Consider the following 288358-nt stretch of genomic DNA (forward strand, 5'->3'; position numbering starts at 1 on the left):
TGAACGACTCCATTCCATGGAGCCAATTGCGCTAAATAACCCCCATTTTTGCCAAGCACGCCGAGATCTGTTAACCACCAACTCCATTCCATGGAGCCAATTGCGTTAAATAACCACCACTTTTGCCAAGCACCCTGAGATCTGTAAACCATCTCCCTCTACACTCATTTTCTAGAGTTCCCTGTCCCCAATACTCACTCCACAGGAGGACATCCTCGTTAACATCCAGGTCAAAAAAACCCTACTGTTCCATTTGGCTCATAGGGGTTCAGTGATAGATGTAGTTTATTAGTCTTTGTTTTGAAATTTTACCTCCCAACTGGCTTGTTACCAGGCTTTAAATACTTGTAACATTCCCCCCCTAATGCCCATGGTTAAATATTATCATTATCCCTTTTTGTGTAGGCGGCTTATACATGGCGCCTTTTACTGTCACCAAAGCGATCTCAGCTCGTCTCCTTATAACACACGAGGTTTCTATGTTAAATCAATTCGAATACAGGCAATTATACCATCTCCGCGCATGCGCGAGGCGGCAGACACTGAATCCGGGCCGTCACCGGTTTCGCGCATGCGCGAAGCGACTCAGTGTTGTCACTGACGAGTAGAGCAGGGGCGCATGCGCACCACTTCAACACTACTCCTCCGCACATGCGCATTCACACGGGAAAACCCTACCCGGTGCGCGCAGATGCGGAATGCAAACTAGGGGTCCGGACCAGTTATGGGCTTTTTCCGCTTTCAATTAGGGGCTAATTGAAGTCTTCTGAGACTATTTAAACTCGCTCCTTAGTTCACAGCCTCACTCGTCGGAGCCGCGTGGAGGGGGAGCAAGCCAGACAGCCCTGTGAATAACCGTGAGTGTGTATGGATGTATGAACAAGCCTAATGGTGTGTGATCTTTTATTATCGAGGGATTACAACCTTTTGATCCATTCCCTTAAATACCTCACAGGTTGCCATATCGGGTAGAACGGACCCCCCTACACGCTGTGGCACATGAGGCCATTGGACCTCTCTTAATAAGTAAGCTACACATTTGGGTCGAAAACCTTACCCTCTAAGACCTATCTGATACTTTGAATGTGTATGTGTCTCAGTCTATATGTTGTTCGTTTTTTTCCTTTTTTAGGGTTCCTGGACCTTCACTTTTGTTCCTTGTTACCCTTCTGTGTATTTACACAGTAGTAATACGAGAACATGTATTATCCTGTTTAGTAATAATTTTTAGGGTTCCTGGACCTTCACTTTTGTTCCTTATTACCCTTCTGTGTGTTTGCACAGTATGGACACAACAATCTGTGTCATCGTGTTTTACATGACTTTTCTGTTTACAGGTATCCTGAACCGCCAACTGGGCGTAACGGACCGTACATCCAACATAGATAGGTACATTATTCACCATATCAATTTTTGTAGAGCACACTTTTAAAATCTACACACATGTGAGTAAGGTGGGGATAAGTAGTGCATATTCCCGTCCTGAAGAAGGAGTTCCATAACTCCGAAACATGTCGACGCACTAACTTGGTTGGGTTACCCTAATTAGTAAACCACAACCACTCTAGCACTCTTTTTAACAATACCAGCCGGAGACTCAATAAAAAAATTTTCAGCACTCACGTGCCAGGTATTTTTTAATCCCTCACTTTCACCTCACCACTCACATTTTGGTACCCTCACACACACCAAACACATAGTTCACTCATAAAGTGCTCCTGCGTAGTCGTGAAGTCGTAGCACGCCGCATTCCGTAGAGGTTTGCGAAGACCCCGATGATGAAGCATGACACCAAGGGGCCTGTTGGTGTGTGAGGGGTATTTTAACAACACTGGTTGCTCCCCACCATTGTGGTAACAACCGCCGTCCACCTAGTGGATTCCTTTTTGTTTATGATAGGTTCAGAATCAAACCACAGATGGGCATACCACTCTCTCTTTACTCAAGAGAATTTCCCTTTTGTGAAGTAGACTGACTGCTAAATTTCCCCTCAAATTGCCCTTTGACAGTTGAATAGTGATCAGGATGTGGCTCACTCTTCACCAAACGCCTCAGTACCAATACAGACTGCTTGTCTTTCTCGTACTTCCTCTGAACATTACAACATGTTGCTTCTCCCATTATCTCCCACCTGCAAGGTCACATGAACGCCAAACTTCCACTCCTTTCCTACCACTTCTCAGTCCATGGAACTGGCCTCATTGTATGTTCATGGAGCGTGACTGGTCCAAGTTCAAAAGCCGCTTCCCCAGACTGGAATGCATACATAGATTCAAAAGAGATCTGACTACTACAGGAAACTTGGGCCTTGGAGCCCATCTTTAAGTTAGGCTATCTTAACTTCTCGGTCCCTGCTATGCGTGGATCTGTAGTACAACCAACTGGTGGTTTAACAACATGGATTAGATTGAATTTAGACCTTATTGTTAAACAGTTGCGAAAAGATTGTGCCAATATCCTTGCAGTTTGCATTAGATTAGTCAATTCTATCTGTATCTATATATACAATGTTCATGCCAGAAGGGTTAAGATGGGGGTTAAGGTCACAAACTATTTCCACTTTAGAGGAAATTTTGGAGAAACACAGAGGGGAAGCATATTCAGTCGTAGCAGGTGAATTCAACTTCATCTTTGTACACCTAGATATAGATGAGAGTCATCTGGGGGTGGATGAAAATGTGACTTGGGGAGTAGTGCAGAGTGAGTTGCCCCGATCCACAAATAGATGCAGAAAGACCTTCAATTAAAGTCACTTACATTAGAATACAGACTTAGAACTGCAAATGGAAGAACTGAACCTGATAAGAAGGGAGCTAGTACTTTTCATAATCACCCTTATTTTAGAAGCATTGATTCTAGTCTAATTGATCTACATGTATGGTCACGCCTTAGTGACATGACTGTAAATCAAAGGGATGACAGTGACCACAATCCCCTGTGTCTTACCATAACATCTTTCTTTCTGAGGCTAGTGAATCAACTCCAATTTGCAGCTAGCACAAGAGACACTCTCTCTAATGACACACGTTCCCTTAAATGGTCACAGATAATAGAGACACCATATCGCCTAGCAACAATTGACATTGATCTACAGCAAGCCTTAGTCGAGAGGAATGAAAGCACAGCAAGTGACAGAGAGACCATGGCCATGGTTGATACATACCCAATTATTTTCAAAAGTGTTAACATACTTCACCATTTTGGCTAACAAATTTCGGAAATGCCAAATTAAAAACAAAACCTGCTATAACAGCGAGTGCAGGCACAAGTTAGGTGAGGCACTGAAATCTTTGGACATCTCCTATATCCATTCAGCCAGGAAGGCCTACAAATGGCCCAGGTCTGTGCCAAGAGGGAATGAAAAGATGGTAGATGGCAGGACCTGAAAGAGGCCTGCAATGCAATGGACTTGATCAAATTTTGGGCCCTAGTTAAATGGAGTAGAGAGAGCTATCTGCCTTCCACCTCCAGCTTTGCAGCTCCTGCTGTGTGGGTGGAAAATGTTTCAGCTGTGTACTTACCAACTAAGTCTACTCCTTTAGTAGATAAACAAACAATATAGTAACATCATGGCGACAGGTCCCCCACCCCACAATATAAGCATGCATCCCGCAAATAACACACTAGATACAAGTGTTAGTTTGGGAAAAGCTGCTGCAGGTTTATTACATACAACGTTATGTAATCATAGTGGGTTATCTTACGGGCGATCCAAGCGCAGGCCGCATTCTCGCCACCTGCCCGCCTGATGAGCCAGGCAGCACCGTGGCGAACCACCTACGTGCTGCCCCTTATGGTAATGACTATACTCGCGCCCCTTGCGGGGCGGAGCGTAGCTAGGCAAGCCCCCGGTTGCACAGGCCCACAACCGCCCGAAGGACTACTGGGGCGCTGACACAGGTTCCCAGAACCTCCCCTGAGGCCCCAGGTCTTAGGATCTGGCACCCCTATGTTCCCGCTGAGGTACAGTGCTGCACCTCACTGCTTCCGGATCGCCCTGTAACTCCGCCTGCAACGAAAACTAACAAATTAATAAGTTCAACCTGTCCCCCCAAGCTGACACACAGGGTGAGAGGTCGGGAGGGAAAATGTGTGTCCCCGCTGGCGAGGCCACCACGATGCGTCCGGAGCGGCAAAGAGGCAGAGAAAATGGCGAGGGGGACTTAAGTAACCCTCGCTCTGCCTGCCGCACCGGATGGGATCTCACAGCCCCCTCCCACGCTCCCTTCGGGACTCCTCCTGCCCGGGGGAGGAGTGGGACCAAAGGGGGAGGGCGGGGGGAAGCCCTCTGTGACTAGAGGGCCGCCCTCCTGAGTGGCCACTGGGTGGCCTCGGGCAGCCGTAGTTCTGCCACTAGATGATTCCCCTGCAGGAGCTTACATTTGAATTAGCAGAAGTTTGCCTCACTTTGGATGCGGCAACCAGAGGCAGGGCCTATTGCCCAGATGTCATCCCTGACTTATTCTCACAGGACAGCAAGAACTGTAAGTATGTTTTATTCCTGGCAAATGATATCACTGGGGAAGCCCACATTCCGGAATTCTGGAAGGGAGCTGAAATCATCCCAATACACAAGAAAGATGATAAAGCCTTGCCATGCAGTTATAAGCCCATCAGTTTAATTGATTGTGCGCAGAATCTCTTGCACCATTTATTGGGTAGAATAAAGGGTTAGACATATGACAAAAATATTCTGCCCCCTCTTCCAGGCAGGATTCAGCAAGAGGGTAAGTACTATGGATCAGGTCTTTTTCTTCCTTCTTTTATACTGGAAGATGGTCGTGATCAACGGAGGCAGCTTGTGTGTTGCCTTATTGACCATAAATCGGACTTTTAAAAAAAACATTTTTTTATTTCCAAGTCTTTAATAATACTTGTTCATTTACATACATTTCCTTGTTGGCTTTCCGCCATTTTTTCACACTGTCTTTATCCAGTTTATTTAATGCATTTACTATTTATCATGCAACTATTCTTGGAATACTGAGCCGCCATAACTCCCCCCTCCTGTTTACCCTCTGCAGGTCACTGTTAGTGTCTGTCAATGTGTGCCTATGCTGCTCTTTATCAGTTACTGTGGTCTTGTCCCTCTCTCCCTTTAGTGTTCTCTGTCCTTGAGCACCCTCCGGTCTTTCCGGTTTATCTTAAGATTCCTCCACTGGTGGTGCCTGCTCTATGGCCATTTCTGTTCCGTGTCGGTGTGGACTTTCCTGTTGGGTCTGTGTCCCCAGCGTCATGCTATCAGACTCCAGACCCTCATGTTGCATGCTCTCTACCAGTGCTTGCCATGCCCTGGTCCTCTCAATTTTGCCTAGTCCTGGTTGCGCTTTCCTAACAGAATCCTGCTCTCACAGCCTGCCCATTTCTCCAATTCCCATTTCCACCTGGCTATGCTTGGCCCTCCTGGTGCTTTCCGTGTACTAGTAATTTCTCGCTTGGCTAGAATAAACGCTATGTCCTGAAATTTGTCAGGGACCTTTGTTTTAGCCTTGTGTGGGAACAAGTATAGAAGGCAGTGTGCCGGTGTGAACGGGACCTCTCGGTCGATAATCTGTACTGTTTCATTCGTCACTGCCTGCCAATAAGCAGTCAGGTCCGGGCAGCACCATAACATATGCAGGAGGTCCACTCCCACCTCTCCGCACCTCGGGCATCTTGCATCGTCACTGTGGAAGTAGTGGTTACTACGATATTGCGTGAGGTATGCCCAGTGTAGGATGTAGAAACTGAACAGCCTGAAGCGGGCATTCCTTGAGAATACCATAAATCAGTCTTTCACCTTGTCCCCCACAAGAAACTTTGGCATGTCCTCCTTTGTATGGACATGCATTATCTTTCTTGATTATTCTCATCCTTATGCATGAGGACAGTTATGCGCAGGTCCACAGGGGGCAACAGAGAGAGCTAACAGAGAGTTTCACTATTCTTAAAGGGGTTTACCAAGGCTGTGTGCTGGCCCCCACAATATTTTCTTTATTTTTTTAACCTCATGGCTGCTGGAGCGATTCCCCTGCAGTGCTGGGCCATAATAAAAACGGGTGTGGTCATGACAAGCTGAGCTCGTCATGAGCACCTGAGAGGTATATGCCATGACGAGCTGAGCTCGTCATGAGCACCGAAGGGGTTGATGACATTGTACAGCATCTCTCAAGTCTTCCTTCTGAAACACCTTCTTTGGCTGGCATTGAAACAGCAATTTTATTGTTTGCCGAATATACTCTCTTGATCTCTAAAATAACTAGTGGCCTACAGCAAGTGCTGCTTCTTTTTGAAGATTTTTATAAATTCCGGAGACTTGAGATTAAGTCGGCTAAAAGTAAATTCATGGCCCTTCAGAAACATAAAGATTTTAAGGGCAGGCTAGAGTTAGGGGTACCCAGCTAGAGAGGGTGGATGTTTTTTAAACTTATTTAGGGGTTACCTTGTCCTCAAATCTTGTAAGGAAAACCCAATTTGAGCTTTCATCTCTTAAACACAGAAAAATAGCAGATCTCATAGTAAAAGAGCACGCCTTCTCAAATTCAAAACCAATTGCCTCAGCTTTACATATGTACAATGCCAAAGCAGTAAGCTCTACACTTTATGGCTCTGAACTCTGGGGCTTCTTGGATTTAACTTTGCTGGTAAATTCAGAGAATACATTCATAAGAAGCTTGACTCATCTTCCAGCTAGCACTCCTCTCCTCCCACTGGTGCTTGGGCTTGGCATGGGTAGGAATTCAGTCATAGACAAGACCAGACATCAGCCTCTACTGATCTGGAGAAGGCTATGGTCCCAACCTGAACTGTTTCCTTACAGGGGGGCACTAACAGATGTCCCAGAGGCAGATCCATGTAAAAAAAATCTATGGCTTTGTCAGATTAAAAACCACTCATATCAATTGGTCTATTTATGTTATAGGACAATCCTCCATCTGCCATTTCCATCACAGCGGTGTCTTTAAAGAAACACTACTGGATTTGGGTTAGACAATTGGCCATCACTTCAGTTGCCAATTCTTCTCTAACTGCAAAGTTTTTAGACATAAAATCAGAGAGTCTCTTGGAGTTGCATTGGGATGCTATCACAGTCACCCTAGATAAGAAGCTGACTCGGAATTGGGACCATCTGACTTGTGGTCGGTGTTTCTTCCTGCCCGATTTTGATGCGACCGAACACTGTTACATCAGATTCCCATTGTTTCCTATGGGAGGTTGTGTTCCGCCCAACAACTGGCCATAACACAGGCTCCTATGGAGAAATAGAGTGTGTGTGTTAAACCCTGCACCCTGTCGCAGGCACCCCATGTTGCCTGCCATTTAGTGCAGTGTTTTACATGGTGTCTCTTAAGTACCCCCTCGGCCTCCAACTGGAGGCCATAGGAGGAAGTGGCCCTGCCAGTGGCCCCCAAATTCACATTCTGACAGCCTTTTTGTGTCTTACAGGCTGACGCGGAAAGGCTGATGGAAATCGACATCGTAATTCCGAGGTCAGAAACACTGTCCATAGGGGTTTACGATGCAGTTCCAACTGACGAATAATCTGCGAGCCGTTCAGAACCAATTCGGAATGACCATACGGTTTACCTTCTAACAGTGAACATCGTAATCGGTCGGGTGGGTTGTAAACCGACCAACTCTGTCGAAATAGTACCCACACGGTCGAGAAATATCCAACTGTCGGGAGGAGGCTTTTCAACCGACATCGTAATCGATCCCTTCGTTTTGGCACCCTTCCCTTAAAAACCCTTACCAGTAAATGGACATTTAATACCGACCCTCTGTGCCCTATCTAGCTTTTTTCCTATCTAGGATATATTGCACCCCGCCAGAGATGGATCAAACCCCTCTGTAAGCTCTTAGGGACTCATAGTAACTGGACTGCATTGAGAATACTGCGATCAGACCCAACCCTAACTTATGTTTCTGCCATTGCAAAGTTCTTGGGGTGGATAGGGGTGATTAGAGTAAGAGCAGCTTGAAAATATGTATTGTCTTAGCTTTGAAATACCCAATATAGGTTGCAACTGTGAATGTAATGAATTATGTTTTAAACAGTCCTATCCCTGAATAACTGGCCCCTTAACAGTATGTATCCACATCTGGTTCTTCCCTTTTTGCTAGGGTTCATTCATTCCATATTTGCCTTTAAAGTTCTATTTTGAAATGCTGTATGTTATTCATTTCATTATCTCAACAGGCTCTGCCCCATGACCTCTACCCGTTCTTCAAATCACATGAAGACCCTCCATGCCTGAGTGTCCATCCCCTGGAAAGTTCCCACTCCCTGCATCTTTGCAGCAAACATTTGACACAATATCAAATATCTTTTTCAAAACAGTTGCTTTATGCCATAGACAATAGGTCTTTAAGTGGCAGCAACATCTGCCTATCCCAATCCATCCCCTGGATCACAGAGACTTCATTCCATGAGATAATGGATTGCATGTGATGCCAGAACTGAAGCAGGTTTGAATTCAAGTTCCTCTAATTCCTATAAGGCTAGATAAAACAGCATGAAGATGCCAATATTCCTATTATCATTCCCTCCTTGGCCTGTTATATACAGTATGATACTGTTGCAATCACTACTCTTATACTGAGGCAGATCCATGCTCCTTGAATGACTGAAGAAACATTTCCACCAACAGTCGTTTTAGTTAGCCCTATTCTTTGCAATACAGTTTACCCACCTCTGAGACGTGCAACACTAAACTTAATCACCCACACCTTAGCAATACTAATAGAAAGTGAACAAAATCTTCTGACATTTATAAGCACTGAGAAAACAGATGTTACTTTACCTAATTCAATTTTAGTAAATTGTTCGAGCTTGGAGGGGTGAACGGTTTAGTTTTCTGTGCTGAAAATTTGTGACCATCAGATTGCTTCAAATACCAGAAGTGAGGCTTTTTCTCAATTAGGCATTTTGTTAGCACTGTTCTCCCCACTAGAGAGGTAACAGAGCATGCTTTTAGCATACATTTGGAAATATTTAAATAAAATGGTTTTAAAGGCACAGGTAACCGTGTGAAGTACTTTAAATAGAATAAATGCCGAATTTAATCACAATCGGTTTATCAAATTTAAATTTCAGATACTTTTGGGCCCACTGCTGTCTATTTTACAGTATATATTTCAATCAGGTTGCTGTCAAACTCGTAGGATTAGTTATGGATGTGTCCATATTGAATGGTAAATGAACGAATACTGCACAAAAGTTGCAGACTCTTAAAAGAGAAGTGTCGTATAAACCACATATTTCCGTGAGATTAACAGAAAAGGAGCACGATTTAGACGGTAATTAACAACGCCAAGTAAAAGTACCGTCTCTTATGAGAAAAAGGAATTAAAACTCATTACTGACCAATTACCGAAATGGATGTACAAGATGAAGTAACATGGCTTCAACATTATTTTTTGATTCTCGATTGTTAGACCTGGCTTTTTCAATGGCTTTATCCCCAGACTTTTTGCTTCTTGCCCTCCTATTTTTGACCCGGTTTCTGTTGGTTTTAGGACTCTGGGCACTTTACTACTGCTATTCAGTGCTGAAGTGCATATATTCTCCGTGCAAATTACGTTTATGGATTGGTGTTTCCATGTTTAGCTTATTTTATTTACTACTAAGTCCCTAATATAGTGCACTGTGTGCACCCAGGGTCTGTAAATCAGATCCTGCTAGGAGGCCTGCAGCACTGATTGTGCCACCCACACAGTCAGCCTTTTAAAGGTGTCACTGCAGTGTCTGCGTGCAGTTTCTACTGCCATGTCGACTTGGCCAGTGCACCCACATGCCAGGCCCTAACCTTCCCTTTTCTCACATATAAGATACCCATACGGTAGACCCAAGGTACCACTGTGGACAGGGTGCAGTGTGTGAGAAAGGTAGGACATGTATTGATGTTTGTGACCTGTCATGATAGTAAAATACTGGGAATTTGGTTTTTCACTATTGAAAGGATTGCTGTCCCATAAGATAGCATGGGAGAAAGTTTGCCAAATCTTACAAATGTAGCTTCCCATGGGGATAAGATAGGAAGATGGAGTTTAGGTTCTCGGAACTCAGAATTTAATAACACATCTTTTTGTAATGATGGTTTTGATAAAATTCGTCGAAAACGTGAGGTTTTCTGGATTTTTACTCTAGACACAGTTACATCTGGATTGAATTCAGAAATACCTTGGGAACAAGCTATCATATAGGGATATGATATATCCTATTACCTCATCTAAAACTTTTTAAGAAAAAATTATTCTTTTTGTTCCCCACATGGTGCTTTATAAACTAAGCATGAAAGTTGTGGCATCCGTATGAACGATGCAGCTATATTAATGTCCTGAGTGATGCAACAAAGCTGCATCATCAATATATGTCATATTGTGTCCCTACACAACCAGAAAAAAACTTTTCTTCCATTGTGAATACCTCTGTGGTTATCCAGTCTTAAATGGCTACATGAAGTGTCTGGGAGCCTATAATTTGACCGCGAACATATAGGGATTGGAATGCGGCCGCACTTAACATACTTTTAAATTGACTTTGTAGAGATATAATTGTGTTATATTGACACATCCCTTTATGTGAATTCGGTCATCGTATCCGATTCTAAGATAGGAACCCAAACCTTAACATATACACTTTGGAGGAGAACGGTTTGCGTTCTATCACAATAGTCCGTTTTCCAGTTTAATGCCCGAATGAGTATATCCACAATATTTTTGTACCCATAGTGCGCCGTCTGAAGTTACACACCTAACCCTAATCTAAATAGTCCATTTTCTAGCTCAATGCCCGAAATGAGTACATCGTCAACATCTTCGTCATCATAGTGCGCCTTTTGAAGTTACACACCTATCCCCAATTAAAAGAACACGGCGGGTGGGGACCGCCCATAAAAATGGAGCTTCGTCAGTTTAGCCACTTTGCATGGAACCTAACGGCGTTGAGGCAGACGATTTACTAGACCCCCATCTGATGAGAGACTACATTTTATCAATAAGGTACGTAAGGGTCTGTTTTGGGCATTTAAATTAAGTAAGTACAGCTTTCTCGGCATCAATACTCCACCTTTAATACTCAAGGTTTTTTAAACCTTTATGCCGTTTCGGATTGTTTTGAAGCTTACCTTTGAGGAACTAGTTGACTTTACACCGGATGAGCCCATACTCTCAGGTAAACATTAGGATTTACTTACATCAGTTTGGTTTGCACTAGTAGTCCAACACGACTGCTCATTTACTGTGTAAGGCTTAAAACACTTATGTTTGTGTCTTTTCAGAAATAAAATAAAACTTTGCATAAGAAATCGGTTGATCCTCTGCCTAAATCTATTTTAATCTCAGGTAATTGTTCAGCTATAGATATATTCTTCCGTTTTGCAGGCTGGTAAAAAATTAAATTTATAATTGACCTCTTCAATTGTTTTTAGAGAATAGCTGTGTAAATAATAACGACGTGCAGTATATGTCAGAAAGCAACCATTATTCATTGTTATCACCCGGATAAATTGCCATGTATGAATAAACATGAAAAAGGTAATACTCTGGACCTTTTTTAATTTAAATTAAATGATACACGATGTCTGTGAGCACTGTGTAGACAAACATAATAATTTTTTGTCTTCTCTTACCCTTTTAAATAAAACAGAACCATGGTTCCTCTCTGTCCTTTAAACAAGTGAAAATTTCGCAAGAATCCGTACAGTAATTAATTGAACTAACGGAAAAGATAAATCTAAAGGTACCTAAGGATTATCTATTTTTCAAGCATCCATTTATTCAGAGAGGTTGTTACTGTTTAGAGGCTAACACCTATGGAATTTACAGCTAGATTCATGAAGCCAAATTGCGATCGCAATAGCTGCGAAATCGCAATTGCGATCGCAATTTGACGGAAAGGAATTCAAGAAACAGAAAATTCCAAAAAAACAAAATCGCTAAATAAAAATTGCGACTTCGCAAATAAATTCGCAGAATCCTGGAGGATGAGCATTTGCGAATCGGAAATTGCGAAAAACCATGGATTCTGCGAATTAATTTGCAAAGTCGCAAAACAGTCGCAATCGCCATTCATGAAAAATCGCTAATTACGAAAAACGAGAAAATCGCAAATAGTGACGCGCAAATTAAGAAGAACTCAAATCAGGTGGTAACCAGTAAGGAAAAAAAAAGTCATAAAAACCCGTTAACTAACTCCCAACTGGTGCAGGGCTGGCCAAACACATTTAAGGACATGCAGCTGGAGCCTGGGGATTCCCACAATGCCTGGACTCTACATGCTGGTGAGGCGGCGAAGGCTGCAGCGAGCTGCACGGAACAGACAGAGGATACAGGAGCAGATATTCCGCCAGCGGGTCACCCTTCTGGGCCAAACCAGGGAGCAAATATACGCTAAGTACCGCCTGAATGGGGCTATGATAATCAAGCTCATCCGGGACCTAGACCCCCTCATGCAGCACCCAACAATGAGGACCAATGCCGTGCCCACACATGTGCAGGTATTGTTCTGCCTGCACCTCCTGGCCTCCGTAAGCTTCCAGGGCATGGCCGCTGTTGCAGGGAGGATATCTCAGCCCACCATGTCTCGCTGCCTAAGGAGTTTCCTGGAGGCTATGCTGACCCGGCTACACCACTATATATCATTCCCCACCAGCCAACAGGACCTCAATGAGACCAAGCTGCAATTTTAGAATGTAGCTCAATTCCCACACGTCATAGGATGTATTGACTGTACGCACATCCACATTTGCCCACCTGCAGAAACGGAGTACATGTACCGCAACCGGAAAAGCTACCACTCCCTCAACATCCAGATGGTGTGCAATGCCAAAACATTCATCACGGACATTGTGGCACAGTACCCGGGGAGCACACATGAGTCCTTCAATTTCAGGCACAGCGGCATCCACACACGACTGGCCAGGGGAGACTTTGGGTAAGGTCACCTACTAGGTAAGTACACATGCCCCAAAATTGTACACTGTGATCATGTAGCTGCGCAGAACAGGCACTCACCCTCTGCTCCTTTCATTCAGGTGACAGCGGCTACGCTCTCCGTGAGTACCAAATCACAATGAACTGTTTCTAGTGCACCCACTCTCCTCACCCAACACTTCACTCATGCATGACTCTGGAAATAATGACATGAGTCTGATGTACTATTATTGAATAAATATTATTGTTGGTTGCACAATAATATGGCATTATTTCAAACAGTAACATTTGAGGAGTATTGCGTCATACTACTCGAGATTTTGTAGTGGGCATGCTTATGTCAGCAGCATGTCCCTGCCCTATGAACATTAATGTCATTGGCGCCTCCAGTGCGCGGCTCCCAGTCGCCTCTCGGGCTCTTCCTCCGGCTGAGCACGTGATGCCGCAGTGGGCCTGCTGCTTCGGCGTGGAACACTAACCTGTGATGAAGACAGGCTGCTGTGACTAGATGTCCCCTCACTTTGTCATCCCCTCCTGCATTGCCATGGCCATTTGGCTGCAGAGCCTGAACAGCAGTGGTTACCTGCTCGAGTGCCCGTGACACGTCCTGACAGCATTGGACCATCTGGAGTTGCATGGCCAGAGACCTACGGGCCAGCTGGGAAGTGGCGTTGCCAATTACATATTTGGAGCGCGTGTACGCCGTGAGGCGTGTGAGGAGCTGGCGGTGGCGGCAGAGGTTTCGCTGCCTAACCATGGCCGCAGTGTTTTCCTCCATAGCTGTCGTCATCCGGTCCATCCGGTCGAACAGATGGGCAACATTCCTGCCTGTATTGTGCAGCTGCAGGTGTATAGCTGCAAGGTGTCGTGCCTGTAATTGGTGCACGTGCAGCATGCGGTACGCTATTGAGAGCCCTGGCACACGCACAGTCATCCCCCTCCTGCCGGTGCGTGATGTATTTTGGCGCCGCTCCCTGACCTGCCTGCTGGGCTGGGTGGGCACAGTAGGTGTGCGTTGTGTCGCTGGTCTTGCAGCTGCTGGTATTGCCGATGCCACTGGCATGGGTCTCACAGCTGACGATGGTGGTGCGCCTGTTGTAGCTGGCGTTGCAGGTAGTGGTATGCCTGCTGGCACTGGTGCTTGGCCAGATGGAGTTGGTTGTGTGGATGTATCTTCCTCACCCTCAGGGTCCTCTTATGTTTCATCAATTTGCAGCCCCTCACTTTCGCTGCTGGTGTTATCAGTGCCACCTGTGATGGAAAGTGGACGTTCATTAATTACATGTATCTTTGACATTAGAGGTTGCTACATGCATGCTGGCTACCATTCCCTGACTGGCTGTTGCATTGAGTATATTAGGACATGTCTGGCTGCATGGGAATTTTTGTACATTGTGATCAGACTACATGTCCCACAATGCTATAGGGATATTCTGGTGTGCATGGGCTGCATGACTGGGGTTTATTATGAGTAGCTATAGGGTCATGGACATTGTTAGGGGACAGGGTCGCAGTCGCATGGCACTTACCTTGGCTGTCTTGGGTGGGTCGGGATGAGTCCAGGCGGGTTACCCCCACGCATGCCTCAGGTTGCAATGTGTCCTCAACACGATCCTCCAATGGGGTGTTGGGATGGACTGTAGGCTCTCCCCCTCCTGTTGCAAGGCGCTCACCCAGCCTCTCAGCCACCCTCTCCTTGGCACGACCTCGGAGGTCGTACCACCTCTTTTTGAGTTCGTCAATTGATCTCTGTGTGACTCCAACAGAGTTCACTTTCGCGCGGATGCGCAACCACAGTCGCTGTTTCTCGGCCACTGGCACCCTCCTGGAGTCCGTGCCGAAAAGTCTATCATGGTCTTTACAGACTCCATCGATGAGATGTTCCAGCTCCTGTTCGGAGAATTTCATTTTGCGCTTTCTCCCTGTGTCACTGGGCCCTGGTACTTCCTGTGACATAGCTGCATCCTGCAGTATCCAAATGCAAAAACTGGAGGTGGTTGGAGTGGAGCTCTGAGCAGTGCTGCTTCCAATTCTGCCTCAGTATTCTGAATGAGGGAGGGAACTGCCTGCTTCCTGGTTGTGATGTCATCACAGTGCTCGAAATGTGACTTCCCGTTTTTGCGATCTCGCTATTAGCCAGATCGCAATTTGCGATCTCGCTAATAGCGAGATCGCAATTTCAACACGGAATTTGACAGTTTCTGCGAATTTTCTGCAATTTCAGGATAATCGCTATCGGCTTTTGCGGCCGAATGCGATTCGCTATATTTTATCACAGATTTACATGAATCCCATTATGTGAATTCTAAATTGCGATTCGGTATTAATCGCAATTTGGAATGCGCAGATTATGGTTTTCATGAATAGTCTTTTTTGACATTCCTGCAAAACCTGTCTACTTATCCCCCACCTTAGGTGTATGCAGTGAGTAGTTACAGCACCTAACCTTGAATACTTGATGAGAACACAGTCCGGCAGTAGTGTTCTGAGGGCATCTCCACCAATGTTGGATACTATCTTTGAAGGTACAACAAGTATGGTGTTTTTTGAGAATAACTATAACTGTGGCAATGGTCAGAACTGGTTTAGTTTTGTTAACCACCGTTGACATAACTTCCAGTCAGGATACGTTTTGCTGAAATTGAATTAAGTAGCAGATCAAATATATGACATGGTAATAGGAGACACTCATTTAGGCATGAGAATGGTGAATACCACTCTTCAACCCTCATAGTCCAGATATAAGTGACCATTATTAATTACCCAATAAGTACTAAATAGATTTTAATATTTTTTCATCACTCCTTTTATCTCTTCTCCCCTTTTTTCTTTTTTCTTTTTTCTTTTATCTTCATTTCGTGCTTGTTTGTGTTTAAGGAACGCATCACACATTGTGACTGTCCCGTTCTCACCAACAAAAGAAAAGTGTCTAAAACTTTTGTGATGTAATGTACAGCTGTACACATCCCCAAGCTTGGGAGATTAGCCAATATAGGAGAGACAGGGAAATTTTTACTGGCTTAGTAAGATATACACAATGAGAAACTGACATAGAAACAACGAATTGTAATTAATATGTTGAAATGTAAAAACTGATAAAATGAATAATAATAATTTTATAAAAAAACTATCCACTGATTGAATGTCTTATATCAGAAATGTCGAGCTGCCTTTTTGTCATGAAACTATATTTAACAACTTGGAACATTGACCCGGTTTGGTTTAGGTATTATTTATGGTTAAATGTATAAATATGTAAGCGACTGATATATATACTTTTATGTTTTCTCTTTAGATTTATGTTTCACGATGGTTTGTTCTGTCAATTGCAAATGACGGTCACCTGACGAAGGCGACAGGCCGAAATGTGCGTAGTTCTATTCCTCCGCTTTTGCCTATCTCAAAAATACATCGACCGAATATTTCATAGTATACCTTTTTCTGTCATTTTTTCGGTTTTCGTGTATATGTTTTGCATATGTCTGTATATTTTTCTGTATGAAATGACTTGTGAAGAATATATCAAAAGATTTTTATAAACAAAAATGAAATGAAAAATAACCTAAAATATTTAAAACAAGAAAAAAGATGATAAAATAAAAACAACAAGGTTTATAAAATTTTGAATTTGTGGTCATATATTGTTTGTGATCAAAAATATGTCGCTGCTTGAGTGTTGAATACCTATAGCCAAAAACAAGGGCCGTAGATATATGTTAGTTTGCTAGAATGTCCTTTTTCCTATTTGCCAGGTTTTTAAATTGTGCCACTTTTAAAAAGAACAACAACTAGAAAGGGTTGGGCCCATAATCAATAAGGCTAGGCCGATTTAACAATCAAACAACTTCACACGTGCCAGTACCAATACTAATTCAGCATCTCACACCAAGTTTATACAGACCGCTTAATATGACCATATATTTTATTTTTTATCAGTTATTACATTTTTTTTTTTCAAGCTTGCCGGATTGTATTATTCATCCATTAAAACATCGATTTATCACCAAACATTACACAACATAGAGACACAACAACATTATTACATTTGATAACATTCTTTAAAACAAAACAAAACATTAGACCATACATTAATATGTAAACCTAATGCAGAGATCTTAGTAGCTCGGGTTCTGTGATTTCTAAGGATAATCTATTGTTTTCTTGTACAAAACACAGCCCTTTAAGCTCATGTTTCAACACCCTGCTTGTATATTCCTTTAATAAAGGTAAGACAAAAAAGTGTACCAGTTCGGCTCCATATACACCATTTCAATTATAACTTTTGTTAATTCACATTATGAGCCTTCATGGTAAATGCTTCTAACAAACACTTATTTGGAATAACAGCAGTCGATGCATTTCAAACCCTATTCTGTTTCTTACGGTGTTCTCCTCAGGACTCAGAACACACAATGAGCTTGTTATATCCAAGCTTAGTATCTTCTGTCGAATAGCCGGTGCGGAGAATTACAGCCCTGTTCGTCGTTCCTTCAAATAAAAGTGGATTGATACATGTTACTAGGAAGTGGTGATTAGTCATCATGGTTGGAAAGGATTTTCCCATTACAATGTTCCAGGAAAATCATAAACCTGGGGCTACTCCCAAAACTTTAAAGAATAATTAAGTGGGAGAGACTAAGCTTCACCTACCCTGCATCACAGTAAGAAACCAACGCCTCACCTCCCCTGTGGTCATGAGTCAACAAAGCATCACCTCCCTGATGCCATGCACCGTCTTTATTTTCATTATTTGCCAAAGTACTGTTCTTTGGGGTCCGTGTGACTCTGGGCCGACGCTGCGCACTTCATTGGCGACGTACTTTGGGATTTTCATCTGTCACGACATTGTAATAGCCCCAGGTGGAGCTATTGGTTGCTACGAACCTTATTTTTGTGACTAACCTATTTTTGATCATATCTTGAACTATGCATGGTGGATTTCTGTAGTTTTGGACTTGTTTTGTAAAGATAAAGATTTCCTTTTTTTCCTAAACTGCTGTGGTGTCCAATTGTAGTGTTTTTCACTGTATTACTGTATATGTGCACAAATGCTTTACACATTGCCTCCGAGAAAAGCCTGTCCGCTCATGCCAAGCTACCAAGGAGGTGAGCAGGGGTTGTCTAAGGGCGTAACTTTCTTACCCTGACTAGAAGCAAGGGTCCCTACTTGGAAAAAGGTGCAAACCATTGCCAACTAGAGACCCCCATTTCTAATACTGATCACTAATCCCCTGGCAGGGGGCTTACCTGGCTCCCGCTGTTCCTTGGGCTCTGCTGTTCTCCCTCCCGCCGCCGCAGCCAGACATCTTGCGGCCGCCGTGCGGAGGGAGACTACACCCCCCAGCCTGCACTGCTTCCAGTCGGAAGCCGACGCCGTTGTTCCTGCGCCCGGAGGCGCTTGAAATTACCGGAAGCCCCGGTGGAGCGGGTGTTTCACTAATCCCCTGACTGTTGTCCCTGGCAGGGGGCTTACCTGGCTCCCGCTGTTCGTTGGGCTCTGATGTTCTCCCTCCCGCCGCCGCAGCCAGACATCTTGCGGCAGCCGTGCGGAGGGAGACTACACTCCCCAGCCTGCACTGCTTCCAGCCGGAAGCCGCCGCCGTTGTTCCCGCGCCTGGAAGCGCTTGAAATTACCGGAAGCCCGCGGGACGCGCGCGGGCGGCGCCGGGTGAATCCTGGGCAAAGGGCGGGCCTTCTTAGGCCCTCAGAGGTCATCAGTGGTTGGGCGGGCCACCACCCTTAGTCATTTAATTAGGTGAGGTCGAACTACTAACCCCCATAATGGTGAAACGAAATATCTACAATGCGGCACAAGTACCTGAGGGATCCTTAGTTCTCCCACCCTCTCTGGAAAGCATGTTGGAAAACGCCTTCAACATGGTAACAAACGAAATTGCGCACACCGAGAGTAGAATGTCAATGGGTCTCGCGAGTACACACCCTGAGACAACTTTAGCAAACCCCAACAATGTGCTCACGCTCTCACCTGTGGTTACAGTTACGAAACTACCTCTACCTTCTAACCCTCTGGAACTGTCGCCAGGGGGCAGTAGTTCCACCACCACTATTGACTCTTTACCAGACCCAGGTGTACAAACTGTAATTGTCCCCCTGACCCGAGTAACAAGTCTGGAGGTGAGAAAAGAAAAAAAGGCGCCTCCAAACCAACGGTTAACAAGAGGAAGCAACCTCCTTGTAACAAGAGCCAGCCAACCCCACAACAGAGTATGTGGACCAAAGGGAACAAAGAACCATCGGGGGGTGGCGCTGACACAAACGAGTCTATACTACATGACGACGTGGTTCTTGTTGCATCCCCAACAATCCCCGCAAATGATGGCCACACCTATGCCTGCACACAGAGTCATTACTCGATAGCATTAACCAACCAAAGACTAATGGATAATCTCATCGAGATTATTGTAGACACTATTTTTAAACAAATGGAAAGTCAAATGATCAAGCAATTTAATACTATTTTTAAAAGACTGGATAAGTTGGAAAATCTTGTAAAAAAAGAAGACGCTAAAAGGAAGGGGGTGATCAGTCTTGATCTAATGAGGGGAGAACGTTTATTGAAAGATCTAGAGTCTGCCTGTAAGGTCAACATGGGTGGAGGGCCCAACACTCCCAGTAGTAGCATACCAACATCTACTGCTGCACCTAGGAATAACACTGTAGGGAAAACCCCAACTACCACGAAACCACAGCACACCTCGGTTATGGCAGCCGGGCCCACCAGTGCCACAAGTACGGTTAGTGGTATGTCAAAGGGTGTCCGCACCCCAGCTATCCCTAAACCAGCGGCATCAATTAACACTGCCCCCGACAAGGGGTTTGCTGTGACAACTAGGCCCATAAAATCCCAGGGACCTGCCTTGCACTTACCACCAGATGCATGCCCTTATGTCTTAATCCTAGCAGGTGCACCACCGCTCAAGGAGAATCGTGGGTCCAGTTAAATAACAAATCTATCGATTGGCTGTGCAAACATAAAGGGGTAGGCCATTACATCTCCAACGAAATCCTGTCAGCACGCCGAGTAAGTTGGGTTGGTCCCTTATTTAAGAATCTTAACGGCGATTGCATTGTGATTAATTTTCGTCACCCTGGTACAGCCAAACACATTCTTAGCAACAACAACATCTACCCTGGCCCAACAACTGTTATAACTACATTTTCATTGGGCTATTTTTATTGGCCCCCCCAGAGACCATTTAATCAAGCCCCACCACCATATCCACTGTTTAATAGATTTAGTGCTCTATCTGAGTTGAGCACTTTTGAATGACCACTACCATCTATCCCCCTTGATACAACACCCCACGACCAGCCGCACATAATTGACTCCGTAGCAGTATCGCCAATTTGCCTTAACGCAATGGTGCCTAATGATTCAGGAGTATTTGTATTACCAATTACACATTCAGCATCTTCCCAGGGCACCAATACCCCTACACCTACCGACGATATGACCATTCTGAGCTGGAATATTGCTGGTCTTAACGCAAAAACACAAATTAAGGAGTGGACAGAGTGGGTTATTAATTTCGATGTCCAGATGTTCCAGGAGACCTGGTGCACCAGCCCCCTGCTTCAAGAAGGGTATAGCTGTTATAACCAGATTGTACCCATCCCGGCCGTCCTAGTGGGGGACTATCTACTTGGGTCAAGATCATTGCAGGAGTTAAAATTGAAACATTACCTGTTCATGATAAGAGTTTTCAGGCGATGAAATACACTAGTAGGATAAAGCTATGCCTAATCAATTTTTATAATAATGACTTCACAACTCATCCCAACGATAATTTTACAAGATTATTTGATTTTATCGATGAAATTTTTGATGGACACAAACATGGCAACTTTGACGGCATTTGTATAGGGGGTGATTTCAATGCTCACATCTACCCAAGAACCCCTAGCTGTAAAAGAGGAGAAGAACTGCTTGATCACTTAGCCTCACGCGATCTAATTAATGCTATGGAGAAGGCAAATACTACTGGGACTGATGAACCCCTGGCCACTTATGTAGGGCGAGGGAGTTCCACCACAATAGACTATGTATTCATATCCTCTTTTTTAGGAGACCTCCTATCAAAGGCTAAAGTTGTCAATGTTCCCTATAGCGACCATTATCCGATTTTAATTAGCCTTAAATCTATCAAAAAACAGGTGAACAAAAGAGAAATTTAGCGGCATCCACAGACAAACTTAGGGTGGTCTGGAGGGGGGTAGATAATAAGGGAGTTTTAACTCGTACCATTCCAAAGCACCCCCAACTAGTGTCAGTCTGTCTATCCACCGACAGTCCCGAACATGTTATTGTCGAAGCCTTTACGGGCCTATGTAAGGCCATAAAAAAGGAGATCTCTAAACCAGCCTTAGCCACCAATCAAATACAACCAAGGTGGTTTTACTCCTTATGCTCTAAAGCTAACCTGGAACTAAGGGCTGCCCTCACAGCGGACCCACGCGATCAGTCTGCTGTGAGGAGATTAAGGGCTAGCTATAAGCGTACTCTTAAAATAAGATCAGAGGAGTTACTAAGAGACCACTGGGACTCTCTCGTGCGTTTTGCGTCATTGAGGGACGTCACTGGGTTCTGGAGCGAAGTAAAGAGTTTAAGATCATTGGGAACAAACATCACTCCCATAAATTGTAATATACCAGGGGATGTGTGGGTGGATCATTTCTCGAAAATCTATGAGGCCCCACTTAACCCCATGGGCATTGCCCCTCCGTTAACTATACTGAACATCCCTTTAATGGAGGTGGAAAATGCCATCTCAGAAAGTGCAGGGAACAAAGCCCCTGGGCCCGATGGTCTATCTATTGACCAAATTAAATCGGAACCAGACTTTTGGGCCCCGTTACTGTGTAACATCTTCAATCATTATCCCACACTTCACCCCCAGTAACTTGGTTAAATAGTACCATTGTGCCTATCTTTAAAAAAGGCAACAGATCGGACCCTGCCTGTTATCGTCCAATATCTTTAATAGACAACACCTTGAAGATCTTAGGTAGGGTCCTCTTTAATAGGATCAGAGTTTGGGCAGAAGACAACTCCATCCTACACCCATGCCAGTTAGGCTTCAGAAGCCACGTGGGTACTGTGGAGCAATGCCTAAATTTAAATGTATTAATGGCAAAGTACACTATTGCAAAAAAATCCCCCTTGTATTTAGGTTTCATGGATTTAAGTTCTGCTTTTGATTTTGTTAATCGTTTTCGGTCCGTTTTGTTGAATTATGGTTTAGATGAATCTTTGGTTTATTTCTTGGCCCACCTTCACAGTGATCTGAGAGCCCGTGTTCGTTTGAATAATGCCGGTGAAGTCTCCAGTGATATTTTTATTGGCAGGGGGGTCAGACAGGGCTGCGTTCTGGCCCCCTTGCTTTTTATTTTGTACATAAATGAAGTTTTGTAACAAGTGATGTCCCGCAAGTAAATGGTAGACCACTTCCCGCCCTCCTTTACGCGGATGACGCGGTCCTTATGGGCCGCACACCCAATGCACTGCGAATTTTAATTTCAGGGTTTGTTACGTATATGGCAGACCTCGGCCTTTGCACAAATTTGAACAAATCATTCATAATGTGTTGCGGCCCAAAAAAACATAAGATTAATCAAATTTTGACAGGGAATAATGTTTTAAAAAGTACAAGCACTTTCCCATATCTAGGCCTGTTGTTCGCTGATTCTGGCTCATGGCAACCTCATGTTGCCCTGGGAAGAAATAAATTGGGCAAAGCTATAAACTCTGTAACCTCTCTTCGCCAACTCCTACATGCTGAGGTTATTATATCATTGTTACAAATTTATAGGACCCAATGCTTACCCACAGGAACCTATGGTGCCGAGGTGTGGGGTTACACGAATTCCACTAACATACAGACGGTGGAGAATAGGTTCTTTAGGAAGATTTTGGGGGGGTTATTTCTGCCCCAACTTTCGTGTGCCACCGAGAATTGGGCCTCAAGCATACAGAGGATTTTATAAGATCTACACCCGCCCTGTTTTGGTTGAAAATATGGACGAATCCAGCTGCATCACTGACCCGTGACATCATTATGGACTGTCTAAAAAGCGAGCGGGCCAGTCACATACCATGGCTTGAGGACGTGGAAATAAGTCTAGTAAGTGTGGAGCAGGGGCATTTATTTACATCCCCCCATACAATAGACTGCACACACAAGAACTTAGTAAAAAAGGCTCTGAACAAACTTTATAATAATGAGAGGGAAAAGAAAGAGCTTGTAAAACCGGCCATTATAAGGTACATAACCCTCTTGGTGCCAAGTGACAGGCCTCATGACTTGCCCCAAGGCTACCTGTGTAGAAAGATGAGTAAATGGAACAGGAGCCTGCTGTTTCGGTTCAGGGATGGGAGCATTAAAAACCTATTATGCTTCCCATTAGGCTTTAACAGAAACTTAGAAAATCTAAACTGCCCCTGTAACCTTGGCGGGAAACAAAGCCTTTCACATTTTATGCTTTTTTGTGGCTTCTATGTAAAATATACTAAACATTTTTTAATCCCATATTTTCGTAAGACTGCCCAGACGGATTTTAACTTAGCCCTCGGAGACTTACTGACGTTATGCTCTGATGAAGTAATTTTTAGAGTCAGTTGCTTTCTCAAAGCTGCTGTCCGCTCAAGAGTGTCATTGAACATGGCTTGAAAAGTTTTGCACTGCCTTTTTGCTGAGTTTGCACATTGCTCATTTTGCACAAGTAGTTGTCTCTGTGCACATATTAGAGCCATTAATTCTGCATTGTTTTTAACTGCTGTGTACCTTATTGTGTGCCTTACAATTTTCTGATATTATCATCTATGCAGTCATTTGCACTTTTTGTAATATATATCATGATCAATTATGTCATTTTTATCAGTTTTTTTAAAAGATTGTGGCATCACGTGTTTTGGATGACTGTTGTGATTTTTTGTACTTTTATGGATATTATCCAAATCCGAATAAAGATCTTTGACTTGACTTGACTGAATACTGATCACATGAACTTTAAAATCAAGAAAAAGGAAATTAGAAAAGTTAACACATTTGAACTGTAGTATCTGTAAACTGGCAACGCACCGAATTTCAACAATTATTAAATAAACAGACACATAAAAAAGTTTTTTTATTTTGCTTAAAAGGTTTGTTTGAATGCGCATATTAGCTTTTTAAGGGCTTCTGTTTCCCGGATCCAAATTTTATTTCCCTCATGATTTGTAGTACATTATCCGATTGTTTTGATTAATAAAATAAAAATACAGAGCATAAAACCAAACGTGACGAAGCACTAGAGGTCTCTTTATCCTTTAACGAGTTAGAATGTTATTTTAAATCTCTACACCTTTATATTTTATTACGCTGTTAGTGAGCTCGTTTTTTTATCTGTGCTTTCCTGAAGACAGAACTGATGTAGTCAGCGGTTGGTAGGTGGTAATTAAATTAATTTATCTACTAATGGAACATGTTATGATTGTGCTTCTGGCTGTGAGGTCGAGTACACGTTTATGGGATTATTCTGCTTGCATTTCGCTTCTTTTAGAACATGTGTGGACTTTGCTATATTTTTCTATCTTAATAAAAAAGCACATTTGAATATAAGTGTTATCCTGAATAACTTTACATTGGTGCCAAGCAATATTCCACCAATATTTGCATTAGATTACGAGTGCAAAAACGGCATGTGGACTAACTGGTTGGTGCAAAAACAAGGGGGCATATTATCAAGGACCGGTGTTAAAATTATCGCTGTTTTATTGGCAGGAAACTGCTGATAAAACGGCGATAATGGGCTTGCTAATACACCCTTGTTAATTCACATAGAAGCCCATGTTAACATCAGAACATGGGCTTCTATGGGAATTAACAAGGGCGTATTATCAAGCCCATTATCGCCGTTTTATCAGCAGTTTCCTGCCAATAAAACAGCGATAATTTTAACACCGGTCCTTGATAATATGCCCCCTTGTTTTTGCACCAACCAGTTAGTCCACATGCCGTTAGTCCCATTATCGCCGTTTTATCGGCAGTTTCCTGCCGGTAAAACTGCGATAATTTTAACACCTGTCCTTGATATTATACCCCAAGATTTTCACCAACCAACTTGTACACAGCACGATTTTGCATCAGCCATTTGGCGTTTTTGTCTTTTTCTCTAGGGGTAGGCAACATTTTATTCACCCCAATCCACCTGGAGAAGTGTGATCTTCCCTGAATTTTACCGACGCAGGCATAGGTTTAACTTTGCGGCACACAGAAGCGGGATGCCCTGTCCAATATGGGTGTGACATTGGCTGCAGGAACAGTGATCACATGTTGTCACTTGAATGGCACCCATCAGATGTGTCATCTCCTTTACCCTCTTCTAGGACTTTTGCCCTACCGTATTCAATGCACTGCTCATGCTCACCACTTTCTCTTTAGGATATTTGACCCCCTTATAGGATGCTACTTCAATTCATTCTTTCTATAATATGATTTCTATCTACTTAGACATTGGATCACATTCTACATATTTCGTTTCATGGGAACACTATTAATTCTTTTGATTAGCTTTAAATTGGTTGTTTGGGCTTTTATATAACATTTTTTATTTATTTATTTATTTATTAAAGTTTTGTATAGCGCTAGCTGGACCCGAGGGTATCAGAGGGCTTCACAACACGTACAAATAGGCATCAGAAAGACAGTGAGGACGGAGAACAGGGCAGGGAGCACATGGGTGAAGTAAAAGTCTTTACAATAACAACAAGAGCGCAAAACAGGGCAGAATCTAAAGCAAGTCATCCGGCTCTGGGAACGCAGAGAAAATGGACTTTCAAAGTCAAACTTGGAGTTCTTAATACTATCCAGAGCGCTCAAGGAAGAGGGCTTTGAGTAACATCTTGAATTTCGGGAAGGAGGCAGTCATTCTGATATGTGGGGGGATGGCGTTCCATATCTTGGGAGCATTACCCGCAAAGGATTAGCTGGATGTTTTGTGTTTCTGGGATTTCAGAGGAATGAGTAGGAGCGTGTTGGAGCTTCTGAGGTTCCTTGACTGACCGGCCTTTTTGAGCTTGTTGGCCAGATATTCTGGTTTGCCTGTATGCAGGGCTTTGTAAGTGAGGCAGGCTGTGCGGAAGCTGGCTCGTTGGTCAATAGGGAGCCACTTCAGATCCTTAAGAGCCGGGGAGATGTGATCGTATTTCTTAGTTCCCGTGACCATTCTTGCTGCGGCGTTAAGGGTAGAGGTCAGAGGACCCAGGTGTGATTTGGCTGTTCCAGTGAGCGTAGCGATGCCATAGTCAATTCTGGAGAGTACCAGAGCCTGGGTGGCCTGTTTCAGGTCTTTCGTGGGGAGGAAGGTTTTCAGTTTTTAGAGGAGTTTCAGGTTCAGGAAAGCACTTTTGGCAGTTTTTGAGATGAGTTCTTTCATTTTTTTAATTTTTTTTTGTAAATATGTTTTTATTGCAGGAATCAAATATAATCACATCATTGGCACCTGGTACGAAAATAAATCAGTATTGGTATTATTGATCCGAACGCTATACACGGCCATTCAGCCCACAACCCGGGGGTCGGGCGGCGTGTGCCAATTTTTTTGCAGTGGTCATGTCCACACTTTCGCCATGTAACATAGGTGGTAAAAGGACGTTTTGTCTGCTTTCTTAAACACCCCCAACAAGTTCCCCACCCTCCCTTCGGTCAATCCCCCGCCCCAGAGGAGTGAAGTGTCATTCAGCACAATGTATGACCCCAACGGTTGGTGGAAACGACTGACATTCTTCTTCCTCTAACCCCCACCCTCCACCCCTCCCGTTATCGGTAGGTCGTCTCGTGGTCGATTAGCATGAAACGTAAGCTGTAATTCCCCAGCCTGGGTACAATCCAGGAACAGTCTGTCAGTGGGGACCAGGCTGTTCCTCATCTGCACTGTCTGAGTCAGTATGTGTAGTATGGTCGCGCAGAGCCTGCACTATCGTCTCCCAAGCCTGCGCCGCCTCTAGGGCCCGCTCATCTTGTCGCCGCCTCGCCTGCTGGAATCTTAATGTGCTCTCACTCCCCGCCCACTTGAGAAGCTCACTGCGCCATTTAGTGCCCGTTGGACCAACCCGCGCCTTCCAATGTCTAGTTAGTTCCCGTTTGGCCAGAAGTAATCCTAAATCTATAAATTTACTGGTGATTTTATTTTTAGAGGTGTGTGGAAACCAATGCAGGATCCCCACACCCGCATCCATCTGCAACGATCTTCCCGTCACTGCAGTCAGCGTTTCATCTACCATCAACCAGTAGGATGTCAGCACAGGGCAGGACCACAGCATGTGGAGAAGGTCCGCTCCGTCCGTTCCACATCTAGGACAGGCTGCCGTCTCCAGGTCGAAATATTTCTGTAGTTTCTCCGGGGTGAGGTAAGCTCTATGTAAGATATAGAAGTGGACCAATTGGAATCGGGCGCTCCGCGTACCCTTCCAGGTCCGCTGCAGTAGCTGGGACCACGTGGACTCAGGGATCTCCTTCCCTATATCAACCTCCCATCGGGCCTTGAGGACCGCCAAGGGGGTCAACCTCTCATCCACCATCCTGGAGTACAAACAGGACACCCCTTTAACGGTCCCTGCGGACATCATGACATATTGGCACGCCATCGACAGCTGTGGTTCCTCGTGTCCAGTTCTCCAGTGTGCCTGGAGTGCTCTAGTGATCGCCGCATGAAGTAAAAAGTCGCCTCGGGGGACGTCATAACGGTCCAGAAGCGCCTGAAAAGGCAGCAATGCTCCATCTTCGTAAAGGTCGCCTACAATCTGCACACCCATTTCCTCCCAAACACCCAGTCGAGACCAGTCTCAGCCATGGGGCAACGCAGTAAGCATCCCCAGGGGGATTTCTGGGGCATAAGGACGCGGTCTGCCCGGACTGCGGTGCAGTCGGTTCCAGCATAACCGTATGGTGCGCTCCTCTTGCGTGAGGTCCTTCAACTCTAGCTTCTGTTGCAGCGCAATATACAATAGGACGTGCCTGTGTATTCCACTGCCTCTTGTTTCCTCCGGACCGCGAAATTCACGCGCCACCTCCTGAGTGTAACATTGCAGCTGGGCAGCCAAATAGTACGCCTCGAAATCAGGCACTGCCAACCCTCCCTCTGCTCTCGGCCTCATCAAGGTCTTAAGCGTCACTCTGCGGCGGCCCGAGCCCCATAGGAATGCCACTATTGTGGAATCCAGGCCCCGAAAGATGGATCTGGGGATCCATACTGGCAGTGTCCTAAAGTAGTACAACAGTCGGGGTAGCGCCACCATCTTCAACAGTGCTATACGTCCCGCCACTGAGAGAGGCAGGGTGGACCAGAAGGACATGCTACCCTTGAGCGCCCGGATGCCCCTGGAGATGTTACCCTCCAATACGTCCACAGGGCGATGGTAAACCTGCACCCCCAGGTATCTAAAACAAGCCGGCTCCCATCTGATCTCCCTGTGTATGTCCGGCTGAGGGCTATCTCTGCAGACCGGAAACAAGCAGGTCTTAGTCCAATTCACCCGGAGCCCCGAAATCTCCCCAAAAGTCGTGAGCACTGAATCTGCCCCAGTCAGGGCTGCTCCAGCGTCCTCGAGAAAAAGCAGCAGGTCGTCAGCATATAGGGAGATATACTGGTGGCCCATCGGAGATTGCAACCCCCTGTAGTGGGCTCCCGTACGTATCGAGATAGCCAGCGGCTCCACCGGAAGGGCAAATAGCAGTGGGGATAATGAACAGCCCTGTCTTGTTCCCCCTTCCACCGGATATTGTTGGGATATCAGTGGGCCCGATTTCACCCTAGCCACCGCAGAGGCGTACAACACTGTGGTCCATTTCAGGAATCCCTCCCCTAGACCGAATCGCTCAAGGACTCCATGGAGATAAATCCACTCTAGGCTGTCGAAGGCTTTCTCCAGGTCCACTGAGAGGATCATAGGATCGGAAGCATCTGTATGATCTCCCTCCAACAATCTAAAGAGTCGACGGATGTTTATCGCGGTGTTGCGCTTGGGGATAAAGCCCGCCTGGTCAGAATGAATTAGTGACCCCATGTGTCCCAGCAGTCGGGCGGCCAGTATGCTGCTCAAAATCTTATAATCGACCGTGAGCATTGAGAGCGGCCTGTAAGATGCAGGTTCCGATCCCTCCCGGTCCGGTTTAAGGTGAGGTATCACCAGGGCCTCTCGCATCGAACCCGGTAGGTGTCCTATAGATTTTGCCTCATTATAGACCCGCAGGAGTTTGTGGGCTAGAATATCTATGTATGTGGAATAAAACTCCACAGGTAGGCCGTCAAGGCCCGGCGTTTTATTACGTGCCATGTTCTTAATCGCGCATCTTATCTCAACCAGTTCCACATCACGTCCTAGATCTTTCGCCTGTTCCGAATCCAGGGTGGGAATCGGCAGATCCTTCAGGAAGGAGTCTGTCGGGGAAGTGTCCGGCGGTAGCCGACTGCAATACAACTTCCTGTAATAACTCCAGAAGCATTTAAGGATCTCAGGTTGAGTGTAAACTTCCTCATTCCCATCAGTCCTCATCGCCACAATGGGCGAGGTACGTCTCGTGGGGTTAGCAAGCCAAGCCAGTAGTGCACTCGACTTGTCACCCTCCGCCAGCGATCTAGTCAAGTACATCTTGTGGTCATAACTGCGCAATCGTTCAACCTCTACAGCCACTGCCTCTTTTGCCGCCAGGATCTGCTGTTGGAGTTCTGGACGGCCAGGACGGGCGATCTCCAAGTCTCGGAGGTCTCGGTCAGCTCTGGCCAAGTCTTCCAGAAGCACGCGGCGAACTCCAACTTTTTGCGTTATGCAATAGCCTCTAACCATTACCTTGAAGGCGTCCCATTCCGTAGCCCTCTCTGTAGTCGTGCCCTCGTTTATCTCGAAATATCCCGAGATCTTGTCCTCTAGGTCCCCGCGAAACACCTGGTCTTCCAGCAGCTCGGGCCTCAATTTCCAGGTGGGCACACAAGGGGCGCACCGAAGCCAGCACAGGGTGATCAACAATGGATTGTGGTCGGAAATTGTTCTCGCCAGATATTCCGACCGCATAGCCGACGAAGCTATCTCGACCGATCCCAATAAACCGTCCAGTCGCACATGCAATTCGTGCATGCCAGAAAAGTGGGAGTAATCTCGAGTGTGTGGGTGGTGCGCTCGCCAAATGTCCGACAGTCCCCACTGCGCCTGCCAGTTTAACCTACCTGTAGCAACCCGATTCGCCGGGGAGTCCGGGAGGGGTGGATGAGATCAATCTAAGTCCACGTCGAGCACCGCGTTGAAGTCACCCCCTAACAGGATGGGTCCCGAGAGGTACCGGGCCAAAGAGCCCGACAACACATTTAGAAAGGCGAGCTCGTCCGTGTTTGGCGCGTAAATGCAGCAAATATTCAACTCCCTTCCCCCTAATTTCCCTGCCAACGCGACGTACCTCCCCTCTGGATCTACAGTGTGGCTATCAACCTGCAGAGGTACCCCCGCCTTTATCCATATGAGCGCGCCTCTTGCGTAAGCTGAATAGGTAGTGCAGTATACCTGCCCACGCCATCTACGCTGCAGCGCAAGTCCCTCAGTTTTGTTGAGATGTGTCTCCTGTAGCAGCGCGATCTGTACTCCCCTACGCACTAGGTAAGCGTGGACCTTGTGTCGTCTGGTCATAGTGTGCAGACCCCTCACATTCCAGGTGATACATTTCAGATTCGACAAGTCAGCCATAGTCCCATGTCTCGTCCACCCGCCATACTGAACACATTACAGCTATGAAGAAGTACCCATTGAAACCCACACCGATGACGAGTCCCCCCCTTAACAACAGTAAATCAACTTGTAAACATGAACCCCCTTCCATCCCCCCCAGAACAGGTACCAAATAGTGCCATCTAGTCCCCATCCAAACTAATCTCTCCAAAACCTCCCTCCCTACTAACCTATCGGTGGTCACCGTAGGTGTGCCTTAAGGGCAATGTGGGGGCCTAGCGTCGACGCGGGGTCCCGCTGCTAGCCGCATTGCGGCCGAGCTCGATAGCATCAGGGCTCATAACAAGAATTCCCGCTACCCCTCTCACCGTCAGCGAGTAATCAGGTCTCCCCCATAAGTCCCATCAGCCACATGTGCCCACTCCCCCCCCCAGCAACCCAATCAGAACCGGCTCATCCTAAGGCATCATTGTTCGTCTAGCAGACCTTCTGCCGTCTCAGGGGTGACCTCTGGGAACTTCACACTGTCCGATTCAGATCCCTCGGTGTCCGAGCGGCCTCCGCTCTCTCCGGGCTCCGAAAGCCCAGCTCCATGGTCGTCCTGAGGGCCAGAAATAGTAGAGACCATCTCCAGCGCTCCCCGCCGCTCCGCCGCAGTCTCCATAGTGGAGGGGCGAGCAGTCCTGCCCCTTCGGTGCCTGAACCTCTTGGGTTTCCTCTGTATCATGTCCTCCATCGTGGGATGAGAGGAAGTTCCGAAGCCATCCTTGCCCGCCCTGTATAATTCAAGCCAACTACACACCTCGTCCGGGGTCTCAAAGAACTTAGTGGAGTCGTCCACAATGATGCGGAGTCATGCCGGGAATAGTAGGGAGTACTGGATGCCCTCGGCGCGCAGTTCTCGCTTGACGGCCAGGAAGGATGAGCGACGCCTCTGCGTCTCGTAGGTATAGTCCGGGAAAATGTTCACTCGGCTGTTGTCCACCTGATAAGGACCCTTCTGTCTGGCAGCCTGCAATAGGAGGTCTCTGTCGCGAAAATGGAGCAGCCGTGCCACCACTGGGAGTGGCGGGCGGCCTTGTTGTGGCGGCCTGGCCGGCACCCTGTGCGCCCGTTCCAGTGTGTAGAAGGGGGACAACCCCTCCTGCGCCACAGCCGTCCGTAGCCAGTTTTCAAGGAACGTCACCATGTCCCCCCCTTCAATTTTTTCCGGAAGGCCAACTATCCGAATGTTATTTCTCCTGTTGCGCCCTTCCGCATCCTCCGCCCGCTTCTCCAGCGCCTCTATACTGGACAGAGCGTCTTTCATTGTTGCGTCCAAAGCTTTTTGCGCTGGTTCCAGGTGTCGCACCGACCCCTCGACCTCCTTCACTCTGTCGGAGAGCTTGCCATGATCCGCTCGGAGTAGGCCCAAGCCCGGTGCCACCCGAGCAATGTCTTCCCGAAGGGCCGATCTGGTCTCCGTGATGGCCAGTAGGATTTTATCGAGTTGTTCCTGGATAAGGGGGCTCCCTGGCCCCTCCGCGTGAAGGCGCTCCTCATTGTCCGGAGGCTCTGCGTCAGACGCGGCCTGAGTGCCTCCCTTGGGCCCTCTTGGTTTCCCCATGATGGGCAGGGTTCACTGCACAGCCTCAACAGGAGCGGCGGCGGTCGAGCCGGGGCCACCCTCGGTGCGTCGCGGCCTTCAGAATCAACGCCACTCAGTTATCCGTTTCCCCGTGTCTCCCCGGCACCCTCCAAGACCAGCAGGGCTCCAAGTGTCGACCAGGTCGGCCGTCCGAGTGCGGGCCAGTTCGGGGCCAAGATGGCGGACAGAGGGTCCTCACACCCAGAAACCCCTGTGCAAAGGTGTGTTTCCAGGTTCCGCAGTAATGGCAGCACTGCCCCAGCTGAGCGTGGCGAAAGTTTCGCGGGCAGCGGGACCCCACCTCGCCTTGCGTCCGTCCTCCGCCACCCGGCTCACCCGAGAGTCCCCACAGCCATATGACGATGAAGCCAGCCCGCAGATCTCAGAAATGTTGGAGCGGCTGGCCCCTCTTCCAGGCACCCCTCCGCAGTGGCCGCGTCGTCCGCCCCCCCCTCCTCCAGCAAGTTTCTTCATGCAGTGGAGAGTCTTAGTGCAGGGTACTCCGTCGCCACCCCTGGTTCTCCCCTGGGCACTCTTCACTCCCTCAACACAGCGCCGGTCCCCTCAGTACAATCACGGTGGGGGGGGCCACATCCTCCGTGCAGCACGCTCACCTCCAGTCCTGGCGACAGGGTCCCCGCCGCGGCCTCCGCCTCACTGTCCGCTCGGCCGCGAGCAGGCTCCCTCGCCCCTCCCCCACTCCGGTCCGATCAGCGTCTCCGGGTCACCGGCTGTCGGCGGCCCCCTCGGGGGTCAGCAGGGGACAGGCCGCCGGGAGCCGCCCCAGCAGGGGATGAATCGCCTGGTTCTCCGGGGGCCTCGGGTCATCCGCCTCTCCTGGGACTCAGTCCGTCTCAGCTCCGGGGCCGTAGAGGAGGAGCAGGCGCCATCTTGGGTTTTTCCTCGGGACCTCGCTGCTCTTCTCTTCTCCGCGGCTTCCTCAGTCGCGAGGGCCCCTCCGGTCTCGACTCGCGGGAGGGGGAACCCAGGGCACCGGGCGATCAATGTCGGGGTGCAGGTGTCCTCAGGACCCCTATTCAAACAGGATTAATGTGAGCTCGGCCGCGGAGCCGAGACGCTAGGCGACCTCCGCCATCGGCGATCAAGCCACGCCCCTTGAGATGTGTTCTTTCATGTCCAGTTTAGGGTCAAGGGTGATCCCTAGGGATTTTAGGGAGTTTGTAGGAGCAAGAGGAACATTCAGGGCGTTTAAGGCTTGGAGCCATTCTAGTATTTGGGGGTTTTCATCTTTGTTCAAGATGAGGAGCACTTCAATTTTTTCTTCATTGAGTTTGAGGTTGTTGGATGAGAGCCAATGTTGAACTTCCGTGAGTGTGCAGTTCAGTCTGTGGATGTCTGCGATCAAAGTGGTTTCCAGGTAGAGTTGTGTGTCATCCGCGTAGAGGTGGAAGGGGATGTTGGACTTCCTTAGAATTGAAGTGAGGGGCTCCATGTAGATGTTGAAAAGTTGAGGCGAGAGTACTGACCCTTGAGGCACTCCTCTACTGATGGGGAGGGTGTCCGATTCGCAGCTTTTAATTTTGATTCTTTGAGTGCGGTTGTTGAGAAAGGAGGAGAACCATTTTAGAACGGTCTTTTCCAGACCCACTCTCTCCTGGAGAACATTGAGTAGCAGGGCATGATCCACTGTGTCAAATGCAGCAGAAAGGTCTAAGAGGATGAGAAGGCTACATTGGTTGGAGTCGAGCGACATGTGTAGATCGTCAAGGACATTTAGGATTGCGGTTTCTGTACTGCAGCCTTTTCTGAACCCTGATTGGTGTGGGTCGAGAAGATTTGTGATTTCTAGGTGATGGGATAGCTGAGACAGCACACATCTTTCCAGAATTTTCGATAAGAGTGGAAGGTTCGAAACTGGTCTGAAGTTGTTCATGTCCTTGTGGTCCTGGCCGGGTTTTTTTTAGGAGTGGCGTGACTTGACCTATTTTAAGGCAGTCAGAGATGGAGCCCTCGCTCAAAGAGCTGTTGATGATCTTGGCCAAAATTGGGGCTAGAGTGAGCTTCAGGTCTTTGGTCACTCTCGGGGGAAGCTGATCAAGGGAGTGGGATGAGGGTTTGGCTGTGGCTATGAGATTGCTTATCACTTCAACCTGGATAGGCTGGAAGGAGGACCAGCGAATGGCTGCGGTTGATGGCCTGATGTGGGTAGTTGCAGAGGGGATGGAGGAGGACATAGCGCAGAATGATCGATCAATTTTGGCAATTTTTTTGTTGAAAAAGCTGGCAAAGTCGTCACATTGGGAATTGGACGCCACCCTGTTGTCTATCACAGGAATGGAGGTTTGGTTCCTGATGATGTTGTAGAGTTCTTTTGGGCGGTTTTTAGCATTGTCTAGAGCAGAGCAGAAGAAGGACGACTTTTTGTTCTTGATATGGTTATAGTAGATTTTGCGAGCTGCCTTGAGTTGGTCCCGGTTGAGGGAGGTGGGGTTGGTCCTCCAGGATCTTTCCATGGATCTTAGGTGTCTTCTTTCTTCATTGATGTCAGTGGAGAACCAAGACCTGGAGGGGATGCTTCTTGGTTTTTTTAGTTTCCGAGGTGCCAGCCGATCTAGGACGAGCTCCAGGTTGGAGTGGTAAAGCGAGGTGAGTTCCGTGGTTGAGAGGAGTTCCGTCGAGTTCGGGAGGAGTGAGCTAAGTCCCTCTTCTAGCTTGTCAGGAGGGATTCTCGATAAGTTTCTGACCCACTTGGGGGAGGTTTGAGTAGGTGGGAGGGAAAGAACCAAATGATTGATATGAAAGAGAATGGCGTGATGGTCGGACCAGTCCCCCGGGATGATGTGGTCGATCGAGATTGTCTTTTTATCCGCGATGATTGCATCAAGGATTGCTCCTCTATGGTGGGTTTCCTCTGTGCAGTGCTGGGTCAAATCGTAGTCTTGTAGAAGGGTGGTGAGAGATTGGATGAGCGGGTTTTTAGTTACATTCCATCTTAGGTTGAGGTCGCCAAGAATTATTCTGAAGTCGTTATTAAGAGCGGTTTGCGTGATCAGATCCGTCAGCTGAGCGCCAAATTCGAAGGAGTTGCCCGGAGGATGGTAAAGGAGAAGGCATTGAAGTGGACAGTGGTGAGGCGAATTGAGGTTGACCGAAAGGCATTCAAAGGAGTTATATATGACGGAGGGAGATTCAGTGATGGAGAGGTCATTTTTGTGGATAATAGCTATTCCGCCCCCTTTGTGTACGGGCCTGTCTTTGTGGATAATTGAGAAACCGTGCGGCACTAGCGTGTCCATGATGGGGAGGGATAGAGTGTTAAGCCATGTTTCAGTGATGAAGGCTACATCCAGGTCATGGGAGAGAATGGTTTCGGCTATTTACGTTGCATGTTTGACGGCGGAACGGCAGTTGATGAGCATACAGTTGATCGGGGGGTCAGCATTTGATTTTGGGTTGCCAGAAGTAGCTCTGGGTAAGGAGGAGAGATAGGATGGTGGTCTGGCTGCTTTTCGGCGGGGCGGGTCTCTCCCCACTCCAGTCATGACTTGAATCGAGGAGAAGGGTGAATGGTATAGTGGTTGAGCTTGGGCTGGCTGAGTAGGAGCGGATTCGTAGGAGGCGACGAGGGAGCTCACTTCTTGGGGCGAAAGGGAGGGAACAATTCTTCAACTTGTGACTCAGTCCTGGGTTTGGTGGGAGGAGGTCGGGAGCCTGGGGTGGCATGGGTCCGAAGGGAGGCAGAGAGTCATTCCTAATGGGAGGCGGCTGGAGGTGGGGTGGTACGACGTGATAGGATAGCAGGAGTTTCTCTAGAGAGGATAGGGTTTCCTTCAGGCCAAAAATCAGAGTGGCGATCTGGGCTTCAAGAAGGTCCAGGCGTTGCGTTAGTTTGAGTGCTGGGGAGGGGGGGGGGGGTGAAGCTGGGCCTAGAGAGGGAGGGGCAATGGGGCAAGACTTTGATGGGGGAGAGAGTAGGGGTTGGGAGGACCGGTTCCGAGTTAGAGTTCGATTGTGAGAGGACTAGAGAGGGAGAGAGGCTTAGGGGCAAGTTATTATTCGGGAGGATAGTCGGGGTGGGAGGATCTGAATCGTGTTTTGAGTTCGGGTGGGCGAGGGATAAGGAGGGAAGAAGGTTGCGTTCCCTTTGGAGGTGGTGGTTGTCTTCACTAAGGAGGACGGTGTGAGCTAGAGGGGTGTGGGTTCGCGCAGGGGGCTGTGACTCAGGGTTGATAGGTAGTCTGGGATCTCTGTGGGTAGGAGACTGAGAGCCTGGAGTGCTTTGGGAGACGTGGGCTGGAGGGAAGGGAGTCGGATGGGTAGGTGGGGGTGGCCGAGTTCTGGGAGTTTGGGTGAAGGGGGGGCCTGGGGATGAGGGGTAGAGGGGGGTGGGGCTTGGGGGGGCGAATGACTGGAGACGTGATTAAGCGTGGGGGGAAGGGATGGTTGAGGTGAAGGAAGCATGCTCTGCGGGTTAGGGGTTTGACGGGAGTCATTAGGGGTGGGGGTGCGCGGCTGTTGAGGGTAGTGAGTCGTAGCCATTTTAAGAGCGGGGAAGAGGGAGTCGAAGAACTCTAGGTTTTCGTCTTTCGCCTGAATTAGAATGGTGCCATTCACAAAGATGGTGATGGAGATGTCTCCGGTCAGGGACTGTTGGTTCAGGGGGGAGATAGTTAGTTTCCGGTTGTGTTCTGTGAAGGTGGTTTTGGAGACAGGGAGGAGTGAGTTAAAGGTGGTGACCCATACGTCTGGCCTGGTGGTGTGGAAAATGAAGTCCGTTTTTCTCAGCCCTCTCGCTGAGCAGTGGTAGGTGTCCACAATTAGTGTTCGGTGTGTTGCCTGATCAAATTTTGTTTGAAGCGTTTTTTAGCTTTGAAGGAGAGACTGCATGGGAAAGTAATGGCGTAGGTGTTCCGTCCAAGCGGAGACAAGTGGTTACGTGACGGGTAGGGATGCCTGTCTAAACGAATGGATGGAGGCATCGTAATAGAACTAGGGGGGAGTGCGGCCGTTAGGTGACTGAGGTGACCGGCCTTGACAGAGGTGGGAGGGCTTTGTTGTAAGCTCGGAAGAGAAGAGTTCAGCCTGCGGCCGCCATTGCACCTTCCTTGGGAAGACTGTTGAAATTGGTCAGAGAGGTTTGTTTAACGAGATTGTGAGATGACTGTGGTGGCGGCCATAAAGTGGCCAGGCAGCCCTAGGCAGGGTCAGAGAGAACTGGAGTTTGCGTGAGGGGCAGAGTATGGTGCCCCTGAAGATTGGCATTTGTCTCCTCTGGTCGTGGCGTCGGGTTAGCGCCGCGGGGTCCCAAATGAAGTTATTAAAGTTGGGAATCTCCTTATTCGCCTAGTACATGATTATGAGATGTCCGAGGTGGCGGCCATATTGGGGCCAGGCAGCCCTAGGCAGGGGCTGAAAGAACTGGAGCTTACGTGGGGTGCAGGGAATGGTGCCCCTAAGGGTCGGCGTTTGTCTCTTCTGGTTGTGGCATCAGGCTAGCGCAGCGGGGTCCCAAATGGAGTAGTTAAAGTTAAAGATAGAAGACTCCTTGTTCACCTTTACAAATTTATTTAAGAGATGTCCGAGGTGGCGGCCATGTTGGGGCCAGGCAGCACTAGGCAGGAACATTTTCAGTTCTGACAAAGACCATATCCAGTCAAACGTTCACATGTTTGAGTCTAAGATTTATTTTTTTAATAATCACTGTATTATCCGTGCTTTAAGTTGGCGGATATCGCCAGGTAATGAGTCCCTGCATTACTTCATTTTGTGAGGGAAAGTACCAACACTTATCAGCAGTGGTGCAGCATTTTAAATGAAGAGTACCAGCACTTCTCAGCAGCCCCCATGTCATCTGGGATAAGGTACCAGCACTTTTATTTTACCGTGTCAAGCACTGTGAATAATTACTGTGTCTTTCTGTTATTTTTACATAATGTTTTTGGAATCATAAATATTTGGCAGACTTCACCTTTGACACTGATGACTGTACCATCCCCTCTGTTTCCATTTGTTGTGCAACCTTGATAATATAATATATACATGAGAATGATCTGAAATACACTGACATGATCAATATTCTCCTAGGCTTTTCTTGATTTTTTTTTTTGGTTCAGGAGTATATAGCTATTTTATTGAGCAGTGACACTGGATTGATGCTGTGCATGGAATCTTATCTTCATTATACAAAACTATGGTAACTCAACAAACCAGGCCTGAGGTGGCGTTGATCTTTTCATTTACTGGGACATATGACAGCAAGAAGGGGGTAAAAACGCAGGACAAAATACAAGCATTTATTGGCAAAAGCCAAGTCTTGCTAAAGCTTTGAGCCTGTCACTATTGAAATTGATTTTAAAATAGCATCGCATTAGCAATGTCCATTATGGGGGCCGACTATTCTGGAAGTGCATTTTCTGTATTTGACATGTGTCCGCACAGAGGTCGGCACCATTACAAAAATACCTCAATGGTGTGCTGGCTCAGAGGAAATACCAAGAGGAGAAGGAGTGGAGGGTTGAAGGTTGTGGGACTCAACTAGGGAACATACCATATGAATGCAACTATAACATTTATATAATGCTATTGACTTACATTAGAGCTGACATCCTTGGCATGATATTCCCCCAACCTCATTGCCTTCACCCCTCCTGTTTGCTGAATTCGTTTTTATTGGCTTTAGTAAATGGTACTACCAGGAACCAGGGCCTGTAAATTAAATGATACAAGTGAGAAGCAGCACTCATTTTGCCACCCACTAATGTAGCATTGTAAAACGTTCCTGATATGCCTCTGCAGCTCTTGTGTGCAGTTTTAAACAGCTATTTCAACCTGGCAAAATAAACCTTTTTCCAGGCCTAAGCTTTCCTTTTTAATACTTAGAAGACACCCCTATGGTAGGCCCTAATGGTTTATAGGGCAGGGTGCACTGTATTTAACCCCTTCCATGCTCATGACGGAACGGTTCCGTCATCAGCGTCGGTGCTCCGGTGCTGATGACGGAACATTTCCGTCATGAATCAATGTGATTTATGACCCTTCAGCACTGCAGCGAAATTCGCGCAGCACTGAAGGGGTTAAAAAGTATGAAATGTGTACATTGGTTTTACATATCCAAGTAGTGAAAAACCCCTAAAGTAGTTTTCACTGTTGTAAGGCTTATCGTCCATTGACTAACACTGGGTTACATTATTACATTCAATAAGTGCTAACTTTAGATAGGGAGCAGATATCATTGATATCAAATGAATTGTTATTTAAAATCCTTTTAATGATAAAGTTGGATTTTAGGTCACAATTTTGAAAATGCCACTTTCTAGAAATTTGGCATTTTCTTCACCCAACTAACTGTGCCATTCTGCCAGTGTTCTGGGTCACATGACTGTGAATGGTTCTGCTGTACAGGTTTGTGTATTGCTTCCAGACAGTGAGACAAAGGTGGCTACGGTGTGGACAGGATGTGCCACGGGGAGGGGCTGTACCGAGTCCAACTTACACTTTAAAGGGCTTTGTCTACATCACACACAAAGGAACCTGGCATAAGGTCTGCCCTGCCTTTTGTCACCCTAGACAAAAGCCTTTTTTTTGTCACCCTAGACAGTCTGTTACTCTGACAGTTTCTTACATTGGTGTTCAGCGGAGGGATCCAGTACTTGTGTTTGTGCAATACCAACTAATGATTTGTGTAAAGCCATAAATCCCATAGAAATAATCTGACATCAGATTCAACCATTTTTTAAATTCTCCTTAATTGGCTACTTTGCCCTTTTCCCCAAATTTAATTTCTACATTGCTTGTGCACCTCTGACATTTACCTGAAAGCACGTAGATTAATCTCAGCAACTTTGACAGCTATACTGTGGCAGAGCTGAAAGGATTTTGCAGGGACACTGGGCTACCATTATCAAGGATTTTAAAGGGGGACATGGCTAGCACATCAAAAATAGCGGACGTGAATTAGAGGAGCTCCAGGGATGCGTCTGCTCTTTTGGCTTCTTCCTCTGCCACCCTTGCATCTTCCCTGTACAATCCCTCTCCATCGGGCAGCAGAGGTGTATCTTACTGGCTTTGGGCCTGCTCCGCTGGCTTCGTACAGCACCTACGTGATCAGCTGGCCTCTTGTATGTAGCCTCATGGGTGAAGCCAGGGACCTTCCTAGTTCCACTGGCCTGACGCCCTCTAAGGATGACCTCCCCAGGTGTGTTTCCTTCACCAGCCTACATCAGCTGACTACTCGTGGGTGCTCATTTCAGTATGAATCTGCCATGACCGCCTTCACATCAGCTACTGGATACCCCTCCTGGCAGCGGCCACTGACACCAAGAGTGATGCTACATCCTGGCCTTCTACCCTCGACTTTCTTTTATTGCCTCACACTTGTGCCACGCAAGGGGGCTCAAGGGCGATGCAAAACCTAAGTGAGATTTATCAAACCATGCAATGCCACCTTGCATGGCTTGATAAATCTAGAGAATGGCAAGGCAGTGCAAATAGCTACCTTGCATTACTCTGACCTGGGAGACATTTCATGGGTAAAGCGATGGTGGTCCAATGCATGCCTGGTGGCTTGCTGCACTGTGCTGTGTGAAAAAATTATAAATATGTGCCCATGGTCTCCCCCTCAGCGTACCTGACCCACCCTACACTGCTGGCTGCCCCACTGAATGGGTGAGTGCCCCCAATTGACCATTTGGGTACTAAGGAGATTGGTGTTCCCGTACACTGCTCTATGTCATTCTGGAGGGTTCCCCCAACCCACCCACTCGCAGACAACGAGGCCCTGCATATATTTTTGGAATGGACGTCCCCAACACGCCTCCTCCTAGGGATGCCAGTGTCACACATACCTGAGGCTATTCAGCAGGAACCCCTAAGACTGTCTAATTAAGCATAGAGCCCCACCTGCCTGGGACCCCGCTACCATGGCAACAACCAGGGCCCTGGTTCCCATACCCATCTGAGGCTTTCCACCATGGGGAAATCCCATACAGCCCGCCCTGACCACCCCTCCTTGGCTTAGGGAACTGCAGACCCTTGGGGGTGCTGCGTAGGGCCTACCCACCATCCTGATGCATTCGATCCATGAGGCAATCAGCACCTCATTACTAACCCTGGAGGCCACGATCCATTGTGGTAGATACTGGACTACTGCATGTCGACTAGGAAAAACATAGGGAGCATGTCACTGTTACAAAGAGATAACTACAGGACCTTCATCTAACTACAGAGGATCATCACTATCAGCTCCTGCACTTGATCAACTGAGTCTAGTTCCTCAAGGGCAGACACAAGGATGCAGAGGACTGCTCGTTCATGAGCAATTTCTGACTGGTTGGACTTCCAGAGGGGCCGAGGGACCCAACGTAGTAGACTTTCTGGTGCAATGGATTAAATCCGTCAGACTATGTCAGAAATTGAACCCTTCTTTTCAATCGAGAAAGTACACAGTTTCCATCTAAGCGACCTCCTCCTGGTGCATCTCTGCAGCCCTTGCTGGGTAGACCGTAGCACTATAAAGACAGAGACAAGACCTTACGAGCTGCCCACCTGGTGGTGGGACACATCGAATATGAGAGCCATAGGATCCAGCATTTCCCAGACTATACCCTGATTGTCAAGCACCAGTGTGCATCCTTTCTATCAGTAAAGAAGACACTTAGCGATATGGGTGTCAAATACTCTCTCCTCTTTCTTGCTTTTACTCAGAATTATGACTGATCTGATCACGGCATCATGTTTTTCATTGACCCTGTGGAGGCATGAGAGTGGGTGAAGTGCAGAGGGCTCCCTCCCAGGTGGACGAATGCCACGATAGACCCTCCAATCGTCTGGCTTGTCACTGCCACTGCCACCTTAAACCTTGATCACTTCCCACCAGGCCTGTTCCTGCTACTCCCACCCCAGAGCAAGCCCAGGATGGCAGTATCCCTAGAACTGGTGGCAGCCTTACATGATTCCATCACAGAAGTGCCCTCAGCTACATCCATCTCCTCAGATGACGAGTACGTTTCTTTACTGTGGTGCCTACTGCACCCTTCTTGGTCACACCCATGACTACATAGACCCTCCCTACAAGCTGCCCAGTTAATAGTGATAGCTGCAGTAACGCTGGTTACCACGCATATCAACATCATAGGTTTTGTTTGTGGTGAGGGAAGCACCAAAATCTTTATTCTATTTGCCAAAAATGTGTTATTGGCTAGTAGTTTTTGCACTTGACAAACTCCAACCAGGCCACTCAAAATAAAGGCCACTGTAGTAAACGTAGGGGGGGCGGAGGGGGGGGCTAGAGGGAGTGGAGGAAAAATTGGGAAAATCTACTACTAAATGGGAGAGGCTCAGGAAGAAATGAGGAGGGATTTAGGAAGGAGTAATGAGAAGTTTGGAGAGGGGTAAGGAGGAGTTCAGGAAGAGATATACCAGCTCCCACTCACAAATGAGTAAGACAATTGATATTCACATTCTACATTTCTAAAGTTACAAAAATTACACATAATTTAAAAGTAAACATAATTTAATTTTAATATAATTTCCTATGGCATGTTATGTTAGGTTTCTGCCTCCATTATTGCCTATTGAAGTGTGTTGCACTACCAGTGAGAAGTTATGGGTAGTGCTAGACTTACTCCAAGGCTGGGCTGCAGTATATTTACTAATGTTTTGTTAACTTTGGGGTAGTTGTAACTTTAGAAATTTGCAAATAGCAACGGTCTTACTGTTTTGTGGGAGTTTGAATCAGCATACCCCTCCCTGAACTCCTCCATACCCCTCCCTTAACCTGAACAACCCCTTAAACTAATTTTTATATATATGTATGTATGTGTATGAATGTATGTATGTGCATGTATGTATGTGTATGTATGTATGTATATATATATATATAGTATGTATATATATATACATATATATATATATATATATACACACACACCAAATTGCCACAAATTTCACGGGCGGGTGAATCCAGCGTGACTGTGGCAGTCACATAATAACATTTTCACCAAAAGGGAGCCCTCATGGTATTCATGCCTTACAATTGATTTCTTTTCAAATTGACAGACACGTTTCGGCAAATCCTGACTTTTTCAATGGCCATTGTTTGCACATATTCATTTCGTACGCATTCAAGGCATCCTCATGGTGAGGGACAACAGACTTGTATATCATTAAGTTTGTTCGCTTTTCATGTCCGCCATTACTGCATGATTGGTATTTTCACCGTCTCTTAGTGAGTGTGCCTTGAATTCCAATCATCAGTCTCCCAATGAGTATAGAAACCACAATTGTTTATAACAGTTCACTCATCAAAGCCTGCGAAAAAATGAAGGCAACTCATCGCCCCGCCGTACTCCTGCCTCCAAGATATGTGACCACAGGGGCCGGTTTTGTAACCGAAATCCTCACATTGTTGTAATGACGACATAGTGTCGATGGGTATCAAATGTTCGAGGGAAGGTGGCGGTTCTGGCTGTCCACAACATTTCTACACCAAATTGCCACACTGGTGACGAACAAACTTCACGGGCGGGTGCATCCGGCATGACTGTGGCAGTCACATAATAACATTATCACCAAAAGGTCCTCACATGGACAACGGAGCACTCACGCTATGTAAATATATATTCCCTGAAAAAAAAATGTTAACCAGATCGATGCTCAGCATATTCCCCTCCTGTGCTGAGATTTGCATATTCCCTTTATTCATGACGAGCTGGGCTCGTCATGAGCGTGCGAGGAGGCTACCTCATGACGAGCCCAGCTCGTCATGAGCGTGGAAGGGGTTAAAGTAACGTTATAGTTAGGTGAATATGGACAACAATAACATTTTGAACTCAAAATACTACAGAAATTCACTGGTTATAGTTAGCAGATCTAACTAACTAACTACAATTTACGCCCCTGTCATGCACTGCTTATGATCTCACATAATACATCCCTCATGGCATGTTCTAGGACATCATTTATGACATCGCTGATGGCATCTCAAATTATATTTAGAGATTTTTTTGTTTTTTCAGTGACATTTTATAACACCTAACTATAAAGTTAATTTAACCTTTGTTTTTTTCTGCAAATTTCTAGGGCCAGGCTCTCTGGCAAACCCCCCACAGCTACTCAACCCCATATTCAGCATGTTCTGTGCCCGTGCACAGCAGCGGGTTGGTAACCCCCCCCCCCTTTGTAGGTAGCCAACCTCAAGATGGGTACGGCCTTTTGTCGTGTGTGGAGTTGGCAGTAGGTAGCTGCAGCTGGCACAGGTAAGCGTGGTGGGGCAGGGTGTGGTGGGGGGAGTTGACAGACAATGGAATGGGTATTATTTATTTATTTAATTATACCTATTCCGTCATCCACCGACTTGCAGCTAGGCCCTATGTCCAACTCCCTGCAGGCAGCCCCCCAGAGGCAGCTAGCCCCATGCCGCACATGGCCTTTGCTCATGAGTGGTGTGTGGTTAGCTGCATGGCCTGTGCTGCATCCAGGTCCTCCTTGCAATGCCCCACAGGCAGCCAACCCCTATCCCTTTGGCTGTGCACCGCAGGGGGTTACACACATGGCTTGGCCTGACAACAGGCCCCGTGGCCAAAACCCCAGCAGACTTCCAACCCCAACCTGTGCACAGCCTTTGGCATTAACAGTCTATGGTTGGCCTTCAGGTCCCCATCCCCTGGGGCCAAAATATTTACAGTAAGGGGCGGGGGCATGCAGCCACCTCCCCTTTCCTTAATTGGCCCCCGGGACTCCATTCTCCAAGGCTAAATTCAATTAAACACGGGAGTAGCCCATGCAGCCCCCCTCCCCCAGCCTTAATAGTCCCAGGGACAATATTCCCCAGGCCAAATGAACATTTTAATATGGAGGGAGTTGTGCAGCTCCCCTCCTTAAGCCTTCCTGGACCCTGGGGGCCTCATGCCCAAAGCTAAATTATAAAGGGAGCGGGTTTGCAGTCCCCTGAGCCTTATTAGGCTCAAGGGTCCCGTCCCTGGGGCCAAATATTATAGAAAAGGGGAGGGAGACCACACAGCCCCACCCTTGCAGAGCGTTATTAGGGCCCAGGGATCCCATCCCTTGGAGCAAAACCAATACAAAAGTGAAGGGGTCCTTGTCATTAGATTTGAATATGCTCCCACCAGACGGGAGCAAACACATTTTCCTTCCTGCACAGGTACAAGCAGGGAAACCACTGTGTACCAGGGTTGGGCTCCCCAGGACACAGAAAGTGAGCTGGCCTGGAGATGGGGTCCCTGGGCCCATTAAAGAATCCCCCATCCCTCTTAAAGTAAGGTGAATGGGTTTCCCAGGGCATTTGTAGAGGATGAAAACAGCTCCGCAAGGGTAGGCTGCAAGCCGCCTCACTCTTAATATACCTTGTCCTTGGTGATGGGATTCCTTCTGCCCTAAATGGGCTTGAGAAGGGGGCACTACTGGTGACGCCTCCCGATATATAATGTGAATAATGACGGCCACCATTGTGTTTCTTTGTTTAGCAAAAATTGTGGAAAAATAGGCCAGTTTTTGTGGATTTTGGCCTTGTGAAGGTTCCTCTTGGTTCCCTTCCGGGGCTTGGGGGACCTACCTCCCCCCTTATATTATTATTTTTGTTTTTAAGTTCAGGACAGGGGACTAAGTCCTTAAGTTCTGTAATGGCTGCCATCAACATTTTTCGCAAGTTGTTGGCAGCCTATCAGAGTGCTCCCTCCGGTAGGAGTCTGACTCCCAACAGAGCACAAGGGAAAAACTGGGCCAATCAAAATGCTCTATTTTCAAATTGGTGCTCCCATGAGTCTCTGGAGACTAGCTTACTGCCAAATTTGGTGTAATTCTGATTGGTAATTTTTACTGCAGCCCTGCCTAAGAAGTCTATTGGAAATGCATGGAACCCCCCTTTTTTCTCAGCCCCAGCTTAAACGGATCACCCTGAATCTTTCCATGCAGAAAAACAGACAAAGTAGAGCACTTTTTTGGAAAGTTTTGTGGAGATTCGTCAAAGGGTGTTGAAGTTATTAGCAACAAAAAAATACATTTGCTATGGAAAAATCAGTCACTACTGCACCACTTGAATGTGTATTAGGCCCATTTAATCGTCTACACAACAGCAAGTCCTAATTACTTGCCCTCAACCTCTAACCCTTAACCCCTAAAAACACAATTCCCACCCTTTGAGCCTAAGACAACATGTAGGGTGCATTCATTAAAATAAGGCCTACTTACTTTGTCAAATTCTAACTGTCAGTGGACAGGAGGCACCATCACATAATTCTAAAGGGTGTAAGCTTTTTATTTTTCTTCAATATTGGCTTCCAACATTTACCAAAATACACTGATATGTATTCATGTGTTTGTATTGTCTCTTCTAACTCATTTCTGGCCTTTACACAGTCCTTGTTTATTCCACTTTCTTCTTCTCTAGGGCGACTGGTACTCAAGAGACCCTGGTTGGTTGTTCCCTTCCAACTCCCAGTGCATACCAGTAATGTGTCTGGGAGAACACATGTGGTAACAAAGTAAATGATGATGCTATTTATCTATATTTCACCTTTATTATTTTACCTCTGCTTCCTGTTTCTTTCTTTCTCTTGTTTACTTTTCCTTGTATTTGATTTATTTAAATCTTATAAAAAATATAAAAGAACTCAACTTTTCTGCATGTTTCTTTCCTTTAGGCATTCATCTTGTTTTCTTCTCTCGATCCTCTCGTTTGGCGTCTTAGAGCACCTTCCCGTGTCTGCCTTTGCATGCTCCCTCTTCCTTCTTTTCAGCCACCTAATATCCTGTTTCTCTTTTCTTGTTTCTTGAGGTTAACTCTGCCCCTTTTCTCCCAGACATGCACTCTTGCAGGACAACCACATGGTTGAAAGACATTGGTTCACAATACGGGAATAATTGTTCCTAGGCAGTCACCATACTAATCAATTGCAAAATATATACTCAAACGCAATGAAAATTGACATTTAAAACCCTTCAAAATGGCACCACGGTCCATGAAACTAAACAAATGTATGCAGTTATTTGCTATTCATAATATATATGTCAATAAAGTCTTCAACACAAATCTGAGCAAATGTCTTTCTTCTTCCTATATTATAGTAGCTAAGCAAATACAGGGCATTACCACACAGATCAGTGCAACTCCAAAGCCTCTAGACAGAAGAGCCAACTACCCAGATGCTTAAAGATGCTTTCTAACTCTCCCCTGGTTTCTCGTCGTTACCTGGGAGATTTAGGGTGTCACTGGTGGAATAATGCGGACAGTGGCGGGGGACTGCTATAACTCGTCGCAGTCTGCAAAGGTCTGTTGTGCTTACAAGTGTGCCTCTACCCCCTGGAGACACTACAAAGCAAATTATACACATTTTGAAAAGGCCTACAATGGCGTTTGGAGCAATCACAATGAGCTGATTTGACCCACGGCTTTGCCATTGATAGAGCAGCAGATCACGTCTGCTCCTGTTGTTAACCAAAATGTTCCAGTTGTATAAATTGGGTGCCCCTGCCCTATGTGAGGGCCACCCGGATGTTTATTTGGGGCTGCAAGGGAGGCCAGCCCCATGCGGCCAGTCTGCTTGCACACTTTAAGTGCCAGTTGAGGAGCAGGCTGTTATCTCTCCCACCTGCCTGCCATAGCACAGGCGGGGGAAAGCAGTTGCATCTGTTCATCCACCTGCCTGCACCAACTCGGGTAGGAAGTGATAGTTGCTGTCTCCTTGTTCCTCCACATACAGGCATTGGGCCTAGATGTAAGGCCTATAGCCACATTTTTGAGGCCTGGCTCTCCTGGGGGCCTCGAAGAGTAAGACTTAAGTGCGCTGGCATGCATAAAACTCTCATCCACTTGGAGTACTGGTCCTTCCTGTGGGTGCAATTTCTGGGCGCTCTGTGGAGCACTGCATGACTGGTTCCACCCTGGGGCACTGGCCTTCCAAGGCGGTTGCAAAGAAACCACTAGTGTGGTACAGACTTCGTTCGCCGAGCCTGAAACATTTTGCCAATGAGCAGCTGAATCACATACTGGTGACTCTGGCCCCATCTTTGCTAGAAAGATTGGGCTTGTGACATTTGGCTCCTGGTGGAATGCTGCCGCCAGGAGTATTGGTGTAAAAGTTTAAATGTTTTTAGAAGTTTCAGGATCTTGTTTTTAATGATACTCCATCTGATTAGGGAAAGCTCAGAGACATAGGGGTAGATTTACACGCCCCTTGTGCCATTTTTGCGTCATTTTTCCCATGTTATAATTGACGCAAAAATAGCGCAAGGGGCTTGTAAATCTGCCCCATAGTTTCCTGCCCACAGCTTAAAGCAGAATCATCCCAGGGCTCTAAAGGTAACCCGCACAGACTATTTTACTTCCCAGATCCCACAGCCTCTCCTCCACTAGTAGTGCATCTGTGTGTCTTGCACTCACCTTGCACACCCCGCCTAGAGCACCTTCAGCTAGAACTGATCCCTGGTAATTGCAAAGCAAGCCCCCCCCTAGAGTGTCCCCAGCAAGTCTATTCTCTACTGTCTTCCAGAGGGAGAGAGGAGATTAGTGCCTCTCACGATGCAGACAAGTGCAACAGAAAGTAAATTCCAGAATGTCTCCTCTATTCAAATAGGGGATCTGTTCTCATCTTTCACCTAAAAAGTGACTACAGTAAAGCACTACACTTACACTGAAGCACTACAGACTGTTAGCAATGCACTACAGACTCACATTATAGTAAAACACAGAAATGAGAATATTTCTTTCTGGGTGCCCAAATAAATTGGCCTGCCTCGCCATAATCAATGTACTCAAGGGCTCCCATCTTCAACAGGGTACGTTTGCGGGGATGCCAGTCCAACTTGCTCAGTTCGCAAAGGTGTGCACCCATGTTCATGGGTAACTAACTCACACACTCTTGCTCTATCTGTTCAGCAGTGAACCTTATGTTAAAAGGCGCACTCTGACAGTAAGTATTGACATCCATTTTAGCAAAACTTATAGTGAATGGGAGGTCAAACCCCACTTCTTCAAAACATCATTCATTAAAGTTTCAGAAGGAACTTACATATTTCTGAAAATTTACTACTGCAACTCAGAATCAGCATTTCATGCTGCATAGTGTGTTTCAGTTGTGCCATAAACAATAATTCCTCACATTTCTTTAGGCTGGCCTTAGACTGTTGCATCTAAAACTCCCTGTGGATAACCTCTTGCTCTAAATCTCATCAGCATTTATGATATTCTGCTGCAAATGTTTTAAGCTTCAATTTATTTTGCCTGCATTGCGTGTTTATAATGTAGGTTTGCCTACAGACGGTTGTCCTTGGTTCTGTACATGGATACCCTGTGTTGAATACAGAGGGAGTAGTGATGTGTTGGATGAGAGTTTTTGAGTCATTTAGACTTCAAAACCAAACCCTTACATCATTTAGGTATTTACATTCAGGATAAATGTAACCTGTGTATATCTCCGTGGAAGTATAGATTATTTCACCTTGCACAAAACCGGTTCCAGCTGTGTCAGATACTGAGCCTTCATGGGTCTTGGTAGATTTTGAACTCTGTGAGATACAATTGTACTTTATTGGGTGTTAGTTGAACGGTTTCTTTAGTGGGTATGTGGGGCCTATTGCACTTGTGAGATTGGCTAGATCGATTCTAATAATGTAAGCTCGGCCAGGGTTGTGACTGATGAGAGGATACACAGACAGACAGACAGACAGACAGACATCCATAAATACATTAAAAAGGCAGACTAAGCAACAACTCTTTCTGTACTTGCTGGAGAATCGCACTATCAGCACTAGAACAATGATGAGACATGGAGATATTTACACCCAGACTTGGTGATAATTAAACTCAGCATCACACATTAACTCATCAAGCACCTCAAAAGAACAAGGAGCGCGTTAAGGACCAATGAACACTAATCCAGCAGCAGAAATAGCCTACTGATCTTGGGCCACATGTTTCAAACAATTTTGTATATGCAAACACTGCGAATCTGTAATGTTGCCCATTTGCGAATGCAAAATTGCCTTTCAAGATGTATGAAAGGCTTTGTAGTCGCAATTTAAGGTAATCGCAAAACTTGTGATTGGCTAAAATTATGACTACAAATAGGGAATCACAATTTGCGATTCCCTTAGCATGTACCAATCATTTTCTAAATGCAAACTGTGCATTTAGGAACAGCTTTTACAATTGACTCCAAGTCAATGGTAAGTCACTTAGATAATCGCTAATGGTAAACCATTCGCACCTATGCCCATAGGAACGAATGAAGTAGTATTACCCAATTGCAATTGCGAATCTTAAGGAACCGCTATTAGGTAGTCGCTATTTTCTTACGTTCCATTTAGCATTCCATAAATAACGATTATCTCAAATTTGCTATTTATGTAATGCAAAATGGATTTTTGCTACATATGGCCCTTTATGAGTCTGCTGTGCAATGCTGACTTTCATCTCTTCTGGACTCCTGGGAGATAATGTGCAGGAGACCAAGAGAACCGCTAGGGTGCGGGTAGGACTCAAGACCCATACCAAAGCTAGAGAAGTAAAAGCACTGGAGACACTGAAGGAGTCATTGGGTATCTTTCTAGTGCAGACTTAAAAATAATCTAAATATCCACAGGATTTTTTTACGATTCTTTTAATGCCACTTACACATGGTATTGACTAATTTACATATAAAGAGCTTTTGTCGAGCACTCAACTCCGAGTCTGACTAGCTGTAAACATAGATCGTATTTCACTTTTTAAAATGGAGGGTGCTACACCACATTTGCTCAGCCCTGAATTGTGTTCACGCCTTACTGGTACCACACAGCCCCTCGTGTCAATAACATGGGTGAGTGAGTTAAACCTTCGCCTCAGACTTCGAGTTAACAAGGCTAACTCGACCTTCCATCTTGTAAGGTCTGCATAGAATGCTACTCACCTGGGAAATAGAAACAGATATTATTTATAATACTTGGAGACAGAAAAATATGGAATAAACTGATAAGTAAAAACATAATATGACTTACTCAATCAGTGCTTCTTATTGATGGATGACTCCTAAATATTTTATACGTTAAGATTTTCTTATAGCGCGGTTAATCTGCTCCTCTACCATAAACACACAACGCATATTAATGCCTGCAAAATATCGCAATGGTGACGTGTGTGCCAAAACCTTATCTAGCATACAATGTCTTTCTGTGAACGCAAGGCTAAAGCGACCCTTGAAGGAAGGGGTTGTGGGTTCCCAGTCGAATTTTTGTAAGAATACATTTTATTTTAATAAAAGATGTGGCCGCTGTATATAACGTTAGTTAGTTTATAAATGACATCTTTAAAGCCTTCATCGACTGCTCGGGAAAATCTGCTGTGGTTTCACAGTTTATTTGGCTGCACTGTAATTGGGACACCAAGATTTAAAGCAGAAGGAATAAAAAAAAAGGCTTTGCCTCTGTGATACCAAAGTACGTGAACCATACACCGTGAGCTGTTTATATAAGCGAATTTGGATTCTGTGACCTGCATGGACTCGCAATGAAAGGGATTATGGAAATGCAAATGAATTTAGAATATATCGGGTGGGATTTTCATCTGCATTTCTAAACTACGTTCTCGTTTCCTAAAAGTACTCCACGCCGAAGAGCTAAGTGGTCATGATTCAAGGATGATTACCCGACCCGGAGAGGACGCGGTGTGAAAATGAAATAGGCTTTCAGAAAAATAAATGCCTATTTGCAGCACTGACTGGGATATAACTATGATTTACCACAGTTCTCCCACACAATAATCGGTTCTTTAAAAACTGCATCACATTCAGTTCGGAGGAATTACTTTAATGTCTCAATTTTTAATATAAAACGCAATGTATTTTTCAAAGAATTCAACAAAGACCAGCAAAATGGTGGACATCTGCAACGAGAGTGAGCTCTAACCAAATACGCTGACAGGAAGTTTGAAATCAAGAAATACTGAGTTATATGTTGAATGTACATTATTATATTGCTCATGGGTGGCCAGAACCCTCCAAAGGTAATTTTCCAATCTGTGATGTCACACAGTTGCAAACCAATTTAGCCTCGTTATGAGTTGCCCTCTAATCAATATTTGAACGCAAACAGAAGTCTTGGCATACATTGTGTTTTGCTCGTACAAATATTGCCCAATAAAACGAGAAATAATTTGAAAGATCGAACATTACATGTTCTGACTGTTGCAGGGATTCTGCTTATGCACAGAACTATGCACAGGAAACCAGGCCCTCAGTAAATTGTGGTGGACCAGAAACTCACCTCAGAACCCAGAACCCCTATGCGACTAGCATCAGTGTCTCATTAGTTCTCCGTCCTAGAGCGAAGGTACCAATGATTAGACAACCCAGAACATACGACTTAGGGTTCTCTCAGGAATGGTGTGAATCAAGAACACTCTTTCTTTTTTATTCTCATACCAGTCCACAAATAACATGAGTAAATAGACACACGGAATAGTATAAAATGTTTATTTTAGCGCCTTGCTCTAAGATGCAGTATTTTTGCTAACATAAGCAGTCATATAATTAGAAATGATACGATCAGCATTGTTACAATTACATAAGACATTATATTATATTATATTATAATGATAGTGTAAACAGGTCCTATGGTGCCTTGTGTACCACCCTCCCCTGCTAGGAACTAGGTTTTATAATAATGATAGAAGGTCTCTTAGGCTTGAATGGGGAACCCCATACATCCAAGATCAGCAGAAGTGAATCACATCACAGGACCAGCAAAGATTTCTCTCTCTGGAAAAGGATTTTCTCCAAGTGTCCTAATCACTCATGCAGTGCAATTTTAAAGGTGCTAGAATTTCAGTTAGCTGCAGCTGTGTGCATGTTGTGTCTAGAGCGTGGGCCGATCAGCCCGAATAACAGCTAACATTGTTATGGTAACCTTGAAGGCTTCTGCACTCACTGTACAGACTAAGGTTGCGATGTAAGTCTAGGGATGTTAAAAACAAGCCGTTCTCATGTGAAGAAATACAAGCAGTCTAACTTACAACAACAGTTACATGCAGTGTTGTGTGCAAAAGACGGAAAAAGGCAAAATGGAGTTTAAACTTCTAATAAGCCTATGCTAACATAGGAATGTATGCAAGTAGTGCCCTGCCTTCACTACACAACTTTCCGCACCTTAGGATGGGGGACATTTTTTACTATTAGTAGAGTAGCCTCAAATTTGAAGTATAAAACCTAGGGATTGTGCACAAAATTCCACATCTGCCAAATACTGCTTCCAATAGTATTGCAGCCATTACTATTGATAATGGCATTACTCCTAGTCATAATCCCTCGCCTTCCTACAGCACAAGTGAGGCCCGCCTCCCACCCAGACCTACGCCAGCCCATAAAAACTCTGCCCGCCCCCACCTCCACCTGTACGTCAACAAGCCGAACTTGCACTCAGATGTACAGCACCGGGAGGGGGAGGGTCCTTGAAGGAAGGCGAGGGAGTAGGACTAGGAGTAATGCCATTATCGATAGTAATGGACGCATTACTTCCTGTCTCTCCCTCGCCTTCCTTCAGCACAAGTAAGGACATAGCAATCAGAAGAAAACAGAGACAGACAACTGAGTGATGAAGAACACCAACATTTAATAACGTGTCCCCAAACACAGCAGATCAACATCCATGGTCCCGCATAAAGGACAAGACCCTGCGGCCCAGAACAGTATCCAAACTCTCCAGACTAGCAATCCGATAGTGACTGACAAACGTAGAGGAAGAAGACCAAGTCGCAGCCCTACAGATCTCCACCACAGAAGTACCCTGCAACTCAGCAGCCGTAGCCACCATATTGTAAGTAGAACGCCCCTGAACCCCCACAGTTGGATCCACCCCCCTAAGCTCAATCAATCAGGCGTTTGTTAAGCTTGACTACTCACCCGGAAGGGTCTCAAGGCGCTGGTGGTAGGGGGGTGCAGGTTCCAGTCAATCAAGGAGTAGGTCGATCAAAGAGCCAGTTTTTTAGGTTTCTTGCGAAGTTGGGAAGCGGTGTGGTCTGTCAGAGGTGGAGCAGAAGGGCGTTCCAGGCTCTGGCCACGAGGAAGGAGAAGGAACGGCCTCGTGATCTAGTCTTTATGGTGCGGGGGACAACGGCATAGGAGAGCTGGGCTGATCGTAGAGTCCTTTGGGGTGTGTGAAAATTGAGTCGGCTGTGTTTAGGTATGCTGGTCCGGTGTTGTGGAGGGCCTTGTGTGCGTGGGTGAGCATCTAGAAGGTCACTTCAGCCTTGACGGGGAGCCAGTGGAGTGTGAGCAGGTGCTGGGAGATGTGGCAGTGTCTTGGCAGGTTGAGGACCAGTCTTGTGGCGGCGTTCTGTATGTTCTGTAGCTTGTGGTTGAGGTTTTGTTAATTTCGGCATAGAGTGCGTTGCCGAGTCTGCTGGTGACCAGGGCGTCAGTGAGGGTCTTTCGGTGTTCGAGGGGGATCCATTTGAAGGTCTTACGTAGGAGGCAGAGGGTGTAGAAGCAGGAGGATGAGACAGAGTTGATCTGGTGGTCCATTTTGAGCTCGGAGTCCAGGGGGATTCCCAGATTGCGTGCCTGCTCAGTGGGTGTGTGCGGGTTTCCGAGGGCAGGGGGCCACCAGGTGTCATTCCAGGCATCGGGGTTTGAGCTCATGATGAGTACTTCTGTCTTGTGGGTGTTTAGTTGTAGGAAGCTGTTTTTCATCCATTTGGTGACGGCTTCCATGCCTTCTCAAAAGTTGTGTTTGGCGGTGTTGGGCTCGTTGGATAGGGAGAGGATGAGTTGGGTGTTGTCTGCGTATGACACGATGTTGAGTCCGTAGGTTCTGACGATGGGGGTGAGTGGAGCAATGTAGACGTTGAAGAGCGGAGGGCTGAGGGAGGACCCCTGTGAGACTCTGCAGATGGTTGGTGTATGGTCTGAGATGAAAGGGGGGAGTTTGACCCACTGCGTTCTGCCAGAGAGGAAGGAGCGGATCCATTCGAGGGCTTTGTCCTGGATGCCTGGGTCAAGGAGTCTGTATATTAGGGTGCGGTGAGAGACTGTGTCGAACGCAGCTGAGAGGCCGAGGAGGATGAGAGCTACTGTTTCTCCTTTGTCCAGTAGGGTGCAGAGGTCATCTGTTGCAGTGAGCAGGGTGGTTTCCGTACTGTGTTTTTTACTGAAGCCAGATTGGGAGGAGTCGAGTAGGTTTTGCACTTCGATGAATGTGGCGAGTTGGCTGTTGATTTCTCGTTTACTTTTGCTGGGAACGGGAGCAGGGAGATGTGTCTGTAGTTTTTGAGGTTGGTAGGGTCCACAGAGGATTTCTTCAGGAGGGGGTTGACCTTGGCGTGTTTCCAGTCGTTGGGTAAAAAGGCGGTCACCAGGGAGCAGTTGATGGTGTGGCGGAGTATGGGTGTGAAGGTGTTGGCAGCTCTGTTGAAGATGTGGTGGGAGCAGGGATCCGTGGGTCCCGGACTGGATTGACTTTATTGTCTTTAGTGTGTCTTCGCTGGTGAGTGATGTCCAGTTGTCGATCCCTGGCTTCAGGGTGTCGGGGTGGTTGGCGGGGGTTCAGTGTGTTGGTTGTCTTCATCGAAGTTGTTGTAGATGCTCCAGATTTTGTGGTGAAAGAAGGTGCTGAGTTTGGTGCAGTGGTCTTGTGAGGGAGGGTTGTCCGTGGACTCGCTGGTGGGTTGGGCGAACTCTTTGATGATGTTGAAAAGTTCTTTGCTGTTGTGTGCGTGTGTGGAGATTCTGTCTTCAATTGTTTTTTTCCTTGTTTTTGTGATGAGTTGGTGGTGGGCATTGGTAGCGGCTCTAAAGTTGTTGTGTGCTTCCGTGGATTTGGTGTTCCTCCAGGCCTTTTCGAGGCAAGTATGCCTTGACTCTCGAATTTTGGTGGTAAACCATCTGGCTTTCTTGGCGTGGGTGTTGCTGTTTTTCTTGAGGGGGGCTATGGTGTTGGTGCTGTTGGAGATCCATCTGTGCAGGGTTTGGGCTACGGTGTTGGGGTTGTCGTTTCCCGTGATGTTTGGGGTGGAGTTGTTGAGTGAGGAGGTGAGCTGGTCATTGGTAATTCTGATCCAGTTTCTTCGTGGGAGCAGGTGCTGGTGTCTGTGGATGGTGGAAAATGACATGAAACTATCAAAAAGGGAAGCCCTGTTGATTGTCAAATTTGACACTGCAGTCTCAGGACTTAACGAACTTTCTGAGTTATATAAATTATGATCTTCTAAATGAGGAAGACTCCCTGCACTCCTGTGAAACGTGCCGTTTTTACAATGACAATTTTGATGCCAGTCTGAAAAAACATGCCTTCCTTAGGAATTGTGATTATTCAACATACAAGCCCCCTCCCTCTAACGATTGTGGCAATGATATAGATGGAAACAGGTTTTTTTAATACACACCACCGTGCAATAACAGGGGTGTGACTACATTTCCCAGCACTAGCAAGTGGAACCACGCCACTGAGAGCTCATGATCGCAATTGATGCACCCCCAAAACAAAAGAAAAAATGCTTCACATTCTTTCCAACAATTCTGGCAATGATATAGATGGAAAAGGGTTGTTAACACATACCACCATGTAATAACATGGGTTCAACTACATTTCCCAGCACTAGCGAGTGGAACTACGTCGCTTCAAATCAGGAAGCGTTACGCTCCGTCACAAGAACTTCCGGTTTTCGAACAGCGGTCTGTAAACGGGAGGAACTGCCGTGGATAGGGAGAGTTACCCATGCTCTCAAGCAGAAATGGTCTGCACGCTGAAGAATTATTTTAAACCAATAATTTACAGAGGACACGGGCGCTTAATACTCTTCACGTTCTGTCTCCTTTGTTCAGCACCAGCGGAGATCTCACGCGAGGAGTCTCTTTATTTACCATTTAAACTTGACACTGGAGGTTAGAATTCCATCCGCCGCGTTGTGAAGGCATATTTTATAACAGATTTTTGGCCAGAGGCAGATAGGGCTTTACAGATACATATATATTTCCTTTATGCAGAGTACTAATGGAGATGTAATTCACGGCACTAGATAACATTAACCACAGGAAGTGACACGAACAAGGGAGCCATTCAGGGTCTTTCAATGTAAGTGCTATAGTTAAAAACATGACGAGAAAGCAACAAGCATATACAGGACAGTGTTTTATATTCATTTTTTTCCTTGGTCCTTTCCTTTATGGTGGTGGTGATCAGATGGCTTCTTTTCATTACACTGAATAAGGAAATAAATGATGTGACGCTTTTTGAAAAAAGGTAAGCTGGTGGAGCGAATATTGGCGGCTCAGAGATGTACAAAGACGTACAAAGGTTGAATTTTGATTGGTTTCTTTTGTCGGTTTTTACAGTGAGGTTGGTCCTGATGAGAACCCGGATTTAAAAGGGGTTTGAAACGCGTATGGACCTACCAAACACTTGCTCTCAACAATTGGTTTTGAAATAATTCTGCTTTGTTGTATTCTAATAAATGTAAATGTTTAACAGGATGGAACAATATGTGAAAATTGTATAGGATATAAAAGGATTTATGATTTACCGCAATGTTGTTTGATATGAGAAGTATGAGTATGAATGGGTAGTTTATAATTTTCTTTAAGAGTGGCTGACGTAAATGTGGGGTGGCAAGAGAATTGTGGATTGCTGAATGAGATTGTATTATATATTTTTGTGTAATGTGTAGACAAAAGATGTATTAGATGTATGTTTAATGTCTAATTGAAAAATCTTTGAAAAAAACTTTTTGATAATTGAATAAAAGCTACTAACGAGCTTGAAAATGGTTGATGATATGTCCATACATTTTTTGGGGTAGAAATAATTGTTGAATAACAAGCAGTACTGGCATCTCTCTCTTGGTTATTTATTGAAGAGAGACCAGGCGCTTGTCGGACCGAGTAACATGGCCGTGCAAAGTCTGAAAATGAGCCCTGATGAACACCATGTTCCTAGAGGGGGCCAAAGAAGATTTTCCCTAGTTCACCAAAAAAAACGTGACTCTGAAGAACCTCCAAGGCCCTCCTGACCTGAACAAGCAAAAGAGACTCCCCGGCAGCATGCAGCAAGAGGTCATCCAGATAAGGATGAATGAAAACCCACTCTGCATGAAGGAGAGCCATGAGGGGTTCCAGGACCTTCGTGAAGACCCTGGGTGAGGAATTGAGGCTGAAGGGAAGGATGTAAAACTGAAAAAGGGCGCCCCCCACAGCGAACCTTAGGAAACACTGAGAAGAAATGGTGACCGGGACATAGAGATAGGCATCCTCAAGATCCACGGAGACCAAAAACTCGCCAGGCCGATCCAGCGGAATCATTGCCTGAAGGGTCAACATACGGAATTGAACTTTTCAAACCCAGGAGTTGACCCACTTGAGATCCAGGATGGGCCAAGAGCCACCGGTCACCTTCTTCACCAAATAGAATGGAGTAGGTCCCTGTCCTGATCTCCTTGACAGGAACCCGGCAGATGGCCTTCTTGGCAAGTAAACAGGACACCTCGTCCAGTAGAGCCACTCTGCGGGGACGGGAGACAGGCACTGGAGTCAGCGGAACCCCAGAATCCGGCAGAACCTGCCAAATGTCGATCACATAACCATGACCCACAGTGCTCAGGACCCAGCCATCCGAAACGTCCTGCTGCCATCGAGGAAGAAAATACCGAAGTCAACCACCCACTGGCAGCGAACCCTCCAGACAGTAGTTGTGAGGGACCCTTCTTGGCAGGGCCCTTAGGCGTGGAGGCAGCGTGCTGGGAGAAAAATGGGGCTGAAACTGCCGCCGGCGAAACGACTGACGAGACTCACGCTTCGGGGAAGATCGAGGGGCCCTATTCCAATGTTTACCAGACTGAGTCAAACCCCCTTTATTGGGCAAAGTATGCTTCTGCTCCTTGAAAGCCTTAAAGATCATAGCCGGCAATTGGTCCCCAAACAGAGCCTGGCCATCAAAAGGCAATTTCAACAAAGCCACCTTCTCCCCAGGATCAGCCTTACAGTTCCGGAACCAAAGAGAATGGCGTGCTGCCATCAAAGCCCCAGTGGACATATTCGAAGATTTAATAACGTCAGACGAAATGCCCGCCAACAGCTTAGCCTGCTGTTCCATAGCAGCCAGAAGGTCAGAGCATTCAAAGTACTCCTGAACAGCGGACCCTAATTTCTCAAAATCCTGCACCAAAGACTGCGTCAAATAAGCAGAGAAAAGACTAGCCCTCAGCGCCAAGTTCCCAGCAGCAAAAGACCTGTTAAGGCCAGAGTCCACCTTTTTATCAGTAGCATCAGCCGGGGTATAATACTCAGGCTGAATTGCCGTCTTGCCAATCAGAGTGTCTAGGATAGAGTCCAGCTTCACATTGAGAGGCAAGGGGACCTCCCCTTCCAAAAGGTAAAGTTTCTGGAGGAAGTGAGGGACCTGCAACTTATCCACTTCACGCCACTCCCTCATCACCATTTCCTTGACTGGGCCCTGAAAGGGCATGCCCAACTGGGAGGGAGTAGTATACTGAGGAAAGAGAGTTCCACCTGCCTCCTCTAGCTGGAACAGAGAGAACCCCAAATTGTCCTGCACATGCGCCAGAACATCCCACCTCCCCGCCCTGGAGACATACTTGCTGCCAGAGGAGGGAGAAGGGCCATTACCATTCGACTGGTATACATCGTCCGCAGGATCCAAACTATGAGGACGAGAAGGACCAGAAGGAACTGGACGAGCCTGAAGAGCCCCAGTCACCGCCGCCTCAATCATGCCCTGCACCTCCTCCTTGGACATGAGAGGCGCGTCACCTCCGGAAAGGCCCTGGCTCCTAGGGCGCTTAGGGCTAACTGAGAACTTTCAGGAGAGAAAGAAGAGGAAGAAGACACCAGGTTGTTACTCGTAATGGCCTACTTGCGACCCATGGCTGCAGAAGAACGGAGAAGCAACTCTCCAGCAACTTATATAGAGGAAAACCCAACAGGCAACACAACCAATGAAATGCACTGGCCGGAAAATAGCCTTAAACAGGAAAGAAACACCAAACAAAACGGCAGCCAAAATAAAAGACCGGGTACAAACCCGTCCTACCAGGTCTCTGACAGAGTGCAGTCCGGGAGGAGAGGCAGCCACGTCAGCCCGACCCACAAACACAGCCCTAGTCACAGGAGGGCCGCCGAACACATTGCGGCTTCCCTAGCAACCAAGGAGAGACAAGGAGAGGAAGCACAGCCGGGAGAACACTAAAGAGGGCTCCACCGTAGCAGAGAACCAGGACAAAGACTCTCCGAGACAGCCACAGGGAGGAACTGAAAGGTAAGTTTCAATAGGGAGACAGAAAAAAACAGGTGGAGGTGAGGGCAGGCAGAGTTTATATGCGCTGGGAGTCGGGGCCTCACTTGCACTGAAGGAAGGCGAGGGAAGGACGGGAGGTAATGGTGTTTAATTTGCAAATTATATTCCAGACACCTAAAAACAGTCTCTAAATCCTTGCCTCAATCGAGACAAAAGAACATTTGCCTGCATGATCATAATTAACACATCTAAGTCTTTGAACTTCAAGGTGAAATGCAAACTAGCAATGTTGTTTTTGACTTCTATGCTCTTTACCTGGAATTTAAATAAAAAACGAAGGTATTCTGGTATTTTCCCCTCAACAAAGTCAACTTGATAGAAAGGTTTGTACAAGGAAAGCCTAGGACTGCCATTTAGCATCCTTGATGGCCATCACTACCCATCCCTGCGACCATGTGAGAGCACACGTGAGCTACAGCAGCACAATGAACAAAGTATAGAGAGAACACTGCCATATTGAATATGGAGGACTACCATCACAAACACACGCATGCACACACACACACACACATATACACACACACTTTGCATAAGAACAGTTTTTTTACCATATAGGAACCGTTTCATTTGATGGTACATTTAGGAGCTAGTGCAAGTTGCATAAATGCCGATCTCAAATCATTTTAACCAAATGATTAGTATTTGTACAGTTTAAAATTATACTTTCCCACCGTTGGATGTTCCCTAAGGCACACTGAAACCTGGACATGCAGTAGGCATAGATTTAGAGATATATTTTTGGGAATGTCACATGACTACTGCCATATTTGATACTCTACATGGGGAATGGAGACTTCAAAACAAATGCACATTTTGTTCTTCACAGGGAAAACAGTTTCCCATGTGGAGAATGCCCTTCTCCTATACTCCCTGCAAGTCTGGGGTGTGATCCATTCTTTTTCCATCCCGAAAATGGAGTTAGTCTAGGCTGCAGTAAATCAACAAATTCCACGGTGGAAAAAGGTCAGTGAAGGATTTTAAGAGCATATACATTTGTGGGAGTGTGTTCCTTGAATATCAAATCTGCAACATTGATGGGACAGAATACTGAGGACAGAATATCGAAAATAAAATATTGTCAGGTAAGTAAGTCTAGATTTTCTTCACCTAAATCTACATCTTTACCTCTACAGTACATAAATGTTTAAGGTACATAGTAAGGAGTTTGGAATAGGAAATCTTTACCTTTTGATATTTTGTCCTTCAATATTCTAGCCTGGAAATTAGTATGCCACAATAGTGTTGATTTTTAGTAGCCTTGGAACACCCACTTTCCATACTTTAAGTAGGATTTACAACTGTAGATTTCTCCATACTCATGGGAGGGAAATCTACATTAATAGATACATTTATGCCTGCCAGAAATCCTTTTTGCGAGTTCCTGAAAGGGTAAAAAAAGATACATTTGATCATAAACCCATGTTTATGACTGAATTTACCTTTGTAAGTTGTCATTATGGTATGCCCCTGGAAATGAAGAGCTACTGCTCAGCAGACAACTGGGCTGCAAAATTAAAAAATTGCTTGACAATAGCTACCATTCTCCGTCATTGGTATCATACGTAGATTGACACGGTCAAAATATTCCTACTCATTAGGTAGGGATCACCAAATGCAAACAGGGTCATGAACCTTATTAACAAAAGTATATGTTTCCTTGAAAATGTGTTTACAGGCTACGAGGACCTAGGTGAAGGAAAGTACAACATAGACAGTGATGGTCTGATTGCTAATCTCCCACTGTCACTGTCTGTGGTTGATCTCCCTGAGCTTCAAAGGGTTCTGAAGACCTGCTGGAGGCTGACAGAAATTATAGACTACATTCACACTCTTGGGCCAGTGGTTTACCTTCTACGGTTAATATGGCGGGTGCACTGGTGTATAATTTGCCAAAACGGCACTCAAAATGCTGAAAAGGATTGCTTTTGTGCCTTCCTGGCCTTGGTGTGAAAGGAGTTATTCTTCAACAGGCCATCACAGTTGAGGGATCCCCAGAAAGATCCTGGAACCCTTGATATCCTCTGTCAAAAGTTTCCCTGAGCTGTCACGCTAAATGTCCATCTCCTCCTGGGTAGTGTTTATTTTACCAATGTGTGCAGGTGCCTCTTTAATAGGAGAGTGTGCATGTGTAAGAGGATTTGCTGTACAATCACAGGTACACTCTTGCAGGCAATTGGACAAAGTATTAATCTGCTGTAAGATTAGGTGCATGTTTATAATCAATGAAGGGGTTATAGGTTATTGGTACATCTGTCAGCCTTAGGTTGGTTTTCCCCTAAACGATTTTGCCTACTCCCCTTCTGTTTGTTGAAATTAGTTTTAATATGTGCTCTCCCTTGGGTAGCTTGGCACAGAGCAGTCAGGTTTATCTACAAAGGCAATGTGTAAAGCATTTTTTACAACACATACACACACACACACACACACAGTAACACAATGAATACACCACAAAAAGATTCCACACAGGTTGAAAAAAATGTAGAATATTTATCTGAGCAAAATGAAACCAAATCAACAAAAATCCAATCAGTAGAAGTCAAGATATGAATTTTTAAAGATCATATCAAAAATTGTGCTTATAAGTCCCTAGCTGTCAAAAGGTTACTTGATGTTGCGAGGGACCGGTGCAAATCCAAAGGCCATGGTGACTACAATCAAGGACAGACTGACTACAAGACTCAGACATGTCCCACTAACAAAGTACATTGGAGGGAGCAAAGTGTCGACGTCGAAGCCTCGGGGTGAGGAGTATAGGAGTTGGGTCATCATCATTGATCCGTGGATGTTGATGACCCGTGGATAGAGGAGAGCGTTGGTGCCAATCCATGCTGTCGATGTGAGCTTTGATGTTGAATCCCTTTGCAATGTAGGTGTTGTGTCTATGTTGAGGAGCACTGTCCGATGGCGTTCAGCTGCATTGGCTGTAGAATTACTGTTGTCAAGCGGCCGCTGCTTCGGCGTTGAAGGCAATGTGTCAGTTCCAGTTGGAGCAAAGTCATGGCTGTATCAATGTCAGTGTGGAAAAAGCTGCAAGAATCAACTTCTAAGGCCCAGAAGTAGGCAAGGGCAGTGCACCTCAGGCAAGGGTAGGACTCACAGAAAGCAGAGCCCAGCAGTAACAGCTAAATTTCAGGAAGGCTGTTGTTGTGTCCCTGAGACTTTAGAAAACAGGAGGCGAGTCAGCAAATCCTTTGAGATCCCTTAGAGAGAAGGCAGAGTCCAGCTCTCTTTCAACAGAGTCAGGGAGTAGCAAGCAGCAGGGCAATAAGCAGAAAAGCAGTCCTTCCAGAAAAGCAGTCCAGTTGAGTACTTGAAGTAGCATAGCAGTTCTTCTGACAGAAGTGCAGTTCACCGTCCAGAAGTGTCTGATTTCAGGAGGTTTAAAATCCAGTACGTATACCCAAAAGTGCCTTTGATGATATATCTATGACTCCTAAAGAACTCTCTGAAGTACACAAGGATGCCTTTCACACAGTCCTGTCTATCATGCTAAGACTGAAGTCAGCTGCGGTCCGTGCAGGTAAAAGCAGTGGGGCAGTGAGCCCGTGAAATGGGGGTTCTGAGGGACAATGCCTAGGGAAAGTTAATTATTTATTTAATATTCCCTCTGCATCTTCCCTCAGAATACCCCCTTACACTGCCCCACTGGTTCTACCTGCACGGACCTCGGCTGAATTGAAGTGTGAGTGTCAGCCCCTCCCATTCCTTCCCTCTCCAGGAAGACACAGCAGAATGCAGATGAATGCAAATGAGTTCTCAGAATACAGATGAGATTCACCTTTCTGTGTTTGTGGCTGTCTAGAGGGAATGCACAAAGTGTGGCTGTCACCTAACTCAGATGTGTATTGGAGACAGGCGTTCAGGCACATACAGCAGTATGTACAGAGCAATGTCCTCTTTCTAAAAGTGACATTTCTACAGCCGTAAGGTTATATCCAACTTCACTAGTAAAGAGGATTTTTGATTACCATTCCAAACATATCAAACATGACAAAACTACTCTCTTAACAGGAATTACAGCATAAAAGTATAATAAGGAATTTCTGGTGCTGGCCAATGAGGCGGTAGGCCTCACAGCAGTAAAAAATGAAATAGCACCACCTGAAGCTCTCTGCCGAGACACATTGCACTGGGAGAACCTTTACATCGCCGTGAGGGCAACGGCCACCACAGCTGACGCCCTGCTCATGTGCCGTGAAGGGAACGGCTTCCTTGGCTCACGTGGACCGGGAACTACGTTCCCCAGAGTACTCTGCTTCGTCGCTTGACTGACGCGCACGGGCGGCGCCCGGGCAAAGTCCGGGCCAAGGTGGGCCCATCCTGCACCCGACAGCGCCAGTAAGAGCAAGGGCAGGGCCACCCCCCTATATCTGCAGTTTACCAGCTTATTGTTGGGCTTTGAAGAGAAGTGTGGACCCAGCCTTGAAAACCCAGAAGGTACTGTTGACTGTAGTGCATGTCGCAAATACCACCTTGAAGGACCTTTTTGATACTTTCTGTGGACTACTATTGTTGCCTGTTGCCTACTATGATTCTCCTTTTAGCGGGGAGGGGCAAACCAGAATGGGCAAGCGTAAGTCAAGGGAAGGGGGAGGAGGGGGCACTGAGGCTGGGAATGCCAGCAGACCCCGCAAAGGAAAGAAAGCGAGAAGGATGACCAAGCATGCTGCTAGTAATTGTGTTCTTGACCAAATTGATAGCCTTGTGGAGGAATGTGAGGCAATTCTAACTTCGGAACCTAGTTCGCAATCAGCGGGGGATTTGGCTTATCAGAATAGAGTTGAGTTGGGGTTGGAGGGTTCATTTAAGGGTCCTGCCTCCCCAGCTATCCCTGCCATGTTTCTCTTAAAACCGAAAGTTGATGAAGCGTTGTGGTTGTTGCTTGAGAGGAATTTTCAACCCCAAAATCAAAAACCCAAATTCTAACAGTTAATATAATCAGGCTCTTTGTTGTGAATGGATCTTTTCATACATTTTCTTTTCTCTTTCATGGGCTTTACAGCCATAACAAAAACAGCAAGATGGCCTAGGGAGTAAAATTTTCCCTTTTGACAGAGGGCATACTGATAACTTATTTGCTGTCTCCCCTATGCAGACACTGATGTGGGCTCACACTTGGTGACAAAAGTAAACCAGCCTAGGGTTCCAAGCACTCAGTACAGATAAATATCATACACTTAGCAGCAAATTAAAATGAGGGTGCCATGGTATTTAACTTTTATCTACACTTCATGCAGGAAGTGAGAGCCTGGCAGCAGGTGGCCAATCTGGCAGAAATGGGAGTATTGTTGTATCCCCTTAGTGAAATACTTGCAATATAGCATTATCCGCAACTAGGAGCCTCTTGGGTGTTTCCCGGAGGAATCACACTTTTGGAATCCCTTTAGCAAGCACTTTCAACTGGCTGATTGATGGTGTGCAGTGCTTGTAAGCATTTTTACCAGTTATGGACTTCCGTGGTAGTTACAACTCAACAGACTGTTACTAGTTCTCTGAAGTCAAGACTGTACACATTTTGAGAGTCATCCTTAAATAACACTTACCTCAACTTTCTCTTGTCATGTGGCAAAGTAATCTCTTCTGATATAGGGAAGGTTCATTGTAGATGTGACTTTGAAATACACAAAGCAATTACAATGCCCCAAAATGGACATTTTTTACTAAATCTTATCTTATGTTATGAATATTTTTATTGGGCACTTATCACCCGAGGGAGTATCTAGGTGCTAGAGCAGATGTGTAGGCCGATCAGAGCTCCTAGTTGAGTTGAACAGCCAGGTCATCAGTTTCTTGTGGAATTCGAGATGAGATAGGAAGGCCCTGATGTGATGGGGAAGGTTGTTCCTGGTTTTATCGGTGATGTTGGATAAAGAGCATCCTCCTGTAGCTTTTGCAGATGTATGGTATCTCTGCAAGGCAGAATGTGGCTGAGTGCAGTTGCATAGTTCAATGGTGGAATTTGAGGTGGTGATTGAGGTAGGCAGATGGTAGGTGTTGTGGATGAGTTGCCAGTGTGGCTCTCTGTGGTGGGGTGTGGTGTGTGCACTGTGGGAGATGTTGCGGATGAGTCTGGTGGCAGCATTCTGGGTAGTCTGGATTCTTTGTATGAGGTTGATTAAGATATCTCCATAGAAAGTGTTGCTGTTGTCCAATCTGCTGGTGACGAGGGCCTGGGTGACCATGCATCTGGTGTTTGCGGGGAGCCATTAAAATATCTTGTGGAGGATATTTAGGATGAAGAAGCAGGAAGAGGTTGCAGCGTTCACCTGTTTGGTCACTGTGAGTTTGTCACCCAATATGATTCAGAGGTTTCCGGCATAGTCTATGGGGGTGGGCATAGTTTCCAGTTCAGTCGGGCCTGCAGTATGGTGCCACTGTGACGTGGCACATAAAGTGGGTGCCACGTCTGTGACTACCGTTTCACTAGATATTAGTCACCCCTAAGGTAGGCCCTAGCTAGACCTATGGGCATGGTGCACTGTAGGTAAAAGGTAGGACATGTGCCTTAACTGTGTAACATGTCCTGGTAGTGACAAACAGACATTTTGGTTTCTTACTACTGTGAGTCTGCCCTCTCTTAGGAATGCATTGGGGATTCCCTGAAATGTGTTTCAGTGGTAATTCCATACAGGAGAGGAGTAGGGTGATTATGTTTAGTATGTTTGGAATAGTGGTAAAAAATACAGCGTAATGATGTTCGCAGACTTATTTTCACTATTTTAGAAATGCCAATTTTAGAAGTGGGCATTTCTGTGTGCTGTGTGTCTTCGTGCCTGCCTGTTGTGTATTGCATGTCTGGCTCTGGAATGACAGGGGCAGGGGAGGTGCAGTGGCTTCAGAGGGGCTCTGTGAGGCAGCGCTAGGCTGAATAGGCCAATCTGCATTTGGAGTAGTGGGAGGAGTAACATTTGGGCTTGGATATGACTGTGCCTGCCTTACAAAATGATGGCTCTACCCCCCTTTGGTGTGTCTGGGGCCAGAGCCTGCACTAACAAGGAGGTTTTTGTGCACTGTAAATAAGATGTGTAAGTACCCCCAGAACTGGTTTGGACCAGGGGGAGAACAAAGACAATTACAGTATAAATATTGGGGCTGTGACCCCTTGACAGTGTGCTTACTGGGATCTGGAAGAGAGGACTACTGGGCACCAGTAGGGACTGCCACAAAGGACTTCCCCTCTACTGGAGGGCCCTATGAGCTGGCCTTCCTGGGCCCAGCTCTGCCCTAGTTGATTCCTGGGATTTAGCCGCAGGCGGATGCTTTCTGACTATCAGAGTCTACAGAAACGTGGGAGGAGCACTTTTGGCTCTGCTCCCTAACCAGCATGAGTGAGGGTGCTGCTGTTGAGTACTTGGAGAAGGGGAGCAGCCGTTGTGTGTGTCGGTGCCCCCCCTTACTCAGGACTGCGTGTGGTGGGCGCTTTGCTGTCCTAATTATAGAGGCAGCTGATCATGCTATTTTGGTGGCAGACTTTAGCATGGCTTCATATCTAGGCAAGTGCAGAAGTATTGTTTGAATATGCATCCTTCAAGGCTGTTTGGCATGACATTCGGCATTGGCCATGCCAGAATGGGGTCTGAAATATTTACACTGCACTGTGGGGCACTACAGTGATTCGTTAGAGGCATGGGTAGTCATGGATGACCCTCCTCGAGACATGGGTAATGAAGTTGATGACCCTAACTATAGCCAGTGTGCATTACGGAGATGTGATCAGTCTAAGAGAGCATGGTTTACTAGGAAAATATGGAACTCATTGAGGCCTAGGAGGGATATACAGGAAGCTGCAGCCTGCTCTAAGATGGTAGGGCCCCCATTTGTCCTAATCTTTAAATGTCTGGCTCATCCACCGTTGCTGCCAATGTTAACATTGAGCAACGAATATATTTGCCCATTAATAGCTTGATTTGTGTAATGGAATAAGGAGGAAATGGTTGTATCCTGTCAGAGGCCAGTTAGTTACTACTAACCTCTGGATCTAAATTGTTCTCCAGGAGTGGAGCCTATCAATCTCCCTGTGCGGTAACAGTTCAGACATTTTCAAAATTGTGCTCAATAATGATTGTGAAGGGGAAGCAGAGGGTAAGGGATATGAGAGTAGATACAAAAGAGATGTTGTTTGGCTGTAGCTATAATAGCTTGTGTCATCAAATGGGGTCTCTCTCAGGTGTTCTTCAGTCTCTCATGAGTGATAGCCCTTTTGTGCTAAACAGAGCACAATACTCTGTGTTACAGCAATTTCAATTGCATGCCATTTTTGCTTTTACACTGTATGCGTGTGAATGGTAACATTCTATAAGAACTGGAAAAACACCTCGGGATAATCTAGCAACAGGTGCATTATGGTAAATGGCCTAGGGAATTGTCATAGAGAGGTCCTGTTGCAATCTACTATTCACAGTTATTTAAGCTCCCCATATTGATCACTGAACAGAAACAAGATTCACTCAGGATTTATAAAAACATCTATGAGGCTCAAGAGAGTTGCTATAAGACAACTTAGAAGGTGAGGCATAGTTCCATCACATAGGTGCAAGAGGCAGTTCAAGAAACCAACAGTAGTTTCAAAATACAAACAAGGAAGTGTAACTCTCCATAGCTAACCGGAGACCTTTGAAAATAGCATTGGAATACTTGGAAGAGTTCCAAGGATGCAAATAAGTTCTTTGAAGTTATGCTGCAGAAGATGTTTAAAGATACTGCACAAGCAGAAAGCTTCTGATAAAATGAGAAAAATAAGACATCTGACTTGAAGATTTTCTCAGCTGGAGAGCCAAGAACATAGGTGAAGAACAGACCCCAATCAGAGACTTATCCTCATCAACAGGTAGGAAAGCCAATCATCAGGTCACTCCCTGGTTGTAGATTTTAACTCAAATCCTGCAATAGATCCACAAATTCAGGGATCCTTGACTCTTGTGGCAGTTCCTCTAATCATGGGGTCCTTGATTCCTGAAATCCCTCCTTGAATCCTGTGAACAATAATGTCTGCTGTCTCCTGCAGGTTTCCTCCATCTATGCATTTTCAGACAATCGCAGGGGGAGAGCCCCAAAATGCAACCTGCTTAACTAACTTTCATTAGGCAGGTTGTGTTGTGACCCCTTGCAAATGCACAATTTGCAATGGAACCTATCAGCACATAGCATAGCTTGCATAGGAAACTGCATTCCATGGGCAAACTAGTCAGTCAATATGGAAATGGCTGATTTGAAAATGGGAATTGCACATCAGGGCATTAGTACTGTTCAGATGGCCTCAGACTCGGCTGGCATCAGACTCTACCAGAGGTCAAAACACTCTGAGAGCACAGTATAGACATTTACAATTTGTGTTACAATAATGATAAATCTTGATGTAAAAAAATAAAAAAAGTTTGTGAAGTTGTGTGACTTGGTAGTACTCATATTAACAGCATTTATAATTGTGGGAATAAATGGTACTGGTTTGCACATTAGGTTCTGTTAAAAGGTACCAATAACCACCATCCTTCCTTACAATCAGTCTGGATGGCAAACACATTTTTGCTGTTATTTGACACAGACTCTGCCCACACATGGACGACAAATCCCTGCTTCACTTCAAGAATACCTGAACTCAACAGAGTCCTTAATATAAAACTCACCTTTTTCTTCCTGCTTAAAAAACGGAGTAAATAAAGTCGAATAACACCATATATTAATAGAGGATATTTTTCAAGAACAGAAGGCAGGACAAAAAGACTTGAACACAGTAAGATGTGCTCGTAAGACTGCTGCTTAACCCATGTCTTCAAAGGATTGCAGTGGCAGCCCTAATCCAGGACAGCAGCACAGCATCTCATTGTTCTTCATGGGAATAAATGGTGCATAATAATGCATGTCATTACTGCTCGTTAAAGAAAGGGGAAGCTGTTGTTGCATTTTAATGAAAGAGCTAAACGTTCAGCATTGCCAACTTTGGTTAAGGAATAATTATCCAAGAAAAAATTATTCTGGCGGTTGCTAATTAACACTCCAAATATTACAAATTGCAGCGAAGGACGCTGTCTTCAATTTACAAGGGCGACAGAAAGTGTTTTGCTTTGAAAAGGACCAATATAGTTGGAAACAGCTCCTGATTCTGAAGATAGGCTTAAAAAGAAGCTACAGAAAGTGATGCTAACAGACTCCAACAAAACAAGATTTGAACATTCTCACAGTCCCATTTGCGGAAAATTTTAGAAAAACAGTATTTGTTAGGCGTTGCTTCATAAATACAGACTAACATAGCAACTTCCTACTGATTTCGAAATTCATTTAAATTACTGAAAGAAAATGTGACCGTGAAAGGTGCTTTGAATTTAAACCACTTTTCTTCTTTTACTCTTAATTTCCAAGCAAGAAAAAGCAAAATACCCAGGGGTAATTTGCGGATGGATATGCATTTGTTAATTAGCGGTTTTGTTGCAAGCCATTAAAACTGAGATGATCAGACAGCAAAGCCAAATTTGTGAGAGCAAAGGGTTACGGATAAGATGTGGATCCAGACAGTGTAAACAGAAATTTTGATACAGATACAAAGTGACACTGTTTCCCTTTGTTACCGAAGCTTTCATGTCTCTTCATGTCCCACTGATTTGCGGTGACACGTTGTTAGCTGGAAATAAACTGTCAGATGCATGGATTCTGTTCAGACGTTTGTCTTTCAATTTCCAATAATATTGCTATGCACTAGAAATGCTAAAACATCTTTTGTAATGAAAAATCACGTAACATTTTTTTAAGGCGTACCATTCGTGTAGTTCCACTGTGTGTGTGTTTTTCTGCCTGGTCAGATTGTAAATACATTTTAAAATATGGACAAAGGAGGCTTGGAGGAGGTGCTCTGTGTCAGTCTTTGCAGTAATCCATATACACTCCGACGCTTAATAGTGTAAACAACCCATCAGGGATACACTAGCACATCAAAATGATTAAAGAAACCATTTAGAACACACCTGGATACCATAATAGTCTAAGCAAATCCTGTGGGACACCCCAGCGTATCACAATTGTATAAAGAAGCCTTATCGCTACCCTAGCACATCATAATGGCCCAAGTAAACCCTTGGGACTCCACATCATAATGGTCTAATGGGACATTCAAGCACATCACAAAGGTCTGAAGAAGCTTTTTGGGACACCCCAGAACATCATAATTGTCTAACCAAGCAAGCCCTTGGACACACCCAAGCAGACCATGATGACCTAAACAAGCCCTCGGGGTCACACAAGCACACTGTAATGACCCAAAAAGCCCATGGGGACACGCCAGCACACTGTAATGATCTAGACATAGCCCTTGGGGACACCCCAGCACACCACAATGATGTAAACAAGTCCTTGGGGTCACACCAGCACATAATAATGGCCTAACAAGTCTTTCGGGCGGTCCCAGCACATTATAATAGTAAAACCATACCCTTTGACAAATGGACTTGATTTAAGCTATCCTGGCTGATGAGGGGTGATGCCCCAAAATCGGTCCCAGGGTGCTAGTTTCCAGTCCAGGAAGGACCTGGTTGGGCAGTTTGTGCTGGACTGTTCCCATGAAGCACAGGGTCAAGGCTGATTTGCATAAGGCTGGGTCCAAACTGGGGTGGCGTGGTGATCAAAGAAAGATAGATTAAACCCAAATCTCTTTACTGGGGGTGAATGCTTGCATTGTTCAGCATTCCATCCATCATTTGTTCCTTTTGCTTTGACAAATGGGGCACATTTCCAACAATTCCTCTCTTTGACATGATTTACCAAGGATTTATTTCTATGAGCTACTGTGCATTACTCCTGGGCTTGCTGTGACTTACTACTTGCTTTCCAGGTGTAAAACACACTAGTGAAAAAAACTTTGTGAATAGGGCCCCTTGGGAGTTGCCCTGGGCTCCACTCTACAGGGAACCTGCAGAAGTCATGGGCTCCACTGCTGACTTTATCATCTTATGACAGTCATCTTTACCAGCATCAAGGGCTCACTCAGTGCAATTGAACACTGGCCGGCTGTTCCCTGAAAGAATATCACTAGATCATAGCTTTATTGATCAATGGGCAGAGCACAAAGTGCAAGAATTGTGTTCAATTTCCCGAGGATAAGAGGTGCAAATTCATTTGGCCAAGCTAACTACAAGCCCACCACTTTCTAACATCTCTGTGAGAGCAAAAGTGAATGTACCTCAGGGCATGACTTAGGTATTTGGTGCTCCCTTGTACAAATGGCACTGTTCCATGTGCATTACACGGAAGGCATTGCATGTGTTCTATAACAAGGAATGCATAGGCACTGGCACAGTGCCCTTCAATCATATTTTTACAAATGAAAAACATTCTTTTGTCATTCTTTAACCACTTTAACTATATATTTTTGCAAGGTACAATTGTTTTGCCCACCAATCTGTCCCACAAGTCAAAATGCCTCAAACTCATAACCTACATGGGCATACATCCTGGGTTGATCATATTTCCAAAATATGGACTGACCACTCTGTTCTGGCCCATATCATGATAAGCGTATTTGGTGTAGTGCAGAGCAGAGTTCTCGCTTTATACACCTGCGGCTGGTAAAGTGAATTTGTTTAACCCAGTATGGCTCAGAGTTAGTGCTTGATTTTCAGAAAAAGACCGATACAAACCTTGCTCATTGTTTCTAAACTGTAATTTCTGAAAATACAGTTGTGACCTTTGAGCAACATTGTAAAATGTTTTACCTTGTCTGTGCCCTTATTGAAGTAAATAATCTATATGAAAAGGAGGTTATGTGTCACGGTAAGAAGTAGATTTGGCTTATAAACCAGATCCCGTTGCTGGAGGTGACTAGCAGTGCTAGGCACATTTGGAAAATTGCCTTGAACTGCCTCAAAACTATTTCACCTTTACTAATTGCCCTATTGAAGTCTTTGATTAGCTGACCATTTCTTTTGCAGGTCATTTGTGTTTTATAAAGTTGAAAGCTTCCTGCGGTGAGATGTGCATGGATCCCCTGATACACTTCTTCATATCAAGATTGGGATACTCTTCGCCACCTTTAATAAGTAGTAGAGTCAATGAAAGCATAAAGGTGCACCATACTAAAAGTTCACCATATCATGCTGTCATAGTCATTCCAAAATAATTAACAATGACAAATTGGTTAACTTTGGCTGCTTTGTGGTAGCATTCACACAAAAGCATGAGAATCTGATTTTAATCAAGTTACCTAAGAGAGTGAGTTGACTCTGAGTTAGATTGAATGCAAATCGACCAAATGTAAAACCTCAAAAGAATCTCTAAATAAGAATATAGATGTTCAACTAACCCACACTCAGTGAAGAAAACAAGTTAGCATATTACCTTGCTTAGACAGAAGGAAATATATAACCAGTGACATAATCCTTGTTTGCATTGATTTTTGGGAGTATATTAAGTGCCTGCCTCTAGTTCTGATAATAACTGCAATGCATTTCTCCAAAACTAGCATGTAACACTGTTGGTCCCTGCTCGCTCTTTATAGCAGTGTAAACTAAAATGAAATGTCATACTTTGCTCCAAACCCTGCCATCACCTCCTTAGATTCTATTTCATCCATTAATGATTCATGGCAGGAATGAGATGTTCAAAATTGTAGGTGGGAATAAGGATAAATTAACACAATGGAAGCGGCAGCTAAGTGCTGGATCATACACGTTTTTAATTTTATTCAGTTCAAACTGTAACTTACAAAGATGGTCTCCAACTCAGCTTCTTGTTCTTCTCCAAGCAAAGGGATCTTTGAAACCATTTTAAAATGGTGCATAAGTCGATAACAACTCAATAAACATTATCAAATATGATGGGTCAATGATGAGAGTTTGGAATTAATTTAAAAACCTTTACTTATCAGTAAATGCTTAGTATATTGCATTTGGTCCCGTTATTTAACTTAGTACATTAGGTAAATCCATTTACAGAAATATCAAGAAATTCATGGTTAGAATCAATCAAGAAAAATTGAGCGTGTACATAAACAAATTCAAGTCCTTATTCTACTTTATTAGATCCTACTGTGCGAGAACCCATAAAGAGTCCTTATGGAAAAAGAGCAAGATAATAAGGAACTCTGAAATTAAAGCAGATTTCAGTTTAACTCCTCATGAAGAGTAGTTCTAGAACATTGTCCTAGTCTTTTTTTGTCAAATTGCATAATCAAACAGTCACAGTAACAACTGTTGAAAGTTAAGCTAAGAAAATATTCACAGCAGTAGCCATAACCATGAAATAAATATGCACCCACAAAGTAGTAGGTGACAGAAATCACTGTCTGCAGTAGCTCACAGCGAATGGGGCGAGAAGTGTTAAATGGGAAAAAGACGGTCGCAGAAGAATAGCCTCCACCGGTTTGGGCAGCTAAAAAGCTCTGAGCACATCTAACTAGGAACACATATATGATAAACACAAAAACATATGTATAAATACGTGCTGGTGTTAGGTCATCATAAGCCAATGCGGAAGGATAATAGGCTGCTTCTTCCTTCATGTCCACGGTAAATATTCGAAGTCAGCAAGGTGCCATGTACATGTTGTCTACATAGATGCTAACATTCATGTGCATCAGATTCACAATGAGTTCCCATGAGAACCATGCAGTCTAACGTATTAGCTAGTCAGCATTTTATGGCAAGACAAGAGGCTAGCATTATGTGCAAATCCTTTTATTTGCCACTTCCAAGAAGCAACCTTTAAAGATCTATATTAGAACCAAATATGACAACATAAACAAAAAGAGTCCATCTAGTCCATAAAACTCCCCTACACTCCAGACTTTTCCTCGTTTGTTTGCTGCTTCTGAGAAGATAAGTATATGTTTAACTTATTAGCATGCATTGTCTGACTTAATGATTGAGAAAGTATGACGATTTGTTAAAATATTTATAGCTTGGAACCTAATTTTGGGGTTCATTAGATATGACAGGTATGTAGGGAAAAATCATACAAGAAATCGATGTTTAAATATAAAGATGTTTTTAGCCATGTTAGATTGAAGACAACACGTATCAGCAATTTGTTATTATTTAATTAAGCAAGACTTACAAGGTGCACTTTGAACCACATGAGTGTCTTTTGAATTCCGGAAGACCTCCGGAAGGCCTTGCGCGGGGCTCAATATCTGTTGATTTGAATGGCTGTAGAGCTCTGCGACGTGTGAGGTTGCGTTGTGCGATGGCTGCTCAGTGGAGTGTCGGACCTCATGAGTGCGGTTCCCAAGAGAATATCAGAGCTGGGGGAAGCCAGGGACAGTGTTCCTGTCCTCCTGCGGGTGGCTCCAGAGTGTAAGAGGCAGCGTAACCTGCCTTTGTGCACAGAGGTTCACGCTTTATTCAGCTGCTAGGAGTGCTCAAGTAAAAAAGAAATAAAGTATAAGGCAGCTTCATTTTAAAAGAAAAACTCAAGTGAGCACAAACATTAGGAATATTTACAAAAAGGGATAAGAGAAATATTTATTTGTTTTTAAAGTGTAAACAAGAGAATAAGAAGCACGTTTACTTCCCCACATGTGGCTTATAGAGCCTATCAACATCATTAGGTGATATTGGGCTGTTTTGAAGGCTGTTACGAATGTGGGTCTGCAACAAGACCACCTTTCACTACCGCCGTGGGATCCTGGATCCTGGTGGAGGAGGTGAAAGGGGCAGAAAATTGTGGCAGTGTTGATGCCGGCACCACCGAGCAGATTTCGACCTCCATTTCAACCGCCCATTTCAACTCCCTCTCTCTCGGGCTAGAGCTCTTTATGTGTTCTGACTAACTCCATTTTTCCCTAATTCTTAGAAAGGGGGATTCTTTCCTTTATAGAATGTACTTTAGAGCATTGATCATATGATTTGGTCAACCAATATTGATTTTAGATTTGTGTCATAAATTGACTATTGAGATTAATCTGAATTCAACTTGTGATTTGCAATAAAGATGATCTACTAAAAGTTTTAATAATGAAACCTTTTAACTCATACCTAAATCTCATTATTGACCAAAAATAGATTAGTTATTGTGATTACTGTTTTATGTGATGTTATACCGTCTTCTCTAAAGTAACGTCTAAGATTAATAATTTCAGAAATAAGCAGCAGTGGTTTGCCCTAATGCTGGTAAATTGTGACTTTCAGTCCCTGTTTCTGCATCAGCAGATGTGACTTGATGAGCTATCTTGGCAGGATCAGAGGGAGGAGTGGGACACAACCTCACCTACACCTGAATAGGTTGTGTCCTGGCCCCACAGCCAGGGCTGCATAACCCCCTGCAGTGAGTCTGGAGCCAGGGCAGGATGGAATGACATCTTTGCACTTCAGAGGTATCTCTAGAAGTCGCCCCCCCACTTCAAAGTCATCACTGAGTGTAAGTACTGGACCTCAGACACCACTACGTCAGTACACTTTTGTAACTATGGGTACTCTGCCAGGAAGAACGACTGCTGTCCTGCTGAAAGAACTGCCACTCTGCTGGACTCTTGCGTTGCTGTGCTACTTACTTCCTGTTGCTCTCTTACATGGGTGAGAAGGACTAAACCTGCATCTCTATAACCAAGACTCCAGGGTAACTGCAAGGGCTAGTTTCCCAGACTACTGTTCTGTAGCCTCATGGACATAACAGTCTTCCAACAACTCTGCATCTGCACTTGCGCTCTGCCATCTGTGAGCCTGCCCTGCCACGTGCTGCCACCCCAGTCCTTGACCCTTGGATGTAAGCCAAAGGTGCTTACCAGCATAACCAATGCATCTTCTCTGCTGAGCGGTGAATCCTCGAGCTGAACCAACTCATCTCCACAGCTGACAGGCCCATCCTTAAGCAGAACTGATGCATCGCTGCTGCTGCGTGGATTGGACCTGGAGCAGAAAGTCTGCATCACCCTCACATTTCTCAGAACCAATGCATTACCAAGGGGTGTGGCGCATCTCTGACAAAGGTCCTCACATCCCTTGTCGACTGCAGGTCTTTGATGATGCCAGACTCCACCTTGCAGCCCACAGCTGTTTGGTGCAGATGCATTGCCAGCTGCAGGCCACATCCTCAATGCCTGGAATTTGCACCGCAAGCCGTGTGTGATGCTTCTTAAACACAGATCCACAACCAGGATGTATGGCCCCAGCGGTCCTAACCTGGTTCCTGTAGCTGGCACATGCCTATTGCAGTCAGCCTGAATCTGTGTCTATTCCCTGGTTCGGTATGACCAGATATCCCTTTTTGGCAATTTTTGAATTTAGGTGCTATTTTACCCTAAAATGTTGAAATTCTATATCTCTGGGTACCCTGGTTGGATTTTTGTCATCCTGATCTTGTGTTATTTATTAAAATATAGCCTATTTGTCTAAATCTGGAGTGGGATATTTTTGTGTAGTGTGTTCACAGTTTTACAATTTGAAGTGTTGGCAAATACTTTACACGTTGCCTTTAAGTCATGCCTGACTGCTCTATGCCAAGCTACCAGAGGGTGAGCACAGGTTAATTTGGGGTTTGCTTGTGCCTTAACCTGAGTAGGATTGTGGTTATTGCTTGACCAGAGTTCACACCCCCGTCAACCAAAAACTACATTTTTAACTGTGGCATTTTCACAATTGTAATTTAAAATCTGACCTCATCACAAAAGAGGATTTTTCATTACAAATCTAAAAACACCAAACACGACCTGGTTACCTACTCTCATTTGGAAAGTAGCACTAACTAAATGTAATAAGGTAACTTTACTGTCATACTATGGGAGAGGCAGACTTTGCAATAGTGAAAACAAATGTAAGAGTTTTTCACTATCAGGACATGTAAAACTTAATGTACATATCTAACATTTTAAATACACTGCTCCCTGCTCTTTGGGATTTTCAGGACCTACCATAGGGGTGACTTGTGTGTATTAAAAAGAAAGGTTTGGGCCTGGCAAACAGGTGTAGTTTGCCAGGTCAAAATGGCAGTTTAAAACTGCACATACAGGCTGCAATGGCAGGAAAAAGACATGTTAAAAGGGCTGCTTAAGTGGGTGTCACAATTGATGCTGCAGGCCTACTAGTAGAATTCAATTTCCTGGCCCTGGGCACAGGGAGTGCCACTTTACTTGGGGGACTTACAAGTAATTTAAATATGACAATTCAGTATTAGCTAAAGTTGTTCCATGTTTAAAGACAGTCACGCTGGTGCAGGTAAGAGCAGTGGGGCAGGGCGGGGGTGGGGCAGGGCCATGGGGAGTCGACAGACACGGAAATTGGGAAAATAAAAAATAAAACCACTCACCTTGCGCTCGCGATGCTGTGAAGTTTGAACTTAAATTCATGTAAACTGTACAGCTGCTCCTTGTGCTTCCGTCAATTGATAATCACTCCTTGGCCCCTGCAATTTCTTCTTGTCTCACGCTGAGTCTACCATCGCAGTCATTGCCACTTCTGTAGTGAACACTCTGTGCAGTACTAGAGCTGAAACTGTAGTATAATCAACGCGGTACAAAAGGGGGTGGTGGTGGACGGAGCATCTGAACCAATCAAACACTCACACCCAGTCAACAGATCTGGGTTTAATCCATCACCGTTCTTTAGCCCACTCTGCCACCCCAGTTCAGACATGATCATATGCAAATCAGTCTGACCCTGTGCCTTATGGGAACATTCCAGCCCAAACTGCCAAGCCATACCTTCCCTGGACCGGAAACAAGCTTCCTAGGACCGGTTTCTGGCATTTCAGCCGTCTTCAGCCCGGCTTGCTTGAATCCAGTGGCAAAGTGAGCAAGGGACTCATGTCTGAGCATACCCTGCCAACCTATGGGGAACAAAGTGGAACAAAAGGGGGTGGTGATGAAACAATCAAACACTCACACCCAGTCAACAGATCTGGGTTTAATCCATCACCGTTCTTTAGCCCACTCTGCCACCCCAGTTCAGACATGGCCATATGCAAATCAGTCTGACCCTGTGCCTCATGAGAACAGTCCAGCCAGAACTGCCAAGCCATGCCTTCCCTGGACCGGAAACAAGCTTCATAGGACCGGTTTCTGGGATTTCAGCCGTATTCAGCCCGGCTTGCTTGAATCCAGTGGCAAAGTGAGCAAGGGACTCACATCTGAGCATCCCCTTCTCCTTATTTACAAAGCGGCATTAACCCACTTAACGTGGTTTAATGCCGCCTTGTATATACGGCCCATTTTCACGCTTCACTTAGTGTGAAAGGGACATGCAATGGGTGTTGCAGTGGGCATTCCACCACAACACCCATTGCTTTTTGATGCTACCCCAGATTAAAAAGGCTGGGTCAGCACCAAAAAATAAAGGCAAGTAAAACCTGGTTTTAGGATGGTGATACAAGGAGAAATTATACGTTTTTCCTTGTATTTAGCTTTTTCTATGGGTGCTGCATAATGCAGCGCACAAAGAAATGGCAAATCACTTCTAAAGATTGTTTATGGGTCGGAATGTGACACTTCCTGCACATAAACAATTGCCCATGCAGTGCAGGCACTCTTGTAACATGGGGCAAGAAGGCCTGCCCTAGTGCTAGGCAGCTTTTTTAGTGCCTGGGCTAGGGGAAATGCAGTAGTGTGCCGTATTTTTGTAAATACGGTGCATCCCTTCATTTAATAAATGTCGGAGCGCAGCATTACCAATTTTGGAGTAACACAGTGCTCCAACATTTTATTGTAAATGTCCCCCATGGTCATTGCTAAGGCTAAAAAATGCTGAGTAACCATTAGTTACCCAATGTATAAATTACCTTCGCAAGCTGAGCTTGTCTATGGGGTTTTGGAAAACAATAGAGTTATATATTTTTTTTTTTGCAGCCTGGAGAGAAACAATTTATGGCGGAATATAGCAGGGATGTAAATATCCATCAATAACTATCCATCACTGCAAACTCAGCCAAAACCAGACAGCAGCTGAAGCTATTGTTTTGCACTCAGTCTTCACAGATAGACAGTGAAAAAGCATAGTCTCCTATGTCTGGCACACACCTTCAGCACTGCAGTGAACAGCAGTGTGTTATTGATAGCCCAACGCTAGCTAGAGAACACTGACTTGGGTGCTTTGATAAAAGGACAAGACAGTGTGAACGTCACTTCAACAACAGCTAGTTGACTATTGTAATAGCAGTGCAAACAAAGTATGTGACGCACTATCAAATCCTCAAAATGGCTATTATACTATACACTAGTGATATTTAAGAACGAGCACTCCTTTGGTCTTGTAAAAGCAAGAATAAATTTGCGCTGCTACACACATTCTGCTGATATTGACATTAGCTACTTGGAAAGCTCAATGATTTCAAGTGGAGGCTCATCCTGGGTTACGTGTGCTGCACCTTCTCTTTGAATAACATGTGTAGCAATTGTTCACTGCCTCCATCCCTTCTCGCACCCCCCATCTTTCCAAGATTTCTTTTCTTTCTTGGCGATTATATATTGTTTCATCAACACTGGATATTGTTGTAGAATCTAACAGAATATTGATTGCGACCATTCCAGATGCATGGGTGTCTTCTCCAGGACTTAGGTTTAGATCCGGGTTCACCTGACTTAGCTTTTCAGCCATTACAGGTCTATGACATGTGATAATAATAAACTCTCTGATTACACTGCAGGGATAACCCGCCCCACCCTTAGAAATCGGTAACAACCTGTTCACGAATAGGGATGTGACACTGCAGCCTTTTAATATGAACCCTGACGCTTCTGCCCCTAGATTCAAATACATAGAAGGGAATTGACTCCAAAGAACACAGGAGGCACACGTTTTATTGTTTTGAACTAATATGATAGAAGATTAAGTTGATCAATAATAAAGGGCACAAAGAACATGATAAAATATTCAACTAATGATACGTTTGCAATAAGCCACCGAAACACAACAGCCCCCTCACACTCTTAGATGCGCAGAATTTATCACCAGCACCCCCCTCCCCGCCCCCCCCCCCCCACCCTTCAGCGCGGTCGCGTACGGCAAAGGCAGGCACCGCCTCGGGTGGCAGAGTGCCTAGCTATGCCACTGATACGCAAGCACATACCAACTCACACCCAAATTGCATTTAAATCTGACTCATCTAAATAAATGAAGGCAGTGATGCTTTGGTAGTAAGCAGCACCTATTAGCTACTCTAATGGAAAACGTAATGATAATTGACAAAAACAACTCTAAACCAATAAAAAAAAACGCAGCCTAGCATTACACAGAGGCCAGAATTTATCGCACTTTCATGCACCACAACACAGCAAGACACCTTGCTGTGCAGCATGAAAGGGAGAGGGTGGGAAGGCATCATATTGGTGTATCCTTGCTCTCTTCGTGCATTGGAGCACTTTTGCCTGCCTAGTGCCAACGCAGGCACCCATGCGCCATGGTGCAATGGTGCCTGCATTGTAGGCAGGATTCTTTATATGCAGAAAGGGGCAACTTCCTGACAGTGCTTAATTTGCAAAAGAATAAGTGCTGGGGTCCAAAGATTTCCTCAAAAGTCTACAGGCCCTGTTATCAAAGCAATGCAACGAATAATTAGTTCACTCAGAGGAAACAAATTAGTACAAATAGGTAAGCACAGGCAACAGAAAATTTAAACTTTTGGTAAAAGTTCAAACAAATAAACATGTAATGTCAAAATAAAAAGAGAGGGTTGGTCTATCAAATAAGTCATAAAGCAGATTGTTATTAATGTTTTATAATAACACTCAGTAAGTGCATTATGTAATGGTGCAGTGCAGTGGAAAGTGGTGAGCGAAAAAGGTCACAAAAAATTGTTTTGAGCAAAATACAAGAAAGCTTATTACACACGCAATAGTTTTCAATAACCTATTATGTCCTATAATTACTGAATTAGAAAAAGACAAAGATGAAAAATATCAAAGCTTGTAAAAACTAATAATAGTCAATACTGCTGTCTATATTGCAAAGCATTCGAAAGTTGAAGTTTCGACCCCAGTGGTTAAAATGACTAGGGTCATCTTCATGACAGTTCTCAAAGAAACGCAACACCAAGTAAACCAAAGGTATACAATCTGAAAATTATAGAAAAATAACCTCTAGCGCCCAAGAAGGACTAGAACATAAACCTGAAAAAAAAACAATTTATAGATGTAGACAAGGCATCACATTTTCAAGGAGTAACCAGTCCAATAGGCAAAAAAACATCCCACTGAAAGGACAGACAGCTTGCAAATGGAAACCTTACGGAACATGTATTAATGCCAAACTAAGTAACAGGACTATTCAGAACCGCAATATGGTAGAAGGCATAGGTTCTTTTTAATGCTGGCTGTAGGTAATAGACCAAGCCGCTCAGAGCAAAACCATGTATAGCTGTTTATATTACCATTAGTACTCCATTAATATTTCTAGTGGATAAATAACTTCGTGTTTATTTCAAGGCATAGCGCTTCTAGCAACTGCTTTCCTGCTTCCTCACCGGACTTTCAGCCACAGCTCGCGGTACCCGCTCCGCGGGTCCCGCTTCGCCCTTGGGGGCTTGCCAGCCAAAGAACAGCACCCGTGGGCCAGTGTTTCATCTGGGAGGTAGGGACAGCGGGGACGCGTGCAGGGCTGCGAGCGAGTGCGGGCGCAGGACTTCAAGTCCCAGGAGCGCCCGCCAGACCCAATTGTAAGCACCTGGGCCGCTCTCCCTGCACGCTCCGCCCCACCATTCCCATTCATCAGCATTTAAGCCTCAACACTGCCTGATACCGCCGTGTCACCACTTCGTGTTTATTTCAAGGCATAGCGCTTCTAGCAACTGCTTTCCTGCTTCCTCACCGGACTTTCAGCCACAGCTCGCGGTACCCGCTCCGCGGGTCCCGCTTCGCCCTTGGGGGCTTGCCAGCCAAAGAACAGCACCCGTGGGCCAGTGTTTCATCTGGGAGGTAGGGACAGCGGGGATGCGTGCAGGGCTGCGAGCGAGTGCGGGCGCAGGACTTCAAGTCCCAGGAGCGCCCGCCAGACCCAATTGTAAGCACCTGGGCAGCTCTCCCTGCACGCTCCGCCCCTCTCACAAGCAACAAACATAAACAAGTGACTCAACCCGCTGCGCGGGAGCACGCGGGAGGGCGCCGGGAGAAGCCCGGGACAAGGGCGGGCCCGTTTTAGCCCGTTCTAGACCGAGAGAGACCGGACCGGGCCATTCCTCTTGGCTGAGTGGCTGATTTATCTGTTTGTATTATCCTTTACTGCCCCATCTACTTGACCAGGGTAACTTTTCGAAAAATGTCTACACGTGTAACTCGTCACACGGCTAAGAATGTTAAAAAAGTCACGGGAACTCTGGATGAATTAATAACAAGGACCAACACAAGCATTGATAATGAGATCTCCAAACTCCAGTACAGAGTTTCCTTGGAGCTGGAGGAAGCAAGGAGACTATCTATTGATTTAGGCTTGGCCAAAAAATCTTCCTTAGGTAGCATTGCCTTAGCTAAGACTCCGGAACGCTCTGCTGCTACTAAATCTCTTGTTATACCGGTCGAAGTTCATCCAGCTCCCGAGGAAATTTTGCCATTTGTTAATGTCTCACCGGATCATTCTGAGAAAACGCACGAGAGGACGTTACCTGTACCATCTCCTAATATGTATATGACACTGAAGGTCAATGAAACCAAAGACACTGAGGGCATCAACAAAGTTTTGTATCCCACTAAGGTAATGCCAACACTAAAGAGAAAATGTAAGTTTGGGTCAGCGTACCTTAGGAAAAAAACTAAAGTGGCAAAAAGCCAGTGTTTAACAGCTTGGTCAAATTCGAAGGGGGGTACGAACAATCTATTTTCTCAGTCATTACCCAGCATAGAGTTGTCTAAAAAAGATAATGTGATGGAAACTAATAGTACAGCCGATGTCGTTATTATTGATGTGCATGATGCCCCAATAGTAGAGAAAACAGGTACATCTCTGCTAGAATTGGAAGGGGGGAAGGAGGATTTTGTTAAAACTGTATGGGAGACTCTAAAAAAGCTATTAAAGCCACTCGAAGTTAGGTTATCTAGTATCGAAAACCAACTATTGGAATTGGAGAAAAGTATTATCACCCTGTCCAGTATTAGCTTAGACACTTGTGGCATAAAACCACAGCCTCCAGATGCTGCCCTTAGCAGCTCTCATGTTTCAACTTGCCCCGTGCCTACTACAACAAATATGGGTGTTAAACAAACTACTATAATAAGTGTTCCCCAAGTAGCTGATCGTGGAGCGACCCAAGTTTATACTTTTTCTGCTACTCCCTTGGTCCCTCCAAAAGGTAATAATGCAATTAACCAGAATGGCAAAGGTCCTGCCTTTGTAGCAAATACAGGATCTGCGGGTACCAAAAATGCGTGCCCTATCAAATTGATTGTTCCCAAACCCCCTGTATGTGTAGCATCTACCCCTAGGGTTGAAAAGACTATACAAAACGACCAGACTTCCCAATCTAGAAAAATTCCCAGGGGGGGATTTATAGATCTTCCACCTGATGCAAGCCCCTTTGTAATTGTACTAACTGGGGTTCCCGAGCTAGATAACCAATATGAGGAAAAATTTTTGTCCCTGAAAAATAAGGTGATATATTGGTTAAATGAGAATAAGCCCATTTCAAATGATACTAAAAGTAAAATCCTCATGGTAAGAAGGGTACTGTGGATCGGTCCTACACATAAAACCATCGTGGGAGACTGTATTGTCGTTTCTTTTGAAGGTTCTCTTACCGCCCAACATATTTGCTCACAAACTGCTTATGCAGGCACATCCCCCATTGAAGTAAGGCCCCTGACATTCTTCTATCCTCCTTTGAGGCATGCGAACAACGGAGGCAACTGGACTACGGTTAATTACCGTTCCACGCCCGAAGTAAGGCCCCTGTCATTCTTTTATCCTTCTTTGAGGCATGCGAACAATGGAGGCAATTGGACTACGGTTAATTACCGTTCCATGCCTGGTACGCGACATGGCAGACATGGCACTGGCATTGGGTGGAATGGTGTTTCTACCTACAATAGGTTCAGTCCCCTGGATGGAGTTGATTGACTCCCTATCCAGAGAATTGGGCCCCCTAGTGGACACGCCAGTGATCGCCTAGTTGATACTGAGGGTATCTCCAGTAAATCTGTCAATTCAAAAACAATGACTCGAGTTGGAGAGGGTGTTAAGGATTGTCAAGCTAAAAAAGGGGCCTTAGATATGCAGCATGGTACTGCGCCAAGTATGAATAATCGAGGGGAAAATCAGATTGGTTCAGTTGATGTTGTACCTAACTGTGTAGTGGACCGGCCATTTGATTTAGTTCCGTACCATGGAGATGAAACAGTCAAAGACCCAACGATAGGACCAGAATTGATTGTAAATTCTATCTGCACTGCAAACGGGGCAAAATCATCTTTGCTTATTATCTCCTGGAATATTGCGGGGGTATGTAAAAATCTGAGGGACCCGGAATGGGCAGAATACATAGATTCCTGTGATTTTTGCTTCTTACAAGAAACTTGGGCAATAGATATACCCCATAGGATGGGATACAAAACCTATGGCACTGAGGCTGTCCAAGCAAATAGGGGAAGACCCTCGGGGGGTCTTATCATATGGGCCAAAGTCACGTTAAAGATTAAGATCAAAATAATTGACACAGGCTCATTGGACATCCTGGCGTTGAGAATTACATCTGTAAAAAATGAAGAATGTTATCTGATCAATATCTATAATAGACCTTCCATGCACTCTAAAAAATCTCCCACTATTGAAGTTTTAGATGACTTTTTAAAAAGGGTGGTTAGTGAGGTCCCAGTAATTATGGTCGGAGATATTAATTGTAATTTCGAACCCGTCCTGGGATTCGCGGACATTCTTGATGAGGAAGACCTTGTAAATAATATCCCCCCACTTGAGAGCACAAAGTTTGTCAACTGCTCTGTATTGGTCGTACAATTGGTAGGATTAACAATCGACCACAATCTTAGAGCATGCAATGGTCGTTTCCCCTCTGATCTCTTAAAATGTCCCACGTTTGTAAGGTCCAATATGACAAGCAATCTGGACTTTATATTTGTTTCATTGTGCATTTGGCAACATATGTTGGATTTCGTGGTGTCTATTAGGGGTGAGAGTGATCATTACCCACTGGAACTATTGGTTGATGGTACTTTGTTCAGTGAAACCCCTTCCCAAGTAACAACTGAGGTTTCAAACCTAAATTCATGTGATGAGCATCATATCAGTAATAATAGGCGTGCGCTGAAATGGTGCCAAGTACTTGAACATGAAAATGCACTGGCAAATGTATACTCAATCTTTGACTCAATCTTTGGGTCCCTAGATGATCACTCTCTTTCACCCGAATGTTATGATAGTTTTATTGAACTCCACCATGTATTCTTTGAATATGTTTGACAAAAATGCCGAAAAAAAAACAACAAAATGTGAGAATGGGGTGTCATGGAAAACTATGGTATGACAAGTCTTGTAGAGCAGCCAAGAGGGATCTATTGATGGCAATAAAAAACAAATCAAAGGAGGATGTTAGAGTGGCTAGGGAATTCTATAAGTCTACCCAAAACAACTCAAGAAGAAGTTGGGAGGAGTCGATTTGGGCAGAGATGCTGACTGCAGCTAAAGCAAAAGATAATGTGGGGTTCTGGAGGTTGGTGGCTAATGGGTCCCATGCAGGTAGAGTTGTGAAGGATGTTTTTTTAGGTGAGCTGACCTGGGTAAATCACTTTACATCTCTCTACAAACAGTATGACAATGGGTCTGATGTCACCCCCTGGTCCTCCCCACCAATCGAGTGCATGAATTTTACAATTAATGAGACAGAAAGAGCCATTGCTGACCTAAAAAGCAGCAAAGCCCCAGGCCCAGACAAAATACCAGGTGATTTGTATAAACATGAGGTCGAAGTTTGGGCTCCTTATATAAATCACCTGTTCAATGCCCTGTCTAGCAATTGCCAATTCCCAGGCAGTTGGCGTGCTGCAGAGGTTGTTCTTATATTTAAAAAGGGCAGTAGGTCGGTTCCGTCGAACTACAGACCGATTAGCTTGATGGACATTTTGCAAAAGCTTTCTTCCAAACACTTACTGTTTCGAATGAATGAGTGGATTGAGGAAAACGCCATACTTACCAAATTACAAGCTGGTTTTAGGGGTAAGATCAGCACCATAGACCAGGTGTTTAGATTTTGCTGTATATATTGGAAGTATGTGCTTATCAGGAAGGGTCGTTTGTACGTCGCCTTCGTGGATTTGAGGGCGGCTTTCGACCTCGTTCCTCGTAATCTGCTCTGGAGGTCACTCAGTGAAGCTGGTCTTCCTGGATGTCTCCTGGCCCAAATAATCCATCTACATGATGGGAATCATGCCAATATTAGGTGGGGACCATGTGGAGAACTGACACGTGATATCCCCATAGAGCGTGGAGTACGCCAAGGATGCGTCCTGGCACCTACTTTATTTTCGCTCTTTGTTAATGATATCCCTGATTATTTGAGCAGTAGTTCCAGCGATTCACCAAAACTTAATGGGGAGTTGGTGCCGGCGTTACTTTTCGCGGATGACACCATTTTGGTATCACAAACAAAGAAGGGTCTGCAAACCCTTCTGAATTCCTTTAGCATATACTGTATGAAGAAGGGCTTAGAGATAAACATTAATAAAACCAAATGTATGGCTCTAAACCCACCTAAGCCTGATAGGGGGACCCTAAGTTTGGATGGCCAAACCTTAGAAATAGTGGATAACTTTTCCTATCTGGGTGTAGTGTTAGATTCGAACCTAACCTGGAAAGACCAAATTGAGAAAAGCAAGATGTCATATGCCCATAATGTTAGACCAATTATCAGCAAACTAAAAAACTGCTCAAGTAAAAGTATTACTCCTGCACTTGAGCTATTCAAATTCAAAACACAGTCTGCTGCCCTTTATGGGGCCGAGATCTGGGGAGCGTGGTCGAAAGATAGTTTTTATGGACCGGATAACAGATTCATGAGATCAATCGTAAGGGTCCCTAAAAGCACCCCCTTGATTCTACTCCAAATGGATTTGAACTTTAAAAGAACTGATAATTATGCAACCTTAAGACCACTAATGTTCTGGGTACGTCTATGGTCCACCCCTGAACTAATTGATTATAGGAAAGGACTCCAGGAGATATTGGGTCTTGATTCTCTACATTCCAGTGTATGGCTCAAACATATAAAAAAATGGTTCTTTATCCTGGGCCTATCACAGTTTTGGGAATGCCCGGAAGGGTTACCATTTAATGCAAAACTCATGGTGAAACACATATTTTGGTCTTTCATCTCAACCCGTCTAGTAACCGGTAACAGTAATGGATCCCTTACCCAAAGCTTCCAAAAGTTTAAGGAAGAGCCTTTTTTCGAGTCTTTTCTGGACGAGATTGAGCCTCCGCTCGCAAAGTCTCTATTCCTGAAGTTTAGGTATGGGAATCTTATGACAAACAGTAATGTTGAACGCTGGTCTAAGAAAAATGGGGACGGGGTTGACTCTATACCGGGGAAGTGTGTAATGTGCCCAGGCTCGTATATGGAAGACGAGAGACATATCCTTTTCTTCTGCTCAGCGTACGACAAAGCAAGAAAAAAATGGGTTAAAGCCTTGTGCAATATCCTAGGAATAAGAACATGCTCTCAGGCGTATAGGATTGCAAAGACAAATACCCTACAAATTGTCGTATTTAGTATTAGCAGATTTCTCCTATCAGTTTATTATTCAAGAAGGAAGGTTGGTCAACCGTTATGAGTAGCTAAACTATGTAAATACTCCGCCAACTAATATGGTGTATGACTTTGCCCTTTGAGGAATAATGCAATTGGTGACATAACTCTTTTATTATGTATTATGTATTTTTATTTTTTTATTGGAAATGATCTTAGTATTTTATAATAAGATGTATTTTAAATTGTATATGCTATATATATGTTGTGTGTTAGGCTGTTCTGTTTTACATGTATCTTTTATGGCTGAAAAAGTCGAAATAAAGATCAATTGAAATTAATAATATAATTGTTTAGGTTTAGAATTTGGAATGCTTTTTGTGCTTTATTCTTTCTGGGGAAAATGTTTTAGCTGCAGAGAATCTCTGTGCCTATCTATATCTTCATTAGATTTGAGTGTTCCATATCCTATTCTGAGATATGAAATACTTCCACATTTAATTACAATACATTTACGGAGATTCTAGGCAGCTAAAACATTGTCCCAGGAAGTGAAAAAAACAAACAAGCACAATAACTCCAAACCTAAACAATTATATTGTCTATCAGTGAGCAATATTAATAGAGTACTATTGGTAATATACAACAGTCATATATTTTCATGACTCATTCAACATATAGGATCCCCTTAGCAACAGCTTACATGCTGTAGCATTTCTCATCAAGGGCATGAAGAAATATGATCATATCACCCTATCCTGATGGAACTCCATTGTTTTCCCTTTCCAGCCTACTCCATCTTCCAAACAAGGTGCATTATTTAAAAAGCCATCACTACCAGCTCCACTGCTTCACTTGCAAAGAAGATCCCCATCTCCGATGGTTCTTGAAACACCCGCAGGCATGACCCCATTTGCCTGCAGATTTAGCAATGTAAATATAGACAAAACAATGAAGCAGGACTTTTGCATCTATGCACCCAGGGTCTGGAACATCCCAGTATCCATCAGGACTGACACTGCTAAAGATACTGGAAAGAATTGAATACTCATCTGTTGAAAATACACCAATTCACAAACCTAGGCCTTAATCCAGAACTCTTTTTCAAAGAGTAAATGTGCTTTACTCATGGACACAGCTGATGATGTTTAGCTCATAATTCGCACCCCAAAAGTAACACACACAGCTATCAGGGAAACGTACTATTATAATAGGACAGTTGGACTGCAAACCTGAGCAAATTATCTCATTGTGAAACATTAGTATTCTTTCTTTTTACATTTGAATTACAAAATAGAACATATCCTTGAAAGTGAAACATGCATTTAGCACAACTGCTTTCCTTTCTGACAACATGAAATATATTTCTATAAGTAATCTTTCAATTGCAAATGAGCTTACCAGTTAACCTTTACATGAAACTTGTTTATTCAGTTGGTCTCACTCTCTACCAAAAGTTTTTAATGGAAGTCCGTAAGGTCCTAACATATATTTTAGGAAATTATACCTAGAAAAATAAATGCATAATGTTTATAACTCAGTTAGATAAACTGTGAAAATATATTAACTAAATACACTTATGTTTTTTTTTTTTGAATGGTTTTATTGGGTTTTAGCATTCTTTACAACATTGTTAGATTCGTGCAGTGGTGCAATGTTACAAAGGGTACATTTAACAACAATTCCCCAGTCTCAAATGCCATGTAGAGGTATTGTACTGTCCAATCATGATTGGGGTAATTGGTCCACGCACACAACTTACATGTCACTGTACCAAACTAAATACACTTATGTTAATGCCTTTCAGAGAAAATATTTTTTTTCACTAAGCAAACATTTCTTAACATGTATATTAACAAGGCCCAAAAGTCTTCTCACTTGACTCTTGCTCACAGTTACATGAATGAGATATTTAGGAAATTGCTCAGCATTAGTGACATCTTTCAGAAATGTGCTGACTATAACATTGTGTTTATCCAGCTCCTCACCCCATGTTAGATCATGTGTTAGAGAACAATGAGCTTATTAGACCCATTTATGTTAAATTATGACTTATGAATGATGTTTCCGAATAACATGGATAGATGCTTTCATATTACTGACTAGTTATTGTTCATGCATCAAGCTCATAGAGCATCCTTTAGCTTAGTAAGAGAGCTCTTATGAGAACCTTCCTTAATGTAAGAAGTATTGAATAATTTGTATTGACTAATGTTAACAAGGGGACAGACTGTGGGAATTGGAAGATGGAGCATCGTGTGACCGAAGACACCATCTCCTGAACTATTCCTATCGGATATTGATAGAGGATGCCTAATGAAATGTTATGAAAGTATGTATCTATATTAATGAGTGTTCCTAGGTAGGTAGACAGACACTTTCAGATTTCTGGGACTTAGACTCAGACTTCTATTTTTATTCCAGTGGTCCTGCTGCTGGATTTCTCCTTATCCTGAAACTCTTCTTTACGGAGTGTGAATTTCTTTAGCTATTCCTATAAGGTGCCAAGACTTGAATCTGGTGATCAGTGCTACTGCAATGATTTCATTCTTATTTACAGTTGCTACTGAAGCTGTACGTAACTTGGCTAAGTTTACAGAACTACTCTTTTTGAGAAGATCATTTCTAGTTTGCTCTTCTCCAGAGGGTTCTATTTAGAATAGGCCCTTCAGTTTACGCCATTTCTTTGTGTGAACACTGTGTATATTTTCTAATGCTGACTCTAGTTTATATTTCTATAAATGTACTAATCTAAACAAAGAGATATAAATATTCTAACCTTAAAATAAATAAGGATTTGAAACTTTTACAAACTTCTCATCATTGACTGATCACAAATTCTAGATGTCAGTGATGTTTGGAATCTATTTGGAAAGCTCTAATTTGCCTACAGTGGAAAAAGGTCCGTCGTCCTCTCCAAAACCACAAGGATTCTCTCCGGCAAGTTTTGGAAGTGGGTGTATATTAAGATAGAACTATCCTGGTGAGTCCTTGGACTCCCACACCAACAGTCATTTATAAGGACTAGAGCTTGCTTTTAATTATCAGACCTTGACCCACAACTTGAGAAAGAAAGGCAGACATAGTACAAGGAAAGAGTAAGTAAAGGTAAGACAATGATAAAAGGACAAAGCATGGATAAAAATGAGTCTACAAGAGTGAGATAAAGAGAGAGGTGAAATAAAGAGGAAGAAGGTGTAATCAAGATTAGGCAGCTTTGGTACTCTGCAAAATCACCATTTGGTATCATTTGGTACCATTTTTCCCGTAACCAGCTCCTAAGAAAAAGATAATGGGCGCCAACATTTATTTTAAATCCATTTTTTTTACAAATTAACCAATGATTTTGTTTCCCTGTATGTACTTTTTGTGTAAACCCTAAAAAGCTGGCATGAATTTGGCTAGCCTGAAATTACAGAAGACATGCCTTCAAGGCTAAAAGATGGGATCAGACATGCATGTGCCAAACATAGCAAGAGACTTATTTTCAAATAGAATGTATAGTATCTAAATGTATCAAAGACTAAATTGTATATTATATGTTGTTTTTAAGGAGCATGGCATTTTCAGACCTTTTCATCACAACATGTTATTTTTTTGCTCCTGCAAGGAACTGGTGCCTACCTTTGTCCTATTGGCCAAAATATTTTGATGGTCTTGTTCGAGCGTGTGAGATGTTTTGTGCTGTAGGGCTGGAGATTTGGAGTAATTACGTTTTTATTCCTTTCGTCTTAATACTTTTTTATAGTGATTAGACAGTGCTAATACATCTAAAGCCCACAATTTGACAACTATCATATATTAATCTTTACTTTACTCCGAGACGTATATTATGTTTTGGTATTTGGAATTTGTATAGCATGTAATTTTACGTAGTGTGGCATCATAGAACACTGTTGAGAGCAATTTCAGGTGGATATTTACTTAGTGTTGGAAGAGGCGTGTGGTGTAGTGTGACGCATATGTAAATAGTCCTGGGAGGTCATTAGATAGGTCCTTACTTGTGGGCTGGTCAACTTGTGACAAATGTGACTCTGCTCGGGTTTGTGATATGCATTATGCAATGCACGTCTTGCAGCTTTATCATCCAGAAATTGTTGAGTTCTCCCCTGAAGGCAGCATTATCCTGCTTTCCAGTTGTGGCTCACTAGTTTTGTGATTGATAGATGTTTTCTTGGGAGCTCCATGAATATAATTTAAAGGGTTGAAAATTCAGATAATTTTTACAGTTTTCTGAATCCAGTTGATTTTCTTGTTTCCTTATCGTATATTGCAGCTATTACAAACTAATATTTGATATGAGCAATTTATAGTGACCCTTCATGCTTGTCATGTCTGATTATGCTTTGCTAGTATTTATATCAAGGTTGTTATTCTCTACAGAATCTATTAAAACAAACTGACAGAAAAAAATAATGTTCTGAGTCTTAGGTTTGGTGTTGTGGCTTTATAAAATATCCCTATGTTTCTGAAAGCTTAATCTTTTTCAATAAACATCAAAGAACATACTTGAACTATTCATCACAGCTGTCTTATGTGATGCCATTCCTCAGTGGTATTCAAATTGTAACCCTTTGAATGATAAATAATAGATGGTAGCATATTTTTTGTTCATGCAATGAGCTCTTTTTCCCACGTATATGTTCTGGTTTCTTTCTTCGTGCCGGTCGGACTCGCTTATAAACATTTAATTTCATAGAATATTTAAATGTGTAAAATATTACATTATTGGAAAACAACAAAAAAATCTATGTGTATACTCTTCAGTACTTTCATTGAAGTATATTATGACAATATTACTCCTGGCTAAATCTACGTAAAAATAATAGTAGACTATAACCTTATAATAAAAAATGGCTTGCACTGAGATGCATAAAAAATGAGCCGTAATATCCATATACGAGGCTCTGAGAGGGGGTGCTGAGCAGATCCCACTGATGAGTTGAGGTTATCAGACCATGATATGCCCCTACTCACTCACCCTCTCTCTCTCTCTCTCTCTCTCTCTCTCTATATATATATATATATATATATATATATATATATATATATATTCACTGAAAAAACCATAGGTTATAGACCATATATAGTTAGGAATTAGCATTTAAAAAACCTTATTTTACTCACACAAAACCATTGAAATTCCATATATAGTTAGTTGTACTAACTATATATCGCGCACCCGCAATCCACTGCTGATCATGTCACATATTACATCATTCATGACATGGTCAGTGACATCACTGATGACATCTCAAATGACATCACTGATGACATCACTGATGACATCTCAAATGACATCACTGATGACATCACTGATGACATCTCAAATGACATCACTGATGACATCACTGATGACTACATCCAGTGACTGTATAATTCTGTAAAGTTAAAATATGTCTTACATATTGAAGAATGAGTGGATGTATAAGTGTCTTGATGAAGGATTTAGTAGGGGCATGACTGACTGTATGAGTGACTGATTAAATGTGTCTCACTGAGTGCATGGGTTAGTGACTAAACTGTCTTAATTTGTGCATCATTATGTATGTTGTTCTGTAAACTGCTGCATGTGTTGATCAGTAGCTATATGATTAACTATATGGGTTATTGATTGGTTGCCCAAGCATTTGTATGGGAGACTGAGTGTGTGTGTGGGTGGCTGGGAGGTGTATGACTCTCTGCATAGATGTGTGAGCAGTTGATTGAGTAGATGTATGGGTTCAAAAGTGCATGTGGAAACAGCTGTATGGGCAGTTGACTGTGTGCATGAGTGTATTGGTGAGTGAATGGATATCTCAGTGCTACATGTCAAAGTAAGTACATATGTAAAATACAGTACATGTGAGAGTTGACATATATAAATAACTGTGCATAAGAGCCAGTGAATGTGTGAGTGGCTGTATGGATCATTGTGAACTTGTATCCAGGATTGTATAAGTGAGTAAATATGTTTTAGTATATGTTTGAATAAGTAAGGTGTGTATAACTGTATAGTTGAGGAAATGGAGGTGTGATTGATTCTTTGCATGACTGACTAAGTGTCTGAGTAACTCCATGGATGAGTGACAGTCTATGAGTGTCTGTTTACACTGAGTGTATCTAAGGTTATATTAGAGTCTGAAGAGGTTCATCGTATTATCACATGAATGATGTCATCAGTGATGTGATCAGTAATGTCAAATGAGATGTCATCAGTGATGTCATCAGTGATGTCATCAGTGATGTCATCAGTGATGTCATTTGAGATGTCATCAGTGATGTCATCAGTGATGTCATTTGAGATGTCATCAGTGATGTCATCAGTGATGTCATTTGAGATGTCATCAGTGATGTCATCAGTGATGTCACTGACCATGTCATGAATGATGTAATATGTGACATGATCAGCAGTGGATTGCGGGTGCGCGATATATAGTTAGTACAACTAACTATATATGGAATTTCAATGGTTTTGTGTGAGTAAAATAAGGTTTTTTAAATGCTAATTCCTAACTATATATGGTCTATAACCTATGGTTTTTTCAGTGAATTTTCAAGGTTTTGTAAATGCTAATTCCTAACTATATATGGTCTATAACCTATGGTTTTTTCAGTGAATTTCATTGGTTTTTTAAAAGCTAATATCTGTAGCTGTAAAATGTATTCTTCTTTAAATCCCAAAAGATATTTTATATGTTTATTAATAATTTTTTTTTTAATACTTTTTTTTTGTTCGCTCCCGGTTCGCGAACCGGGAAGCTTCCCGTTAGCTCATCTTGATGCCGCGACCCAGTCCGCGAACCGGTAAACGTTCCGTTAGCGCAACTGCCGCGTTAGAAAACAACATCGTGACGCGTCGCGTCCGCATGACGTTTCGCGTTGTCGCGTGATACGTCATATGACGTGCTACGTTAGCGTACCCGGAAGCGAACCGGTACGCGAAGCGAGGCGCGAAGCGCAGCTTCCCGGAAGCGAACCGGGACGCGGCGCAAAGCGCGTAACGTAAACACAGCAGGTCATGTGACTTGGTAATAACACTTTTCATTGGTTCATTTCACTTTTGGTTTCCTAATGATGTAAGACTAGGTCATGTGATCTAAAATTAACACTTTTCATTGGTTTAGAACTATTGTTTTTCCCAAATGATGAAAACCCCTCCTTCTTTCCTCACTCTGACTTTCATCTTTGTGAGAGAAAGACCCTTTGTTACCAGTGAGCAATGGCTTCTTTAGTAGCTTCAGCTGGTGCTTCCCCACCACCTCCACCACATCCAAGGAAGAGAGGACCACCTGCTTTTTTTTTTACAGCATGACACATCTGCCTAGATGCATCATTTTATAATTTTGTCGCCTCATAGCAAATCTTTTCAACCGCCACTGCGTCACAAAAGTGACGCACAGTGGCGCAAAAGAGGCATACACCTATCATAAATCTGTCCCTAACATGTTAAATGATTGATTCAGGATGACAATAAGGTGTGGCCTATCCAGAGGTTTGTTTAAGGTGAGGCCTACTCAGGGTTGCAGATCAAAGTTACGCTTGTTGAAGAATACAGAGGAGATAATACATGTAAAGGCCTACCAATGAAGTAAGTGATGTCCACTTCATTGCGCCAGTCATCATAAATCTATCCCTAAGCTTCTTATCTTGTTAGAGATGAACCGCCATATGTATCATCAAACTATTTTGCATTTCCTAAATAGCGAATTTTAAGGAATAAATAGCGATTCTTTACCATTCCTAATTTGCGATGAGCAAATTGCTAATTGCAAATTGCCCATTCATTTCCATGGGCCAGGAGGCCCATAGGAATGAAGGTGCAATTTGCGATTAGCAATTAGCTCATCGCAAATTAGGAATTTTTCCAAGGGTGCAGGGGTGTCTCAAGAACACCCTGCTGCACCCCTGAAAAAGAAATTTGGGGGCATATGGCGCACATAAATTTTAAAAACATTCCTTTACCTCTTAAACGATTTTCAAGTCATAATTTGAAAACACTGCCCACGGGGAAATGACTTAAAATGTCCTTAAGACACATGAAAGTGTTTTTTTAAAGCCTTTGCAACTTTTTTGGGTCACTTTTAACATGGCTATGTAACTCAATCAATCAAAATCTAAATTTACCATGCACAGGTGGGAGCATATTTACAAGGAATTTGCTCCACGAGGAAAGGTCTTTTAATTTAATATGGGAAAAATAACATCAGAGACACTGAAATGCCTTATAAAGAAGCATACACCATTATGTCCTTGTCATAAATTTTAAAACCATTCCTTTTCCTCAAAAACGATTTTCAAGTCATAATTTGAAAACACTCCACATGGGGAAATGACTTAAAATGTCCTTAAGACACATGAAAGCGTTTTTTGATTGCCTTTGCAGCATGTTTGGGTCACTTTTTACATGGCTATGTAATGCAAACAATCAAAATCTAAATTTACCATGCACAGGTGGGAGCATATTTACAAGGAATTTGCTCCACGGGGAAAGGTCTTTTAATTTAATATTGGAAAAATAACATCAGAAACACTGAAATGCCTTATAAAGAAGCATACACCATTATGTCCTTGTCATAAATTTTAAAACCATTCCTTTTCCTCAAAAACGATTTTCAAGTCATAATTTGAAAACACTCCACAGCTCCTATGCACAAAAACACCCTGTCAGTACTAATACTTCACATTTTCTCCAATTACAATTTCTCAAAGAAACAAAATCTATTTGTAAAACACTTGAGGCAAAGCAACATTTTAAAAACACAACTTTCTTCATAATTTTCTCCTTAAAGCACACTAATCTCTATCTAAATTAAATAAATCTTTTCTCACCTTAGCAAATACTTTATGAGTTTCAAAACAGTCTCAGAAACACACCACTTTGTCTTTAGCAGAGCAAAAGGTATGCACTCCAGAGTCTGCAGCTATCAAAAGCACAGAAATGCTGTAATTCTTCACACATATCTCTCATGTCACCCAATCAAAACTCTTCCCTCACTTTTTTCAAATCAAAACCCTTCCCCCCTCTGCCCTCTCTGCCTTTTTTGCATAGCAACCACCTCTTGGAAGACCTCTGGTGTTTGCAAGTTCACACAACAATGTTTCAATTGAACTCTGAACTCTCAGTGCACCTGCATATCCAGTGCAATCTTTCATTTAATGATTTTTTATTGACCACTCAAAATACATCTTTCAAAGAACTCATCCATGCACCCTAACTTTCTGTTTTCAGCAATCAAAATCCACCAATCACTGTTACTGCTTCATTAACACAGAAACTCCACAGTTTTTTTCATTTTAAACTCTTATTTTTTCAACTGCCATTTCATTGCCACACTTCATCTGACTGCAGCAGAACCTTCTCTCACCATGTTTTCTGTCTGGATTGTTGGACATAGTTACATCTACTGGGCTCAGAGGTATGCTTATAACAGAAATTTACCTAACCTCAATTTACAAGATGGGGAAATTAAGTGGTTTGGCCACAGAGGATTAAAATGTCACCAATTGATACCATTGGTGAAAACCTTTATGCATTTGCCAAAACCTGACCTGTTAATTGTGCACTGTGGAGGTAATGACTTGGGCACTTTGACTGGGGTAGGTCTGGAAATGCTTTTAAAGGACACCTTTGAGCAATTAATGGCACTTTTTCCTCAGACTGCCTTGGTATATTCAAATATATGCCAAAGACAGAAATGGAGGTGGTCGAACCAATTTTGTTCACAAATTGAGAAGTCGAGGAAGCATGTAAACAAATCTGTTTCAGCTTACATGAGAGACCATGGAATGGGCTCCGTGTACAACAATAACTTGCGTTACTACATGCAAGATATCTACAGAGGAGATGGAGTTCACTTCTCAGATGAGGGCAACAGAATTTTCATTCTGAATTTAAGACTGTGCATTGGTACCTACTTATAAGTACCTAAATGTACCATAAACCCAAAAGCTCTTCTCAGAGCTACCCTACATCTGATCACTCACAATTATTATTTTACTCTAACTTTTTTCACTAATTTTCAACAAAGTACGCTCCCCGGGGCGCTACCCGGTACGCGAACCGGAAGCTAACCTCGCGATATTTTTTTTTAAAAATGATTTTTTTCGCACATATGGGCCTCCTCAGCCACCCTCACAAAACCTAGGGGGTCAAGAGAAGTCTACCGTGCCCCCTTCTACCCATTCTGAACATTAGTTGCCCTCCATCTTGTATCTTAATTCGACCGAAACACAAAATGGTGGACTCCCGTAACGCTTCAGGTTCGCGTACTGGGGCGCTCGCCAGTTCGCGTACCGGGTCGCTCCCCGGGAAGCGCTCCATCAAAAAAGGTGGGAAAGTAATTTACAGAAAAACGACTGGAGACACTTTCACCAAATATAGATTACCTCATACTACATACCAATCCCTATCATTTTCACAAATTTGATTGAAATTCCATTTAGCCATTTAACCTGTAGACCTCTCTAAATACCGTGAGGTAAATTACTTCACACAACACATCTGAAGTGTTGGAATTGACAACCAATGAAAATGTTACTTTCATTTTCTACTTTTTTTACCTGACATTTGATTGGTTATATACCTGAATATATATAAAGGAAGAGCATGAAACACAGCCATTTTGACTACTACTTCCTGGTGTACATTTCAATTGGATTTTCACTAATCACTTCAACTTCTTTGTAAAGGTAAGTTGTTATTTTAAAAACTGAAGTATATTGTGCACTATCAGTTAATATGGTAAACTTTTTCTGATAGTTATATACTATCCCTCTGTAGTAGTTATAGATTTAGATAGACTTCTCTGTTATAGTTATGGATGGAGTTAGGCTTCTCTTGTATAATTATGAAATTACTTATGTTAAATCACATACACTTTTTTATATTCCTACTTCCACTCTGATACTATACACTGCCCAAAGATAAATTCACTGATAAAAACTGCCTATCTAAAATTAATCCCAACAGTGCCCTATCTCTACTAATATATATATTTTTTTTCCAAATTTCAGGCAAAATGGAAGGCGAACACAAAGTTTCATTTCAAATTGTCCTGCAAGAGAGCAGCCAAGAAATAATTGATTCAAATTATATAGAATTTATGGATGAAACTTGGGACCAAGAACTACTGCAATGTGTGCAAGCAGTAGATGACCTCCTTCAAAATGAGGACATTTTACACCCTCAGAGATTACAAACTATGTTCAATGAAAATAATGACATTTCAGACAGTGAAATGTTAGAAAGTTTATTAAATTTTGAAACACAATCACAATAATAAATAATTGCTTAAAAAATAAAGAAATTAAAAAATAATCAACAAAACCAACAATCAATTAACATACAGTATTTGAAAAGTCTATAATTCTTTTTTCCTTATAGTACGCTCCCCAGAACGCTTCCCGGTTCACGAACCGGGCGCTGCCCACGCAAAAAAACAAATTTTTTTTTTTTTTTTTTTTACCCCTGCGGGGCCCTTTTAAAGCCTCCACATCAAACCTAGGGGGTCAGGGAGGATCTACTATGCCCCCTTATGGTCATTTCCCCCTTTGTTTTGGCCTCCTCTTGTCTCTCGATCCTTACCGAGAGACAAGATGGCGGCCGCTCCGGACTGTTTAGAATGTTGACAGACACCGGAGAGCCAATCAGCTTCGCTTCGCGAAGTTCCGTTACGCGTCAAGTACGCGAACCGGAGCGCTGCCCAGAGCGCGCTTACAGATATATATCTTTTTTTGAACGTTAATTTCTCAAAATCCACTGGAGCACATATATTGAGACCTAGCAAAGGCACATCGGGCTAACAGTCCCTACAATTTTGCCAAGTTTCGTGCAAATCCATTCAGCCGTTCGGGCTAAAAGTGAGGCCAACCGCCCTATGGAAATTAACATTGGAAAAACACGTTTTGGGACCCCCCTTTTTTCTCGGCCCCCCCTTCACAAACCCCCCCTAAATTTTCTGGGGCTGCTCAGAAACAAAATGTTCCATGTTCCTGAAAATTTCAGCCAATTCCGTCCACAAACGCCAAAGTTATTAGACATAGAATTTTCAAAAATCCCATAGGGAAAAAATCCTAACTATATATACCTACTGGCGACCGCCAGTAGGTAATATATATATATATATATCCAAGACAAACAGGCAGCACCAAAAGAGGGAAGCCACTGGAAGCCCAATACGTTCGTTTTTCCTTTATTGCCAAACACCTTGCCAGCATTCACATTCGCCAAGATGAAACATCCCAAATAGCTGCCAGACGCGTTTCAGGATCAAAGTCCTTTCTTCAGTGGCTGGATGTATGAGTGAAATTCATGCTGCAGACCGACAGTTTAAATCATGAGCACCTGCCCCAGTGGGCATGGCACTCCCAAAGCCATCTGGTGTTTGAAGTCCGTCCTAATTAAACCACAGTGGGTGCGTGTCATTTCACTGCAAATGTACAAAAATAAAATCCCCTGTGGGTAGATGCAAGTCTTGGCGCTGTAAGTGCCTTGCTTTGTAGGTGTTTGAACACAAACCTGTGCAAGCTGCAGCCCCTGTACTGGAACAAGCACTTCTTCCACCCCTCTGTTCCAGCTATGAGATTGAGCCAGAACGGGCCTGCCAGGCAGCAGTGGGCTCTCCTCAACGGCCGTGCAAAGCCGTATATATCCAAGACAAACAGGCAGCACCAAAAGAGGGAAGCCACTGAAAGCTCAATACGTTAGTTTTTTCTTTATTGCCAAACACCTTGCCAGCATTCACATTCGCCAAGATGAAACATCCCAAATAGCTGCCAGACGCGTTTCAGGATCAAAGTCCTTTCTTCAGTGGCTGGATGTATGAGTGAAATTCACGCTGCAGACCAACAGTTTAAATCATGAACACCTGCCCCAGTGGGCGTGGCACTCCCAAAGCCTTCTGGTGTTTGAAGTCCGTCCTAATTAAACCACAGTGGGTGCGTGTCATTTCACTGCAAATGTACAAAAATAAAATCCCCTGTGGGTAGATGCAAGTCTTGGCGCTGTAAGTGCCTTGCTTTGTAGGTGTTTGGAGTCGAGGTATATCATTGAACTCCAAACAAAGTCACTGGGAGGCCTCAATGCGGGGCAAGAATTAACATCACATCTGTGATCACTGATATAAGAAAGTAACTGTGAGCTGTGTCGACGCCAGAGTATTTTTTAAGAATGAATTCAAGAAACCAAGGTAGTAAAGAGTCAGGGGACAGTAGGACTTAGAACATACAGCACATCTTTATTAAGAACAGATAGTGATTATAAAATGAACTATGAATATCTAAAAAGTAATGTTGCCATTCTGGGCTCCATGGTTACTGTGTATTCTAACATAAGCAACATTCCCTTTGAAACCCTATGAAATGAAATAATAATTCAGGTTATATCCGCAAATGTTGGACTGTGTAAATGTAGCAATTCAAATGACACCGTATTAATTGTCTCATTATGATTGCCCATCCAGGGCTTTAAACTATGCTGCAAATATTTACCTTGCATGAAGCATCAATAGACATGAATCTTGTGTGTCCGGCAGCAACTCGAACTGATATACCTGAATGAATTTAATTATGATTTGGTTTTGGTTTTGCCATTCCAAGATGGCGCTTATGATTTGGACAATGGTCCGTTTTTTATGTTGTTGTATATGCCGTTGTTAACTTACGCCTCGCTGTCGCCAGATGACACTGACGAAGGCAAGTGCTGAAACGCGTCTGTTTTATTGTTTTCTTTGTGTGCAATAAACCTAACTAGGTTTAACCTACTGTGAGTGCTGCTGTGTCGACTTCTGTCTGGCAGTGGAGCATCTAATATATATATATATATTTATTTTTTTTAAAAGCCGCGAGGCGAAACGCGTCTGTCGATGGGGGGGAGGGGGAGGCTAAGCACCAAATAAAGCATCCTTGCTTTGATAAAAAACTTTGTGTGTGCCTTTCATCTGTGAACAGAAGAGGTGTTTGTTGTGTAAGAAAATATATATATATATATATATCCAACAAATTCGGCGAAAGAGAGACCAGCGCCACTTAATCAAGGCGGGCCCTAGCAGAGTTCGCCAACCCCTATAAATCCAACAACAGTCGTCTTCAGAATAATAGACAACACGCTGAGGCCCAAGATTGCTCCTTAGTGACGTTTATTTAGCACAATCCACCCGATGCATTTCGCAGCGTCTGCTGCTTGTTCACATGTACCTACTTGTGAACCAGCAGCAGACGCAGCGAAATGTGTTGGGTCGAGCTGCTTTCAACTGTCACCAGACCCTCGGTGCTCCAGTGCGCTGTTGAATACGTTCCAGTTCCACTACTTTGGCTAACAGGTGTGCGCTCTTCTCCCTTCTGTCTTTAATGTCTCCGGATGCGATGCCAATGTAGACCCCCTAATAACCGCCTTCTTCGCCTCCCAAAGGGTCGTCATAGAAACGTCTGGAGTATCGTTTAAAGCTAAGTAGTCCGCCATGCTCTCCTCGACCTGCTGCACTTCCGAGGGAGGCTGGAGCATGTTCTCCCGCAAACGCCAAAATCGTCGAGTAAAGCGTCTTGGCGGAAAAGTCAGAGAGAGACGCAGCGCAGAATGGTCGGACAATGGGCAGGGGAGAATCTCAACCTCGCTGGCGCGCTGTGTTAGCAGGTCGGAAGTAAAGAAGTAGTCAATGCGATTGTAAGTTTTGTGCGGGTGTGAATAAAACTTGTATGCCCTGGTGTTAGGGTGTTTATGTCTCCAAATGTCAGTGAGCCCAGCATCAGTCAAAAGGCGTTTCTCCACATTGTACAAGGTCCCCGTCTGACCTCATCGCCGACCTGAACAGTCCATGTCCCCATCTAAGACCAAGTTAATGTCCCCTCCCAACAAAACTGTCCCGTTCGGCAACCCTGCAATGTCCTGAATGACCGTTTGATGAAACCCTCCTGACCACTATTGGGAGCGTAAACTGAGGCTAGCACAAACGTGTAAGTGTCTAATGTAAAGGTATAGGCCAGAAACTTCCCCTTGATTTCAGCTTGTTTGCTACCTACACGGCCCGGAAAGCGGTAGGAAATCAAGAGGGCAACCCCTGCAGTTTTAGAAGTAGCGGATGAAAACATTTGAATCGGAAATGCCCGTGATCGAAGGTGGGTATCTGCTGTAAGGAGGTGTGTCTCTTGAATTAAACATATATGGGCATCAGAACGCTCAAAGTAAAACAGCAGTGCTCTTCGTTTAGTAAGGCTGTTAAGGTCTTTCACATTTAAGGACACAATATGGATATCATTGATCATACGGGCGGGAATGTAAGGCTGCCGCAACTAACCCCGCCCGGCTGAAGAACCTAGGACAGGTACAGGGGCCCAGGTGGAGAACGTGGCTCAACATCAGAAGAGGAGGAGAGAACCCCATAAAAAAAGGAAACATCATTCAAAAAATACCCTGAACCAAGAAACCCTGAAGAACTGTCATGTGTAAAGTTCACAAAAGTCCCAGGCAAACCGCCTGCGGTGAGACGTGGGATGGATAGCAGGAGTACTCGCCGCCCTCTCCCCCAACCCGGATCCAGCCCAAACAGCTAGAGTAGTCCCACCGGAAATCCGGACTAAAGAAGCAAAGGTGGATGACATGCTAATAGAAAGTGGCCATATCAGTCAGCGGAAGTGAGGGTGGAGTCCTCTGATAAGGAGCGGAGAACTGCTTTGGTGTCCGGACGAGAGATCGGCCGCGAGCCCTCCACTCTCCTCCAGCGGCCACCGTCCTCTCGCTGAGTGGGGCTGGCGTGCTTCTCAGGACTGTCATGGGTCGCCCCGGGATGCGAGAGGACGCTTCCTTCACAGTGCGCACCTGGCGGAGCTTACCCTCCCATTTGAAAATGAGCCAGAATGGGTGCCCCCAGGAGTATGCAACGTCCTTGGAGCGAAGAAATGTGGTGATGGGCCGGAAATCGCGCCGCTTCTGAAGAGTGGAGGACGCTAGGTCTTGAAAAAGGAGCGGTTTGCAGGAGCGGAAATCGATAGGATGCTACGAACGTGCCTCTCGCAGGATGCGCTCCTTAAGCTTAAAATCATGAACACATGTCAGGATGTCAGGCGGCGGGGCTGTTGCTGACCTTCTGAGACCTACTTGGTGCGTGCGATCTCGCCAGATCTCCAGGTCAGGGTGGCCTCCCAGAATGTGGCAGAACAGGTCTACCATAAAGGCCTCTATGTCAGGATCTTCCAAACCCTGTGGAACCGCTCGAACCTGGATGTTGTTTTCCAAGTCTTCTGTGTGGGTTTGAAGATCTAAATGTTGCTAAGGTAGACGAAGCACCTCCTGTTGAAGCTGAGACATCTCTTCGTCCCTGGCTGCCGTCTGATTCTCCAAGTCATCTACCCACCCCCCCACAGAGTCAAGATCCCTGCGCATTGCCCGGATCTCAGTTGTAAGGTCTTTTTTCATGGCATGAAATTCCCTTGTAAGATCTGCAAAGAGTGACTCCAGAACAGTGCGTGTGACAGGTCCATCGGTCTACGTCGGGTCATGCCGGTCAGTTACCCCGCTCATCTGCGGCATAGCGTCTGCTGCCTCAGTGCCAGGTTTAAGAAATAAGTCTTTGACGGACCTGTCTTTCCAGCTCTTGGAGGTCGCCATATAGAGGGTCGGGCAGCCAGCTGGAGACAGGGTAGCTCAGGTCGCGCCCCTCCACCGTACCAGCACTTCGTGATATCGTTTCTGAACCAAGGTCACGGAGAGAGCGCCTGTGCCATTACCCACTTTCCAATGTCCAATCTTGTCCCTTTGCTTCGATGGCTGACCCCTGGCAACACAATAAGGGCTCTCCCAACCCTGGCGACCCCCAGAATAGATCAGGGCGGAGGGCCACTCAGCCAGAGTCAACACCTGTGGGCAAGGGCAAAGCTAAGCCTCCAGTCAGGCTCCCGGAGCTCTAAGGCCTTACTCGGGCTCTCGTGAAGAGTGTCAATTTGGCAGCTGTGCCCTAACCAGTTGCGCTGCAGCCTCAATGTCCAGGAGAGCAAAAGGGCACTTAAGGCTCCAGCCGTTATGTTGCTGATCAGTTGTGCTGACTGCGAGGGAGATAGGCAGGCAGGCCCCTGGTGAGGATGCTGGAGCACCGCACCGCCCCTCCAATGCAGCGTATCCCAGGTGTTGGCCCTGCCAGGCACTGCTCGTCCCCAAAGGACACACTAGGTTCGCCTGTGCTGCCCCCGATGGCTGTAGGCCAGTCCAGTCACGCGAGCCTCGCAAAGAGGCCGCCCTCTTCTCCCCGCTGTCCCCAGTGAGGAAGGCTGGTCCCAATCACTGTTGCTATGGCATGCCTCTAGCTGGCAAGAACTGCAGGAACACCCACGGTGTCGCAGAGAAGCCGTCCCAATGGTGCTTTAGCAATTTATCCGCCGCTAGGCTCCTCTCACCTCTCCCACCTCTCCTGGCTCACCCACTCCGTCGTCAACCGCTGCAGACAAACAGGGTCTGTCACCAGTGCTCTGGGATCTCACCGATCCTCAATGTCGCCGCGATGCGCACCGCAGGGGTGTGAGCTTCAGCACTGGCAGTGCAGCGGAAGAACAGCGGGACCCACTCGTCGTCCAGGCTCTCACCAGGCAGTCACTCACTCCAGACAGTCACCGCCATGGCACCTCAGCAGTGGGCTGTGCCGCCATCTTGTTGCGACCAGGGTCTCCTCGCGCGGTCAGCTAGGTCACAGGTATCTCACAGCGCCGGCCCATCGCCCGCCGCCGTGACTCACCAGGACGACCTCCGACCATGGTCGTGATCACCCCCGCCGTCTGCAATCCACATCCATGTTCCCCCAGCCCCATGCGAGCTCAGGTGCGGGTGGGCGCCGCCATCTTGGTGTCGCCTCTGGTGGCTATCAGGCGGCCTGTGGGAGCGGCAGAATCTCGGCCGGGGAATCGCCGCCGTAAGGATCCGGCACCACGACCTCCGCCAGGACCCACCAGGGCAGCCAGGATCCTTCGCGGTACGCTCCGCTCCCGCCCACCACAACAGGCGCTGCCGTCGGAAGCACCTCAGGCAGTCTCAGTATGATCGCCGCCAGGCCCGGGTGTCCAAAACAAGCTTCCACCTTTCGTTCGGTTCTCCAAAGTTGCAGGTAGGGATCACAGACTGCTCCCAAAGCAAAATCTGCCGGTAGGGACACACTGGGCAAGGCTATGCAGGTAAGGCTCCGGCTGTGGGCAGGAGCGGCAAGCAGAAGCGTCCTACTCGTCCGCCATCTTGGACACACCCCAATATAAATATTTTTTTAAAAGCACTAGGGCATTATGGGGCGCTCCGTGCCAAAGCAGTGAATAATAAATGAGCAGCTCTTAATTTTAGGTGGGTGCCCCATTGTCCCATTGTCCACCATGGGCATCCACAATGCAGTTCTCGTTGGGGCCTACAGGGGGAGCCCCAAGGTTCTGATTGCCCCTGCTTGCTCAGCCCCAGCTGACTGACTGACCAGAGCCATACTGGGTATTGGTGGGAGTTGCCACCTTTCCTTTGCTCCCACCCGGTTGGGAGCAGCATTTTTTACTGTTCTCACTGAGTGGGAATACAAGTCTGTTCCCTGCTTGGACCTGGGCATCGAACCACAGAATACCAGGGGTGGGCTCCCCATGACACTACAGAGTGTCAGACTGCAGGGGAAGGGGTCCCCGGGACAAATCTCAACTTGGGGAGTGGGCCAATACGCCCATCCTCAATATTTGCTTAGTAAGGTGGGCTGCGCACCTCCCTCCCCTTAACTGAAGAATCAGTCCTTGCGGATGGTGACCCAGGGGTCTGATGGGGTTTGGAGAGATAAGCCCCCTCCCAATATTATTTCATTCAGTGCTGGGGATGAGGTCCCAAAGACCTCAGAAATTCTTGGGGAGATGGACATCTGGAAACCTTCCACCAGGCCTAGGGGGGTAGCCCCCATTGATCTTGTTTTTTTTCTTTTTTCTAGGATTTGGGACTGAGCTCCAAGTCCTAAAATGGTTGCAGCTACATCATTGTTGATATGGTTGCAGCCAATCAGATCTCATCTTGAGATATGTCAGCTACAAAGATTTTACAAGGAGTGAAACATACAAAGTATTTGTACCTTATTATCTCAAAAACTACTGATCAGTTTTACACTAACTTACAAAAAGCAAATTTTTCAGTCCAAGAGCTACTTTTTTGCCAAATGTGCTGTAAATTCGTTCATCCATTTGGGTTGTAGCTCCGTCTTATTTTTCTATGGAAAAATGAATAATGAAAATGTGTTTTGGCCCCCTTCTTTTTCTCTGTCGCCTGCTTGACCAATCACCCCAAAACTTTCAATTTAGGAGGGGAGATGAGAGAACATTTAGTTTGGAAAGTTGTGTGAGGATTTGTCAAACAGTGTCAAACTTATATGCAAAACAAAACGTGCTTTTCCTATGGTAACACAATCATAACAACAACTACCCAGTGGTGACTATGACATCAACAATCTAGACTCGCCCCTATCTACAGCCTGTAAAGGTATTTCCCGTGCGGTGGGTTGGTCAATTCGAGTGCTTTTATATGCGGATGATGCTGTATTACTAGCACAGACAGCAATTGGGCTTCAGTGTCTCCTATAACCTTTTTCTGATTTCATGAGATCACTAGGCCGAAGTGTCAATTTTTCTAAATCACAAACAATGGTTATGAGCCCAAGATCAAAAATATCTAAAACTCATTTTTAAAGGTAATTAAATCACAAGGGTAACCACTTTTTCCTATCTTGGGGTACTGTATGATAAAAGGGGTACTTGATCACAATAATCACAATAAAAAAATGCAAAAAGAAATGCCATGAAGAGAACAACTACAAAAAGGGGTGGTGATGGACAGAGTATCTGAGTTAATCAGAACACTCCTACCCAGTCAACAGATCAGGGCTTGATCCATCACCGTTTTTTAGCTCACTGCACCATCCCAGTTCAGAACCTGGCTATATGCAAATTAGTCTGGCCCTGGCCCAGTGCATCATGGGAATAGGGCAGACCAAACTACCAAGCCAATTCTTCACTGGAAAGGAAACAAGCTTCCGGGGACCGGTTTCTGGCATTACAGCCGTCTTCGGCCCGGCTTGCTTGAATCCTGATGGTGCAGTGAGCAAGGGACTCATGTCTGAGCATACCCTTCCACACTTATGGTGGCCAAAATAATTACAAAAAGGGGTGGTGATGGACAGAGTATCTGAGTTAATCAGAACACTCCTACCCAGTCAACAGATCAGGGCTTGATCCATCACCGTTTTTTAGCTCACTGCACCATCCCAGTTCAGAACCTGGCTATATGCAAATTAGTCTGTCCCTGGCCCAGTGCATCATGGGAACAGGGCAGACCAAACTACCAAGCCAATTCTTCACTGGAAAGGAAACAAGCTTCCGGGGACCGGTTTCTGGCATTACAGCCGTCTTCGGCCCGGCTTGCTTGAATCCTGATGGTGCAGTGAGCAAGGGACTCATGTCTGAGCATACCCTTCCACACTTATGGTGGCCAAAATAATTACAAAAAGGGGTGGCGATGGACAGAGTATCTGAGTTAATCAGAACACTCCTACCCAGTCAACAGATCAGGGCTTGATCCATCACCGTTTTTTAGCTCACTGCACCATCCCAGTTCAGAACCTGGCTATATGCAAATTAGTCTGTCCCTGGCCCAGTGCATCATGGGAACAGGGCAGACCAAACTACCAAGCCAATTCTTCACTGGAAAGGAAACAAGCTTCCAGGGACCGGTTTCTGGCATTACAGCCGTCTTCGGCCCGGCTTGCTTGAATCCTGATGGTGCAGTGAGCAAGGGACTCATGTCTGAGCATACCCTTCCACACTTATGGTGGCCAAAATAATTACAAAAAGGGGTGGTGATGGACAGAGTATCTGAGTTAATCAGAACACTCCTACCCAGTCAACAGATCAGGGCTTGATCCATCACCATTTTTTAGCTCACTGCACCATCCCAGTTCAGAACCTGGCTATATGCAAATTAGTCTGTCCCTGGCCCAGTGCATCATGGGAACAGGGCAGACCAAACTACCAAGCCAATTCTTCACTGGAAAGGAAACAAGCTTCCGGGGACCGGTTTCTGGCATTACAGCCGTCTTCGGCCCGGCTTGCTTGAATCCTGATGGTGCAGTGAGCAAGGGACTCATGTCTGAGCATACCCTTCCACACTTATGGTGGCCAAAATAATTACAAAAAGGGGTGGTGATGGACAGAGTATCTGAGTTAATCAGAACACTCCTACCCAGTCAACAGATCAGGGCTTGATCCAGCACCGTTTTTTAGCTCACTACACCATCCCAGTTCAGAACCTGGCTATATGCAAATTAGTCTGTCCCTGGCCCAGTGCATCATGGGAACAGGGCAGACCAAACTACCAAGCCAATTCTTCACTGGAAAGTAAACAAGCTTCCGGGGACCGGTTTCTGGCATTACAGCCGTCTTCGGCCCGGCTTGCTTGAATCCTGATGGTGCAGTGAGCAAGGGACTCATGTCTGAGCATACCCTTCCACACTTATGGTGGCCAAAATAATTAAAAAAGGGGTGGTGATGGACAGAGTATCTGAGTTAATCAGAACACTCCTACCCAGTCAACAGATCAGGGCTTGTTCCATCACCGTTTTTTAGCTCACTGCACCATCCCAGTTCAGAACCTGGCTATATGCAAATTAGTCTGTCCCTGGCCCAGTGCATCATGGGAACAGGGCAGACCAAACTACCAAGCCAATTCTTCACTGGAAAGGAAACAAGCTTCCGGGGACCGGTTTCTGGCATTACAGCCGTCTTCGGCCCGGCTTGCTTGAATCCTGATGGTGCAGTGAGCAAGGGACTCATGTCTGAGCATACCCTTCCACACTTATAGTGGCCAAAATAATTACAAAAAGGGGTGGTGATGGACAGAGTATCTGAGTTAATCAGAACACTCCTACCCAGTCAACAGATCAGGGCTTGATCCATCACCGTTTTTTAGCTCACTGCACCATCCCAGTTCAGAACCTGGCTATATGCAAATTAGTCTGTCCCTGGCCCAGTGCATCATGGGAACAGGGCAGACCAAACTACCAAGCCAATTCTTCACTGGAAAGGAAACAAGCTTCCGGGGACCGGTTTCTGGCATTACAGCCGTCTTCGGCCTGGCTTGCTTGAATCCTGATGGTGCAGTGAGCAAGGGACTCATGTCTGAGCATACCCTTCCACACTTATGGTGGCCAAAATAATTACAAAAAGGGGTGGTGATGGACAGAGTATCTGAGTTAATCAGAACACTCCTACCCAGTCAACAGATCAGGGCTTGATCCATCACCGTTTTTTAGCTCACTGCACCATCCCAGTTCAGAACCTGGCTATATGCAAATTAGTCTGTCCCTGGCCCAGTGCATCATGGGAACAGGGCAGACCAAACTACCAAGCCAATTCTTCACTGGAAAGGAAACAAGCTTCCGGGGACCGGTTTCTGGCATTACAGCCGTCTTCGGCCCGGCTTGCTTGAATCCTGATGGTGCAGTGAGCAAGGGACTCATGTCTGAGCATACCCTTCCACACTTATGGTGGCCAAAATAATTACAAAAAGGGGTGGTGATGGACAGAGTATCTGAGTTAATCAGAACACTCCTACCCAGTCAACAGATCAGGGCTTGTTCCATCACCGTTTTTTAGCTCACTGCACCATCCCAGTTCAGAACCTGGCTATATGCAAATTAGTCTGTCCCTGGCCCAGTGCATCATGGGAACAGGGCAGACCAAACTACCAAGCCAATTCTTCACTGGAAAGGAAACAAGCTTCCGGGGACCGGTTTCTGGCATTACAGCCGTCTTCGGCCCGGCTTGCTTGAATCCTGATGGTGCAGTGAGCAAGGGACTCATGTCTGAGCATACCCTTCCACACTTATGGTGGCCAAAATAATTACAAAAAGGGGTGGTGATGGACAGAGTATCTGAGTTAATCAGAACACTCCTACCCAGTCAACAGATCAGGGCTTGATCCATCACCGTTTTTTAGCTCACTGCACCATCCCAGTTCAGAACCTGGCTATATGCAAATTAGTCTGTCCCTGGCCCAGTGCATCATGGGAACAGGGCAGACCAAACTACCAAGCCAATTCTTCACTGGAAAGGAAACAAGCTTCCGGGGACCGGTTTCTGGCATTACAGCCGTCTTCGGCCCGGCTTGCTTGAATCCTGATGGTGCAGTGAGCAAGGGACTCATGTCTGAGCATACCCTTCCACACTTATGGTGGCCAAAATAATTACAAAAAGGGGTGGTGATGGACAGAGTATCTGAGTTAATCAGAACACTCCTACCCAGGCAACAGATCAGGGCTTGATCCATCACCGTTTTTTAGCTCACTGCACCATCCCAGTTCAGAACCTGGCTATATGCAAATGAGTCTGTCCCTGGCCCAGTGCATCATGGGAACAGGGCAGACCAAACTACCAAGCCAATTCTTCACTGGAAAGGAAACAAGCTTCCGGGGACCGGTTTCTGGCATTACAGCCGTCTTCGGCCCAGCTTGCTTGAATCCTGATGGTGCAGTGAGCAAGGGACTCATGTCTGAGCATACCCTTCCACACTTATGGTGGCCAAAATAATTACAAAAAGGGGTGGTGATGGACAGAGTATTTGAGTTAATCAGAACACTCCTACCCAGTCAACAGATCAGGGATTGATCCATCACCGTTTTTTAGCTCACTGCACCATCCCAGTTCAGAACCTGGCTATATGCAAATTAGTCTGTCCCTGGCCCAGTGCATCATGGGAACAGGGCAGACCAAACTACCAAGCCAATTCTTCACTGGAAAGGAAACAAGCTTCCGGGGACCGGTTTCTGGCATTACAGCCGTCTTCGGCCCGGCTTGCTTGAATCCTGATGGTGCAGTGAGCAAGGGACTCATGTCTGAGCATACCCTTCCACACTTATGGTGGCCAAAATAATTACAAAAAGGGGTGGTGATGGACAGAGTATCTGAGTTAATCAGAACACTCCTACATAGTCAACAGATCAGGGCTTGATCCATCACCGTTTTTTAGCTCACTGCACCATCCCAGTTCTGAACCTGGCTATATGCAAATTAGTCTGTCCCTGGCCCAGTGCATCATGGGAACAGGGCAGACCAAACTACCAAGCCAATTCTTCACTGGAAAGGAAACAAGCTTCCGGGGACCGGTTTCTGGCATTACAGCCGTCTTCGGCCCGGCTTGCTTGAATCCTGATGGTGCAGTGAGCAAGGGACTCATGTCTGAGCATACCCTTCCACACTTATGGTGGCCAAAATAATTACAAAAAGGGGTGGTGATGGACAGAGTATCTGAGTTAATCAGAACACTCCTACCCAGTCAACAGATCAGGGCTTGATCCATCACCGTTTTTTAGCTCACTGCACCATCCCAGTTCAGAACCTGGCTATATGCAAATTAGTCTGTCCCTGGCCCAGTGCATCATGGGAACAGGGCAGACCAAACTACCAAGCCAATTCTTCACTGGAAAGGAAACAAGCTTCCGGGGACCGGTTTCTGGCATTACAGCCGTCTTCGGCCCGGCTTGCTTGAATCCTGATGGTGCAGTGAGCAAGGGACTCATGTCTGAGCATACCCTTCCACACTTATGGTGGCCAAAATAATTACAAAAAGGGGTGGTGATGGACAGAGTATCTGAGTTAATCAGAACACTCCTACCCAGTCAACAGATCAGGGCTTGATCCATCACCGTTTTTTAGCTCACTGCACCATTCCAGTTCAGAACCTGGCTATATGCAAATTAGTCTGTCCCTGGCCCAGTGCATCATGGGAACAGGGCAGACCAAACTACCAAGCCAGTTCTTCACTGGAAAGGAAACAAGCTTCCGGGGACAGGTTTCTGGCATTACAGCCGTCTTCGGCCCGGCTTGCTTGAATCCTGATGGTGCAGTGAGCAAGGGACTCATGTCTGAGCATACCCTTCCACACTTATGGTGGCCAAAATAATTACAAAAAGGGGTGGTGATGGACAGAGTATCTGAGTTAATCAGAACACTCCTACCCAGTCAACAGATCAGGGCTTGATCCATCACCGTTTTTTAGCTCACTGCACCATCCCAGTTCAGAACCTGGCTATATGCAAATTAGTCTGTCCCTGGCCCAGTGCATCATGGGAACAGGGCAGACCAAACTACCAAGCCAATTCTTCACTGGAAAGGAAACAAGCTTCCGGGGACCGGTTTCTGGCATTACAGCCGTCTTCGGCCCGGCTTGCTTGAATCCTGATGGTGCAGTGAGCAAGGGACTCATGTCTGAGCATACTCTTCCACACTTATGGTGGCCAAAATAATTACAAAAAGGGGTGGTGATGGACAGAGTATCTGAGTTAATCAGAACACTCCTACCCAGTCAACAGATCAGGGCTTGATCCATCACCGTTTTTTAGCTCATTGCACCATCCCAGTTCAGAACCTGGCTATATGCGAATTAGTCTGTCCCTGGCCCAGTGCATCATGGGAACAGGGCAGACCAAACTACCAAGCCAATTCTTCACTGGAAAGGAAACAAGCTTCCGGGGACCGGTTTCTGGCATTACAGCCGTCTTCGGCCCGGCTTGCTTGAATCCTGATGGTGCAGTGAGCAAGGGACTCATGTCTGAGCATACCCTTCCACACTTATGGTGGCCAAAATAATTACAAAAAGGGGTGGTGATGGACAGAGTATCTGAGTTAATCAGAACACTCCTACATAGTCAACAGATCAGGGCTTGATCCATCACCGTTTTTTAGCTCACTGCACCATCCCAGTTCAGAACCTGGCTATATGCAAATTAGTCTGTCCCTGGCCCAGTGCATCATGGGAACAGGGCAGACCAAACTACCAAGCCAATTCTTCACTGGAAAGGAAACAAGCTTCCGGGGACCGGTTTCTGGCATTACAGCCGTCTTCGGCCCGGCTTGCTTGAATCCTGATGGTGCAGTGAGCAAGGGACTCATGTCTGAGCATGCCCTTCCACACTTATGGTGGCCAAAATAATTACAAAAAGGGGTGGTGATGGACAGAGTATCTGAGTTAATCAGAACACTCCTACCCAGTCAACAGATCAGGGCTTGATCCATCACCGTTTTTTAGCTCACTGCACCATCCCAGTTCAGAACCTGGCTATATGCAAATTAGTCTGTCCCTGGCCCAGTGCATCATGGGAACAGGGCAGACCAAACTACCAAGCCAATTCTTCACTGGAAAGGAAACAAGCTTCCGGGGACCGGTTTCTGGCATTACAGCCGTCTTCGGCCCGGCTTGCTTGAATCCTGATGGTGCAGTGAGCAAGGGACTCATGTCTGAGCATACCCTTCCACACTTATGGTGGCCAAAATAATTACAAAAAGGGGTGGTGATGGACAGAGTATCTGAGTTAATCAGAACACTCCTACCCAGTCAACAGATCAGGGCTTGATCCATCACCGTTTTTTAGCTCACTGCACCATCCCAGTTCAGAACCTGGCTATATGCAAATTAGTCTGTCCCTGGCCCAGTGCATCATGGGAACAGGGCAGACCAAACTACCAAGCCAATTCTTCACTGGAAAGGAAACAAGCTTCCGGGGACCGGTTTCTGGCATTACAGCCGTCTTCGGCCCGGCTTGCTTGAATCCTGATGGTGCAGTGAGCAAGGGACTCATGTCTGAGCATACCCTTCCACACTTATGGTGGCCAAAATAATTACAAAAAGGGGTGGTGATGGACAGAGTATCTGAGTTAATCAGAACACTCCTACCCAGTCAACAGATCAGGGCTTGATCCATCACCGTTTTTTAGCTCACTGCACCATCCCAGTTCAGAACCCGGCTATATGCAAATTAGTCTGTCCCTGGCCCAGTGCATCATGGGAACAGGGCAGACCAAACTACCAAGCCAATTCTTCACTGGAAAGGAAACAAGCTTCCGGGGACCGGTTTCTGGCATTACAGCCGTCTTCGGCCCGGCTTGCTTGAATCCTGATGGTGCAGTGAGCAAGGGACTCATGTCTGAGCATACTCTTCCACACTTATGGTGGCCAAAATAATTACAAAAAGGGGTGGTGATGGACAGAGTATCTGAGTTAATCAGAACACTCCTACCCAGTCAACAGATCAGGGCTTGATCCATCACCGTTTTTTAGCTCACTGCACCATCCCAGTTCAGAACCTGGCTATATGCAAATTAGTCTGTCCCTGGCCCAGTGCATCATGGGAACAGGGCAGACCAAACTACCAAGCCAATTCTTCACTGGAAAGGAAACAAGCTTCCGGGGACCGGTTTCTGGCATTACAGCCGTCTTCGGCCCGGCTTGCTTGAATCCTGATGGTGCAGTGAGCAAGGGACTCATGTCTGAGCATACCCTTCCACACTTATGGTGGCCAAAATAATTACAAAAAGGGGTGGTGATGGACAGAGTATCTGAGTTAATCAGAACACTCCTACCCAGTCAACAGATCAGGGCTTGATCCATCACCGTTTTTTAGCTCACTGCACCATCCCAGTTCAGAACCTGGCTATATGCAAATTAGTCTGTCCCTGGCCCAGTGCATCATGGGAACAGGGCAGACCAAACTACCAAGCCAATTCTTCACTGGAAAGGAAACAAGCTTCCGGGGACCGGTTTCTGGCATTACAGCCGTCTTCGGCCCGGCTTGCTTGAATCCTGATGGTGCAGTGAGCAAGGGACTCATGTCTGAGCATACCCTTCCACACTTATGGTGGCCAAAATAATTACAAAAAGGGGTGGTGATGGACAGAGTATCTGAGTTAATCAGAACACTCCTACCCAGTCAACAGATCAGGGCTTGTTCCATCACCGTTTTTTAGCTCACTGCACCATCCCAGTTCAGAACCTGGCTATATGCAAATTAGTCTGTCCCTGGCCCAGTGCATCATGGGAACAGGGCAGACCAAACTACCAAGCCAATTCTTCACTGGAAAGGAAACAAGCTTCCGGGGACCGGTTTCTGGCATTACAGCCGTCTTCGGCCCGGCTTGCTTGAATCCTGATGGTGCAGTGAGCAAGGGACTCATGTCTGAGCATACCCTTCCACACTTATGGTGGCCAAAATAATTACAAAAAGGGGTGGTGATGGACAGAGTATCTGAGTTAATCAGAACACTCCTACATAGTCAACAGATCAGGGCTTGATCCATCACCGTTTTTTAGCTCACTGCACCATCCCAGTTCAGAACCTGGCTATATGCAAATTAGTCTGTCCCTGGCCCAGTGCATCATGGGAACAGGGCAGACCAAACTACCAAGCCAATTCTTCACTGGAAAGGAAACAAGCTTCCGGGGACCGGTTTCTGGCATTACAGCCGTCTTCGGCCCGGCTTGCTTGAATCCTGATGGTGCAGTGAGCAAGGGACTCATGTCTGAGCATGCCCTTCCACACTTATGGTGGCCAAAATAATTACAAAAAGGGGTGGTGATGGACAGAGTATCTGAGTTAATCAGAACACTCCTACCCAGTCAACAGATCAGGGCTTGATCCATCACCGTTTTTTAGCTCACTGCACCATCCCAGTTCAGAACCTGGCTATATGCAAATTAGTCTGTCCCTGGCCCAGTGCATCATGGGAACAGGGCAGACCAAACTACCAAGCCAATTCTTCACTGGAAAGGAAACAAGCTTCCGGGGACCGGTTTCTGGCATTACAGCCGTCTTCGGCCTGGCTTGCTTGAATCCTGATGGTGCAGTGAGCAAGGGACTCATGTCTGAGCATACCCTTCCACACTTATGGTGGCCAAAATAATTACAAAAAGGGGTGGTGATGGACAGAGTATCTGAGTTAATCAGAACACTCCTACCCAGTCAACAGATCAGGGCTTGATCCATCACCGTTTTTTAGCTCACTGCACCATCCCAGTTCAGAACCTGGCTATATGCAAATTAGTCTGTCCCTGGCCCAGTGCATCATGGGAACAGGGCAGACCAAACTACCAAGCCAATTCTTCACTGGAAAGGAAACAAGCTTCCGGGGACCGGTTTCTGGCATTACAGCCGTCTTCGGCCCGGCTTGCTTGAATCCTGATGGTGCAGTGAGCAAGGGACTCATGTCTGAGCATACCCTTCCACACTTATGGTGGCCAAAATAATTACAAAAAGGGGTGGTGATGGACAGAGTATCTGAGTTAATCAGAACACTCCTACCCAGTCAACAGATCAGGGCTTGATCCATCACCGTTTTTTAGCTCACTGCACCATCCCAGTTCAGAACCTGGCTATATGCAAATTAGTCTGTCCCTGGCCCAGTGCATCATGGGAACAGGGCAGACCAAACTACCAAGCCAATTCTTCACTGGAAAGGAAACAAGCTTCCGGGGACCGGTTTCTGGCATTACATCCGTCTTCGGCCCGGCTTGCTTGAATCCTGATGGTGCAGTGAGCAAGGGACTCATGTCTGAGCATACCCTTCCACACTTATGGTGGCCAAAATAATTACAAAAAGGGGTGGTGATGGACAGAGTATCTGAGTTAATCAGAACACTCCTACCCAGTCAACAGATCAGGGCTTGATCCATCACCGTTTTTTAGCTCACTGCACCATCCCAGTTCAGAACCTGGCTATATGCAAATTAGTCTGTCCCTGGCCCAGTGCATCATGGGAACAGGGCAGACCAAACTACCAAGCCAATTCTTCACTGGAAAGGAAACAAGCTTCCGGGGACCGGTTTCTGGCATTACAGCCGTCTTCGGCCCGGCTTGCTTGAATCCTGATGGTGCAGTGAGCAAGGGACTCATGTCTGAGCATACTCTTCCACACTTATGGTGGCCAAAATAATTACAAAAAGGGGTGGTGATGGACAGAGTATCTGAGTTAATCAGAACACTCCTACCCAGTCAACAGATCAGGGCTTGATCCATCACCGTTTTTTAGCTCACTGCACCATCCCAGTTCAGAACCTGGCTATATGCAAATTAGTCTGTCCCTGGCCCAGTGCATCATGGGAACAGGGCAGACCAAACTACCAAGCCAATTCTTACACTGGGAAGGAAACAAGCTTCCGGGGACCGGTTTCTGGCATTACAGCCGTCTTCGGCCCGGCTTGCTTGAATCCTGATGGTGCAGTGAGCAAGGGACTCATGTCTGAGCATACCCTTCCACACTTATGGTGGCCAAAATAATTACAAAAAGGGGTGGTGATGGACAGAGTATCTGAGTTAATCAGAACACTCCTACCCAGGCAACAGATCAGGGCTTGATCCATCACCGTTTTTTAGCTCACTGCACCATCCCAGTTCAGAACCTGGCTATATGCAAATTAGTCTGTCCCTGGCCCAGTGCATCATGGGAACAGGGCAGACCAAACTACCAAGCCAATTCTTCACTGGAAAGGAAACAAGCTTCCGGGGACCGGTTTCTGGCATTACAGCCGTCTTCGGCCCGGCTTGCTTGAATCCTGATGGTGCAGTGAGCAAGGGACTCATGTCTGAGCATACCCTTCCACACTTATGGTGGCCAAAATAATTACAAAAAGGGGTGGTGATGGACAGAGTATCTGAGTTAATCAGAACACTCCTACCCAGTCAACAGATCAGGGCTTGATCCATCACCGTTTTTTAGCTCACTGCACCATCCCAGTTCAGAACCTGGCTATATGCAAATTAGTCTGTCCCTGGCCCAGTGCATCATGGGAACAGGGCAGACCAAACTACCAAGCCAATTCTTCACTGGAAAGGAAACAAGCTTCCGGGGACCGGTTTCTGGCATTACAGCCGTCTTCGGCCCGGCTTGCTTGAATCCTGATGGTGCAGTGAGCAAGGGACTCATGTCTGAGCATACCCTTCCACACTTATGGTGGCCAAAATAATTACAAAAAGGGGTGGTGATGGACAGAGTATCTGAGTTAATCAGAACACTCCTACCCAGTCAACAGATCAGGGCTTGATCCATCACTGTTTTTTAGCTCACTGCACCATCCCAGTTCAGAACCTGGCTATATGCAAATTAGTCTGTCCCTGGCCCAGTGCATCATGGGAACAGGGCAGACCAAACTACCAAGCCAATTCTTCACTGGAAAGGAAACAAGCTTCCGGGGACCGGTTTCTGGCATTACAGCCGTCTTCGGCCCGGCTTGCTTGAATCCTGATGGTGCAGTGAGCAAGGGACTCATGTCTGAGCATACCCTTTCACACTTATGGTGGCCAAAATAATTACAAAAAGGGGTGGTGATGGACAGAGTATATGAGTTAATCAGAACACTCCTACCCAGTCAACAGATCAGGGCTTGATCCATCACCGTTTTTTAGCTCACTGCACCATCCCAGTTCAGAACCTGGCTATATGCAAATTAGTCTGTCCCTGGCCCAGTGCATCATGGGAACAGGGCAGACCAAACTACCAAGCCAATTCTTCACTGGAAAGGAAACAAGCTTCCGGGGACCGGTTTCTGGCATTACAGCCGTCTTCGGCCCGGCTTGCTTGAATCCTGATGGTGCAGTGAGCAAGGGACTCATGTCTGAGCATACCCTTCCACACTTATGGTGGCCAAAATAATTACAAAAAGGGGTGGTGATGGACAGAGTATCTGAGTTAATCAGAACACTCCTACCCAGTCAACAGATCAGGGCTTGATCCATCACCGTTTTTTAGCTCACTGCACCATCCCAGTTCAGAGTAAGAATTGGCTTTTGTAGTCTGGTCTGCCCTTTTCCCATGATGCACTGGGCCAGGGACAGACTAATTTGCATACAGCCAGGTTCTGAAACTGGGATGGTGCAATGAGCTAAAAAACGGTGTTGGATCTAGCCCTGATCTCTTGACTGGGTGAGAGTATTCTGCTTAATTCAGAGACTCTGTCCATCACCACCCCTTGTTGTAAATATTTTTGTCCACCATAAGCGTGGAAGGGTATACTCAGATGTGAGTCCCTTGCTCATTGCACCATCAGGATTCAAGCAAGCCGGGCCGAAGACGGCTGAAATGCCAGAAACCGGTCCCCGGAAGCTTGTTTCCTTCCCAGTGTAAGAATTGGCTTTTGTAGTCTGGTCTGCCCTGTTCCCATGATGCACTGGGCCAGGGACAGACTAATTTGCATACAGCCAGGTTCTGAAACTGGGATGGTGCAATGAGCTAAAAAACGGTGTTGGATCTAGCCCTGATCTCTTGACTGGGTGAGAGTATTCTGCTTAATTCAGAGACTCTGCCCATCACCACCCCTTGTTGTAAATATTTTTGTCCACCATAAGCGTGGAAGGGTATACTCAGATGTGAGTCCCTTGCTCATTGCACCATCAGGATTCAAGCAAGCCGGGCCGAAGACGGCTGAAATGCCAGAAACCGGTCCCCGGAAGCTTGTTTCCTTCCCAGTGTAAGAATTGGCTTTTGTAGTCTGGTCTGCCCTGTTCCCATGATGCACTGGGCCAGGGACAGACTAATTTGCATACAGCCAGGTTCTGAAACTGGGATGGTGCAATGAGCTAAAAAACGGTGTTGGATCTAGCCCTGATCTCTTGACTGGGTGAGAGTATTCTGCTTAATTCAGAGACTCTGTCCATCACCACCCCTTGTTGTAAATATTTTTGTCCACCATAAGCGTGGAAGGGTATACTCAGATGTGAGTCCCTTGCTCATTGCACCATCAGGATTCAAGCAAGCTGGGCCGAAGACGGCTGAAATGCCAGAAACCGGTCCCCGGAAGCTTGTTTCCTTCCCAGTGTAAGAATTGGCTTTTGTAGTCTGGTCTGCCCTGTTCCCATGATGCACTGGGCCAGGGACAGACTAATTTGCATACAGCCAGGTTCTGAAACTGGGATGGTGCAATGAGCTAAAAAACGGTGTTGGATCTAGCCCTGATCTATTGACTGGGTGAGAGTATTCTGCTTAATTCAGAGACTCTGTCCATCACCACCCCTTGTTGTAAATATTTTTGTCCACCATAAGCGTGGAAGGGTATACTCAGATGTGAGTCCCTTGCTCATTGCACCATCAGGATTCAAGCAAGCCGGGCCGAAGACGGCTGAAATGCCAGAAACCGGTCCCCGGAAGCTTGTTTCCTTCCCAGTGTAAGAATTGGCTTTTGTAGTCTGGTCTGCCCTGTTCCCATGATGCACTGGGCCAGGGACAGACTCATTTGCATACAGCCAGGTTCTGAAACTGGGATGGTGCAATGAGCTAAAAAACGGTGTTGGATCTAGCCCTGATCTCTTGACTGGGTGAGAGTATTCTGCTTAATTCAGAGACTCTGTCCATCACCACCCCTTGTTGTAAATATTTTTGTCCACCATAAGCGTGGAAGGGTATACTCAGATGTGAGTCACTTGCTCATTGCTCCATCAGGATTCAAGCAGGCCGGGCCGAAGACGGCTGAAATGCCAGAAACCGGTCCCCGGAAGCTTGTTTCCTTCCCAGTGTAAGAATTGGCTTTTGTAGTCTGGTCTGCCCTGTTCCCATGATGCACTGGGCCAGGGACAGACTCATTTGCATACAGCCAGGTTCTGAAACTGGGATGGTGCAATGAGCTAAAAAACGGTGTTGGATCTAGCCCTGATCTCTTGACTGGGTGAGAGTATTCTGCTTAATTCAGAGACTCTGTCCATCACCACCCCTTGTTGTAAATATTTTTGTCCACCATAAGCGTGGAAGGGTATACTCAGATGTGAGTCCCTTGCTCATTGCACCATCAGGATTCAAGCAAGCCGGGCCGAAGACGGCTGAAATGCCAGAAACCGGTCCCCGGAAGCTTGTTTCCTTCCCAGTGTAAGAATTGGCTTTTGTAGTCTGGTCTGCCCTGTTCCCATGATGCACTGGGCCAGGGACAGACTAATTTGCATACAGCCAGGTTCTGAAACTGGGATGGTGCAATGAGCTAAACAACGGTGTTGGATCTAGCCCTTATCTCTTGACTGGGTGAGAGTATTCTGCTTAATTCAGAGACTCTGTCCATCACCACCCCTTGTTCTAAATATTTTTGTCCACCATAAGCGTGGAAGGGTATACTCAGATGTGAGTCCCTTGCTCATTGCACCATCAGGATTCAAGCAAGCCGGGCCGAAGACGGCTGAAATGCCAGAAACCGGTCCCCGGAAGCTTGTTTCCTTCCCAGTGTAAGAATTGGCTTTTGTAGTCTGGTCTGCCCTGTTCCCATGATGCACTGGGCCAGGGACAGACTAATTTGCATACAGCCAGGTTCTGAAACTGGGATGGTGCAATGAGCTAAAAAACGGTGTTGGATATAGCCCTGATCTCTTGACTGGGTGAGAGTATTCTGCTTAATTCAGAGACTCTGTCCATCACCACCCCTTGTTGTAAATATTTTTGTCCACCATAAGCGTGGAAGGGTATACTCAGATGTGAGTCCCTTGCTCATTGCACCATCAGGATTCAAGCAAGCCGGGCCGAAGACGGCTGAAATGCCAGAAACCTGTCCCCGGAAGCTTGTTTCCTTCCCAGTGTAAGAATTGGCTTTTGTAGTCTGGTCTGCCCTGTTACCATGATGCACTGGGCCAGGGACAGACTAATTTGCATACAGCCAGGTTCTGAAACTGGGATGGTGCAATGAGCTAAAAAACGGTGTTGGATCTAGCCCTGATCTCTTGACTGGGTGAGAGTATTCTGCTTAATTCAGAGACTCTGTCCATCACCACCCCTTGTTGTAAATATTTTTGTCCACCATAAGCGTGGAAGGGTATACTCAGATGTGAGTCCCTTGCTCATTGCACCATCAGGATTCAAGCAAGCCGGGCCGAAGACGGCTGAAATGCCAGAAACCGGTCCCCGGAAGCTTGTTTCCTTCCCAGTGTAAGAATTGGCTTTTGTAGTCTGGTCTGCCCTGTTCCCATGATGCACTGGGCCAGGGACAGACTAATTTGCATACAGCCAGGTTCTGAAACTGGGATGGTGCAATGAGCTAAAAAACGGTGTTGGATCTAGCCCTGATCTCTTGACTGGGTGAGAGTATTCTGCTTAATTCAGAGACTCTGCCCATCACCACTCCTTGTTGTAAATATTTTTGTCCACCATAAGCGTGGAAGGGTATACTCAGATGTGAGTCCCTTGCTCATTGCACCATCAGGATTCAAGCAAGCCGGGCCGAAGACGGCTGAAATGCCAGAAACCGGTCCCCGGAAGCTTGTTTCCTTCCCAGTGTAAGAATTGGCTTTTGTAGTCTGGTCTGCCCTGTTCCCATGATGCACTGGGCCAGGGACAGACTAATTTGCATACAGCCAGGTTCTGAAACTGGGATGGTGCAATGAGCTAAAAAACGGTGTTGGATCTAGCCCTGATCTCTTGACTGGGTGAGAGTATTCTGCTTAATTCAGAGACTCTGTCCATCACCACCCCTTGTTGTAAATATTTTTGTCCACCATAAGCGTGGAAGGGTATACTCAGATGTGAGTCCCTTGCTCATTGCACCATCAGGATTCAAGCAAGCTGGGCCGAAGACGGCTGAAATGCCAGAAACCGGTCCCCGGAAGCTTGTTTCCTTCCCAGTGTAAGAATTGGCTTTTGTAGTCTGGTCTGCCCTGTTCCCATGATGCACTGGGCCAGGGACAGACTAATTTGCATACAGCCAGGTTCTGAAACTGGGATGGTGCAATGAGCTAAAAAACGGTGTTGGATCTAGCCCTGATCTATTGACTGGGTGAGAGTATTCTGCTTAATTCAGAGACTCTGTCCATCACCACCCCTTGTTGTAAATATTTTTGTCCACCATAAGCGTGGAAGGGTATACTCAGATGTGAGTCCCTTGCTCATTGCACCATCAGGATTCAAGCAAGCCGGGCCGAAGACGGCTGAAATGCCAGAAACCGGTCCCCGGAAGCTTGTTTCCTTCCCAGTGTAAGAATTGGCTTTTGTAGTCTGGTCTGCCCTGTTCCCATGATGCACTGGGCCAGGGACAGACTCATTTGCATACAGCCAGGTTCTGAAACTGGGATGGTGCAATGAGCTAAAAAACGGTGTTGGATCTAGCCCTGATCTCTTGACTGGGTGAGAGTATTCTGCTTAATTCAGAGACTCTGTCCATCACCACCCCTTGTTGTAAATATTTTTGTCTACCATAAGCGTGGAAGGGTATACTCAGATGTGAGTCCCTTGCTCATTGCTCCATCAGGATTCAAGCAGGCCGGGCCGAAGACGGCTGAAATGCCAGAAACCGGTCCCCGGAAGCTTGTTTCCTTCCCAGTGTAAGAATTGGCTTTTGTAGTCTGGTCTGCCCTGTTCCCATGATGCACTGGGCCAGGGACAGACTCATTTGCATACAGCCAGGTTCTGAAACTGGGATGGTGCAATGAGCTAAAAAACGGTGTTGGATCTAGCCCTGATCTCTTGACTGGGTGAGAGTATTCTGCTTAATTCAGAGACTCTGTCCATCACCACCCCTTGTTGTAAATATTTTTGTCCACCATAAGCGTGGAAGGGTATACTCAGATGTGAGTCCCTTGCTCATTGCACCATCAGGATTCAAGCAAGCCGGGCCGAAGACGGCTGAAATGCCAGAAACCGGTCCCCGGAAGCTTGTTTCCTTCCCAGTGTAAGAATTGGCTTTTGTAGTCTGGTCTGCCCTGTTCCCATGATGCACTGGGCCAGGGACAGACTAATTTGCATACAGCCAGGTTCTGAAACTGGGATGGTGCAATGAGCTAAAAAACGGTGTTGGATATAGCCCTGATCTCTTGACTGGGTGAGAGTATTCTGCTTAATTCAGAGACTCTGTCCATCACCACCCCTTGTTGTAAATATTTTTGTCCACCATAAGCGTGGAAGGGTATACTCAGATGTGAGTCCCTTGCTCATTGCACCATCAGGATTCAAGCAAGCCGGGCCGAAGACGGCTGAAATGCCAGAAACCTGTCCCCGGAAGCTTGTTTCCTTCCCAGTGTAAGAATTGGCTTTTGTAGTCTGGTCTGCCCTGTTACCATGATGCACTGGGCCAGGGACAGACTAATTTGCATACAGCCAGGTTCTGAAACTGGGATGGTGCAATGAGCTAAAAAACGGTGTTGGATCTAGCCCTGATCTCTTGACTGGGTGAGAGTATTCTGCTTAATTCAGAGACTCTGTCCATCACCACCCCTTGTTGTAAATATTTTTGTCCACCATAAGCGTGGAAGGGTATACTCAGATGTGAGTCCCTTGCTCATTGCACCATCAGGATTCAAGCAAGCCGGGCCGAAGACGGCTGAAATGCCAGAAACCGGTCCCCGGAAGCTTGTTTCCTTCCCAGTGTAAGAATTGGCTTTTGTAGTCTGGTCTGCCCTGTTCCCATGATGCACTGGGCCAGGGACAGACTAATTTGCATACAGCCAGGTTCTGAAACTGGGATGGTGCAATGAGCTAAAAAACGGTGTTGGATATAGCCCTGATCTCTTGACTGGGTGAGAGTATTCTGCTTAATTCAGAGACTCTGTCCATCACCACCCCTTGTTGTAAATATTTTTGTCCACCATAAGCGTGGAAGGGTATACTCAGATGTGAGTCCCTTGCTCATTGCACCATCAGGATTCAAGCAAGCCGGGCCGAAGACGGCTGAAATGCCAGAAACCTGTCCCCGGAAGCTTGTTTCCTTCCCAGTGTAAGAATTGGCTTTTGTAGTCTGGTCTGCCCTGTTACCATGATGCACTGGGCCAGGGACAGACTAATTTGCATACAGCCAGGTTCTGAAACTGGGATGGTGCAATGAGCTAAAAAACGGTGTTGGATCTAGCCCTGATCTCTTGACTGGGTGAGAGTATTCTGCTTAATTCAGAGACTCTGTCCATCACCACCCCTTGTTGTAAATATTTTTGTCCACCATAAGCGTGGAAGGGTATACTCAGATGTGAGTCCCTTGCTCATTGCACCATCAGGATTCAAGCAAGCCGGGCCGAAGACGGCTGAAATGCCAGAAACCGGTCCCCGGAAGCTTGTTTCCTTCCCAGTGTAAGAATTGGCTTTTGTAGTCTGGTCTGCCCTGTTCCCATGATGCACTGGGCCAGGGACAGACTAATTTGCATACAGCCAGGTTCTGAAACTGGGATGGTGCAATGAGCTAAAAAACGGTGTTGGCGTTTCCGAGCACACTGTCGCCAGTGATTCCCTGGAGCGGCTCTAGTAACTGTCCATCGTTGCACTCCCTTCCCATTCTCTCTAACGAGGAGTTTGCTAAATGGGCCCTGCGAGTCAAGTCTGGCTCGCCTGCAGACCCGGTAAGATCGGCTCTTTTCAGGGATGTCGCTTTTCAGGGACGCACAGTAGTGTGCTCGCTAATCAACCTCTCCCTGACTTCCGGCCTGGTCCCTGCCAAGTGGAAGCAAGCGGTGGTTTCCCCGATCCTAAAAAAACCATCTTTGGATCCGCTGAGACCTGAAAACTACCGCCCTATATCTTTGCTCCCGTGGCCGGCCAAGGTCATGGAGGCCCATGTAAATCAGACCCTCACGGAGCATATGACCCAAGTTAATGTCCTGGATCCCATGCAGAATGGGTTTCGTGCTGGTCACAGCACGGAGACGGCCCTTCTGGCAATGGTTGAGCATTTGCGGAGTGTGCTCGATGCAGGTCAAACGGCAGCGCTTATTTTGTTAGATCTGAGCGCTGCCTTTGACACTGTCTCCCATCGCATCCTGCTACACCGCTTGCAGGACATTGGCATTTGTGGTTCAGCTCTGCAGTGGTTCCGCTCCTTCCTCAGTGATCGCTCCTTCTGCGTTGCCACCCCTCCATTTCAGTCCAAGTACCATCCTTTGGACCTGGGGGTTCCTCAGGGCTCCTCGCTGAGTCCTACGCTTTTCAACCTGTACGTGCAGCCGCTGGCTGAGGTCGCCAGGCAATGGGGCCTAACCATGGTCTCCTATGCCGACGACACTCAGTTGGCGGTCACGATCAGCGGGGATGCCAAGCAGGACGCCCTCAGGTTCCGAAGTGGACTGAGAGAGGTGGCCAGCTGGATGAATAACAACTGTCTCCAGCTGAACGCGACAAAAACGGAGGTGATGATCGTTGGAAGGGAAGCGGATCACTGGGGGGACGGATGGTGGCCTCCGGAGCTGGGATCAGCGCCGGCCCCTGTCCTGGAACTCAGGAATTTGGGAGTATGGCTTGACCACACGCTAAGCTTTGTGACGCACACGAAGAGAGTGGCGGCCTGCTGTTTTGGAGTATTACGCGGGCTTAGACCCCTGCTCAGATTTTTTGATGCTCCTACTAGACAGCTGGTCATTCAAGCAATGATTATCTCTCGGCTGGACTACGCTAGTTCACTCCTTTTAGGAGCGAACCAAGCCGAGATTCTTCGTCTACAGCGAGTCCAGAACGCTGCGGCCAGGGCGGTGGTAGGTTTGCCCCGAACCTGCCCCACCTCTAACACTCTACGGTCCCTGCACTGGCTCCCGATAAGCAAGCGAATCCAATTTAAGGCTCTTTGCCTGGTTTTTAAAATTCTTAGAGAGTCGGCACCCGTGATCCTTAACGAACTGATCTCTCCCTACGTTCCCACCCGCTCACTCCGATCCCTTGGACAAGCCTTGGTGGTGGTCCCCCGTTTTAGACTTAGTCGGATGGGGGGTCGCTCCTTCCGCGTGAAAGCTGCAACTCTCTGGAATGCGCTCCCCTTGGAAATCCGCCTCTTGAATGATTTAATATCCTTTCGTAGGGCTTTGAAAACCTTCCTGTTTTAATTTGCTCCCTGTTTTAATGCTTCTGCTTTTTGTTACTGGATCTAGTGTTGTGTTGTGTCTACCCTTTCCCTGCGCCAGGACGCTCCTTCGCTGGAGCAGCTGTGCGCATTAAAATGCAAATAACATAACATAACATAACAACATCTAGCCCTGATCTCTTGACTGGGTGAGAGTATTCTGCTTAATTCAGAGACTCTGTCCATCACCACCCCTTGTTGTAAATATTTTTGTCCACCATAAGCGTGGCAGGGTATACTCAGATGTGAGTCCCTTGCTCATTGCACCATCAGGATTCAAGCAAGCCGGGCCGAAGACGGCTGAAATGCCAGAAACCGGTCCCCGGAAGCTTGTTTCCTTCCCAGTGTAAGAATTGGCTTTTGTAGTCTGGTCTGCCCTGTTCCCATGATGCACTGGACCAGGGACAGACTAATTTGCATACAGCCAGGTTCTGAAACTGGGATGGTGCAATGAGCTAAAAAACGGTGTTGGATCTAGCCCTGAGCTCTTGACTGGGTGAGAGTATTCTGCTTAATTCAGAGACTCTGTCCATCACCACCCCTTGTTGTAAATATTTTTGTCCACCATAAGCGTGGAAGGGTATACTCAGATGTGAGTCCCTTGCTCATTGCACCATCAGGATTCAAGCAAGCCGGGCCGAAGACGGCTGAAATGCCAGAAACCGGTCCCCGGAAGCTTGTTTCCTTCCCAGTGTAAGAATTGGCTTTTGTAGTCTGGTCTGCCCTGTTCCCATGATGCACTGGACCAGGGACAGACTAATTTGCATACAGCCAGGTTCTGAAACTGGGATGGTGCAATGAGCTAAAAAACGGTGTTGGATCTAGCCCTGAGCTCTTGACTGGGTGAGAGTATTCTGCTTAATTCAGAGACTCTGTCCATCACCACCCCTTGTTGTAAATATTTTTGTCCACCATAAGCGTGGAAGGGTATACTCAGATGTGAGTCCCTTGCTCATTGCACCATCAGGATTCAAGCAAGCCGGGCCGAAGACGGCTGAAATGCCAGAAACCGGTCCCCGGAAGCTTGTTTCCTTCCCAGTGAAGAATTGGCTTGGTAGTTTGGTCTGCCCTGTTCCCATGATGCACTGGGCCAGGGACAGACTAATTTGCATATAGCCAGGTTCTGAACTGGGATGGTGCAGTGAGCTAAAAAACGGTGATGGATCAAGCCCTGATCTGTTGACTGGGTAGGAGTGTTCTGATTAACTCAGATACTCTGTCCATCACCACCCCCTTTTTAAAATATTTTTGTCCACCATAAGCGTGGAAGGGTATACTCAGATGTGAGTCCCTTGCTCATTGCACCATCAGGATTCAAGCAAGCCGGGCCGAAGACGGCTGAAATGCCAGAAACCTGTCCCCGGAAGCTTGTTTCCTTCCCAGTGTAAGAATTGGCTTTTGTAGTCTGGTCTGCCCTGTTACCATGATGCACTGGGCCAGGGACAGACTAATTTGCATACAGCCAGGTTCTGAAACTGGGATGGTGCAATGAGCTAAAAAACGGTGTTGGATCTAGCCCTGATCTCTTGACTGGGTGAGAGTATTCTGCTTAATTCAGAGACTCTGTCCATCACCACCCCTTGTTGTAAATATTTTTGTCCACCATAAGCGTGGAAGGGTATACTCAGATGTGAGTCCCTTGCTCATTGCACCATCAGGATTCAAGCAAGCCGGGCCGAAGACGGCTGAAATGCCAGAAACCGGTCCCCGGAAGCTTGTTTCCTTCCCAGTGTAAGAATTGGCTTTTGTAGTCTGGTCTGCCCTGTTCCCATGATGCACTGGGCCAGGGACAGACTAATTTGCATACAGCCAGGTTCTGAAACTGGGATGGTGCAATGAGCTAAAAAACGGTGTTGGATATAGCCCTGATCTCTTGACTGGGTGAGAGTATTCTGCTTAATTCAGAGACTCTGTCCATCACCACCCCTTGTTGTAAATATTTTTGTCCACCATAAGCGTGGAAGGGTATACTCAGATGTGAGTCCCTTGCTCATTGCACCATCAGGATTCAAGCAAGCCGGGCCGAAGACGGCTGAAATGCCAGAAACCTGTCCCCGGAAGCTTGTTTCCTTCCCAGTGTAAGAATTGGCTTTTGTAGTCTGGTCTGCCCTGTTACCATGATGCACTGGGCCAGGGACAGACTAATTTGCATACAGCCAGGTTCTGAAACTGGGATGGTGCAATGAGCTAAAAAACGGTGTTGGATCTAGCCCTGATCTCTTGACTGGGTGAGAGTATTCTGCTTAATTCAGAGACTCTGTCCATCACCACCCCTTGTTGTAAATATTTTTGTCCACCATAAGCGTGGAAGGGTATACTCAGATGTGAGTCCCTTGCTCATTGCACCATCAGGATTCAAGCAAGCCGGGCCGAAGACGGCTGAAATGCCAGAAACCGGTCCCCGGAAGCTTGTTTCCTTCCCAGTGTAAGAATTGGCTTTTGTAGTCTGGTCTGCCCTGTTCCCATGATGCACTGGGCCAGGGACAGACTAATTTGCATACAGCCAGGTTCTGAAACTGGGATGGTGCAATGAGCTAAAAAACGGTGTTGGATCTAGCCCTGATCTCTTGACTGGGTGAGAGTATTCTGCTTAATTCAGAGACTCTGTCCATCACCACCCCTTGTTGTAAATATTTTTGTCCACCATAAGCGTGGCAGGGTATACTCAGATGTGAGTCCCTTGCTCATTGCACCATCAGGATTCAAGCAAGCCGGGCCGAAGACGGCTGAAATGCCAGAAACCGGTCCCCGGAAGCTTGTTTCCTTCCCAGTGTAAGAATTGGCTTTTGTAGTCTGGTCTGCCCTGTTCCCATGATGCACTGGACCAGGGACAGACTAATTTGCATACAGCCAGGTTCTGAAACTGGGATGGTGCAATGAGCTAAAAAACGGTGTTGGATCTAGCCCTGAGCTCTTGACTGGGTGAGAGTATTCTGCTTAATTCAGAGACTCTGTCCATCACCACCCCTTGTTGTAAATATTTTTGTCCACCATAAGCGTGGAAGGGTATACTCAGATGTGAGTCCCTTGCTCATTGCACCATCAGGATTCAAGCAAGCCGGGCCGAAGACGGCTGAAATGCCAGAAACCGGTCCCCGGAAGCTTGTTTCCTTCCCAGTGTAAGAATTGGCTTTTGTAGTCTGGTCTGCCCTGTTCCCATGATGCACTGGACCAGGGACAGACTAATTTGCATACAGCCAGGTTCTGAAACTGGGATGGTGCAATGAGCTAAAAAACGGTGTTGGATCTAGCCCTGAGCTCTTGACTGGGTGAGAGTATTCTGCTTAATTCAGAGACTCTGTCCATCACCACCCCTTGTTGTAAATATTTTTGTCCACCATAAGCGTGGAAGGGTATACTCAGATGTGAGTCCCTTGCTCATTGCACCATCAGGATTCAAGCAAGCCGGGCCGAAGACGGCTGAAATGCCAGAAACCGGTCCCCGGAAGCTTGTTTCCTTCCCAGTGTAAGAATTGGCTTTTGTAGTCTGGTCTGCCCTGTTCCCATGATGCACTGGGCCAGGGACAGACTAATTTGCATACAGCCAGGTTCTGAAACTGTGATGGTGCAATGAGCTAAAAAACGGTGTTGGATCTAGCCCTGATCTCTTGACTGGGTGAGAGTATTCTGCTTAATTCAGAGACTCTGCCCATCACCACCCCTTGTTGTAAATATTTTTGCCCACCATAAGCGTGGAAGGGTATACTCAGATGTGAGTCCCTTGCTCATTGCACCATCAGGATTCAAGCAAGCCGGGCCGAAGACGGCTGAAATGCCAGAAACCAGTCCCCGGAAGCTTGTTTCCTTCCCAGTGTAAGAATTGGCTTTTGTAGTCTGGTCTGCCCTGTTCCCATGATGCACTGGGCCAGGGACAGACTAATTTGCATACAGCCAGGTTCTGAAACTGGGAAGTGCAATGCGCTAAAAAATGGTGTTGGATCTAGCCCTGATCTCTTGACTGGGTGAGAGTATTCTGCTTAATTCAGAGACTCTGTCCATCACCACCCCTTGTTGTAAATATGAAGAGAACAACAGCAGCGGTCCATGATTTTGCATATAGGCTAAGCCCATTCAAACGATAATAATCATATATAGAGCCAAGTGTACTGCTGTTGCTAAATATAGGGCTGATATTTGGGGCTATAAGGAGGCTGAAGAACTCCAAGTAGGGGAGAATAAGTTTTTTAGAAACTTACTCTCTGTCCCGTAATCAACTCCTTCTTATAACATTCATCAGGAATTGGGTGTTAGTTCTGTATCAGATCTGATTGGTATGGCCCCACTATTGTGGTGGATTATGATTTGGATCAGCTCAGACCTGGAGCTGAATCATAAGATCGCTCGGGATTGCTTATCATTAGATAAAACAAGTAGCATCCCCTGGCTAGGATATATTAAGAGCTTTACAGTGAAATTAGGGCGGCCTGCATTATTTGACTCCCCCCGACAGGCTAGTAAGAGAGGACCCGTTGTGGATGAAAAACCATTTTATATGTATGATGCAAGTAGAGAGGCTAGAGAGCTCCTGAAGCCCACAGTACGAGCACATACTCTACTGAAAACATCTCAAGCATTAGAACCATACCTTCATGAAAAAAACAAAGTCCTACCACCGCTTTTTTTTTGTAAGATTTAGATTTAACCTTTTGCACTTTGTTTTGGCAGGACCACAGTGGTGGTGGTGAAGATGGAAGATTTGAGCCCTTGCTCTTGTGATAACTTGTTCACCCAGAACACTTTGCACTTTATAATGTTTTGTGACCATTATTATCATATTCGCAAATGCTTTTTTAAAGAAATATTGGTAAATAAAGGCTTTATGCAGGCTAGGCCTGCAATAATATATTTACAGATGCTAAATAACCTGTGGGAATGTTTTAATATTGTCAGTTTTTTCGTTTCTGCTGATAGGGAAAGGAAACAAAAGGTGTTTCTGAGGTGGGTTTGAGTTGGTTCTTATACAGTAATGATGGCTAATGTTTTTATTTTGAGGTCTTTGGTATATAGGATCATGTTTTAAATGAAATATGTAGACACATGACCCTTTGTAACAACAGCAAATTATTTTTATTCTGATGTTTTTAGTGCTTAAGACTATGTTCTGAATGAAATATGTATATGTTATTAATGGTTCTCTTATGTTTTTATGTAGTATACTTTTATGGTTTTAATATTAACCAAATAAGGTGATCTTGGCTGATTGACTTACTATGACTATTTGGCAGTCAGAAACATATTGAACAAGCATTGGGACGTCCTTTCGACTGAAACTACTCTGCAGGATTTCATCAATAACAGGCCCAAAATAACATTTAGAAGGGATTTTTCTCTGAAAGACAAACTTAGACACTAGGTGACTGATAATTGTGCCAAACTAGGCGCACGACCCAAGGGTTTTTGCATGTGCACCAAGTCTGTAGATGGAGCCAGAATGTGCAGACATTCCAGTCTCCTTTGGAAGGCATTTAGCAATGCATAAAAAAATTGAATTGTCACTTGGACTTCTGTGTGTATATTTTGATCTGCCCATGTAACAAGATGTACATGGGCAGAACAATCCATCCTGTCACGAAAATAGTGTTGAACCACATGCGGGCTAACAGAAACCTGGATAAACAATATACGGTGGTTCGTTACATTGCCATTTTCCATAAGAGGAATAAGGATGGGCTTAAATTCTTTGCATTCACATTGCCATTTTCCATAAGAGAAATCAGGATGGGCTTCAATTATTTGCCTTGGATAGGGTTCCGGGGGGGGGGGGTGATTGGACATGTCAATTGAGACATTTGGAGTACAGATATATACTGGAGTTGAATACCATAATTCAGAACAGTCTCAATACGAATGATGAGCTTTGTGTTCATCTGCATGAATAAAGTAATGGTCCTAGGGCATGAGGAGTGTTTACTTCCTAGTATTCAAATAAAAAAAACGAAGCGTTATTCGATTTCTGTTTATAGAATCATAAAACCACATGCAATCACAAATGTATTGCACACAACATCACAGCAAAAAAAAACATGAATTAAATAAACATCATACGTAAAGACATACAGTGTTCTTACATTAAAAGTCGCTTGTTTGGAGCCTCTTTACATGTTTGAATTAATGATCAATAAGACAGTCACATTACCCCTCTTTGGGGCTCAGGACGGCCCCTGGCCATCCGGCGTCACGTGGGCATGTGCTAAGGATGACCGGGGGCTGTCTGAATCCCACCCACCTATTAATTCTCCTGCACAGCGGGAGAATTTGCGCAGCGCCGAATGGGTTAAAATTGATTTCCTACATTTTACTACACTTTTTAAAAACATTGATAAAATCCAAACTATATAATCATTTTCTATCAACCACAATGCTAATAGGGCAGGGCGACATTGCCTAAGACCGAGCTTTTAAAAAAAAGGTAAAATCAATTTTTTTCTTTGGACATTATAACATTTACAGAATAGAACCACGTGGAGTGTTGTTTGCTCTGAGCGATCATCAGAGGGGCACAGTTGCATAACTCTTGAATAAACATTTGAATTCGGGAACCCTTTTATTCTGTGTAGTGTCCCAAATCTAAATCTTGTCAATAGTAATCTATCATAGGCACCTCACACAAGAGTGAGATACAGTTGAATGCTATGCATGATTAAGATCGTTTGGTTATACAGTACTGGGGGCTTCGATAATTCTACTGTTAATCCAAGTGATTCAAGTGGAAACACACCTTTTACTTTTAACACTTTTCTTGACCAACTGGTCATTGTGCTCGGCTCAGTGTAAAACTCTGGGTGCTCTAGATCGTGCATAAAGACAGGCATATACTTAGCCGTGCAATTCTTAAAACACCCTCCACTTTAGAAACATCGTTTTTCAAATATCTCTCTTAAGGTTGGTAACTACAGAGGTTCATATCCTGTGCCAAAGCAGGATTGGTTCCACTTTTATAAGATCTGTGATGTATGGGACTCCCAGTTCAGAGTGAAAGACATATGAAGAAGTACTGCCTGGGACTGGCAAAATATATCTTAAAGCATGTTTTCAACAACTTGCAGAGCCTGAAGATCGGAATATCACCAGATCCCTGTGCCATAACTTGGCCGCCGAAATGCACTTGGCCCTATATATCTGTAGTAGCTTGAGCGGGGGCCTCCTGCCCAGTTTTTTCGCATAATTACCTATGGCGGCAGTGGTTTTCATAAAAGCCAGTTTTATGGCTTGCACCGCATGGTTATTAATTCAGGGGTTCTATTTTTTTACCTGATCTGTTCTTTTTGTCTTCACTTTTTTATGCTTCATAGATCTGGGGATTGCTCTGTGCAGGATCCATGTCGCACCTTCTCTGTTTAAATGACCGATATGCTGTCTCCTCTTCTCCTGGTACCCATGGGAATTGATGAGATAAGATGTTCTTATTTCAAGTCTCCCCTTTCTTTCTTCTTTGCTTTTTGTGTTTTTTTTCCTTAGTCGTGTTGTTTGATGTTGTTGATGAACGTGAATTGAACCAGAATCGAAATATTCAGTGCCTATCAGGACATTTACTATGTTTTCTAACTGATGTGATTTGCGTTTGAGGCTGGGCTCCCCAATGTCAGGATGTTCTGTGTTTGAGCTTATGACATGCTTGTCTATGCCAACTGGAAATAAGTATGCCTATTGCACTAAATTTGGTCTTGCAATTTGATGTAATTGCCCACTGGGGCAGAATGTATCCCATTGCCACATCTGCCTGACATATTAATAGATGATACTTTTTTGTAGCATGCATGCTGATGCGATTCAAAGGCCTTAGAGCTGATCACCAGAAGGAGTGTTCTTATCCCCTGGGACTCTATTCTGATCTATGAATATGAAGACTTTGCCCACTTGGGCTAAATGTTGTTTCACCGCCACTCCTGCATGACAAAGTATATGAATTTATATAGGTATATATATAAAAAACTGCCATGTTGTCATGTTGTTAAGTCAGATTCAGTAATAGGCAAGCTTTTACCAAAATATCCTCAGATTACATACAAAGGGGCGCCATTTTAAAGGATGCCCTTGTGCACAAAAGTCGGGAGTTGTTAAAAGAGAAGAGTTGGTTGCAATCTCAGGCAGGCTTTAGAAAGTGTTCACAATGAAGGGCATGCACAATAGGTTAGAACACCATTACCTTTATTACACCATTCAGTACTAAAGCATCAAAGATAAGAGGTACATACAAATGTAAGAAGGAGTATGCTGTGTATGTACTTATGAAAACCTGCAATTTGAAATATGGAGGTAGTACGACACTGTCTGTTCACAAGAGTATACTAAAGCACATGCGTGCCATCACCAATAGGGACCAAACATATGCAGTGGCACGACACTCTGCAACACACTATCAGAACAACCAAAAAAAAATCAGATATGTGATCGATGTGGTACCCACCAATGGGAGAGAGGGAGACTAGGTAAAAATGTTTAGAGAACTTGAGACAAGGTACGTAATCAATCTAGATTGTAAAGTGCCTAATGGCCTCAACTATGATGAAGAATTGCATTCTTGTCTCTAATGTATGGAAGATCATAACTGAATAATTACCGTTACGAGTGAGATTGTGGCTGGTTTTGTCTTTCAGACATCAAATTTAACTTTATCTGTTTCTTGGTCTTTCTTTTATAACTTTGTTTTCCTTATCTTTTCCTTTTTTCTTCATTTACTCACACATTCTTAACTTAAGTGTATCCTTTAAGATAATGAGTGATATTTTAGGATCACCCAGGAAGGGTAATAAGATAATGTGTGATATTATAGGATCACCTAGGAAATGTATAAACATGAAATTACTGTAATTTTGGAATTGAATAATGCTTTTCACAGGATATTGCAACATTGAGGTAGTGCTAATAAGATGTCATTGATGCAGTAATAGCCCACTGGGGCCCAATGTGTAATGCAATGAAATCAAGTGATCAAATGCCTTTAGAATGCATTTGGACTACAGCCATATTCATCAGCAGAGTATGGGTTAGACAGAAATGGTAGTGGTCAGCCACAATGCGTTATGGCAGAAGGCAAATAAATGCATAATTTTATCTGCACATGGTGTCTGCTTCGATCTGTCAGTGATGGATAAAACGATTGTAATATATATTTATATATATGTCCAACTACCAGTAGGTAGTTATAGTTAGGACCTAGTTACCATAGGAAAATCGCAACATTCTATTCCCGATTCGGCAAGCAGGGGCCGAGAAAAATTGGGGGTCCCAAAACGTGTTTTCTCCATGCAATTTTGCATAGGAAACTTTAGACATGGCTACAGCCCAAACTGCTGAACGGAATTACACCACATTTGGCAAAAATGTAGCCCTTGGTTCAGAAAGAGCCCTTTTCATTAAATGGTGTAAATCCATTCAGTAGTTCATGAGAAATTAGAAAAAGAAAACGTTTCAATATCTGGGCGGAGCCTAACCACACTTCTCATTGTGAGATATGATTGGCGGTCAGCACTTCATCCAAGAAGTGTTGGCAGCCATCTTGGAACCAATATACATATAGAACCTCAATAAAAAGCAATTCAGTTAATAGAGGGTTTTAAGAATTTAGGGCCAGATGTAGGTAAATGTCATTTACTGATTCTTAAATACCGAATTTTACCGATTCGGTATAAAAGAATCGGTAAATGAGATGTAGAGAAAAAAATCGGTATTTATTACCGAATCGGTAAAATTTGGTATCGGACTTTCGGAATTTACCGAAACAGTATTTACCGAATCGGTATTTACTGAATCGGTGTTTCCCATTCATTCCTATGAGCCAAAAGGCCCATAGGAATGAATGAGAAATACCGATTCGGTAAATACCGATTCGGTAAATACCGATTCGGTAAATTCCGAATCATAAAGCAAGCAAAAGTGAAACTTAAGAAAACAACCAATCAGGTGCTACCACCTTCCCCCTCCCTACCAGGAAGTGGCTACACAGGCAGCTGCAACTAACTAGAAACTTCTGGAGAGTCAGTTGGAGCAGAGAGATTGGGAGCAGCAGCAGCAGAAAGAGTTTGTGCACTTTAAAACCAGTAAAATGTCAACCAGCAAAGACACAGAGCAGACAGAGAGGAAGAGAAAGCTGAAATTCAGCAGCATGGAGCTACAGGTCCTCGTGGAGGAGGTGGTGAAGGTGCACCACAAACATTTTGGCAGGCAGTCCCTCACTATGGTTGAATCTGCCAAAAGGAAGATTTGGCTAGAAATACTCGACAAAGTCAATGCTGTGGGAGTGACCAGCAGAGTCACAGAGGATTTGAAAAAGAGGTTCTATGACCTGAGGAGCCTGACAAAAAAAAAATTTGCAGACCACCACAAGCAGGCAGCGCAAACTGGTGGAGGAAAGAACACAGCACCCACCCTCACTGACCTGGAGGAGATGGTGGCCACAACCTTAGAGTCCGAAAGCGTCTGCGGACTGGAAGAAGTGGACAGCTCTGCCAAAGCTGCAAGTAGAAAAGGTAAGATGCATGCACAGCAATCCCCCTCAAACCCTCAACCTTCCCTCACCCCTTGAAGCTAAGTGACCCCAGTCCCGGTGTGCCAGCACCAAACAGTAGCAATGCATAATGGTACATGTAGTCAGTTAATGAAAGACCATGTCATACAGCACAGCAACCACCAAGTTAGGCAAATTATTTCAGACATAATGAAGGGCAGGCAACATGTAAATTGTGCAATTTCAAAAGATTTAATTGTAGTGGCTGTGAGACATTTGCGCTTAGGTGATATACGCTCATATGTCCACAAGTCACACATCCAGAAGGCAGTCACAAGAGACTGAAGACACGGCACCCGAGAGGGATGAAAGTCAGGAGCCAGGTCCCAGTGCATCACAGGGCACAGGTGTTCCGAGTAGCCAGCCACCTTCCCAAGAGCCTGAAATCACTCAAGATTTGCAGACATCCCCACGACGTTCACAGTCCCCTCTGTTAATGTCTTCACCTGATATGCCAGCATCACTGGATGTTGAAACACCTGCAGCACAACCAAGCAGGAGGCATATTGTCCCCCCCACTGTTAGAAATGGAGACAGCTGCTGGTGAAATGGAGGTGGAAGACACACACACCTTTGCTGGAGATGATATCTCTGTCACACTGCAGTCCAGTGCAGAGCCTGTCCGTAGTAGCACAAGGTACCGCAGAGTCCAAGGAAGGAGACTAGGTGCACGTGGGGAGGGGTCCAGTGTGTTCCAAGGCCTGGAGGGGAGCATGCTTAAGATTCAGAGAATGCAAGGAAAGGGCATCATGTCCTGTCAACGACAAATGCGCAACCTGAATATCAATATGGAAGAAATTGGAAAGGGCATAAGGGAACTGGTGGAAGTGAACAAGAACATGGCTACAGGGATACATGAAATGACACAATCAGTGCAGCTACTGTGCACCAAACTGGACACAGAAATAGCATCAAGGCGCAGGGAGAAGCAGCGTGCACAGCAAAACAACAAAGCAATTCACCGCCTGGCCACAGCCACATCCCTGCTATGCAGGCGCAGCATAAACAGTCAGGAGGTCTTGATGCAAAATAGCAATCATCTGACAAGGGGCATAGCCGGAATGACCGGTGCTCTTGAGGCACTAATAAACGCTCAAACTGCTGCTATTGATGTGCCAGAGAGTGAAGGGAGCACAAGTAGGAGCAGCATGGCAAGCCCCCTTGTTGTAGAGACAAGGAGGAGCAGCAGGCGACAAGGTGAGGCTACAGCCCAAACGCCCAGCGAACACAGTGAGCCACATACATCTGGCAGTGCTAAGCGTGGACGCAAATGTACAGTTGACATTATGGGGTAGTGACCCTGGACAAACAATTTTGAATTTACAAAGTTTGTGTTGCACATTTGTGCCTTGGATACCTGCGTAGTGACAACATTAAACTACGTTGGGTGCTTAAAAGACATGTCTGTGTCTGTTTACTCACTGTGAGCATTGCAGTTAAATGCTTTCTGGTGCACTTTTGTTATTTTAAATACCAACGTCATTACAAAATTAAACTAGTGTTCTAGCTTTTGACATATGTCTTTGTCTCATTACTTAATCAGAAATAGTTGCGTGTAATCTCCTCACCTCGGTATCTGCCATCACTTGGTGTTGACACTCCAGCAGGTTGTGTTTCAGGCACAGCAATCTCGTCGTCATGATCCTCAAAGTCTGACAACTCAACCTCTGTGCCCTTCTTCACAGCAAGGTTGTGCAACATGGCAGAGGCAGCAAAGATTTTACAGCAGGTGATGGGGGTATAGTGCTGGGCACCCCCACTCTTATGCAGGCACCTAAACCTGCTCTTCCATATACCAAAGGTACGCTCCACAATATTTCTTGTGCTCTTGTGGGCCCTGTTATATCTCCTTTGGCTAGGTGTTGAGGGGTTGAGGTAAGGGGTGAGGATGAAGGGGCGGAGGGCATATGCACTGTCTCCTACAAGGAAATGGAAAGACATTACTCACATGCATCCATGTACTTCTTTCTGCAATAGGTGTTAATGGGGTCGCACACTGTGTCTTACCTAGCAGGTATCCTTCACCAAATTCCCCTGCTGTCAGCCGTGCATAGATAGCGCTATTTTGAAATATGTAGGAGTCGTGGGTACTCCCAGGAAATTTTGCCACAAGGTCAATGATGGCGCACTTGGCATTGCAGATCACCTGCACATTGATGGTGTGGGTGGACTTTCTATTCCTGTATATGTATTCTGTGGCAGCAGGGGGACAAATGGGAATATGGGTGCCATCAATGCAGTCAATGATATTGGGGAAACGCGCCATCAGATAAAAGTCAGATTTTGTTTGGAGCAGTTCAGCATGGGTTGCAGGGAAAGATATATAATGGTCCATCATCTGTAACATGGCGTCAAGAAATTTGTGGAAAAAGCATGACAGGCTGCTCTGGGTCACCCCACCTACCGCAGCAACCACGCTCTGGTAGCTCCCAGATGCAAGCAGGTGTAGGCTGCACAGCACCTGCACGTGGGGTGGAATGGCATGTGCCCTTGGGGTAGTGTGCTCCAAAAGTGGTTGGAGGTCCCTGATGAGGTCCATGATGGTGTCTGGGTCCAACCTGTACCTCTGGAGTATCTCTGCCTCTGTGAGCATGAACAAGGTGATCCTCTGTCTGTAGACCTGCTACTGTCTCTGCCATTCCCTCTCTCCTTCCTCCCATAGCCGTAGCCGTCTCGCAATGACATTGAATGCCGCCATTGTGAAAAAAGAATTGCATTTTGGGTCCTTTTTTATAGGCTGCACCTGGTTACCACCTGATTTCAATCCATGGTAAATACCGACTCTTAAATACTGAATTTCAAGCAAATTCGGTATTTAAGGGCTTACCTACATCTCAATATACAATTTTACCACTTCTTATTTACCGGTTCGGTATTTTACCGATTCGGTAAATTTACCGATTCAGGAAATTTACCGATTCGCAAACCGTTGCGATTCGGTAAAATTACCGATTCGGTAAATGTACCGATTCGGAAACTTTACCGAGTCGGTAACTTTACCGATTCGGACGATTTTCTGTCCCCTACATCCCAAATGACCAATACCGGTCGGTAACGGCCGAAATTCGGTAATTTCGGCCGTTACCGACCGGTATTGGGCCACCTACATCTGGCCCCTGGTTACATTATAAATTATTTGTTGATGGTACCATACTCATTTTAGGAATTGTGGTATGTTCTAAGGTGATTTTACCATGTGAAAAAGCCTTCTGCGGGGATATCATGAATCATGATTGGGAGAAAACTATTTTCTCATGCTTTTCTCACAGAGGTTTGGAAGGTGATCTATAAGCTAAACTGAGAGCATATTTTCTGTAAATTCACATTATCTTTCTCAGTCATGTGAGAATGAAGTCTTACATTCTCAGTAAAACATGTACATCAAAAGGGCAGAGGCTGTCAGTTGATTCCTTTGTGTTCTACTGCAGCTTCCCAGAGTGTTCTAAAGAACAACTAGAGCACTAACAGTCTAACTTAGGACAAAAGTATGGCACATCTGAAGCCATCTTGATTGGAATAAACTGATAAAACTTAAAAACATTTAATTTAAAAAGGAACAAAATGAGGAGATTCATTCTGCCATAGAAAGTATGATTAGTGCTGCAGAAATAAAAATTAGGGCACATGTTGAGTGTCTTCTCAAATCCTCTTCTATTTCATTAAAAAATTCTGACATGCATACTGAAACATGCACTTTCAATACCAGCAGCAGACTTCCCTGGTGAGAAGTAGCTCAACTACAGTGCTAACTTTCAGAATTTATGGCAACTTTGTGACACATCTGAATGCCTTCTTAATGGAATCAAAGTAAAAAACTGAAAGCATTTCCTACTGAGGAGACTGTAGTAAATGAGGAAATTAGGAAACTTCTTAACAAATATGTCTCCCAAGATGGCCACCCGAGACAAAATAGCACAAATGTAGCACAAATATCACCCAGATGTAGCCCAAGTATAGCCCAATGACAGAATGTCCCAGAGTGTTCTAAAGAACAACTAGAGCACTGACAGTCTTACTTATGACAAAAGTATGGCACACCTGAAGCTATCTCGAGGCTGTGGACGGACACTGTCACTGGAGTGCTGGTCTTACCCTGACCCTGGGAGCTGAAGTAACTAGTGTGGACGGCGGCAGGAAGAGCGGGGACTGCGAGTCCCAGGAACGCCAGCGGCTTGGTTGTCTGCCGCACCTGTGAGGACTCTTCCCCCTTGACCCCGCCTTCCCCTGTGAGCTTAAACCCGCGCCTCGCGGCCCCCGCTTCGCGGTAGCCGCTCGAGGCTGTGGACGGACACTGTCACTGGAGTGCTGGTCTTACCCTGACCCTGGGAGTTGAAGTAACTAGTGTGGACGGCGGCAGGAAGAGCGGGGACTGCGAGTCCCAGGAATACCAGCGGCTTGGTTGTCTGCCGCACCTGTGAGGACTCTTCCCCCTTGACCCCGCCTCCCCCTGTGAGCTTAAACCTGCACCTCGCAGCCCCGCTTCGCGGGTGCCGCTCGAGGCTGTGGACGGACACTGTCACTGGAGTGCTGGTCTTACCCTGACCCTGGGAGCTGAAGTAACTAGTGTGGACGGCGGCAGGAAGAGCGGGGACTGCGAGTCCCAGGAACGCCAGCGGCTTGGTTGTCTGCCGCACCTGTGAGGACTCTTCCCCCTTGACCCCGCCTCCCCCTGTGAGCTTAAACCCGCGCCTCGCGGCCCCGCTTCGCGGGTGCCGCTCGAGGCTGTGGACGGACACTGTCACTGGAGTGCTGGTCTTACCTTGACCCTGGGAGCTGAAGTAACTAGTGTGGACGGCGGCAGGAAGAGCGGGGACTGCGAGTCCCAGGAACGCCAGCGGCTTGGTTGTCTGCCGCACCTGTGAGGACTCTTCCCCCTTGACCCCGCCTCCTCCTGGGTTTCCTGCAGGACCATTGGCTACAAGAAGAAGACAGAGCAACGCGCCACGCGGGACGCGCGCGGGCTAGCGCCGGGCTAAGCCCGGGCAAAGGGCGGGCCGTTTGAGGCCGTTAGAGAACGGTAGAGACCGGACCGGGCCACCCCCCTAACGCCCTGTTTCCCTGGTTCTGTTCTGTTCTCTGTCTATTTGGTCGACTATCGGTAAGACGCTCCATCATGGCCAGCAGGGAAACTAGAAGCAAGGCTGCTTCCACTCACTCCGGAACATTGGACAAATTTCTTTTCAAAGCAAATCTTGCATCTAATATGGGTACCTCTGTATCCGAGAAAGGTGTAGATAGTTCCTGCTTATCTTCACCAGGTTTATTAACAAACACTAGTACACTGCTCCCGCTTGATGCGACCCACCTCTCCCTAATGGACAGTATTGACCAAACTATTGAGTCAGTTTTGCAACAACTCAGGACACCGTCATCTGCGCCAAGGGACAGAGGCACATCACGCACTACTAGTGATGTAGAGGTCTCCTCTGTCACAGAGATTGCGCCGTTCGGGGATCAGGGTATGGTTGACAATCTGTCGATGCATACAGGTGATAGTGTGGATCCCGCAACTAAAAGGAAACGAGCCAGTAAGCCCAAAGGTGCTAAAAGGACCAAAACTGATCATGTAATACCCATTGTGGAGGAAAATTTGGGTGCACCTGAGTTTCCAAGCTTGGGAAGGAATGGGGCCTTTTCAAGTGTTTTACCTATTGCATCTACACCTGTGTTCACGCAGCCATTTATATTTGGTGGGGTTGCTCCTAACACCTTAGATTCCCTTATTGTCTCACTCACCGCTGTCTTCAAAAGTCTTTTGAATCCTCTTATTCTCAAATTGGATTCGATAGAATTGAGATTGACATCGATTGAGAGATTCAGTATGGGCATTGGAACACAGCCTGGGATTGGAGCAAATTTCGATGGAACACAAGGGAATGGTATGGGAGTCCCCTGTCCTCCCCTATCAACTATGGTTAATGTTCCTTCAATGTCTATAGCTCCTACTGGGGAAAAGAGTAACAACATTATAGTTCCCGATGCTCAAACTGTACCTGTACCACTCCCCAGGTCAGTGCCCCCGATCCCTACCCCCAGAAGGTCAAAACAACTAGCTTCGGCCAGACCACACACCCAGGAGAGACCAACAAATGTGCTAGCTCACAGCTCTAATCTGCAGCATAGCCCCAAATCTAGGCGTATGGCAGTTAACCTGCCTCCCGAGGCGGTGGGCTATACTGCGATACTGACGGGGGTCCCTGAGCTGGCCAACGGCGTAAAGGAGTCCTATGATTCCTTACGCAACAAGGTAATCAGCTGGCTTAATATCCAAAGGCCACTTCCATCTGATCTGAAGGGAGAAGTTCTTCTGGTTAGAAGGGTCCCGTGGATTGGGTATACTGCCAAGAAAACTGTGGGGGACTGTACAATTGTCAGTTTTAAGAGCCCCCAGGTTGTTACCTATATTTGCAACTGGCTCTGCAACACAGGTAACACATCCATTGATTTGGTCCCTCTCTCGTATTTTTACCCTAATTCTTATAAGCCATCTTCAAGGAGGGACGACGGGTGGAACCGGGTGGGTTTTGCTGTTGACGGGACTAGATATAGGACCAGGCACATCGCCCATCCTACTACACTTAATTTCGCCCATCCAAACAGATTCAACTGCCTTGATGAGGTAGATTGACTTCGAAGGGGTTTTTCCTCGCAACCTTGCCTAGTCAGCGTAGTTGAACCTTTAGGACATGGATGGGTGCTGTAGTGACTGACACTCCAAATAGAGAATTGGAAGATTGTGGTTTGAAATTGCCTGGCCCAAGGGACCCTGCAGTGACCCGCTCCGTAAATCAAATTGGCAATGCTGAAACCCCCCAAGTTATCTGTGTTTCTAATATAGCAACCATTGTCCAACCCACCCAGGAAATAGAAGCACGGCGGCCCGCACTCCCAAATGCGGGCACAACACCCGAAACACTTGATGGGTCCCCTTCTAAATCCTTCTCTGAGACCCTGAAGGTCCTCTCCTGGAATGTGGCAGGTATTGCAAATAAATTACATACACCAGACTGGGAGCTCTTATTAGACTCTACTGATATCTGTCTCTTCCAGGAGATGTGGGCCAGGGACCCACTGACTAGAGTGGGGTTTGCAGTCTTTGAAATTCAAGCTAGGTGGTGTGGAAAGGGGAGACCTTCGGGGGGCCTAGCGATTTGGGTGGCTAGTCACATTGGATGTATTGCAGAAAGCATTCCCACGCTTTCGCACGACATCCAGTGTGTACTTCTCAGGTGGCCCAATGCAGTAAAAATGGCTATTGTAAATGTCTATTCCCGTCCTGTCAGTGTAGCCAAGGAATCCCCCACCCTGGAATACCTTTCTTCTTTTCTGGGGTCACTGCCAAGTGACTACAAAATTGTGATGGGAGGAGATTTCAATTGCCACTTCGAACCTCTGGAAGGTTTAAAGGAAGGCGCCCTGACCTCTGAAGATGACTTCTGGGGTGTTCCACCCTGCTCATCTCCCCATCCCAAATCTTGGTCCCCACTCGCAGTGCAAATCATGTCCCTCACCTTGAATTATGCACTAAGGGCTTGTAATAGTCGCACCCCGCCAGGCAGCCCCTCATTGTGTACCTTCAACAGGAAGGATCATGAATCGAGGTTGGATTACATTTTTGTCGACCTCGGATTGTGGTCCAAGGTCCATGATTTTAGAGTATCCCCAAGAATCGATAGCGACCATAATGCTCTCCTATTGGATCTGAAACATCCCGCTCCTGCCCCTGAGTCACAATCTGCCAAATCTCACGACGACCTAGGTAATCTGGCTCTTAGTTCTAATAGGCGAAGGGTAAAATGGGGTAAAATTATTAATTCAGAGGAAAATATAAGAAATTTTTTTGACATAGCTCTCCCGAAGTTTATAGAAATAGATGATCTAATCGAAGAGCCTAGACCCCAAGATTTTAATAATAAATTGGCAACCATTCATGAAAATCTAGTGGGATCTCTAGCGGAGGTTTTTTACCCACTGGCAGCCCCACGGCGCAAGCTGACCCGAGCTTCATCATGGTATAACCCATCCTGTAAAAAGGTTAAGTCAGAGTTAATTGCCGCCATCAAAGCGGGCGCAGACAGGACCACAGTCGCCAAATTCAGGACTCAGTATAAGGAAGCCATGGCCTTGGCCAAAAAGGAGTGGGATTGGAACCACTGGCATGACCTCTCCTTTGCATTAGAATCCAGGGATTCGAAAAAAATTTGGACCCTGGTGAACAATGGCACGGGAGAGGTCAAAGCGGCAGTGGAATCCAACATCGCACCATCCGCATGGGAAGGCCACTGCGGCAAACTGTATCAAGATATTGAACAGCCCGCCTATGAAGTGGCCCCTAATGACATATCTATCTCCGTAGTTGGCCTAGCATTTACCCTTGGCGAGGTGGTCAGCGCAATAGAGAGATTGCCAATGGGGAAGGCCCCGGGACTAGATAGATTGCCCGGTGACCTTTTCAGACAACATCCTGAGATTTGGGGTCCGTACCTCCTTATTCTTTTTAATGCCACCCTGGGAGGTATGGAGATCCCCTGTACTTGGCTGGGAGCAGAGATAGTGCCAATTTATAAAAAGGGTTCCCCTCTTCTCCCAGCCAACTATAGGCCGATCAGCCTCATAGATGTCCCCCCAAAACTCTTCTCTCGTCTCCTTTTGGACCATCTCAATGATTGGATGGAGGCAAATGAAATCCTGAGTCCCCTCCAGGCTGGCTTCAGAAAAAACATGTCCACCATGGACCAGGTCTTCCGCCTCATCCTCCTGTATTGGAAAACGGTGAGGATTGAGGGGGGGAGGCTATACATGGTGTTCGTGGATCTGAGGTCAGCCTTTGATCTGGTTCCACGAAAAAAACTCTGGCAGGTCCTCAGGAAGTTGGGTGTCCCATCCCAACTGTTGCATGCCATAACTAGGCTCCATGATGGCAATTATGAGCAGGTTAGGTGTGGGAGGGATGGAGCGCTGTCATCAAGGTTTCCTGTTCTCAGAGGGGTAAGGCAGGGTTGCGTCTTGGCGCCAACCCTGTTTTGCCTCTTTGTCAACAGCGTTATATCTCACCTTGATAACGTTAAAGACAACGATGCCCCTTATTTGGCCGGCAGGAGGGTGCCAGCTGTTATGTTTGCTGACGACACCCTCCTGCTTTCCAAAACCCCCATGGGGATACAAAGGATTCTAGATGGATTTGATCTTTTCTGTAGACAACATGGTCTAGAGATCAATACAGAGAAGACCAAATTCATGATCTTCAATCCATCTACAAAAACCAGACCCAATCCCACTCTGGGTTCAGTCAGTCTAGAAAGGGTCACAACCTTCCAATACTTGGGGGTAACATTACACGAGAACCTATCCTGGGACCCCCAAATTGTAAGATCTCGGCTTAAGCTGTCTCAACTTTCCGGTGCAATTTTGAAGGTTGCAAATTCCTCAACCTTCAAACCAATAGGTCCGGCACTGGAATTATATAAATCGCAGGCCAAAGCGGCCGCATCGTATGGCAGTGAGTTATGGGGGCATAGAGCAGGTTCGGTTCTTGCCAGCGTCGAAAACAACTTTCTCAGACATCTTCTGGCCCTCCCCCGGAGTACACCTCTGTTTCCCTTGAGACTGGACATGGGTTTACCATCTATCACTGCTGAGCTGGAGTCTAAGCCAATAAGATTCTGGCATAGGCTTTGGTCCACCAGTGAGCTTGCCCAGTATAGGAGTGATCTTGCCCATGTAATGGACCTGAACCAACGAGATTTAATTCCTTGGCTTACCTTCGTAAAAAAAGAACTGTATCGGTTAAAACTACCTGAACTATGGGAGGCTCCTGAATTGGGTTGCCAAAGGCTCTCCCGTAAACGTTTGGTTCAGATCCACAAGGAGAAAAGCTTGGATCTCCTCCTGACCTTAACTAAATACGGCACCCTAACTGAACGTTTCCTACAATCCAAAAATTCATATGAATTCGAAGGTTTTATGGACATCATTTACCCCATTTTAGCCAGGAAGCTGTTTATACAGTGGAGGCTTGGCACTTTGCCAGTCAAAACCTTCACTTGTAATTGGCTTCATGTGGATGACAAAATTTGCCCAGGCTGCAACTCCCATGATGAAGATGAAACACATTTCCTCTTTTTTTGTCCTGCATACCAGAGACCAAGGAAACATTGGTTGGTCCCCTTATGCAGGAATCTGGGTTCTAGGAGCCACATGCATGCGTACAGAGTATTAAGAACTAGTACCCTGCCCCATATAGTTTTCACAGTGGCGAAATTTATCTTTGCTATGTGGCTGATCAGGAAAAAACTGTTAAACGCACAAACTGTCGTAAATATGTAAATTGTTTCTATACCACGGACTGTGCTTCCTGATCACGTTATGAATTGTTTTCCCTAATTATGAATTGGTTTCTATCCTTATCATGTTTTGAACACCCTGGCAATCAATTTTTATGATGTGTTTTTACAATCGTTCTTCTTTTTAAATGTCTAAATGTATTTGCAATGTATCTTTTATGGTCTAGAGGACCGAAATAAAGAATTTTTGGATTGGATTGGATTGGAATAAAGTGGTAACACTTAAGACATTTAATTTGCAAAGGAACAAAATGAGGGGGTTCATTTTGCCATATAAATTATGATTAGTGCTACAGAAAGAAAAAATAGGGCACATTTTGACTTCTCAAATGCTCTTTTATTTCATTAAAAAATTCTGACATGCAGATTGAAACATGCACTTTGAATACCAGCAGCAGACTTCCCTAATGAGCAACTAGAGTGCTAACATTCAGAATTTGTGGCAACTGTTTGACACATCTGAATGCCCTCTTGATGGAACCTAGTAAAAAACTCAAAGTATTTCCTACTGAGGCGACTGCAGTAAATGAGGAAATTAGGAAACTTCATGACAAATAAGTCTCCCAAGATTGCCACCAGAGACAAAAGGGCCCAAATGTAGCACAAATATCATCCAGATGAATCCCAAGTATAGCCCAATGACAGAATGTCACAGAGTGTTCTAAAAAACAACTAGAGTGCTTACTGGCTTACTTATGACAAAAGTATGGCGCACCTGAAGCCATCTTGACTGGAATAAAGTGGTAACACTTAAAACAATCAATTTGCAAAGGAACACAGGGAGGGGGTTCATTTTGTCATATAAATTATGATTAGTGCTACAGAAAGAAAAATTAGGGCACATTTTGAGTGACTTCTCAAATCCTCTTCTATTTCATTAAAAAATTCTGACATGCAGACTGAAACATGCACCTTTAATACCAGCAGCAGATTTCCGTGGTGAGCAGTAGCTTTACTACAGTGATCTAATGAGCAACTAGAGTGCTAACATTCAGAATTTATGGCAAATGTGTGACATATCTGAATACCTTCCTGATGGAATCAAAGTAATAAACTGAAAGCATTTCCTACTTAGGAAACTTCATAACAAATAAATCTCCCAAGATGGCCACCAGAGACAAAAGAGCCCAAATGTAGCACAAATACCACCCAGATGTAGCCCCCATGTAGCCCAATGACAGAAGTGTGCATAACACTTTTTATTATTTGTGTTTTTTCAGTTTTATATAGTGCAGATTTGTCAGGTTTTGGAGTGCTTTACATGAGCATTGGTTACATCACACAAGAACAAATTCATTTTGGTTTGAGACATGGAGAGATTAAGTGATTTGACCAGAATCACAGAATTTCGAGCTGAAGGAGAAACTCCAACCTGGTTCCCCCATTGCAAAGTCTGCAGCTCTGGAAGTAACACTACACCCTCTCCCCTAAGTGCAACATTTAATCAAGTGATCAACTGGATAAAAAAACCATAAAGATAACAGATCATTTAAAAGTGCTTTGTCGCTATTTGAACACTCAGAAAGTAAGTCCTCATTTTAGTTTTTTAGAGCACTAACTATAATTTTGATGCAAATAAGACCCTCTCCTATATGTAATTTCTAAAAGAAATGCTCTAGGTATTACAGTTTCTATTACATCAAGATGACGTCACACATTTGTAATTAATATAGAATGTTAGCAATATAGTTGTTCATTAGGCTACTGTAGAGAGGTAGAGTCCAGGTGCACAGACTCTGAAAATTGAAGGCAGGTAGGAGGGTGCAGAGGGAACAATTTGACCACACTGGGCAGGCAGGAAGGACAGTGGCAGCACAACAGACTAAATCAATACCCCAGTTTTTTTCAAAATCTCCCTCTTACCAAGTTCAAAATGTTAGCAAGTATGGACATTGGATCATGGAAGGCAGGAAGAATTGTGGGAGGGACATGGACTCGGATAACAGAAGGGAGGGACATGGAGAGGTGCACCAAACTGACCCTACAGGGCAGGCATCAGGGTTTGCAGCAGAACAATACACCACACAGGGCAGGCGGGATGGGAGTGCAGCACAACAATCCATAGAAAGCAATAGGGAGGGGACAGGACGATTCACATGGACAACAGAGAACAGAGGGGAAAGAGGCAATGGTAGCTAGCTGACCATAATGGACAGACAGGAGAGAAAGCTGCAGCATAACAGACTATAAAGGGCAGGAGGGACGGAGCATTACAATGGAACAGGGGCATTACAATGGAACAGACAAGCAAGAAGGGAGGGATTAGGGGTCTGCACATGGACACAGAGGGCTGGGGGCAAGGGGGCAGGGCAGGAGCAGCAAGATGACCATGGAGGTCAGGCAGAATGGGCCATAGAACCAAGACACACCCTGGAGAGCATCAGTGAGACTTTATTGGCATACACACAGATCATGGAGGGAAGGTGGGAGGGGGTCAGAGGGCAGTTAGATGACCACACAGGGAAGGTAGGAGGGGTGGTGGAGGGGTGGTGGCAGCACAGAAGACCATGCATTGCAAGCGTGAGGGTTAGTGGCAGCACAATGGCTATGATGGGCAAGAAGGAGTGTGCAGGGGCATGCACAAAGGACCATGGAGGATGGAAAGGAGGTTCAGGACCTGGCTACAGACAAGAGAGTTCAGGGGATGGGCCTCACAACAGACTACATGGGGCAGGCAGGAGGAGCAGTTGCAGCACAACAGACCAGGGAGGGCAGAATGGTGTGGCAGTAAAATGGACCATGGGGGACAGAAGGAAGGGGATAGGGGCATGGAATGGGCATGGAATATGGAGAGGCAGGGTAGAGGTGGCAGGGACAGGTTACAGTCATCTGACAATGCTAGGCAGGTGGGAGGGGAGTGGCAGCTCAACAGAACACTCAGAGAAGATAGGAGTTGCAGGTCCATGGAAAATGGTGGGCAAAAAGGATGGAGCAGGGGCATGCACACACACATCGGAGGGCAAGGAGAATAGGGGCAGCAAGCTAAGCACAGAGGCTAAGCAGGAGGTCAATTATGCGGCATAGAATTGGGCAATGGAGGGCAGGAGGAGTGGACTGGTACATCATGCTAAATGGAGGGCAGTGGCAGCACATCAGACCATGCATGGCAGGAGGGAAGAGGCTAGTCATAACAAAGAAGGCAGGAATGGTCACACAGGGCTGTAATAAGGGAGCAGGGACATGGACTTGGACAATGGATGGCTAGGAGGAGGGAAGACAGGAGCAGCAAGCTCTGGTGACGGCAGCACAATGCCAGGGCCTGCTTCCAACCCCCACCATTCATTGTGATATGAATCTTACTTAAGGTAAAAAAAACTAGAAATTTGCTGAAAAAAATAAAGATTACAGGGACGGTTTAGTTGACTCAGATTTGACTCACACACAACCAGTGAAATTCAGCAGTTATAGTTACCTGATCTAACTATAACTTACGCTCCCGCAATGTACTGCTAATGACCTCATACATTACATCATTCATGACATGGTCAGTTACATCACTTATGACATCTCAAATGAGCTGTGATTGGAATGGAACTATACTTGCTAGAACTTTATTTAAGGATAGTGTGTGTATATTAACACCCCTTTTTTTCTTTTCTTTCATGTAAGAAGCATAATAATATGCAACGTGCCCAGATTAATATGGCCGATAGCCTTTCACTTTAAAGTAATGTGTAGTCCATTGTTTATGTTGATGTTTGCAATCCTAAGTATGTTTATTATGAATAAGTCACGTTGACGAACATACAGGTATAGCGGTCACGGGGCAAAATATGCTGAAATGAGATTGTGTGCATATTAACACTTCTTTTCTTTTCTTTATTGTATCAATTCCTGATTTTTCACATTGTGACCAGGCCAATATGGCCACCAGCTTTTTGGATTAAAGTAATATGTAGTCCTTTGTTAATGTTGGCAACTTTAGGCATTTGTACAATTAATTAAGGATGCTACAATGATGTCTTGTATCATTATCAAGGTTCCGAGGAGCCAAAACGCGTGGATCACGTCCTTTGCAGATTAAATACTTCCAAACTACACCCTGAGTGCTGATTCCTTCCTTGTAAGATTGAGAGGAGATTAATATACATATATATATATATATATATATATATATACATATATAAAATTCACTGAAAAAAACCACAAGTTTCAGGGACATTATAGTTAGAAATTAGCATTTAAAAAACCTCAGAAATTCACTGAAAAAACCACAGGTTTCATGGACATCATAGTTAGTTGGACATTTCACTCGTACAAAACAAGAGAAATTTGGCTTTTATAGTTAGTTGTGCTAACAATAACTCGCACCCCCGCAATGCACTGCTGATGACGTCACATATTACATCACTCATGACATGGTCAGTGACATCACTGATGACATCATCCACGAGATCATCTGATGCACCTCCCAAAATACAGACTACCATTCTCGAAACCATAGACACACCACTACTAGTACAGCTACAATATTCTGTGCACTATGCATGTAGCCTCTAACCAGCTACATACTATTGATACGCTCTTCAAATACGCAGTTACTACCTATGCAGTTTAGGAATCCTTCTGTCTGTCTTATGCACTTCTCCATTCACCCATCCAGCACTATCTACGCATCCTATCACTCCACCAATACCTAAGCACTTATACATTCACTATACACACTGTTTGTAATACTGTAATTATTCTAGTAACTAGTCATGAATTTATGGAATGGCCTAGCTACTATCACAAGTACAGCTATAATATTTTGTTCACTATCCAAGCAGACCTCTAACTAGCTACATACTATTGATACACTCTTCTAAATACCCAGTTAGTACTCATGCAGTGTAGGAATCGTCCAGTCTGTCCCAAGCACTTCTTTAATCACTTACCTACCACTATCTACTTATCCTATCACTCCACCATAAGGTAAGCACTTATAAATTAAGTGATCACTCTGTTTGCAGCACTGTCATCATTCCAGTTACTAGTGGTATTCTTATAAAATGACCTAGGCACCAACACAAGTACGCATAAAATATTATGTGCATAATCCCTACAAATCTCTAAGTAGATACATACTAATAGTCCACTCCATTAAATACTGAAGTTGTAACCATGCAGCGTAGGATACCTCCTGTCAGTCTCTCAGCACTATGTTCTAATTGTATCAGTCTGCCAATAACTAAGCACTTATGGGGCAGATTTACAAGCACCCTGCGCCACCAGTACGTCACTTTTTGTAACATAGTGATGGCACCAGGCACTCCGTCATATTTACAAGGAGAGGAAAAGCCACCCTGCATGGTTTTTCCTCTCCTTGTAAATAGGACCCCTTCATACACAGAACTTTGCGTTGAAGGGGTGTTCCATAGGTGTTGCTGTGGGTGTTTCCACGCAACACCCATAGAACAAGACACATCTCCAGATTTATGAGAAATCGTAAATCTGGAGATGTGTGTGAATGCTGCGCCATCCTAGAGTTGTTGTAGCAAGACGCAACTAGGAGAATTGTTTTAATTTCTCCTCATTTTTTCCTCTTTCAATGCATCCTGCATTCCACAGCATACATTGAAAGAGGAAAATGCTTTTACTGATTGTTTTTGTGCAGGAAGCTGTCCCTTCCTGCACAAAAACAGACAGTGGTGCAAGGGTGCCTGTGTCACCTCAAGGCTGCAGTTTGTACAACAGTGCAGAGGGAAGCATGTGCATTTGTCACATCCCTGTGATTCTGAAGTGCTGCAGTGCAGCTAAAGAGCTTGCAGTGTCACGCTGCAGTACTTCCTCATAAATCTTCACCTATATATTCACCATACACTACTAATGCATTTTTTCAGTCAATCATGCTGTATACATATATTCAACCAAACCTCACACATTACCTTGCAATTATAGTTATTTCTTTAACCAGATAAGGTAGTTCTGATAAGAACTTTTTTATTCTTCTTTTTTCATTAGTATTTTTTGAAAATTCTTTTGAACAATTTTGTATTTTTTCAGGTGTTTCTTCAAAAAATGAACAAAAAAAAGAAAGAATAAAACAGGAAACTTTTGGAGTTACTTATCATTCCAAAAAAACAACAAAAAATAAAAAAATGATGGTTGCCTTGCGCAGTACAAACTGCATCCACCGACTGCTCACCAAAGTATAAAAGTTTCTTAAACTTCATGCAGTGTTGCTCAAGAAAGGCAAATTCTGGCCTAATGTCCATTGCAGGTGTTCCTGAGGACTCTCCAGACGTACTTGCCACAGTAGATGAGGGGTTCAAAGCAGCTTGCCTCATTTCCTCCCGAGCAAGATTGAGAGGATGTGTGGTCCGGAGATGCTTGTACATAGACGCAGTGCCACAAGAGTATTTTTTCATTGCCTCTTTGTAGAACTCGGTCACAAATTTTGCACGTCACCTTTCTTGCATTTACTTTCTTCTTCTGAAATCTTTTTTTGAGGTCACATGTGATCCGCGCACTCTGCGCTCATGAAGCATGCACCCGACGCGACTTCGCGAAAATATATTTAAAAATAATATAAGTTTATTATGAGTACAAATATATTATTTTAATCAATATCTTAGATAGTCTCTTGCCCTAAAATGTATATTAAAGACACATACATATCATTTTAGAACATACATCTTTTGCGGGAGTCGCACATTCAGCGTGCCCCAGCACGCATATGACCTCACGCAGGACGCGCCACCGTGCAAGCGTCGCGTACCGTAATGCGCATGTGCCGCGAATGTGCGGGAGCAGGAGCCGCGGACTGGTCGCATACCAATCACGCACCTCACGTAATTTTAAATGTATATGATGTAACTGATAAACACGCAGCCGTCGCACACCGTACGCGGATGCCTCACGACTTTTCTAAAATGGCGGCTAGAATCCACACACCCACCGTGATGTGTACACTTTGGGTGCGCGACTCCGAAACATTTTGGGAAAATAATATAAATATATTAAAAGAAAAAAAGAAAACTAAAAAATGAAACAATATTTCAGTTTGAATTTTTTAAATATTTTTTTGCAATTTTTCGGAAAAATATGTTATTTAATGAATAAAATATTTATAAATAAACAGTAAAAAAAACTGTAGAAAATCAGTACAAAAAAAAGGTATAACTACCTAGCATTTAAAAAACCTTTGACATTCACTGAAAAAACCATAGGTTTCATAGATGTTATGGTTAGAAATTAGCATTTAAAAAACCTTAGAAATTCACAGAAAAAAAACATAGGTTTCATGGGTCTTATAGTTAGCTGGACATTTCACTCATACAAAACCATAGAAATTCCTCTGTTATTGTTAGTTCTGCTAACTATAACTCGTGCACCCGTAATGCACTGCTGATGATGTCACATATTACATCATTCATGACATGGTCAGTGACATCACTGAATGAATGAATGAATGAATGAATGAATGAATGAATGAATAAAGGAATAAATGAATTCTTTATTTGTGTGGTTACTTAAAACCATTACAAAAGTACAATTTATATAAAGACAGTATAAAATCAAAAAATATTTAAAAAGCAAGTGTATATACAATACAATGTTAAGATTCTCTTTGCTTTGTTGGGTAAAAACAGCCAAGTGTTGATCAGTCTTTTGTATTAAATCAGTCTTTTGCATTAAATCAGTCTATTTTGAGAAGGGGGCGAACGGCAGTCCCATCAGTCCCGGCAGTGCCTGCATAGCAGCCTAGGGCGAGGTGCCCATCAATTTTAGGCGAGTGAGTTGGACAAATTTGCCAAAGTTGGCCATGTGCTTCACTGTGTCCAACGAGTAAAGGCGAAGGACTGCCTCCTTAACCGTACGATTACCCAGTTGGAGGAGAATTGGTCTGAGGCAGAGTCTGCGGGCTAGACACCAGGCAGCAGAGTAAAATATGGGCCAAAGACTCGCATTTGTAGTTGCAAAGGCGGCACTCCGTAATGGCTGACCTTACTTTCCCGGTTGGATATAGATCTTTAAGAGGGAGGAGATGTAATCTTGCAGCTAGAATTCTATTTAAGGCTTGTCTCCCCACTGCCTGCGTAAGATGTAGTTTGATTACGCGGATGATTGCAGCCTTAAGTGCGGATTTTCCTGCTCCACGACCCTGATTCATGAACTAGGAGTGGTCAGGAGTTCATTTATATTGACAGCTTCATCTCCATTAACCGGACGAGCGTGTGGACATTTGGAGTTTATAGCAGACACCCTCATTTAGCGGAGGGCCCGCCTTGTGCGCACTAGATGAGGAAGCTTTCCCTGTCCCCAGGAGTAGTTATCCTGTGTGGATTATATCATTCTTGCAAGTACCCTTGTCCTGATGAACAACTGGCGGAAACGCGACCGCGACTGCGTCGACACCCTTGTGATAAGGAGTCCCCATATATTTGTATTTTTGTGTTTGATTTCAGGTGCCCTGATTAATATATATTTCTTTGTTAAGGAGAATATACAACTCAGGCGCTGCGAGGACTTCCTCTAAATTAGGAGTGGGTATTGTAAAAATCTAATTTTTTCATTTTTTCTTTGTAGGGTATACTGTTGTATATGTAGTGTATATATTGAATATGTAGGTTGTATATATAGTGGATTTTTTGTAATATTTCGATTACTTTGGCGTTTTGTGCCACCTTGTCCTGTGACATGTATACATGTCCTTATAAATTTGTATAGTTTGATTTAGATACAAATAATTGTAAAAAACAGGATAATTAAATATATCTTGTTGTAAAAATAAATGTTGAACTGATTCCTCAATACCTTCCTTTTCTACTTCCTCATCTTTTTGATGTCCCTTGCCCAGGTATGGGAGGGTAATTTGGGCAGAACCCCTTTATAATTTTCTAGTAAGATGGAGTTTGAGGCTGGGGAATGTGTAGGGGAGACTTTGGGTTTCGTGAAAACCTCTTGCTACTAAGGATTCCATATCCATGGTCTGAGACCGTAGACGTACTTGCATTTTTATTGTTTTTTTAATAGTGGAGTATTTGATTATGCTTGGGTCCCAATTCTGTGTTGCAAGTTGTAGCAGATCTTTAGCAGAGGCGAGACAAGCGGACCAAGGATTGGCAGGTTGTTCAAAGATGCACTTCATGACGGCTTTCATTCAGTTCTCCGGAGCTGCCGTTGTTTGGTAGAAGTATTTACTCAGAGCCGCCATCTCTTCCAGTTTTTGTTGGTTGAGGTTAAACTCAGACAAATTAAGTTGTTCCTGGTGCAGGCTGGTAGGCAAAATAGTTTTTTGTAGGCTGTACAGTGTATTCTTTCTAGATCATTCCCAAATTTCCCTGGAAAGGCCTGTTGGGCATAATTAATAGATGGTAGTAGTTTTGCCCTCAGTACTCTTTGGATGGCCGTTGTTGTTGACTAGGGTGGCGTGTAATTTGCAGAGAGCGTAGGTGAGCCTTTTCCCTTTCTCCTGCAGGTTGTTATGGTGAACCCGTGGGCGTCCCATTTCGCTAAGCCATGCCCCTAGATAGTTGTAATGTTGTGCACGGTCCAAGGTCAACGGACACAGCCTCCACATGGCCCCTTTATTTTGGGATAGTGGCCAAAAATCACTGATTTAGATTTTCTCTGTGACGAACTCACTCGAGAGTTTGACTCTAACCCAAGTTTGTGAATACAGTGATCTAATTGCTTGTAGTAAAGATGGACTGATGTTCCAACGTGCCAATTTCTGCCAGAGGATGGTACGATCTACCCCGTCGAAGGCTGCTGAATAGTCAATGAAGCAGGCAAAAAGAGGCAGGGTTCGATGGGTCACCACTTGTTGGGCTACATCTGACATGGCAATGATGTTATCCACAGTGGAGCCCCCTGGTCTGAACCCGGTCTGAAAGAAGGGCAAAAAGCCTTTGCTGCCAGCTCAGTCTGCCAGTTCCGCTAGGAGAGTGCTTGCATAAGCCTTGTCCTCAATGTCCAACAGGGCAATCATGCGGTAGTGGGCGCTTTTTTAAATAGTGGGTGCAACAATGAACCCCTCCAAGAATCTGGGACGTCCCCCAAGAACCTTAATTCGGGATATAGCTGTGTAAAGTTTTCCATCCAGAAGATTATGTCTTCCCTGAAGAGGGAGACAGGCAGCCCTTTGGGGCCAGGTGCTTCATTGTGTTGAATCTTCTTTAGAATAGTGCAGACTAATCCTTTACTTGGGAAGGTTGAGTCATTGAGCGATAGAGTAGATTCAGAGGTAAAGTTGCCTGTTCCCTCCCCTGGTGTTAGTAGGCTGGTGGAGGGGTTGAGTTGGAATTGTCCGAGTACAAGCTTTTCACTTCGGCTACACAAGTGCCCGCACCAATTAGATTCTCTCTATAAGTGGCTCCATTGGTAAGCTTGTTCCAGTTTTGCCAAAATTCTTGGGATTTACACGGTGCCAACAGCTCAAAGATCTTAAGCCATTTTTCCTCAGTGTATTCATGTTTTGTTTTCCAGACCAATTTTGAGTGGATTTTTGCAGCTGATTTAAATTGTATTTGGGCAGACTCTGATCCGGATTTCTGGTAGGCTCAGCGTTTGGTGTTTAATTGTTTGGCACTTTCCTTGATTGCTGGGACGTATCCTAGGGAGTGTGCTGGGTCTGTGGGAGTACTATGTGTGGTGTTCCCCCGAAGCAATGAGGCTAATTCGTAGGCGAGAGAGTCCCATTCGCCTATGATGCCCCCATTAATTGAGCTGGTTCGCCAGCCTGCCCGCATTTGTTTACAAGAATCAAATTTATTTATTGGCGTTGGCCCCCATTTGATACTTTTATGAAGTTTATGCTGTTCTTCCCCAATGCAACGCAGAGAGTGGCAAATGTCTGCTATGATGGTTAGCTGGACAGTTAAGGCTGCATGGTCACTTTCACTTCGTGGGTGCACACTATAGTTTAACATGAGTTTTTGTATTCTCTCACTTAATAAAATATATTTTGGATTTGATTATTATTAGTGGGTGCAAAAAAGGCCCCAGGGTTATGTTTTATGGATAAAGAGTGCGTTGTTGCCAGATTGTACGCCCGCATAAGGGCGCTGAAGATCCTGGTGCTCCCTGAGCTGTGATTTTGTGATGCAGCGTCCCCTATTTTATGAGTACTGAAATCTCCAAGAATAATGTATTCCATAGATGCAAACTGTATGAGCAAAGCTTCTATCTGAGTTATCAGCTGGTTAAGCTTGTCATTGGGACCAGGCCCGTGAGGGTTGTAATAGACGTTAATCAGAAGAATTGATAGAGGACCGTTGACCGTATTAAGGCCTTTAAGGGTACCAGCCAGAAACATGTCTGAAGGGTTCTTTACCTCTGTGAAATTTACTTTCAATTAGTTATATGGAGATCCCTCCAGAGTGTCTCTCGAATATGTTACTTTTGATGGCCGGTTTGGTATATACTGCATAGCCTCTTATTGGTATGGGTGTAGTTGCCCATGTTTCTTGATTGCAGATAAGATCAGCGCCTTCAAGGAATGTGGATGCCAATGGGCTCTGCAGAACCTTGGTGATGCCTGCGACGTTCCAGGTCATGATTTTTAATGTTTGGATGTTATTGGAAGGGCACCTGTGCTGAGCAGAGCTGTCTCTTAGGGAGTGCCGGGCCTCAGGTGTCGCAAACTCCTTGTTAGCGAGGGACCTGGTGTTAGGGGCAGGGTTTTAGGGCCCGTGGGAGCCAGGACCAGTCTTTGTTAATGTTCTTCATAGTAGAAGAGGAGCGGTTGCCCCCTTCTGCGTGTGTTGTTATTTTAATTGAGCTGTCACTGGTCAAACTTGTTTTTGATCCACCTTTAGTACCACGAAGAATAGAACCAGTAGTTGTTGCTGGACGATTTAAATCCTTTGTAAACCTCCGTTCCTCCTCGTTCAGTTCCTGATTTCCCAGCTGGTCCTTCGGGTCACGACTTTTCAAGATCGCCGGGTATTTTATCACAACCGGGGGTCATGATTTTTATGCCCCAGTTTTCCAGTTGCTTGTTTATTCCTCTCAGGGTCTCGACCATGGCCCAATTAGCGAAAATTATCTCTGTTGTCTCGTTTTCTTCGCATGGTCCAGGGGCGAGGAAGGACACACTGTCAATGTAAGTTGTTTATATTTTTTCTAACTGCCGAATTTTTGCGCACAGCCTCAGCAGATTGCCTCTATTAAGGATGTCCCATTTCCCCTGCGAGATATACACAGGATAAAACAATACTTTTAATTTTGCTTGATCTTTTATTTCGTCGGTGACTGACAGATTTTGATGAGGAGTTTCCTCTGGCATGTCAGGGGCCTCTATGGAGTTACACGTTTCTAGAGCCTGAATATCGAGGTCATCCCTGGGCAGAAATGAAGTTCCTACCATCCCTTGAGCATTACTCCAGAGCTTGTGTTGATGGTCGCTGGCCGAGGGTAGATCATCTCCCTGTGATTAATGGATGTGGTTGTTAGGTGGAGCTTTTTATAGTCTGTGGTAGGAACACTTTAATTTGTTTTGCATGGGTCGAGTTTTCCGTGATTAATGCCATTCGTGCTTGTATAACTAGATGATCCTGGGTCCGCTGTGGTTTCCAGGGCTCTTTTTCCGGTGATTATGGGTATTTTTGGAGAAAGTGGAACTTCTGGTTGAAGTCCTGAGCTCTGGTCTGTGTTTTTGCAATTGTCTCCCAGGGGTCTAACAGTAATTTATGCACGGGGTGTGTGGAGTTCTTAGTCAGATTCCCCAAATTTATCTCCTAAAGTTGTATAGTAGAGATACACTCTTATGTCACTGTTACCTATGGTTTTGGTCGTGGTCTTTCTGATGCTGTTGCTGTTGTCGTTGCCGTTTGTTGTAATATGACTTGCGTATGTGGTCTTTTCCAATGAGATTGCAGTTGTTATTGCGGTTGCTGTTATTGATTCATCCGTCGGCGGACCCTACCTTGGAAATAATCCGGGTTTGAGGCATCCTCTACCTAGGGTATACAGTATCTTGGACTTTTGCCGCCTTGCAGTTTTGTGGGGGTGGTGATTGTCCTGGTGCTGGACCAGGTTTGAGTTTCTGGTCCGCATGATTGATCGTTGCACTGGGCTCTGCGGTGGAGAGCTGATATAGTTCGACCTGTGAGCAACCGCCCCACAGCCTCCCGCAGCCTCCCACTGCCTCAGTTACTGTTGGCCTGATGACCAGACAAGACTGGGCGGGGTGAGTTTCCCTTAAGTTGCGGGCCTGGATCTGGGACTGGGTCTGGGCAGATAAGTGGGATCTCCAAACGTCTTCCCAGTACACTCGAGGAATATTATTTCTCTTCACTCTTCACAGTTCTATTTGCCTTGGGGCCCCTATGAGGCCCTGTTGATCTAATGATCTGGTGGCAGTCTGTAAAGCGGTCAAACTTTCTGGATGTCCAATGGTGTCCAATAGTATTTACAATCACAATCACAATCACCTGCTGCTCTGAGGGTTGCCTAGTGGACTCTGGAGGGGCTCTGGTGGATCCTCTCACCTTCCCACTCGGCCACGCTGCACCCGGCCGCCTCCCAGACCCAAGTTCTGAGTCCCGGCCCACTTCCGATTTTGGAAAAGGGGGGTGGTGATGGACAGAGTTTCTGATTGATGCAGAATACTCTTACCAAGTCAATAGATCATGGTTTTAATCCATCACTGTTTTTTAGCTCACTGCACCATCCCAGCTCAGAACCTGGCTATATGCAAATTAGTCTGTTCCTGTCCCAGTGCATGATGGGAACAGGGCAAACCAAACTACCAAGCCAATTCTTATACTGGGAAGGAAAAAAGCTTCCGGGGACCGGTTTCTGGCATCACAGCCTTCTTCGGCCCGGCTTGCTTGAATCCTGATGGCCCACTTCCCCCACAGCTTCCGGCGCCCTGCTCCCTGCCCCCCGACGCCGAGTTCCAACCGGGGACGGGGAGTGAACAGGGATGTGCCGAAGGAAGCTGGGCAGGCAGGTGATGCGGTGCAGGTTCAAGCAAATACCAGGGAGAGAAGGACGGCAACCGTTGAGCAGGTAGGAGCGGGAGTGATGATAGAAAGTGACTGCGGGGGGCTGTTATGCTATTGTCAGGCCGTTGTCAGGCACTCTCTGGCACACTCAGGCATGGGCTGCTTTTGGGCAGTTTTTCGCGTCCTTCTGCTGCTCGCAGCGCTCCTCCTCGTGCCTCCTGCGTCATGCTGTTTGCTCCGTACTGCAGTCAGAGTGATGACATCACTGATGACATCTCAAATGACATCTCTAATGACATCACTGATTACATCATCAACGTGACCATCTGATACACCTCATCATACAATAGTATAACCTTTCATCACTCACTGTAAAATGCAGAGTACCATATTTGAAACCATTGACACACCAATACCAGTTACTACATACCCACTCACTAATTCCTAAGTCTACACACACAACTACCCATTAAACAACAGAATCACTTTTACGTGCAGTCATTAATTAATAGAACACTATCAAATGCACGTATACACATATATAGACATGTTTGTAATCCAAAATGCTCTGCATTAGAGAAGCACACAACAGCATTGAGGTGATATTCCTCTATTTATCCATGTTGCAGAAAATGGTTTGACCTCCGTCCTTTCCCCTGCTTGCCGACATTGACACATCAGCAGACATCTTAGTCAATTATGCAGTCATCCAACTCACTCATGAAAAAAAATAATCACACTTACATTTACTCACACAATTATACATACAACACCTCATTTATTCAAACACATAGTAGCTCATAGTTAATATGTTAAAAAATCACCATTACAATTAGAGGCTCATTCATATAGTTACTCTCACAATCACTGACTCTTACAAATACTTATTTATATACACCAACCCTCACATACAATGCCTTTTATTTTTATACTTTGTTGAAGATGTACAACTAAAACATATATTTGCTCACCAACACACACGTAAATACACTCAGTCACCCAAACACTTGTTTCCACATGCACTCTTAAACCTATACACCTAGTTAATCAACCATTCACACATCTATGCAAGGAGGTACACACACCCCATCCAACCACACACAAACTCAGTGTCCCATTCAAATACTCACCCAATTAATCAATAACTAATATATACACACACATGTAGTTAGCGACCAACTGATGCAGCATGTTATACAACAACAGAGACAGTGATGCACACATTCACATTGACTAGTTACTAACCCATGCATTAAGTGAGACACTTTTAATTACTCACTTAAACAGACAGTCAGACAGCTACTAAATCCTCCATCCAGACAGTTATATATCCACTCAATCTTCAATACAGATTGGTATATATATAATAATAATAATAATAATAAAATGTATATAGCGCTGGAAGTCAGATTGGACTGGGGACACTTAAACCCTAATAGGGTATCAAGGCGCTAGAAACATGAAATGAAAAGAGCAGATAGACATAGCCAGTTCATAGAGTTAGAGGAGAATGACAGAACCAAATTCCGTGAGAGCTAATACGAGGAGGAAAACAGCCACGTTTTCAGCAGTTTGCGAAAAATTGGCAGTGACGGTTGTCTTGCCAGTTCAAGCGGGAGCGAGTTCCAAAGCCTAGGGACAAGCCAGGAAAAGGCTCTACCGCCCCACCTCGCTCGGAACCTGAATTAAATTTCAAACTAAACCACAGTCACTGGATGATGTCATCAGTGATGTCATTTGAGATGTCATCAGTGATGTCACTGAATGATGTAATATGTGACATCATCAGCAGTGCATTGCTGGTGCACGAGTTATAGTTAGCAGAACTAACCATGACAGAGGAATTTCTATGGTTTTGTACGAGTGAAATGTCCAGCTAACTATAACACCCCTGAAACCTATGGTTTATTTTGTGAATTTCTAAGGTTTTTTAATTGCTAACTTCTAACTACAACGTCTCTGAAACCTATGTTTTTTCAGTGAATATATATATATATATATATATATATATATATATATATATATATATATATATATATATATATATATATAGGTTTACATATATATTCATACAATTTAAGGGTGCGCAGAAGCCTGTGGCTACGGACAGTGGCTGTACGCCAATGCTGTACTGCACTAGGGTCAAATTTATCTGTCATAGGCCCACTTCCACAGCCTCTCATGGCTACAATGCAAATCTACTGCTGACGCACCCTGGGATTTGAAGTCCAATGCTGTCCTCATTGTGTTTGAAATCTAACTGAAAACAGTAAAACTATCCCTTGGTGAATTTACTTCATTTGAATACACTCTATAATCATGGAGAAAATACCCATATGCACAATATGCCCTGCACACTGTTGTATACTCACACACGACTTCTATTCTTAAAAAAGTTTATTTTTTTTATATATATAAAAAAGACCGAAGGTCTTATTCACAGGTTATCACATTAAAAACAACAATAGCACAAAGTGTGCCCACAATTTGGATTTACACAGTTTAAATTACACCAATATATACACAAAATTGATTAAAAATACATAGTTTTACAAAACATTATTCTTCAACACAAGTATCATAAAAGTTATAGCAGTGAACATTTTTAAGAAAAAAGGGGAGAGACATACAAAGACGTAATAATTGGTCTTTCAAAATTGCACATCTGAGAACCTAAACAATACTCAGAATCAAATCCTGGGCCCGTATTAATTTTGTCTACAGGGTAGATTCGTTCTCTTGATTGCGCAGAGGTAGCGTCGACGCGTTTCGATGGCTATTCCCGATGTGCTGCCATCTTTGTCAAGACTAGCTGATCAGTCTCTCCTAATTGCTGGGCACTGGTTGGTTGCCACTGGCAAGATTTTTCCTGGTTACTTGTAAGCTTTTCTATTGGCCGGTGATCGTTCAAGAGTTCGCTTTTGAGAAGATGGCACCTCAAGTTTGATGCATTCCTTAAAAATGTTAAAACCTCTCATTGAGCCCGCCTTCTCTCCTCGCCCCCTCGAAATCTAACTGAAACAGTCGCACACTCTAGAATGTTAGACTTCTCCAGGTACCTTTTGTTTCTTGAGTGTCAAACCTTTATTGGTTAATAGTCTTTTGAATATATTTCTCACCTTGTTGTCATGTGTGCATCTTTCCGCACTTGTGCGAGAGCTAACTATATCACATTGCCCCTTTCCCACTAGTGCACATATGCAGACTGTCATCATTGTCATGGGTGTCTATGCTGAAGATCATAAACTGTAGCATTGTTGCTAATGCTGTGGATAAATGCTGGGTGCAGTTCGCTGAGTCCTCTGTTCGGGTGGCGATGGCAGTCCACAAGGGTATTGTACAGGCACAATGCAAAATCCCCACCTGACAGACACTGGAGAGCCAACCTACTGTTTAATGGGAGCCAGGTCATTTGTAACTATATTTTACTGGAGTCTGAATTTTCTATATTACGTCTAAGGGCTAAGTGATGTTCAGTTTCGAACCGCAGTCAATAGAATCTACCCACCTCAACCCATGGGAGTCCATTTCATATCTGCATGACCTTATTTAGAGGTGGGGTCTTACTTCCTGGCTAACACACCCAGAGATCACATTGAGCCTATCAAGAGACACAGTTTGGTGGGACAGTGGTGGCGAAGGGTTAGGGACAAAACCTCAGATCTCCACAGCTCTGGATTCATGCCTTGCTCATTGCCTTGCTTCTCTGCCTATCATTCTACTCACACAGCTACAGTGGTTCACTGGATTAATACTGCCAACATCCCTTTTCCCCAAGTGATAGCTCATTCCTTCAAGCCTACTTCCAAGGTGCTTCTAGCGGGATGGCAATAAGACACCCAGTCTGGCTTGAGAGGAGGCTCTTTGTCATTAGACACCAGCCAAGGAACTCAGAGATTGTCTCCAGTCTAGTGATGAGGATCTCCAGGACACTTGTCAGTGAGAAACCCTGTCACACAGGGCTTGGGAGTCCGACATATATTAATATCTGCATAGACAACTTGAAATGTATATTACCTCAGCCTGATCTGTTGTGGGTTGTCTGATTTCAGGAGAGAGATGTTCACCTCAACCTTCTTTACTCATTGTCAGGGCAGTGTTCTGTAACTCATCCAGCCCGTAATAAGGAGCTAAGCGCCCCATGACAAGAGCTTGCAAGACCAACAGCACGAAGGGATCTGGACTTTCCTCATCTGGTTGACATGCACATTTTGTCGGTGTACATTTCAGAAAAAGAAAAGCCCAGACAGGAGGCAAAGGATGTCCTTACATTCCAAAGGGGCTCCTGTCTCTCTCCTTCCTTTCACAGCAGCAGGTTCACTGCAAGTTTCCCCAGGTTTCTCAGGGGACAGTAATGTCTCTCGACAAGTGTTTACCTGGTGTGCCTCTCCCGGACCACAGATCCCCTGCACTCATAACATATCACAAGCCTTCACCAAGAAGTAGAACAAGCATTTGTAATGCAATGGGTCCAGCATTTACTAAACTCTCGAAAATGCGAGACCTATTGCATTGCAAATGGTTGTTTGCAAAAGTGCCCATGCAGCGCTTTCACTTTAATGGCGGCCGTGCCCCTTTCCTTAGACACGGCTCGTCTAAAGAAATGGCTATGGTCGCAATTAACGTGAAAGCCCCGCATGGGCCCTTTTACTAACAAAAGTTGAAAACCTAAATGCGACCGCGTTCAACACCGCAAATAAATGAAGGGCGCGGTTAAATGAAGCCCTATGAAAAAGTGTGTCCCCCAAGCAGGCAGGGAAATGTATTAAACAAAATAGTGCTTGAGGGCTGTAATTAAAGCCTACCAGCAACAACACAGGTAACAGGGGGTGTCGCCATGGGAGGTTACAAATGAAGACAAGGCGGTGTTAAGGAGGGACAAACAAGTCTATTAAGGTATCAGAAGCCAGCATTTACCAAGGACAATGACACAAGCCAATGACAAATATGGGATGGGAGTAGGCGGATCTTCACCTCCATACTCTGAATACAGCATGCCTCGCAGAGCAGCACATGTGCTGCCCAGGCTCAACCTAAAAATGGTACAAAAGGCAAAGAAAACTGCTAAGTGGAAATTCGTAAGAGGTAAATGTTCATCTCAGCCATCTATGTGATATTGGTGTGACAGCAAAGTCCATTGTGGTGGTTGTACCAGAAGCATGCAACTATGCCTATATTTATTTGCTGCAAGAACGTAAACACATATTGGACTTTCAAATGTAAACGTCCTGTTAATGCACTGTAAACTATACAGGGATTGTCTGATTTGTAAGACCTGTCGAGTTAAAGGAATAAAGGGACACTGTTCTGTGTATCACTTTGCCTATTACTTTTAGGATATATAGGTTACTCCTTAGCTTAAGCCACATTTCGTGACTAGTTGGATAGATATAATTTCACTTCGCGTTTTTTCTTGCGCTACTCATCATTAATATTTTATTTCCCCATTGGCTACATTACTTTCCTGGCTTCGTATTGATTAATGCTGCCAGCTTCTGCATGTGGGTTCTTTCATTGCTGGGATACATCTGAGATGACCTCACGCACAGTAATTGGCAGAAAGTACGAAAGGGGATTTTTAGGGATCAATCTTAGATACAAAGCAATAGAGTGAGGTAGATGAATGAGGAATGAATAAAGAGGGGCTCAAGAGAGTTGGCGAGTGGTCTCGAAAGCCACCGACATACTGGAGACCATAGAATTTTGAGATAAAGAAAGAACAATCCTGTAGTGCTGTAAAATACTATTGAAAAGTACCAACTTTGAAGATAAGAAAAATCTGGCAAAGATTTAATCAGTCTACAAAGTTACATCATATGCAAAGGCTAATATAATGTACGGTAATAGACCACATTCTAAAATGACTCTTCATGAAGCAAAATGCACAGCAATCCAAATAAATCCCACACTTTAAAATTCCACATTTGTTTAAATGCCTCAAAACCTTACAACTCCGGTCCTCGTGTCATGGAGTATTGATCATGTCTTATATTATTGTTCTGATTTTTGCAAAACTCGATGCCAGGTTTCATGATGGTTTTTTTAACTAAGCAGATTTCAAATTTAAGCACATTTGTCCATCATAACAAATAGCCTCTGTCCTCCACTCTGTCTTCTACTCCACCTCCTCCCGTTCCTTGAAGACTTGGACTGGGTCTCTCCTCCTTTTCCCAGCCCTCTCTTGGAAGCTGAATACATCTGCCATTTCTTGGAATCATGTGGCAGCTAATGACCTTTGGTTAACTTGTGTCTTACAGGTTCTTGTTCCGGTAAGATACGGTAGGCTCTCAGTTAAAACTTGGAAGGGGAAGCCTCCATCTTCCAAGGTACATCTACTCACTTCTAGCTTCCAATTCCAAGGCAGTGCAGAGGGAGTGATGATGCCAACCAGGCCGCGTTTTTCTTCCCCTCAAACCCCCCCACCATTGCCAGCAGCCTAGTAATTCCCCATCATGTTAGGATCGTGTGTTCGTATTTACTTCCCAATTCTGATGTGGCATGGTGTTTCAGAAGGATGATATTGGAGTGGCAATAGCACTAGCTGTTTCAAAGTTGGTGGTATCCTGGAGCGGCCTGAGCAGGTAAGAGCGGTGGGGTGGTGGGGACGGATTTGGGGGAGTATTCGACAGAGGACTACGAAGGAAAATTAAATAAATAATTAATTTTCTCTCATTGTCTTCTCTCCAAATTAACACACCCCTCTCCCCAACCTGGCCCCATGGCCCCACCAATCTTACCTGCAAGGGCAGGGGCTGGTGGGATCTCCTGTATTCCCCCATGTGGAGCTCAGAAAATGCTGAACATTTTCCCCACCAGCCTGCAGCAGCATGGGACAATCATTAATTGCCACAGCTCCAGTTGTAGGAGACAGGTTGTGTCAAACCTACAAATTCAAGTTCAGTTCCCTGGGGATTCGACAGGTCCTAGTTTCTCCAACAGGGCACTATTCCTGTGAGGTGGCCAGTGACAAAGACAGCGGCATGGTGGTGTAAGTCATGCCCTCCACTGCCATGGCTAGTGATGTCCTCCACCACCTGTAATTTCCGAGCCATGGTCTGCTAGCCCCTTTTACCAAGAACTAACACCACCGATAGGCACGATAGGGAGGATAGTGTGCAGGTCGCTGAGAAAAGGTCTGTGCCAAAACCATGCACCCTGCTGTAGTCTCTAGTTGGGAGAGTTTTGTATCCGATCCTTGTAGGGACCACAATCCTAGTCAGGGTAAGTAAGAGAAAGTAAGAGAAACAACCTAAATTAACCTGTGGCTCACCACCCCACACCATTCCTCGACTTGGTGGATTTGAACCAACTAATCAAGACTTCAACGCCAATGCGTGCTCAATCCAAAGTACTTTTTTTGCACGCCCTGTAGGGGTCCTGTAACTGGCCCGTCCTCCATTGCGGATCTTTGGATTTACTCCAGTCCAGCGCTACCTCAATTAACAACTGAGCACTATTGGCTTTTAGGCACTATATTGCAATTTGTTCTTCTTAGAAATGGGTTTTGTTTGGCTCGGGTATGCCCCTAAGCCAGGCAGAGCCCATCACTCTAATCGGGATAAGGGAGTTACACACCCATGATAACACCTGTTCATCCCCTTCGTAGCTTGGCAGAACAGTCAGCCTTATCCCAGAGGTGATGTGTAAAGCATGTGCGCAACACACACACACATACATGTGACACACCAAAAAAGAGACTCCTCACAAGGATATATAAGAATATCTTTTTGACCAAAAATCACATAAACCAATAATCACTTTGCCAACTAGGCAATAATCACGAAATTACATAGAGGATACACCACTTTGCCGTAAGGCAATTGTCATAAACATAACAGTATACTAGGTAAATACTGGTGCACATGTCATGAAAACTGGATGAAATCATTATGCATAACCAAACCTTACACCACCACTGTACATAAACCAACTCACAGCACCACATCAGGGTATAAAGAAAATGCTGCAGTTTTGGTTAGCATCAGATTTCCTAAATTGCCAGATATCACCCTGAATAGGTAGGGTGCATCGTCCTTCTCAAATACAAAACTTTATCTGGCCCTCCCCAACTTTTCAACTATGGCCCCTTGAGACCAGGGAGGCAATTGTGACCCTTTGACACCCCCTCCCAGTATGTTGCCAGGGTAAGGCACACACACTGCAGGGAGGGTGCGAGACCTCACTCAAGCCCCTACATAGGAACACTGTGTGAAGTGCAGCTGCCTGCGACTCGTGGTGAAGCTGCTGCCGGCACTGTGAAGGCAGTGGTGCCCAAGAAATGCCCCCCATGGTATTTGTCCAGCAGGGGGGCAAACATGCTCTACTACAGTCAGTGGGGAGGCCTTGTTGGGTCTTTCACAGGCAGACATACCATTTTCAGCTGCCCGCAAGTGTTGTGCAGTGGTGACGTGTCCCAGGGCTTGGGGGAACAGACCCCCCTCACGCAGCCCCATCCGCTCTCCTCGGAGAGAATCACCACCTCCACTCCGGCACAGCAACGCACTACAATGGTGGCGTGTCTCCTCTTTTCATTCCAGGCGAGAGGCGGCTAATTGGAGCCCGCAATGCTCCGACTCCTTCCTAGGCTTGATTTGGTTCCCAGGCAATGCTAGAGTTTAGAACTGGACATGCTCAGCTGGCGAGCAGCTAAGAATTTTCAAATGGTCTTCTCTCCCCAGGAACCTCATAATACGACCCACCAGAGCCTTTTGGATTGTAAAAAAAATAAAAAAGACGAACCACACGCTCAGGGTAGTTTCCCTCCCAGTGAAACACAGTGGACTTCCAGCCTATAAATCGCTTACCACTCACTCGTTGTGGTTGACTTCTTTAATACTTCCTCAGCGCTCTCCACATGCTGGACTGTCAAATAAAGTGCTCCTCATGCGCTTTGCCTTTTTGTTCCTTGCAAACAGAAAGATACCAGGGTATTCCTCTACCCAAGACAGAAGCAGCAACTGCAGGCCAACATACCCCTCACACAGAAAATCCTTATGTTTAAGGTCCAATACTTATACCCCGTTTCTTCATTATTCTCTTTGTGTCAAGGGTCTCCAAACCAGTTCTGACCACAGCGGGTGGAGACAGCATTGTGCAAAGGAGGCACAGCCTATTCAAGTGCAAGCAAAACTCCTCCCACCATGCTAAATGCAGACCAGGTCTATTCAGCCCAGCGATTAATCATCCAGGCAAGACAGGATACACCTCAACTCCCTTGTGGCTGCCTAGAGTGAATGCACATCCCTAGCTCCTGTCACTATAAACCCATTAAAAAATATATATTTATTTTTTGAACACATCTTTTTCTGATCGTTTATTGAAAATATTTTATTATATTGAAGTAAATTAGTTTGTTTCCAATGTTGCACTGACTGGAGTGGGATAATAAATTGTACCCCTCCAAAACCCAACACGTTCCCTACTGTTGCCCTGACTGGAGTGGAAATAGTACATTGTACCCCTCCGCAATACAGCACTACCCCTACTTTTGCACTGTTTGGTGTGGGAATAGTAAATTCTACCCCTCCACAATCCAACAGTTTCCTAACTGTTGCATTGACTGGCGTGGGAATAGTTAATTTTACATCCCCATAATCCAAGACTTTGCCTAATATTGCACTGACTGGGTGGGAATAGTACATTTTACCCCTACCCTATCCAACACTTACTCTACTGTTGCATTGATTGGAGTGGAAATAGTACATTTTACCCTCCCCACAATCCAACACTTTCCCTATACTCTTGCATAGGCTAAAGTGGGTATAGCAAATTTTAAACCGCAATCCAACACTTTCCCTATTGTTGCACTTAGTGGAGTGGGAATACTACATTTTACTCCGCTTCAATCCAACACTTTCCCTACTGTTACACTGACTGGAGTGGCAATGGTAAATTATACGCTGCCGCAATCCAACACCTTCCCTACTGTTGCAATGACTGGAGTCAGAATAGTAAATCTTACCCCTCCAGAATTCAATACTTTCCCTACTGTTGCACTGACTGGAATGGGAATAGTAAATTGTACCCCTCTGCAATCCAACAATTTCTCTACTGTTGCACCGACTGTAGTGGAAATAGTAAAATATACCCCTCCGCAATTTGCAAATTACTCTACTGTTACACTGAATGGAGTGGGAATATTACATTTTATCCCTATGTAATGTAACAGTTTTCTTACAGTTGGTTGTGTGAACTGGGAGTAGTAAATGTTATCCCTCCTCAGTCCAACACTTTGCCTACTTTTGTATAAATTGTAATGGGAATAGTATATGCATTAAATGTAAAATGTTATGGTTTATTTCATATTGTTATAATTTATATTATGTTTTTGTTTATTTAAAATGATAATATTTATAATGATTGTTCTTAATTTCATCTTTATTAGTAATTAGAACAGCTTTTTAATTGTTTTATGTTATTGGGGTATATATATATATATATATATATATATATATATATATAACCTAGGTAGTTATAGTTAGGACCTAGTTTCCATAGGAAATCCGCAACATTCTATTAGGAATAACTTTGGCGCCGCTTGATGAATCTTGATGAATCTTCGCGAATTTCTCAAAGAAGATGGCCCGCTCCGCTCTGCTCCTTCCCTGAAAGTTTTGGGGGGATTTGTCAAGTGGGGTCTGAGAAAAAAGGGGGTCCCAAAACGTGTTTTCCCTATGTTATTTTCCATAGGACGATTAGACACGGCTACAGCCAGAACCGCTGAACGGAATTACACCAAATTTGGGAAAATGGTAGGGTCTGGTAGGCAGTTCACCCTTTTGGTTAAATGGTGTAAATCCCTCCAGTAGGTCCTGAGAAAATCAAATGTGAAAAAATGTATATATCTGGGCAGAGCCTAACCACACATCTCATCGTGAGATCTGATTGGCTGTCAGCACTTCATCCAAAAAGTGTTGGCAGCCATCTTGGGACCAATATACATGATAGCACCTCATTAAAAAGCATTGCAGTTAATAGAAGGTTTTAGGACTTTAGTTACATTATAAATCATTTGTTGATGGTACCATACTCATTTTAGGAATTGTGGTGTGTTCTAAGGTGATTTTACCATGTGAAAAAGCCTTCAGCTGGGATATCATGAATCATGTTTGAAAGAAAACTATTATCTCATGCTTTTCCCACAGTGGTTTGGAAGGGGATCTATAAGCTAAACTGAAAGCATATTTTCTGTAAATTCACATTATCTTTCTCAGTCATGTGAGAATGAAGTCTGACATTCTCAGTAAAACATGTACATCCAACAAGGACAGAGACTGTCAGGTGATTCCTTTGTTGTCTACTGCAGCTTCCCAGAGTGTTCTAAAGAACAACTAGAGCGCTAACATTCCTACTTATTACAAAGGTATGGCACACCTGAAGCCATCTTAATTGGAATAAAGTGATAACTCTTAAAACATTTCATTTAAAAAGGAACAAAATGAAGGGGTATATTTTGCCATAGAAAGTATGATTAGTGCTGCAGAAAGAAAAATTAGGGCACATTTTGAGTGACTTCTCAAATCCTCTTCTATTTCATAAAAAAATTCTGACATGCAGTCTCCAAAGATGGCCATGGACTTGAGTAATTTATAGCATCCTCAAAGTCAGTCTTTCAAAAATTCCAAAGTGTAGGACATGATAATCCAAATCTAAATGTTGCTCAAGAAAAGTCATTTTCAAGCGTTCTGAATATCAGCGTTTGGGCAGATATGACCAGCGGACACGGTTTATGACTTTTCTTGAGAAACATTTGGATTTGGATTATCATGTCCTATACTTTGGAATTTTTGAAAGACTGACTTTGAGGATGCTATAAATTACTCAAGTCCATGGATGCTGCTGGGAACGCCCCCAGCAACACCCATTGCAGGACACTGCGTTAAAGGGATTGATATTTATCAGGCAGGATTACGTCACAAAAAGTGGCTTAGTCCTGCCTGATAAATATCACTCAGTCTTCTGCGCCACCGGAACGCCACAAAAAGTGACGTTCCGGAGGCGCAAGGGGTCGTAAATAAGGCCCCATAGGTTTCACACTCGTTATAGTTAGGAATTAGCATTTAAAAAACCTTTGAAAATCACTGAAAAAATGATAGGTTTCACACCAGTTATAGTTAGCTGGACATTTTACTCATACTAAACCATTGAAATTCCCCCGTTATAGTTAGTTGTACTCACTATAAATCGCGCGCCCGCAATCCACTGCTGATGATGTCACATATTACATTATTCATGACATGGTCAGTGACATCACTGATGACATCACTGATGACATCTCAAATGACATCACAAATAACAGAAGCGTCACACCTTAACAAAAGGTAACACATTGAGCCCACAGATGGGCAAGACCATACGGGTCCGTTTCCATGTACAATAATCCATATTGAAAAATGTACGCAAAAAATCAAAAATATCTACAATCAAGAAAGGGAAGGAAAAGTTAGTGCAAAACACACAATATAAATCACATCATTCAAAACCAGAGAAATCTCATCCGAGAAATCACATCTGAAAGGTCCCATACTAGAACAAAGAATGCATTGAGCCCAATGGCATTCAAGTGGGGAGATCCCTCCCATGATACAGCCTGGGATATCAAACAGGACGATACTAAAGAAAATGTAGAAAATAATCATTCCCCTAGATGGACTGAAAGTTCTTCATGCATGTTCAAACCTCCAGGCGTCTTGGTCTGCAAGTCAATGATGTATCTTGACTCTAGACGCCTTAATCTAGTGAGCCTGTCGCCTCCTCTAGGATTACTGGAAATACAATCAAGACCAAAGTACCCAAGGAGGTCCCTGTTGCGATGGTGTACTTGGTCAAAATGACGTGCAACAGGGTACCCTTCGTCAAAATTGGCAATCGCACGCATGTGCTCCAGTATCCTGACCTTCATGGGATGGACAGTGCTTCCTATGTATCTAAGTCCACAAGGACAATAGAGACAATAGACACTAAAGGGAGTGGTGCATGTAAGAAATTTATTTATTCTTTTCTGTAATATGCACGTTTAACCATCATGTAAAATAAACTTTACCTGCGGCTGCAGAAGAAGAAAATTTTGGAGTCCGTCTCTCTTTTACCGTGACATTCGGGACGCCGTGCGGGAAGCGGCGTGAAGAGTGGAGTATTGATATATATATATATATATATATATATTCCACCAGTCCCGCCTCTTCCTGGAAGAACGGGTCCGACACATGCATTAAAACTTCTCCAGGTAAGATTTTATTGCCACCATCTGGAAGACACAAAGTATTAAAAACACCTGGCAGACGCGTTTCGGCATTTGCCTTATTCATTGCCAGTATTGTGTTTTTCTTGTGTTGGATTGTGCGTGGGCCATAAACTGCTAGTTGTACTCCCATTGGAGCTTGGTTGTTCCAATTGGAGGCACTGCTCTTGCCACCTCCGTTGCAGTGTTCGCTATGCTTGTTGGTAGTTGTAGTCCTTACGCTAGCATGTCATCCGATATGGTTCCCGCAGCTCCTGCAAGCAGACAGTCTCACCCTGCGGACTCTGGTACAGTGACTGGTCCAGGCATATGATAATGCCCCAGCATAGCCAGCTTGTTAGTCTGCCCGCTCTCCACTGCGGAAATTGTCCAATGGCGGCAATCGTCTCCCAGAGAAGTTTCAACCAGCAAAGATTTGCTGCTCTCTCCCCAATACCACGATAAGGTTCCTGGGCGGGGGGGGCACTGTGTGCATCCATCATGCAGCACCAACAGTAGAATGCTGGCTATCAGTGGAGCACCTGAACGAGAGGCGTGTCGGGAAATGCAGAGCCGACCACTACACTTAACATATACCACCAGTCCCGCCTCTTCCTGAAAGAACGGGTCCGACACATGCATTAAAACTTCTCCAGGTAAGATTTAATTGCCACCATCTGGAAGACACAAAGTATTAAAAACAATTATCAAAGTATATTATAAATCAAAATTACTAATTTAATAATAATTTTCGTTAACTAAATATATGTAAATATGTATATATGTTTTTAAGTGTTTTTTAAATAAGTATAATTGTTAGATTTGTTTAAACATTACATATATTTTATTTTATTCTAGTAATGTTATTATTTAGGTATTTAATATTTACAATGTAAAATTATATATATTTAGAAAGCGATATTTTATGCATTGATATTAGTGACAAAGATATTTTGTTTCTATATTTTTGTACTTACATTTATAAGTATAGGATGACACTATTTTTTACTTTGATATTCATGTCCAGATATGTTAGTAGCATGATAATTTAGGAGGCAATATTTTCTCAGTGAACCGTGGGTAATGACACCAGTGGAGCCCCTTGCTCTGCAAGAACACTAGTCCGGCTCATTTGAGTTAAAAGAGTGAAAAAGTGCTGTCACCTACCTGGTGGAATTGCAGACTTCTAGGAACCCTTTGAGGGTCCTACACTTGAACTGTCTCGAGTCACACTTTGAGAGGTTTGAGTTGTCCATACCCTTGGTCACTGATGATGGGGTGGAAAAGCAGAGTAAACATCCCCAGACCTCCTATCGTCAAAAGAGCAGGATGGGTCGGTAGAGGGTGTGAGCCTCTCCCCTACTTTGACTATAGCGCAGCAGCAAGACTGTCACCTGTTGCTGGGACAGTTTACATCTCTGTTCTCACTCATCTCAGGAGTCACCTATTGGTGCACTCATGATGTGGACACTGGGGATAGCCGGCCTTTTAAGCACAAAATGTATAGGTTGTCTGACAGAGTGAGGGCCAGCATCAAGGAGGAAGTCTACAAGATGTGTTGTTAGGAGGTTTTGAGCACCCCAACAGTCCTTGATCCAGCCTTGTGGATTTGGTACCCAAGCTGCTCTGCCTGGTTTCACCCTGAACTCTGGTTTGGTGTGGACTACCATGGGCTAAAGACCAAGACCGACACACACCTCATCATACCTAACCTCCAGATGCTCATTTAACAACTTGGAGCTATCAAGTTCCTCAGCATGTTTGATTTAACATCTGGGTACTGGCAGATTGCCTTGACTGAGCGGTCACAAGAGAGGTCAGCGTCCTCAATGCCAGAAGGGAAAAACCAGTTCCTTGTCATGCCTTTTGGGTTAAAGAACGCCCCTTCCACCTTCCAGGGATTGGTTAACCAGGTCCTGGCTGGGAACTTCAGTGCTGCATACCTTGACGACATAGCAGTCGTCAGCTCCAGTTGGGAGTACCATTTGCACCACCTCGAAAAGTGTTGCGGGCCCTGCAAGGTGGAGGTCTATATATCAAGACCAGTAAGTGCCAGATTGAGCAGAGTTCTGTGGTTTACTTCAGACAGCAAGTGGGGGTGGCAAAGCGTAGACCCTACAACCAAAGATCAACTCTATTCTGACTTGGACACTCCCCAAGACCCAGACAGAAGTGAGGGCCTTATTTTGCCTCGTATGCTATTACAGGAGATTCATCAAGGGATACAACACCATTGTTGCCCCCTTGACAGAGCTGACTTCCAAAAAGCAGCCACGTCATGTGATCTGGGCAGAGGCGTGCCAGACCGCTTTTGAAACCCCGAAGGAGGCCATGTGCTTGGTGCCCGTGCTCATGGCCCCTGACTACTTCGAAGAATTTGTAGTCCAGACTGGTTCTTCAGAGCTTTGCATGGGGGCCATGTTTTCACAGCTAAAAAAGAGGGCCTAGATAAACATGTAGCCTTCATTAAAGGAGGTTACTTCCCAGGGAACAGAGGTGGAGCGCAATAGAAAGGTGAGCATTTGCTGTGGTCTAGGTGCTAAGGAAGCTAAGACCCTACTTGTTTGGGACTCACTTCCAGATTCAGAAAGACCACAGGCCCCTCATATGGTTAATGCAGGTGAGGGTGGGGCTCATGTTAGACCTGGCATCTTTTTGCATGGTTTCCCCTGACTATTTGCCTTCTGACCTCCTGTTTTTGACTCTGTGCTGAACTTCATTTTTGCTGGCTTTAACACTCTGTGCGATTTTTCATTGCTGACCAGTACTACAGTGTCTATGCTCTGAGTGTAAAAGGTAATGGTGTTTTCTTTCTCCATGATTGCCATATTTGATTTACTGATTAGTCACTAGTATAGTGAATTACGTATGCCTAGGGCCTGTAAATCAAATGCTGTTAGTTGGCCTGCAGCATTGGTTGCACCACCCACATGAGTAACCTTCAAATATGTCTAAGGCCTGCCACTGCAGAGCCTGTGTGTGCAGTTTCAAACTGCCAATTCAACCTGGCAAGTTCACCGACTTGCCAGGCCCAAACATTTACGTTTATTACATACGTCACCCCTGGTCAGGGTGCAGTGTATTTAAAAGGTGGGACATATACTTTTTAGTTGTATTCGTCTTGGTAGTGCAAAACAACTAAATGTCCTTTTCACTACAGCATGGCCTATCTGACCTACAGGTTAGTAATGGAGCTGCTTTGAAACACTTTGCAAGTGTAACCTCCAATTGGGACAAGATAAGAAAAGTTACTTTGGTTTCTCTGGACTCACTTAGTGAAGTTGGTTTTTAAGTTACAAGTATAAAAATACCACTTTTAGAAAGCTGGCCTTTTTTTAATTTAACCATTCTGTGCCTCTGCCTGTCCCTGGAATACACGTTGGGGTTGGGTGACACCTGAACTTGTTTGCATTCCCTCTAGACAGTCACACACAAAGGTAGCTGAGGTGTGCCCTGCATATTCTGATGGCCCATCACCAGGCTGATGGGTCTTCTTCAGCTAGAGTGTGAGGGAGGAACTGACACTTTCACCTGAATAGGGCTGTGGCTGTTCCACACAAATAGTTGAATACATCCCCTTTAGTGTGCTGGACCTCTGATACTTTATACTCAGAACAGAACACTTCTGGAACTGAGGATATTCTATCAACAAAAAGAGCTGACTCTACACCCTGCATCTCTAAAATTTCTCCAATGGCTTGTTGGGCTTGCCTCCTGTTTCTGAAGGCTCAGGGATAGCAAACACTTCACCTGCATCTTGCTACCAGCACCTGGGTTCCTCAGCTGTGAGTCCTGCTCTGCCAAGTGGTTGCCAAGTGGCAAGTGGAATGCCAAATCCAGTCCTGGGCTCTTGGAAGTGAGTGTTTGGTGCTGCAACCTAAGAAACCAATGCACCGACACTGAAGCATTAATCAGAACTGGCACAATTTTCTGCGATATCAAAACATTGCCACTGCCTGCGCCATAGCGGTGGATAAAACTCGTGACTGCACGACACAACAACATTGACTTACACAGCCTTTGCTGATGCAGTGCCTCCAAATCACTGCTGCTGCACAAGTCTCAAGCACTGCTTAGCCAACATCCGCCAAAGCCTCGCCGACATCCCAGCAGTTCGACATCAGTGCACAGGCCTGATGCACACCGCTCTTGACATTGACGCATTAACGGCATTGCCTAACTTCAGAAACAATGCAACGCCTTTGACAGCGATGCATTCCCTCTTTTGCTCAATGCATCGTCTCTGAGCGTTCAATGCATCCAAAGTACTGTCAGTGGGTCTGTGTAACTCCTATATCTGGCCCCAGCTCCTCCACGGTCAAACAGAACTTTTGGATTTGCCCCTCACAAGTGTGACCAGATAGCCCCAGTTGGAGCTATTGATTTTGTAAGAACTGCATTTTGATTTAATCATGCAAAAAATGTATCTTCACTTGTGCATGTTGGACATTTATGGGCTTCATCTTGTTTTACTGAGATAAATATTGGCTATTTTTCTAAACTGGTGTGAAGTACGTTTGTGGTGTCTTCACTTTGCCACTGTGTGTGTGTCTATGTGTGTGCACAAATATTTTACACATTACGTCCTTAGTTTAGCCTGACTGCTCTGTGCTACGTTACCAGAGGGTGAGCACAGGTAAACTTTTAGTGTGTACTACATTACCATGACTAGGATTGTGGTTCCTGCTTGGACAGGGTGTCTACCTCTGCCACGCAGAAAAATAATTTCTAATGGGAAACCACGCCAAGGATGCCAGGTTTAATAAGTATAAATGTTCATTGTAAGAAAAGGCCTCTTTTCACTTGCTTACCCTCATTTTTCTTTGAACTGATGCTGCAGGTTTTCTGACTGTGCACTGGGACTCTCATAACTTAGCCCCAGTGCATGTTCTCTGACCCCTAAAAATTTCAAAATTGGCTATAATCCAGATTGGCACATTTAATTTACCTACACGTTCCTGGTATATGGTGCAAAAAAGTTACCCAGGGCCTGTAAGTTAAATGCCACTAGAGGATTGCAGCACACATTGCCCCAGTACTAAATTGACAATGAAAAACATGACTGCAGGCCCGACATCAGTAACCTGGCTGTGCAGGTTCAAACTGCAAACTTGACCTATCAAAATAACCCTTTTAAATATTAATGTCACCCCTAGGTAGGCCTTAAATGCTCATAAGGCTGGGTGCTTGACATTTAAATTTAAAATTAGGACATGTAAAAGGTTAATAATAAACATGTCCTTACAGTGACAATGCCCACTTAGCTATTTTTACTATAGCGAGGTTAGTTTTTCTATAGGAAAGAACTGGGATACATTATTAAAGTTAATAAAGCTATTTTTGCCTAGGAAGTGGATGAACAGGTTCAGATTTGTTACAAATATTCTGCAAAAAGTGTTTTTTAAACAGTCATTTTAACATGCCTAATATCTATAGGAGCCCATTTGCCTGAGCTTCCAACTGTCACCCAGCAGCTGAATAGCTCCTTCATAAGGTGTGAACTGCCCCCCAGAGATCAGACAAAAGCCTTGGGTATGGGGGTTGTTTTGTTCCTCTAACAGGATGACCATTTGGGCTGGACTTTGCCCAGGAACTTAATTAGCTTCAAATTATTTCTACTTTTTTATTTACTGAGAGATGTAGCTTACACTTGGGCCTGTCTCCTTTTTATCTTCCTAGCCAGCCAGGCTCCAATCTCAGTGGCAGAGGAGCTGTCCCGAAAACTGGCTTTTGAGTGACCACAGAGGATGGCTTGCACATTTCCCTGACCAAAACTCTATATTGGACACAGGAGTCTATATAGGAAAGGTTCTGCCATGTTGGATTTAGGTAGAGAGGGGCACTTTGAGATTATTTGCAGTAGGGAACATAGGGACTGAGCAAAGTGGGTAGGGTTACCTTTGTGCATTTTCTCCCTATTGGTTTGTAATGGGTCATGAGCCACCCACAGGCTTGTGCCAGCATAATTGTGGAACTCTAGCCATCCTCAACAGAACACTGGACCTGTGGAGAACAGACAAAGGCCCACACTTATGGTTGAGATGTGTGAGGAGAACCACAAGGGCTGAACATGCTTCCACTTGTAGCCACGATAGAGAAGTGGATCCCAAGACATCAGATGGCTAACCTCCTGGTAAGCTACAAGAATGCAAAACTAAAAGAAGCTCCCTTTCCTGGACGAGCCCTAATGACCAGTTCTTACTGTATCTGCACTGAACCACACTGGTGGCTTCTATTGAAGTGAGTTCTGAACCCCAAGTGCTGTTTCTGTGGTCCTGGAACCCAAGTCTGCTGTCAGAATGTACTCCTCCTACTAAACCTAAAAGATGATACTTAAAACAATTTCACAAAATTTCGGGATGGAGAGCCATCATGGAACTGGAACCAACCTGTCAGCCAATCCACTGAGGGTACATTGCCTGTGAATCTAACTTTGCAGCAGCTCCCTCTACGCTATTGTCTGCAGCAGCAAACCTGAAACAGTGGGCCTGACACCAACTGTCACCTGACGACAACAAAGCCTCTATGGCTACAGTCTGTAACCTTGCCCCTCTAAGGAAATGTGATCTCCAGAAGTAGAATTCGATTGACATTGACAGCTCCCTGGACAAAAAACTCCAGGCTTTCAGCTTTGTTATTTCTAAATGCTTTCCACAGTTTCTTAAGTTAAGCCTGACTGCTCTGTGACATAGCTTCCAGGGGTTAAGCTCAGGTTTAAATTGACTAAACGTTAAATTAATTTAAACCAATAGTGACTGTTGGACCTGGCCCTTTTAGCAGGTTCACCCCGAAACTTTTTGCTTTTTCCTAGCCTGTTTCTAGAACCTAGTGTTGGTGATTTTAGGCCTTTGCGCACTTTTTCACTGTGGTACAGTGTAAAGTGCGTGTGCTCTCTGTGTATATGTGGTGAGTGACCTGCCCTCCCATAGGAATGAATGGGGAATATGTATGCCCATGGTAGTTCCTGATGTGTGGGGAGTGCAGGGTCGAGTTTGATATGTGCGAACTCGTGAGATTGAATGCTGCGTAATGGTGTATGCGGCATGATTGTGTCTAGTCTAGAAGTGCCACTTTTAGAAGTTGGCATATTTGTGTAGTCTGTGGCTGGCGTGTGATTGGCTGGTGAGCCTGGCCCAGGAGTGCCTGGGCCTGCTTGTGGATTGACTGTCTGGTTTGAGGGTGACAGGGGCTGCAGAGCCCCAGGAGGTTGTCTGAGTCAGCCCGTGGATGAAAGGCAGCATCTGCTGCCAGGGAAGTGGGAGGAGATAGCACCTGATAGTGAATGAGGCTGTGCCTGCCTGCCACAATGCTGGCTCCACCTCCCCGCTGGGCGACTGTCACCTCTGTCCCTGATACTGAAAGGACTTCCCTATAACCAGTTCTAGCTGGTTCTCACACTGCCTGCACAAAGACTTCAAAGACTTTTCTCTGTATAAGAAGGGGCTGTGTCCCCTTCCACAATGTTCTTGTTTCTGACTTGAATCTGCCAGGGGCGTGCTGCTGCTTGGGCCCAGGGGAATCCCTGGGTCCTGCCCAGCCCCTGGACACCTGATGGACTACTGGAGGACTCCTTCCTGGGGGCCCTTTCTGCCTGGCCTGAGGATGGCTGGGAGACTTCACTTGCCCTAGAAGCCTTGTCCTGTAATGCCCTGCAGCTGCTGGGACCCTCCTTGCTGTGGGGGTCCTCTTTGGGGCGTTTTCATGATTTTTGGGCTCCCCAGTGCCTTGTGGGGGCTTTATCCTGATTTCTGGCAGAGCGCTGTGGTTATCCCGTGTGGGAAGCGCTCCTGCCCTTTGTGTGCCGAGTGAACGGGTGCCACCCCGTTTATTGAGTTATTTAGCGAGTGCCTACCTCGCTTTGTTATTTTTAACCCAAGGGAGCCTACCCCATGTATGCCGCTGGAAGCTCACCGCCATCAGTCCCCGGGGTCCCCTGACAAGACCGAAGGGGCCGCACTGCAATTGGGCTGCTGAGGGAGGCTTGTTTGCAAGAGCCGCGCTGCAATTGGCCTGCCGCAAGAGGCTCGCCCAGTGAGCCGCGCTAGGATTGGCCTAGCGCAAAGAGGAAGTGCGGCGTCACGAGGGGCTTGTCTTTGAGCCGCGCTCGGATTGGCCGAAGAGCTGCCGTGTGTGAGGAGACCAGGGGAAGAAGATGGCGTCGGCTGCTGTGGGGCTCCCTTGACCGAGAGGGAGCCCCGAGATGCGGAGGAGCTGAGCAGTAGCGGAGGGGGCGTGGGGCACTTTGCCGGTGCCCGCCCCCGCCGCCCGTCAAAGCCTGGTCGCAGCTGAGGCGGGGCTCCCGTGGTCTGGAGGGAGCCCCGAGAGACGGTGGAGCAGTGCGGTGGGGGCGCGGGGCACATTGCCGGTGCCCGCCCCCGCCGCGAGTCCAGGCCGCCAGCCGGCAGAGAAGAGAAGAATCCCGCGCTGCCTAGAGGAGCCCCGCCGAGAACAGCCCGGTGAGTTGAGAGGGCTGGGGGGGCTCCGTGATGTTGCTGGCGGTGCCAAATGGAGACAGAGCCAGGGCGGCCCCGGATGACAGTGGGCCGCCACAACGTATGTAGAGGAGACGGCTCCTGGGCCATCTCCTTGAGGCTGAGTCCCCCGAGAGGGACTCCCGACCCCCACATTTTTGTTTGGCGAGCCTAGATAGGCTCTGGGGGCATTTCCTTGATGTCGAGCCCCTGAGGGGGGCTCCAATGACCCCCCACAGTTGTTTACAGAGCCTGCTAGGCTCAGGGGGCATATTGGTTCAGAGCCTGTGTGGGTCAGAGTGGCGCAGTTGTATTTTCAAGGGCTACTGAAAGCCCAGGCCACAGATTTGAGTCCTCAGCTGCCCAGCACTTTGTGGGCAGCTGCTACGTTTAGGCTTGTGCTTGGACTGGCGCTGCATGGCAACGCGCCCTGACATTTGGACACAGGGTGTCTTAGCCCCAACAAGGCCAGTTGGCCTAGGGACTGCCACAGGTGATGGCTTATGTACGTTTTGCGCAATGTGGTTACCTGCTATGTTTAGGATGGTAATTGCCTACTGTGTGTTTTTGCGCTATTGAGTTGTGTTGGGGCACCTCTGAATGTTTTTATGCATCATGTGTCTTTCTTTCCTAACGCTGCACCTCTGAATGTGTTTGTGATGCATCATGTGCTTTGTTCTTAACACCGCTGAATGTGTAGGTTTATGCATCATGTGTTTCCCTTTACTACTCCTCTGAATGTATATTTATGCATCATGGGTAATGTGTTCTTTTCTAGACCCCTAAACGCTGTGTGATACTTAGGTGGTTGTCCGTACACCTCTGAATGTTTTTAGGCATCATGTGTTTTCCTTTACTACTCCTCTGAATGTGTTTCATGCATCATGGGTAATGTGTTCTTGTTTATACCCCTAAATGTATTTTATTCTTAGGTGGTTGTGTTTTGCCTAGTATAGTTTATACTAGAGAGGTTATGTGTCCAATGCGTGATCTAGGCCTATGGTTATTAGTATTGCGTAGTGTGTACCTACCTTTACCAGTAGTTACTGGTTGTGATTTATAACTGTTATTTTGTGCTACAGTGATTTTATATCCTTTTATTCTAATTTCTGACAGTATTTCTATTTCTAAAAGTGCTGATTATGACAGTGGCCCATGTGGCCCTGTCTTGTAAATAATCCCTTGTGAATATTGCCTGTGCCAGTAGGCACAATGTACATGTGTGATTTCTATCTGATGTGGTTTTGACAAGACAAAAGTTATTTTAATATAACCTTGTGTGGAGTTCCTTTTGTGGTGTGCCTAGGATGTTGTTGCTGTTGTGTGCTGGCGCAAATGCTTTACACATTGCCTCCGAGTTTAGCCTTACTGCTCGTGCCAAGCTACCAAGGGGGTGAGCAGGGGTTATCTTGGCGTGTGACTCCCTCGCCCTGACTAGAATGGCGGTTTCTGCCTGGCTTTGGCGTCAGCCTTAGCCTACCAGAAATAGCCAGTTCTAACAGTGACCTTATTACTTGAGGTGAACTATCATCCACCCAACTAATAATGCACTTCCTCACAATAATTAAGCTGGCTTATGTTTTATATAGCATAACATACTGCAGTTCTGCTAATTCTAAGTGCTGTAAATGGCACTCTCTAAGTATAAATTTATGGTACTTAATTTACCTCCCAGCACAATATCGGAAAGGCTGAATATGCTTTGTCATCAAACTCATATGCTCTGGTTCACAGCGCACGTTTAGCTCACTGACCCATCCCAGCTTCTTAATACCATAGCAATGAACAAGGCTCAGAAATTCCCATTCGAACTGCACCAAATTATTGCGGGAGAACCTGTCTGGTCATTAACAATAAATTATAAACTATGCAAAATGCACTGTCCATGTTTTAATAAAAACAATATGGAAACTTTGCTTAGATATTAGAATTATGGGGCAGAGATAAACTGACATTTATGCGCCATACCAAAGTGTTTCTCTTATTTTTTCCTGTTGTCTCACCAACACTTGACAGCATTTGCACAGGTATGAGAATTGTGAAACACGTAAATATTGCTTGACAGACACAAAGATGTATATTTACAAGGAATTGGCGCAGGGCAGCGAGGCAAGTCATTTTGCTGCACTGCCTTATGCCAATTTGAAAGAGCAGAAATGCACCGTATTCACAAGATACAGTGGATTCCTGAACTTTCTGACTGCACCGACTCACAATTTGGAGCCAAGCTCCAACAAAGGCACCCTTGCACCATAGTGCAGGGGTGTCTGTGTTGTTGGCACACATTTTTTTGTACAGGAAGGGACACCTACCTGCACAAAAACAATCACGAGAGGCGTGTTCCTTGTTCTCTGTGTGCTACATTTCTCCCCATCGCACCTACTCTAGGGAGGCACAAGGTTTTGGCACTGCCCTGGGTTTACGAGATATAGTAAATCTGGCAGTGTCATAGTCCATAGGTGTTGCATGAGAACACCTACAGCAACACCCATGCAACGCCTCTATGACGCAGAGTAAGGCAAGGCAACGACTTGCAAGGCTTTGCCTTACTCCATACCTAAAAGGCCATGAAAAGCCACACAGGGTGGCTTTACATGACCTTATAATATGGCTAAACCCTGTGCACCACTGGAACGTCACAAAATGGGACATTCCGGTGGCACACAGGGCTTGTAAATATGCTACAAAATTGCTTACCCCGGCCCCCTGCCCTTTCATCCATCCTTACAAGCGCACAGCAAACGGAAAAAAAGACGGGTTGCAAATGTGCTTTTGAGAAACAAGCTGACATGCCGACTCTAGGTGGCCATGAAATAAAATGCAGGCATAGAAACTGCAACTGAGAAAAGCTTACAATCATTCAGACAGAAACATAATTGTCATTTGCGTATGTGCATTCTTCCCACAACTGTTCTTCTCAAGGGCTTTGAAAACAACACATGTTTTCCAATAATAACATTGAAACGACATAAACCCTTACACTTTACGGTCCTTTAAATCCACAGGGAGTTCATAATAAAAAGACAGAATAAGTATTGGCAATTCCAACAAGGCTGGCTTTAATGTACTAAAATAAGCAAACGAAGGTATAAGCAAGGCAGCATTTTTGCATCCCTATGTTTCACATTAAAGCCAGTCACATCAGTTACCTTCCACTTATGAAATGCATACCGCTCACCCTGCACTTACTCAAGCCCAGCTCTATGTCTACACTCATACTGTGCTCAGACTACACCCACACAGAAATATGTTCCTCTTACGCTCACACACAGCAGTCAACGCATTCGCTGTATGCTTATGCACAGCAGAGACAATGCTCACCCTGCACTTACACACAGCAGACAGAGTGCTGCCCCTGCAATTAAAAACAGCAGATACAGCACTCGCCCGGCACTCACTCACACAGTGCTCACCTTATACTGACTCACACAGCAGTCACCCTACGCTCAACCTACAGTCACAAAGACACAGGGCACACTGTACCTTCGCACATCACTTGCCCAGCACTCATAAAGACACTGTGCTCGCACAAAGCACTCGCCCTACCTTACACACAGCAGAAACAATGCTAACACAACACTCACACACAGCGCTCATCCTGCACCCACACAATGATCCCTACACTCACACGGTGCTCACACTACCCTCACATAGGCACAGCACTTGCCTGACACTCACACAGCCACAGTGATTACTTGATACTCAGTCAGGCACAGTCCTCACCCCATGCTCACAGGCATAACACTCACCCTCACTCACACAGACACCCCTCACCCACACTCAACCATGCCCCTCACCCCACAGTCACATAGGTACACCCCTCTCCTCACACTTACAGGCACACCCCTCACCCCATACTCATGCAGTTGCAACCCTCACCCTACATTTACACAGTGATACTTCTTTCTGTGTTCACACAGGCATACCTATTACTAACATAGTCAGACCCCACACTCATGAAACCATGCTTCTACACCACTTATCCTGCAGCCAGATAGCACTCATGCAGTCAAGGAGACCTTCTGCTCTACATGCACTCACACAGGCCTGACTATCTACTACACACATACACAGTCAGGGTACTGACCCGCCCGCTCACCTTGCAGTCATGCAGTCCTGACACGTAGCCTACAGTTACAGAGACTCACCTCTCACCCATAACTCACATACACCACTGCTCATCCCACACTCACACCAGGCCCTCACAAAGGTCCACTGCTCACACCATACACTCACACAGAAACACCACCCCACTCACCCTGCACTCAAACACGTCGTTCTCTTCACTCACTGAAAAACTCCCTTTATTGTCAATAAATACTCCCCCTTGGACCTTGCCATAACAGAAGAAAAGAGCAGCCCAGCACAGAATCACAGGGAGACCTCAGAGGACAACATAACAGAATGAACAAGTGGGAGGGGGAGAAGATAGACAGGAGCAGGTGGGCTCAAAAGAAGCAGATACATTTCCCACCCTACATACAGCACAGCAAAAACATCACTCACTATGCTCACACAGCAGACAATGTTCAGCCTACACTCGCACCCAATGCTCACACATCACGGGCTCCCTCTCACACAGGCACACCACTAGCTCTCCCACAAGCATATCCCACACTCACACAGGCACAGCCCATACAATGCATTCAAGCTGCTCACACTTGTGGGGTGGGAGGGAAAGCATTACAGGACTTCCAAACACTCCCAGAACAGGAGAGAGGAAAGGTTGGACTCTACGACATAAAAATGTTGGGAGGGGCAGCACTGAAGGATCCATAGGAAGGGTGGGGAAGTTGGGTGGGGTGTTAACAGGGTAAGAGGGCTGCATAGTGGGGCTCATAATGAATGGATACATTTCAACTTTACAAGACCCAATGAGTCCTCAAGAACAGGAGAGCAGAACTGTCTGCTGGGGTAGGACATAACGAGATGAAAGGAGCGCATTGCAGGATCCCTTGGGGAAGGTTAGTTGGTGGAGGGGTGGTGGGTTTGCCTTGCGGGACCTGCAACCATGGGGAGGGCAGGAGGGTAGCTCTATTAGAACCACTGGGCCTTCCCAGTGCACAAAAAGTGTAGCAGCCCAGCAGTAGGAGAGACACAGGGGCCAGGGCTAGACTGGCCATGGTGGGCACCTGGTGTTTCCCCAGTGGGCCGGAAGTGTGGGGGCCGGTTTTGGACCCTTAGGGGCCAGTTTTATTACAGGTGGCTGGTCTTGCAGCAGTGCTGCAATATCGCCCGCCTGTAAAAAAAAGCAACAGAGGGAGTGGCGCTTCCCACTCGCACCTCCCTCCCCTGCTCCTTGGGAGCCAGTCAAGCTGATTGCCAGGGCAGGTTTCGGTTCCCAGTCCGACCGCGACAGAGGCTGGAGGACAAATGTATCACACCTGCCTGCTGCTTGCAAATGGGAAGACTGCTAGTTATGGGATGACTCATTTTACATCAGAGCAGCTGTCACAGCCGGGACCCTGAATAATTCCCATCTGATCCTACGTGTCCACCAACTGGCCTGGGACACCCAGACATGCCGGAGAGGCAAGTGAACATTTCACAGCTCAGAGTACTTCTGTTCAGTACACTAGGAATTGATGAGATTCTGATAACGCTTCATCCTAGTACACCTAGCACAATACAGTCGCTCCTAATCCCGACAACTTCCAGAATATGTTTAGCCAAGGATTGAAGTACATCAGCGTCATGTAAAAAAAAGACAAGAGGGAAAAGCCTCTTGCCTGCATCACTGCGGTATGATGAAGGGTTTTCCTTTGCCTGCCACCATATCATTGCATTTTGATGCGCTGGCCATCTTAGGTGAGGGAAAACCTTTAGTAAGCCAATAGCAGTACAGCAAGCACTCGTTCTCAGCGCACAGATACAAAATCTGCCCAATCAAATGCTGTATTCAGGGTACCCAACATGTGAGCTGAGTTAAATACCTTCACTTGGTAGTGCTTCTTAGGCCTCTTCTGTTTGTGATTACATGTCGCCAGCTGACAGCTGCGCTGACACGCCAGATCTAAAAACGTGAGAAATAATAACCTACTGTCAAATGGAATGTCCCCTGTACTTTATCACATGCGCGCTACGTTTAAGGTACTAATGTCATATAAATTATGAAAAGTCGTGACAATATGTATGCGCCATTTATCTATGTCGTTTTCGTGGGGTGTTTGAAAAATTAGCTCATTCTATTTCTTTGTGAAAGGGGAGTGCCACCGACACAACAGTTGAAAAACGATGGTGTTGCAACATGCAAAACGTTTGCTTAAATCACCTAACTTAATTGTTTTACAAGTGCAACATATATATTGTGCAGTGTATTAGCAATCCTTAGTTACCATCACAGCAGTGTTCATATCTGTATTTCAAGGAAACTGAGCATTAATACAGTGCCTGGGAAAGATTCCAAATCCAAAGCATGTAAATGTAAACAAAAGGAGCACAGCCTGTGTCAGGACAGACATGCGCAGGTGACTAAAACGTGTTTTTAAAGAGTAAATGTTACCTCAGATTGTTCTTGTAACAAGATAAAACTGCCATTTATTAACTGCATTGAGAGTATAATTGTAAAGGAAGCAAAGAGAGATTGATAGCAAAAGTGAAAGTTAACAGCAGTTAAATTAAACGCACACTGCAGTGAAGGAGATGATTGCTTTTGTATAAAAAAAAAACAACAATAATATAGAGCTGAATGTGACAAACTATTTGAGTATTGTCCTTATCAGATATAACAGTCTTTTGTGTATTGCAAGGGCGCACTCCATGAGAGGAGGAATGATACACTCAACAGCCAATAGCGTACGGTGAGCATGGGTTACACCTCTGAACTGAAACAAGATGTTATTGCCAAAGTTTCAAGTCAATGACTAAAGTGTCCTGGGCAAAACAAACCAGTAGCCGAAGTGGAGCAAAGACAAGGAGATGATGGACGGAGTGCTGACACTTTTCAGACACTCCCCCCTAGTCACAGATCTGGGTTGAATCCATTATTTTTTTTAGCTCACTTTTCCACCTCAGTTCAGACCCAGCCATATGCAAATCAGTCTGGACCATGTGCCTCATGGAAACAGTCCAGCCCGAAGTGCCAAGCCAGGTCTTCCCTGAACCGGAAACTAGCATCCTGGGACCGGTTTCGGGGTAAACACCCCTCATCAGCCAGGCTAGCTTGAATCCAGTGACAAAGTTAGCAAGGGACCCACGTCTGGGCATACCCTGCCAACTTAGGGTGAACAAAGCAAACTCAAGGCCCCACTCTGTGTATATGGAAAAACTAATTTTGCCGATGGTTGAAATGCCAAACCAGACCTGAAAAGGTTAGCTTGGAATACCAAGAGCTGTCCAACTGGTCTTTTCTAAAATTACAACAGGATGAAATATTTAATGAAATAACAACTCCTTTATATTTAAGCACCTGCAGCCCAAGATCACCTCCTCACTCACTGTATCATTTGACCTGTTTCATGCACTCCTACATAATGCCAGCAAGGAGAGCAGTTTTCCTCCCCTTCCTCATCTCTTTTCCCCTCCGGGCAGTAAAAACTAACAGAGTAAATACAACTCTAGGGGGTATATTCACAAGAGCGTGTGCTAAACATCACCAAAAAAAGCGAACGCACCTTTACACATCACAGCGAGAAAATAACCCTGTGTCAACGTGGAATTCACAGCAAAGTGGTAGCATGCGATAGTCTACCAAATCGCGGCCAGTGTCCGCGATGCAACCACCTCAACGGCGATAAAAACACAAACCTCAACGCGAAAAAACATGCGATGGGCCAAAGCGCGATGAGGAAATCAGCAAAAAGAAGCACCATGGGCTGCAATACACACAATGTATTTTGAAGTTAGGGTCACTAACTTCTAGACTGGGCTCTCCAAATTCACACGAAAACACTGTTTTCTCATTGCATTATATACTTTTAATTGCAGTTCATATTGTTTTCCATTTTGATTCTTAGATTAAATATTTACTGTTGATGAATATTTCCAACATAATAACATCTTATGCTGTCTGCACAATAGTCGAATTCATCCAAAGTTTTCAACGTTTCACAATACCCAATGCATTTCGGGTCAAACCATAGCCAAGACCCTTCGTCGGGGGTCTGAATAAGGGAAAACAAACAGGACCAAATTAGTCACCCTGCCAGATCAACAGAAATGTAAACGCCTCGCTGAGACTGACACAAACAAAGAAAACGGAAAAAGAGGGTGCTTTGGAAACCAGTACAGCCCAAGCTTCAACTCTAAATAGGTTAACGCGATACGAAACAAACGAGCCCAAGGAGGCTCCACCATACGAAAAGTGAGAAGATCTTACGCATTACTGTTAGGCTGGAATATACACGCGCTCACATAACAGTTCACAGTGCAAAACTTACAAGTTTGAACGCGCGTGGACGCTTCTATGGGAGTCTGCTGAATAACCATAGTCTAACAAGCTGCATGCTAATAGGGAAACTTCATATCACGTGATCGCGGTGGTAACCAATAGCGTTGCAGCTGAATGGTCACGTGTACTGAGTGCGAAGGCTTCAAAACAACATGAGAAGCTGGCGCGATGCCAGGACTGAAGTAAAGGCATAACAAATTCGAATTCAAAACATAAACATAACGTACATTATCAAACCCGAGTGGGCTGATAAAATAACCAAAATCAAAGAAAAAATCAAAGAAGAAATATTAATTTACGAAATTTCAAGGCAATTGAACAAGTTCAAAGGGGACACCAGGATTTGGAGAACAAGTCGGTGCATTATAGGACCCACGCATATTCTATGCGATCATTTAACCCAATTGGCTGGGCTGAGTTCAGTTTTTTCATCCAAAAGTACTCTGCTTTAAGTCTTTGTTTAACGGGATCCATGTCGGGGCGCTGATGGATGACTTCAAGAACCGTAAATTTCAACTGTGATATCTGGTGATGACATTCATTCCAATGACATGCTATAGCTGACTTTAGGTTGCTAAGCCTAATGTTGCTCTTATGTTCTGTGATTCTGATTTTAACTTTCCGCTCAGTTTGACCAACATAAACCTTGCCGCATGGGCATTTAATTAAGTATATGCAGTTCGAGGTGTCACAATTTCCGGAATGCTCAAGTTTGATAGGAAAACCTTTGGTGGGGTGCATTAAAGTGTTGCCACAGATGACATTGTTGCAGTGGATGCAGTTAAAACATTTAGTCATTCCTTTCCAGTTCTTTTTCTCTTTGTTGGGAGTGTTTAACAATTCCTTCAGGTTTTTTGATCTTTGATATGCGAAAGTTACACGATCACTGTATATGTCCTTCAAATCTGGCTCATTTTGTACCAAGTGCCAATGTTTATTGATAATTCTCTTGATTTTAGAAGCATCTGTAGAATATTTCAATACGCACACTGTTTTTTGCATGGTCGGTTTGTTTTTAGGTGTCAATAAATCAATTCTCTTGATTTTGTCAACTTTAGATAAAGCTTGAATGAGAATGTCGTTAGGATACCCTCGTTTTTTGTACTTGACTGATTGTTGCACAATGGCTTGTTTCGCTTGTTCTCCATCAGAGGTTATACGTTTTAGTCGAGTGTACTGCGAGAATGGTAAGTGTTTTTTCAATGGATCCGGATGGAAGCTTTGAAACAGTAAACTTGAGTTTCTGTCGGTGGGTTTTTGGAACACTCTAGTGGTGATCTCATGGTTAGAGATGTTGATGAATACATCCAGATAAGATATTGCATCCTGAGATATGGTGTGAGTAAATTTAATCCTTTCATTTTGAACATTTAGTACCCTGATGTTTTCTTCCAATGTTTCTCTTGGACCACACCAAATTAGGAAAATGTCGTCAATGAATCTTTTGAACATGGTTAATCCTTCAATCCAAGTGCGGTTGCACAGTATGTAATCATTTTCAAACTTCTGCATAAAGATGTTCGCATATGAGGGGGCCCCCCCAAAACCCATGGATGTTCCATTAGATTGATTATAAAAAACACCATTCCATTCAAAATAACTGTGATACAGTGCATACTGCATCAATTCCAATATCAAAACTCTCTGATAGTCTTCCAAGTCGCTGTTCAATAAGCTCCATTCCAGAGCTTCAATGCCCTCTTTGTGTGGAATTGAGGTGTATAATGCTACAACGTCGATTGTGCATAGCCAATATGTCTCGTTAGGTGATAATTTGACACAGTTTAACATATTCAAAAACGCAGTGGTATCTTTGATATATGTGACGCCTTTCTGGACCAATGGTTGTAAAAACTTGTCGACAAACTTGCCAATCGGTTCTGATATCGACCCACAGGCCGAGACAATGGGTCTGAAAGGAGGTCTCCAGGGATCCTTGTGTATTTTGGGCAACATGTAGAGTTGCGGTCTCCTGGGAAATTTAAGGTGAAAAAAGGCATGAGTCTTCTGGCTTATCCATTTCATGTTCAAAGCGTGGTCAACAATATTATACAAAATTTTTTGATAATCAATTGTAATCAATTGTAGGATCAGATGTAAGTGGTAAATAGATGTTAGCGTTCTGAACATGCTCATTCACACTGGATGTGTAAAATTTAGTGTCCATAACAATAAGGGCACCGCCCTTATCGGCTTTTTGGAATGTGAGATCTTTGTCATTACAGAGGTTTTTAAGCGTGTTCCATTCTTTCGTGCTTAAGTTGGGCTTATTGACTTTGCTGAAGGAAATTTTCTGAATTTCAGACATCACTGACCTCTCGAATGCCTCAAGTGTTTTGTGAGTGGTTGGAGCACAGAAGGTGCTAGGTGGTTTGAATTCCTGATCCCACAGCCTAAAACTCAAATATTTCTTCAAAGACACTAGCCAAACAGATCTCATCCCAGTGTGGGATCAGGAATTCAAACACATTCCAAAAAGCCGATAAGGGCGGTGCCCTTATTGTTATGGACACTAAATTTTACACATCCAGTGTGAATGAGCATGTTCAGAACGCTAACATCTATTTACCACTTACATCTGATCCTACAATTGATTATCAAAAAATGTTGTATAATATTGTTGACCACGCTTTGAACATGAAATGGATAAGCCAGAAGACTCATGCCTTTTTTCACCTTAAATTTCCCAGGAGACCGCAACTCTACATGTTGCCCAAAATACACAAGGATCCCTGGAGACCTCCTTTCAGACCCATTGTCTCGGCCTGTGGGTCGATATCAGAACCGATTGGCAAGTTTGTCGACAAGTTTTTACAACCATTGGTCCAGAAAGGCGTCACATATATCAAAGATACCACTGCGTTTTTGAATATGTTAAACTGTGTCAAATTATCACCTAACGAGACATATTGGCTATGCACAATCGACGTTGTAGCATTATACACCTCAATTCCACACAAAGAGGGCATTGAAGCTCTGGAATGGAGCTTATTGAACAGCGACTTGGAAGACTATCAGAGAGTTTTGATATTGGAATTGATGCAGTATGCACTGTATCACAGTTATTTTGAATGGAATGGTGTTTTTTATAATCAATCTAATGGAACATCCATGGGTTTTGGGGGGGCCCCCTCATATGCGAACATCTTTATGCAGAAGTTTGAAAATGATTACATACTGTGCAACCGCACTTGGATTGAAGGATTAACCATGTTCAAAAGATTCATTGACGACATTTTCCTAATTTGGTGTGGTCCAAGAGAAACATTGGAAGAAAACATCAGGGTACTAAATGTTCAAAATGAAAGGATTAAATTTACTCACACCATATCTCAGGATGCAATATCTTATCTGGATGTATTCATCAACATCTCTAACCATGAGATCACCACTAGAGTGTTCCAAAAACCCACCGACAGAAACTCAAGTTTACTGTTTCAAAGCTTCCATCCGGATCCATTGAAAAAACACTTACCATTCTCGCAGTACACTCGACTAAAACGTATAACCTCTGATGGAGAACAAGCGAAACAAGCCATTGTGCAACAATCAGTCAAGTACAAAAAACGAGGGTATCCTAACGACATTCTCATTCAAGCTTTATCTAAAGTTGACAAAATCAAGAGAATTGATTTATTGACACCTAAAAACAAACCGACCATGCAAAAAACAGTGTGCGTATTGAAATATTCTACAGATGCTTCTAAAATCAAGAGAATTATCAATAAACATTGGCACTTGGTACAAAATGAGCCAGATTTGAAGGACATATACAGTGATCGTGTAACTTTCGCATATCAAAGATCAAAAAACCTGAAGGAATTGTTAAACACTCCCAACAAAGAGAAAAAGAACTGGAAAGGAATGACTAAATGTTTTAACTGCATCCACTGCAACAATGTCATCTGTGGCAACACTTTAATGCACCCCACCAAAGGTTTTCCTATCAAACTTGAGCATTCCGGAAATTGTGACACCTCGAACTGCATATACTTAATCAAATGCCCATGCGGCAAGGTTTATGTTGGTCAAACTGAGCGGAAAGTTAAAATCAGAATCACAGAACATAAGAGCAACATTAGGCTTAGCAACCTAAAGTCAGCTATAGCATGTCATTGGAATGAATGTCATCACCAGATATCACAGTTGAAATTTACGGTTCTTGAAGTCATCCATCAGCGCCCCGACATGGATCCCGTTAAACAAAGACTTAAAGCAGAGTACTTTTGGATGAAAAAACTGAACTCAGCCCAGCCAATTGGGTTAAATGATCGCATAGAATATGCGTGGGTCCTATAATGCACCGACTTGTTCTCCAAATCCTGGTGTCCCCTTTGAACTTGTTCAATTGCCTTGAAATTTCGTAAATTAATATTTCTTCTTTGATTTTTTCTTTGATTTTGGTTATTTTATCAGCCCACTCGGGTTTGATAATGTACGTTATGTTTATGTTTTGAATTCGAATTTGTTATGCCTTTACTTCAGTCCTGGCATCGCGCCAGCTTCTCATGTTGTTTTGAAGCCTTCGCACTCAGTACACGTGACCATTCAGCTGCAACGCTATTGGTTACCACCGCGATCACGTGATATGAAGTTTCCCTATTAGCATGCAGCTTGTTAGACTATGGTTATTCAGCAGACTCCCATAGAAGCGTCCACGCGCGTTCAAACTTGTAAGTTTTGCACTGTGAACTGTTATGTGAGCGCGTGTATATTCCAGCCTAACAGTAATGCGTAAGATCTTCTCACTTTTCGTATGGTGGAGCCTCCTTGGGCTCGTTTGTTTCGTATCGCGTTAACCTATTTAGAGTTGAAGCTTGGGCTGTACTGGTTTCCAAAGCACCCTCTTTTTCCGTTTTCTTTGTTTGTGTCAGTCTCAGCGAGGCGTTTACATTTCTGTTGATCTGGCAGGGTGACTAATTTGGTCCTGTTTGTTTTCCCTTATTCAGACCCCCGACGAAGGGTCTTGGCTATGGTTTGACCCGAAATGCATTGGGTATTGTGAAACGTTGAAAACTTTGGATGAATTCGACTATTGTGCAGACAGCATAAGATGTTATTATGTTGGAAATATTCATCAACAGTAAATATTTAATCTAAGAATCAAAATGGAAAACAATATGAACTGCAATTAAAAGTATATAATGCAATGAGAAAACAGTGTTTTCGTGTGAATTTGGAGAGCCCAGTCTAGAAGTTAGTGACCCTAACTTCAAAATACATTGCAGTTTCCAAGGCACGTTAAGGCTACGTGCGACGACCAGGGCACCCACCTGAAGAGTCAAAGTTACATTCATTGAATCGATTTACAGAGTGCTCAGGATAACATATCTCGTCTGCAATACACACAAGCCAGGCAGGAAAAATCACTATAAAAGTAGGAAAAATACCAAAACACAAACTGACCAACACCCAAGCACCATGGAGCCAGCCAGAGCAGGCACAGAGGACGAGCGCAACCCCACAAGCACCCCGGATAACCAGCCTGGGACCTCGGGACAGGGAAGGGTAAGGACAAGACGAAGGGGAAGACGAAGTTCAGTCCGCAGGAAAACAAGATCCTGATTCAGAAGGTGATGGAACACCATCAACAACTGTTGGTCACCTCCAACGTGTCATTGGGAACCAAAAATGGGATATGGCGGAACATTGTGGAGAAGGTGATTGCCGTCGGAGAGCACAGGAGGTCAATGGACAAGGCCAAGAGGCGATGGATTGACATCAAGCGAAAGATCAAGGAGAATCTCACAGCCAACCAGAAGGCAGCAATTCAGACTTGAGGTGGGAGCCCAGTGCCACAACTCGTGCTGGATGACATGGAGGAGCTGGTGTCGACAGTCATCAGTGTGGAGACTGTGGCCGGAGTTAAGGGACCGAACACTGCTCAACAGGACACAACACAACCACAACAACCACAACAAGGTGAGGGACCACCAGGTACTGGGTGGACGGGTGGAGAGGGCCACAATGGCACGTATGCACAATCAAGCAGAGCACAGTGCACACCCACAATGACTCTGGGTCATGGCCCTGATCCACACAATGTCACCATGTACAATGCCATGCTGTCTGAATGTCAACATGTACCATGCAGCTACATACATGTGGACACATTATAATACACCATCTCACCTTAACATTGCAGGGGCATCGTCAACACCCACTGCAGAGCAGTGCCAGCCACTCTTCACTGATGACGAGAAGGACACCGCCAGCATCGACACCCAAACCCTCTAAAACATCATGGACATCATCCGCAACTCACCTCCAGGATCAGGGCAGCCCAACTACATCGAGGAGATGCCACCCACTTCCCAAAGCACACAGCAGTAGGCACCCACAGCCCCGGCACTCTCCCAAGACCCCCAGGAACAAACCATGGCCTTACAACGCCGTGTGCTGGATGGCCATAGGGAGATGGTGGGGTTTGGCCTCATGGCTGCCAAAATGAATGCCATCCATGGGTGTCCAGGTCCCATCAGGGACCAGCTCCAGTCCCTAACTGACACCCACGGTGCGCTCCATGGTCTCCAAGGAGCCTTGACTGACATCGCTGGAGTCATGACACGGAGAGAAGAACACCTGTCCGCTCCGACTGGCTCCATCGATTCCAGCCATGAGCTGGCACACATGTGGAAGCTCATGGAGGACATGGTGGGGATGGAGGCGGAAAGGATGGCAGCCACCACTGCACATCAGCGAAATTAAGATGGGATCTACCATGCCCTGCAGATCCTCATCATGGCATTGCTGCCACAAGGCATGGCGCTCATGAATGCTGCTGCCCCCACACCGTCCACATCTCTGCCCCCTGATGTGTCAGGGCCTTACAGTGTGGCAGGCGTATCCACTCTGGCAACTGATATGCACTGCCACACAGTGCGGCCGACGATCCACCTCCGGACCCTGATGTGTCAGTGGCACACAGTGCCGCAGCGGGTACTGCTACATCCACAGATGGGGCAGATCACACATACGGGGACGAGGACATGGACGTGGATGGGATTGTTGTCAGAACGAGGCAGTAGCATTCATCTCCACCACCTGGCCTGTTTCTGCTTGGTGTCGCACGTGGCCTTATGACCTCCCACTGACCCCCGAAACACTCCGCGGCACTCACCTTGGACCGCAACATGGACTGCCATATCGTGTTTGATGACCAATGACACAGCGACTAGACTGAGGACTATTACCTCCCTCTTCCGCAGTACTTGTCATCCCCGGATGAACTCTGGATGGCCCTCCACGGGCCCATATTGTGTGGTGTGCTTGGCATGGCCATGTACCCCTCCAGCTGCAACACTCCACTGGATGAAAAAAAAAACATCCAGTAACGCACTGCTGTGTCATGTCTTTCATCATTCCGGCATAAATGTGTGGATGGAAGTGGGGACAGGGATGCTCATCTAGTGGGAGGCCTGTCACCACGTGCTACATTGCCTATTGTGTCCCGGCTGCCGTGGACACTACAACAGGGACACACGCATTAGTCACCTCCTTGTCCGGACATGGACTGAACCATGCCAGGAGCCCCCAGAGTCAGACCACTCCGCTGACGCTCCGAGGGGGGCCCACATAGCTACCTGTCGCAGGCATACTCATTGGTGGTGTGCAGGTCACTGGTCTAGTTGTCAGCATGTCACGGCCACTCCCTGAGGGCAGGTCTGCACACACCACACCATACGGCACAGGCGTCACAGGCCCTGTGACCCCGCTAATATAAGGTGCAGACAATGTCACATTTCCCTCTGCCGGTGGTGACTGGATGCCGGACGCTCCATGGTGCTCAATCATTAAGGGCTCATGATTTGCTGCGCCCAGGGTTGGTGGCACCTGAGGTCTTGCGGCCGAAATGGCCTATCACCACATGGCACAGACTGGCGTAGCACAGGGTTAGTGGCACCCGAGGCCTTGCGGCCAAAACGGGCCTACCGCCATGTGGTTCTGCCTGGCGTAGCACAGGGTTAGTGGCACCCCGGGGCCTTACAGCCGACACGGGCCTACCACCATGTGGCGCTGACCTGCGTTTCACAGGGTTGGTGGCATACATAATTGCTGAGAGGGTGGGCAACCGGTGATGATGATGTGTGCACTGAGTTGGTCTCCGCCATTGATGACTCAGAACTCAGTGTCATGTGTGGGACATGCTGATCCGCGGGGCGGACCTGCATAATGTGGACCATGCCATGGTGGCGTGACAGGGGCCTGGAGCTTGCACGTGCACGCGGTGTGCCTACTGATGGACACACCAGTGGCAGCAGGTGAGCAGTGGGGTCTGTGTGCGCAGGGGCGACGGTTTCTCTCTCTCCCCCTTCTCTCTCTCTCACTCTCTCCCTTCCCTCACTCTCTCTAACTCTATCTCCCTTCCACCTCTCTCTCTCTCACTCTCTCTCCCTTCCCTCTCTCTCTCTCTCACTCTATCTCCCTTCCCCTCTCTCTCTCGCTCTCACTCTACCTCCCTTCCCTCTCTCTCACTCAATCTCCCTTCCCTCTCTCTCTCCATCTCCTTTCCTTTCCTTCTCTCTCTCTCTCGCTCTCTCTCTCTCTCTCTCTCTCTCTCTCTCTCCTTTCCTTTCCTTCCCTCTCATTATCTCTCTGGCTCACTTTCCTTATCTGTTTCTCTGTGTCTCGCTCCTTTTATATGTGCATGACACACGTCCTGATTTTGTGCTTTCTCTTTCAGGCTGTGTCGTCGAGATTGTCCCTGGCGGACCCGACAGGAGTCTTCAGCATTGCTGTTTTGTGTTGTGTTTCAATAACGTTTTTGGTTGTTACTTCACTGCTGTGTGACTGTTTCTTGTTCTTTCACCACACATGTGTGTATTTAGTTTGGCACTGTGCGTCATCGTGCGTTTGTTTTGGCTCTTGTGTCGTGCACAGTATTTGTATGTCCGGGGGGGGAGAGTGCCAGGGGGGCCCTGGGGTGGTTGCGGGGGGTGTTGTGGCCCTCATGGATATCCGTGGCATCTGTGGGTCTTCAGGTGTGGCTCTTGGCTGTGCTCCCTTTCATGCTGCAGGTAGTTGTCCTGCTTAACACCAGTAGAAGGCAGGTGTTTATTCCCTGGTGCTACCGTGGTTATTGCCTGTTTTTGGTTCTCTTCGCAGATCTGGCAGCGTGTTGTGAATGTGGTCTTGTGGTTTTTTGTGTGTTTTTGCATGGGAATGCCCACTCTGCATCTCATTAGGGTTAGTTGGTGGTGTCCACTGTGGGGATACATTTTGGGGCAGTTATCGCGGGAATACTGGAATTTTCTGCAGTTTGCCCCAGCTTGTGAATGGGATGTTAAATCTATCTCTGCATTTGTTGCATTATGGTGGGGATAATTCAGAGTTGTGTCCTTGTGATTATCCACCTAAGAGCGCACGTTCATTCACATCTTATTCATTCCATTCAAGAAAAACTGGCATATGGGAATTCCAAACTCTTCAACACTGTACTTGTTAATGAAAGCCACGGTAAGAGGCCATTGTTGTGGAAATGCCCCTATTCACTTCGAACTTTCCATAGACATTTTTTAATGAGAAGTTTCTAACTTTTTTTGCAGTTTTAAATAGAGCGAACTCGACCCAAAGATATCAGAACGCTTTACACGAGCACCAGTTGTATTACAGACGGACATATTCATTTTAGGCACGGGGAGATTAAGTGATTTGACCAGGATCACAGGATCTTTGTCCTTCCAACCTTATTCCCCATCTTCAAAGTTGGTCGCTCTGGCTGTTAAGGTTATCTAGGCCCGTCCTAGCTGTATTCCAATGAGCACTCTGGAAAAGTGCAATGCTCTGTTTTCTGGTCGTCGTTTTTTGCATCCTAGAGCTGGGCTTATGATTGTGCAGAGTACGGGCAGCACTGGGAAGGCCTTTTACTAGTGAAGCACATGGCTCTGAACAAAGTGACCCAAGACCACTCAGCTTGCCATACCTTCCAGCTTCTAACTAGTTCTTACAGTAGGGTGGCGAGTTTATGAAACGGGACTGTAGGAACCAGCAATATCTTTGCATTATGCTACTTTCTTACCCAAAGAATGGAAACGGGCTGAAGTGGATATGATCTTTTTTTTAACTAAGAATGGCCTTTCTCTACTGAAGCCTCACTCGCGGGGTGTGGGGGGAGGGCAGGTGGGGTTGAGAGAAACAGTCGGTCCTGTTATTCCATGCATATGAAGGACAGCCGTCAGTAGTCAGAACAGCAGCTGCAGATTATGGAAGATACGAGTAGAGGAGAAATACTCGTAGCATCGCATCCAAAAATCCTAAATTACATTGCTTTAATGGTTTAGCAACCAAGCACTTTTTCTGCTACCTTGGTTAAGTCACTTACAAACTGCCTCGTGGAGGTGAAACTGGGACGCAGCTAAAAAAAAGTAAGCACTTTGCAGAAGCTGATGGGAGGGTGTGACCTGCTGCAAAGGGCAATCTCGCTCAATGTCCTGCTGACACTGGGGATCTGCTGTCTGACCTCCTATCGTTACCTTTGTTTCTGTTTTTTGTTATATTCCAGTTCAGAGATGATGGTCAGAGAGAGACTCTTCTGATGTTTCAGAAGAGGTCACAGATTAGTGCACATTATTTCCGCTCTGGTTGGTAACCTAAGAGAGGCCTTACACAGTCTCTATCATACAGGACCATTGGAGAAAGGAGCTGTGTTAGTAATTGGTGCTCAGTCTCACCCCATCCTTCCTCTGCCTGGGTTCCTCCTCTTCCTTCTCTCTCAGCCCAGTTAGAAGTACATTTCTCTTGCAGGCTGCAGCAGAATGAGCACTGCAAACGAGCCTGGGAAACAAATCTCTCAACAGATAACGCTGGCCCCTCATTCATCTAGAGATACGCAATATCGCTCTCCCGGTGGCAGAGCATCACCCACCTCTCACAATGCATAAGACCCTCCCACATTGTAGAAAGTTTGGAAAACTGATTGGTCATTAATTTTAAACTATCATGGACTCTCCTCAAAGACGCGACGCGGATCTAATTGATAGGTCTGTCTTCAGAATATTGGCAACCATCCACTTTTCGTTTCTGCAGCGTGTGTCTCTTAGTTCTTATCTGTTAATTTTCTGAACCATTAACCTAACATTTTGTGGAACTCGATTTTAAGTAATAAGCAATGTTGCATGTTACATTACACAATGTAATTGGCACATATATACATCTATCATTGCAATTCAACTGCAAATTGTGGATTTATTACGTTCAGTGCTAATATACCACATAGGTTGCAATTGTGCTTGTGTGCATTATTTTCTAGCGCACAGTGCATCCTTGTGTCAAACATTTATGAGACGACGCATTTCATGTTAAAGCATAGCACTAGATGACATATTTGCATTTTGCTTCAATATGAGTCATTCTGAGCAATTTTCCTAATATTTAATGTAATTATATAAAAGATAGAGAAATTAAGTTTGGGCTCTTTGAACTCAGAATTTAATAGCATATTTTTTAGTAATGATGGTTTTTAAATTGTGTGTTTAAAAATGCCACTTTTACATAGTAGGCATTTTCTTGTTTAACCATTCTGTGTGCCTCTGCCTGTTTGTGGATTGACTGACTGGTTTTGGAGTGACAGGGGCTGAGGATGTGCATTCACTGTAGACAGCCACTGTGGGGGGGGGGGCGGGTTGTGGTGTGTCCAGCCCTTCCTGGATGACTCAGAGCTGAGCTGAATAGACATTGACTACATTTAGAATAGTGGGAGGAGTTTCCCTTGCGCCTGAATAGGACCCATCTCCCTTGCACAATACTGTCTCCAGCCCCTGTGGTCATACTACACCTGTCAGGACAAAACTTGTTTGGACTGGGCTCAGAGACCCCTGCACAAAGAAGAACAAAGACAAAATGGGGTATAAGTAGTGGACCTTAAACCCCAGCACTTTAGAGCACTTCTGGACTCAAGAGAAAGCGTTGCCAAGGAGAAGAGCTGTGAGGAAGAGTACTGCCCTGCTGCTGTGTGCTGTGTAGGGTTTGCCTGCCATTGCTGCTTCTGCCAAGGAAAGGACAAAGACTGGAACTTTGCTGCGAAACCTGCTTAAAGAAGAATCTCCAAGGGCTTTTGTGGGCTGGCCTCCTGTTCTGAAGTCTCAGGAAATAAAGACTTCACCCTCAGCTCCCCTGAAATCTACTGCTGAGAGTTTTCACCTGCCAGGAGGTGACTGCTCCCGTTTTGAGCCTCTGGAACGTTGTCCCTGCTGTTGGGAGCTGGAAGAAACCTAACAGAAGCAAAAAAAGCAATCTCTGACGCCGTAAGCGATGCCACTGTGATGCTGCAACCTGCATTGAGGCCCGGGGCACCGCTCGTGAAGTGCACAATGCACCGCCTGGCCTGCACCGCAGCTCTGACGCCCTTCAAAGCCTAACATATTAATAAATAAAACAAATTTAGTTGCACGCACTGCATCGCATTTGGGGATGCAGTGCACACAACAAAATTTGTTTAATTTATTCATACGTTTACACACCTGTAAAGCTCCGTAATCCATACATTACTACGACCCACACTGCCCCTTCCCCTCCTCACATCACTGCCCTGCAGGTACTCCCAGTACCGACCACGGCTGCTCTCCTCCACTATGCCTCACCTCAGTTATGCCGTGCATCATCATAGACCTAATTTCCAAGGTACTCTTTGTTTGGTGGTCCATGTGACTATGTGCCCGATGACGCGCACCTTGCATTCAGTGCCGTACTTTGGATTTATTGCTTCACAACGTTGTAATAGCCCCAGGTGGAGCTATTTGTATGCTACAAGCTTTATTTCGGAAATAACTGTTTGTAAGTGCTATTGTACTACCTGTATGTTGGATTTTTGTTGTTTTGGTCTTGTTGAGTTTACATAAATATACTTTCTTTTCTAAACTGGTGTGGTGTCTATTTGTGGTATTATCACTGTGTTACTGTGTGTTTTGAGTACAAATACTTTACACATTTTCCTTCGGGATACGCCTGTCTGCTCATGCCAAGCTACCATGGGTTATCCAAAATGTGAATCCCACTTACCCTGATTACAAGCAAGGGTCCCTATTTGGACTAAAGTGCATACCTCTACCAACTAGAGACCCCCAGTTCTAACACCTGTACACACAGTGGGCTGCATACCCCACTGTAGTGTGTCTGGAGCCAGGAAGGGAGGCCATATGTGCACTACAAAGCTCTTCTTTGAAGTATCCCCCACTTCAAAGGCACCACTGGGTATAAGAACTGGACTTCTGACCTTTACCAGTTTAGTACACTTCTGGACCTGAGGATGCTATGCCAAGAAGAAGTACCTCTGTGCTGATGAAGGACTGAAACTCTGCTGGACTGCTGAACACATAACATAACTGTGATGCAATCAAGTAGTATGGGAAATCGGGTATCCAAGCATTCATAGGAATGTTAGTAAGATAAATCGCCTGGATTTTCCGTATAACGGCTAGGTGTGGAGAGGTAGCAAGGGGTTATACATAGGTACTTTTGTGACTGTTGGTCCAGAAATTGTTTTCTTTCACATCGCCTTATCATAAACATACACATTTAATACCTTTATGGTTGACCTGGAGTGTGCAAGGAACTTGGACTTCAGCTAGGCCTTGCACTTGAAGTCTCTATCAGCTATTCCAGTTTAGGCATGGTGCTCAATCATGAGGCCACGTGAAAGAAACTGACATGTTCTAAAACGTGCAGAGTCAAACTATTGCACTTGCACCTATTTCCATTCTGCGGTGTTCTTTAGTATTATGTATTATGTATAAATGTAGATTTGGGCAGGTCATTCACAAGTATAATTGACTGTAAGTGACATAATGTCTGGTAACAACTTCTTTACAACTGTGATTGTGGAAACATTTTATGCAGAATGCGACATGTTAGTGTGTATTTCTGTTTCTGTTTCTGAAATTTCCTGAGGAATTTCCACTGTTCAGCATTTCACTTTCATGTTTCTGTTAAAGCAGAGGAGTTGCAATAGAGGTGTTGACGGACTAGATGGTGGGTCATTATGTTTTTTGAAAGGTTGACTTGTTGCAGCGGACACTGAGCTATGTCACAGCAGTCATGAATCTAGCTGGTGTACTGCACATCCCTTGCTTGGTCTTGTACTCAATGTTGCCATAAATCACTTTCTTAAGGATTTTGTAAGCATTCCATTTTTAAAGGCAAAGTGAAGTGTAAAAATTTGCACTGGCAAAGGTTGACAGGATTTTCCATCTTTGCTGGACGCAAAGTTAAACCAGCCTAGCTCCCCTCTCCGCATTCCTGGTGTAGGAGGTTCCATGGACTGTGTAGTGCAGAAAGGGGTGGTGAATCAAACACTGAGTGCATACTGCAACATGGTGGAGCTTCTGTAAGGGAAAGTCTGTGGCAGAAGACAGCATTAGGGCGGGGGCACCAGAGCTGAGTACAGCTCAGGCACAGCATGAAGGACATACACAAGTCAGCGCTAGAGGCAGAATGATGTACTTCACTGGTGGGTTGGTGGTTTGGACTATGAATAGGTGACTGCTGGTGTCTGCACTTGAAAAGATTCCTCTTTGATGCTTAGGGTGTTAAATTATTTCCTCTCCTTTTTAAACTTTACAACTTCACAAACTGTGAATTTACTGGCATGCAGTCATAATGACGTTTTGGGCATTGGAATTTATACCTTCTTACCTATGGGTAAATATATTTGAAAGTCATAAAAAGATAGAAGTAAACATTACTCCGTAAGCTACACATTGCCATCATAGAGTATTTATTGAATAATAGAAGGCTCAGGCTTTAGAAGGCAGTCATGCAGAGCGTGCCAGAGATTTTGTTTGACTAATATACAAAGTCATATGATCTTTTGTGGAGACTGAGTTGGGAAGACACTGCTGTTTAGGCAATCATGTCGCTGACACATATGCTGTTTGAGAATATACCAAATATTTGTTTGTTCTTGGACCTCTGCTGATTGATAGCTTCAATTTTTCCTTACTCCACTGGTGTTTCTGTGCATTAGATCATCCCTCACCACAGGTAAACCTAGTAAAATGATTGAGGCCTGGAAGGAGGGAACTGTTGTGTCTACATCAGACCCTTTTACTCTTTTACTCCCCAAACTCGACACAGATACATCCTCCAAAATCACTACACTGCGTTTTACCTCTTTCACATTGACCAGTTGGGAAAATCTACTTTCCCCTTTCCCCTTTCCTGACAATTCTGATTTTCTTTACTGCCACCCACTCATCCTTCTTTATGTCCACTCTCTTGACACCTTTCTTAGTGCCATATTATTTCTTTGATATTTGTTGTTTCTCTCTCACAATCTCTTTAACAGCATTGCGGTCTACCCACATACAATCTTTACTTTTTAACCGGTGTGCAGCCTAAATATCGAGTTATTTATTTCGAATGGACATAATATCGACTCCAGAATATCGAGATGGCATTAATATCGAGGTAAGTAATATCGATGTATTTTTTATCGATTTTTATGTATGTTAAAAAATATCGATTGAAAAAATATCGAGTAAGTAATATCGTTAGTAAAAAATATCGATTATTCTAGTAGTTTAAAAATATCGAAAGTTGTGTTTTCGACAGTCATGATATCGACTGTCATGATATCGACTATTAATATCGATATAAATAATATCTAATAGTTAAATGTACACTGTTTTAATGTTTTATTACTACATTTATTGTTAAAATATATGTTAATTTTGTATTTATTTATATAGAAATAATTTTAAAAGTAATTAATAATTTAAAAAAATTATTCAAATACTATAATAATTTCTAGGAGCGGGTAGTGGGTTTTTAGGGGAATAGGGTGGGAAGTAATTTAAATATAATTAATTAAATATGTAAATGTATTAATTGGTATTAATATTTAATTAATTGTCAATTAAATTATTTTTTTAAATAAAATATTTAATTGGTAATTAATTTAATTTAATACATTACTTGCTAATTATGTTCATTTAAATAAATTAATTTCATGTAGCGGGTTGTGGGTTTATAGGGGAATAGGGTGGGAAGTAATTTAATAATACATAATTAAATATGTTAATTTATTAATTGGTATTAATATTTAATTAATTGTTAATTATAAAAAATATTTTAATTATATAAAATTTAATTGGTAATTAATTTAATTTAATTTAATAATTGCTAATAATGTTAATTTAAATAATTTATGTCATGTAGCGGGTTGTGGGTTTATAGGGGAATAGGGTGGGAAGTAATTTAATTATAATTAATTAAAAATGTAAATTTATTAATTGGTAGTAATAGTTAAATAATTGTTAATTAAATCATATATTTTAATTATATTAAAATTAATTGGTAATTAATTTAATGTAATTGAATAATTGCTAAATATGTAAATTTATAACATTTAAATCATATATTTTAATTATATTACATTTAATTGGTAATTAATTTAATGTAATTGAATAATTGCTAAATATGAAAATTTATAACATTTATGTCATGTAGCGGGTTGTGGGTTTATAGGGGAATGGGGTGGGAAGTAATTTTATTATAATTAATTAAAAAGGTAAATTTATTAATTGGTAGTAATATTTTAATAATTGTTAATTAAATAATGTATTTAAATTATATAAAATTTAATTGGTAATTAATTTTATTTTATTGTTTAATTGCTAATTATATTAATTTAAATAATTTATGTCATGTAGGGGGTTGTGGGTTTATAGGGGAACAGGGTGGGAAGTAATTTAATTATAATCTATTAAATATGTAAATTTATTAATTGGTAGTAATATTTAATTAATTGTTAATTAAAAAATTCAAGTTGATTATTTAAAATATAATTGGTAAATAATTTAATGTAATTTATTAATTGCTAATTATGTAACATTAAATTTTTACTTTTCTGTAGTGGGTTGTCTGTTTATAGGGGAATAGACTGGGAAGTAATTTAATTATAAATATTGAAATAATAATATTTATTTAAGGTATACAACGTTTAGCACACAACGTTTACAACGCACTACCTTTACAATGAAACTTTTACAACGCAAATACCATAGCAACGCATGTATTTAGATCAAATGTTTTTACTACGCAGGTATTTTTACAACGCATACTATTACAATGTAAGTGTTGGTAAGTATATAATTATATTTAAAATGTTATAGGTTTGGATTGTTGGGTAAAGGGGTATTTTTAGGGTTCAGGGTCAGTTTTCAGTGTTTGGGTAAAGGGCTATTTTTAGGGTTCAGGGTCAGTTTTCAGTTTGTGGGCAAAGGGGTATTTTTAGGGTTCAGGGTCAGTTTTCAGTTTGTGGGTAAAGGGGTATTTTTAGGGTTCAGGGTCAGTTTTCAGTTTGTGGGTAAAGGGGTATTTTTAGGGTTCAGGGTCAGTTTTCAGTTTGTGGGCAAAGGGGTATTTTTAGGGTTCAGGGTCAGTTTTCAGTTTGTGGGCAAAGGGGTGTTTTTAGGGTTCAGGGTCAGTTTTCAGTTTGTGGGTAAAGGGGTATTTTTAGGGTTCAGGGTCAGTTTTCAGTTTTTGGGTAAAGGGGTATTTGTAGGGTTCAGGGTCAGTTTTCAGTTTGTGGGTAAAGGGGTATTTTTAGGGTTCAGGGTCAGTTTTCAGTTTGTGGGTAAAGGGGTATTTTTAGGGTTCAGGGTCAGTTATCAGTTTGTGGGTAAAGGGGTATTTTTAGGGTTCAGGGTCAGTTTTCAGTTTGTGGGTAAAGGGGTATTTTTAGGGTTCAGGGTCAGTTTTCAGTTTGTGGGTAAAGGGGTATTTTTAGGGTTCAGGGTCAGTTTTTGGGTAAAGGGGTATTTTTAGGGTTCGGGGTCAGTTTTCAGTTTGTGGGTAAAGGGGTATTTTTAGGGTTCAGGGTCAGTTTTCAGTTTGTGGGTAAAGGGGTATTTTTAGGGTTCAGGGTCAGTTTGGGGTTTTTGGGTAGAGGGATACAGGGTAAAAATAAGGTAAATTTAAATTTACATTAAATTAATTAAATTTAAATACATTTAATTAAATTAGTTTATATTAATTTACATTAAATAACATATTATAATATTATCAATACTTACTTTGTAATGCTATGCGTTGTAAAGGTATTTGCTTTGTAAAAGCATTCGTTGTAAATAAATGCGGTGTAATGGTATTTGCGTTGTTAACGTTTCGTTGTAAAGGTATGCGTTGTAAAAGTATGCGTTCAAACGTCATACATCTTTTATTTAATTGTATTTAATAGAAAATAATTGTAAATTAATTTAGAATTATCAAAAAAATTATTGGTAATTAGTTGTAAATTAGTATTAATAGGTAAGTATTAGAAATAATGATAGTTAATTAGTAATTTTAATATATTAATTATTATGTTAAATTAAATAGTTAATCATTTGTAAAAATATTTATATTGATATTATTTTTTAATTTATTTATTAATATATGAAGTATTTACTTTCCCTACTGTTGCACCCACTGGATTGGGAATAGTAATTCGTATGGGTTCAGTGTCCAGCACCTTCCATGAGTTTACAATTGGTGAAATGGGAATTGTAATTTGTATGGTTTTAATGTGTACTATGGTTTTGTGAGTTTATAATTGGTGCAGTGGAAATAAGAAGACCTTTTTTATAGAAATAATTATTATTGGTAGGATACTATAATAAAGTGTTCACATTACATAGAAAAATGTTGTATTATTTTAATTATTGTTTATTATAGTACTTAAAAGATTAATACATTTTTAAAATTATTAAAATTTAAAATGCATTTTTATATAGAATATTTCATATGTAATTAATATTTATATAGAATAATAAAGAAGGAAACATACACAGGGTTAAATGCAATAAATGAAAAATAGTTTATTAACATATAAAATACAAATTTTAAGTAGAGATGTATTTTTTATTTCAATTGAAAATTGTAACTAAACAGTTTTTATTATCCAACAAAATATCTGAAGTGCATATATATGTTTTTAAGACATAAATGATATAAACATAATTTTATGTTTATTCACATATATTGTAATTTAAATAGTTAAATAAACAAATTGGTAATATGTACTTTTCATTTAATAACAATTATTTTATTCACATAACATTAAATATATTGTCATAGATAAATATGTACATTTCTTTAGTAACAGTAACATTTTTGTTTCTTACAAAGTAATGATATTTTTTTTAAAATTAATATTATGAATATTGAACATATTTATAATATTAATTTTTACATAGATAAACACAAAAAACATTTTTATATACATACATAATGTTTAAACTAATATTTGCTATTTTTATAAACACATTATTTGTAACAAAGTTATATATGCACATTTGTTTAACATATAGATTATTTTCAAAATGTATATATAAATCATAAAATATTATTTAAAGTATCACATACCAGTTGAATAATTATTTGAAAGTAATTAATATTTAAGAAATAATTTTCTACTAATTAAATAATTATTTACACTTCATATAATACTCAGTGTATTTTTTTAAAGTGTTGGAATATAGAAATTATAGAGGATTTTGCTGTATACAGGGACTACTTTTTAACCGCGTAATGTTACTTAGGCTTATTTGGTGCTTCAACAGATCGCGGTTGGATGCTGCTTCGCGTTAGAGAGGGTAAGTTTGTTTTAATTGTATTTTAGAAGTTAATGAAGTTATTGTTAGTGTATGTGTGGTGTGTTTAGGTTTATGTAGATAGGGTTATTAAGAGAACATTGTGTGTTCGATGTTAGGTAGAGTGTACGATTTTTGATTTTTACCGCGTTTTAGTTGTAGGTGTGTGACGTGAGGTAATATGTTTAAATGTTCCTAAGATAATATGTTTGGTGTATAAATATGTGTTTTTATATATGTATGGGTGTTTTTGTGTGGGTGGGTATGTATTTTATTTTTTCCAGGTTATCGTCGCGTTTTACTGTTTTTGAGGAGTTCTTTCTTTTTCGATCAGAGTTGTGTGACGAGTATTATATACTCTTATTTTTGCACACAAATATTTTGGTTTTCAAGTTTTCCAGGAGCGTTTTTTTTTCAAAATTACTATTTTCGGGTTTTCTATCGTATATCGTGTCTATTACATTGGAGAGGAGTCGCTATGGATTTGCTTGTATTTTTGCATTTTTTTTTGGGCTTCCATGGATTGTATGGGTTTTTGCAATGGTGTCGTATGGATTGCTTGGAATTGGATTACGTTTGAAGCTGCAACAGAACTGTAAGTATTTACAAAAAATGTTATGGGTGGGGAAACTGTTTTAAATTTTGCTTTACTTACGTTGTATGTAACATTTTGTAAATACATTATCTAAATACATTTTATATATGTTAATATTATGTATTTGATCATTTAATTGCAAATTGTTACATGTAAAAATCAAGGAATTTAGAAAAAAAATGCTTAATGTAACGTGTATAGTTATGTTATGTTTTAAAGAATAGTTTTTGCAATCATTGATAGATATTCTAGTCCTTTGCTAGTTGGATAGAGGGTAACTTGACTTTGGTAGTGTGTTATACATTTTTTTCGTTTCTTTGGTGAGTTTAGGTCCGATCAAAGTTAATGATTGCTCCATTCGGAGCTCCTGGTAACTCTGTTCTTTTTGTAAGGATTGTATTAATTTGTGAAGGGTAGGCGTTCCTCGGCCTGTAGTTGCTTGGAAGGCATTGTGCCATCCTTCAACTGCATTGTTTGTTTTTGCTTCCTTATTTAGTGTGCTAAGGTAGACATTCCACCAAGCTATTTGGTATTTGGGTTGTCTTCTATGGCCTGATCTATGTAGCCTTCCTACCCATGTGTCTTCGAAGTAGTCAAGCATAGGGCTTAGTCTTTCTTTGTTTCTTTTATAGTAGGGGCTGTCTATTAATAAGTTATAGTGCTCAGTTACATCTGTCAGTGGAACATAGGCTAGGGCGATGAGTTTTTTTATTTGATAAGCAAATGTGCTATCAGTGGCGTATTGGATACTCAAGTTAGATTTTTGTAGATGTCGCCAGATACATTGATTAAAATGGTAATAGCAACCTTGTATTGCTGTGTGTGGGTATGTTTTAAGGATGCTGTTTATCATTGCTTTTTCAAAGTCAATGATAATTGTTTGTGGAAAATAGTTGTTAGTATGTTGATTGACTTCACTTAGTATTTCTTGATAGGTAGCTTGCTGTTTGTTTGGTAGAAGGGCATAAAGGAATGGAATATTTGCATTTTGGAAATGACCATGGATAGTGTATAATTGATAAAAAGGTTTGGGGCATACAGAAAAAGTACCGTCCATCATCCAAGTTTGGCATTGGGTAAGTTTAGTCATGTTGTTTGCTGTGGCAAACAGTATAATTATTTTATCTTTAGATTTGTTGTCATAGAGTATAAAATTATCTTTATTGTGAGTTACAGAGAGTTCAGGGGGAATTTGCACTTCTTCAAAAGTTTTTGGTGTGGGAGGAGTAGTGCATGTTGCTCTTTTTTGTCTAGCTACAGTTCTTTTAAGGGATTCAATAGATGGTAATTGGCTAGAAGCATGTTGGGGAAGTACACTTAAATGGTGTTTCAGAATAGCAGTTGTTGGTTGATCAGTTCTAGTACTAGCTTCTTTAAGGGAATCTAGCATGTGTCTAATCTCTATTTCTGTTACATTGGGTGGGGGATTATGTTCCTTAGTATAAGTAACAGTAGTTTCCTGAGTTATAGCTCTACCATAACATTTGTTGGCATAATATTTCGTACACTTCCAAAACACTTTCAAATCTTTTTGTTTCTCTTGAGTGTAGACATATCCCATGTAACAAAGAAGCATTTTCCCTTTTTGTGAATAAATGAATTTAGCTCCTTCAGTCATGATTGCATTGTAGTGCTAGGAGGTAATTAAAAGAGAATGTCATTACATTTTTTGAAAAAATAATGTTGTATTCTAATAATACAGTTTAATACATTTTTGATTTACCTGTAATTCTTTTGATGATTTCAAGTAGTTCTTTTCAGGTGTTGATGTTCTTTAAACTGTTATTTTCTGTGTATATATTTTTGTACCTGTGGAAGTTGAGAAAATGTATACAAATATTTTATTACTATTTATGATATTTTGATAGAGGTTTTTAGCTAGTTTCTATTTAGTTACCTATCTATTAAATGTCGAATTTACATTTCAATTATATACTTACTTATTTATATTTAACTTTTGATGTCCAAGTGTTGTGTAGGTCTTCTGTATTTTCTTTTTGTCTGTAGGATAAATAGTAAAAAAAACACATATATTTTAGGTATTTGGCTTTTAAACATAGGTGTGAGGTTTGAGAGTTACATTTTCAATGGCTAATAATGTAGTAGTACTTACTTTAGATAGGTGTAGCTGTCTTTATGTTGAAGTCAATAAGTTTTCTTTCAGAAATCCTGCAGAGTTTTGTCTTCCTTTAGTTTGGAGATTTAGGCTGCATTTTTAGTTTGCTGTAATCTTGTTTATATAGTATTAGTCTAATTGTGTCTGAAATAGGATTGGTTGTTTAAATTGACAGTCTGTTTTTATTTGTGGATTTGAATTTTTTTACCTGTTATGGTAATTGCTTTCCTTATATGGGTGACGCCAATTAACGTTTATTTAATGTGTAAGGTCTTATTTAGTATAGGTAATGTTATCTTTATATTTGTAAAGTGGAGGAATATATATAATTTGCAGTAAGAAATGTTTAGTTGTTCGAAACATTGTTTATGTATTATAAAATGTATGTTTGTATTTATTTTGTGTTATAAATGTTAGGAAAATATATAGTATATTTTATAGATTTATATAAACAATTTCTGGATAATTATGGTTTGTATGACTACATTTTAAGATAATAAAGTGATTTATTGAAGGATGTAGTAATTTCGATTTTTAAAAAAATCGATCAATTTGCTATCGATATTTTTGTATTCGATATTTTGACTGTTTTTCATTTAAATATGTGGTAATCAATGTTTTAGAAATCGATAATGTTGTTAGTCGATATTGTTGTAGTCGTTGTTTTTTGTAGTCGATATTGTGGTTTCGATATTTTTGTGGTTTGTTGTTTAAGTATAGGCAATCGATAATTTTGTAGTCGATAATTTGTCATCGATATTTTGTCCAGTCGATATTCGGTCTGTCGAGGTTATGTCAGTGATCCTTTTTAACCATGCTGAAATTTCCTTCCTCCCTGGATCCCTTCCTTCAAGTGAAATGAAACATGACACCCCCATCATTGAGAGAGGTGCAACTCTATATGCCCAAATCAATTTCATTAACTCCTCTTTCCATGGTAACCCATTGTCCATGGACAGTTCGATGTTCCCCATAATTAGACTATTGACTTGCTAAATTGGTCCATTGTCCTGGGGTCTGAATAACACCACCTTCTCATGTTTGACAACCATCTTTTCTAAAAACTCTGTCATAGATTTAAAAATAAACTGTACTCTGTTATCTGAAACTAATCTTGGGAATACCCTCTTCCATGAATGCAACTTCTAGAAATGTAATCACATTTTCCATATCAATGCATTCAGTAGATGTGGTCACAAACCATTCCATGTAGTAATTAATCAGGACAATCATGTATCTGTCTCTCGTGCCCAGTCTGCCTACAGGACCCAAACAATTAATGGCCAACCTTCCACAAGATTTATTAGGTAACTCCACACAACACAGTGGTGGATGTGTCACAACCTTGGTTTTGACACTGTTGGCACATGCATAGCATTCTTTGACAATATTTTCAATGGCATCATCCGTTTTGGGCCACAAGAAAGACTGACACACTCGCCTCTTAGTCATGTTGTGCCCCTGATGCTCCTTGTGCGCTATATGGATTATTTTCTTCCTTAATTACTCTAGCGGAATAATCTAGGTCCTCGACATCAATTTCCCTGCAGGTACTCTGTTTGCATCCTTCACATTGTGATATGCATTTAACCCCACACCACACGGTGTTTAATTTTCCCAACCTGCAATCACACACTTTTTTAAATCCTTCAATTGCACATTCTCGTCCATTTCTGTATAACATTCCTCTTTGCCGAGAGTGATTTCCTCTCTGCCTACCATTACCACTCAGTGGTTAATTTGTGAAAAAATATGTGTCACGGCTTTCGTCGGAGGACAACCTCCACCAGACCATTGCTCCTGTTAGAGCCGTCTAAAACAGAACTAACCAAAACCCTACAAGTGGGGAGAGGATGTGGCATGATGGACAGAGCTGCCGACTTTGAAGCTGGGTAACCAGACTCGAGTCTCGGTGTAGGCTCAACATTCTGTGATACTGAGCAAATCACTTAATCTCTCTGGGCCTACAAAAAATGAAAAGTGAATGTGTCTTTAACTGGTGTTCATGAAAAGCGCACCGTTGGGTAAAGTTAGAGCTATAGGCACTGGTGCTGACGAATAAGTGCTGATGGTGAACCCCGAAAACAACCGGCTCAAATGAACCACTGTTACCACTTCTACCTCTGCCTCTGACTCATTGTCAAATTCATCCTGAGGCATTCTAGACAGACAGTTCGCAACAAAGTTTTTTAAGCCCTTAACATATTCAACAACAAAATTATATTCTAGCGCAGATAGCATCCCCCCGGATATCCTTGGGGTCACATTTACTTCAAGTTCCCCCTTTAAATAAGTGTATTAGCGTTTATGATCGGACTTAACTTTGAATAATAATCCCCATACAAAAAACGTGAAAGGCTTGATTGCCTACCAGCATGCTAGAGCCTCTCAATCAATCACAGAGTATGAGGTCTCCGCTTTCTGAAGCTGTCTTGAAGCAAAGCCTTCAATCTTGTTCTGACCATCTTTGATTAATGGCAACACAGGGCCCGATTCACAGAACTAACTTTAGACAAAATCCTAAATTTACTACCATTTTGCTATTCACAGAAGGCACTTACTCATTTTGGTATTCACAGAAGGCACTTACTCATCAATGAGTAAGTGCCTTCTGTGAATACCAAAATGAGTAAATGCCTTCTGTGAATACCAAAATTACTAAGTACCTTCTGTGAATACCAAAATGGTAGTAAGTTTAGGATTTTATCTTCAGTTAGTTTTGTGAATCGGGCCCACAGTTCCTATCCCCACACTGCTTGCATCAGTTGTTAAACAAGTCTTGGCAGTAGTATCAAACAGTCTGATTCATGAAAAACGGGATTTGCGAGTCTCAAATAGCGATAAATTGCGAATCGCTATTGAGAAAGCGCAAATCTGAATTCATGAAGATTACCGATAAAAAAAAGCGATTCGCAGGCGGGCGCAAATTCCGTTAGCGATTAACGATAATCGCAGAATAATTGCTATTTCCGGCTACCCGCGTCGGGATTGCGATTCGCAAACTCGCGAGATCGGGAAAACGGGAAGTCGCATTTCGAGCACAGTGATGACATCACAACCAGGAAGCAGGCAGTTCCTACCCCCATTCACCACAGTGAGGCAGACCTGGAGGGAGCAAGTGGGAGAGCTGCTGCTATTCTGGTGATTTGTAAACTGCAATTACTCTGCTGCCATGTCAGAGGAACCTGTTCCTGGCCCCAGCAACAACACAGGGCGGAAGAGGAAGCTCAAATTTTCTGAGCAGGAGCTCGAACATTTGATTGAAGGGGTGGTGGCCAACCACGAAAAACTCTTTGGCAAAGACTCCAGGAAGGTCCCGGAGCAAGAAAAAAGGAGGATCTGGCAGGGAATAGCCTCCACTGTCAACTCCGTGGGTGTGGCCGATAGGTCACTTGAGGAGCTGAAGAAAAGATGGTATGACCTCCGAGGTCGTGCCAAGGAGAGGGTGGCGGAGCGCCTTGGAGAGTCATCGGGCACTGGAGGTGGCGGACCTACAGTCCCTCTTAACACACCCTTGGAGGACCAGGTGGAGAACACCCTTGAGAGGGAGGCGTGCGTTGGCGTCACACGTCTAGACTCCTCCCGCCGCACCCAAGACACCCAAGGTAAGTGGCATGCGACTGCGACCCTGTCCCCTATGACTGTCCCTGACCAAATAGGCTCCCATAATGTCCCTCAGTCATGCCATTGTTGCACATCTGGGAATGCCCTGAAGCATTGTGGGAGATGTAGTGTGGCCACAATGTAGTAGTACCACAATGCAGCCAGACAGGTCCCAAAGTACGCAAATCCACAGCCATTCAGGGAATGTCACCCAGCATGCATGTAACAACTGCACGTCTGACAGACACATGCAACTAATGATTGTCCACTTACCCTCACAGGTGGCGCTGAAAGCAGCGACAGTGAAAGGCTGCAAATTGATGAGGAGGCCCAGGAGGAGGATTTTCCACCACAAACCCAGGCACCAGCCCCTGCCGCTGCTACAACACCAGCAGCCAGGCCCCCCACCATTGTGCCCCCTGCATCTGGCGGACCACCGACAGCCACAGCCAGGCCCCCCACCATTGTGCCCCCTGCATCTGGCGGACCACCGACAGCCACAGCCAGGCCCGCCACTATTGTGCCTCCAGTCCCTGCCGCATCAGCAATGCCTGCTGTGACACCAGCAGCAGCTGGTGCTACAACATCTGGGCCTGCGACAGCGCCAACACAGCGGCCAGCCACAGTGACAGGCCAGCAGAGCAGGCGTGGGAGGTCTCGCCAGCACACCACTGCTGCAATCAGCAGGAGGGGCAATGGACAGAGTCTTGCTTGTATGAGCGTCGAAAGACGCATGTTGAGAATACATCAGCACCAGGCACGGCAGCAAGGTGCCATTCAGCTCCAGCTCCACAAGATTGGGCGCAATGTGGCCGGAGTGGGAGACCGCATGGACCGCATGACGGCGGCCATGGCAGGTATGGGGGATCGCATGGACAACATGACTGCAGCCATGGCAGGTGTGGGGGAGGGAATGGCCCGCATGACTGCAGCCATGGAGGCCAACACCGCTGCAATGACTAAGCAGCGCAGTGCAGCACGCCGGCGCCACCACCAGCTCATGAGCCGGCTGGCCTCCTACAGCAGGTCCAATTATGTGGCAGCGAATGCCACTTCACAGTTGTCGCGGCGGTCACTAGTACAGCAGCACCAACTCGTACAGTGCTGTGAGGACATGACCAGGGTCCTGGAGCACCTCACCACGGCGGTTACGGCACTACACCCTCCTGCTCTACCTGCCACTGTTGGGGGTGATGATGGCAGTGAGGGGGCATCCAGCATCAGCAGCCACTCTGCCACACTAGTCCCGCCACTCAGGCGCAGCACCAGGGCAACGCCAGGTACAGGTGCCCCGGAAGAGGATGAGCCTCAGAGGCGCTTGGGCGGAACGCGCGTGAGGCGCAATTGACTCATTTAGACAATTACAGGCACTGGCTGACTATAAGCCTGCCCTGTCCTTTGACACTGCAGTATGAAGTAATACTGTTAGTAGAAAATAGTTGTACTGGTGACATTTTTTGTGAATGAAACAAATATATTTATTTTGCAGCACACATTAGCGTTGTGTCATCATTACATTTTGCATGCAATTGTGATTTGTGGGGTGAGGGAAGAGGGTGGCCTAGAAACTGTTCACTGTGATGTGGTTGCGACGTCTGTGGCCTTCAGCTGGGTTCTCCCCGCGTGCATGGTGCGCATGTGCAGGTGGCCGGCCGTCCCCTTCAGATTCACTGCCAGAGATGTCGACAGGTATCCGGCGCTTGGTTGCAATGTTATGTAGTATTGCACAGACAGCCACAATGCGGCAGCACACTGCAGGACTGTAATACATGGCCCCACCTGTCTTGTGCAGTATGCGGAACCTGCTCTTGAGCAGGCCAAATGTCCTTTCTATACAATTCCTTGTCCGAATATGTGCAACATTGTAGCGCCGTTGCTGGGGTGTAGCAGGGTTGAGGTATGGGGTGAGGAGGTAATCACGGAGGGCGTAGCCACTGTCACCTGAATGAGAGGAGAAGAGGGTGAGTGCCCGTGCTGCGCTGCTACTTCATAGCAATGTGACATTGTCGACAAAGTGTACTTACCAAGTAGGTGTCCTTCCCCAAAATCTCCCCTGAGCAGTCGTGTGTGGAGGCCGCTGTGCCGGAATATGAAGGAGTCATGGGTACTCCCTGGGTACTGGGCCACAATGTCAGTGATGTAAGTCTTGGCATTGCAGACCATCTGTATGTTGAGGGAGTGGTACGACTTGCGATTGCGGAACATATACTCCGTAGCAGCTGGTGGGCAGATGGCGACGTGGGTACAGTCTATGCATCCGAGTACATTGGGAAAATGGGCTACATTGTAGAATTGTAGCTTTGTCAAGTCCAATTCCTGTTGGCTTGTGGGAAATGTGATGTGACGGTGTAGCTGGGTGAGCATGGCGTCAACGAAAGTGTGGAGGCAGCGTGACATGGTGGGCTGGGATATCCCCCCAGCAGCCGCTACTATCCCCTGGAAACTCCCGGAGGCCAGGAGGTGCAGGCTACACAATACCTGCACATGTGTAGGCACCGCATTGGTTCGCCTTGTTGGGTGCTGCATCAGGGGGTCAAGGTCATGTATCAGCTGGATTATCATTTCCCCATTCAGCCTGTATTTTGCAAATATCTGCTCTCTGGTTTGGCCCAGCAAGGTGACCCGCTGGCGGAAAATCCTGTCCTGGATCCCGCGTCTCCTCCGTGCTGCTCGCTGTAGCCTTCGACGCCTCACCACCATGTACATTCCTGGCATTGTGGAACTCCTAATGCTGCTGCTGAATGTCCTTATGTGTGATTGGTCAGGCCTGAACCTGTTGGTGATTGGCCAACGGTTTTTCAAATGTAATTAGTTCATGGCTTTTATGGTTACCACCTGCTTTGAGTTGTCCTTAATTTGCGCCGCGCAAACAGCGATTTTTGGGTTTTTCGCTATTAGCGATTTTTCATGAATGCCGATTGAGATAATATTGCGAATTCGCTATTTATTTCGCAGAATCCGTGGTTTGTCGCATTTTCCGATTCGCTAATGCTAGCCTACCGGGATTCTGCGAATTTTATTGCGAATTCGCTATTATGTGTTAGCGAATTCGCAATTTTGTTGTTGAATGCCAATTACGTAAATTGCGCCCGCAATTGCATTTTCGCAGCGATTGCGGGCGCTATTTTACTTCATGAATCAGGCTGAAAATGCCCTAATGTAGAAGCTTGCACAATTCCATCCTTTATCTTCTGGAAACCTACACCACAGTTCTTGTCCAAACTGAATATGACATTCTGTTTCGTTAATAATCTAATTGGTTCAACTATCTCAGTAAAAATAGCTACAAACTTGCAACAGTCTTCTGCCAGACCTAAAAAATTATATAATCTGTTTTTGCAAACTGGTATAGGCGCTTCATGCACTGCCAACACTATACTTTTTTTTGGTTGAATACCTTCTTTGGAAATCTCATGACTGAAATATGTTACTCGGCTTTTCCTTAATTGCGATTTCTCCTTATTTACGGTTAAACTACACTTTCCCAAATGTTCCATCACTTGTTCCATCAATTCATCATGTTCTTTTCCAGTCTTCCTCACTACCAAGATATCATCCTGCAACATAAAGCATCTTTTAATTCATCAAATATATGCTGCATTATCCTTTGGAAAAAACACAGTTGATGGACAGAATGTAGAACAATGTCATACATTCACCCCAGTACAAGGATCTGGGCCTAAATCCATTGTTTTTTTGCACTCCACACCACCCTGGGTTAGACACTGGCTATATGCAAATCAGCTCTGACCCTGTGCCTCATGGGAACAGTCCAGTCCGAACTACCAAGCCATGTCTTTCCCAGACCGGAATCAAGCATCCAAGGACCGGTTTCTGGCTATCAGCCTTCATTCAGCCTGGATAGCTTGACTCCAGTGGTGTGGAGAGCCTGGGACTCACGTCTGAGCATACCCAGCCCACTCGGGGTGAAAATTGCAAAAAACACAGTTGATGGACAGAATGTAGAACAATGTCATACATTCACCCCAGTACAAGGATCTGGGGCTAAATCCATCGTTTTTTTGCACTCCACACCACCCTGGGTTAGACACTGGCTATATGCAAATCAGCTCTAACCCTGTGCCTCATGGGAACAGTCCAGTCCGAACTACCAAGCCATGTCTTTCCCAGACCGGAATCAAGCATCCAAGGACCGGTTTCTGGCTATCAGCCTTCATTCAGCCTGGATAGCTTGACTCCAGTGGTGTGGAGAGCCTGGGACTCACGTCTGAGCATACCCAGCCCACTCGGGGTGAAAATTGCAAAAAACACAGTTGATGGACAGAATGTAGAACAATGTCATACATTCAACCCAGTACAAGGATCTGGGCCTAAATCCATCGTTTTTTTGCACTCCACACCACCCTGGGTTAGACACTGGCTATATGCAAATCAGCTCTGACCCTGTGCCTCATGGGAACAGTCCAGTCCGAACTACCAAGCCATGTCTTTCCCAGACCGGAATCAAGCATCCAAGGACCGGTTTCTGGCTATCAGCCTTCATTCAGCCTGGATAGCTTGACTCCAGTGGTGTGGAGAGCCTGGGACTCACGTCTGAGCATACCCAGCCCACTCGGGGTGAAAATTGCAAAAAACATGGCTTGGTAGTTCGGACTGGACTGTTCCCATGAGGCACAGGGTCAGAGCTGATTTGCATATAGCCAGTGTCTAACCCAGGGTGGTGTGGAGTGCAAAAAAACGATGGATTTAGGCCCAGATCTTTGTACTGGGATGAATGTATGACATTGTTCTACATTCTGTCCATCAACTGTGTTTTTTGCAATTTTCACCCCGAGTGGGCTGGGTATGCTCAGACGTGAGTCCCAGGCTCTCCACACCACCGGAGTCAAGCTATCCAGGCTGATGAAGGCTGATAGCCAGAAACCGGTCCTTGGATGCTTGATTCCGGTCTGGGAAAGACATGGCTTGGTAGTTCGGACTGGACTGTTCCCATGAGGCACAGGGTCAGAGCTGATTTGCATATAGCCAGTGTCTAACCCAGGGTGGTGTGGAGTACAAAAAAACGATGGATTTAGGCCCAGATCTTTGTACTGGGGTGAATGTATGACATTGTTCTACATTCTGTCCATCAACTGTGTTTTTTGCATTATCCTTTGGAACACAGAAGAGGCCGATGCTAAACTGAAAGGCATTCTGCAAAAACTATAGGCCCCCAGCAGTGTAACAAATGATGTAAGATGTCTGGAACTTTTGTGAAGATAAATTTGATGATATGCAGCAGACATATCGATCACACTAAAAATGTCACCGCCTCCTACTGCCGTTTCTGTTAAGGTCACGCAATTCAATGCACAAGTGAATCTTTCGCCTCTCCTTAGGGCTCACCACAATGGGTGCTAGCCACTCTGAAGAATGAATTGGCTCAATTATCTTTTGTTCCAATAATTTATCAAGTTCTTTTTGCAAAGGCTCTCTCATCAGGTGTGGGATATTCCTCACTTTGTGAACAATTGGAATGGCACCCTTCTTCAGCACAATTTTAGGAGAAAAGCCTTTTAATTTCCCCAGACTCTCCATAAATACTTCATGAGATATCTTTCCATTAACTTTTCAGAATACGATTCAAAGGTATCTATCTCTGTGGCCACAGTATGTATTGCCCAGCCGGCATAACTGGTTGTTTGGGATTAGAGTTTAGAATTTTATGAAGAACATTTTGATGATGTCAGCCCAACAGATCCAAACCCTGCTTGGTTATGTACACACAGCCCAAAATAGCTCTTATTTCCAAACTACATTTTCATTCAATTCATTCCCACAATGTCTATAGTTTTATCAGCCATACCCCCACAGCCATGATGTTAGATTTGTTTCATTCTACATCTCCCCAATTTTCTCCATAGGTATTTTAAGATATCAAAGTATATAAGCTCCCTGAGTCTGGCAGTATCCTGACCTAATGGCTATCTATATTCAGGTTTCAGTGAGGTTTTTCCAACTTGTCTGTGCTATCCTTCTCTAATTCTTTTCCTTCTTGGGTTGTATTGATCATTTCTTTCCTATTTTTCAACTCCTCTATAGCGAGTACTATTTCATGTACACTTTCCTATACGTCATCTATTTACCTAATGTTTATGATTCTACCTTTCATTCAGCAAACCTTCGCACAATTACCTCTGCGTCCGGAATTGCAGCATACAACATTCATTGCAGCACACCTTGTACTAGATGCCATGTCCTTGAGCTCCAAAGTGATAACATTTTATTATTCTGGAATTTGATCCTGAAAAAGTAGACTGATTCTGCTCTTTTTCCTTTGATTTCTTTTGTTGTTGGACCTTCCTTTTAGATTTCATTTTCTTAATATCTTCTATTGGTACACAAATTTAAGTTACCTTGTCCTGAGGTTCCTTTGCTAGTTCACTTACACCACTTTTATCCATTTCCTTTATTCAGATTTGAGTGCATGGCTACTACAAGTGTAGGATCTTTGGTGAACTGTTTTTCCTAAACTCTTTTATTCTTTGTGCAGCGCACTATTTGATCCTTAATCAAAGAATCACTGACATTTTCAAATTGGCACATCAATGACATTCCTCGCAATGATGCTAAATACGATGCAATTTCATCATCTGATCTCTAAACCGTAGAAAGAAACGCATGGCTCTCTAACACAGTGTTTACTTTTACCGTAAACCGTGCATCCAATATTTGCAATGGCATCTCATATACATTAGTGGGCTGCCCATTCCCAAAGACATTTCAGGTAAATCTTCATACAGATTGCACACTTCAACACCACAATCAAGGAGCAAAATTGCTTGTCTTCCCAAAGCACCAATAGCCAACATATATGTGAGAAACCATTTTTTCTAATGTTTTCCAAGGTATTGACTGTTCACCCGGAGTAGAGAACAATGTAGGTGGTGGAGCAAATCTCTGATCAGCCATTTTAACTTCACACTAGGGGGTAATAAATACAATGCCATAATTACACTTTATACCTGTAAAGGGAAACATTATTACACACTACAAACTAATATAACTCATCAAAATAAAGAATTACCACAATAAATTAAAATTAGAAATATAATTCTGAGGGTTATACAATATCACTTATAATTTCTTATATTAACCTGTCTTTCCTTTAGTTGTCATGCTAAATGTACTTTTCTCTAATTCTAAACTTTAAGATTTGACCTTAGAGATGTGCCATAGTTAAGATACTTTTCTCAGAGGAGACAGAGAAGCCGCCAAAACAGGAAAACATACAGACCAGCAGAAGAGCTCTATAAAATTGGAATAGCAAGACTGGGTGTATAGGGACATCAGAATGTGTTTTTGTGAACAATGGCAGGCTCCAATACACTAAGAAAAAGGTGGAGATACCTCAATGTCTGTCCCCTGCACAGACTATGACTCATCACTAGTTATATAAAGATTTACTAAAGATATAGTAGATAAATTCTGTCTATTAGGTTACCCCGGCTTACAGCTTTCCAATCCACTCCAGCTTCAATCCACCAGAGAATCAACTTTTCCCACATCCTAAATTCTATATTACAGATGCAAAGTTCTACCAACTCTACATCTAACCTACAAGATCTGTTTTCATACCTTACGGCTTTAACAGACTGATTTATTATAACAAGCTTTAAATGTCATACTCACAGACAACTTTATGAATGAAACCTAATGTATCCAGTATAGACTTAGAGTGTGCCTTGCTCCTGATCTGGCGCCTTTCATGTCTATTCCAGTTCCATGCTTCTGATTGCAGACTTACCTCTAATTGCACCACCCGCGGAGACTTTTGTTCTGACTGTGTTTTGATTGGATTGGATGTGTCTTTGCACTGCTGACAAAATGATATTTTTAATTTAGGATTCAGCACTCATTCTAAGTGCATTGCTGCCCATGTTTTCCTCCCTGTCCCCTCACTTTAATTTGTATTTACTTATTTTGTTAATTTTTCATGAGGGCCTTTGACTTCATAGTGATTTTTTGCCGCTTGTGCTTGCCAAATTTGCTCCCAAAACATCCTCCCACCCCTCGCTCACCATAATTTTTTGTTCCTATTTTTGTAATTCTTATGTTTTTTCATTGTTTTGGTGAGGGCCCATCAGCAATATACGGCTCTTTTTTTTAGGAATACTGTAAGATCATTTTTTTGGGTGTTCCGAATGAAGTTTGATTCTCTTATCATGGGGCCCTTTATCTGTTCTTGAGGATATGTTTACTGCGTAATTTTAAATCTAATCCTATTATTGTTTGAGGTTGCTGAATTTGCTTGTCAGTGTTCATTAATGATTGAAGGGCATCATTGTTCGCAATCATTTGAATGAATCTCCTAACTGGGTTAGAATTATGATGGGGATCATTTGGTTAAGCATTTCATCTGTATTTCAGTAGCCCTGAAAAAGCGATTGTGTCGCAAATTTTATTTTCAAAAGTTTTATATAGCGCTGGCTAGACCCAAAGGTATCAGAGCGCTTTACGTGAGAATCAACAATGTAACAGAACACATTCAACACTTACACAATACATAAAAAAATAGGCAATTCAATTATGACGGGAGAGAGAGAGAAGTAGTGGAGGGGGCAGGGGAGGTGAGAGAGGGAGGATAAGGGAAGAGACAATAAGGAGAGACGAAAAGAAGTCTGTCAAAAGACCGACTGGGTAGGTGACGACCAAGGAGGGAATCGAAGGCCCATCTCCCCTATAGCTAAACCAAGTAGCTCCATCGGGCATCCGACAAAATAGTTCAGTCTCGATACATTGAGAGAGGAGAGATGGAGAGACATAAAATAGAGGGAGGATGAGGGAGGAGAGGACAGGAGAGACGAAAGGAAGTAGAACAATGTGGTTCAACAATATAACAGTAAAAGATCAACAATTACACAATTACTTCAAACACACAGCAATACATTAGGAGAGGAGAGAAAGGAGATAGAAAAGTAGTGGAGGGAGGGGAAGTGAGAAAGTGAGGATAAGGGAAGAGACAATAAGGAGAGACGAAAAGAAGTCTGTCTAAGGACCGACTGGGTAGGTGACGACCAAGGAGGGAGTCCACGGCCCATCTCCCCAATAGCTAAACCAGGTAGCTCCATTGGGCATCAAACAAAACAGTTCAGTCTCAATACATTGAGAGAGGAGAGAAGGAGAGACATGACCAGAGAGAGGATGTGGGAGGAGACGACAGGAGAGACGAAGGGAAGTGCAACAAAGTGGTTTAACAATATGACAGAAACAGATTGACAATTACACATTACATCAAACAATCAACAGTACATTAGGAGAGGAGAGAAAGGAGAGAGAAAAGTAGTGGGGGGTAAGGGAGGTGAGAAAGTGAGGATAAGGTAAGAGACAATAAGGAGAGACGAAAAGAAGTCTGTCTAAAGACCGACCCGGTAGGTGACGACCAAGGAGGGAATCCAAGGCCCATCTCCCCTAGAAACTAAACCATGTAGCTCCATCAGGCATCAGACAAAATAGTTCAGTCTCAATACATTGAGAGATGAGAGAAGGAGAGACATTACTAGAGGGAGGATGCGGGAGGAGACGACAGGAGAGACAAAGGGAAGTGCAACAATGTGGTTCAACAATATAACAGAAAAAGATCGACAATTACACATTACACCAACCAATCAGCAATACATTAGGAGAGGAGAGAAAGGAGAGAGAGAGAAGTAGTGGGGGGTAGGGGAGGTGAGAAAGTGAGGATAAGGGAAGAGACAACCGTAGAGACGAAAGGAAGTCTGCCTAAAGACCGACAGGGTAGATGACGACCAAGAAGGAAATCCATGGCCCATCTCCCCTTTAGCTAAACCAGGTAGCTCCATCGAGCGTCAGACAAAATAGTTCGGTCTCAAGTGTCGAGGGAAGAGGTTCACTGAGAAACTGGGCGGGGACAAGGGGCAGGGGCAGGGGAAGGCAGAGGATAGAAGCTGGAAAGAGTAGGAGCAGAGAGGGGAGAGGGTTGGGGGAAGGAAGAGGGGGAAGATAAGGTCAGGAGAGACGCGGGAGCGTATGCCCGAAAGTCCGGCTGGGTAGGTGATAGTCAAAGTAGGGAGTCCAAAGTTAATCTTTGTTAGCAATTTTAAAGTGTGCATTCTATTTGTTTTGTGCCATATATTTGTAATATTGTTTACCTTTTTAAACTGAGCAGCCTTATCCCTGCCTTATCGTAGCCCACAGCGCAGCAGACTACGTGCTGACGCTGGGGAGAGACTGATCACAGCCGCCATACTGGGTGGGGGAAAGGGTGGCGGTCGAGTTGCTGGCCCCATCCCGCCCTCCCAAGGTATTTAAATCGCCACTGGCTCAAGCGCGCTGATTATCACTAGGCTCACCTCTGAGGCGGAAGCCGGAGGCTAGCAATTTTAAAGTGTGTATTCTATTTGTTTTGCGCCATGTATTTGTAATATTGTTTACCTTTTTAAACTGAGCAGCCTTATCCCTGCCTTATCGTAGCCCACAGCGCAGCAGACTACGTGCTGACGCTGGGGAGAGATTGATCACAGCCGCCATACTGGGTGGGGGAAAGGGTGGCAGTCGAGTTGCTGGCCCCATCCCGCCCTCCCAAGGTATTTAAATCGCCACTAGCTCAAGCGCGCTGATTATCACTAGGCTCACCTCTGAGGCGGAAGCCGGAGGCTAGCAATTTTAAAGTGTGCATTCTATTTGTTTTCCGCCATATATTTATAATATTGTTTACCTTTTTAAACTGAGCAGCCTTATCCCTGCCTTATCGTAGCCCACAGCGCAGCAGACTACGTGCTGACGCTGGGGAGAGACTGATCAGAGCCGCCATACTGGGTGGGGGAAAGGGTGGCGGTCGAGTTGCTGGCCCCATCCCGCCCTCCCAAGGTATTTAAATCGCCACTAGCTCAAGCGCGCTGATTATCACTAGGCTCACCTCTAAGGCGGAAGCCGGAGGCTAGCAATTTTAAAGTGTGCATTCTATTTGTTTTGCGCCATATATTTGTAATATTGTTTACCTTTTTAAACTGAGCAGCCTTATCCATGCGTTATCGTAGCCCACAGCGCAGCAGACTACGTGCTGACGCTGGGGAGAGATTGATCACAGCCACCATACTGGGTGGGGGAAAGGGTGGTGGTCGAGTTGCTGGCCCCATCCCGCCCTCCCAAGGTATTTAAATCGCCACTAGCTCAAGCGCGCTGATTATCACTAGGCTCACCTCTGAGGCGGAAGCCGGAGGCTAGCAATTTTAAAGTGTGCATTCTATTTGTTTTGCGCCATATATTTGTAATATTGTTTACCTTTTTAAACTGAGCAGCCTTATCCCTGCCTTATCGTAGCCCACAGCGCAGCAGACTACGTGCTGACGCTGGGGAGAGACTGATCACAGCCGCCATACTGGGTGGGGGAAAGGGTGGCGGTCGAGTTGCTGGCCCCATCCCACCCTCCTCCATACTGGATATAAGGCACATGTCATCGCGTCCACGCAGCGGGCGGGCGCAGCGGGCGTGCCGGCGGCGCGCCAAAGGCAAGCGCGTCTGCGCCCGTCCGCGCCAGGACCGGGCCGAGGGCCACTACCCTTGGTTCAGTCGGGATAGAGAGGAGTATAATCTATTCTGGTGATGCTCTTCTACATCTACGGTCAGTCCCATGTAACATCTGCCCTTGATACAATCCAGAGCACATCTCGCACACAGAAACCACCACTTGTCCCAGCTGTACTTCCTCCTTACCGTTTACCGCCAAAGCCCGCACCAAACGACGCTCTAATACCAAATCGAGAAATACTGTCATTGCTCTTATTAATGCTAGATCCCTTGGAAAACATAGACAGGAAATTCACGATTTGATTATAGACAATAAAATAGATACGTTGTTCATAACTGAAACATGGATGGATGCGGAATCAGACCCTGACCTGGTGGTGGCCACTCCACGGGGCTATACAACATTCCGACATGATAGACAGGGAAAGAAAGGAGGAGGACTAGCGATTATTACGTGAAGCTGCCTCTCAGTTAGAACATTGCCAATTCTGTCCAAATGCTGTGAAGCGCTTCAATTTTCCATCATGCTGATGCCCTCATGCAGCCTCAAGGGAGTACTTATTTATAGACCTCCGGGCTCCCGATCTGCGTTTTTGGCCAATGTCGGCTCCCTGCTCGAATCCCTGGTGACTGAGGACTCTTTTATGGTGCTGGGAGATCTGAATTTTCATCTAGAGAAGCAGGAGGATGCCGACTCCCAAGCACTAATAGGAGATCTGGAGAGCCTGGGATTGGTTCAACTCGTTAATGCTCCAACACACGAGGCTGGCCATATGTTGGACGGCATTTTTTCCAACATACAGTGCATTTCTGTCCTGGATATCTTACCCCTAACATGGTCCGATCACTCCGTCATCCTTTGTACCCTTCCGATTTCCAATAGTCCCCCTATAAAACAAGTCCACCTAACCAGCGAGCCTTTCAGTGTTTGGAAAGATATAGATAACTCCGCTTTTTCGGAACTGCTGATTAAATCTCGCCCCACTATATCTTTGGACCCTAACCTTGCCGCCAATCAATTCACCGAGTGGATACGAAATGCTGTGAATCCTCTAGTCCCGTTCAAGACCATATCAAGAAATAGAAAGATGCCCTCTTCCCCATGGTTCACAGAAAACCTCAGGAAACAAAAACAAGAATGTCGAAGGTGTGAAAGACAATGGCGCAGGTCATATGATCAAACCTGTAAAGCACGCTATAAAGAGACACAGCTTACCTATAAAAAACGTATTCTGGAAACCAAAAAGAAATTCTATGGCGATCAAATTGATTCCTCCAAAAATTCTAGTAAACAGCTATTTGAAGTAGTGAAGCAACTGGCAGGGAACCTCGCAGTCACAGCGCCTTCTTCATCACAGGCCCTGTGTGACTCCTTGGCCAAGTTCTTCTTCAATAAAGTTGATGATATTTACTCGGAATTTTCAACTAAGGGCATACCGGCTTTTCCAGCCACTCAAATTAAACCCCTTACTTGCTCATTAGCCCAATTCCAAGGAGTAGAGGAGGAACAAATCAGGGACGTCATAACGTCTATAAAAACTGGTTCCGCCTTAGATCCATGTCCTCCCAAAGTCTACTTACCGGTAATTGACGTGATCAGTATAACTATTACACAGGTCTGCAATGCAATTCTCAGGTCAGGGACATACCCGAATATGTTAAAGAAACCCCTCCTGAAAAAACCCTCTTTAGACAAGGAGTTGCTCAAAAACTACAGACCCATTGCCAGTCTCCCATTTCTTGCCAAGGTGCTTGAAAGAGTAATGAATACGCAGTTGGCTGACTATCTGGAGCAAAACAAATTACTGGATGACACGCAATTCGGGTTTCGAAAGCTCCATGGTACGGAGACAGCTCTCATCAAAGCGGCAGATGATATCAGAACCATCAGAGACCATGGAGGGACAGCTGTCCTTATAATGCTGGACCTATCGGCGGCCTTCGACACGGTCAATCATTCCATCTTGATTGACCGTGTCGGAAATCTGGGCATCCGATCCAGCGCTAGGGACCTGCTTACCTCGTTTCTCTCCAGTAGAACTCAGGCAGTTACGTTGGGATCTTTCAAATCACAGGAACTTGCCTTACCTTGTGGAGACCCCCAGGGATCCTCGCTAAGTCCAACACTGTTTAATATCTACGTGTTGGACTTGGCGAGAGTGATTAAATCCTACCACATGAGCCTTACCTCCTATGCTGATGACACCCAGCTGGTGCTCGCTATCAATAATGATGGGGAACAGGTAGCGGCACTGTTTCAAGAAGGTATGATGGCAATCAAACACTGGATGCACGCTAACTGCTTGCGGTTGAACTCTGAAAAGACGGAGGTGGTCATTTTTGGCAAAATCACCCCACAATGGTCTCCAGTGTGGTGGCCTTCGTCCTTGGGAGCTTCACCAATTCCATCAGCGAAGGTCAGAAACCTGGGTATAATCTTCGATGAGAAGCTTAATTTCGAAGCACATGCCAATCAGACAGTAGCAAATGCGCATCATAAACTCAGACTGATAAAGAAAGTAATCCCATTTCTTTCTGATAGCGCCGGAAAAACTGTGGTGAGCACACTTGTGCTGTCCTCCCTGGACTACTGTAATGGCCTATTTACCAATGCACAATCCAGAGTGATCTCCAAGCTTCAAATGATCCAAAACGCCGCTGCTAGACTACTATCCAGGACCCCTAAATTTAAATCAGTCAGTCACACAATTAAGAGCTATCACTGGCTAACAATTAAAAACCACATTAAATTTAAGGCACTGTGTTTAACTTTCAAAGCGATTCACAATCAAGGCCCAAAGTTTCTGCAAGAGCAGCTCTCAATCTATTGTCCTTCAAGACAATTGAGATCAATGCAACTACATCAATTGGCAGTACGTCGCACCAGAACGGTTACCTGGGGCGACCGCCGTTTCACGGTGTCTGCAGCCAGACTCTGGAACTCTCTTCCGCCGACAATCAGATCGGTCCAATCTCTTCTCCAGTTTAGGAAACAGGTGAAGACATGGTGTTTTAACCAGTAAGGACCCTTTGCCTGTATGCTGCTACCACTCAGAGATCCTATGTTGTAATTTAGCGCCAAGACGCCTACGGGCATACGTATGCGCTCTACAAATCGTATTAATAAATAAATAAATGAATAAATCTCCCCTAAGGTTCGCAAGGTAGTTCCTCGCAAACGTGGGGCTCTGCTTGCGTTGATTGCTGAGGCAGAAGGTGCAGATCTGGTTGGGCTGCTGGTTATCGCCCTCCTGGGCCGGGCTGCTGCCCTGCTGGTAGTGCTGGTGGTGTTGGTAGAAGGTGGTCATGTGGCACAGCTACCCGTCGCCCACCAGCAGCACGTTGCCAGCCGCAGGCGCGTCTTGATCTTGGAGAGCAAGCGGTCGGCAGGCTCGGTGGGGATGAGGGTGCGCAGGGCGGTGAAGGCCGAGTTGACACTGTTAGAGCACCCTGGTAGTTGTGTGGGAATAGGCTGCGGCCGGCAGGGGGGCAAGTAGGCAGCAGACATGTGGCAGCAATATGTGGGAGCTATGGACGCAGTAGGCACTGAGCACAAAAATGAAGTCCCTCACCTCAGGAACCGCCAGGAGAATGGGCGCCTCCGATGTTGAATCCCGAAAAGACAGATGTGCGGGCAGCGGCAGCCGCCATTTTAGAGTCGGGCACCGGTGGAGGCTGCAGCAGAGATGCGGAGCTTGGTGCCGAACATACCATCACTAGCGCTTCTTGCCTGTTTAGCAATCGGGTGAGGTGGGCGATCTCCGGCGGCAAGTCCTCCCCCAGCTGTCTCAGCGGGAGCCAGCAATAACCCTGCTGCCCCGATGTCGTGCCACCATGTTGGGAAGCTGGTGAGCGCTCACCTCAGCAATGGTATCAAACAAAAAAAATCACCCCGACCCAACGACTCGAAGATCTCCAAAACACCTCCGCTGACGCCAAAGAGGAGCCACGGGCAGCTGAGAGAGCGCGCCGGGCCGTGTGGAGAGGGCAACCAGGCTGTCGAGCGCTCGATCACGGAGAGAGCAGCCCTAGGAAGCCTTGTTGAGGAGACCTTAAATCACCAGCGAGAGTCTGCTGCCGAGAGGAGCCGTCCAGTGTCCTGCAAATCGGGTGTTATATGGAAATTTAGGTAAGGAGCATAGTGCTGAGTCAATTAGTCGGTTTTTGATGGCTCGATGTGCAGAGTTAAGCAGGTATTTACGCCGATTGCGATCCCTTAACTCGGGAGTCCAATGGGAGAGCTCCGCCACCGTCGGCCATCTTGCTATCTGTGCTGTACATATAGTGCAGGTTTTGCCGGTGTGTGGTATGTTAAATCCTTCAGCCTTTGGCAGTCCCAGCTCGCTTAGTGCTGTTGGCGGACATCCCGAGTTCTGTAGGTCACCCTCTCGAGTGCTGTAGGTCACCCTCTTGACAGTCAGTGGGCCAGCTCATGCAGCAGATGTTGGGGGAGGAGGGGCTCCATCTTTGAAGTCACGCTGAAGGACTCCCCCCTCCCTGCTCAGAGGAGAGTTCACCTTGAAGAGGAGCCCTCTCCTGTCCAAGGACTGGTGCACTCACTCAGCATATCTGCGGGGACTGGAAATATGCCGCAGGGGCGGAATGTGAGCCGTCTTGCGCTCCGCTGGAATCCTGCAGGAATTCCACACTTTGATTCTGTGATTATATGTGTCTATTGAGACAGAAGGCTTTATATTTTGGTTCAAAAATAGAAAACATCTCTTCAACTGATGACTTATAGATCAACTATGATGGATATTGAATTCTTTTCCAAGAACAATAGGTTTATTATTTTCTAGAGTTGCCTGCTGACTGGGTACCAGCTTCTGGGATGTGTACTGGGCTCATCCTGCACCTCAATCTCTTTACATCCTTTTTGTATTTACATTTCTAATATGAATATCCACCATATTGGGATTGTATATTCACAATTGGTATGAAGATGAGCATCAGATTTTTATATGCAAGCACTGAGGTCATCCTTGAAGGATTTTTTGCATTCAAATGAAGCTGCTGCTTTTGCACACCCACCCACCCATAACAGACATTCTATCATTATTTTTACTTAAAGCAAAATACAAATATTTCAAAAATGTCTCCTGGGCATTCATGATGGCTATTTGATTGTTTTTTCTTTCTCTTTGAGAAAAGATTGCTGCCAAGGCTGTGTTTGCAAATGCAACAGCCACCTAGGAGCAAAATGCTTTGGTAAAACAAATAGATCTCATAGGCGAGTCTTCTTAGCTTTGAAAATGTGTGTTTTAATTGAAGGATTAATGCACCAGTCATTGAGGACATTGCTGTAGTGTTACTCAGCCCATCAAACGTTATAGGTTTATTTCTCCATCTTTCTCCTTCCACTATTATTATATATATACTCTCTTGGCTCACTTATGGATCTTGCTTAGTGCTGAGAGGGGTTGGATATAAAGGAATCCAAACAGTCATCCAATGAGGACCAGGGACTGGATAACTGGACTATAAACTAGAAGTCAGACTCATATAAATTACCCTCAACACAATACTATAGAGATAGAATCACAGGAAGCCCTAATCTCCTAAAGAAACTCAGGCGAGCCAAAGTCTTACCCACTAAGAGTGCAGTCAAATCTATACAGAATAACAATATTAGTATCTAATGTTCCGAGATCTCTCTAATATGATCTCGTACAGTCATTAGTCCCAAATTGGGAATGCATACTCAAACAAAGAGAGACAATCATGATAGCTGAGTCGTTATAATGGTTTAGTTTATCAGAATTTAAGTTAAACAAGTGCATCAGTACCAGATATAGAGTCAGTTTGATAAGATTCTAATATAGGATTAAAAGAGGATACCAAATCACAAGAGTTCAGGAAGGGACATGAAACATGCCCGTTCAGTGTTTCATAAAGAAGGAGACCATTCACAACACACAGAGTACGCATCTGTTCTCAAAGGAAGCCAAGTGAGTCCTCATCAGGCAAGTCAAAATTGCCCAGGAAAGTTCCGCAAATAATCCATCACCATTAAGTGCTGCAACTCCAGTTTAAAAGGGGGTGGTGATGGATGGAGCATCTGAACCAATCAAACACTCACACCCAGCCAAAAGATCTGGGTTTGATCCATCACCGTTCTTTAGCCCACTCTGCCACCCCAGTTCAGACATGGCTGTATGCAAAGCAGTCTGACCCTGTGCCTCATGGGAACAGTCCAGCCCGAACTGCCAAGCCATGCCTTCCCTGGACCGGAAGCAAGCTTCCGAGGACCGGTTTCTGGCATTACAGCCGTCTTCAGCCCGGCTTGCTTGTATCCAGTGGCAAAGTGAGCAAGGGACTCACGTCTGAGCATACCCTGCCAGACTTATGGCAGCCAAAGCGGTACAAAAGGGGGTGGTGATGGACGGAGCATCTGAACCAATCAAACACTCACACCCAGTTAAAAGATCTGGGTTTGATCCATCACCGTTCTTTAGCACACTCTGCCACCCCAGTTCAGACATGGCTATATGCAAATCAGTCTGACCCTGTGCCTCATGGGAACAGTCCAGCCCGAAGTGCCAAGCCATGCCTTCCCTGGACCGGATACAAGCTTCCGAGGACCGGTTTCTATAAAAACTGGTTCCGCCTTAGATCCATGTCCTCCCAAAGTCTACTTACCGGTAATTGACGTGATCAGTATAACTATTACACAGGTCTGCAATGCAATTCTCAGGTCAGGGACATACCCGAATATGTTAAAGAAACCCCTCCTGAAAAAAACCTCTTTAGACAAGGAGTTGCTCAAAAACTACAGACCCATTGCCAGTCTCCCATTTCTTGCCAAGGTGCTTGAAAGAGTAATGAATACGCAGTTGGCTGACTATCTGGAGCAAAACAAATTACTGGATGACACGCAATTCGGGTTTCGAAAGCTCCATGGTACGGAGACAGCTCTCATCAAAGCGGCAGATGATATCAGAACCATCAGAGACCATGGAGGGACAGCTGACCTTATAATGCTGGACCTATAGGCGGCCTTCGACACGGTCAATCATTCCATCTTGATTGACCGTGTCGGAAATCTGGGCATCCGATCCAGCGCTAGGGACCTGCTTACCTCGTTTCTCTCCAGTAGAACTCAGGCAGTTACGTTGGGATCTTTCAAATCACAGGAACTTGCCTTACCTTGTGGAGTCCCCCAGGGATCCTCGCTAAGTCCAACACTGTTTAATATCTACGTGTTGGACTTGGCGAGAGTGATTAAATCCTACCACATGAGCCTTACCTCCTATGCTGATGACACCCAGCTGGTGCTCGCTATCAATAATGATGGGGAACAGGTAGCGGCACTGTTTCAAGAAGGTATGATGGCAATCAAACACTGGATGCACGCTAACTGCTTGCGGTTGAACTCTGAAAAGACGGAGGTGGTCATTTTTGGCAAAATCACCCCACAATGGTCTCCAGTGTGGTGGCCTTCGTCCTTGGGAGCTTCACCAATTCCATCAGCGAAGGTCAGAAACCTGGGTATAATCTTCGATGAGAAGCTTAATTTCGAAGCACATGCCAATCAGACAGTAGCAAATGCGCATCATAAACTCAGACTGATAAAGAAAGTAATCCCATTTCTTTCTGATAGCGCCGGAAAAACTGTGGTGAGCACACTTGTGCTGTCCTCCCTGGACTACTGTAATGGCCTATTTACCAATGCACAATCCAGAGTGATCTCCAAGCTTCAAATGATCCAAAACGCCGCTGCTAGACTACTATCCAGGACCCCTAAATTTAAATCAGTCAGTCACACAATTTAGAGCTATCACTGGCTAACAATTAAAAACCACATTAAATTTAAGGCACTGTGTTTAACTTTCAAAGCGATTCACAATCAAGGCCCAAAGTTTCTGCAAGAGCAGCTCTCAATCTATTGTCCTTCAAGACAATTGAGATCAATGCAACTACATCAATTGGCAGTACGTCGCACCAGAACGGTTACCTGGGGCGACCGCCGTTTCACGGTGTCTGCAGCCAGACTCTGGAACTCTCTTCCGCCGACAATCAGATCGGTCCAATCTCTTCTCCAGTTTAGGAAACAGGTGAAGACATGGTGTTTTAACCAGTAAGGACCCTTTGCCTGTATGCTGCTACCACTCAGAGATCCTATGTTGTAATTTAGCGCCAAGACGCCTACGGGCATACGTATGCGCTCTACAAATCGTATTAATAAATAAATAAATGAATAAATCTCCCCTAAGGTTCGCAAGGTAGTTCCTCGCAAACGTGGGGCTCTGCTTGCGTTGATTGCTGAGGCAGAAGGTGCAGATCTGGTTGGGCTGCTGGTTATCGCCCTCCTGGGCCGGGCTGCTGCCCTGCTGGTAGTGCTGGTGGTGTTGGTAGAAGGTGGTCATGTGGCACAGCTACCCGTCGCCCACCAGCAGCACGTTGCCAGCCGCAGGCGCGTCTTGATCTTGGAGAGCAAGCGGTCGGCAGGCTCGGTGGGGATGAGGGTGCGCAGGGCGGTGAAGGCCGAGTTGACACTGTTAGAGCACCCTGGTAGTTGTGTGGGAATAGGCTGCGGCCGGCAGGGGGGCAAGTAGGCAGCAGACATGTGGCAGCAATATGTGGGAGCTATGGACGCAGTAGGCACTGAGCACAAAAATGAAGTCCCTCACCTCAGGAACCGCCAGGAGAATGGGCGCCTCCGATGTTGAATCCCGAAAAGACAGATGTGCGGGCAGCGGCAGCCGCCATTTTAGAGTCGGGCACCGGTGGAGGCTGCAGCAGAGATGCGGAGCTTGGTGCCGAACATACCATCACTAGCGCTTCTTGCCTGTTTAGCAATCGGGTGAGGTGGGCGATCTCCGGCGGCAAGTCCTCCCCCAGCTGTCTCAGCGGGAGCCAGCAATAACCCTGCTGCCCCGATGTCGTGCCACCATGTTGGGAAGCTGGTGAGCGCTCACCTCAGCAATGGTATCAAACAAAAAAAATCACCCCGACCCAACGACTCGAAGATCTCCAAAACACCTCCGCTGACGCCAAAGAGGAGCCACGGGCAGCTGAGAGAGCGCGCCGGGCCGTGTGGAGAGGGCAACCAGGCTGTCGAGCGCTCGATCACGGAGAGAGCAGCCCTGGGAAGCCTTGTCGAGGAGACCTTAAATCACCAGAGAGAGTCTGCTGCCGAGAGGAGCCGTCCAGTGTCCTGCAAATCGGGTGTTATATGGAAATTTAGGTAAGGAGCATAGTGCTGAGTCAATTAGTCGGTTTTTGATGGCTCGATGTGCAGAGTTAAGCAGGTATTTACGCCGATTGCGATCCCTTAACTCGGGAGTCCAATGGGAGAGCTCCGCCACCGTCGGCCATCTTGCTATCTGTGCTGTACATATAGTGCAGGTTTTGCCGGTGTGTGGTATGTTAAATCCTTCAGCCTTTGGCAGTCCCAGCTCGCTTAGTGCTGTTGGCGGACATCCCGAGTTCTGTAGGTCACCCTCTCGAGTGCTGTAGGTCACCCTCTTGACAGTCAGTGGGCCAGCTCATGCAGCAGATGTTGGGGGAGGGGGGGCTCCATCTTTGAAGTCACGCTGAAGGACTCCCCCCTCCCTGCTCAGAGGAGAGTTCACCTTGAAGAGGAGCCCTCTCCTGTCCAAGGACTGGTGCACTCACTCAGCATATCTGCGGGGACTGGAAATATGCCGCAGGGGCGGAATGTGAGCCGTCTTGCGCTCCGCTGGAATCCTGCAGGAATTCCACACTTTGATTCTGTGATTATATGTGTCTATTGAGACAGAAGGCTTTATATTTTGGTTCAAAAATAGAAAACATCTCTTCAACTGATGACTTATAGATCAACTGTGATGGATATTGAATTCTTTTCCAAGAACAATAGGTTTATTATTTTCTAGAGTTGCCTGCTGACTGGGTACCAGCTTCTGGGATGTGTACTGGGCTCATCCTGCACCTCAATCTCTTTACATCCTTTTTGTATTTACATTTCTAATATGAATATCCACCATATTGGGATTGTATATTCACAATTGGTATGAAGATAAGCATCAGATTTTTATATGCAAGCACTGAGGTCATCCTTGAAGGATTTTTTGCATTCAAATGAAGCTGCTGCTTTTGCACACCCACCCACCCATAACAGACATTCTATCATTATTTTTACTTAAAGCAAAATACAAATATTTCAAAAATGTCTCCTGGGCATTCATGATGGCTATTTGATTGTTTTTTCTTTCTCTTTGAGAAAAGATTGCTGCCAAGGCTGTGTTTGCAAATGCAACAGCCACCTAGGAGCAAAATGCTTTGGTAAAACAAATAGATCTCATAGGCGAGTCTTCTTAGCTTTGAAAATGTGTGTTTTAATTGAAGGATTAATGCACCAGTCATTGAGGACATTGCTGTAGTGTTACTCAGCCCATCAAACGTTATAGGTTTATTTCTCCATCTTTCTCCTTCCAATATTATTATATATATACTCTCTTGGCTCACTTATGGATCTTGCTTAGTGCTGAGAGGGGTTGGATATAAAGGAATCCAAACAGTCATCCAATGAGGACCAGGGACTGGATAACTGGACTATAAACTAGAAGTCAGACTCATATAAATTACCCTCAACACAATACTATAGAGATAGAATCACAGGAAGCCCTAATCTCCTAAAGAAACTCAGGCGAGCCAAAGTCTTACCCACTAAGAGTGCAGTCAAATCTATACAGAATAACAATATTAGTATCTAATGTTCCGAGATCTCTCTAATATGATCTCGTACAGTCATTAGTCCCAAATTGGGAATGCATACTCAAACAAAGAGAGACAATCATGATAGCTGAGTCGTTATAATGGTTTAGTTTATCAGAATTTAAGTTAAACAAGTGCATCAGTACCAGATATAGAGTCAGTTTGATAAGATTCTAATATAGGATTAAAAGAGGATACCAAATCACAAGAGTTCAGGAAGGGACATGAAACATGCCCGTTCAGTGTTTCATAAAGAAGGAGACCATTCACAACACACAGAGTACGCATCTGTTCTCAAAGGAAGCCAAGTGAGTCCTCATCAGGCAAGTCAAAATTGCCCAGGAAAGTTCCGCAAATAATCCATCACCATTAAGTGCTGCAACTCCAGTTTAAAAGGGGGTGGTGATGGATGGAGCATCTGAACCAATCAAACACTCACACCCAGCCAAAAGATCTGGGTTTGATCCATCACCGTTCTTTAGCCCACTCTGCCACCCCAGTTCAGACATGGCTGTATGCAAAGCAGTCTGACCCTGTGCCTCATGGGAACAGTCCAGCCCGAACTGCCAAGCCATGCCTTCCCTGGACCGGAAGCAAGCTTCCGAGGACCGGTTTCTGGCATTACAGCCGTCTTCAGCCCGGCTTGCTTGTATCCAGTGGCAAAGTGAGCAAGGGACTCACGTCTGAGCATACCCTGCCAGACTTATGGCAGCCAAAGCGGTACAAAAGGGGGTGGTGATGGACGGAGCATCTGAACCAATCAAACACTCACACCCAGTTAAAAGATCTGGGCTTGATCCATCACCGTTCTTTAGCACACTCTGCCACCCCAGTTCAGACATGGCTATATGCAAATCAGTCTGACCCTGTGCCTCATGGGAACAGTCCAGCCCGAAGTGCCAAGCCATGCCTTCCCTGGACCGGATACAAGCTTCCGAGGACCGGTTTCTGGCATTACAGCCGTCTTCAGCCCGGCTTGCTTGTATCCAGTGGCAAAGTGAGCAAGGGACTCACGTCTGAGCATACCCTGCCACACTTATGGCAGCCAAAGCGGTACAAAAGGGGGTGGTGATGGGCGGAGCATCTGAACCAATCAAACACTCACACCCAGTCAAAAGATTTGGGTTTGATCCATCACCGTTGTTTTGCCCACTCTGCCACCCCAGTTCAGACATGGCTATATGCAAATCAGTCTGACCCTGTGCTTCATGGCAACAGTCCAGCCCGAACTGCCAAGCCATGCCTTCCCTGGACCGGAAACAAGCTTCCGAGGACCGGTTTCTGGCATTACAGCCGTCTTCAGCCCGGCTTGCTTGAATCTAGTGGCAATGTGAGCAAGGGACTCACGTCTGAGCATACCCTGCCACACTTATGGCAGCCAAAGCGGTACAAAAGGGGGTGGTGATGGACGGAGCATCTGAACCAATCAAACACTCACACCCAGTCAAAAGATCTGGGTTTGATCCATCACCGTTCTTTAGCCCACTCTGCCACCCCAGTTCAGACATGGCTATATGCAAATCAGTCTGACCCTGTGCCTCATGGGAACAGTCCAGCCCGAACTGCCAAGCCATGCCTTCCCTGGACCGGAAACAAGCTTCCGAGGACCGGTTTCTGGCATTACAGCCGTCTTCAGCCCGGCTTGCTTGAATCTAGTGGCAATGTGAGCAAGAGACTCACGTCTGAGCATACCCTGCCACACTTATGGCGGCCAAAGCGGTACAAAACGGGGTGGTGATGGACGGAGCATCTGAACCAATCAAACACTCACACCCAGTCAAAAGATCTGGGTTTGATCCATCACTGTTCTTTAGCCCACTCTGCCACCCCAGTTCAGACATGGCTATATGCAAATCAGTCTGACCCTGTGCCTCATGGGAACAGTCCAGCCCGAACTGCCAAGCCATGCCTTCCCTGGACCGGAAACAAGCTTCCGAGGACCGGTTTCTGGCATTACAGCCGTCTTCAGCCCGGCTTGCTTGAATCCAGTGGCAAAGTGAGCAAGGGACTCACGTCTGAGCATACACTGCCACACTTATGGCGGCCAAAGCGGTACAAAATGGGGTGGTGATGGACGGGGATTCTGAACCAATTAAACACTCACACCCAGTAAAAAGATCTGGGTTTGATCCATCACCGTTGTTTAGCCCACTCTGCCACCCCAGTTCAGACATGGCTATATGCAAATCAGTCTGACCCTGTGCCTCATGGGAACAGTCCAGCCCGAACTGCCAAGCCATGCCTTCCCTGGACCGGAAACAAGCTTCCGAGGACCGGTTTTTGGCATTACAGCCGTCTTCAGCCCGGCTTGCTTGAATCCAGTGGCAAAGTGAGCAAGGGACTCACGTCTGAGCATACCCTGCCACACTTATGGCGGCCAAAGCGGTACAAAAGGGGGTGGTGATGGACGGAGCATCTGAACCAATCAAACACTCACACCCAGTTAAAAGATCTGGGTTTGATCCATCACCGTTCTTTAGCACACTCTGCCACCCCAGTTCAGACATGGCTATATGCAAATCAGTCTGACCCTGTGCCTCATGGGAACAGTCCAGCCCGAAGTGCCAAGCCATGCCTTCCCTGGACCGGATACAAGCTTCCGAGGACCGGTTTCTGGCATTACAGCCGTCTTCAGCCCGGCTTGCTTGTATCCAGTGGCAAAGTGAGCAAGGGACTCACGTCTGAGCATACCCTGCCACACTTATGGCAGCCAAAGCGGTACAAAAGGGGGTGGTGATGGGAGGAGCATCTGAACCAATCAAACACTCACACCCAGTCAAAAGATTTGGGTTTGATCCATCACCGTTGTTTTGCCCACTCTGCCACCCCAGTTCAGACATGGCTATATGCAAATCAGTCTGACCCTGTGCTTCATGGCAACAGTCCAGCCCGAACTGCCAAGCCATGCCTTCCCTGGACCGGAAACAAGCTTCCGAGGACCGGTTTCTGGCATTACAGCCGTCTTCAGCCCGGCTTGCTTGAATCTAGTGGCAATGTGAGCAAGGTACTCACGTCTGAGCATACCCTGCCACACTTATGGCAGCCAAAGCGGTACAAAAGGGGGTGGTGATGGACGGAGCATCTGAACCAATCAAACACTCACACCCAGTCAAAAGATCTGGGTTTGATCTATAACCGTACTTTAGCCCACTCTGCCACCCCAGTTCAGACATGGCTATATGCAAATCAGTCTGACCCTGTGCCTCATGGGAACAGTCCAGCCCGAACTGCCAAGCCATGCCTTCCCTGGACCGGAAACAAGCTTCCGAGGACCGGTTTCTGGCATTACAGCAGTCTTCAGCCCGGCTTGCTTGAATCTAGTGGCAATGTGAGCAAGAGACTCACGTCTGAGCATACCCTGCCACACTTATGGCGGCCAAAGCGGTACAAAACGGGGTGGTGATGGACGGAGCATCTGAACCAATCAAACACTCACACCCAGTCAAAAGATCTGGGTTTGTACTGCTTTGGCCGCTATAAGTGTGGCAGGGTATGCTCAGACGTGAGTCCCTTGCTCACTTTGCCCCTGGATTCAAGCAAGCCGGGCTGAAGACGGCTGTAATGCCAGAAACCGGTCCTCGGTAGCGTGTTTCCGGTCCAGGGAAGGCATGGCTTGGAAGTTCGGGCTGGACTGTTCCCATGAGGCACAGGGTCAGACTGATTTGCATATAGCCATGTCTGAACTGGGGTGGCAGAGTGGGCTAAAGAACGGTGATGGATCAAACCCAGATCTTTTGACTGGGTGTGAGTGTTTGATTGATTCGGATGCTCCGTCCATCACCACCCCCTTTTGTACCGCAACTCCAGTCTGGCAGCAAGCAAAACAAAAGCCCTCAACCCTGCATTAAAAGGGCAATATTATATTCTTGAAATTCTGGGGTGACACCTCCTCGAATGACCTCATCTGGTCAGACCACTCAGTCCATTGGTCAGTTCGTATAAGATGAGTGCCAGATGACATAAAGAAGACACAAATTTCTGCGAAATAGGTAGGGCAATTTTGCAGTCCTTAAGCCATCCAGTGTGTGAAATATTAGAACAATGCTCCTTTAGCAAAATCACATAGACACCTTCAGGGGGACAGTTTGCTAGACAGCTGGCTAGGATTGTAACAAATATTTTAGCAAAATATCTTATAAAGTACATGAGAACTCAGAAAAGAAAACACTGCTTCATACAATTTTTTGTTATATTGAGAAATTCTCTCACGAGCATTGGATTTAGCAACTTAAGAAATTGCACATTACAGTTAGGCCCATGTTAAATGAAGCTTATTTTACAAAGAATATAAAGAAATATTAAGCATAAATTCATTAATAATATAAAGATGTCAGGATTATAGATTGACTTTGATGCACTAGAAATCATTTAGTGTGATTTACAAAACATTTGGTCAGTATGTCAGACTCCTATAATTTTTCCAGTGTACTAATGTGTAAATACATGTAAAATATTAATACATTCGAATCTTCTTAGTGCACCTCATTAGTACATGTATGAAATACAATATATGAAAGTTTCATGAAAGCATGATTATTAAAGAGGGTGTGACACCCATCTTTCTTTTGCAATTTCAGTGCACACATTTACGCATAAAAGATACACCTATTTTGAATGTGTCATCAAATTCAGGTTAAATCTCGATGATTAACTAGGTTTTATTACTTATACACACATACGAACGATATTAAAATATGATTAGAGATAAACTACATAATGTGAGAGTTTATCAGTTACACATTTTCTAGCACATGTTAATGGAATCTAACTTGATTCTTTAGTGAATCACAATCTATATTATATATACACATGATATTGACTGTACTTTTTCTGAATGTTTTTATGATGCAGTAATAAAATTCTCTTGTTTTCATCATCTATTTCATGATGCGTAGTTGGTCTCAGAAAGTGTCATAATCGGTTTTCTCAGGTCTCTAAAGTTTAAATATAATTTCCTCTCCAACAATATCAATGCCAGGAGTTGCCTGCATATATACAAACGCTCCGTCCATCATCCCCTTTTGTATCGCTTTGTTCGCCCTAAGTGTGGCAGGGTATGCTCAGACGTGAGTCCCTTGTTCACTTGGCCACTGGATTCAAGATAGCCTGGCTGATGAGGATTATGAATCCGAAACCGGTCCCAGGATGCTTGTTTCCGGTCCAGGGAAGACATGGCTTGGCAGTTCGGGCTGGACTGTTCCCATAAGGCACAGGGTCAGACTGATTTGCATATAGCCATGTCTGAACTGGGGTGGCTGAGTGAACTAAAGAATGGTGATGGATTAAACCCAGATCAGTTGACTGGGGGTGAGTGTTTGATTTATACAAACGCTCCGTCCATCATCCCCTTTTGTATCGCTTTGTTCGCCCTAAGTGTGGCAGGGTATGCTCAGACGTGAGTCCCTTGTTCACTTGGCCACTGGATTCAAGATAGCCTGGCTGATGAGGATTATGAATCCGAAACCGGTCCCAGGATGCTTGTTTCCGGTCCAGGGAAGACATGGCTTGGCAGTTCGGGCTGGACTGTTCCCATAAGGCACAGGGTCAGACTGATTTGCATATAGCCATGTCTGAACTGGGGTGGCTGAGTGAACTAAAGAATGGTGATGGATTAAACCCAGATCAGTTGACTGGGGGTGAGTGTTTGATTTATACAAACGCTCCGTCCATCATCCCCTTTTGTATCGCTTCGTTCGCCCTAAGTGTGGCAGAGTATGCTCAGACGTGAGTCCCTTGTTCACTTGGCCACTGGATTCAAGATAGCCTGGCTGATGAGGATTATGAATCCGAAACCGGTCCCAGGATGCTTGTTTCCGGTCCAGGGAAGACATGGCTTGGCAGTTCGGGCTGGACTGTTCCCATAAGGCACAGGGTCAGACTGATTTGCATATAGCCATGTCTGAACTGGGGTGGCTGAGTGAACTAAAGAATGGTGATGGATTAAACCCAGATCAGTTGACTGGGGGTGAGTGTTTGATTTATACAAACGCTCCGTCCATCATCCCCTTTTGTATCGCGTTGCCTGCATATGTGCAAGCATTCTGCTTTTGACTAATCCAAAGTTAGTTCGAAATGCAGATTTTTTATTGACTTAACTTTTCACCCATCTAGACTTCTAGAGGATCTCTAGCACCATATTCACATCTGCCGTGTCTTCTGGTGCCCTAGACGACTGGTAAAGAAGTTGAGTAACGTGTGATCAAGTGGAGATTCAGAAAAGTTATGAGGGTGGGTTGTGAGGGTTTGCACACAAAGCTGTGAAAAGAGCTACCACAGGATAGGAATTTTGAAGACCAACCTACTTTTCAGGAAACAACTCAAAATAGAACTGATCTGACCTTGTAATGCTTGATGACCGGATTTCAGCTATGGAAGTACAATAGAATGCCATGCAATGCTGTGCTGAAATAATATAATAAACCAAATGAATGATTCATGCGCATCAAATTCCAAATGTTTGTGCATTACCATTGAATATTCGATGTTCTAGACAATCTAATTGCTTACAATGCATGTGGCTGCAAATGCAATGATCAATTCCTCCTGCTCTACCAATGGTGCACGTATCACCACCAGAATATGATTCGTTGACTTTGTCCAGCGCATCAGTGTAATGAGGATCAGAATAAAAATATGAGGTGATGAATCCCACAGCAGGGTGGAAGTGTGTGCTTTCCCAGGCGGTTAACAGCACTCATTCTCCCAAACACTTGCTTTCAACTGACATCCTCCTGTAGGCAACTTTCGGTTGTTAAATGCAGCCGCTGAACATCATTTCTAGATAAATTGCACAGTAAAGGAGAACATTCAAATATTTTCTACTTCGTGAATTTTATGAGCTTTATGGCAGCAGCATTACTTTTTTCTAACAAAGCATGAGGATATTTTGTCTCAAAGAATGACAGCTTCATTTGTTATACCGGAATTAGCATTTTAAGCAAATCTACATTTTACTGAATATCATTGACGATACAGAGTACACTAATCTACCTTGCAATGCATCCTTTGTATTATTCCCACCATTCATTTAGGTCTCCACATGGGTTGAAGTCCTTCTAAAATAGTATTCACCATTGGGGTGGCCATTTGGTGAGTACATGATCACGTTAGATGTTTAGATTGTACTGTTCTCAGAAGTGAGTTTTCTTTCATAAAATTTAAAAGGAAATTTTGCTTTACATTTTCTTTCCAACCCTCGTAAGGTGCAGAAAAAAGTGTATTGGGATATTTATCAGGATCACCATGTCTGTATTTTAGTTTCTTGCTAAGTTGGTAACCTCACTGTCATGTATGGCTTCCATACCACCGTATGGAAACTTGGTTCTTCAACAGCTATAAAGGTATTTCCAACTATTCCGCTGTCAGTGACCTGGAAGTTTTTAATTATTCTTGTGATTCACCTGGTTCAACAACCTTGTTGTTTGACCAGACATAAGGATCAATCATAACTTTATACTCATCGTCCTGAAGATGGTCTAACATACATATATGCCACCAAGACTGAAACGTCGACAAGGTCATCAATTTTCCCAGTGATTTATTTTTTAAGAAATTGTTTTCTGTTTTCATCAGATTTATTTTCTTTTATGACATCATTCTGGAATAGATGCTCACACAAATGACTCTGAGGTCCTAATCTCTGTACATCATTCATTACCCTAGGTCATTGTGTTTTGTTATAATTCTTTGTACCCTCTTTGTCTGTTCACATTAAATAAGCTCATATCTTGAAAAATGCACACCCGGGTTAAAATTGTTTACCGCAGATTTATCATGAAATAAATGACTGAATTCATGTATTGATTGTTCAATTGTTAGCTACCGTTTGGGGCTCGATAACCCAGTTATTTGTTTAAATGGTTTCATTTAGTTTATTGAATGAAATCCCTTGTAGGCGCATTTACCTACCAACCATGGACAACTGGCACTCTGCTCTGGTTGCCTATTTGATGTCATTCAAAACCCGTGATGAAAAACAACCCCGTTATTCACTGTTACATATTGTACAATTCTACATGTTATAGAGTTAGCGGCTGGATTCTAAATCCAGTTATTCACTGTTATGAGGTAGCAAGGTGGCTAACTGTCAATGATAGTGACGGCTTGACAGCAAGTCACTATTTGTGCTTATAGCATTTATTTGAAACCTAAAGAGAAAAGTGCACCTTTTTCACAACTACCAATTTCTATTTTTATGCCACGTTTGTATACCAAATAGGATTATCAGCAAAATATATTTCACTTTTTTGTGAAAGGTAAAAGATCGCAGTTCGATATTTGTAAATTAATTCAGAGGTTCTTGGTTTAATTGCTAAGAATCCTTACTTTCATGTGTTGATTATTCACTAATTTGTGATAACTATTATTTAAATATTTTATTTTTCTAGTTTGCTATTTTAAAGATTTCTTTTTTATTCAAAATGTCTTGGCTTTTGTCAGACCACACAGAATTATAACTGGGCAAAAATGAATAACAGGGATGATTTTCACCTAGGGTGTCAGAGTGGCATCAAATAGACAATGAGAGTGAAGCTTATGGTATCTATAATTCTCTCAGACCTACCTGGTGAAAAACATCCTGTTATTCACTGTTAGCCACCTACATGGTGCTAATTTGTATGGTTCATTAGATCATCTACCCCTGCTTTAAACAGCTATTCAGGGGTAGAGAATCATGTCAGAGCCATACACACATTGTCTCCCCTGCTTCATCCCCCTGTTCCTTGTTACACCTGGATTCCAGCCAACCCATCACATTCTGGTCAAAATTCTCTGACCAGAATGCCTGGCATCATGCCATCTACCCTCACCACCCACTGAATATATAATCCCAACCCTCTGGTGATTTGTTCACTATACAAATCAACATAACAAACCTATACAATCCCCTCTCCATCCATTTTATTTTAAACCTAATGTCCTTCGACCCACCTACACCATCCTCTGGAATTCTTTTCTAGACCCAAATATAAAAAACAATGATTGGCTTGCTGTCACCTTCTCATCCATCCCTTTGCACACCTTTCCTCCAAACTCAAACTTTTTCTCTCTACTCTCCAGTGGATTAGACAACAAATGCCACATTAACAAGATACCTGAGAGTCCCATAAGCATAAATGGAAAAAGCTACACCTAGGGCCTCATTATAGTGTCAGGCGGATGTAACCGCTGTGGTTTGGAACCATCCGACCTTAGGTCAGCGGTAAAACTGCAGGATTAGGATGGGACCACCCTTAGGGCGGTTGTAAACGTCAATTCTTCAATGAAGCTTCTGTGGCAGGCAGAATCGTCCTGCAGCACATACTTCCATTGAAAAATTTATGTATGTAAACATCCCTGCATTGTGTGGCAGGCACCATGCGGTGCCTGCCACACTGTGCAGAGATGTTTAGGGGGGCACCTATGGTGCCCTCGGGCCCCCCATCAGTGGACCAGTGGGGATGGGAGCCCAGCTAGGAGCCCCCAAAGTCACTTTCCGACAGCCTGTCCATGTTGCAAAGGCCGACATGGAAAGGCTGTTGAAAACAGACATCGTAATTCCCGACGGCAGTGCCGAAGCTAACTCCGCCATCATCAAAGGGATTACAATTCCACTCCTCCCATCGGAAGAAGTGTGGAATCCCCCGTTGGTTTCCCTCCGATCGCCATCATCATAATGTAGCAGTTGCGTGGAAACCCTGGATGTCGGGCAGAAAACCTCCAACAGACTGTCGGAAGGCTTCCTTCCTTACATCCAAATCGGGCCTTAGTGATTTGCACATTCTTCCTCAAGGAGAACTGAATGTGTAAACCTCTAAGTGCATTCATTGTCTTGCAATATTTCTACAGTAGGTGAGTTTTGAGAGCCTTTTAAAGCCGTTCAAAGATTGTGAGTGATGGAGTTCAGGTGGGAGTGAATAGCAAAACAGGGATCCTAGAATACAGAATAACCCCATCTAACCCCAATTTAGAGTTAAGTCTATAGTGCTGAGCAGAACCTCTCCAATGTTTGAAAGTGTGGTTCTGTTTAAGAAAGATATTGGAGCTGAAAGTTCAAGGACCGACAATTCTGTTCTGTGTGGAATGTAGGCATTGTGGTGATCTACATTTTAAGGGTGTTTAATAAAGCAACGTAAGCCAGAGATAGATCTGTGGTTTGCAATAGTATCACTGTTAGCATACAATTTCGATTGGCAGTGGGGTGAAGGTGATATGTTGTAGCACATTGCTATGGTTGCTTATGTAAACTTTACATTTAAAATGGGATTAGAAAGTGAGGATGAGCCCAGTTTCGGCATCTTGTCTGATATGTATGGAGGAGTATTTCAGAAAAGTGACAATCTCATTTAGTTCTGCCATAGAAAATGAATAGAATGATAGAAGACAAGATGGGCTAGACTGAGGAGAACATGGCACAATGGCGAGGCCTGGCTAGCCATGTTAGTTTGGATTGTGCTAATTTTATCTTTAAATAATCTTAAAATGTATTTTCATACACATTGAATGTGGCTGACTAATGCTTGTGTGATGGAGGATCACCAATGAACTATCACTTGTAAAAATCAATTTGAAGGAGTTGTCTACCTCAAATATCCATTCCTTATAACAGCTTCTGTTTGCCTAAATCCGTGTATAAATTGTGTAGGTATGTTGTATACGGAACACTGTATGATTTATGTGTAGTGGTTTAGATTTTCCCAGTTATGTTACAGATGTGCACTGTTGTATTTAGTAAGTAGAAGACAATTGGGAAACCACCTTTTGATCTATTTCTCTCTGGATAGATTTGAGGTTGCTTTATTTTGAGGAAGCACCAATTCTAAGGCTCAAATGACCAGTTGCTCCTTGAGAGGTACGGTGTCTGTTCGAAACCTGGTCATCAGCGGCTCAATGGAGGGGAATGCTTGTGATAAGTCACTTGTGTGGACATCAACCAGTGTTCTCTAGCGTGATAGGTCAACACCAGTTCAGGTAGTTGTTGCCTAGGTCCACTGTTTGTTGGACCTACTTGGATGTACATAGATGATTATACCGTGATACTGAGAGAAGTCAGTAGAATCATTTACTTTGACTACCCTACAAACGTAGCACTACAGATGTAGGTTTATGCGCCCAGATAGGTAAATAATCTAGATGAATAATGCACTGCAAAAGTGAGAGCATGCGTTGTTTTGAAGAGACGAAGGAATCTCTTGGTATACAGGGTGAGCGAAGCTACTTCACTGTGCTTACATGTGTATAAGTTGACATGCAAGTGGACTTCACTAAGACGTAATTTAAGGAATCATAGCTTGGACTAGGCATTGCTTAGCATGAGGAAGATATAAAGGTAATAACAACAAGACAGACGATTGTTAGTTTTCGTTCTTGGTAGAGGAAGCTCTGATTAAAAGGTACTTGATCAGTGAATCTGGGTTTTTATTTATCAGTGAGATAATGTAGGAGTAGGAGTTTATAGGATATACGTTTTTTTTCTTTTTAACAGGGCCATATCTGGTATTGAGAAGGACCCTGACAAAAGTTTAGAAGCCTCAAGGTGGGGCCATGTTGAGATGTGGGGGCATGAAGGGAGGCTGTAGGTCATAGACAGAAGACAAAATAAATGAACAAACAAGCAAGCATAAGTAAATAGTTTAATAACAAATAATGTTAGCTTTGGGTTTCATAGAGCAATATGTATTCCATAGGCAAAGTCAAACATTTCATCTGGACCTGTGCTGAGGAAACATTACACCAAAACGAATGTCATTCATCTCACGAAACATTCACGTTACTTAGATACAACAGCCCAATGAACAAATCCGTTGTCATAATCCGCAAATCTTTGTGCTGCTTTGTGAACTGTAACGCTTTAAATCGAATCAGAAATCTTCCAGCACGTACTATAGAGCAAAGTTTGCAATATATATTTCAATGATGGATTTTGTGTCTTCTTTACTAACATTGCAACCTTTTTCTAAAGATAACAATGTTAAGTAGACTGTTGAGATACTCGGGTCTTTACAATACTGCTGTGAAGATGACAGCAGACTGCCCAGAAGTAAATAATATACACATTAAAAATAAAAGCCCTGCTAAACAGGGCCTTTTGTGTGAAAGGGATGTGTATTAAACTCTCAGAGAACTTTTATTCTTCAGTTTTTTTTCTCTTAGTAAACTCTAACGGGTCCCAAGGTTGGTGCGAGGTGACTGGCTAAAGCATGAAGGATAAGGGTGATTGTGTTTACAACACAACAATGAATGCCTGACTGGAGGGAACATCTGTTGTGCACAACATCTAGAAGGTGTGATTGAGGGTCATAGAGGAGATTAATTACGCAGTTCACGCCCTCTGAAGCCAGTTCTAGTCTTAATACGGACAGTTGTTGGCAACCACATAACATTTTAGAAACGCCATGGATAATAGCAGTAGTTAAGGGCATTTAGGAAAGAGACACGAATGCTGTGACGGAAAGCTAGCAATCAGTAAAGTAAATGTACTTTCTAGAATAAAAAAAAGTGAAACATACAGCTTTTTTAGCCTTTTAAAGTGATAATTTCCTCTAATTTTCTCTGGAAAGAAGGTACTTCCTGGTGATAGATGAGGGTGTTCTTTCATCAGAAAGTGAGATTGAATTTTGTACAACTTTTAAAGCATTTAAACCTCATTAATAACATTTACATTTGATTACTTCGCCGTTTACGACTATCTTATCATTTGTATGACTTTAAATAAAAGTTGGATATTTTCTTTAAAAGAATGCAGTTTTTACAAAGGTGGGATTTATTTGTTCTTTATCATTGATTATTTCGCATACTAACATCTTACAGGACATTATGAAGCAATCGTTAGGATGAAATTGGAAATAGTTTGAAATCGAATAGGGAGTAATAATTTGGAAAGATTTCTAAGTTTTAATTTGTATTGACAACAATTGGACTTTCAGTTTATTGTTGTGGGCCCAGATAAAAGACAGTGGTGTGTGAAATTCTCACAATTTGCGTTCACATAATTATGAAAAGATGTGACCAAATGAAGCTAAATTAAGCAAAATCATGCAAAATGCACACCTGTCACTTAGCACTGGACTTTAGTGCTAAATGCATCCTCATGTTAATTTTTTGACAGGAGAATGTGTTGTTGTGCTAAAAAAGGGCAAAACACAAAAGCATCATTGTAGGAAATTGGGTTACTGGGTGAGGGGGTAAACCCCTACTCAAACAGCAGCCTCAATTGTTGTCTGATTGAAACACAAGCAAACCCCAAATTAACCTGTGTTTAATCTTCTGGTAGCTAGGCACAAAAGAAGTCAGACTTAACTAAGAGACTATGTGTAAAGTATTTATACATCAGTTTAAAAAACACACTACAAGAAAAATTCCACACTGATTTAAAAACATAGATTAAATGTAATAGATTATTCGAAACTAAAATGACAAAAATCCAATCTGTAGAACCGGAGAGATGCAAATTAAACATTTTAGATACAAATAGTGCTTCAAAGCACAAAGTGCCAACTGTGGGTATCTCAGCGTGCCAGACTGGGACAAATGTGACAATTTAGGCACCAGTGATGGAGTCCGAGCCTAATACAGGGACCAAGTTAGGCCTGCAGGACAAGTACCTTAAACCCTGGTTACAGAACATTTTGAGATCCTGCTTCGAGGGTGAGTCACTCAGCAGTGGTTTGGGGATGTGATGCAAGGTCCTGCATCAAGGATGTGCCACGCCGCGGTGGTTTTGAGGAGTTGCGACGTCCTTCGTTGGGAATGTGTAGCACCATAGCAGTTCCTATTCAAGGTTGCAAGGTGATGCATTGCACTGCATCAGATCTGCTTGGAGTACAGCTGGACTGGCAGAGCACCTTCAGGCCCACTTCCAAGGGACAAGGCCTGGGATTGCACCACTTGGGCGGAAAGACTCTCAGCAGGCAAAGTCCAGTTGCTCAGCCCAAGGTGGTTAAAGCCTTTTCTGTCCCTGAGGCCGCAATCAGGAGGCCAGCCAACTATGTTTTGGTGTCACTCTACTGATCCTGGGTTCAAGATGCAGGTCCAGTCCTTTTCACTCAGGCACCAGGGCAGCAGAGTGTCAGTCCTTCTTGCATGAGAGCAAAACTGCAGACTTTCTGGGTTTTCCATAGGTCCAGAGACATACTGAACAGCTGGGTCTTAGAGTTGTTTATTAATACCTGGTGCCCACTTTGAAGTGGCAGAAGCTTCTAGAGTCCTCCCTCTCTGCCCTGTCCTAGCTTCTCTGGGGGGCACAAAAGACTGGTGTGAAACCGTTTGTAAGAGTGCTCACAACAGGCTTTCGTGATGTGCAAGTGTTGTAGGTGACAGCTCTGCCCCAGTATGAAATCAGAGATAGCCCATCCTGCCAGCACATAGTTCCCTTTTTTCTCACTGTCTGGGAGCGATACATAAATACTAACTGCCAATCACGCCTAGTCATGATACTCAAGATACAGACTGGAGACACCAAATGTTTGGGAGAAGAATATGCTAACTTTCTATATGTGGCATTTTCAGAATTGTAGCCCAAAATTCAACTTTGCTATTAAAGAGTGTTTTGTGTTTTAAATATCACTCTTTAGACACCAAACTTATATTCCTACCTGCTCCCAATCAAACGTTTTCAGTTATTGAATGTAATAAAGTGACCCAATGTTATCCTATTAGACATATATGCCTTGCAGTAGAGAGAAACAAATTAAAGACTTTTTCAATACCAGGACATGTAAAAATTAAACGTACATGTCCACCTTTTTAAATACACTGCACAGTGCCCCCTGACTGTATAGTAACTATCGCAGGGGTGAATTATTTATGTTGAAAAGAAAGAAAAGGAATAAAGTGGCTTCAAATAATAATTCTACAGATGGGTTGAACAATACACTACATTTGGATGTTGTTCTTTTCTTTGTGCTATTCCTTTATTTTTGGACATTTGTAATGTTGAATGCGTACCCAGTCACTACCCACTCTCTGCAGATGTATTCAGGAAAGATTTAAAGACTCAGACTCAAATTTACAAACATTTTGCCCTGAGTTTATATTACAAAATGTATTCAATCCTGTGCAAAACGTTTTCTTTTATTTATTTTTCAGTGTAAAACTTTTTTGTGTTGAAAAGTTGCCTCAAAGTAACTCATGGCAAGCACAAAACTCTGGTTTATGTTACTGTGCAACAAGGGGGCATACCATGGGTAGAACAAGTGTGTTGCTATGCATCCATCATGGTTAATGGCACAAAACCTTATCTACTCCCAATAGTAGACAAGGTTTTGTGCCCAAAAAATACAACTTTGTAGCACGTATTAAAAAGAAAGAAAATGCTTTTATTTCTCCAAATATTTTCCACTTTACACGTGTGTTCCTTTGTTCAGCACAGCACACATCCAAAGTGATGAACGTTTGCAAGTCAGTCCAAGCACATATTCTAGACATGATGTAGACACCTTTGCACTATGATACATAGGTGTGTGTGTGTAGCAGTAGACAGCCTGATTGTGTGCCAGCATTCAGGCAGGGACATAATGCAGGTCCCTACAACCCATCTAAGGAGGCTCCAGTCAGCCCAAGGTCAATGAATATATGTATTATATGGTAGATTCAGGGCCCCCTCATCACATTCTGCAGTGGGAGACCATCATTGTGTGGTGCTTGGGGGATCCATATCATAGTAGATATAGCATTTTCCTGCTCTCTCCCTCTTATGCACTGCAGCACAGCAACTTTAGTTGCAGCACTGCATTGTGTGATACCTTTGTAAATCTGGACTTTGTTTGTATACTCTTTACTCATTCATTTCCTCCTCCTTCAGACATCGTGTCTTGGTCCTACTGTGCCATGAAACTCTATCATTGGTCTGCTTTATACGTAAATTATAACATATCATCTAGTGACAATATTTGTCACTTTCATGAGTGGTGCAACATATGAAATTCTTCAAGAAGTGGAACTCTAGCTTTCCTCAAATTACCATCCATCAAAGAGTGAGTCAGCAAACAGATGATACCCATGCTCGATAACATGATAAGAAAGAAGTGCAGCTTACTAGTATCCGTAGAATCGGGCATTGCAAACTAACAAGCTAGGTAGCTAAACAATTGGGGATGTGAGGGATACCATTAAAAGATCATATAAGTTTAACAAAACCATTAGTACACCTCTCTGGCTCTACTCTTTTTTGGACCCAATTGGATCACACCAGCCTAATGGTGGTAGGACTTTCCTTGACTTTATTAAGGGTCTTTTTTATAGCCTATATCTCTGTGTCATACTTTTGGAAAAACATGTTTTCCAACCCATGGGACGTTTCTCACACTGATTATTATTTTGCAACTTTCTATTTTAAGATACCATAAAGCACACACAAAGGGATTTGGACTTTCGAAAGGATAGCACTTAAGTATTTTTTGTACATATAATATGTGTGTCTTATGCCATTCCAGACTGCATGACAAGTCAGGAGACGGCAAGCTTCTGATGCACTGTTCCCTTTTGAAGTGGCAAACATGTTTTAAACAAATTGGCAGGATGAATTCGAAGTATGCTCTAAAAACCTGGGGGCATATTATCAAGACAGGAGATAAAATTATCGCCGTTTTAGTGCCAGAAAACTGCCGCTAAAACGGCGATAATGGGCTTGATAATGTGCTCTATGGAATTCCAATTGAAGCCCATGTTAAATGTGAGGGACATCTAACATGGGCTTCGATTGGAATTCCATAGAGCATATTATCAAGCCCATTATCGCCGTTTTAGCAGCAGTTTTCTGCTGCTAAAACCGCGATAATTTTATCGCCTGTCTTGATAATTTGCCCCTACAAAATAGTGATATTTTTGCAAAAGATATTTATAAAACCCTGTTGATATCAAAAGATATTCTGACTCTTATATGGTGGTACCCACAATATTTTACAATTAAATGGAAGCTCTTCTTCAATTTAGAATGGGTGAGGGGAGTGAGGTGGGTCAGGTGATTTTTTTACACATTAAAGGCGGGACCAGACTTGGCTGCTGTTTCAGTCAAAGTCTCATGAGATTTTTCAGGTGAGATTTTCTGGCAGGAAAAATCGGGTCAGTTCCTTCCACAGTGGTAAATCCGGCTGTAGAAACACCTAACGACTTATAAACAGCGGGAGTGAAATTAATACATGCATGCATTCGTGCTTTATTTTAGTTCCATCTGACTTGTAAAGAGGCCCACTATGCTCATAACAAACTAAACAGGGAGAAAGGGGCATTTCTAGGGGACACGGTATGATATACAAGCCAATGTGTACTGTGTTCCCATTTGAATAGAGACAACTAAACCTTTAGAATAGCAGAAAACTGAATGCTTTCAGATATACATTGTATGGCATAATCTAGGATTCAAGGGTTTATATATGTACATATTTTTAACGTTTCATTCATGTGTTCCTTGTAAACACTTGAACTACGTATCCTCAAAATATGGAACTGTTCCTTGCCATTCTCCATAATTGTCCCTAATTGTACCATTAATGGCATTCCTTTTGATGTGTGAATTTAAGTGGATACGCAACCTACCTCATCGCACTCACATCACCCCACATCTCAGAGAACTGCTCTGGCACCCAATCCATAAACACCCCCAGTTCAAACTGCTCACACCCACATACAAAGCCCTACACACAACACAAGCCCTGCATACCTTAAACGTTGCATACCTCCAAGGCACTGCTGTTCAGCTGGACTCACACTGCCACTCATACCCTGCATCTGCAAAGCCACAGACCGAGGGTATGCTTTCTCATATTCCTCCCCCAAAGGATGGAATGACCTCCCTCACCACATCAGAGCCTCCTCATTGCTTCTCGAGTCCTGCAAGAAGTTGAAGACCTGGCTCTTTGATTATCTTCACCTAGGTGACAACTACCTATGCACCTGCAAAGTGTCTGGATGCTTTCACGGGCAGGGCCATTTTTTAGTGTTGGTGGCACCCATGCAAAAAATATTTATCGGGCTCGCCTTCCAATCATTACCTTCTCCACAACTTCCCTCACTACCACCATGCACTGGTGCCTCTCATCTCACCATAGTCCTTCTCTCACATGCATTTAATTTGTTTTAAAGTGCTTTTTGAGGTTGAGTTTACTAATAAGAATGTTTTTCTACCTAAATTAAATCTTTTCAACACATTTAGGAATAGGGGAAAAAACAAACCATCCTAACCTATACTATGTAGGTTGCATGCAGCTCTTTCAGGGCTGTTCATAAGTCACTGTGCTATATTTGGATTGTAACTCATGAACTGCAAACAACAAAAGGATCTCTGTGACAAAAGCAGTAACCCACTGAGCTATTTACATAAAATACAGTTCTGTGATCTGCATAATACATGTTCTTTCTCCTCTACTTTATGATGAGTCAAACTGCTACTAAGCAAAGCTCCCATTTCCCTTCAGAAGGAAAATAATCAACAGCGTTATCTTGATATTGCTATTGTTGCATGAAATATGCTGGACACACAGGAAAGTCTGCAGCAGATGCTACACGAAAAAAAAACGGTCGGAGCTGTGACAAGGAACGTCACAATATTGTGGTCGTCATGTTAAAACAAGGAAACATCAAAGGTCCATCAAGTATTTAAATCTCAAACTAAAGAAGTAGAATGTAAATGTAAATGTAAATGTAGTATACTTGTAAAGCGCACAGCTGCCCCAGCAACGGGGCGTCCCGGCGCTGTATAACTCTGGGGAACCCGTCCTGGCTTTCCCTGTGGGATGATACCTTGCTGGGAGTCCCCAAGGTGCAGCCAGGCATCCCCGGAATTGGTGGGGCCGTTGTGGAGATTAGGCAAGCTAATGCCCAGAGTTGCCGAGTGGAAACCCTGATTAGAGTAAGCACCGAAGCGAAAATTATCGAGTCCGCTGACCAAGGTCCACAACCCTGCTGCGTCGGGAATTGAACTCTGGTCCCAGGCTGACTTCTGCTCTCAGGCCTGCCGCCTCTAACCAGTGAGCCACACTACTCCACTATAATAAGGTCGAAGAGTTACATTCAGTGTACAGGACTCTTGAACCTCACTAAATAATCCTGCTCAAATTGTTTTTGGGCAACGACAGTAGGAATATCGCATTGCTGATGAGCTTTTGCTCATAATAGATGATTAGTGCCAGATTGTTGAGTATCAAAATTAGTGACAACATATTTTAGAGGACGTACAAAGGGAACCATCAGAAGACTATAAATTGACCTATCTCAGTACATTACTGTTCAAAGCGAGGAAGGGCCGGCTTGGACCACATCTCCAAAGAGAAAAATACAGTACTCACTGGTAAATGAAAAATCCTGAAGGAGGCATTTGCCGAAAGGCGTTGGTGGTATTTTGCAAATCACTTCCAGTGTCTTTGTTGATATGATGTAAATTTTGCTACATATTGTGTGCTTAACATAAAATGTGATAAACAACATGCTTCTTAACTGTGAACTCCTAAAGATTTTACGGTTGAATTTATCAGTGTAATGCAGGTAGCAATGTATATTTCTTCATGTGTTGAAGTAAATTGTGTACAAATTGTACCTATATGTATTTTGTTTTCTACCAACAAAAATTGCAAAAAGATTAATAAAATTAAGAATATTTTTCTAAATTGGTTGATACATTGTTTGTTATATACTAAAGTGTCTAGAGGTTGCGCACTGCCTTTTTGCCAATCAGCACTGAGCCGGTGCTTCCATTTTTTGCAAAATAGCAGATGCTTGTAAACTCATAAGTTTCTAAACACAATGCCCCCCAAGATCAGCGGCAGGTACTGCTGCATTGGTCGCACTGCCCAAAGCAGACCCTGCTCCTGGGTGATTACCGTGCTTTACAAATACACATAACATTGGGCTTGATTACGAGTTTGACAGAGGGTATATTCTGTCACAAACAAGACGGATATCCTGTTGTCAGTATTACAAGTGCCATAGGATATAATAGAGTTAGAATTCGGTGAATGGGGTATCCGTCACATTTGTGACGGAGTATCCCATTCACCTAACTCGTAATCAAGCTATAGTTTGGAATTGGTAGCAAAAACACAGATTTTGAGCATTGCTTCTATTCCTTTCATTTGACGTTGGTGCTCTGCAGTTACTACCCTCCGAATATTCACGCTCTTTGCCACAGACATTGCGTCTATCTGACAGAGATTTTCGACAATTATAACTGACATCAGTGACCATAAATATAGGGAGCTCCTGATTCTGCCTTTTGGGGGCTCCAAAAATATTTTACCCACTTAGGTATCTCTTGGGTGAAAAATAATATTAAGAATCAGCCTGGTTATCGCTAATTGTAATTCATCAAGCGAAACATTCGATTTTTAGTGTCACTATTTCAATCAGTAATAAAATATTTTCACATTTTGTTTCATAAATGTCCTAAAGAAAATATTTGCAAACGCCAGCCCATTGGTCGCGCTGTTATATCCATGTATTGTTCATTTTTCCTTAAAAACAAACCCTGTTCGTTTCTTTAAAAGTACTGGGCTACTCTAGTGTTTCTGTTCTGAGGTGAATTACTTCCAAGACAGTGGCTGCACTGCTTGTTTTGCCTCCTGGGCATATATCTGTAAAGGCGGTGGTTTGAGAACACACATCTCCAGTCTTCCACCTCATCAGTTTTGATTATGTCAGGGTGCAGTAACACTGTTCTGACTTGTCTGCCTGCAGCTGTTTTGCATGTTTGGGAATACCAAAGGATTTACTAACACAATATGTATTCAATGTGCCAAGCAATTAGTTATCCTCAATCTGCCCTCTTTCTTTATCTCAACCCTTTGTTCAGGTCATGCATGGAACTCAGTCAGCCCTTCGTGAACTTGCATCCACTCATCTCTTTAAAATACGAATATTGGAGATGGGGACCAATGGATACATATGTGATGTTTTTGCTTAGATTGTGCGAAATTATATCAGAAAATAGATTTCTGAAGTAAGTAATCAGACAAAATACCCTCAAATATATTCTGGGAAACTCACCACAAACACTATGGGGCATTGTAATGTAGCTTTCACGCAGTGCAGTGATGCACCGCATGAAAGGGAAGAACTGTGCAGCATTTAACATAATACGATGCATTCCTGTCCTTTCCTTGCACTGCAACTTTTTTGGCACCTTGGTGCATGGGTGCCTGCCCTGTAAGCAGGATTGTTTGTGAGCAAGAAGGAACACATTCATGCAAAATAACAATCCCCTGAGGCAGTTTTTTTTTCCTTCTATGTATGCTACAGAATGAAGCACATATAGAAAGAGGAAATAACGAGGATAAATACAAATATGTCTCCCCTTTACATAGCATTTTGATGCATTCACTGATTTACCATTGTTGGAAAATCTGAAAATGCTCCAAAATCCATGGGTAGATACGGGGGAACACCCACACTCCACCTACGGAAAGCCTCACCGGGGCAAAGTAATTCAGTGCAGCGATTTGCACAGCGTTGCATTACTCTCGATTTATCAAGCCATGCAAGGCCACACAAGGTGGCCTTGCGTTGCTTGATAAATCAAACTTAAGAGATGCATTGCTGTTGTGCTCCATTGCTTGGCACAAGGGCGAAGCCACTCCTCCATAAATATGCCCCTATATTTTAAAATACTAGGAGTTATTGTTCTAACTGGACAAATCAAGTCAGTCTGAAAGAAGCAGTATTAATTTGCCTTGATAAAGCCATCGCTGACCAAGTCATAGCACCTTTTTCTTTACTTTCAGTCATGCTGGACACCAGCCGTACTACTGTAAAACATGGCTAAAAAATTGGCAAAGTCAATAGCTCTCAAGTAGACTTTGTCAAAGCTTGTCATTTTTAAATATAGGTTTTAACACCTTGTTATTTCTACTTAACTATGAATGCTCTAAGTTCAATCAAGTAAACATGATTAACATTATGGTGCCTATGCACAAACTGCATTTTGTAGTATGTTCAATAGTAGTTCAATATCAATTCAAAATGTTATTTTTTAATCTATGTGCAGAGTTTTCAGTCTCTGTGTCTCTTTTATCTTTTTTTGTGTTGAGGTCTCTGCCCTGGCTGTGGGAATATGCACACATGAACACCTGACTTTAAGTGGTCAGTGTGAGAGGGACAGGGGGAGTTGTTGTAAAATTGGGAATGCCTACTGCTAAATCTAAATGAGAGGGGTTTAGAGAGGATTAAGTTAGGGGACGCCTAGGGAAGTGTTTATGGAGAGACATATTCCCACCCAAAGAAGACCAGGTCCTTTCCTATAAACAAACCACACTTCTAAATGTACCACAGCCAAAACATGATCCAAAAGAGTAGTAAATGAACTCGAGCCCGGACCTGGAGAAAATTCAGCACCACACATGGCCACTCACAGTTACTGCAACACCCTCCAAATTAAACCACCAACAAACTATAGAAATACAGAGCAACATAAAGTAATTTTTTTACTTATTTTACAATCCTATTTACTACAATTTTGTATGAAATCCTCCATAATATAATTCTACTTCCCCTCACCGAATTTCTTAAAATTTTGTATGCGAATTGTATTGAATTTTGTTTTCATTTAAGATTTGTTTAAATTGTTATTCTATTAAAAGTGAATCCTGTTGAATGTTAAAAGGGTAATCTGTTCCATTTGTTTTCCCTTGAGAGCAAATGTCATTGAATTATATATATGCCATGATTTACTGGACTTGCCAAGTACCTGGTCATGAAAGTAGTGATTGGTCTGAACTTCATCACCAACCTTTAGCTGGGAGACATTTAACAAAAAGGGAATCACAATCAAGCTGACCATGTAAGAAATGAACTCAGACACCAAACAAACATTTCTCTACCTTATTTGTGTCAGTGAATGTGTTCATTGCTTTGCCCCTCCTTTTGAGAAATGTTTATTTGAGGAGGAGAAGAGAGAGAATTTACAGGCAAAGGAGAAACATCTTTGCTGTGAACAGGGAAGCTGACTGTTAGAAGCGGCTGTCTCTAGTTGGCAGAGGTATACACTTCTGACAAATAGGGACACGCCTTTTCTAGTCAGGGCAAGGGGATCACACACTTAGATAACCCCTGCTCACCCCCTTGGTAGCTTGGCAAAGCAGACAGGCTTATCTCAGAGGCAGTGCGTTAAGCATTTATGACCACATACAGTAATAAAGTGAATACACTACAAATGGACACGACACAGTAGTATTATAAAAATAAGGATTTTTATATAAGGCTTAGCACAAGACCAAATAACGACAAAAATATACCACAATCTTAATAAATACTCTTGGAAGGAAAAATAATAGTTCAAGCGTAGTTTCTTCTTAGCACAAAGTCTTTAGTATCAAAAGCAACTCTTCTTCTTTAAAACACAGTTCTTGGCAACAGTGTAACCCACACGGGAGTCACACGACGTCGAGGCAAAGTTAATCCAAAGGTTCGGCGTCGACCGCGAGGAGCGCTACGTCGAGCCCGGAGTCGCACAGACCTCCACAACACAGTACCTTGGAAAAGTGAAGCACTCGATGATCAGCGGCGTCGAGATGTCCGGCGTCGCGTCTTCGGCGTCGATCGGGCCTCGGGGTCGGGGCGATCTGCAGCGGCGTCGACCGAAGTCAGGCGGAGCAGCGCTCACGAGGTGAAGCAGGATACGGCGTCGTCGATGTCGATGTTGCAAGAGTGAGCAGCGCTCACGGCGCGAGAGGGCTCGAAGTCGATGCAATCAGCAGCGGTGCAGACACGAGGTCACTTGGAGCTGGAGCTGAACTCACTACTCACTGGCGTTGTTGCTGGCGTCGATCGGGCCCGGCGGCCGGCGTCGAGGAAGCGGGACACTGGAGCCGTTACTCACGATGTCGAGCTGGATTCGGCGGCGTCCGTCGGCGTCGAGATTGCTGGATTCTTTCAGAGGTGCTGGATTCACAAGTTCCGGCAAACAGCACTTTAAGCAGATAAAGTCCTTTAGCCCTGTGACTTCAACAGGAGACTGGCACTCTTCCAGCCCTTGGAGATTTTCTTAGCAAAGATTGAGAGTACACACACAGTTCCTCTCTCCTGGTTCCTTGGCAAAAATAAAGAAGCAATGCAGGATTCCCCCAACAAACAGCACTCTGGCAGAAGGGGTAGGCAGTCCTTAGATCAGCAGGCTTCTTGTCCTTGGTTCAGGTTTCCTTGTCAGAAGAGATCTAAATTCTTGGTTCAGGGGTCCTTCTCTTATACCCCTTTTTGGCTTTGATCCCTTTGTCCATGCAGGGGAATTTCCCCCCATCTTGGGTTTGTTGTGGGTGTTGCCAGGCCGAAGCACCTGGCCTATTCACTGTGCAGGGCAGAGTCCTCAGCCGCCCAGCAGGAGCGGAGCCAGCATTGTCACTGGCAGGGCCATCAGTTGCCCGGCAGGAGGTGGGCAGGCTATCAGGAGCTACTCTTCCCCTACTCTCAATGCAAATGCCCCACTCACCCCACACTGACTCATTCAGACCTCTGGAGCCACCCAGCTCCTGTCACACACACACCAGAACCAGCAGAGACCGGTAGACAGTTAGACAAGAAAATAGCTACTTTCTAAAAGTGCTATTTTCAAACACAGAGTCCAAAAACCATCCACACAAACGGATGCGTTATTAAACCCTGAGTTCAGGGATACCAAACTCGACATTGCACCATGCTCCCCGAGCCCGCTAGGATTATAGCATTAATAATCCTGGCAGCCCATTCTAACTGATGGAGAGCAGGTTACCTTACAATAGTGAAAAATGAATATGGCTGTAATTCACTATTAGGACATGCCAACCTTGTCAGGCTCGTCCTACCTTATGCTTACAATGCACCCTGCCCTTGGGCCTACCATAGGGGTGACTAACATGAAGTTAAGGGAAGGTTTAGGGACTGGCAAGTAGGTGTACTTGCACAGTCTGCGTGACAGTACCAGACTGCACGTGGTCTAGCAATGGTAGACCTTCAGACATACTTTTACTAGGCCGCTCTTGTGGGTGGCACAACACGTGCTGCAAGCCCACGAGCAGCATTTGTATTTACAAGCCCTGGCACTCCTGGTGCACGCTACTAGGGACTGATAGTAAACCAAATAAGCCAAACATGAAATTCAATCAATACAGCAATTTCACATAGGGAGCACTTGCACTGTGGCACTGATCAGCAGTGGCACAGTGCCCAAAGCATTTACCAGCAAAAACATTGTAAACAGAGGAGGCAAACAGAAAAAATGGAGGAGAGACTCATGCCAATGATGCCAGGTCTAACACTGACATTGATACCAGTAGTCACAGGATGAAATCCTTGACTTGGTAGAAGAATGAGAGCAGGAACTTGAGTCACCTACAGTCTCTCTCTCTCTCTCAGGCTATTCCTGCCTATGCTTAAATACTGGCTGCACTCCATTTCATAGTCACTGGATCTTTAATGATGTGCAGCTCTGACAATGTTGGCATCTAACATGCAAGCCGGTCTCGATGTTGCATCAGGTACTGAGATGCATCAACAGTAGAGTGTACCAGTTTATTGCCAATCCACAATCCCAGAAGGAAAGACAAAGGATGGCAAGGGAATTATATGCCTTTGTCCAATTCCAACATGAATTAGGTGCCATTTGTCATGTCGTGACATGAATAAATACATACAAGGCAATTATCTTTAGAGGAGCTTTATTATCTGCTTCCTTCTTCGTGCCTGTCCCTACTCTATCTGCCCCTTTCCTGTTAACACTTCGCCTCTTCCCCCAGCCCCGAAACTCCTCCCATCCCAACTACTAGACTGTGCACACCATTACATCTCCTCCTTTGTTAACAAATAACTGGAACAGCTTCTAGTCCATTTCCTCAATCAGTCTCTTTGGCTTGATTATGTCTCTTCGTGGCCTGAGATGTGTCTCGGTGTCTGTCAGCGCATTTTCCTGTGACCGGTCAAGCCTCAAGGTTGGGCTTGGTTGACTAGATTCGCCAATCTCTGGTTGCACTGTGTCTCTCTCAAGTCTTTCTTTCATACCTGGTGTGCATTTCTGAAAATGAGATGCTTTGCGGGTGATTCTTCTCTGCTCAGACTCAGCAGTAACCATGGTGCCTTTGTGCTGCGTAACAGTGAGCGGTTCATCTTTGAATCGACAATCCGTTTTCTTGGTCTGCTCTTGTTTGACCACGACACAAGGAGGGAGACTTGGCATGCCGTCTGGCGTCGGCATATATTTTCATTCTGTTCTTCTCCGCACAATCAGCTCTGGCTGTTTCTTGATGGGTGCGTGTCGGGGACACTGGTGCCAGAGCTCCTTCCCACGTAGGGATCCTTGTCCCGATGGGTCGACCTAGCATGAGTGTAGCTGGGCACTTTCCGGTGGTGGCGTGTGGTGTGGTTCGGTACGCCCTTAATACTTCGTTCAGAGCCACCTGTAAGTTTTTATTTTCTATCGTGGCCTGTTGAAAAGTCTTCTTCAGGGTGGCCATGAATATCTCAATGGTGCCATTGGTTTGGGGCCAAAACGGGGTAACCTTTCTATGTCGAAAATTTAGATGCTTCGCAAAGTCACTGAATTCATAGCTGTTGAAAGGAGGGCCATTGTCTGTTTTGAGTTCCTTAGCAACGCCCCAAGCAGCAAACACTTCGTCCAGTACAGCTATTGTGCTGGAGGCATTGATGGACGATACAAATTGGGCTATGGGGAATCGTGAATATTCATCCATGATTGTCACCACATATCGACCAGATTGGAATGGGCCATAAAAGTCCATGGCAAGTTCCTGCCATACCCCTTCTGGCAATGGAGTCATCTGAAGAGGAGCTGGAGGCTCGCCTGACTTTACCAGTTGGCACTGTGGACAGTCTTTCAAAGTGGACTCAACTATTTGGTCTAGTTGCGGGAACCAAACTCTCTCTCTTAATGTTCTCTTGGTGGCAACTACTCCTCTATGGCCTTCATGTGCCAGGTTAACCACTCCTTGACGTAGCTGTCTCAGGATGACTATCCGATGGTCCCTCAGCAAGAGCCTCTCTGAGGTGGTTGACAACTCATCCCTGACATGACGGAAGGCTTGCATTTCCTGACGTATTTGTGGGTCTTTCATTTCGTCCTCGCTCTCATGTCTCCATCGATGTGTGCGCAATCGGCGCATTACTTTCTGGAGGATGTTGTCTTGGGCCGTAGCATCCTTGATTGCTTCTAGAGGAACTGCGGGCTGTCGGGCTACACCTACCACGAAGTGTATGTACTCTTCAGCCAGCGATGAGCGTGATTCATGGGATGCCTGTGGGTGTCTGGACATGTAGTCCGCCGGATTCTCACCCTTCCCGGGTTTGTGAATGATTGTGAAGGTGTACTTCTGCAATCTCAGACCCTACCTCTCAATGCGGGGTGGCATCTTGGCCTTGGGGTTGCCAAAAATGGTGACAAGGGCCTGGTGATCCGTGATCATGGTGAAATGTTTGCCAAAGATGAATACATGGAAATGTTCGCATGCCCACACGACCGCTAGGCTCTCTTTCTCAGGCTGAGAATAGGCCTTCTCAGTATCAGAGAGGCTGCGGCTGGCGTATGTGGCGTCGCTCAGTGTCGTTGTCATATTGAGCTAAAATGGCACCCAGCCCTACAGGACTGGCATCCACCGTTATTTCCGTCTTTCTCTTTGTGTTGAAATAGGCCAGATTATCCGCTGATTCCACTGCTTGCTTGATTTCTTGGAAGGCCCTCTCGCATGAGGGGCTCCACACAAACGGTTGCCCCTGTTTCGTGAGAGCACGAAGGGGGTGACTGATCATTGCATAGACCCTTGATGTATCTGGAGCAGTAACTGGCCATGCCCAGGAATGATCTGACATCGCTGACATCTTGAGGGCTCTTGGTGGTGTTGAGCGCAGTCACCTTCTCGGGGTCAGGCTTCATTCCAGCCCCTGAAAAGACATGACCAAAGAACTTGAGCGTTGACTTGTGGAACTCGCACTTGTCTTTGTTCAACGTTAAATTTGCTTCCAGGAGAGCATGACATACTCGATCCAGGGCTTGATCATGTTCTTGGGTATTTGATCCATACACCAGTATATCGTCACTGTAATTCAGGGAGTTCGGGATATGCCTGATGGTTTGGCGTATCACTTCTTGAAAGATTTCCGCTGCGGAAGAGATTCCGAAACTTAGTCTTTTATAGCGGAATAAGCCCAGATGAGTTGCGAATGTTGTGATGTATCTCGATTTTTCATGTAACTCTAACTGATGATATCCCTTGTTGAGATCTAACTTTGAGAACACCCTGGCTCCATTTAATGCCGCTATCATGTCGCTCAGGTGAGGCCCTGGATGTCGTTCCCGTTCTATTGCTGTGTTGGGAAGCCTCATGTCCACACATAATCTCACTTTCTCAGGGGTATCCTTTTTGGGGACGATCACAACTGGGGACACCCATGGTGTGGGACCATCCGTTTTCTCAATAATGTCCGCCTGAAGCAATTCCTGAATCTCGTCCTCCACTGCCTACTGAAGGTGAAAAGGTACTCGCCGTGGGTGCTGAGCAATAGGTCGCACTTGGTCGTTTATGTGTAGGCGAATCAGGCACTTATTCATTTTGCCAAGTCCATGGAAGAGCTTGGGAAACTTCCGGACAATATCTGGATTGTCATGTACTCGGTATAATATTTTGACCAGTCTGGGTCTCTCCGCCGTGGGCAAGCTGAGGAGACAATGAGCCTCCGGTCCATGAATGACGTGAATATATGCTTGAATTGCCGTGGACTCATGTTTGAGCGTCGTTGCGAACTTGCCCAGACAGTGAAGTGGTTTTTTCGCCATCCAGGAGAACACTCTGACGTGAGCAGGGCTCAACGCAGGCTGCGGTCTCATCTTGTTGTATTCAGTCACGGGCATGTAGTTTAACGATGCCCCACTATCAATTACAAATTTGGTGGCATGAGTCCCCACTTCAATATCCAGCGGAGGATATTTTTTTAGTTGATCCGGGTCAGCCACCATGCAGACGTATTCGTCGGTGTATGTTGTCTCTCGAGAACTTGACCTCGATTCCCTTGACAATGATCTTCTGGTCCGATGAGAGCTGTGAGACCCTCAATGGAATGTGATGAGCCAGAAGACGATACTGCCCTGTCTTGCACGGCCTTTGCGTGGTGTCGCCTTTCATCCGTCCGAGATCTGGTATTCTCACTCTTTCTCTCCGTGTTGTACACTCCACACATGGCCTCGAAATGGTCATGCGCCCACATTTCCGGCACTGTTGTCCCATAGCTGGACAGGTGTCTGTATGGGGGAAATCGTACCCACATCTATAGCATTTCCTTGGACGTTCTGGCTTCGTGGTGTAGCTCGATTTCTTTCCTCTCCTTCTTGAATCATGGCGTTGATGACTCCGATGTGTGTGTCTAGATGCTGGACGAGACCTTCTCTGCTGGTCGCCGGATCTTCTCTGAGGGCCAGAGCTTTGAGTCTAGTACGCCTGCTCCTTTTTCTCGCCCCGTCCTATCTCCATGATCTTCGCGTGCTCTTCTGCCTGGTCATGCACTCTCGTCATCTCCTCAATCTCGTCGAGGTTATGACTCTTTCTCAGCAGTCGCCTGCGAAGGGTCTCTGAGTGACAACCATCGATGACTTTCAATCGGATGGCATCGTCAGTTGAAAAGGAGTCAAAATTGCAATACTGTGATAGTCGACGCAGTCGTGAGATGAAAGTGCTCATTGCGTACTTTATCATATGTCCCTTTATCATCTGTCGGTAGTTCTTTGATCACCTTCCCAATCTCTTTGCCAACAAGATTGCGGAGTGCAATTAGTTTGTCTCTGTCTCCTGTGACTTTCGACCCTTCTAGGTAATCTTCAAAATCTTCCAGCCACTCCTGCCACCGAGGTCCCATGCTTCCGCCCGCCACTAGCGTTAATGGTTCCGGGGGGCGTAAATGCGAGATGATGGGCACGGCAGGGGCAGCCACGGCCGCGGCTGCACCACCTCCGTTTCGAGTGGGTGACGTTGACATGGCTGGACTAGCGTGGTAACAACACACTCGTGTCCTTCAAGGGTGCTCACTTTTGCACTCGCCAAGGCGTGTCTGGCAATTATTACTTGTCCTTGCACTCACCAGTGCTTGTTTTGTATTGGTCAATGCTTGTTTGAATTTTAAACTGCTTGTCCTAGCTTCATATGTGAGATGCCTGACTTCAAAATGGCCGCTCATGCACTTCACAGGGGATGTCTTGCACAGCCACCTGACTCTAAGATGGCCGCCACACATCACCCACGAGGCTTGACTCCTCGGTCACTCTGCAGCTCACTCGGTCTCATGGGGCACTCACCGAGAGTCTCTCCTTCACACAGCAAGGGTTGGCAACTCAGCTTCCACTTCCAAACCACTCTCACCGTCCAGGTAGGCCAGGAGCAAGCTCCGATTTCGTTTGTCTGCCGCTTGCCATTCCTCACGCATCGGGGGTGAGACCTGATGTCGGTACTTTCTTCCGGCGCCTCCACGTGTCGCTGGCTTCGTCTGGCGCTCCTCCACTCCTTCAAGGCACTTCAGGAGGACTGAGGTGGGCTCTCAGCACCTTCTGTGGGGCGCAGTCCACAAGGCGCACTCGCGATTTCTTTTGGCGCGAATTAGCGCGTCGGGTGTCAGAAAGGCAGCGCTGCACTCTCGCTGTTTCACTGGGGGTCTACACGATCGCCAGATCATGGGGGCAGCTCATTTACCGCTGGCCTAATGCTGTAGGCGGCAGCTTCTTCGGGGCACACGTGTCCTGCAGAAGAAAACTTTCCTTTCTTCGGGGTGCCCAGGGACAGGACGCTTCTTCTTGGGTTCTGGGGATGATTACCTTTCAATCCCACCCTCGTCGCCAGTTGTCATGTCGTGACATGAATAAATACATACAAGGCAATTATCTTTAGAGGAGCTTATTATCTGCTTCCTTCTTCGTGCCTGTCCCTACTCTATCTGCCCCTTTCCTGTTAACACTCCACCTCTTTCCCCAGCCCCGAAACTCCTCCCATCCCAACTACTAGACTGTGCACACCATTACACCATTGACAGTACCCACATGGCACTTGAGTCTCCTCACCACACAGTATACCTTTTCTGCAGCAGACATCCCTGGCACTCCATCAATGTGCAAGCTATCTGCAATGCCAGGGGCTGCTTCACTGATGTGTGTGCTGCCTTTCTTGGAAGCACATACAACGGCTACATCATTGGGCAGTCACCTCTTGAACATCCCTTGGTTGCTGGGGATTTTCGAGAAATGTGGCTGACCGGCAAGTAACAATACCTCACATTGGGGCCTGAGCATTTCTAAATTTGTTCATAATAACTCCAATATGATACAAACACACTACCCTTACATCCACTGCATGTTTGTAGTCAAAATAGAATAAATGTAGTTTTGAAGTTCCTTTGTAAACAATTTCATATATTTGTTGCAGGTGATTTGTGTATGCTCTCTTTTCCGATCTCCTCGCATCTTACAGACATCCACGCACACAAGTTAATCAGAGGTACAACAGGGCACAGTTATTAACACAAGCCATCCTTACGTCACAATTCAGATGCCTTGAACTTACATGGGATTGCTGGTGTAATTCTTAAAAGTTATGTACAAGATTGTTTCCGCCTGTTTCATGTTGACCTACATCGCCATATGACAGGGCTTACATATAGATCTTGACCATGATCTACACCCACATCCACGTATCGCCGATGGAATATTGCGTAGAGCTCAGGTTCTTCAGGTACAGGATCAACTAGATAACTCATTTTATTCTTGAGCTGCTTGTTTGTTTCCCACATTAATATAATTGGACAGTTTCTTGTCAATGATGAATCATGGACTACTACATTCCTCTTTATACATGGCATCATGAGAGAGCTCTGTTTATTTCACATATTGCTATAAACAAACATGTTATGCTCTAGTGGACATATATTTTCCTTTTCATTGTCAATAATATTAAAACCCTTTTTATTAACACTTAAGTACAGGATATCACATAGTACACTCATCGTTGAGGTCAAACATACTTTAATACTTAACATGCATACATTATTCATGCAAACAAACGCTCTTATTAATTTTCTGCTCACAGGTTGGGGACCGCATTGAGACCAGTAAGCCTAGATCATCCCAAAGGCAGCAGACATTATCCTTATCTTATTACCAGCGATGCAGCCCGCAAAAATTATCAGAGTACCACTGCCATTCTGCCATTAGAGAATATATTCTATTCTCAGACCGTATGTATTAAACATCATAAACATAACTTATCAAGTAAAAACATTTTAATTAAAATCATTTTTATATAAATGTACAATATGTACAATAGAATACCGGTTGATGATTTAATATGAGTAATACATTGAAATCTCCCACCTTCTGTCTCACATTTCTTAAACACTGTGAGTGTCATGATTGACTACCCCTCAGGTCTCCTGTGGCATCACCTAATTGAATTGTCTTAGACGTGGGAGCTCTTTACAAGGCAAACCCACGCCGCACTCTCAAGATAGAGGGACCATGGGCCAGCATGAAAGCAGGTCCCCAAAACAACCATATGTACAAGAGCCACCCAATAGTGGTAAATGTCCTGGCACACAAATGGGAGATCGGCCTGGGTAACAGGGCCATTCCTTTGTCACCTGTGTAGTCACCATCGCTCCTTACATTCCCGGGGGCCTGTATTGGGACATCTTGTCTGTCTATGCACAATTGCAGTAGCAAATGTCACCAGCCCTTTTCTAGAGACCATGGTACCTCTACCCCGGGTTGAACCAACTACTTAAAACCAATTTTATCTTGAGTTTGACTGCACTTATAATCCTGATGTCAAGGTTTTCCACCTGTTTTGTAGCCAAACATGACTCTTCCTCCACCAAAGACTTTCTTGTTACTGGGCCTTGGCTGCAGACCAACTCTTTTTGGACTGCAGTTTCAGCCAGGCCAGGTTGGTCTATGGCATCCATGATGAGTGTGATATCCGACTTTCTTTTTACTTTCTTTTGGGGCTAGTTGGCAGTTTGGTTCACCCAGACCCACAATAAAATTGGTACAATTGGGGCCCATTAATTATAGCACCAGATAAGCTAATGTATTGTACTGGAACACTGCCTAAACACTGCCCACAATAGCTAAAGAAACATGTATATTGATTAGAAGGCATCCACACAAACAGAAGAAATGTAACACCATACAGTCCATATACACAATTAAAATTGGAACATGACCCCAATAGTATCACAGTTATGCATGTAAAAAGACAATCTAACAGTTCCCACACCAATTCACTCAAAATCATCAGTAGCAATTGTACATCTATCTTAGAGTGCTACCCTTTGCCACAGTGTAAAATTCCCGAAGCCAGCAAGTGCAAACGTAACTGATCAATCCCAAACATAAAAGGAAAAGCTGAACTTTCCCCCTTACTGCCCCCGGCGAGCTGCTGGACTTTTGTCACTCTCCCCTTTGACAATGCATACTCTCCTAGTGAAAGCTAGGGGGCAGCAGTAAACTCCATTCCGCTAGTGGAGTTCATAGAGATTTGCCACTCTGTGCTATGCTTGGAGCACGGAATTCGGCAAAAACTCTGCCAAGCGACATGTGGCATGGTTCCCCAGCGCCCACCCCTATAAAGAATAAACACACAGGTTGGCGTTAGCAGCACAAGATGGCCACCACGGTTAACAGGCAATTCTTTTGGGATTGGCAAAAATATAAGAGCATAGCTGCTCCATGTGCATCGTTCGGCTCAGAAGCTATGGAGGAGTGATCACATGAGCAGTATCAACTCTGATACTTAGTCCAATCTAGTTGGTGTTTTGCGGCATGGTGGGTAAGAAGCGAACAGTCATAGAAGCCCACCCCACAGTGTCAAGAACGCCCGCTCCACCCTGGTATGAGCAGCAGGCAGTGCCTGAGGGGTGCTAGATGTGTTGCACTTACCTCAGGCACGCTCAGAGTTGAGCCTTAGAAAAACATTCACCCTGCCACCATTTTGAAATGCTACACTGCTGCCACCATGAGGCATAGAAGCACTGCACCCTAAAACACAGCACAGCCCAATCATCCCTGAAACAGCACTACTGCAGGGGAAACAGTGCTATGTACAAACGGCTCCCTTGCCATACCAGTACAGGTGCTCTTCACTGTTTCAGTCAGATGCCATGTTGTATAAGTCAGCTGGCAAACTAATGGCATTGGGCCTGATCCAATTCTGCCCGGCTGGCTAACTTAAAACAGGGTGTGTCCCTCTGCGAGAAGAATGCAGAGAGAAAAACCTGACTTTCTGGGCATGCAGTTCTCTGTGCTGCCGAAAGGAGGGTACTTTGAGTTCTAAAGGTAACAATGGCACAAAACAAAGATCTTCATCACCAGTAATAATAATTGTCTATCCAAGCCTAGGCACAAACAAATGCAACCTCTAAATTGGCACTGTAGGGAACGCTGCCCTTGGATAAGTGTCCATTTTCATAAACTGTTGTGTAGTTCCCACTAATCAGTAGGACCTGTGGATTTGTTGGACAACATAAACTGTGGGTGAGGTGCCTAGACTGATTCCGGGCACCCCCACAAATTATGTTGGCCTAGAGAATAGCGAGCTCATAGTTCCACCTGTCCAGTCTCCAATCACCTGAAATCCAGGATTTCGATTTGAGAGATGAGACGCTTGTTCTCTATGCCCCCAAAAATCTATGCCTGTCCAACCGTACTTAAAATACAGCTTGACAAGAAAAGACTTCCAGGGTAAGGGGGGAAATGGGACAAAATAACAGAAAGAAAACACAATGCTATCTTCATGGCCTCAGCCTGGCTGTGGTGCTGATTGTGATATCTTAGTCACACAGTGAATAATGCTGACCTTCTGCATTCTGGGATGTATATGTAATAAATAAAAGAACAGGAAATGTACTTGTTTGTAGTGATTCGGTAATTAAACATTATTTAGTTACTAAGCATTAACTGATACCTCTTCCGTTTTTATGCTGCTCTACGTATAATAGAGTTACTGCCTCTTAACACCAGGGTAGTAATGCCCAGTCATAAACATTGGCAAATGCTGTTCTCTGGAGTGAAACAAATAACACTAATTACCTTATTTGCATAACCTTAAACACCAATGGTTAATTCTCTCAACACCCCTTGAAGAACTTACAAAAGAAATTAACTGTTTTCTTATTAAGCAAATCCCAAATAATCATAAAGTACTTATGTAGGAAATAAGTCTCTGAAGTAAATATCCAAGATTTAAGAATAGGGTAATGAGTCTTTTCTTTTCAAGTCTTATCTGTTCTGTATCAACAAAAATAACAATGTCAGAGTAATTTTGATTAAAATAAACAGTACCTGTGTCATGCGCTTCCTCAGCAAGCGCCAGAATCAGACATGCCTTACTTGACCTTTCTTTTCTTTTTTGTTTCAGAACGGAAGCAATTCCAGGATGGACTGCAGCTCAGGAGAGTGGAGGAAGCCTTTGCGTTGCCATGGAAGCCGATCGAGGAAGTGTCCAGAAGTTGGTGAGAGAGAATTCTGAATACAGCGGCGAAGGAGCTCCAACAAGTGAAGACAGGTGAGTAGGGATCTTACTGACGAGCTCAAGCATGTCTTGTTCCTTTATAGGCTCCAGGCGGATGGGGTGCCAAACGCGTATTACGGAGCCCAGCATGTGCTGCTCATGTAAATGAGTCACCCGAAAGGCAGACTGCAGGCACATGCAATCTGTTGTTTTTTATACTGAATAACAAAATGGATTTAGATTGCTAATAGAATAGAATAGAAAGACATTTGTAGAGTGCATGGCTACCCGGAAGCATCCCAGCGCTGATAACTGACAAGGGGGAAACAGAGAGCTACAGAGGCTAAAATACATAGATGAAGCATGATTTGCATCAGTAACATATTGCATGACATTGTCCTTAATAAACACAAGCCTGCATACAATATCATGATTATATAGTTTACACTTCACCACTTCATAAGACAAACTAAATACAAACTCATGATGAAGTGTACAGCTATTTTAAATACTTGACCATGGTAATGCAAATACTTGACCAAGCTTAATGCACAATATTGGGATTAGCCATGTTTATGGCGCAAACCCTAACATCGGGAGTGAATGGGACTTGCACTGCTTAATTCCTCTGTGGTACACAAACATGTTTATGGTCTGTGGCGTGCTGTTGAGGTATCGCTGTCTGTGCTCTACAGCGTGGTTCGTGACAAAGTCTATTACAAAGCTACCCCAACAGGGGGGTAGTCTCCTCTAAGCACTGCAGGAAGAACAAGTCTTTGTGCGCTTGATGATTTTAATAAAGTTTTTTAAAAACACAAGTATATACTCAAAGTCTTTGAAATTATAATCTCTGTATCAACACATTGAATTCATGGTTGTAAATACTGCAAAACTTTTCATCAAATGGCATTTATGATTGTTTGTAACGTTCCCAATGCATTTTGGGCTCTCGTTCAGCCCTTCATCAGGGGATTACTCTACGAGAGAAAAAAGACATGAAAGGCTGTCAGCCTCATTTGTTGCTGTGGAGTCTAAACTGTATGTACATGCATAGTTCAATGGAAGTTGTGATGGTGACCGTGAACAGACACCGTGCTGGAGATCTAAATAATGTGAACAAATGTCTAGATAATGTGAACACCTAGGTTAGAAGGCGTGAATGTGCCAGGTTACTGGTGTATACACTGAATAACGATAAAACGTGCATGAAACGATAGTACTATGCCCGGGTGCTGATGCCTAATAAAGTGCGGGTGTAGGTAGACAAATCTTCGTGATGCCTGATAGGTGAACCATGCGGGGAAAAAAAGGGTCGTGAGCATAAAAGCCTACAATTATTAAGAACATGCGTGCTTGGTAATAGAAAAGGTGAAGTAACTCACGGTAGCCATTACCGTTACATCCGTGTTCCTGAAAGAAACGGGTGCAGCTAGTTAGCACTAGGGATATTTACCGGTTTGATTCTAAGGAAGAGAGGGTCCATAACGGTACTTACTAGGTTATGGTTTAACTCGGCTGGGGTTCCATGCGGGTGCTCCTCCATACGTGCAACTCGATAAAAGTGAAAACGTCCCGCCTCAATGTTAAATCAGATATGTGACATCCAAGAAGGACTGGAGCCCCGGTTATGGGCGCCATCTTGGAGTGGTGTAAAGTGCTCGTGAATGTTAGACTAGAGTGTTGAATAAAGTCGACCACGAGGGTGCAACAAAAATGCGACAAAGAGACGTGCAGTGTGGCGCAACGAAAATGCATCGTGAAAAAATGTTAGATGATAAAATAAGCATGAAACATCAATGAAAACAAGTAAAATGGTTTGGCAATGAAAATGCATCATGGAAATAAAACATAAATGGTATAGTACTTTCAATGAAAACATGTGACAAGGTTCACAATAACTATCCAGGCATGAACAGTGATGTACTGTAAAGGTTACTATCACAGGTAACATAGGAATTCCATCCTATCGTTCAACCCGTTCGGTTGCATCGTCGCCATGTAGCGAATCCAATAGTTCTCCCGTTTGAGGAGTGTGTTTTTGTTGTATCTGGTGGGTTTGATCTGCTCCAGAATCAAGAATTTCAACTGGGCCACTGAGTGGTTTTTCTCCAGAAAGTGGGCTGCTACTGTAGATCTCATGTTTTTGGTCCGAATGTTACTCTTGTGCTCTAGGATGCGTGTGCGTATTTGTCTTTCTGTGTGGGCTATGTAGCATGAGCCACACGGACATTTGAGCATGTAGATGACGTTAGTGGAGTTGCATGTGGCATTGACTTTTAATTTGACTTTGTGGCCTTTCATCGGATGGTTGGTAAAATTCCCTGGTATGACATTGTTGCAATTACTGCAATTGTAGCACGGCACGAGTCCTTTGTAAGTCTGCATGGTGGTTTGATTGCTAGGCTTGGTGAGGATTTCTTTGAGGTTGCGTCCTCTAGTGTAAGCAAAAATTGGAGTGTGTGCAAAAATGTTCTGGAAGTCTGGTTCTGTGCTCAATAGTGGCCAATGTTTTAGAATCATCCTGCGAAATTGGTTGCTGGTGACAGTGTATTAGGACACTACCACCATGCGTGTGTTCTCAGTTTTAGGTTTGATGCGTAGTAGATCGCTGCGATTGACTTTCTTACAGCGGGCTGCTGCCTTATCTAGTGTCTCCTATGGGTACCCACGTGCCTTGAACCTTTGCAACATTAATTGTTGTTGGTTGTCACTCTCAGTGTTAGAAGACACTATGCGTTTAACTCGCAGGAGTTGGGAATATGGTAAGTTAAGTTTGAAACTGGGTCGGTGGAAACTCTTGTAATGCAATATGGAGTTCTGGTCTGTAGGTTTACGGAAGATAGTGGTAGATAGTGTGCCTTCTTGCCTGTGTATTTCTACATCCAAAAAGTGAATGCTTTCTCTGTCGTAGTTCCAGGTAAATTGTATCCTGTCGTTGATTGTGTTCCAGTGTTCCAGAAAGTCAGTCAGACTGGTGTTTGATCCTGCCCAGAGGATAAATATGTCGTCAATGAACCGTAGGTATAGCCTCCCATGTGCCTTCCAAGTTTCACTCTTCAAGATGTGAGTTTCTTCAAATGTCCTCATAAAGATGTTGGCATAAGACGGGACTGCACAATTCCCCATGGACGTGCCGCACAACTGGTGGAACCAGTTGCCATTGATGGTGAAGTAACTGTGGTACAGTGTGAACACTAGGAGTTCCATAATAAACACTTGTAGATCTGTGTCCAGAGAGGATCCAACTAGGACCTTCTCTATGGCTTCTATGCCCATGTCGTGTGGTATGGACGTGTACAGTGAGCAGACATCAACTGTACATAGTAGTAGGTCAGATTGTTTGAGTTGATTGATGCTGTTCTCCAATTTGACTAGAAAGTCGGTCGTGTCTCTAATGTATGATCCTGCTTTAAGAACAAAGGGTTGAAGGTATTTATCAATAAATTTTCCGATATTTTCATGGATGCTTCCCTTGATCGACACTATGGGTCGAAACGGTGGTTTCGTCGGGTGCTTGTGTATTTTAGGCACCATGTACATTGTGGGTGCTTTGGGGTTATTCAGAGTCAAGTATCTTCTAGCTTTGTCATTGATTGTACCATTATCAAATGCTTGTTGTATCATGTGGTTCAAAAGGCCAGTAAATTCAAGAGTGGGATCCTTCTGTAGAGGTGCATACGTGTTGGTGTCTGAAGTGTGTTCTGCCGTTTTTTCATGATAGTATGTTGCATCCATGATAACTAACGCTCCCCCTTTGTCGGCTGTTTGACACACTATGGATGTATTGTTGGCTAGTTTTTGAAGAATGTTTCTTTCTCTTTGGGAAAGATTGCCTTGTTTGATGGGTGGTTGGAAAGGAAGTGTAGATATTTCATGTTTGATCAAATTTTCAAATGTATCTATGATTTTATGGCTGGTAGGTGCCGTATGTGTGCTATGGGGACGGAGTCCTCTCAGTATATCTTCTTCTTGAGTGGATGTAAACACAATGTTCTGAAAATGATGACGTAGACGTAAGTTACGTATCAATTTAAAAGCACTAACTTCCAGTTCCAAAGTGTTTGTGCGTGTGGTGGGCACAAATGTTTGACCTTTTTGTAGAGTAAGTTTCTCCTCGTTGCTGAGTTGGTATGCTGAAACATTAATAACAAGATTATTGTCTTCCATTATTTCTTGCGTGTTCCTCTCTTTTTCTCTGGATCGTTTGATCTTTTTTCCACCTCTGATGTTTTTTCCACCTCTGCGGGTTTACACCAGAGGACGCAACCTCAAAGAAATCCTCACCAAGCCTAGCAATCAAACCACCATGCAGACTTACAAAGGACTCGTGCCGTGCTACAATTGCAGTAATTGCAACAATGTCATACCAGGGAATTTTACCAACCATCCAATGAAATGCCACAAAGTCAAATTAAAAGTCAATGCCACATGCAACTCCACTAACGTCATCTACATGCTCAAATGTCCGTGTGGCTCATGCTACATAGGCCACACAGAAAGACAAATACGCACACGCATCCTAGAGCACAAGAGTAACATTCGGACCAAAAACATGAGATCTACAGTAGCAGCCCACTTTCTGGAGAAAAACCACTCAGTGGCCCAGTTGAAATTCTTGATTCTGGAGCAGATCAAACCCACCAGATACAACAAAAACACACTCCTCAAACGGGAGAACTATTGGATTCGCTACTTGGCGACGATGCAACCGAACGAGTTGAAAGTTAGGATGGAATTCCTATGTTACCTGTGATAGTAACCTTTACAGTACATCACTGTTCATGCCTGGATAGTTATTGTGAACCTTGTCACATGTTTTCATTGAGAGTACTATACCATTTATGTTTTATTTCCATGATGCATTTTCATTGCCAAACCATTTTACTTGTTTTCATTGATGTTTCATGCTTATTTTATCATCTAACATTTTTTCACGATGCATTCTCGTTGCGCCACACTGCACGTCTCTTTGTCGCATTTTCGTTGCACCCTCGTGGTCGACTTTATTCAACACTCTAGTCTAACATTCACAAGCACTTTACACCACTCCAAGATGGCGCCCATAACCGGGGCTCCAGTCCTTCTTGGATGTCACTTATTTGATTTAACATTGACGCGGGACGTTTTCACTTTTATCGAGTTGCACGTATGGAGGAGCACCCGCATGGAACCCCAGCGGAGTTAAACCATAACTTAGTAAGTACCGTTATGGACCCTCTCTTCCTTAGAATCAAACCGGTAAATATCCCTAGTGCTAACTAGCTGCACCCGTTTCTTTCAGGAACACGGATGTAACGGTAACGGCTACCGTGAGTTACTTCACCTTTTCTATTACCAAGCACGCATGTTCTTAATAATTGTAGGCTTTTATGCTCACGACCCTTTTTTCCCCCGCATGGTTCACCTATCAGGCATCACGATCTTTTGCATGAAGATTTGTCTACCTACACCCGCACTTTATTAGGCATCAGCACCCGGGCATAGTACTATCGTTTCACGCACGTTTTATCGTTATTCAGTGTATACACCAGTAACCTGGCACATTCACGCCTTCTAACCTAAGTGTTCACATTATCTAGACATTTGTTCACATTATTTAGATCTCAGCACGGTGTCTGTTCACGGTCACCATCACAACTTCCATTGAACTATGCATGTACGTACAGTTTAGACTCCACAGCAACAAATGAGGCTGACAGCCTTTCATGTCTTTTTTCTCTCGTAGAGTAATCCCCTGATGAAGGGCTGAACGAGAGCCCGAAATGCATTGGGAACGTTACAAACAATCATAAATGCCATTTGATGAAAAGTTTTGCAGTATTTTCAAAGACTTTGAGTATATACTTGTGTTTTCAAAAAACTTAATTAAAATCATCAAGCGCACAAAGACTTGTTCTTCCTGCAGTGCTTAGAGGAGACTACCCCCCTGTTGGGGTAGCTTTGTAATAGACTTTGTCGCAAACCCTAACATCACCATAAGCCCCCCTAACCATAAGCCCCCCTAACCTTACCAGGGAGCGAATGGTTTCTGGTAACCCCGGAACTTAATAACCCTGACCCCTCAGGGATTGTTGAAACACGTTAGAACCTTTCGCTCAGCTTACTTGTGCTCAGAGAAATAAACAGAATACACAGTGGGACGTTTTCAATATATTTATTGACCCAACTTTGTTCTTGTATAGAATACATGTGCAGCGATAATTGGTAGACAGGAGCAGATGAAGGTAATAACAAGCAGGAAAAAAGTAAATAGTAGATCTAGTTCTACCAAGGTGATAAAAGTTTATATATGCAGGCATATAAACAAGGCAGTAATCAGGTGTACTCCTTCTCCTTCTATGAAAATCCTGCTCTTAGTTTATCTATAGTGTGTGTAGGTGTAAAGCCAAGAATTCCCCCAAAGAACGACACGTCCCCATTACCTGGTGGGAGAGAATGAAGGACCCCGTCTTGGCCACGAACTGGACACCGCTCATGAGATCTCAGACCGCTGTGTGGTGAAGTCTCAGCATGCAGGTACCCTTGCCTTGGTGTCAGCTGAAGTGCCTCCTCTGCTAATCTATTTGGGATGCTCTTTATTTATGATAGAAAGCAGCCCTACAATGTGAGTATAGATTAGCGATGCTATGGATATGTAGATAGCCCTGTCGCTCCGTGGATGAAGATAGAACGACATTTGTACATAGTGCATAGCAGGGTCGTGTACATGATGTTTGAGGCATCGTGACAATGTTGTGCAAAGCTAGATGTGTAAACAAAGAGGTTTCAGAGAAACCAATCCAACATTGTTGTGCAAGCAAATATGTGCAGAAGGTCATGGCTGAAATGGTATTGTGAAAATAGGACAATGTAAGAAATAAGCCGCTTTGAAACATGGGCCCTTCTTAGGCACATAACAAACTCTTGCCATAAAGTTTGAAGTACATTCAAAGAATAAAGTTGAAGGGCAAAGTGGGGGACTTTCATTTTTTTATATTGTGATGTTTGATGGAATGTTTATCAAGTTTTAACCACTGATGTTTGTTTTTAAGATGAGATTGACTGCTTTGCATGTATTGTGCTCTCTTACGTAGAACTGCCAATTGAGACCCAGCTGCCAGTGGCTCCCGGCCACTGTGCCATTTAGCACACTCTTCCATTGACCGCGTGTCTGCCACTGAATCATCCTCCCCGGTTGGGGCACACGCAGGACTGTCTCTGATGGCTATGACCACGTGCAGAGGACTGTGCTATCCCGGGGCAGGTAGGAACAGTTCCTGCTGTCTGCACACATTATTATTTAGAGGATGCTGCAAAAGCCAAGGGCCTGCGTGCTATCATGTTGAGAGCCAGATGCAGCCTCCTTCTACTAGGGGTGGGCAGAACTCTGCAGAATCTCACTGAGTTTTAATGTAACTCTGCAGAGTAATACTCTGCCAACACACAATGGCCTGTATACCCCTGACAGCCCCCACCACACCTGGTCTCCCGCGCAGATCTTGCTTCCCAGATTGTTCTGACAACGGTAGGCTGCGGCGCTCTGAATCCCACGGAAGAATGAATGAACATGGTGTGTCTGTCAATACCATGCTGCCGGAGCCTAGGAAGGGGGGAAACATTCCAGCTGGTTCAAAAAGAGAGGGGGAGGCAGTCCATCAGACGAAGACGTCTAAGAGGAGGCAGGCAAAAGTCTTGGAGAAAAGGAAGTGAAGGATTTTGTCCGTCATCCATGGCAGCGAGGCAGGAAGGTGTCAATCTGGTGAGAGAGTCCTTTATTTGACCTGTCAGGCTGCCCTGCTTACATCACAGATACTTTGAATGGAATAAAGAACATTTCTTGCAACTCAGTGAGACTTCCATGGGTTTTCCTGGAGCACCAGTCTACAAAAATATTTTCATGGCAAAATTCGAACATGGGTATGTCTGTCAAACCCTTCTTGGATGAACCACCTGTTTTTTTCCTTCATTTTATCAAAAATATCTTCATGATCTTGAAGAACACTAAAGATTTACTTATATAAAACATCAGGATGTTAAACTCCAGGAATCCAAGGATACAGTTTACACACACTGTCAGTAAAACAGATCTTGCATTTCGAGATGTCTGGATTGAGCTAGGAACAGATGGGATTATAACGAAGATGCACATGAAACCAACACATAGAAACATCTTGTTACAATTCCAGAATTTTCATACACCAAACTTGATTGGAATTTACCATATTCTCAATTTTTGAGAACAAGGAGAATATCTTCAGAGAACACGATGTGCAAATCAACGATTGACAAACAAAAAGGATGTTTTATGCTATGAGGATATCCAGAAGAGTTGCTGGAAAGCCATGCACAAAGGGCATTATCTACAGATCGGAATGTGTTGTTACAGAAGATACCCAAAAAGAAGACAAAGAGAATGGTGGTTGCATCTAGGTTCTCAACGGTATCAAAGGACATTAAAACTATTATCCGGAAACAGTGGGAATTCTAGAGGAAGAAGTGGATTTTTATGGACTGTTCATAGAGAAACCACTATTTGCCTATACAAGATCACGGAACATTAAGTAAATCCTGTCTAGGAATACTACAAGTACCAAGAAAACCCAAGGAAGAGCAGGTACCAAGAGGTGTCTCAATTGCATTTATTGCAGCAACCCTATCACAGGATATACACTACTTCATCCTAGAACAGGCGAATGGAATAAATTGAACCATTCTGCAGATTTCAATGTCAGAATTGTAGTATACGCAATCAAATATCATTGTGGCCTTCTCTGTGTAGGAAAAACAGAAAGGATAATGAAAATTTGTCTCACGGAGCATAAGAGCAAGATAAGGAATACCAATATCAATTCCAGCTTGGCAGTACATTGGAACCAGCACCGACACACTATCGCACAAATGAAGTTTCAAATCATTGAAATAGTACCAAATCTCCAGAGAACAGCTAACTCAAAAAAACTGTTACAACGAGAAGCCTTTTGCATTAAAAAATTAAATACATTGAACCCCACAGGATTGAATGACACATTTGAGATGGCATGTTTTTTATAACATCCTCTGGACAGTTTTGCTAGTTCTACTGAAATGAAGGTACATCCCAAAATGACACATAGCATCATTCATGCACTAATTTGTCATGTCAAATGAGAAATGCTGAGATTCACTCAGGAGAGCATGCATGTCATTAACTTAAGACTGAATACTATGTTGGTTACATTTATTGAAAATATGATATGTAATAATATGACAAATGTGTTGACTGTACCAGGTAACTCATGATACCATGCCGCAAAAAGAGTGCCATTTTCCATACTACATACCGAAAATAATTTAAGGGTGCATAGTGTAGCTTCTTTATGGGGTGCTTGTGAACATTTATCGGGGCATTATAATAGCACTCTAAAGTGGTTGTGCTTAGTGATATGATCTGTCAAACGGTGCGGACGTTAACTTAATCAAACTAGGTGCGTATTTAAGACCCATGCTTATGATTCCCTACCATGAGATCATGTTGTTTGAGCATTGTACATAGCCTCTATAGGATTCTTGCCTCGCACTTGGGTTTCACTGCACACGATGACTTAGAATATGACACTGATGCACAGTGTAACTCACATGAGGTATACGGGGAGCAGCAGAACAATGGCACTGCTGTGTCCCCTGCCAAACTATTACTTTGGTTGATATCTATTATTCATCCATTTAAAATTGTCACTGATATCATTGAGTGAAGGCATTTCCGCTTTTGTCATTCTCAACATGGCGCTTATTCCAGCATGATCAACATATTGAGATAGTTGCGCTTTCTAGATGATCTTGCTCCGTCTTCAGACAGTATTCCGCACAACGAGATCGCTCCGTGTGAACGATATCCCAATGAACTTATAGTCTGTCTACCATCTTCACTTTGCATGCTATCTTCACTTCGTATGCTAATATTGATCGCGCCAATGTGCGGGAGGACTGCTATTTAGTACACGGGTAGTAATATAGAGGATGCAGACTTTCATCTCACTCTATCTCAGTTTTATATTGCATCTATCCAGTTGTAACGACGACTCACCACTCCAACATGGCGCTAATGTCACACGCGGTTGTTCTTACGAGATTATGCAGATACTAATGATGTCGGGGATTCAGGGATCTTGTACTCTACAACGCAAAGATTACAGATATAATCACAGATTTTGAGGTAAGAGCTTAAGAGGTTCAAAGCGAGATGGTAGTAGCAGAACTTTCTCACTGACTATTTATGAGCTTTCAATGATCATTTTACTGTTCCTCCTTAGTGCCAGCAGTGAGCAGTTTGGAACAGGTGAACTGTTGGAGTTTGTGAGAAGTAGACAGGTATGCATGGTCCATCTTTGATTTACATCTTCAGTGACTCCATGTGTTGGTAACAGTTTAGCTATATCCTCGGAACATTTCAGGTTGCAGTGCGTTTGTGTCTCACTTTGAGAGAGGGTTGACGAATTGTAAGTAATGGTCTCAACATTTGGTGAACATGTTGGAAATGTTTTTTTTTTTGGCATAAGTAGATTGGTTTTGCTAAAGGATTTTTCACTTGTGGGCTGTTAGGTAAAATGGCTTTGACATGGCTTTAGAGGTGAGTAAACACAGAGGTACTTTACTCCAATGGGTATGATATTCACATTGCGAAATAACATGCATATTCTGCTCCTATACAATTGTTAAATTAGGGATTTGTTATGAACCATATTTGCCTATGAGTTTGTTTTTGTTTGTCCCTAACAGGGTTGCCCCTGACGAAGGGGCATCAGTCCAGAAATGCATTAGGCACTGAAATCTAATGTTTTTATTGTTTGATTTAGGATGATGATTATGTTGTACATATGGTAATTTGAACCATGTGAATTTGAATTTTGTTTGGACAGTTTTGTTTATTGAAAACTTCTAGAATGCAAAAAAGAAACAAAAGAAATGTGAAAATGGAAAAATAAACAGGATATGATCAAAGTAATAATATTGTATGAAAAGGATTAATTTGGGACAAATTGTCTGTACAGCTGTTCACGCTTTTGTCCAAGTTGCCCATTGGAACTTGGCCTACACACACAGGCTGCCCTGTTAGCCACCCAGGTGACCCAGTTAGCCCCCCCTCCAGAAAACCAATTGCTTCTTTTTATGAGATACACGCAAAAATGAGAAAAATGCAGTCACCCTTTGCACACTACTCTATACTGGCCAAATTCTGCCCTGCACCTCTCTCAGGTACCTCTGAGCATGCGGCCTTGCCTCGGGTCCATTTTAATTGTTTTTAGTTTTCAATACATGAAGTGGTCTTCCTTTTGCATGTGGCAGTATCTCCATCGCATGCAGAGGGTTCTCTTTTGCAATTGTGGTATTATGGGGTTTAACTGGGCCCGTGCACAATAGCATCCATTTTGAATTACACATTTGTTATATTTGG

This window comes from Lissotriton helveticus, chromosome 1_1, assembly GCF_964261635.1.
Source record: "Lissotriton helveticus chromosome 1_1, aLisHel1.1, whole genome shotgun sequence".
NCBI classification, from domain to species: Eukaryota; Metazoa; Chordata; class Amphibia; order Caudata; family Salamandridae; genus Lissotriton; species Lissotriton helveticus.